Source organism: Mesoplodon densirostris, chromosome 19 (genome assembly GCF_025265405.1).
Source record: "Mesoplodon densirostris isolate mMesDen1 chromosome 19, mMesDen1 primary haplotype, whole genome shotgun sequence".
NCBI lineage: Eukaryota > Metazoa > Chordata > Mammalia > Artiodactyla > Ziphiidae > Mesoplodon > Mesoplodon densirostris.
The window spans coordinates 8,607,898-8,828,725 of NC_082679.1; the positions used below are offsets into that span (position 1 = coordinate 8,607,898).

General features: G+C 49.0%; 6 protein-coding genes and 1 non-coding gene across 19 annotated transcripts; 3 read left to right on the forward strand and 4 right to left on the reverse strand.

The window, feature by feature from the left end:
• Positions 1-8,944: 8,944 nt before the first annotated feature.
• C5AR1 (complement C5a receptor 1) lies at positions 8,945-30,371 on the reverse strand. The gene is made up of 2 exons (XM_060083100.1): positions 30,302-30,371; positions 8,945-10,029 (listed from the first exon to the last, which is right to left on the reverse strand). Exons 1-2 carry the CDS (start codon positions 30,369-30,371, stop codon positions 8,945-8,947), a joined length of 1,155 nt encoding a protein of 384 aa, XP_059939083.1.
• Positions 30,372-37,658: 7,287 nt separating this feature from the next.
• On the reverse strand, positions 37,659-38,544 carry INAFM1 (InaF motif containing 1). The gene has a single exon (XM_060084421.1). It carries the CDS (start codon positions 38,440-38,442, stop codon positions 37,906-37,908), a length of 537 nt encoding a protein of 178 aa, XP_059940404.1. The 5' UTR covers positions 38,443-38,544; the 3' UTR covers positions 37,659-37,905.
• Positions 38,545-39,359: 815 nt separating this feature from the next.
• On the reverse strand, positions 39,360-51,483 carry CCDC9 (coiled-coil domain containing 9). Of its 4 annotated transcripts, XM_060084418.1 has the most exons (15): positions 51,396-51,483; positions 49,610-49,683; positions 49,371-49,475; positions 47,625-47,726; positions 47,193-47,441; positions 45,667-45,750; positions 45,405-45,578; positions 44,637-44,818; positions 42,923-42,969; positions 42,675-42,807; positions 42,124-42,214; positions 41,608-42,037; positions 41,177-41,269; positions 40,080-40,129; positions 39,360-39,515 (listed from the first exon to the last, which is right to left on the reverse strand). In XM_060084418.1, exons 2-15 carry the CDS (start codon positions 49,610-49,612, stop codon positions 39,498-39,500), a joined length of 1,761 nt encoding a protein of 586 aa, XP_059940401.1. In that variant the 5' UTR covers positions 49,613-49,683; positions 51,396-51,483; the 3' UTR covers positions 39,360-39,497. The 4 variants fall into 4 exon arrangements, with proteins under 4 accessions (XP_059940401.1, XP_059940400.1, XP_059940403.1 ...); XM_060084417.1 differs by lacking the exon at positions 39,360-39,515 and having other exon boundaries at positions 40,026-40,129; XM_060084420.1 differs by lacking the exons at positions 39,360-39,515; positions 51,396-51,483 and adding an exon at positions 50,358-50,431 and having other exon boundaries at positions 40,026-40,129.
• An 18,740-nt stretch (positions 51,484-70,223) lies between these two features.
• Positions 70,224-78,416, forward strand: BBC3 (BCL2 binding component 3). 4 transcript variants are annotated; one of them, XM_060085188.1, is made up of 4 exons: positions 70,224-70,243; positions 74,207-74,495; positions 75,897-76,087; positions 78,208-78,416. In XM_060085188.1, the coding sequence occupies exons 2-4, from the start codon at positions 74,222-74,224 to the stop codon at positions 78,322-78,324; spliced, it is 582 nt and encodes a 193-aa protein (XP_059941171.1). In that variant the 5' UTR covers positions 70,224-70,243; positions 74,207-74,221; the 3' UTR covers positions 78,325-78,416. The 4 variants fall into 4 exon arrangements, with proteins under 4 accessions (XP_059941171.1, XP_059941172.1, XP_059941173.1 ...); XM_060085189.1 differs by lacking the exon at positions 70,224-70,243 and adding an exon at positions 71,358-71,446; XM_060085190.1 differs by lacking the exon at positions 70,224-70,243 and adding an exon at positions 73,035-73,803.
• Positions 78,417-85,390: 6,974 nt separating this feature from the next.
• SAE1 (SUMO1 activating enzyme subunit 1) lies at positions 85,391-154,671 on the reverse strand. 2 transcript variants are annotated; one of them, XM_060085086.1, is made up of 9 exons: positions 154,465-154,671; positions 142,198-142,309; positions 137,694-137,867; positions 135,333-135,475; positions 133,975-134,074; positions 123,169-123,274; positions 98,178-98,322; positions 90,273-90,342; positions 85,391-86,413 (listed from the first exon to the last, which is right to left on the reverse strand). In XM_060085086.1, the coding sequence occupies exons 1-9, from the start codon at positions 154,560-154,562 to the stop codon at positions 86,321-86,323; spliced, it is 1,041 nt and encodes a 346-aa protein (XP_059941069.1). In that variant the 5' UTR covers positions 154,563-154,671; the 3' UTR covers positions 85,391-86,320. The 2 variants fall into 2 exon arrangements, with proteins under 2 accessions (XP_059941069.1, XP_059941068.1); XM_060085085.1 differs by having other exon boundaries at positions 154,455-154,623.
• Positions 154,672-158,768: 4,097 nt separating this feature from the next.
• TRNAE-UUC (transfer RNA glutamic acid (anticodon UUC)) lies at positions 158,769-158,841 on the forward strand. Its single transcript has one exon. It is a non-coding gene; the product is annotated as a tRNA-Glu (tRNA).
• Positions 158,842-176,002: 17,161 nt separating this feature from the next.
• On the forward strand, positions 176,003-218,302 carry ZC3H4 (zinc finger CCCH-type containing 4). Of its 6 annotated transcripts, none has more exons than XM_060083775.1 (15): positions 176,079-176,168; positions 177,581-177,642; positions 192,385-192,604; positions 192,892-193,002; positions 195,440-195,662; positions 197,038-197,192; positions 197,879-197,975; positions 198,080-198,219; positions 198,770-198,877; positions 200,470-200,581; positions 201,366-201,475; positions 209,170-209,534; positions 209,759-210,102; positions 212,970-213,221; positions 214,445-218,302. In XM_060083775.1, the coding sequence occupies exons 2-15, from the start codon at positions 177,605-177,607 to the stop codon at positions 215,962-215,964; spliced, it is 3,795 nt and encodes a 1,264-aa protein (XP_059939758.1). In that variant the 5' UTR covers positions 176,079-176,168; positions 177,581-177,604; the 3' UTR covers positions 215,965-218,302. The 6 variants fall into 6 exon arrangements, with proteins under 6 accessions (XP_059939757.1, XP_059939763.1, XP_059939758.1 ...); XM_060083776.1 differs by lacking the exon at positions 176,079-176,168 and adding an exon at positions 176,358-176,433; XM_060083774.1 differs by lacking the exon at positions 177,581-177,642 and having other exon boundaries at positions 176,003-176,168.
• Positions 218,303-220,828: the final 2,526 nt, after the last annotated feature.

The following is a 220,828-nucleotide window of genomic DNA, read 5'->3' on the forward strand; positions in this document are numbered from 1 at the left end:
TGCCCAGCACAGGGCCTAAGGCTTTGGAGGCAGACAAAATACAAACAAGTCCTATCCGCTCTGTGGAGCCTCTGTTTTCCCTCTTTAAAATGGGAAGATTTGGGGAATTCCCTGGTGGTCCAGTGGTTAGGACTCTGCGCTTTCACTGCCAAGGGCGTGGGTTTGATCCTGGGTCAGGGAACTAAGATCCTGCAAGCAGGACCAAAAATTTTTTAAATAATAATAATAAATAAAATGTGAAGATTTTGAGCATAGTGGTTCCTAACCTCCTTCCAAGCATAGCACGGAGGCTGAGAACATGGATTTGAGAGCCACAGAGATAAGATACATATTCCAGGTTTCCCACTGATGAGTTTCTGGGCCTCAACCCTTCTGAGCCTCAACTTCCTCATCTGTGAAATGGACGTTTTAGCTATGGGCATTAAATGGATAAAGAGATTTAAAATACACACAGCAGGGCTTCCCTGGTAGTGCAGTGGTTAAGAATCCGCCTGCCAATGCAGGGGACGCGGGTTCGAGCCCTGGTCCGGGAAGATCCCACATGCTGCAGAGTAACTAAGCCCGTGTGCCACAACTACTGAGCCTGCGTGCCACAACTACTGAAGCCCACTCACCTAGAGCCCGTGCTCCACAACAAGAGAAACCACTGCAATGAGAAACCCGCACACCACAACCAAGAGTAGCCCCCACTCGCCGCAACTAGAGAAAGCCCGCGTGCAGCAACGAAGACCCAACGCAGCCAAAAATAAAAATAAATAAAATAAAATAAGTTTTAAAAAAAGAAAGAAAATCACCTTTAAAAATAATAATAAAATAAAATACACACAACAGCGCCTGGACAGGAGATGCTGTGTACATGTTTGTTAAATTAGCAGTAATAAAAAGCATATGCTATCAATTTTTTAAACTTACACTTTAGGAAGACAGACTTAGCAAGAGGAAGTGGCCTTTATTTATTCCAACTTCGGAACCCTTTATTCAGCGGTTTTTGGTGTTTGCACCACTGTGTGTGTATGCTTTAGAGGTTGAGGGGACACATTTATACATTTCTTTTATTTTTAAATTTTATTGATTTAGTTGCGGTGCACGGGCTTCTCATTGCAGTAGCTTCTCTTGCTACGGAGCACGGGCTCTAGGCACGCGGGCTTCAGTAGTTGTGGCTCACGGGCTCTAGAGCGCAGGCTCAGTAGTTGTGGCACACAGGCTTAGCTACTCCGTGGCGTGTGGGATCTTCCCGGACCAGGGCTCGAACCCATGTCCCCTGCATTGGCAGGCGGATTCTTAACCACTGCGCCACCAGGGAGCCCCATTTATCATTTCTTTTGCTGTTGTTTGGAGAATAAACTCATGTTGGTAAAGGAAGTTATTTTTGTGCCAAGAGACTAGAACTCGCAGCTTGGGCTGGGGTGTCTCTGCGTGACCCAGTCTTGGCTGAGACTGGCCCCAGACCACCCCCTTCCACCATGTTCTGGGGGGGCCTCCTCATCCCTACTTCCCACCAGCCCCAGGCCCCTGTGGGAACCCACCCTGGTCAGAAAGAGAAACTAACATGGGAGAAGCACTGGGGGGGTGGGCATTGGCGGGGGCGGGGGGTGTGTGTGTCGAGTGAGACACTGTCTTTTATCAGCTCAAACTTTCTCTGATCTTTTTGATCTGGACCATTTTTAAAGTCTTTATAGAATTTGTTTCAATATTGCTTCTATTTTATGTTTTGGTTTTTTGGCCGCAAGGCATGTGGAATCTTAGATCCCTGTCCAGGGATCGAACCTGCACCTCCTGCATTGGAAGGCGAAGTCTTAACCACTGGACTGCCAGGGAAGTCCCAGACCTTCTCTGATCTTGAGTTTACAGGGGTGTGTTTCTCAGATCACTTGATCTTAAACTCCTCAGTCACTGAGTCTCGGGGTGTTTCTCAGATTCTGGGAAGCTAAGGCTTTCTGGTGTCTCTGGAGCTGGGGGATCTTACCTGGGGATCTGGGGGATGCTGTGAATGGGGACAGGGACACAGCTGTTATAAAAAGTGGGGGGCTGGGCTTCCATGGTGGCGCAGTGGTTGAGAGTCCGCCTGTCGATGCAGGGGGCACGGGTTCGCGCCCCGGTCCAGGAGGATCCTGCGTGCCGCGGAGCGGCTGGGCCCGTGAGCCATGGCCACTGGGTCTGCGCATCCGGAGCCTGTGCTCCGCAGCGGGAGAGGCCACAGCGGTGAGAGGCCCGTGTACCGCAAAAAAAAAAAAAAAAAAAGTGAGGGGCTTTTGGGGGAGTGGGATTCGTTTTACAGATAACCTGCAAGATGCTGAGTACCAGCCCCTCAACAATGGAGAAACTTACAATGAGGACATCATTAGAAGGTTATTAAATTGACCCATGTGAAATTGCCAGTTTTGTGAGTCAAAATAGGTTGAAGTCTGGCAAATCGTGGCAAGAGAAAACAGATTAATGAAGGCCAGGGCCTGAGGGGAAGGGAGGATGTGAATGGAAAGTAACTGCTTGATGGGAATGGGGTCTTTATTTTGGGGTGATGAAATTATTCTGGAACTAGTTACATAGTGGTGACAGTTACACAACACTGTGGATATACTAAATGCTACTAATGGTGAGTTTTATGTTATGTGTATCTTACAAGTTTTTTAAAGTAATAAATAAACTGTTATACCCCCTCACCCTAAAATAGGATGAAGTCTGGTAATTTCATGGAGTGCAGCCTAATGGAATTCTGGAAGCCCAAGAGAGTGGGTGGCCAAGATGGGGAAACCAGTCTTTTTTGAACAATACATATTATTACGTGATATCTGATGCATAGAAAAGAGTGCCTGTAACTTGTGTCAAGTACAAAGTACAACAAATTAGCATCTATAAAATCATCATCCATCTTAAAATATTTGAATATCTAGATCAAGAGTAAACTTTTTCGGTGAGAGAACTGAGAGTAAATGTTTTAGTTTTTGCTGGTCAAGAGGTCATTCATCTCTCTGCTAGAATGAAAGCGGCCACAGATTGAATGGCATGGCTGTGTTCCAATAAAACTTTATTCACAAAAACAAGCAGTGGGCTGGATTTGGCCCACAGGCTGGAGTTTGCTAACACCTGATCTAGTTCAAAGACTCTGAAGGCTGAATTGTTGGCATCACAGACTTTCAGAAAGTTGGAATCATAGGTGATTTGACCCAAGGGATCCTACAACATTAGCCACAGACTATTTGAATCACAGGATTCTAGAATGTCACACCAGAATCTTCGAGTGTTAGAAGTCTAAAACTCCAGCTGTTAGATGTTACAATTTTGTAGATGATCTGAACGTTAATCAAGATATTCTAGGGGCTTCCCTGGTGGCGCAGTGGTTGAGAGTCCGCCTGCTTATGCAGGGGACACAGGTTCGTGCCCCGGTCCGGGAAGATCCCACATGCCACAGAGCAGCTGGGCCCGTGAGTCATAGCCACTGAGCCTGCACGTCCGGAGCCTGTGCTCTGCAACGGGAGAGGCCACAACAGTGAGAGGCCCGCGTACCGCAAAAAAAAAAAAAAAAAAGATATTCTAGCCCTGAGCTGTCCAATATGGTAGCCACTGGCCACATGAGGCCAATGAGCATTTAGAATGAGCTGGATCGCTCATGCAGCTCAATATTAAAAAAACAAACAACCCAATCAAAAAATGGGCAGAAGACCTAAATAGACATTTCTCCAAAGAAGACATACAGATGGCCAAGAAGCACATGAAAAGCTGCTCAATATCACTAATTATTAGAGAAATGCAAATCAAAACTACAATGAGATATCGCCGCACACCAGTTAGAATGGGCATCATCAGAAAATCTACAAGCAACAAATGCTGGAGAGGGTGTGGAGAAAAGGGAATCCTCTTGCACTGTTGGTGGGAATGTAAATTGATACAGCCACTATGGAGAACAGTATGGAGGTTCTTTAAAAAACTAAAAATAGAATTACCATATGACCTAGCAATCCCACTACTGGGCATATACCCAGAGAAAACCATAATTCAAAAAGACACATGCACCCCAACGTTCACTGCAGCACTATTTACAATAGCCAGGTCATGGAAGCAACCTAAATGCCCATCGACATACGAATGGATAAAGAAGATGTGGTACATATATACAATGGAATACTACTCAGCCATAAAAAGGAAAGAAATTGGGTCATTTGTAGAGACGTGGATGGATCTAGAGACTATCATACAGAGTGAAGTAAGTCAAAAAGAGAAAAACAAATATCGTATATTAACGCATATATGTGGAACCTAGAAAAATGGTACAGATGAACTGGTTTGCAGGGCAGAAATTAAGACACAGATGTAGAGAACAAACGTATGGACGCCAAGGGGGGAAAGTGACAGGGGTGGGGGTGGGATGAATTGGGAGATTGGGATTGACATGTATACACTAATATGTATAAAATGGATAACTAATAAGAACCTGATGTATAAAAAAATAAATAAAATAAAATTCAAAAAAAAAAGATAACCGGACACAGGAAGAAAAATGTTAAGTTGAAACCAGAGATGAAAATAAACGAGACAACCAAACAACTGTGTGAAAACAGAAATAGTGCAAAGAGGTAAAGAAAAAAGATTTATTATAATTAATAAATTATAATTAGAGAGTTAAAATAATATATTGCATAAGAACCAGAAGAAAAAAATGAGCTGGATCTGAGATGAAAGATGCTGTGATACACACCAGATTTTGAAGACTTGGCATGAAAAAGAAAAGAATGCAAAATCTCTCAATCACTTTTTATACCAATCACATATTGAAATGACAGTGCTTGAAATATATTTGGTTCAATAAAATATAGCACCAAAATTCATTTTACCTGATTCTTTTTATTTCTCTTTGCTTGTCTCTTGCTTGTCTGCTGAAAAATGTAAAATCATGCATGTGGTTTGCATTATATTCCTATCAGACAACAAGAATTTGGAGTAATACCATCCTGGAGGTTGGAGATGGGGTGCTTGGGAAGGTCACATGGCACAGATGCAGGGCGAGAGTCTCTGACCCACCAGGCCTTGGGGAGCCAGATCTGAGCAATGGGTGGGGCCGTGACAGGGGACTTGGGGGGGTGGGTGCGGAGGTAGGAACACTGCCAACTCAGCCAAACCAATCATTCCCTTCCTTTCCCCACCACTTCCTCTTTAGAACTTGTTGACCTAACAGATTTCCCAGGCTCCAGATTTCACAACCGCCTGGCCCTTCAACCCACTTCCCTCCTGGGCAGCACTGATCAACACCAGGCTGAGGATGCCTTGAAGAAGACACCTGGATCCCACATGTTGGCCTCCAAGTGTTTCTAGAAGACCACTGTGGGACCCAGCTTCTGGGAAGCATCTCCTTTCCAAATCAGCGTGAAGGAAAGACCCCACTGCCTGCAGCCCACTGCCCAAACCAGGAAAGCCAGAGGATGGTCTGGAACAGAGATGGAGCATAGGGGTGGGAAGTCAGGGAGGACTTCCTGGAGGAGGCTGCACCCTGAAGAAAGGTAGAATAGCGACAGGGGTGGTCTTTTAAAAACAGACCAAGCAGCTGGGAGACCAGGCAGGAGAAGGAGCAGGGACCCAAGTGGGAGAGGATGGAGGGCTTGGACCATGAAAGGCATGGGGTGGGAAGAGGGTGGCGTCCAGCATGGGTCCCAAGTGCAGGCTTGGGTGACTATATGGACGGTAGGGCACCCCCTGGGTTGGGGAATGCAAAGGGAGGGGGAGGTTTGGGAGAAGATGCTGAGATCATTTTGGGCAAAGTAGGTACGGAGGCCACACCCTGAAGAGAGAGAGAGAACTGTGAAGGTATTGGATGAAGTCACAAAAGTAGGAAGCCTGTTCAAGAGAACTCTAGAAAGCCGACATTTCAGGGCAGAGGAAGAAAGTCTGCAGAGGAGGCAGGGAAGGATCGCACTGAGAGAGAGTATAACCAGCCGGCCTGGAACCAGCCAGGGAGGAGGCCCAAGCAGCTGGGAGGAGGGTGAAGGAAGGATGTGGGCTGACCAGGTAGAAGGGATTGCCAGCATCTTTACAGAGGGTATCGGACCTGAAGGTAGCTGGAGCTCAGGTCTTCCCCCAACGATCTTGCTGCTAGAGCGTCTGCACAGGTACCAACATTTACTATCAAAAACCACACACAACCTCTTCTGCAAGTCCTGCAGAGCACCTGTCACTCTAGGTGCTCAGACAGCATCTTTAAATAAAAGTTGTCCCCAAGGCAGACGTGAGAACACTGTAGTAGCAGGATTCATCTATGTTTCCCATCGGAATTAAGCAAAATCCCAGCCCAGCGCCCCAAGCTGAAGGCTGTTCCCTGGACCCAGCCAGCTCTTGCAAAAAGAAGGAGGGAGTCGATATCTATGTGGTTGTTGGATTCAGGGGCCACCAGCTCTGTGTGGCTCCCTGGGCACTTGTAATGTGTCAGTCTGAATGGAGATGTGCTGTGACTGTAACACACTCAGGATTTTGAAGACAGTACTAAAAAAAAACAACAAATGTAAAATGTAGCAGCCACTATGGAGAACAGTATGGAGCTTCCTTTAAAAAACTCAAAATAGTGTTACCATATGACCCAGCAATCCCACTCCTGGGCATATACCCACAGAAAACTCTAATTAAAAGAGACACATGCACCCCAATGTTCATAACAGCACTATTTACAATAGCCAAGACATGGAAGCCACCTAAATGTCCATTGACAGATGAAAGGATGAAGAAGATGTGGTACATATATACAATGGAATATTACTCAGCCATAAAAAAGAATGAAATGATGCCATTTGCAGCAACATGGATGGACCTAGAGATTATCATACTAAGTGAAGTAAGTCAGAAAGAGAAAGACAAATACCATATGATATCACTTATATGTGGAATCTAAAAAAAATGATACAAATGAACTTATTTACAAAACAGAAATACTCAGACATAGAAAGCAAACTTATGGTTACCAGAGGAGATAGCGGGGTGAGGGGATAGATAAATTAGGAGGTTGGGATTAACATATACACACTACTGTATATAAAATAAATAAACAACAAGGACCTACTGTATAGCACAGGGAACTGTACTCAATATCTTGTAATAACCTATAATGGAAAAGAATCTGAAAAAGAATATATGTATAACTGTATCACTTTGCTGTTCACTTGAAACTAACATAACATTGTAAATTAACTATACTTCAATTAAAAAAAAGAATGAAAAAAAGAAAAAAAAAAGAATGTAAAAGACCTCATAATAATTTTTCACACTGATTACATGTCAAAATAAAAATATTTTCAATATATTGAGTTAAGCAAAATATATTATTGATTATATTATTATTATTTTATCAATTTATATTAGATATCTCTATATATAGTAATATATAAATATATTAATAGCACTAATATTACTATAATATATTTATACATATATACATTAATATAGTATTGATATATGTTATATAGTTTGTTATATTACATATTTTTCTATTATATAATTATAAACAAAATTATTATATAATATTATATACTACATAGATATTCATGTAACATATAATCATATAGTATATAATAAATTATTATAATATAATTAATATAGCATTCATATCATTGTTGTTAATAGAACATATAATTGCATTACATTATTAAATATATTACTATTATTTCATCCTTTTCATTTAAATTTTTAACGAGGCTAGTAAAAAGTTTTAAACTACTTACGTGGCTCACATCATATTTCTGTTGGTCTGTACAATATTTCTAGCCAATGTGGACACACACACACACACACACACAAAAAAAACACTAAGCAGGAATATTTCCAAGTCAGTTATAAACAACACAACATTTCAACATTTATTATTTTTTATTTTCATTTTTCAACCGGTGTTTACTAGCTTTTTTGACAGTCCAAAGGTTGCATGCTTTGTATGTTATATATGTATGAGTCCATTGATATAACATTCTTGAAAAGACCAAATCACAGAGATGGAGAGAGGATTCGTGGTTGCCAGGGGTTTGGGACAAGGCTGGGGAAGGTAGAAGGCAGTGAGAGTGGCTAGAAAAGGGTGTCACAAGGGATCCTGGCAGTGACGAAAATGACCCGCACCTCGACCGTATTCATGTCAACATCTTGATTGTGATGTAATGTCATTTTGCAAGATGTGCCTATTGCAGGAAACAGGTCAAAGGTACCCAGGATCACTCCATTTTACTGCTTACAACCCAACGGCATGAGAATTTAAATGAGGTCAAAATAAAATGTTTAATTTTTTTTTCAGCGCAAACAAAACAGCAGTTGACAACGTAAAACAGCAAATTCCCCTGGGACCCCATTCCCTGGAGGGGCCCAACCAATGTTTCCCAACCCTAGGTGTCTTCCTCACTGCTTGCTTTTTGCCATAACTATATAACATCTTTTTACTTAATACTTTTTTTTTTTAACCCAGTGAAGTAACATACTCACTTACTGTTTTTCTTTAAATCAACTCAATTCCAAAAGCTGAGATAGGTCCATGGACTTTTGCTTTGTACTAAACAAGAATAACTTCTGAGATGCCAGTTACATTTTTTTTTGCCAACTCTCCATAAAATAAATATAGAACTCTTTTTTTCAAGGTTTGAATGTTTCTGTTTGTCTGGGGTCTATGTATCTAATGTATTCGCACTCTCTGCACACAAACGTGTTGTTCTATGGAAGGTCTCCAGGTATATTGGTTGCTGTTTGTTTTCCAAAGTCCTCGGATGGAAAGAAAGGTTGGGGGTCCCTAGAAGGACGTGCTAATCTTGGAAATGAGGAGTGATGAGGAGGGTTCGCCTGGAAGAGGAAGGACAAGTCCGGGAACGATGGACGGAATGGAGGCGAATTAACTCAACCACCACCCACCTCGCCAAGATCCAATAAGCAAAGTGAATGCACCGGAAGTTTGGTGGAGCGCCGGAAAGACGGTGGCCAGAGAGGCCTCCCCTTACACCTCCTGGGTCTTCAGGGCCGGGGTGTCCACCGTGGAGAACGTGTTGGACTTGCTTTCCCTGCCCATGGAGTCTTCGGCCAACACATCCCGGAGCCTGGAGGGGAGAGACTTGAGGAACCGGGCATGAAAGCCCTGGGCAGCGACCATGTAGATGATGGGGTTAATACAGCAGTTGATGTAAGCTATGGAGACACACAGGGCATCCAAACTGGACACGGATTTGAAGTTTGTCTTGTGGGCAAAAAACAGCATCATCCCTGTCACTTGGTAGGGCAGCCAGAAGACAAAGAAGCTGGTCACCACTGCCACCACCACCTTGAGAGTCTTGGTGGAACGGGTGGCACTGCGGCTCCAAGCCCGGATCAGAAGGAAGGTGTAACAGACTGTAAGTGTGACCAGTGGCCCCAGGAAGCCCACGACCAGCCGGATAATGGCCACGGCCCTCTCTATATATAAACGGTCCTCACCATAGTCAACCACACACGTCACCTTGGGTGGGAAGTGTTCCACATGGACTTTACGAAACACAAAGGAAGGTATGGTCAGCAGTAGAGCCAAAGCCCAGGCCACAGCGCAGGCCACCCAGGCCATGGGGGCCCCTCGATAGTTCTGGCACCAGATGGGATTAAACACCAGCAGGAAGCGGTCGGCGCTGATGGTGGCCAGGAGCAAGACGCTGGCATACATGTTGAGCAGGATGAGAGAGGGCAGGATTCCACAAGCAGCGTCACCGAAGGGCCAGTGGTTGTGCTGGACGATGGATGAAAACAAGACGGGCAGCGCCAGGCAGGAGAGGAGGTCAGCCACCGCCAGGTTGAGAAACCAGATGGCATTGACGGTTCGCTTGACCTCGGACCCCGTCACACAGACCACCAGGGCGTTGCCTGGCACTCCCACCAGGAAGACGACTGCAAAGATTACCAGGGCGATCACATCTGGTACATGCAGCCTGCGGGTTTGGGAAGAGTCATCCACCAGTATGTGGGGGTTATCGGTCCAGTCGCTATAATCGTAGTAATCAGGGGTGCTATTAGTCATGGAGTCCTGGGTGGAATCAGAGAAGCAGGGATGGTATAAGTCTGCAGACAGGTGGCAGGGGGGCCCATCAGAGCTACTCAAAGCCCATCACTCCACTTCTTTAAGTCTTAGGTTTCTCCCAGGGAAATGGGGATGCTGAGGGCTGAGAGCCAGCTGGGGTGTCATACCACTTATTAAAAATGGTGAAAACCCTTCCATGCTAATGGGTCTCCGTGCCATCCTGCCACCTCCCCCTGAAGTCCCTGGACTTCCCCAGAATCTAGCAACCGAATGGTTAAAGCCTAGGCCTGCTACAGTACTGTGGTCACTCTCCACTCTGGCCAGTACCCATGACACACTGCTTGTTAAGACACCGTTAATGTCACCAACAAACTGAGATGATATTACTGAGTAGGTAGTTCCCCCACCAACACCACCTCCAGCAGCATCACTCCCTTTGGCTGCCTCCCACCCACTGGGGCAGCTCTGTGCTCTGCCTGGGAGCAGCTACCCAGAGTCAGCAGTGTTTCAACAGGGCCTCACGTACTCAGGCAGAAGGGGTAGACAGGAAGCACCAGTCATCAAGATACATAATATCATTTTTTTAAGTTAATTCTGCACTTTAATACTTAGAGGAGAATAAGCTAATAATCATATGAACATAAATCCGAAATTGATAGCCCAAGTTCTGAGCTATGCCCTAAATTTTATTTTTTATTTACTTATTTTTTAAATTTTCATTGGAGTATAGGTGATTTAACAATGTTGTGTTCGTTTCAGGTGTACAGCAAAGTGAAGAGACATAATATCTTAATGCAATATTTTAAAGAATCAAGATGAATGCCCCCCCGCCCCAGAAAACAAACCACAGTGCAAAAAAATTCTAATTTTAAATGAAGGCAACCTGCTGCAGTTGTTTGTTTGGTTTATGGCCCTGCATTATGATGCAAGAGGAACCTGCAGATCAGCCCACAGTTTTCATTCCCAGCTGGGTGGGTTTTTGCAGGTTGACAATGGCGTGCAAACATAGCAAGCAATGTGGGGCTTTATGTATAGTCATGGGGTCTTAGGAGGGGTTGTTTTGGAAAGGGGGTTGGTAAAGCCTTATTTACTTTTTCTACTTGGTTCAAACTATGGAAGGATATTTTCCTAAGTGTAGATAGGGGCACACATGTGTCCTTCTGCCCTGGGTACCAGGATGGCCCAGCACGACACTAGGACCCAGATCCCGACCGTCCTACTTGAAGCCTACATGGCCCTCTGCAAGTTCCATTACTGCTTCTTGCCTCCATTTCATTCCTGGTTAACTCCTATAGCAGTCCTTCAGTTTTAGCTCTCATTAGCCCAAAACCTCAGTCTCAGAGCAGAGAGAAAATATTTAGGGGCAGCAAGAGGAAGAATAAGAAATAGACTTGTACCTTGCCAGAGGCAGGGCAGAAGGAATGAAAGGAATAGAGAAGGATATGACTTCAAGAACAAAGGGTATCTTGGTGCACAGATTATGGTCTTTAATTACCACCTGGCATTCAAAGGAACCAGGGCTCCTTGGAGAAAGGCTGATTCCTGTTCTGAGACAGAAAATATACAAGATGAGCCCAGAACATCTCACACTAGAAAGTAAGAAAAAATTTTAAATAATGATAGGGACATATCACAGAGACAGCCTAAAAAGCTCCCACTAGGCAAAAGATGGCACAGGGCTTCCCTGGTGGCGCAGTGGTTGAGAGTCCGCCTGCCAATGCAGGGGACACGGGTTCGTGCCCCGGTCCAGGAAGATCCCACATGCCGCGGAGCGACTGGGCCCGCGAGCCATGGCCACTGAGCCTGCGCATCCGGAGCCTGTGCTCCGCAACGGGAGAGACCACAACAGTGAGAGACCCGCATACCGCAAAAAAAAAAAAAAAAAGATGGCACAATTTGAGTATATAATAATAATAAATAATACCTGTGATGCAATAAAATACATTAATAATAAAGATCTATGAGTTCATAATGGTAATAAAAGCAAATAAACCCGTTGGTCATATTTTTATTCTGGAAAGGGAATGAATCAAGCACTTATCCTGCCATTTCTGTACAGAGTATATTTCAGGGAAATAAAGAGTCAATGTGGGAGGGCCTTCTTCAGAGAAGAATCTAAAAATAATACTTGCAGAAGGAATGATAGACATAAGGAAACATGGATCTGGATGACAATCAACAACACCTAATAAAACCATCAGGTGAAAAACAGACAGTAACTTTATAATAAATAGGTTGAGCTGGTACCGCAAAGCCTCCATTCAGCCTCAGCACCTTGAGAAGAGAGACAAGTAGACATTTGCTCTATCTGATGTGATGCAGTAGAAAGGATACGGCACCACCTATGAAGTAATTTTTGCCACAAAAAAAAAGAGAAGAAGGTAAATCTAATCAAGATTCTAGATCTAAAACTACCAGTTTACAGGAAAAGCAGAGGAGAGAGGAATGCGATAAATAACACCACAGGGACAAAATCAGCCCAATCAGAACTCAGGAAACTCTACAGGACAAATGGTCTTGTTACTCTCACAAATAAATGGCATTTTTAAAAAGGAAGGGGAGGTACTTCCCTGGCGGTCCAGTGGCTAAGACTCCACGCTGCCAACGCAGGGAGCACAGGTTCAATCCCTGGTTGGGGAACTAAGATCCTACATGTCGTGCAGTGCGGCCAAAAGATTTTTAAAAAGGGGGCAGGGGAAGGAACGGGAAGTGTCATAGATTAAAAGAGATTTAAGAAGCATATCAAGCAAAGGCAAAATGGAGACCTTGGTTGGATCCAATTGGAATAATCATATGAGAAAAAAGATATTTTAGAGACAATCTGGGAGATTTAAAAATGGACTGGAGGGGCTTCCCTGGTGGCACAGTGGTTGAGAGTCCGCCTGCCGATGCAGGGGACGCGGGTTCGTGCCCCGGTCCGGGAAGATCCCACATGCCGCGGAGCGGCTGGGCCCGTGAGCCATGGCCGCTGGGCCTGCGTGTCTGGAGCCTGTGCTCCGCAACGGGAGAGGCCACAACAGTGAGAGGCCCGCATACCGCAAAAAAAAAAAAAAAAAAATGGACTGGATATTTGACGATAGTAAGGAATTATTGCTAATTTTATTGAGGGTGATATGATACTGTGCTTATGTTTTCAAAAAGTGGGGGAAGGGGGCCTCCCTGGTGGCGCAGTGGTTGGGAGTCCGCCTGCCGATGCAGGGGACACGGGTTCGTGCCCCGGTCCCGGAGGATCCCACGTGCCGCGGAGCGGCTGGGCCCGCGAGCCATGGCCGCGGGGCCTGTGTGTCCGGAGCCTGTGCTCCGCAACGGGGGAGGCCGCAGCAGTGAGAGGCCCGCGTACAGCAAAAAAAAAAAAAAAAAAAAAAAAAGTGGGGGAAGGCTATTTCTGAGAGAGATACTTAGCAAGTAAAGTAGGATGTCTTGGATTTGCTTTAAAACACTCCAGAAAAAAAATAGCTAGAGGGAAGGAGAGAGGAAGGAAGAAGGAAGGGAAGAAGGGAGGACCAAAGATGACTTAGAATAGCAAAGTGTTGATAACTGTTGGAGGCTGGGTGATGGGTACATTAGGTGTTCACAATATTATTCTCTCTATTTTTGTGTGTTTGAAATTTTCCATAATAAGATAAAGAACAGAAAGGTCTTGAGCACTTCTTCCCCAGACAGAGCCACCTGGAAGTGTCATACCCCTCCAAGAGAGAAAGGGTAGCAGCTGAGCTGGAAACAGCCTTGGATGCAAAACTGTAACCCAGAGGCACCAGACACGGCAGAAAAATCCCCATGCAGGACATGGAATGATCATACTAAAGTAGACAGTATTGATTGAGCATCTACTATGCTCCAAGCACAACATTAGCTCTTTCAGTCCTGACCACGACCCTACAAGTAGGTTCTATTAATATGTTCATTTTATTGATGAGAAAACAGAGGCGCCAGAAGATCAAGTAGCCTGTTCCAGTCACGTAAATGGGAATTCAACTCTGTTTAGATTGGGATGCAAATCCAGGCAGGCTGCCCCTGAACATCTCCAGGGGGGCTGTCAATGGGGTAAGGACACTTGAGGGGTGAGCTCTGTGGCCCATGGAACCCAGCTCTGAAGGTGACTTCGTCACCAACCCAGGAAAAGGAGATAGAGAAAAATAGAAATCATTATTACAGAAATAATAAGAGCTGGATTTTTAGGGCACCTAAATTTGCAGGCTGAGGTTGATACCCACTAAACACCGAGCTTGCGGATTAAATAAGATGAAAAATGTTTAAGCACCTGGCAAGATGCCTGGTACACTAGAGGGAGACGAGAAACGGCAATGCTCCTATTATTTATTGATCTTACAATTATTGAAGAGCTCAGATCTTTCTCTGAACAACTGTTTTTTTATTTCTAGTTCCTTTATGTTACCCTAAGGTCAACTGGGTCAATCGGGCTGATGGTCCAGGGTACTTGCTGGAAGAGCCATAGCAGTGATTAAATTATCCAGAGGGAAAATGTCAATGTCAGCTGATGAGTGGATGAACAGGGTATGCTATACCCATGCAGTGGAATATTATTTAGCCATAAAAAGGGATGAAGTATTGATACAAGCTACAACGTGGATGAAGCTTGTAAACATTATGCTGAGTGAAAGAAGTCAGACACAAAAGGTCACAGATCGTATGGTTCCATTTACATGAGGTGTCCAGAATAGGCAAATTCATAGAGATGGGGAATGTGCTAGTCATTGCCAGGGACTGGGGGAAGGGAATCAGGGAGGGAGTGCTTAATGGGTACTTTGAGGGTGATTAAAAGGTTCTGGAAATAGATAAAGATAGTGATGGGACAGCATCTTGAATGTACTAAATGTCACTGAATGGTACACTTTAAAATGGTGAATTAGTGTGTATGGCTGATTCATTTTGTTGTGTGGTAGAGGCTAACACGACATTGCAAAGCAACCATACTCCAATAAAAATTAATATAAATAAATAAAATGGTGAATTGTATGTTACGTGAATTATACTCAATTAAAATTAAAATGCCAGTGTCATAGAGACAAGAAAGGACCGAAGGACCGTTCCAGATGAATGGGAACTAAAGAGCCAGGACAACCAAATGTAATGAGACATCCTGGACCAGAGTCTGGAGCAGGAAAAACAAATTCACTCTAAAGGGCATTATTTGGACAATTGAGCAAGTTTGAATATTATCTAGTATTGCAACGTTTGGATATAGATAATAGTATCTCACCAAACAGTAAATTTCCTGACATTGATCGTTGTGCTGTGCTCATGTAAATGAATGTCCTTGTTCTTGAGAAGGAGACACCGAAACATTGGGGGGACAAAGGACATGATGCCTGCAACTTACTCTCAACTGTTTTAGGAAAAAAAAGACAGTAGACGATAGATAGATAAATAGATAGATAGATAGATAGATAGTAGGCAGACAAAGCAAACTTGGAGAATCTGGGTAAAGAGTATATGGAAGTTCTTTGTATTATTCTTGTAATTTTTCTATAAGTGTGAAAATGTTTCCAAAAAGTTAAAATTGTTGAATTATTTCCATTGATAACGAGCCCCTGCCCTGAGCCACCCACCTGTACCATCCCCACTCCCAGCACCCTGGCCTCCCATTTTCTACTTTGGGACGCCCCACTCCCAGTTCCCATGCACTAAAGGGTTAATGCCGGGCATGGTAAGAGGCCCCAGACCCTGCTCAGGGGGGCTCTGCACCTTAGCAGGATGTTAAATATTTTAAATGTCCACTTCAGACATGATACATGAAGCTAACTTTTGTCCCTGCTCGTTTCACAAGCTCTCGGCCATGCTTAGCCACAGAATAACCCAGACCCCAAAAAAGGGGAGCCTCCCCACCCCCTGCTCTCACGCTCACCACTACCCCTCTCATCAACTGACAAAGTTCCTTTTCTGGAATGAACTCACGAGGCCCTTTCCTCTCACTGACTTCACAAGTGCAGAAAAAAGATGCTGATTCCAACCCTTTGTGATGTCTAGGATGCTCCCGATAAAACAGGCTTGCAAAGTTTTGCCATTGCAGCATCTCTACAAAGAACAGAAATAGCCGAAGCATCCCGCAAGAGGGGACTGACTAAATTAACGATGGCAGATCCAGGCAAAAGAATACTATGCAACCATCAAAAGAATGAGGAAGTTTACGTAAGGATGTGTGTGGAAAGAGCTCCAAGATCTAGGGTGAAATAGAAAAAGTAAGAACTGAACAGTGTGTGAAGCACGCTACCTACAAAAGAGGAATCTCTCTCTCTCTCTCACTCTCTCAGTTTTTCTCTCTCTCTCCCTTCCTTCCTCCCCCTCCCTCCCCTCTGTCTCTATCATTCTCTCTCTCCGTGTGTGTGTATGTGTGTGTGTGTGTGTGTTTGCTTGTGTATGCACAGACTAGTTCCAGAAGCAGGCAGAGGAAATCTGTAACAGTGGTGTCCCCTGAGGAGGGGAAGTAGTGGGTTGGAGGGCAAGCATTGGAAGGAAGCTTTTACCATATTTGCTTTTGTTCTTCTTATATGCAGAGCCATACCAGTGAACGCACCGCCCTTTCCCCCCAGAACGGATGTTATATAGACTATACAAAAGTATTCATGGTTCTACCATTCTAGGAGTCTAGGAAAGATTCTAATAATATTTCTTCATTGCACAAATACTAACAGGCTCGGGGATTTGTTCCTGACATACATGGCACCTGCCCTCGGAGAGGTTATGGTCTACTGGGAGAGAAATTAATCTTCAGGGATGGGAACTGAGTGTGTTCAATAGAGAATCCAGCCTGGTGTGGGACCAGGAGAAGGGTCTTGGTGAAATAAAACCACAGCACCGTTCAACAGAACTCTCTGTACTGATGGAAATGTTCCAGATCTGCACCATCCAGGATGGTAGCCACCAGTCACCTGTGGCTGTTGAGTGCATGAAATGTGGCAGATGTGTCTGGGAACTGAACTTTTACTTTTCTGTCATTTTAATTAAATTTCACCAGCCACAGGTGGTTTGTGGCTACCGTCTCAGACAGCACAGGTCTTGGGGCTCCTAAGTGATTCCTAAGTGCCGGGCGCTGTTCTCCGTGCTTCCCAGGCGTTAGTTCGTCAATTCCCTAACCACAGTATTTATGCCACAACAACCCCAAGGGCAGGGTACTCTTATTGTTCCTAAGTTCACAGGCTCATTTCAAGAGCCCTTGTCTGTTGTGTGGAGAAAGGGCTCCCAATCAGAAGCTGACAAGAAGAGGAGGTTGGGATTGTCTAGCTGCGATGAGGGATGATGGTGGCTTGCACTAGGGTGGTGGCAGTGAGGAGTCATGAATGGATTGGAGGAGAACAGGGTGAAGAAGATGCTTACGAGAAACGAACTCAGAATTGCCAAGCTCTGTTCTAAATCCTTTTCACATATCAGCTCGCTTATTTATTTATTTAGGTCATGTGGCATGCGGGTTCTTAGTTCCCCAACCAGGAATCGAACCTGCGCACCTTGCAGTGGAAGCACAGAGTCTTAACCACTGGACCACCAGGGAAGTCCCATGTATCATCTCATTTAATCCACAGGACGACCCTATGAGCATTGTTGCCATTGCAACACCCATTTTACAGATGAGAAAACTGAGGTTACAGAAAGCTTAAGAGACCTTTCCTAGTCCTCGCAGTTAGCAAGTGGCAGAGGTAGGAGAGAACTTCTGAGAGTCCAACTCCAGAGCCCTCTCTGAGAGGCTACCAAACCTCAAGTGTGTTGGGAGTGAGGGGCATGCATTCAAGGCAAAAGGCCACAAGGTAACAGGGAGGAGTGTCCACACACCAGAAAAATGAACGAACATCAGCGTGGCTGGCAGGTAGCCAAGACGAGGTTGGAGGAGCCACAGATGCCATGTTAAAGGATATGTATTTTATCCTGGGGTAATGGGGAGCCATGGATGGTCTTGGAGCTGCAGAGGGACTAGATGAGAGTTTCTCTTTAGAAAGATCCCTCTGGCTGCTGTGAGGAGGTAAGACTAGAGGCAAGAGGACCAGAGAGGAGGCAGGGGCAGGGACCCACTCCAGCAAAGATGGGGGCTTGGATGGGGTTGATGCTCAGGGGAGGAAGAAAAGTGGAAAGACTTAAGAGGCATGACAGGGGACTTCCCTGGTGGTCCCGTGGTTAAGACTCCGTGCTCCCAATGCAGGGTGCCTGGGTTCGATCCCCGGTCATGGAACTAGATCCCACATGCATGACACAACTAAGACTCAGCACAGATAAATAAATAAATTTTTTTTAAAGAGGCATGACATGGCTACAGTCAAGCAGCTGGTGGGTGGTAAACTCTGCCCCAGCCCCTCCCCTCCCTCACTGGGCTTCAGTCTCGCCATCCTCACAGCAGGAAAGTCCTGCCAACTGTCCCCTCCATTACAGTGGAAATAACAGACTCACTTAGGAATGCTGTCAGAACTAGTAAATACGCAGAAGACACAGTTTGCTTTTTTTCCGGAACATCCCTCTCCCTGTTCCTACATGGACACAACGTCTTTAAACAATTCACCCACAGAACCAGTTCAAACCAATATAGCATCCTCTGAGACATGGGATACAAGGGTGGAGGTGAGCATCTCGACTCAGATTTACCTTCTTGAATTTGCAATCTTTGTGACTCAACATCCCTGAGCACAAAGGAACATAAGCACTTGCGTTTTAAAAACCACGAGAAAAAGACAAGCCTTCAGATCCTTTGAGGATGCAATGAACTGCCTTTCAGGTTGGCAAAAATAAAAAAGTTCCATATAACTATGCAGATGGGGGTCTAGACAAGTAGACACTCTCATGCTCTGTAGATGAGGAACGTAAATTGGTACAAGTTTTGTCAATATCTGTTAAAATAAAAATTGCCCATGCCTTGGATTCAGCATTTGCAGTTCTGGAAACCCAGATGTGGGTCCAAAGATGTAATTTGGGTTTGGTTTTGGTTTGGTTTGGTTTTGCCACGCAGTTTGTGGGATCTTAGCTCCTTGACCAGGGATCTAACACCGGCCCTCGGCAGTAAAAGCACCGAGTTTTAACCACTGGACCACCAGGGACTTCCCTAATTTTGGTTTTAAAAACAAAGTATGGGACAGCCTAAATCTCCTTTGATAAGAGATGGAAACTCCCACTGGCATATCACATAGCTGATAAAAGGAAAGAGGCAATTTCCCTGAAATACATGGGGATGATACCTTCCTCACAGATGGTTTAAGTCAAAATTCATAAATGTCAAGTGCCTAGCACAGTGCCTGGCATGCAGTAAACGCTCAATAAATGCTGGGCAATAATATAATGTTATTCATGAAAGAAAAAAAAGACGTAGGATAATGTGTAAAAGAGACTTCCCTTTATAGGGTGGGTGGGGGAGAAAGGATAGACACATCACAAGCATTGAGGGCCAACTGTACGCCAGGCACCGCTGTAAGAGCTTTCTGTGTATTATCTCATTTAATTCTCCCCACGACCCTATGATGTAGATTCCGCTCTGTAGGGTTACTATCCCTATCTTCCTGATAAAGAGAAGGAGGTTCAGGGCTTCCCTGGTGGCGCAGTGGTTGAGAGTCTGCCTGCCGATGCAGGGGACACGGGTTCGTGCCCCGGTCCGGGAGGATCCCACATGCTGCGGAGCGGCTGGTCCTGTGAGCCATGGCTGCTGAGCCTGCGTGTCCGAAGCCTGTGCTCCGCAACGGGAGAGGCCACAGCAGTGAGAGGCCCGCGTACCGCAAAAAAAAAAAAAAAAAGAGAAGGAGGTTCAAAAAGACGGGTCTCGTCCGCTATTACACAGGAAAGGCAGGGTTTGAACCCCATTTCATTATGACCCTCGTGTCAAACTACTCCTTACTTCGTTCCCTACGCTGCCCTGGAGCACCTGTAGACTGTTTCCAGAAGGATCCACCACAAACTGGTGCCCACCGTTGCCTCTGGGGGAAGCTACAATGAATCTGAAGCTCTGGGGAGGGAAGGGAGTTTCACGGAATACCCTTTAGGGATTTGGAGCTATTTAACAGAAAGAAAAAGAAAAAGTCGAAGCTAATCGTGGGCCATATAATCCCTTGACAATCTAACTTTTTAGCTGCCTCCCAGACCTGGAGTGGGAGAGTCTGAGATGAGGAAGAGGAGAGAAGGCGGGGGGGGGGGGGGGGGGGGGGGGGGGGGCGGGGCGCTGGAGATCGAGGACAGGGAGGAGGGGGAAGGAAAGGGGGAGAGGTAGCAAGAAGGGGCGAGTGGGGAGAGCAGACGGGCGGGGGGGGGGGGCGGGCCCAGAAGGGAGAGCGCGCAGGTAGAGGGTGTCTGCCCCCCACTCCCCCCGCCAAGACTCACCATATTCAGGTTTCTCCCGGGTTCTCCGCTGATCAAAGATTCCCTCCTGCCTGAGGGCTGTGGTTTTTAAAGCCCCAAGTGAGTCTGCAGATAGGCGAAGAGGAAATGATCCGTCTTTCCCCTCTGGGGTTCTCATTGGTCTAGGGCTCCTTCCGCGGGGCACACACCCAGAGAGACCTGATCACCTCCAACCAGCCACAGGAAGGAGGCAGGGGCTCCGAAACCCGAGGAAGTTCCAGGTCCCAGGAGGGAGGAAGCCAGACGAAAGAGACCCCCGCTCCATCTAGGCTCGGCCCCTCTCCAGGCCTTGGTTTGACCCATTTGAGATGATCTCTCCCTTTCCTTCTGTGGCCCCAGGTAGCAGTGGAAAATCTCAGGGATCCAACTGGCTTAAACCTGGGAAACAGGGATTGTGAGACCCAGCCTCCCAACCAGGTTCCACTGAGGCCCAGAGAGGCAAAGCAAGTCTGTGGAGGTGGCCCAGCACTTGGGGACTGTTCTGTCTCCCTCCCTAGAGGTTTTTTTTTTTTTTTTTTTTGCGGTACGCGGGCCTCTCACTGCTGTGGCCTCTCCCGTTGCGGAGCACAGGCTCCGGACACGCAGGCTCAGCGGCCATGGCTCACGGGCCCAGCCGCTCCACGGCATGTGGGATCTTCCCGGACCAGGGCACGAACCCGTGTCCCCTGCATCGGCAGGCGGACTCTCAACCACTGCACCATAAGGGAAGCCCCTCCCTAGAGTTTTGAAGTTGGCAAACACACCCAGAGCCACTACCATCCTTTCCAGCCCCATTCTGGGTTCTTGTGGAAAAATGCTGGAGTCTGGGGCAGGGAAGGATCCTACCTGATTTAGTTTCTTATTGCTGCTGTAACAAATTGCCATAAACTGAGTAGCTTAAAGCAACAAAAATGTATCCTTTCACAGTTCTAGAGACCAGAAATCCGAAATCAAAATGTTGCCAAGGCCACACTTCCTCTATAGACTCCAGAGCAGAATCTGTTCCTGCCTCTTCTAGTTCTGTTCTCCGCCAGCATTCCTTGGCTTGTGGCCACATCACTCCAATCTCTGCCTCTACAGTCACATCTCCTTCCCTCCTACTGTGTGTCTCAAATCTCCCTCTGCCTCCCTCATTTAAGGACCCTTGTGATTACATTTAAGGACCCCCTAGATAATCCAGGATAATCTCCCATTTCAAGATCCTTAATTTATCTGCAAAGTCCTTTTTCCTATATAAAGTCACGCCCTGGGTTCCAGGAATTAGGATGCAGACATCACTGGGAACGATTCTTCAGTCTACCACAATGAGCATGATTATTACGACAGGTGCAGAAACAGGTTCATTTTTCCCATGCTTGTCTGCAACTCTCCTGTAGACCACCCACATCATTCCTCCACAAATAGTATTTTTCTCCAGCAAGCTTCAATTTGTGAAGATCTAGCTTTCTTTTTATTGCAAAGATGATCCATGCACCTTGTAAACATTTGAACAATCCAGAAAGGCCCTCCTCATCCCCACCCCACCCCAAAAAAGCATTGAAAAATCCCCTGACAGCTAACCTTCTGAAACTCCTATTAGCAGTTTGGAGTGTATTCACCCAGACTTTTACAAATGTGGTGTTTGTGTTTGGGAATGGATATGTGAGTGCACGATGTTCGGCAAGTTTCTGTTCTACTAAATGAAGCCATGTGTTGTGGACGTGACTCGGGGAGGATTTTGTAGGTCTAGTTGTGGGGATTTGGTGCCGGTAGGAATGTGTGGTTATTATACCAACCCTGACCTCAAGAGGGCGTCTGAGGCACTTTTCTGGTGGCGCAGTGGTTAAGAATCCGCCTGCCAATGCAGGGTACACAGGTTCCAGCCCTGGTCCGGGAAGATCCCAAATGTCGCGGAGCAAGTAAGCCCGAGCGCCACAGCTACTGAGCCCACGTGCCTAGAGCCTGTGCTTCGCAACAAAGATAAGCCACCGCAACGAGAAGCCCATGAACCACACCAAAGAGTAGCCCCTGCTCGCCCCCAAGTAGAGAAAACCGGGACGCAGCAACGAAGACCCAACACAGCCAAAAATTAATTAATTTAAAAAAAAAATAAGAGGGCCCCTGAGCTGTGGGAGACTCAGGAGGCAAGGTCACACCCTCTTGATTTTTTTAAGATTTTTGGACCAAAGTTGTGCATTGCCTCCAAATCTTGAGTTCTTAACATTTTCTATGTCCTGGACCTTTAGCGAAGTTATGCATTGTCTCTCAGAATAATTCTTATAACTTTTCATGTTGATGTAATTTCAAATTTAAAGGGAAGTGGCTGGGATAGTAAAAGCAGAAAGGAAATGTGATACAACACCTTATGTAAGCCACCATCCTCATTCACATTTCATCAATTGTTCCAATAATGTGTTTTTATCACTATTTTTTCAGAATAATGTTTTTGTAAGTACATTTAAACACCTCGTGTTTTTGTAACAGCATCGTAAGTCCACTGTTAGTTTGAAACCTGATTATTTGATCACTTCCCTGTTGGTGGAACTTTAGGTTGTTTCCAATATTTTTGTCCATATCACAGTGAGCACCCTTGCACATACATCCTGGTGCCTGTGTATGAGGACTTATTGCAGATAACTCTCTAGCAATGGACTTGCAGGGCAGAGGGGGTACATACATCATTCTCAGTATTAGCAACCTTTATGCTGGTGTCCCTTCATCCTCTTCCTCAAGACCCGACCTGGGCGGCTCAATACAGCAGCCAACAGCCACATGCAGCTACTGAGTAACTGAAATGTGGTGAGTCCAACTTGAGATGTGCCCTCCCTGAGTATAACACACACACCAGATTTCCAAGACTTACTGGAAAAAAAAAAAAAAAGATTGTAAAACATCTCAACAATTTTTATATTGTATTACATGTTCAAATAATAAAATTTTGGAGAAATTGTGTTAAGTATAATATATTATTAATTACAGTTGACGCCCGAAGAAACTGGAGGTTAGGGGCACTGACCCCCACGTGGTCGAAAATCCTAGTACTGCTCTCTCTGCCTCAAAAACAAAGGAATTGATAAATGACTCACCCAAGGGCAGGAAGTGGCCTCTCACTCTTGTGGCCTCTCCCGTTGCGGAGCACAGGCTCCGGGCACTGGCCCAGCAGCCATGGCTCACGGGCCCAGCCGCTCCGTGGTATGTGGGATCTTCCCGGACCGGGGCAGGAAGCGTGTCCCCTGCATCGGCAGGCGGACCCTCAACCACTGCGCCACCAGGGAAGCCCAAACTCTAGTTCTTTTGCTTCCACATATTGTGATCTCTAATCGAATACAAACTTTTCCCCACACTTAGTTAATTTAAAAATCTGTAAAATGAAAGTACAGGTACTGTATCTATTGGAAAAAACCCGCATATAAGTGGATCTGCCCAGTTCAAACCCATGTTGTTCAAGGGTCAACTATATATTATCGTTATTGTTACATATTAAAGATCATTATATAAAATAGATAACTAATGGGAACCTATTGTATAGCACAGGGAACTCTACTCAGTACTCTGTAATGACCTATATGGGAAAATAATCTAAAATATAGTGGATAGATGTATATGTATAACTGATTCACTTTGCTGTACACCTGAAACTAACACAACATTGTAAATCAACTACACTCCAATAAAATTTTTTTTAATAATTTTTTTAAATTTTTAAAACATCATTATATGTTACAATATAACTATATAATATTAACATCTTACTATGACTATAATTATTAATATATGTTTATATTGTTGATATTAATCTAACATATAATTATATTATTAAATATGTTATTATTTCATTTGTTTCTTTTTGCTTTTCTAACACAGCCACTTGAAAAATTATCATTACCTATGAGGCTTGCATTTATGGCTTACGTTATATTTCTATAGGATAGGGACTTCCCTGGTGGCGCAGTGGTTAAGAATTCGCCTGCCAATGCAGGGGAAATGGGTTCGATCCTTAATCCGGGAAGATCTCACATGCCGCGGATCACCTAAGCCCGTGCGCCACATCTACTGAGCCTGCACTCTAGAGACCGTGAGCCACAACTACTGAGCCCGCGCACCACAACTACTGAAGCCTGCACGCCTAGAGCCCATGCTCTGCAACAAAGAGAAGCCACTGCAATGTGAGAAGCCCGCGCACCGTGACAAAGAGTAGCCCCCGCTCGCCGCAACTACAGAAAGCTGAAGCACAGCAACGAAGACCCAACACAGCCAAAAATAAATAAATAAAACAAATAAATTTAAAATATATATTTCTATAGGATAACACTGCTCTGGAGCCACCATTAGCCCAGCCAAAACCTTTGTGAATTATAAAGAGGCGCCCTTTCCAGACAGCACTCCATGCCAGGGCACACACATAATTTGACCAGGAGACCCATCTCTGACTATTACCCTTAAGTTCATTTCTCTCTCACAAACCAGTGTAACTCATAGCTTCCACTGTGGGGTCTAAGGTGGCTGTGCCGGCTCTTACCTCATCCGAGCAGGGAGGGAAAAAAGAAGATGGGGCACAGATGCCCAAACCATGTTTTTTTGTTTTTTTTTTTTTTTTTGCTGTACGCGGGCCTCTCACTGTTGTGGCCTCTCCCGTTGCGGAGCACAGGCTCCAGACGCGCAGGCTCAGCGGCCATGGCTCACGGGCCCAGCCGCTCCACGGCATGTGGGATCTTCCCGGACCAGGGCACGAACCCGTGTCCCCTGCATCGGCAGGCGGACTCTCAACCACTGCACCACCAGGGAAGCCCCCGATGCCCAAACCTTTAAAGGATGAGACTCAGAAGTGGTACCCTTGGCCTCCCATTCACAACCCATTGTCTGAAACATGGTCACCTGACCACACCTAACTGCAAGGGAGGCTGAAAAACCTGGTCTTGAGCTGGATGTTCCTGTGTCCTGTTAAAACTCTATTCCAGTGGACAAATGGGAAAATACATCCTAGAGGACAATTAGAAGTCACAAACAGCATCAGGAAGGGCTGCTTTAATTTAAGAAAGATGGCATCTACTAAAACTAAATACACACCTAACCTATGACCCAGCAATCCCACTACTAAGTATTTACCTGATAGAGAACTCAACATGTGTCCAGCAAAATAATGTACTACAATGTTCATAGAAGCTTTATTCATGATAACCAACAACTGGAATCCAACCTAAAAGTATCCAATCAGCTGTAGAATGGATAAATACTTTGTACATTCATACAATGGAATACTATATAGCAGCAGAGAAGAATAAAAAAACTAATATTTAAAAAACTAGGGGAAGGGCTTCCCTGGTGGCGCAGTGGTTGAGAGTCCGCCTGCCGATGCAGGGGACATGGGTTCGTGCCCCGGTCTGGGAGGATCCCACATGCCGCGGAGCGGCTAGGCCCGTGAACCATGGTCGCTGAGCCTGCGCGTCTGGAGCCTGTGCTCTGCAACAAGAGAGGCCACAGCAGTGAGAGGCCCACGTACCGCAAAAAAAAAAAAAACTAGGGGACTTCCCTGGCATTCCAGTGGTTAAGACTTCATGCTCCCAATGCAGGGTGTGCGGGTTCGATCCCTGGTCAGGGAACTAAGATCCTGCATGCCACACAGGGTGGCCAAAAGAAAAGAAAAGAAAAGAAGAAAACTAATACATGCAACAAACAACATGGCTGAATCTCAGAGTGATTCCGCTGCATGAAAGAAGCCAGACACTAATGTGTACATACTGTATAATTCTGTTTACATGAGGTCAACAGCAGACAAAACTAGGCTTTGGTGTCATAAGCCAGGATAGAGGTTATTTTCGAGCGGTAGAAATTGTAAGGGGCACTGGGGCAGAGAAGAATCTGGGGGCTAGAAACATTCTTTTTCTTGATCAGGATGTTGGTCCCACAGAGACATTCAACTGTGAAAATTCATCAAGCTGCCCCTTTATGGTTTGTGAACTTTTCTGTCTGTGTCTTATATTTCAGTGAAAGGTTTTTTCTTTTAATATTTATTTATTTATTTTGGCTGTGCCGGGTCCTAGTTGCGGCATGCGAACTTATAGTTTGCAGCACGCATGCGGGATCTAGTTCCCCGATCAGTGATCGAACCCGGGCCCCCTGCACTGCAAGCGTGGAGTCTTACCCCCTGGACCACCAGGGAAGTCCCAGGTTGTTTTTTTTAAGTAGCCCTGAGAGGCTTAAAATTTACAGAGTGGAAAGGGAAAGCAGAAAAGGATTGTGACCAAGTGGCATATAGACTCGTAGTTTTGTGACCCCAAGTCCCTAGGGTCGTTCAGAGCTGACCCCATCTGGAAGAGCAGGACTGAGCAGGTGGCTGCAGCCACCACACCCCAAGGAGGGATAGCTGTGCCCAGCCACCAGCCTGCCAGCAGCCACAGGAATCCCAGAGCCAGTCAGATGGTAGCAATCCATGCCGAGGCTCTCAGCTGTGGGCACAGTGGCTTCTGAGGCAGGAAGTTGTGAATTAGCAGCAGGTTCACACAGGCTTCTGGTCCTGGCTAGACTGGCTCCCCAGAACTTTCGGCACTGTGGAATTTGAGACACAGGAGATGGCAGTAAACACCACGGGGAGACTGGGAGGAAAACTCTGGAGGATGCATCAAGGAGAGGGCCTCTCAAAGGCTGGCGGAAAACAACACCACCAGCAGTAATAATAATAGCCAACGCTCATCAAGCCATTGCCTGGTACCAGGGGCTGTTCTAAGCATTTCACAATAACCTGAACAGATTAAGATACAAAGTGCTGGGGCTTCCCTGGTGGCGCAGTGGTTATGAATCTACCTGCCAATGCAGGGGACATAGGTTCGAGCCCTGGTCCGGGAAGATCCCACGTGCCGTGGAGCAACAAAGCCCGTGTGCCACAACTACTGAAGCCCGCGCACCTAGAGCCCGTGCTCCGCAACAAAAGAAGCCACTGCAATGAGAAGCCTGCGCACCGCAATGAAGAGTAGCCCCTGCTCACCGCAACTAGAGAAAGCCCGCACGCAGCAACAAAGACCCAGTGCAGCCCAAAATAAATAAATTAAATAAAGAAATTTTTAAAAAAAGAAATATGTATGTGAAACCATCACTACAATCAATTTAACTAACATTTCCATAATACCCAGAAGTTTCTCTGTGGCTTTTTGTAATCTATCCCTCACTCCCTCCACCTTCATTTTCAGGAAACCACTGATCTTTCTGTCACTATACATTACTTTGTATTTTCTAGAACTTCATACTGATGGAAACATACAGTATGAGGAATTTTTTTTTGACCCAGCTTATTTCACTCAGTAAAATGCTCTGGAATTTCATTATGTCATTGCAGGTACCAGGAGTTTATACCTTTTTCTTCCTAACTTTCCATTGTACAGTGTGGTAGACAGAATAATGGTCCCTGGGTTCTTCATGCCTATGTGACTGACCCCCAATGAAAACCCTGGACACCGAGGCTCAGGTGAGCTACCTGACTGGCAATACTCCATGCATGTCATTACATGACGTACTGGAAAGAAATAAGTACTGTCCTATGACTCCACTGGGAGAGACCACTGGAAGCTTGTGCCTGGTCTCTCCTGGACTCTGCCCTGTGCACCTTTTACCTTTGCTGATTTTAATCTCTAGCCTTTCACTGTAATATACCATAAATATGATTATGACAGCCTTTCTGAGTTCTGTGAGCCCTTCTAGTAAGTCTCTAAACCTGAGAGTTGTCTTCAGGACCCCCAACACACCTGTCTAGGTGTTTCTCAGTTTACACCTCTCAGAATTCCAGCAACTTCATCTCCGTTTGGTCCCTATCTCAATCTCCATTTCCATTTCCCAAACCCACATATTATCCATCTCCCAGGTCTTTCCTTGTCTCATCTTTCCTGTCTCTCCCTCTTCTCCATTTCCTTACAACATCTGCTGTTTCTGTCTATCAAGTTGACAGCCAGAATTACAGCTGCCTCTTCTCTCTTGACGAAAACCACACTTTGATTATTTTTATCACAATAAAGTGGGAATTTTAGAACATCAGAAAACAGAGAATAGATAACAAGGAACACTCTCCCCTTGTTCCCTATCAAACTCAGTGCCAAGCACTTCCTAGGTATTTACCATCATTGCTCCCATCCTCTGCCAGAAAGTGGAAATCATCCACAGTCCTGAGCCCCAGGCTTCCTGGGCAGTGGGGACAGACAACAAAAAGATTTCTCATGCTCTGCACAACGTTCTGAAAGAGGACTGGCTGACAGAGTGTTAAAATGTTCCAAGACCTTTACTGTCACACTAAGAGAAGAAATGAAGAGCCCGTGGTGTATCAGTTAACTATGGCTGCTGTTATAGACTGAATGTTTTTGTCCCCTCCAAGATTCGTATGTTGAAACATAATCCCAAATGTGATGGAATTAGGAGGTAGGGCCTTTGGGGTGAATAGGTGATGAGAGTGGAGCTCTCATGAGTAGGATTAGTGCCTTTATAAAAGAGACCCCAGGGGCTTCCCTGGTGGCGCAGTGGTTGAGAGTCCACCTGCTGATGCAGGGGACACGGGTTCATGCCCCGGTCCGGGAAGATCCCACATGCCGCGGAGCGGCTGGGCCCATGAGCTATGGCCGCTGAGCCTGCGCGTCCGGAGCCTGTGCTCCACAATGGGAGAGGCCACAGCAGTGAGAGGCCCGCGTACCGCAAAAACAAACAAACAAAAAAAGAGACCCCAGAGAGCTCTCTGACCCTTTCTGCCATGTGAGGACACAGCAAGAAGGCAGCCGTCTACAAACCAGGGAGTGATCTCTCACCAGACACAGAATCTGTTGGCATCTTGAACCTGGACTTCACAGCCTCCAGAACTATAAGAAATAAATATTTGTTGTTTAAGCCACCCAGTCTATGGTAATTTGTTACAGAAGCCCAAATGGACAAAGACAGCTATGTAACAAATATCTCCAAATATTAATAGTTTAAAACAATAACTTTTCTTGTTGCTCACAGATCCATGGGTCAGCTGAATGGTTCTTTTGGTCTTGGATGACCTAACCCATGCATCTGAAGTCAACTGTGGGTTGGGTAGGTGGCCCTGTTTCTGGGAGTTGGATGGGTGCCTGTGGTCTGCTTGGTGCAGGCTCTCATCCTCCAGCAGGTTAGCCCAGGCTTATTCCCATGGCAGTGGAAACTTTCCAAGGAAGCAAACGGAAGACACAAAGACTCTCAAGACCTAGACTCAGAACTAACACAACATCACATCTGCCACATTCTATTGGTCAAGGCTAGCCCAAATTCAAGGGGTGGGGAAACTGATGCTACCCCTTGAAAGGAGGAGCTACAAAGTCAAATGCAAAGGGCGATAAGTGGGGACACTTGTGGCCACTTTTTACTTGTGACACTAGTGGGCAATGGTGATTCTATTCTGTTATAAAGAGAAAGCAAGCCCAATTTCGAGTCAAAAATGGTGTCTTTCACAGAAGATCTGCAGAATGTGTGACTCGTGTTTCAGAGCAGGAAACAACCCATTTGTGACAGTCATTAGAGACGGTCTCACATACTGTGGCTCTCCTGGGCACATGGTAGGCTTCCACCTATTGGAGGTTTGGCAGGGCCATGTGACTTTCCCTGCCCAGTGAAACATGAGAAGAAGGAATATGTGCCACTTCAGTCTGCAAAGTCTAAGAATTAGTACACGCTTGACCATATTTTTAATTTTCCCTTGGCCAGTTGGATGCTGGCTGGGGCTGTACTCATCTGAAGGCTTGACTGGCTGGATGTCCCAGGGGGCTTACTCACATGACTGGCAGTTGATTCTGGCTGTCAAGTGGGAGCACGGCCAGGATTTTAAACCAGAGTGTCTGCACGTGCGCTCTCCATATGGTTTGGGCTAAGAAGCAAAATAAACAGTGAAATGAAACAGTTCAGAGTCAGATGGCCTGGATTTTCATTTTCCCACCCACTCATCCCCCCAACACACTCACTTACTGCTCTGCAAATTACTATTTAACCTCTCTGAGGCACAATATTAATATTCATGCCGTTCTTATCACCCTTACTGGATGCTCATACTTTGGTTCTCAGTTTCAGGTTTGAACACAACATCCAGGCCCTTTCCCCACACCCCCTCCTCCCCCGCCATGGTGGCCTAGGCTGGGACATGACCACCTGTAGAAGGTTGGATTACTCTTCAGAAGTCTTCACTCCATCCACCTCATCTCCTGGGAAGGAATGTATAATACTTCCACCCCTTTATACTGGGCTTGGCCATGTGACTTGTTTAGCCAATAGTATGATGGTACACAGCACACAAACAGAGGCTTGACATGTACCTGTATAGTTAAGTTCACACCTCTGCCATCAACATGAGAGATCCTGGGATAGACCGCTTGTCCCAAGCATTGAATGCTCCAGCCAAGGCCAGCCAAGATCAGCCCATCCACAAACACCTGAGGCAGCCCAGTCAAGATCAGTGAGGCAGCCCGCCATGCCCAGCCCCAATCAATCATGCCCCAGATGACCTCAGACATATGGGATGGCCCAGCCAAGATCAGTAGAGCCATCCAGCCACAATCAGCTAGGTGACTTTCAGCATGAGCTAAATAAATGTTTGTATTGAAACGGAGCAAGACCCTAAGGTCCTTCCCCCTCCGCATGTCCTCCACCTGCCTTTCATCTGTGGAAAAACGTTAGCCAAAGAATAAGTTTAATCGGAGAAGTGAGAAAATGAAGAAACAGAGGAAATCAGTCCAACAGGACTAAATAATAATGATAGTTTAGTCATTAAGCAAAGTCAAGGAACTTTAGTTCCTTCTCAAGGGCTATAGATAATATTCTGAGCCTATCCTGTGAGCTGATACTGAAAACCTCAGGAAGTGGAAGAAGTTAACAACATGTTGACCAGATTGTAGCCATGACATAAGCTGCCACAATTCTGAGAACTGGCCTCAAGGAAATGGGAACAAACCGACCCTGGAACTGAAGATTAACTGTACTTAAAACAATCAAGATGATGCTAATCAGACCACTGATGACCAATTTCAAGACGACTGTCAGAGCTGATTGTGTTGTTTCTGCATGGAGCCCCCTCCCTCTGTCTATAAAAGCTCTTGTCCCCTGATTGTAGGGTGGGGGGGGGAGTCAGCCTTTGAACAGGTGTCCACCCTCCCCCCCACCACCACCAGTTGCCGGCATCCAAAGTAAAGAAAACTTTCCTTTCCACCAACCTTGCCTCTTTATTGGCTTTTGAGCTGTGAGCAGCTGGACCACACTTTCGGTTATAATATGTGTACATCACACACAGGTTTTGATTGTTTGTTACCCAACTATAGTGAATTGAGACATTCCCAGCAGTATATCCACAGACTCATCATCATTACATAGCTGCAGTGTGACTGTATGACCACCAGATTATTTTTATTTTATTTATGATCCATGGACCACATAGCAAGATGACACTGGAAAAGTCATAAGTAATTGTACCCAGACCAAATGTTAAATGCAGATGACATGGAAGGCTAAAGGCAGTTTTACAACCACATAAGTTTCAGGGTAGTGTGGTTGGCAGTTAACAGGCTGGAAAACCCCACGCTCAGGATTTCCCATGACTTGGCTGGACTTCATCCAGATTTTTCCAGAGGCCAGATGACTTGTGATATTGCAACAGATCAAATGAAAAAGCAACTCTGAAAATCCAGTTGTCTTCTCTTGAACTGGACATTACTTATTCTCAGAAATGTAAAATAATGCCATTCTTCTCATTAAATTTTTTTATTTTGGAAAATATAGCATTTCTCATTTAAAATGTTATTTATGTTTAAATGCGATGTTTCAAAATGTCCATCAACACATGAATAGATAAACAAAATGGGGTATCTGTGTGCAATGAAATATTACTCAATCTTAAAAAGGAAGGAAATTCTGACACATGCTACAACATGAATAAACTTCGAAAATATGATGCTAAGTGAAATGAGACAGGCACAAAAGAACAAATGCTGTATGATTCCATTTACATGAGGTACATAGAATAGGCAAATTCATAGAGACCTAAAGTAGAATAGAGATTACCTGGTGTGGGGGGGATGAGGAATTATTGTTTAGTGGGTAGAGTTTCAGTTTGGGAAGATAAAAAGAAATGCTGGAAATGAATGGTCATAATGGTTGCACAACAGTGTGAATTTACTTAATGCCTCTGAACTGTATACCTTTTTAAAAATTTATTTATTTTATTTATTTATTTTTGGTTGCGTTGGGTCTTTGTTGCTGCATGCGGGCTTTCTCTAGTTGCAGTGAGCGGGGGCTACTCTTCGTTGCGGTGTGCGGGCTTCTCATTGCAGTGGTTTCTCTCGTTGTGGAGCACGGGGTCTAGGCGCGCAGGCTTCAGTAGTTGCAGCATGTGGGCTCAGTAGTTGTGGCTCTCAGGCTCAGTAGTTGTGGCGCACAGGCTTAGTTGCTCCACGGCATGTGGGATCTTCCTGGACCAGGACTCGAATCCATGTCCCCTGCATTGGCAGGCGGATTCTTAACCACTGCGCCCCCAGGGAAGCCCTGAACTGTACACTTAAAAATGGTTAAAATGGGGCTTCCCTGGGGACGCAGTGGTTGAGAGTCCGCCTGCCAACGCAGGGGACACGGGTTCGTGCCCCAGTCCGGGAAGATCCCACATGCCGCGGAGCGGCTAGGCCCGTAAGCCATGGCCGTTGAGCCTGCGCATCCGGAGCCTGTGCTCCGCAATGGGAGAGGCCACAACAGTGAGAGGCCCGCGTATCGCAAAAAAAAAAAAAAAAAAGGTTAAAATGGTAAATTTTATGTTATATACATTTTACCACAATAAAACCGCTGCAGAAACGCAATGGCTTTATCATGGTTATTTTTAAATGACTTACTAAATAATTTTTAACTTCTCAATCTTAATACTTAAATATATTTTTAAAAAATATTAATTTAGGCTATGCCAGGTCTTAGTTGCGACATGCGGGATCTTCATTGAGGCATGCGGGCTTTTAGTTGCAGCATGCATACAGGCTCTAGTTCCCCGACCAGGGATCGGACCCTGCCCCCCTGCATTGGGAGCGCAGAGTCTTACCCACTGGACCACCAGAGAAGCCCCTTAATGCTTAAATATCGATAGATATAACACACATACCAAAAAACTCTTTGGGTCCTCAAGAATTTTTAAGGATGTAAAAGAATCCTGAGACCAGTAAGTTTGAGAACTGCTGCTCTATGTGCAGCTGAGGCAAGCCTGAGCTAACTGTCCCTGGCACTTCTCTGCAAGGATCTACAAACTCCCAGGAAGTAAAGTTTCTTCTGGCCCAGATGGACAGGCGACCTCTAGTGGAAGTATAAGGTATTGCTTGACAGCGCAAAATTTGAGTCATTTTGTGGAGTTCGCTGAAATTCTAAGACAGAAGCAGAGATGGTCACGAGAAATGAGGATTTTATTTCAGCATATTAACTTTAAACCGTGAACCATGTTTCCTCTCTTGCACATTCACACACATACACACACAGACATTCACACGGAGATCCACGATCACATGCACACACACAAAATTACATACAGACATAACTAGATGCTCACACAGTCACAGACACTCAGACAAGATCAAACACACACTTACACACACCATCTCTCCACAGACCCCCATATGTACACACAAAGAAATACTTTCACACACACAGACACAGCTTCACACATGGACACACACTCATATAGTCATACACACAGACACACTTTCACATGCACAGACACACACACTAAAATAGCATATCGTTAACAAAAGGGATTTAGTAAATGAACGTCATTCTCTATTTTTAAAAAAAGATCGTAATGGAAAATGAAAATGGAAAATGGCTTCCCAAAGCCATTAAATAAATGTTGAACAAATAATTAAGATGAATCTAGGTTTGGCAGCGTGCCCAATTAGAGGTCCACAATCCCTTAGCTGAAGTCTTTGGGGACAGATGCGTTTCAGAACTCAGAACTGTTCCAATTTTAGAAAGGTAATTCTGAGCGAATGCCATATATTATGTAACGCTCCCAGGGGCTTGAAGCAGACCCTGCTCCATCAGACATGTTAATATATTTGCAGCAAAATGTGTGAAAATTCACACCAACGGAGATAAATAGTGTTAAGAACGTATATTAGCTGATTTGCCGCCATGTGAGACTGGGCCAAAATGACGCCCTGAAGAAACTTTTTTTTGGTTGTCAGTGCTTTTTGGAATTCGGAATTACGGATAAGGGATAGGGGATTCTATCGGCAGGCCCTTCACACGTCATCTACCTATACTCCTGCTCTGATTGTTGTAAATTTTCGACTTCAGCTTGGACGTGGGAGAGGACGGCAGGATCCTGGAGGACTTCGACTCTTTAGCGCCCCCTCCTGGTAGCCCCAGTCCTTGCAGTTTGGCTGAGGATTTGTCATGTCTGCCGGCTTTGGCCAGATCCAGCAGTTGGTCCTGATTGGTCTAACCCTCCTGGCACAGGCATTGGTTCCGGGGTTGTCATGTGACCCAAGCTGATCCAATCAGACTGAAGGCAAGCCCTTTGGCTCATCAGTAGGGTACCAGGCCTCCCTCTCTCTTTAGGATGGGAATGAGGAGCTCACAGGTGCCTGGATCTGTAGGCACCAGGTGAAGCCGCTTGGGGATGAGGCCAGAAAGAACTAGAAACAGTTAGATCCCTGCGGTGGCCATGGAATGGCGCTGCTCAGATCTCCCTTTAAGAGATCCTGCTGCTGACAGCACAGCTGTCTGACAGCCCCACCTCATTGGTGCCAAGGCCGCGCCTCCCTTGGGCAGCTCCCAATGAGAGAACACAGTGGGTACTAGTGCCAGCCCACTGCAGCCCCACCCAGGACTCCTCTGATGGGCAACCTTTGCTCAAAGACCGCCCCATAGACACACACACCCCACCCCCACCCCACAGACGTACAGCCAGAGGCTCCTCTGACCCAGTCCCTCTTTCCCTCTCTCCTTTCACAGCTGTCAGGCTGATGGATGGTGGTGACTGTCCACTTCAGAATGGTTAAAATAGTAACTTATGTGCCATGGGTACTTCACACACACAAATTTGACCACCCACCTCTCCTCGCCTCTCCATCACCACCCTGGTCTAGCCGCTATCGTCCCTCACCCGAATCACGGCTGTGGTCTCCTTACTGGGCTCCCAGCTTGCACCCCCGTTCCCTGCAGTTCATTCCCCACGTGGCAGTCGGAGGGTCCTGTTAACACCTATGTCGGGCTCAGAAGCCTCCCACTTCTCCACCTCACTCAAAGTAAAAGTCCTCACCCTGTCCCATGGGGCCCTGCACAAACTACCCCCATTCTCTCTCCCCCAACCTTCTCCTGCCCTCCCTCTCATTCACTCTGCTCCAGCCACACTGCCCTCTTTGCTGTTCCTTGAACAAGCCAAGCAGCTTCAGCCTCAGGGCCTTTGCACTTGCGGTTCCTGATTCCTGGAGCACTCTTCTCCCAAGACCTGCATGTCCTGCCCTCACTTCTCTTAGGCTTCTAGCCAGTAACCAGCAACTTCCTCACTCCCTATCCCCTATGCCCTGATTATTTTTCTCTTTTGTGCTTATTCCTACCTGATAGTAATAACATATACTTAAGTTATTCATCTATATTTCTTGTCCGTCTCTTCACTGATATGTCAGCTCCATTGAGAGCAGAAATTTCTGCCTGTTTTGTTCCCTGCTGTGTCCCCAGTGCTTAAAATAAGACCTGGCACATAGTAAGTGCTGCATAAATATTTGTTAAATGAAAGGTTAAGAGATAGCGACCAAAACAGAGCCTGCGAAAAACAGGGAGAAGGGAAGAGAAACACACAAAAAACGGTGGGGGGAGGAGATAGGGGAGTGAGGGAGGCTGAACTAGGGGGAAAATGAGAAGGGGGGCTTGGATCAAGATGGGGGGAGAAAAGTGAGGAAGCAGGATGAAAGAGAGAGAGAGCTGAGGCGAGTGAGTCAGAACAGAGTGAGGGACAGAAACAGAGATAATGTTGACAGACATCAGACAGAGAGACAAAGATTGAGAGACAAAGAGAAAAGGGGTAGACGAGACAGTGGTGAGGGAGACACACAGATGAGAAACCAAGAGAGCAGGAAAACAGGCTGGGAGAAGCGAGTTGAGAACTAGAGAGAAGGGGGCCAGTGGGAACAGAGATGGAGTCCCTCCCTCTAACTCAACATTGGCTGGTGTCCAGGGCTCTGGGCTGACTGGATATCCCTTGGGATCCAAGCTGTGGGTTTTAAAACCCCGAGGGACAGAGGTGGAGAGAAAGAACATGTCATGCTTTTCTATGGGCTTCAAATCGCCAGCTTCTTTAATCCTCAGAGAAAACTTTATGAGTTAAATACTAGGATCATCTTCATTTTACAGGATCAAAGAGGTTGAGTTACCGGCCCAAAGTCACACAGCTAGTGAGAGGAAGAGCTAGGATTTGAATCTGGGTATCTTGGCCCAAGGGCAGTGCCCCTAACCACCATCTACGCTAACTGGAAAAAGGTGCTGGCTTCCTGAGTTCCATTCAGTCTGGAGACACCCTCTGGGAAGTGGTGCTGGAGGGGGAGAGGAAGCAGAGGAGGTAAACAGATGGACATTCCTAGCCAGGGACATATCATCCACAGGTGTCCCAGTCTAGGAAAGAGGCTCAGCTTCACCATCCTGGGAAAGTCTCCAGTTCAAGGGAGGTAGATGGACAGGAAACCACTTCCTGCTTGTAGGGTCCAACGCCCTGCCCAGAGCTAGGCCTTAGTAGTCGGGATGGGAAAACGGACTCTACCACCTCTGACTCTTTTAGCAGGACTGGAGTTCCTCTACCTTGGTTTGCGGGCAGCACTGCAGACCAGAGAGGTTGCACTCATCTTCAAAGGCAGCAGCGTGCTTTGATAACTTCCTCTGTGATTTCCAGAGGGGCAGAGAAGCTCTACCACCACCCCTGTCCACGCTCATCTCTCAGATCCCAGGAGGAAGGCCTCATTCTCTCCCAGCAGCGCTCTTCCATCTCCAGGTGACTTAGCCTCTGTCCCCGACATTATAATTATACGAATCACAACTCCCAGAAACCCAGCTCTTGCTGAGATCACCCCATCTCTCATCTCCTCTGCTGTAACAGGAGGCCGGACCCTTTGCTCCCCTCCAGAGGAACTTGACCTCTGCCCCAAGCATGCAAAAAACTGCTAAGTCCTTCACACTGCCTGACCTTCAACTGCCCTGTTGCGGACAAGCCTCTTCTCCTCACTCCAACCCAGAAAATACATGATACCAATGGAAGAAGAAAAGGGCCCCCCTAGGGAAGGGGAGAACCCACACAGCCCACCGAGGAAGAGAAACGAAGATCAGATGCCAGGAAGGACTTGCCCTCACAAACTTGAGAGAGGCGGCACCTCTGTAGACAACACGACAAACACAGCACGAGGCAGCTGGGGCTGAGTTTATTGCAGCTGGAAGATGGATACGGAGATTCAGGGAGAAGGGGGGCGGGCTGAAGACTCTGTACTCAGAATCCTAAAGAGGGAGGGTCAGGAGGCAAAGATCAGTATGCGGTCGGCCAGATGGTGGAGGACCAGCCTGACGGCGGAGAAGCTGCGAGGGGCGAGGCCCAGAGCCAGCCCCTCTTCGCCCCCCACTCTTCAGGATGACGGCTCCGGAGACACCAGACGATGTCATGAAGAGGGAGCCAGACCCCAATCCGGGAACGGCACATCCGCGGCGGGGGCGCCGGGCTCTCGAGGGCCGGCGGTCCATCTTGGGTGAAAAGGAGGGTTACCCGGGTCCTCGCCCTCCGCGGCCTCCGGCGTCTCCCCCGGCGTCTGGAGGTTCGGGAGGCGGCTGGGGTCGCTGTGGCGGCGGCGGCGGCGGCGGCGGCTGTGCGGCAGCTCGAGGTGGGGTCGCGGCCCACCAGGGGCTCCCAGGAGACAAGAGACCGAGGCAGCGTCGGGCACCGAGGCAGGCAGAGCACCCGCGCGGGCGCCGCAGGGAGAGGACTGCGCGCTGGGCGGCGGGCCGGCTGGGGCCGCAGGGGGCCGCGTGGGAACCCAGATGAGACCGTAATAGACAGCGAGCAGCACGGCAGCCAACGAGACGCAGAGAAAGTAGGCGCAAACAGGAGCCAGGCGCAGCCAGCGGCCCCGCGGGCCTTCGCTCAGCCCCGCGCCACCCGGGCTCTCGCCGCCGCCACCCACGCAGCTCGTGCCCCGCATCGCCGCAGCCCACTCGGCCCAGCGCCACACCCCGCACAGGACCCGCCCCCTGGGCCCGCCCCCTCCAGAGGACCGCCTTCGCGCTCTAACCCTCCCTCGTCCAACCCCGCCCCCGCCAGCGTGGTCACGCCCCCGCGCGGGCGGGCCTCCTCCGCGTTGTAAGCCCGCCCCCTCCTCTGCCTCCGGCCAACCATCATCAACCTAAGGCTTAACCACAGCGTTCTGACCCCGCCCCCACCTGGCTCTGGGCCCACCCCAAGCACGCAATACCTCGATTTTTCTCAAACGTAGGTCTCGGCCCAGCCGACACCCGCCAGGCTGGCCAGGCAGATGTTATACCTGTCCCGGCGCTTAGCTCCGCTCTCCCTTTTCTGTCCTCCTCCCTGCGCCCTAACCCCGTCCCCTTTCGGAACTCAGACTCCTTCCAGGCATCTAGCTCCACCACTCCCTTGCCAAGCTCAGGCCTTTTAAGTCCCGCCCTTCCTTAGCCGCAGTCCCGCCCCAGTTGTAACTTGCGTTTCTCCAAGCTAAACTCTACTCCAACATTCGATCCCACCCTCTCCTCCCCCTACCCTCACCCATCTTCGGTCCAGGCTCCACCTCTTTTCTCCACTAGTTTGAGCACCCCATTCTAAACCACGCCCTCCGCCGCTAGCTGCGCCCCACACCGGCTTAAGGGATTCCCATCTAAACCTGCTCTCGTGGTTCCATCCCACATCCTAACATCCTCCGTCCCATGGTTTAACTCCGTTACACCAGAATTCTGGCCCCACCCGATCACCCTAACCACGCCCCCTCACGGACGTGCCTCCTTCTCCACTCTGTGTCCTGAGGTCTAAGCTCACACCCCGAAGCTCCAGATCCGCCCCACACACCAGTCACGACCCCTCCCCATCTCCTCCCCCACCACCCTCAATTTCTCCCTCTCTAAAACCATGGGGTCCAGAGTGGGCTCCGGGGAGGAGAGAGCACAGCCCGGAGATCCAGACTAAGCCCCTCCTGCCTCCCCCTCCCCATCAAGGCGGGGAAGCTTCAGTCCCCTCCCAGCAGCGTCTTCAGGAATTCGGGGAGGCCTGTGGGAGGGGGGGAGGGAAGACGTATCAGGGTGGGTGGAGGAAGAAAGACCCCCTTCCTTCCCGCCTCTTCCGCCACGGAAAAGCCCGCCAAGCACAGCAACCCAGCCTGCCCCCGCCAGCAACACAGTTCAAAGGTTAGCGGAAGCACTGCGTTTAATAGAGACCGGGCTGGCGGCCGAGGAAATCAAGTCCTTCAGGAGTCACCGGCTATTCGCCATGCCCCAGATGTAAGCTCCTGGAGGCGGAAAACGGCCCGACAACTGGCACCTAGACCCCCATGGCCTCCATAAGGCGGTAACTCGTGGGCGTCTCAGCCACCCCGGTGCCACAGCGCCCCCCATTTGTGAGACTGGACTACTGCCCTGGCCCAACCCGGTTCACTATCCCTGGCTCCTCCCCCCTTACATTTAACCCTCTCCTGGCTGGAGTGTGGCGGAAGCAGAGGACAGAGGAGCGAGGCGGCAGGAGGTTAGTGCAGAGCGCGGAGGCCACTGTCGGCGGGCGCGGTCAGCGGGCGGCCCCCGGTGGCGAAGCGGCCGCCACCACTTTGCAGAAACGCACCCTCTGGAAGTCGGTGATCTCCGCCGTCTCCTGGCCCTCAGGGTCCGCCTCTGGAAAGAGAAGGGGTGGTCACTGGAGGGCAGCAGTAACCCCCGCACCCCTACCGCCGGACCCGGGACGCTCTAGCCCCGCCTCTCTGCCCCACTGAGCCTGGCTGCCGCCCACCCCGCGTTAAGCGGTTTACGAGTCTCAGACTCCTTTAATCCTCGGAGTGGACCCACGCAGCAACAGCCACCCCAGCAGTACCCTGTTTACAATCGAATACATAATCTGATATAACGAGATCGCAGTCACGTGACCCAAAGGCAAAGCGCTTGGGCACCCTGGCCTCAGCCACCACCATAAACTCTGTCCTCTCGGATCGCGGCCCCACCCCACCACGGGCCTAAGCCAACCTCTATCACGCCTGCCCTACAGGACCCACCCTTCACTTCCCTTGCCCGCCTTCTGAGTCCTAACCAGACCTGCCTTGGCTCTGCCCCGAAATCCTAATCCTACTCCTGGGGGCGGTCCGTGGTTCACAACCCGGCTTCCACCTGCTGGAGGTGGAGACAGGGTTGGCCTCTTGCTCCAGGTCCGCTGGACCCAACATTCTATTTTACTCCAATTTTTTTACCCCACTATTTTACGTATTTCTATTCTAATTTACCCCAGTTTACTAATTTACACCTCAAAACTCTAATCCCGCCCACAGCTAAATCTATTACTCTGCCCCTCCCCATTCTTATTTTTGACCTTAAATTTCTAATCCTGCCCTTAACTCCTCCCCCTGAACCTAGCCCACCCCCTTATTTTTAGATTACTTTCCAGAATCCCTGGGATGGGCCTCTAAATCCTAATCCCATCCTGGCTCCATCTTCTCACCCGCAAGCCCCATACACACTCAATTCCTAGCGGCTCGGCCCGGGGGAGGTCCTTCCTTTAGCCCCACCCCCTTCACGCCCACTTTTCCCAGCAGCGTAACCCCACCCCCGTCCAGCTGCTCCCCACACCCATGGTGGAGACCCACTCCACCACGTTCTACTCCCCCCAAACCTCTTCCCCTCAACCCAAGAGGAAGCGGAAGGAAGAAGGCCACCGCACAGCCGCTCCCCCACCTGGAGCTGCCTCAGACCCCTCCTCTTCAGCTTTCTGGGTTCCTGGGAGGCTGGGCCCACTCTTCAAGGAGGCAGGGGCTGGCTCGTCACCTCCTGGAGAAGGAGGAGGCCCAGTCAAGCCCCTAACCCCTCCAAGTATCCCCCCACCCAAGACAGAAGGCCCTGGGGGAGTGAGAGGGGGGTTCAAGGACACACGTGGGGAGGGTCATTGGAGAAAGTGAACTCTTTATTGGGGAGGACACTCTGAATGGCTCACAGTAGGGCAGGATCTGGGGGTGGGCATTCCGGAGGCAGGCATGGCCCATCCTCCCTAGCCACCAGGGCGGTGGGACACATGGGGTCCTGGGGCTCAGCCTAAGGGTCCCCCATGCACCCCTCAAGCACACACACAAGCAGCCAGCTTCATGCGTTTCCGAAAGGCCAGGCCTCACCCGGAGAGAGGGCGTCAGCCGGATGGCCGGTCCGGGGAGAATTCAGCTCCATCTCTTCACCCCAGTCGGACACAGGCTGGTGGCCCCCGGTGGGCGAGAAAGGGCTGGAAGGCGTGGCAGGGGCCTGGGGGAGCGGCAGGGGCTCCTCCAGCCTAGCGGTCTCCTCCGGCCCAGCGGGCTCTTCGTCGCCACATTCCTCGGTGGGGCTCCCGCTGGGCTCAGCCTCGTGGGGCCGGTGGTCTCGGGCTGGTTCTTCTCCCTCCTCGTCAGCCTCTTCTTCTTCCTCGACCTCCTCCTCCTCCGCATCCTCACTCATGTCTTCCCACTCCTCGCCCTCCCCGTCCTCACCCTCGCCCTCCTCGCCCTCGCCCTCCTCACCCTCGTCCTCGTCCTCGGGAGGCCGATGGGCAGGGGCCGGGCTCTCGGGCGGCTGTGAGGAACACAAGGCAGGTCGGGGAGAGGGTGTGGGCCCTGGGCACCCTCACACCACCTGCCAGAGATGACACGCCGCCCTACCTGCGTGGGCGCCTCCTCAGGGGTAGCGGGCTGTGTGGGCTCAGGGGCTGCGGACACTGCCTCTTGCGTCTCCCAGCGGTCATCGTGGTCACTGGAGGGAACAGAGGAACGGGGTGAAGCCCAGGTGGAAAGAGGAAGGGTTTCCCACCCCCAGCGCCCCCCCCAGAGACAGAGCTGCAACATTCAGCTGGGTTGGGGGGAGCAGGCTGCGAGATGTCCAGACCGGGAGGGAGCTGGCACGGTGGAGCACCCAGGAGGAGGAGAACGGTGGGCGTGTCCGCCAGGGACGGACAGATGGAGGAGGGCCAAGTGGCAGAAGAGGACTCGGATGGGAGGGCAGGAGGAGACAGACGAGGGCCAAGTGGAGAGCCAGGCCCCAACACCCCCAAAACCAAGTTCCTGACCCACAGGGAGACGAGTGCCCGAGGCAGGCAGGGCCAAGACAGGACAGATAGACAAACCCTCCCACACACAAGCCAGAGAACGGCCATGGGTAGAGCCACACAGCCCCGCTGGGGTTGTGCACATGCCAGGGGAAGGGATGCCCCCACCTGTAGGCACGGGGGGCTGCCTTGGCCTGGGGTCGGCCGCTCTTCCTCTTCCTGCGGCTGACCTCAGTTTTGTGCTGGGACAGGAACTCCCTGAAAGTGGGGGGCTTGGGAGGCCGGGCCCAGGCCTGGTCATCTGCAACAAAACCCAGGGGGAGTTGGAGGTGGAGGGCTCGGCACAAACCAGGCCCACCCCTCCCCTGGCCCCGGCCCAGCCAGCTGCCTCACCCCAGCCAAGGACTCCCACTCACCGTAGCGGTGGGATGGTTCCAGGGCCACGGCTGGGCCATCCTTGAACCTGGGGAAAGAGAAAGGGGGTGAGCAGGCAGCTGGGGGCACAGGGAGGACAGGAGGGTGGGAAGAGATTAGGGGGAGAGATGGGGGCCAGGGTCAGAAATCAAGATCATAGAAGGCAAGGTGGTCAACCAGAAGCGGGCAGAGGTGAGGAATGTCACTGACTAAAAGGAGGACAGGACCAGGTGAAGGACAAGGGGCAAATTTGACATCATAGTGACAAATACAGAAGAAAAAAATTCAGTACTTGACAGCCTGCCCACCCGTGAACAAAAATTTGGAAAGTACACGATCCCCAGCTCCCTGTCCGGCCTCATTTCCTATCACTCTTTCTCACCTCCCCAGCTAAGCAAGTTCTCCTACCACATGGAGCTCCTGCCTCAGGGCCTTTGCTCTTCCTCAGATCTCTCAGCGACTCACTCCCTAACCTCCTTCAGCCCTCAGTCTGGAGGCTTTCCTAAACTTCCTAATCACATATTATTACATATATTATCTAAGTCCAGAACAGTAGCCTCCAACCCTCTCCGTACTCTGCTTCATTATTCTTCAGCATCTGACATGAGCTCTATTCATTGCCCATCTTTCCCACTGGACTCTACGTTCCATGAAGACAGAAGCATTTTCCTCACGGCTATATCCCCATCACCTAGAACCTTCCATGACACATAGGAGGGACTCAATAAACGTTTGCTCATGAAATCACTGCACATGTGCAGTCGTGAGACTTGCTGCCAGCTGCTTTGAGGACATAAGAGAAAAACAATTACTTTCTCAGTCTTAACCCTGAGAACATCTCCCCAAAAGCCCCACCTGTCTACACCTTAGAAAGATCAGCTACAATATCTGTGCAAAACATTTCTCACGCTGGCACAGGCTAGCTCACAATCCAAAAATAAATGCTCCGACCGCCAGGCACACAGACAAGATCCTCTTTCTTCAGCCAGTGCCACGGCAGAGGATAGGGGATGATGCAAAAACTACAGCTGTCGACCTTAAGACTGCCGTTGGGCGGCTCTGCCAGAACCTCTCTGTCTTCGCTATGGAAGTCGGTGCTCCTGTGGATGATGCCTTTGCTTTAAGTTTGACTAACGGGATGTTTCCTGGGACCCGAAAGGGGACAGAGTCAGACCTGAGGATAATCATGCTGCCGGGATAAGGAGTCTGGGTTGGTGGGGAACAGGTTAGAGGGATGAAGGGAGGATGCAGAGGTGTAATCACTGTAAGTAACTCTTCATGCCCTCCCTGCGTGAGAATTCACATCTGTGCCCTTGGCCACGTAGCCACTGCAGTACCACCCACTAGAGTGGGCAGAGTTGAAGTTCCTGCCACAGCGATGCAGGGTCTGCTGGCTAACAGAGTAGGGAAATGTGTCCACTCTCCCTCCTGCACATCTGCCAGTGCCATGGCCAGCACGTCCCCGGGGAGCCCGAAGGGAAGGCACACCCAGGTAGACCCACAGCTTCAAGTCCAGCCTGGATCAGCCCAACCCAGGAGACCTGTGAACACGTGAGAAAGAAATGCTTTCATGTGTCCCTGAGATTTGGTGGTGGTTACGCAGCATTACCTAGCAACTGCTGATACACAGGGTGAGAAACCAGAGACAGGCACAGGAGTCAGAAGTCAGGGCCGAGGTCGAGAAGCCAAACAGGGGCAGGCAGGGCGGAGACTCACATGCCATCAGTTTTCTCAGCATCCCACTCCCTCCGCCACTGGCCGGTGGGCTTGCGGTGCCGCTGCAGCCGCTCCTGGTCGATCTTCTCCCGCTCCTGCTTCCAGCGCAGGTACTCGGACCGCTCTCGGCCCGTCATGGAGAGCGTCATGTCCCCAGTGCCACCCAGGCCGGCCCGGCGGCCCTGCCCCCAGCAGACAGGCAGTCAGGGCCCAGCTACAACCCTCCCCCACTACACCCCCTCCCCCAGGCCCTCTAAGCTAGGGTGAGGGGGTAGAGCCTCCGGCTCAAGGTCACACGTGGAGAAGATCAAAGCCACACCTGCCCATGTGGCACCTCCTCAGAGAGGCCAGCCCAGGTCTCTGTCTCTTAGCAGCATCCCTCTCTCCTCTGTCCCCTGACCCGGCTGGGCTGGAGTTTTCTTCTCTACACTTACCATTACCTGACACCTTATTACATGGTCACTGATTTAGCCCCAGCACCCAAAACAGTGCCTGGCCCCAGCAGGGGCCCAGTAAATATCACTGACGTTGGTAATGAGAGAACATCGCCAAAACACCAGAAAGCTTCGGAAGGAAAGCAGTGTGGTGTTGGCTCAAGAACCAACAATCACTTGCGGGGGCGAAGCCTGAGTGCAGGGCTGCCGCCTCTCCCTGCTCTGTTTCCCCTGCGGCCGCATCCAGCCCTCCGCACACACTCCACCCCCAACCCAGAGACTGGCTGCCGGAAGGAATGTCGTGGCCCCGGGAGCCCCGGCTGCCGGCACTCACCTGCCGCTCCTGCTCGAGGCCGCAACGCACCCGCTCGAAGTCGGGGCCCCCCCAGTTGCGCCCGTGCCGGCGGCTGCCTTCCCGACGGTCCCGCTCAGGCTCCTCCAGGGGCCCGCTGCGTCGCCGGGGGTCGTCCAGGAAGTTCCGCACTGGGTTGGGCTCCAGCACGCCTTCCTGCGGGTACACAGAGGTGGGGGGTGTCGGCGGGCTCCCGGGGCCGGGCGGCTCCGCCCCACCGCCAGGGGGCGCCCGAGGCACTGACCCGCTGGTTGCGCTCGTACTCTGCAATCTTCTCCATCTCTTCGTTCATCTTTTCAATGTTCTGCTTGCGCCGCTCCTCCCACTCCTTGTTGGGGGAGTGGGGGGACAAAAAGAGACACAGGGCGTCAGAAAGAACCACTCAACCCGAGCATCTGTCACCTTCTGAGGCTCTCTTCTTAGGCCTGCGTGCGTGGCAGCCCCTGGCTGGAAGCTGGACATTGGCTCTCAGTGTGTCCCCGGTCAACCGATAAGGGGGCTCAACGTACCTAGACTGTTTGTGCAAAGACAGCGTGTGCTAACCGCCTGCTTTCCGTCTGGGGTCTGGAATTTGTGCGTATACTAGGCAGAGGGCACCTCCATGACCAGCCCCGGATAAAAAGCCTGGGCACTAGGTCCCTAATGAGTCCCTAGTCGATGACCTCTGACACGTACTGTCAATGCCGGAGGAATTAAGTGCAGCCCGTGTGGCTCCACTGGGCGAGGACTCTTGGAAGCTGGCACCTGGTATCCTCCAGGCTTCAGCCCATGGCCCCTTCTTTCCCTTTGCTGATTTTGCTTTGTATTCTTTCCCTGTAATAAATCTTAGCTGTGAATCTTTCTAGCAAAACTCTGAACCTGGGAGACGGGTGGGAACCCCAGCACACTATGGCTGGCACGGTTAACAATGCCACAGTAATAACTCGGCACATGGCCAGGTGACCCCCACAATCCATTCTCCTCTCCTTCTAAGGTAACAGAATTTTAGATGAGCACGTGGCATTTCCAGGACTCAGCATACAAGAGAGAAATGAACTTCCATTTGATTGACGCCATGGCATTTTGGGGTCTTTCAGTTACAACAGCTTAGCACCTACAAATAATAAGCATCCTTAAATAACACGCACTGAGCGCTTACTCTGAGGGTTTCAATGTCTGATGTCACATGATGCTTACAATAACCTTTAAACCTGATTTTCATTCCCGTTTAAGAGAGAGAAGCAGGAAGTTCCCAGAGGGGAAGTGAGCTGCCCAAGGACAGGGAACTAACAGAAGAAGGCTGACCCCTCAGCCACCATGCCAGACAGCCTCCCACTCTGCTAACCTGCGTGGTGGGGCACTGGGAGCAGTTACAGTAAGAACATCACTGTTTCCCACCAACAAATCCGGGGAGTGACACAGAGAGAGCACGTGCGTACGCACACATGCAAGAGAAAGCGTGCGCGCATGCGCTGCTGGACAGAGCCCACCGGACGGCACCAGAAAGAGAAAAAAGAGAGACGGGCAAGGGAAGGCAGGTGGGCAAGCACACAGCAGACAGAGAGCAAAACAGGAGAGATAGAAAGAGACAGGGAGAGTACCTACAAGCACTGGTCTGGAGGAGGGAAGGAGGGAGGGAGGGAAGAGATGAGAAAGAGCTGAAGAGAGGGGCCAAAAAAGAAGCAGAGAAAGATGGATGAAGGAGACAATCCGTTTGAGAGCAGGAACAGAAAGAGAAACAGGACAACGTGGAGCCTCGCCAGAGGTCTCCAGCCCCTGCTCGGCTCCTACCTTGGATTTGCGGTCGGCATTTGAGGCATCTCCAGTTCCAGAGAGATGAGGGGACCCCCTGCCCCGACCCCTCCGGCCGCGGCCCCCAGCTCCTCCTCGAGGCTGCTCCCCGAGACTGTCTTCCCAGCTGCGGGATGCCCGGCCCATGCCTGCCCGGCCTCCATGCTGAGGGGGGATCCGGCCTCCCTTGCTGGCCCCTGGGGGCCGAGGGGTCCCAGGAGACCTCCGGGAGGGACCCAGGTTCTTCTCCTGGAAAGGGGGGAGAGGGGGAAAGTACAGTCACTGGGGCAGGGAGATGGGGACATCCCAGGCCCAGAGGGCAGCTGCCAGGATCAAGGCTCCCACAGGTCTGGGGCATCTGGGAAGGCCTTTAGTTCTCAACCCTCGCCCCCGCCCTGTACTCACGAGTCCCCACCCTGGTGTGGAGCTCACCATTTCCATTGCCACATTCTCCTTCTCCACGGAGCGGCCCTTCCGGGGAGCTGTCACCGCTACTCCCTCGAGTTCAGCTTTTTTACGGTCCTCCTCAATCTCCTAGGAGCAAACAACAGAGCTCGGGAGTGTCAGGGGTCCTCTGCACCAGCTGGATTCCCGCAGCCCCCTGAACTTCTCCCAAGTCTGCCCCGGCCCAGACCTCTCTCTGGAGCTCTAGACAAGAAAGCTGGTCACTTCAGCATCTTCCCTCAAACTCCACCAGGCTGTTCCCCTGCTCAGAACCCTCCTGTGTGCCCATCTCTGAGGCAGATTCAAAGGCTTCCCCACAGCCGACGGGGCCCTACAGAGTCTGGTCTCATTACCACAATGAACCCACCTCCCACTCTCTCCCCTCACTCTGACTTCCTCACTGTTCCTGGAACCTACCAGGCTCAAACCTGCCTCAGGGCCTTTTTCACCTGCTGTTCGCTCAGCCGGGAACACTCTTCCCCCAGAGATCCTCCAGTCCCTCACCTCCTTTAGATCTCTGCTCAAAAGTCCCCTTCTCAGGAAGGCCTTCCCTCACCAGCTCCCCTGCCATTCTCTCCCCCCTCCCCCCCATCACTACCCCGCATTATGTGTATTTTGCTAATCGTCTGCTTCCTCCCCAAGAGACAGAATCTGCCCCAGGACAGGGACATTTGTCAGTTTTGTTCACTGATGTAGACCCCAAGTCTAGAACACTGCCTGGCACACAACAGAGGCTCAGTATGTTTTTGTTTTTGTTTTAAATGAACGAACACATGAAGAATGAATAAATGAAACCCACTCCTCGTCCCATCTCAGGGACAGCCCCACCACCTACTCTGTCACCTGTGACAGGGACCTGGGCCTCGTCCTGGACCCTCTCTCCTAACCCACCACGGCCCGTCAGTCACCGAGTCCCTCCCAAAAGCCCTGTCCCAGGCCGGGCACCTCTTCTCCACATCCCCCACTGAAGTCCCTGCCCCAGCTTCCTCCTTGTCTCCAGTATCCCCTCCTCCCACCCACCACCACACAGCAGCCAGAGGGGTCTTCCTAAAAACGTATTCTGACCTGGCCCCACTCCCCCTCAAAGCCCTCCAGGGCTCCGCAGTGTCCTTAGGAAAAAGTCCAAACTCTTAGCCTGGTGGTGTTCTGGGCCCTGCATGGCCTGGCCCCAGCTGATCACTCCAGGTCAATATCCCCCAACTGACCCTCCAACTTTAAGCTCCAAGTTTTTGCACAAACTGTTCCCTCTGTGCGAAACGTGTTATGCTTTCCTTTTCGACTGGCTAACGGTCTACTCACCTTTTCGGTCTCAGAATCCCCTCCTCCAGGAAGCCCCCTTAGTATCCCCCGGGCTGGGTGAAGAGCCCCCTCTGGGCTCCCACAGAACCCTGAACTCCTCCATCCCAGCTTTGCCCACTCTGGGTCATCACTGACTGAAGCCACAGCTGGATCCCTACTGGCCCGTGAGGCCCGGGGCCCAGGGCCATCACCATCACTGCTGCTTCCCCAGCGCCATTCAGCAGTGGGCCTGGTGCAGTGAAGACACTGGAGAATACTTGTGAACAAATGAATGAATGAATGATGCAATGAAAGAAGGGATCCTAGGCTAAGGCCTTTGACTTTTACCCCGAGAGTGATGAAAAGTCATGAAAAGGTTTTAAGGAAGGGAGAGGTGAGGGAAACTCACTGCGGGGAGGAGAGGGGATGGGGTCTCCCAGGGCGGGGCTAGGGCACCTGGTAGCGCCGGATGAGGGCCTCATTCTTCCGCCGAAGAGCCTCGATCCTCTTATCTAGCTCAGCATCCTTCTCCTCCTTCGATTTCAGATCCAGTGTGGCCGACTGAGAGGGGTAGACAGTTCAGAGACAGTAAGAAAAACCTACAGCCACCCCAGGGCCATTCAATCTGGTGTCTGAGAGTCAGGAACCTGGGTCCCCTCCTCCCAAGGCCCCAGAGACCCCACTTTCCTTCTCACCATTCCGCTGGCAGGATGGGACCAGTGTCCCAGCAAACCTTCCCTGCAGAATCTGGACACAGCACTCGGGGTTCCTGAGGTCAGAGGGAACAGAAGGACTAAGGCCAAAGACTCTACCCAATCTGTCTCCTCCCCTCCCATGACGGGGGCTCCTCTAACGCACACACTGCACGCGCGCACACAAACACCTGCACTCCAAGGTAATGTTAGCCCTCACTCCCACATCTTCTTGAAGTGCTAGCCCGTCCCTTACCTGGAAATGTTTAGACTCAGTCCTCTCCGAAACGTTTTGGACCCACCCATTTCCCATAAAAATAGTGTAATCACACCCACCTTGGGAAAGTTCTGGTCCCGCCCCACCACTTAGGAAAACATCCCATACTGCTCCCTTCAAAACGAAAATTCTAGGTCAGTCTCCACACCCCTGTGCTGGGAGTTTAAACCCGGGCCTCCATCCCAGGAGAGCTTGAGGTAGAGCCTCTGTCCCAACCTGCACAAGAAAGTTCTAGGGCCAACTCCCTGTGCCCATTCCGGTGCCGCCCACATCCCCGTTAACAGTCTAGATATGCCTCTTTCCCAGGAGTTTCACAAACGCCTTATAACCCCACAGTCAATACAGTTCGAACCCCACTCCTATTTGCTGCCCCTACTCTCAGGAATGTTCTAGCCCCACCCCCAGCATCCTAAGAAAGGTGCCGCTGCCTCCCCGCACTCCCGCAAAGATTCCGCCAACAGGCCCGGTACCCACTGGAGAGACTTCCTGGGTCTGGCTTGACCTCCCAGGGTAAACTGTACCCGCCCAAGCGTGGACAAAATTGCCCCGCCCGCCCGCGGCTTTCTAGGGAAAAGCTTCAGTCTCCACCCGGTAGAGAACGCCACGGGCCCGCCCCGGGCCAGGGCAAACTTTCTGGCCCCGCCTTTCCCGCCAAACCTATGGCCCCGCCCACATGCTCGCGTCATTAATCCCCCCACCCCCGGCTTCCGACTTTCCCAGCCAACCCTCTGGCCCCGCCCTCTAGATCCACAAGCAACAGCCTAAACCCGCCCCCTCCTTCTCGCGTTATTACACCGGCCCCGCCCCCGGCTCAAGAGCCAACACCCTGGCCCCGCCTCCGATTCGCCCTTCCAACCTTCTGGTCACGCCCCTGGCTCCGCCCCCTCCTAGTCAAGTCAAAAGCTGGCCCCGCCCCCCGGCACCCCTAGGTTCTGGCTCAGCGGTTAGCTTCTCCATCACACTCTGGCCGCGCCCCGGGCTCCCGCAAAACTTTCTGACTCCACCCCCAGCATTCTCTGCCAGCACTCTGGCCCCGTCCCCAGCTCCCCAGCATCTTTTTGGGCCCCGCCCTCACCCTCGGGTCAGCCCCTGGGTCAGCCCCTGGATCCGCCCCTGACTTCAAGGACCCACTTCCAGGGCAGGCAAAACTTTCTGGCCCCGCCCCCAGAATTTTCGGCCAGAGTCTCGGCCCCGCCCCTAGCTCTCCGGGTAACACTTGGCCCCGCTCCCAGCCCAAGCACTACTTTTTGGCCCCGCCCCCAGCTGACCACCCACGCTCCGGACTCGCCCTCAGCCCGGCCCACCCTGGCCCTGCCCACCCACCGACGTCCCGCCCCTCCAGTACCCCTCCAGCTTCCCATGTGGGCGTCCAGTCCCCGCCCCCCGCAGAGTGCTCTGACCCCGCCCCCGCGGGCTGCTCGCTAACCCACCCGTACCCGCACCCGCTCCCTGTACGTGGGGCGTCAGGCCCCGCCCTCTCCGGGCGCGCTCCCGGCCCCCTCCCCCGCTCACCTGTCCCGGAGACCCCGCGACGTCCGCGACTCCGGCTCCGTCGGCCTCCGCGTCCGCAGCTCCCGGGCCGCGCGCGTCACTTCCCCCCCGCACCACGTGAAGAGGTGCACTAAAGCGGGTCACTTCCGGTCCTGCCGGCCGTTTCCGGGAGCCTTAAAGGCGCCGCGCCCCCCCCCCCCCCCCCGGGTGAAGGAGGGAGTGGGTTGAGCCGGTCCGCTAGGGTGTTCAAGGGTGTTCTGGAAGCTTGTGTTACTGCTTTATGCCTGAATTACATTCTTTCACGGAAAGGAGATGCCATCCTCTTTCTCTGACCTCTATCTGCTTCTCCTCTTTTCTGGTTCCGATAAATAGATGCCAGGCACTGGGCAATGACTCCTGGAAGCCTGACCTGCCAGCTTGTGCTGGGGGTGGATGGGGGATGCCCCACCCTCCTGCCAATGAAACCTTACAGTTAGTTGTGGGAGCTTAAAATTTTCAACGGAAAGAATCGTTTCTTCATCCTCTAAATCAGAGTTGAGTGACAGGCTGTGTGCTGGGGGGTGGGGGGGTGAAGGGTGTTAAGGTGATGAAAAGGCAGACCCTATCCCTGTCCTCGTGAGGGAAGGCACAAGTACACGTGAAATAACAGAAAACAGAAATGTGGGCGATGTCTTGCAAGAAGGACTGGAGAAGAGGCTGAGGGTGAGAGGGGGTGGCTGTCCAGGCAGAGGGCACACAGCCTGTGCAAAGGCCCTGTGGTGAGTGAGCTTGGTGCATTCTAGGAACTGGAAGACGCTCAGAGAAGGACCTGCTGAATTTGGCTACAGAATCCAGAGGGTTACGTGCATTAATCAAAACTTAGACATAATTAACCTGTTTTTATAAGTGATGCTAAATGTTATGGAACACGCTTACAGGAGGTGATGACATAAGTGGGCAGACCAGATTCCCTGAGGTTGCTGATAGTTTTATTTTGTGATTTAAAGCATGGAAAGGGGAAGTACCTTGCCCCTTATGTGGTTACGGTTAACAGCCTTTCAGAGACCTTCTCTACACATACAACTTAATTCTCTTAAAATTCCCCAGGAATTCCCTGGCAGTCCAGTGGTTAGGACTTGGCACTTTCACTGCTGGGGCCCAGGTTCAATCCCTGGTCAGAGAACTAAGATCCCACAAGCCATGTGGTGTGGCCACAAAAATAAATAAATAAGTAAATAAATAAATAAATATAAAATGCCCCAAATACCTGCTAAATTCAGGACACCCTTGCTTCAGCTCTTTATTCAATTGTCACTTCCACTTTGGGGCCTTCCTTGAAACCACCCATTTGACAATTTCAAAGTCTCTCATCCTTTCCTCTTCCAATTTTATTCCTCCATGTTACTGTTTACCCTCTAAACTACCATGTTTCACTCACTTCTCTTGTTTACTGTCTGTCTCCTCCACTATATTGTCTGTTTTATGCTCCCAGTGCCTCCAACTGTACCTTATACATAAGAAGCTCTCAAAACCTATTTGTTTAGTGAAACTTTTTTTTTTGGCCACACTGCGTGGCTTGTGGGATTTTAGTTCCCTGACCAGGGATCGAGCCCAGGCCCTCAGCAGTGAGAACACAGAGCCCTAACCACTGGACCACCAGGGAATTCCCTGAGTGAATCTTTATTACTACATTTTCTTCCTTTTTTATAAAACAAAAAGTATGTGTACTGCTCTGAAATTCTATACCTTGAACTTAACAGTGGATGGTTGGCCACATTTTAAACTGCCATGTGACGTTCTATCCCAGATATGAGCCATAATTTGGCCCAACTGGTCTCATGGACTTTCGAGTTGTTTCCAGTTGGGGAGGTTGCCAACAATGCCGTATTGAATTTCTTCTTCTAAAAAATATTTAGTTAGTTAGTTAGTTAGTTGCACCAGGTCTTAGTTGCAGCATGCAGGATCTTCATTGCCACGTGTGGGATCTTTAGTTATGGCATGCGGGCTCTTAGTTGTGGCATGCAAGATATAGTTCCCTGACCAGGGATTGAACTTGGGCCCCCTGCACTGGGAGCATGGAGTCTTAACCACTGGACCACCAGGGAAGTCCCCACATTGAATTTCTATAGGCACATATCTTTACAAGTATATGATCTGTGACCTTGCTCAAAAAGGACTCACAGGGGCTTCCCTGGTGGCGCAGTGGTTGAGAATCTGCCTGCCAATGCAGGGGACACGGGTTCGAGCCCTGGACGAGGAAGATCCCACATGCTGCGGAGCAACTGGGCCCGTGAGCCACAATTACTGAGCCTGCGCATCTGGAGCCTGTGCTCCGCAACAAGAGAGGCCGCGTTAGTGAGAGGCCCGCGCACCGCGATGAAGAGTGGCCCCCGCTTGCCACAACTAGAGAAAGCCGTCACACAGAAACGAAGACCCAACACAGCCATAAATAAATAAATAAATAAATTTAAATCATATGGGCTTTAAAAAAAAAAAAAAAAAGGACTCACAATGTCATGATTAACACTCTGAAGCCAGGAGACTTTCCTGGTGGCGCAGTGGTTAAGAATCCGGGCACACGGGTTCAATCCGTGGTCCGGGAAGATTTCACATGCCTTGGAGCAACTAAGCCTGTGTGCCACAACTACTGAGCCCACGTGCCGCAATTCCTGAGCCCACGTGCTGCAGCCTGTGCTCCGAAACAAGAGAAGCCACCACAATGAGAAGCCCACACATCGCAACAAAGAGTAGCCCTCGCTCGCTGCAACTAGAGAAAGCCTGTGTGCAGCAACGAAGACCCAACGCGGCCAAAAGTAAATTAAAAAAAAAAAAAAAGACTCTGAAGCCAGAAGTTCTGGCTTTGAATCCTGGCCCTGTCATTTACCAACTGTGTGATCTTGGGGAATACGTATCTAAAAGTTCTCTGGCCTTCATCTTCTCCATCTGTAAAATGGAGATCATAACACTTCCCTACCAGTTTTTTGTGCAGAATTCAATGGATTAATCGACTAATACACATCCAGTATATTAGGCCTGAACTATTGTACGTTCTCAATAAATGGAGACCAGTCTTATGACTTCTAAGAAGGCAGATTGCTGGATCAGAGGTTAATTCACATTTTTACTTTCCAGTAAAAATGAACAGAGATGGGCCCAGGATACGTAGAGCCTGAAGTTTATACCAAGTTGGAAACCCCCTTGAAGAAAAAGGGTAGGGGGCTCCCCTGGTGGCGCAGTGGTTGAGAGTCCGCCTGCCGATGCAGGGGACACGGGTTCGTGCCCCGGTCCAGGAAGATCCCACATGCCGCAGAGCGGCTGGGCCCATGAGCCATGGCCGCCGAGCCTGTGCGTCTGGAACCTGTGCTCCGCAATGGGAGAGGCCACAGCAGTGAGAGGCCCGCGTACCGCAAAAAAAAAAAAAAAAAAAAAAAAAAAAAACAGTGCCAGGGACACAGGAGGTGCATTTAACTGCCAATATTATATTACTGTTACTTGAAAGACCCTTGACCACATAATACCAGCTGATCGCCTATGAACATGACATGAATGTTTGCTAATTTATTGGTTAAAGGGACACTCTTTTTTCATTTGCATCACAGTCCTAAAAGGTAAGTGCCTTTGTTTATACTCACATTACAGAGGGAGAAAACAGGCTCAGTGAGGCTTCTCTGTGCAAGGTGTCACAGCTGCTAAGTGGCTGGGTTGATGTCCGATAACAAATGACCGCAAACTGTGTGACTCAGAATAGCAGAAATGTATTCTTTCGCACTTCTGGAGGCCAGGAGTCTGAAATCAAGGTGCCAGCTGGGTTGGTTCCTTCTGGAGGCCCTGCCTCTCTCCCAGCTTCTGGAGGCTGCTGGCAATTCTTCGCATCCCTTGGCTTGTAGACGCATCACTCCAGCCTCTGCCTCAGCCTTCACCAGGGCTTCCTCTCTGTGACTGTGTGTCTTCTCCTTTTCTGTCTCTTATAAGGACATCTGTCACTGGATTTAGGGCCCGCCCTAATCCAGAATGATCTCAACTCGAGATCCTTACTTTCACTACATCTGCAAAGACCCTTATTCCCAATAAGGTCACATTTTGAGGTTTTGGGTGGACATATCTTGGGGGCCACAATTCAACCACTACAGCGGCAGGGTCACAGTTTGAACCCAGGGACTTCCCTGGTGGCACAGTGGATGAGACTCCGTGCTCCTGATGCAGAGGGCCCGGGTTTGATCCCTGGTCAAGGAACTAGATCCCACACGCATGCTGCAACTAAGAGTTCGCATGCCACAACTAGGGAGCCCACCTGCCACAACTAAGACCCAGTGCAACCAAATAAATAAATAATTAATTAATTAAAATAAATAAATAAAAAGTTAACTGTACTAAAAAAAAAAATGTGAACCCAGTCCCCAGGCCTTGCCAGCCTCCACGTGGCCCAGTCCTCCATAGTGTCCCTCAGACAGGAAGTGTCCCTGACTTGCTGGTGCCCATCCCTCTGCTGACCCTTCCAGCCACATCTTTCCCTTTCTCCCCTCCTCACACTGCCCGTTCTCAGCCCCTAGTTCTCAACAGGGATGATTTTGCCCCCCCAGGGGACATTTGACAATGTCTGGAGACATTTTTTTAAAATATTTTTTTAATGTATTTATATTTTATTTATTTATTTAATTTTGGCTGCGTTGGGTCTTTGTTGTTGCATGCGGGCTTTCTCTCATTGTGGTGAGCGGGGGCTACTCTTTTTTTTTTTTTTTTTTTTTTTTTGCGGTATGCAGGCCTCTCACTGCCGTGGCCTCCCCCGTTGCGGACCACAGGCTCCGGACGCGCAGGCTCCGGATGCGCAGGCCCAGCGGCCATGGCTCACGGGCCCAGCCGCTCCGCAGCATATGGGATCCTCCCAGACCGGGGCACGAACCCGTATCCCCTGCATCGGCAGGCGGACTCTCAACAACTTGCGCCACCAGGGAGGCCCGGGGCTACTCTTCGTTGCGATGCGTGGGCTTCTCATTGCGGTATCTTCTCTTGTTGCGGAGCATGGGCTCTAGGTGCGCGGGCTTCAGTAGTTGTGGCACGTGGGCTCAGTAGTTGTGGCTCACAGGCCCAGTAGTTGTGGCACACAGGTGTAGTTGCTCCTTGGCATGTGCCATCTTTCCGGGCCAGGGCTCGAACCTGTGTCCCCTTCATTGGCAGGCAGATTCTTAACCCCTGTGCCACCAGGGGAGTCCCTGGAGACATTTTTGATTGTCACAACTAGAACCTCAAACTGTGACCTTGTTTGAAATGAGGGTCTTTGCTGATGTGGTTAAAGCAAGGATCTCGAGCTGAGATTATCTTGGATTAGGGTGGATTAGGGAAAGGGTCCTACTGGCATCTATTGGGTTGAGGCCAGGAATCTGCAGAACATCCTACAATGCCCAGAACAGCCCTCACAGCAAAGACTCGTCCAGCCCCAAATGTCAGCAGAGCTGATGTTGAGAAATCCTGCACTAGCCACACTGAATGATATTTTCAGTTCCTTGAAAACAACATGGTGTCCCTCATCTGGGCCTTGGCATAAGTCATTCCTCCTGCTTGGAAGACCCTTCATAGCCTCTTCCTCTGGTTAAGTCTTCCTCATCCTTCCAGGCTCAGCTCAGATGTCACCTCCTCCAGGAAGCCCTCCTGGACCTCAGGCCAGGTCAGATGCCCCTCTGGGCTGTCTCTGGATCCCCACATCCCATCTCTGCCCATTCAGCGTCCTCACTGTCCAGGGACAGTTCTGTATCCCCCACTGGCCTCCGAGCCCTGTAGGGGAAGGGCTGGAGTTGTCTCTGTCACTGCTGTGTCCCCAGCACTGTCCAGCACAGGGCCACGAACACAGTAGGTCTCAATACATGTTGAATAACCAAAGCAACCTGGTTCTCACGGAGCCTTCTCAGTCTCCCAAACCAATTAGACCAACACGTCCCAACCCCAGGGGATCCCAAACGCCTTTTAGGACAAACACTATTTTCACAACACCCCTTTTCCCCTCCTGAAATGAGACGCATAGATAGAGTGTCCTACCTACATAATCTTTTTTTTTTTTCTTTTTTTTCGGTACGCGGGCCTCTCACTGTTGTGGCCTCTCCCGTTGCAGAGCACAGGCTCTGGACGCGCTGGCCCAGAGGCCATGGCTCACAGGCCCAGCCGCTCTGTGGCATGTGGGATTTTCCCGGACCGGGGCACGAACCCGTGTCCCCTGCATCGGCAGGCGGACTCTCAACCACTGCGCCACCAGGGAAGCCCCCATAATCATTTTTTTTAATATTTATTTATTTATTTATTTGGCTGCACTGGTCTTAGTTGCAGCATGTGAGATCTTTAGTTGCGGCATGCATGTGGGATCTAGTTCCCTGACCAGGGATCGAACCCGGGCCCCCTGTATTGGGAGCGTGGAGTCTTACCCACTGGACCACCAAGGAAGTCCCTACATAATCATTTTTTTTCCGATCAATTTAATAACCTAACTGCAATCTAAAGGAGAAATTAAAGGAAAGTAATTTATGTTAAATCAGTACATATGTAAAGATGTATTAGTCCAACTACACTGGAAAACATACAGAAATAGTCAAATGCTTTCACCTACTTATAATGAGTGGATTTGAGTATAAAAGAATTTGAAAAATCACCAGCAGAATATTGTCAACAACCTTTCTATATCTGAGATTTTGAGAAACGGCTCAGTGTGTGTGTGTGTGTGTGTGTGTGTAAACTCAGCTTGGGTGCAGCAGCTGAGATAGCAGCCTGACACAAGATGCTGTGGTGAGACACTTTTGATGTGACTTTGATACCAGAAGTGGGATTGCAGTGGTGACATGAACCCTGGACAGATTTCTGAACAAAACAAGGTACAATTTTCCCTTGAAAGAAGTAGTTGCATCCCTGGGAAGTTCAGGCTATATGAAAACCATGCAAATATTACTTTACTACGCAAATAATACTTTGCGTTTACCAACAACAGAATGGCTCAAATTAAAGGGCCTGACAATGTCAAATGCTGATGAGGACTTGGAGCAACTGGAACTCCCAACCCCTGCTGGAGTGGAGCAGGTAAAATGCTCCAATCACTGTGAGGTACCGCTGGGCAAGTTCTACTACAACACAGCGCACACACATAACCTATGAACCAGCAGATCCACTCCAGGGGATTTACCCAACAGCACTGCATACACGTGTTCCCAAAAGACATGCCATGTATAAGAACATTCATAGCAGATTTATCATAATAGCCCCTCTTACGGGACTGGTTTGTGGCCCCCAAAAATGTATCGATATATGAAAAGTGCTAAACCCCCTCAGGACTCCAGAATGTGACCTCATTTAGATATAGGCCCTTTGGAACTTCCCTGGGGGTCCAGTGGTTAAGACTCCATGCTTCCACTGCAGAGGGCACGGGTTCGATCCCTGGTCAGGGAACTAAGATCCTGCATGCTGTGCAGTGCGGCAAAAAAAAACACAACAGAAACGAAAACGTAAGCCCTTTGCAGAGGTAATTAAGTGACAATGAGGTCATTAGGATGGGCCCTAGTCCAGGATGACTGGTGTCCTTATAAGAAGAGATTAGAACACACACACACAGAGGGAAGACCATAGGAAGACACAGAGAGAAGGTGGCCATCTACAAGCCAATGAGAGAGGCCTCAGAAGAAACCAACCCCACCGATACCTTGATCTAAGACTTCTGGCCTCCAGAACTATGAGAGAATAAATATCTGTTGTTTAGGCCATCCAGTATGTGCTACTTTCTTATGGCAGCCCTAAGCAAACTAATCCAACCCCAAACTGGAAACAAGTCAAATGCCTGTCAGCAGCAGATTGGATAGTCATACTGTGGTGTCTTCACACCAAGGAATACTATACAAAGATGAAAATGAACGACAGTCTCTAACCGTGCACAAAAACACGATGAATCTCACAAACATGAGGCTGAGTGACAAATGCCAAACAGACACAAAGGAGCACATACTGCATGGTTCCATTTGTATGAAGTTCTAGAAAAGGCAAAACTAATCTCTGCTGTTAGCATCCACGATAATGATTACTCAGGGGGATAGTGACTAGAAGGGGGTCTGAGGGAAGGTCCTAGGGAGCTTGTAATATCTGTTTCTTAGACCACCACCCCCTGCCCCATGCCCTCAGCCCAGGTAAGCAGTGATTACATGGAGCTTTACATTTGAGATTTCTGGGTCTTACAAAAGTATGGAAGTCATGCCTCAGTTGAAACAACGTTTTAAAGTAGTTTAAAAGTAAAATTTGGGGGCCTCCCTGGTGGCGCAGTGGTTGAGAGTCCGCCTGCCGATGCAGGGGACACGGGTTCGTGCCCCGATCCCGGAGGATCCCACATGCCGCGGAGCGGCTGGGCCCGCGAGCCATGGCCGCGGAGCCTGTGTGTCCGGAGCCTGTGCTCCGCAACGGGAGAGGCCACAGCAGTGAGAGGCCCGCGTACAGCAAAAAAAAAAAAAAAAAAAAGTAAAATTTGGAAGTTCAAAAAATAATCGTAAACAATACTTTGTGTTTAATGTGAAATGGAGTTCAGTTCTAGTATTAGTACATAGGTAATATCGGGCTACCTGAAGATCTGTACGAAATTTGCTAGCCGTGCAGGCGACTTTCGCGGTGCGAGTTTCCTACTCGCCACCAGGGGGCGGTGTAGCGCACTCCCTGCCGCTTTAGACCCCAGACGCATTCATTCAACAAATAGTCCTTGAACCATGAAACCTGCTTTGCAGAAATTTGGTCTGGTGTTTCACTCTGTGAAATGGGGATTAGAAGGTACAGCTATGCTGGAGGCATGTCCCTGCCGCCATGGAGCTCACTTTCAACAAAAGGAAACAGACAGTAAGTAGCTAAACAAACGAATATGTAAAAGGAGAGCTGTGGAGCAAAATTAGGCAGAGTGAGGGGACAGAGGTGGTCCTAGAAGCCTTCTCTGAGGAGGTGACATTTCAGCAGAGACCGGAGTGAAACATGGGGGCAAGCTAGGTGAATACAGGCATGTCCCAGGTGGAGAAAGGGAATATGACGGCTGCATTCCCCAGCTGTAAGACAGAAAGGGAGGTTGAGGCAGGCCCAGCCAGGCTCAACAGGAGGCAAAGGGCGACACATTCCCTGACACAAGCAGTGCAGGCTGAGGTGCAGACAAGATGAGCTCCTATGAGCCTGGGGAAGCAGGGGGGGCAATCAGGGGGTCCTGCCTGGAGGAGTCATCACAAGGCTCAAACCTTGTAGGCCCTCTGAAGTGACTGACTAAATATTTGTTTTATCATGATTGTGTTCAGGTCCTGCCTATCTCAGTAGCCCCAGCCCTTAAAGAGAGTCTGTACTAACATTTAAAGAGCATTTCCTACTTCTGGGGTTCACTTTTGTTCTTCATGAACTCATCACAAAACCCTAGTGCTGGGCTTCCCTGGTGGCGCAGTGGTTGAGAGTCCGCCTGCTGATGCAGGGGACACGGGTTCGTGCCCCGGTCTGGGAAGATCCCACATGCTGTGGAGCAGCTGGGCCCGTGAGCCATGGCTGCTGAGCCTGTGCGTCCAGAGCCTATGCTCCACAACGGGAGAGGCCACAGCGGTGAGAGGCCCGCGTACCGCAAAAAAAAAAAAAAAAAAAAAAGCCCAGTGCCAACAGTACTCTTGCAATCTCCATTTTACAAAGCGGGATACCAAAGCCCAGAGTCCCTGTAAGCTGTCCAAGGTCACATGTCCAGCCGGGATTTTTTTTTTTTTTTTTTTTTTTGCGGTATGCGGGTCTCTCACTGCTGTGGCCTCTCCCGCCGCGGAGCACAGGCTCCGGACGCACAGGCTCAGCGGCCATGGCTCACGGGCCCAGCCGTTCCACGGCATGTGGGATCTTCCCAGACCGGGGCACGAACCCGTGTCCCCTGCATCAGCAGGCGGACTCTCAACCACTGCGCCACCAGGGAAGCCCCGGGATTTTTTTTTTAAACATCTTTATTGGAGTATAATTGCTTCACAATGGTGTGCTAGTTTACGCTCCATAACAAAGTGAATCAGCTATACATACCCAGCCGCCGGGATTTGAACCCAGAGAGATCCTTCTGACTCCTGGAGCCCATTCTATCACGTCTATAATAAATTATTGTAATTATTAATTGCATTGTGCTTAGGCAAGGGACTTAATCTTTCTTGCCTCGGTTTCCCCCTGTGTAAAATTCTGCTAATCATGGCAGTCTGTGAGGATAAAATAAGATGATATAGTTAAAGCGCTGAGAACATGCCAGACACACACTCTATTTGTAGGTTATTATTGTTATTATCCATCAAAGCCACACATAGTTACTGAGCAAATCATGTAGACTCTACCTGCAAAATAAAATCTCAGTAAATCCAGAATCCTACATCACCCACCTCCAGCTCTGGCCTCTCAGGATGGTCATAAGGATTTAACGACGTCAGGTGTGTAAAGCAGTGAGTTGGCACAGAGCTTGGCACATAGGTGCACAGAATGTGAGAATTGCCATTATTATTATTATCATCATCATACTGGCCCTTTTATCCTTCCAGCTGCTCAGGCCAAAACCGGGAACTCCCTAAACTCCTCTCTTTCCCACACATCTGCACCCAATGCCTCAGCCAATCCCATCGGCTCCACGTTCAACCTGACCCCACAGTATCCACTCTGGTCCAGTCTCCAGCACCTCAACCTATGTTATTAAAATCTCCTCCTCCCTGGGCTCGCAGCTCTCTCTGCCCACATCCTGTTTCCCACTTGGCCGCCAGGGGGCGCCTTAAGAACTAGGTCAGCTCACGTCCCTTCTGCTCTCCAGTGGCTCCCACCTGACTCAGTAAAAAGTAAAGTCCTCACCACGATCTAATCCTGTATCGGACTTCACCTCCCTCCCGCCTTGCTCACTCCCTTTCAGACCTTCCAGCCTCCAAAGGGCTCCATTCATCAGCAATGAGACCTCAGACGGCCGACCTCAAGTTTCTGACCTCAGTTTCCCAGTTGTAAATGGGATTTAAAATAATCTCTATCTCATGGGGTTGTCGTGAGGGTGAAATGGGTTCATATTTGCAGCGCTCGTGAGCTGGTGACATCGTGAACTGCAGAGGTGGGATTTTTACGCGGCGCCTGCGCTTCCTCCTTTAGCCGCTGGGCGGCAGCAGGCTCCCGGAGGATTCGTCCGCACGGCCCGCGCGGGACGAGGAGCGGGGGCAACTCCGGCAGAGGAAGCTGATGAAATCCAAGCCAACTTGCAGTGAGCTCATCCCGCCCGGGCGCCTCCGGAAGCCACGGGGCCTCCGGGGCTCCGCCTGGCCCGAGCGATAAAACTCCGGTGCTGAACCAGGGCGGGAAGTCCTTCCTGAAGTCTGACCTGCGTGAGGCCTGCTGGCAGAAGCCTGGGCGTGCGGGGAAGGGCGAGGGTGAAGTAGCGAATGCTCCCCTGGCTGTCTCCGCAGAATGAAAAGTGAATTCTGAGCCTGGCTGTGGGAGTGGGAGAAAGAGGGGACGGGGAAGGGAGGGAGACAGAGCCAAGAAGCGGAAAGACACAAAGATGGGGAGACTGAGGCAGAGGAGCGGGAGACAGAGACAGAGAGACGGAGAGACAGCCCGAGAAAGTCTCTAGAGGGATAGAGGTGGAGAGACACAGAAAAGAAGAGAGAGATGGGGAGAGAAATCAAGGAGAGACAGAGATGGTGGAGAGACAGGGAGAGAAAGAGCTGGGACGTGGGAGACAGAGACAAGAGAAAGAGACAGGCAGGGACACAGAGATAGGGAGAGACAAACAGGGGTAAGAGGCGGAGAGAGAGTGCTAGCGAGTGGCAGAGATGGGGAAGCAGAAGCCAAGAGGCAGAGGTGAGGGAGAAGGAGTCAGGGATGTAGAGACGGAGGTGAGGTTGGGGAGCCGGTGGGGTGAGGGAGATCCGGGAGAGGCACACGGGGTTAGGGTCGCCTGCAGGGGCGGGCCCTGCAGGATATGGGCGGGGCCCCTCCCAACCCCCCCATCCCAGCAGCGGCGGCGGCGGCGGCCGAGTTACCGAGTTACCAAGTTACCGCAGGATTCGGAAGCTTCTCACTGGCGAGGCCGCAGCCAATCAGAGAGCAGCGTCGCTGTTCTCGGGCAGGAGGCCTGGAGATGCACCTTCCCCCGACACCCAGCGAAGCACGCTGCCACACAATCACAGTGGCTCACACACACTATCCCAGGGACACGCAGCATCACCTCACACACACACACACACAATCACAGTGACACACACAGTGTCATACACAGTCCCAGGAACACGCAGAGACACACAGCATCACACAGACACACAAAATCTCAGGGACACAGACGTTGTTCCAGGACACACAGCACTGCCCAGACCCACAATCACAATGACACACAGCATTACCCTAACACACAGCCACAATGACACCCAGTGTCGCCCAGACCCATGCAATCTCCATGACTTAGTCCCTAAGACACACAATATCAGTGACACACACAGTCTCAGTGACACCTCATAATTCCACAGCCAGTTGGTCCTGACACACACACTATCACAGTGACACACACAATCACAACAATGGCTCACTCAATCACAGTGACACAAAACATTGCACAATCTCATTAACATACAGTCCCATGAACACACAACATCACACTGACAAACACAATCACAGTGACACACAATTACAATGACACACACAATCACAAGGACACATAGCACTGCACAGACGCACATACTCTCAGTAACACACAGTCCCACAGACACACAACGTTTGAGATACAGTGACAGTGTTACACACACAATCCCACTATACACAGCATTGTCCAGACACAATCATAGTGACACAACCACATTGACACACGGTGTTACACTGATACATACAACCACACTAACACAACAGTAAGACACAGCATGTCCACAAACATTTCTGCTAGCACACAACATCATTCCAACCCTGTCACACAAACACAATCACATGGACACACATCATCTCACCCATGCACACAAGCACATTGCACAAAAGAGCACATGGACACTAACACAGATACACCATCACACTCACATACAGCATGCCCAACTGTCATACATTAGCACACTGACACACAATCACATAGGCAGCCATCCCATGGGACAAATGCTGACACACATCATCCCACTGACACAATCAAGTGATACACAGCAGTACACTGACACAACCACACACCGCACCCTGACACAACCACAACTCTCATAAGTCAACCCCCTGACACACAGCACACTGGCCCAGCAGACTTAGAGAACTCTCCGGCACACACACAGTCACACAAACACGCACACACTCATCCCTGCCCTTGCCCCAGTAAGATGTGTGTGATGTGGCATGCTGCAGGGGGAAGCGGGGGATGCTGAGTGGGCTTGTGTGTGTGTGTGTGCTTGTGTGTGTGTGCTTATGCCTCCCTCTCCTGGCCCTTCGGGGGGTGGGGGGGCAGGGCCATGCGGCAGCCGCTGTTACTGGGTAAACTTCCCCGCCCCCCCCCAGCGCGGCCGTTAGTCAAACCCCCCCAAGGATGATGTCATCGCCTCATTCTGGAGGCTGAGTAATCCTCGACTCCGCCCCCCCACGCCCCCAGGTACCAGGGTAGGGGCAGGCCGCACCTGGATTCAACCAGGGTCTGGAGCTGGGGGCTCTGCTGCCTGGGTCTCCCGGGGTTGGGGACTGAGGAATCTGAGCCTCTCTGGAGTGGCCTGGGCGCTCACATCAGGACCCCTTGAGGCTGGAGGCTCCCAGTCCTGGATCCCTGGTGGCCAACTAAAGGCACTGGGAGACTGGATCTACCAGATCTAGGGTCTTGGGCATCCCAGGGCCCCAGGACGGGGAAGGGGCCCCCTGCACCACGGTGAGGGGCTGGGTCACCTCACCAGGTGTCTGGATGGGGGGTCCGAGACACTAGGGGCTTAGACTCCTGGGTCCTTGGCATGTGTGTGGGCAGGGGGAGGGGTGTGGGTTGAGTACCAGGGAGGAGAGGGAGTAGCTGTGGGGTCAGATGCCTGCTTCCTGGGAGCTCAACAAGCTAGACCCTGGGGGGAAATGACTCAGAGGGGAGGGAAGCTAGCAGTCTACACCTTGGGGCTGGGCAGGTGGTCCTCTGGATGAACTGGACACCTGAGGGGCTGGTAACTGGTGTATGTGTGGGGTCTTCCAGTATCAATATGGTGAGGGACCAGGATGCCCAGGGGCTCTGAGGCATCTTATGCTTTGGGGCCCAAAGGCTTGAGCTGCTGTTTCCTCTGGGGGTGGAGGGCTTAGTTCTAACTTTCCCAGAATCAGACCTGCTTGGGTCCCCTTCTGGGGGCACCCTCAACCCTTCTTTCCAGGGACTGGGAAACTAGCATCCCCTTGGGAGAGGTGGCTCATATCTCTGTTGTCACAGGACAGGACACCCTGAGTCCTTTGGGGAGGGGGTACCCCTATTTGTATGGGCTCAGGACGCCTGAGTCCTTTCCTGGTGGGGGATCCTCAGCCCCTGTTTTTAAAAGTCACGATGCCTGAATCCTGTTTGGGGCGCGTGGTGGTGGGCGTGTTGTGCAGACAACCAGCCCCTGTCTTCACGAGGTCAGGATGCCCAGGACTCCTTCTGGGAGGGGAACACTTGCTCCCTGTTTTCACAAGGCCATCTCTAGCATACCTTGCTGGGGAGGGATGGGAGGCGCAGCTTCTCTTTCCAGCCCACCCCAAGTGCCCATCCTCACCCAAGAGTGCGAGTATGGGGCAGGGGAGGGGGGCGGCGGGGGAGGGGGGACAGTGCCCAGTCCGGGCCTCACCCCAGCCGGCCGCAGGCTTGCAGGCAGTGAGCCTGGCAGCTCCCCGGGGCCCGGCTCCCCGCCCCCCGCGCCGAGGGCTCCCCCAGATCCGGGCGGGCGGGCGGGCGCTGCGGCGGCCAATGAGCGCGCTCGCCGTCTCCGGGAGCCGGGCCGGCTCTGCCCGCCTGGCATTGGGCACGCGGTGGGCAGCGGCGGGCGGGGCCTGGGGGGTCCTCGCGCCTGGTTGGGCCAGGCTTGTTGCTGGGTAACGGGGCGGCGAGTTTCCCCTGGCAACGGCGGCGGGTACCGCTCACTGGCTGGCCGGGAAGCAGGGGGGGCGCGGGCGCAGGCAGGCCCCGCAGACCCCAGCAACAGCGCGCGGCCCCCGCCCCGCCAGGGAGCGGTAACCTTCACACGCGCCGGCCGCTCGGACCCCGCGGACACCGGCGCCCCCGCCCAGCCCCCACCAGACTCCCGTCCAGCCTCCGGGCCTGGGAGGCTGGCTGCACTGAGGGGACCCAGGAGGCCCCCTCCCCACCGCGGAAAGCCAGGACTCAGAGCCTGCAGTGAAAAGTTAAGTCCTTCCCAACTCCCTCTCCCGTGCTGAGAAATCTACTTCCCCGGAACGGCATTCAAGATATTAGGGAAGGTTATGGGTCTGCAGTAAACTAGCTGGGACCTTTATTTTCTTTAAGCGGGACTTCACATGGAGCCAGCTGCTGCCGGGCACTCTTCTACGTGCGTTACAAATAGGAACTCATTTAATCTTCACGTTTCATTTGGGGGTCCTACGGTGATCCCCTTTGTACACGTGTGGAAACTGAGGCTCAGAGAGAGGAAGCTACTTCCTCGCGTTCATCATTTGAACCCAGACAGTCTGGCTCCGAAGTCTGGAAGCTCTGTCTCTTCACTGTGTTGAATGTCCCTTTGAGAGGCATTAATTCAAAATGAGGGGCTTCCCTGGTGGCGCAGTGGTTGAGTCCGCCTGCCGATGCAGGGGACACGGGTTCGTGCCCCGGTCCGGGAAGATCCCACATGCCGCGGAGCGGCTGGGCCCGTGAGCCATGGCCGCTGAGCCAGCGCGTCCGGAGCCTGTGCTCCGCAACGGGAGAGGCCACAGCAGTGAGAGGCCCGTGTACAGCAAAAAAAAAAAAAAAAAAGAAAAAAGAAACTGTGCCGGCCCGGAGAAACACCTTAGTGGCTGGCCTGCGGACCCGGTTTGAAACCCCTGCCCCAACCTGAGGGTCTTAGCTTGAAGACCTTGTTTGGATTCTCAGAGAATCAATAGCCCCCACACTGGTAGTAGTAATGATGGGTAACATGTATTAAGGACCCACGGAGGCCCCAGTGCTTTATTTTTACTGACCTTCTTACTCTGCAAAATCCTATGAGGTAGGGACCTGTGCTGTCCCAACTCACAGGTGAGGAAATTGAGGCACAGAGACGTGACCACTTGCCCAATGTCACACAGCCAGAAGGTGGCCAAGCTGGGGATTCTAGGTCAGGCCCTAAGTCCCCAGAGCTCCGGCTCTTGGTTGAGTTTTTGTGTAGGCTTTGGGGGGGGGGGGTGTTGAGCCACAGTTATGGAGACCCTGACGGATTTCTTTTAGCCAATGGTTCTCAAGCTGGGTTGATTTTGCCTTCCCCAGGGCACATCTGGCAGTGTTTGGAGACATTTTAGATTGTCACAGAGGGAGGGGTGCTACTGGTATCTAGCGGATAGAGGTCAGGGTGACTGCTGCACATCCTACAAAGCACAAGACAACAAGGCATCATCCGGCCTCAAATGTCAGTAGAGAAGAGATTAAGAAACTGCTCTAGGGACTTCCCTGGCGGTCCAGTGGTTAGAACTTCGCGCTTCCACTGCAGGGGGCCCGGGTTCAATCCCTGGTCAGGGAACTAAGATCCTGCATGCCAGCAGCCCGAAACAACAACAACAAAACAACAACAAAACCAGAAACAACCAAAAAAACAACCTTCACTCTCTGCCAAGCCTGACTGCCAACCTCAGCCAAGCCATCCCTCCATCCTTGACCCCTCTCATTTTCTCTCCATCTGGTCTCTCCCTCTCTATTTCTGACTCCCTCCACTCCCCTCATCTGACTCCTCCTCTGTCTGTTTGTACCTCTATTCACTTCTGTTCTAATCCTCTATCAGAGGTATTGCTGCCCCCTCAGATCTCCAGGGGAGCAGGGACCAGAGGCAGGGTTAGAGGCCCAGAATGCTCCTCCAGGAACTTAGAGGAGGGAGTCCCTTGGTCCCTCAGGAGACCTGCTGGTATAGGGGTGGAGGGGAATTTAGTCTGGAAGACAGAGGCTGGGGCTTCTCCTTCCTTGGGCCCCTAAGGTAGGGGGTCTCAAAAAGGCAGCCCTTCAGCCAGTCACAATATAGTTTTTAATTTTGACTTTGTATGTCTCTAGTAGAAACACACTTCCTCTCCTTAGCCACAGTCCCCACCATGCCCTGTTGTCTTACACTGGACTCACTTCTCTCATTTATTTCATATTGGCTCTTGAGTTTGAGATCCCTGGTCTGGGGGTGAGAGGATGCCAGAATTTGGAACAGGATCTGGACTACATAGTGGGGAGGATCTTGACTGGTGCCAATGCTTATGGCTTGGTAGATTCTTGGCCCTCTCCTCTCCCACTCCTACCCACCAAGCCAGATTCCTTCGCACTCATTTTCTTCCCAGAAGAACATTCCAGCACATCTGGCCTCCTGGTGTCCAGTCCTAGGCTAGGCAGCTTTAGGGCACTGATCAGTGAGTAAGGGGAGTAAGGGGTACAGGCTGGTCTGCAAGCCTCTCTCCCAACGTGATCACTGCCAGGCACAGAGCAAACACTGACAATAATTAGTTATACTAGTGATAGTAGCCAACATTTATTAGGCACTTATACATGTAAGACACTGTATTCAGTGACTTCCATGAATGATCTCATTTAATAAATGTCTAAAGCAGCATCCCTCAAGCGCCGTTAACTTCAACCTACAGTCAGCAATACATCCATTTTCTTTGTGGCTTGGTATGTATCCACTATACATAAAATTTTCAGGAAACAATATTTCCTCTGACTTCATAATTTTTAAAAATTATATTCTGTTTTTTTTTTTTTTAAAGTCTGGTCAAGAGCCGCTAAAGTTGCAGGTAAAAGGGACTGACTATAAAGAGGCACAAGGGAAGTTTTGGGGGGGTGATAGAAATGGTCCAAATCTCAATTGTGGTGGTGTACAGTAGCGTACATTTGTCCCAACTCACCAAACTATACACCTAAAAAGAGTGAATTTTATGGCATGTAACTATACCTCAATAAACTTCAATAAAGCAGAATAAGATCCACACAAGTGATTTCACAGTCCATGGTTTTCTCGTGTGAGTCATGACCCACAGTTTGAAAAACACCAGACGGGGAATTCCCCAGTGGTCCAGTGGTTAGGGCTCTGCGCTTTCACTGCCGAGGACTCAGGTTCAATCCCTTAGTTAGGGAACTAAGATCCTGCAAGCTGGGCAGCGCAGCCCCAAAAATTAAAATAAATATATTAAAGGTTAAAAAACAAAAAACACTGGAGGAAAGGAAGGAAGGGGAAATGAATGAATGAGGGAAGGAAAGGAAGGAGAGAGGGAGGCTGAATTAGTCCTCAGTATTTAAAGTAGGGAGATTACCCGTGAGATCTGCGTTTTCTGCTCTTGAGAAGTCGAAGGGTCTGGCCCTGGAGGGAACCAAATTTGAGAACCTGGATACACCCACCTTTGCTGGGGTCTGGCACCCCTTCTCGGCTAGCCCAGAGCTGGGCACTCAGAGACCACTTGCCCTGTGATGACACAGTTTGGTTTGCGGTGTGACATAGAGGAAATGGAAGGTGCAGGGGAGACAGAACCCCAGAGTCTTTAGGGGAGGGCAGGACACCACCTAGTGACCACATCAGAGTGGGAGAAGGAGTGACAATGGGAAACTGAGAAAGGAAAGGGAACTGAAAGGCAGAAAACCCGGGTGAGAGTCACTGCAGGGACTGCCCGGGCATGTCCCGTGCCAGGTGCCCGGGGCTTTCCTGTAGCTCTGGTTCCCCCACCAGACTTGTGGCGAGTGTGGTCAGATGTGCACGCTTCTGGAGTGTCCCATCAGTGGGCCAGTTAGCAGGAACCTGTCACAGGTGTGACTTTGTGACTGTCTGTTGATGGGGGGAGTCAGTCTTTTTATGTCTGACTTGACCTGTGTCTGTGAGGGTCAATTTCTGACAATTTTAATGTGTCAGCTGTGAGCTGGGGTGGGTGTGTTTGTGTGTGTCTCTGTAGGAGTTTCATTGAGATCAAGCTGTGTGTCCAGGTGTCCCTGTGACAGGTGTTGTGTGTGTATGTGTGTGTGTTCAGCTGAGCCTATCAGAAAGTTTCTATTTCCTGAGAAGCTCTCAGCCTGTGTCTATGTGGGCCCACGACTGTGTGTGTGTTGTGGGTACCTGCTCAGTGGGCATGCTTGTGAACCTGATAGGTTTGTGGGTCTAGGTGTGCTCAGCAGTGTGGGTGTTTGTGCAACTGTGTGTGTCCCTGACATTGTAGTATGTGCGTCCCAGTGACCCTGTTAGCGAGTCAGGTTATGTATTTGTGTCTGGATGTGTGAGTGCTCCGTCAGTGTGTGCGTTTGTGCGTCCACGCCTCTGTCCAGGGTGTGCATTTGTGTGTCTGCAAGTCGGCTTGTCCCCAGGCCCTGTCAGCACGTGACTCTGTGTACCCTGGAGCGCCAGACGGTCAGTCTGCGTACACGTCTCTGGGTGTGTGTGTCTGTGGGTCCCAGTCAGTGTGTCAGTGTGTGCGTCCGGCTGTCCCGCTGTCTGGGCGTCCGATCAGCGCGCCTCCGCGTCCCGGGCCAGGCCCTGCCCCGCCCCCGGCTGCAGGGAAACCCCCCGCGCCGAGGTTGGGGGCGCGGCGCGCGCCAGCAAGTCCCGACTTGTCCGCGGCTGGCGGGCGGGGCAGTGGCGTCACGCGGGGGCGGGGCGTGGGACCGGCCAGGCGGGGGCGGGGCGGGGCGGGGCGGGGCTGCCGCCGAGCGGGCCCGGGATCTGCCGGGCGGCCTGAGACGCGGCGCGAGCCACATGCGAGCGGGTGTCTGGTGGCGGCGGCGGCAGCAGCGAAACTAGCAGCAGCGGCGGCCAGGACGCGGACGCGCCTGCGGCCCGAGGAGCAGCCGAGGCAGCAACAGCAACGGCAACAGCGGCAGCCACTGCAGTTAGAGCAGCAGCAGCAGCAGCAGCAGCAGCCACAGCAGCAGCCGCAGCGAGCGGCGCTCGGCGGGCGCGCCCTCCTGAAGGAAGCCGCCCGCCCCCCATCACCGTCCCCTCCGGCGTGTTCATGCCCCCGGGGTGAGTGTGCGCGCCCCAAGTCCCAGACAGCGGCGATTGGCCAGGCCGGTGGGCTCCCTGGAGGAGGTGGCGGGAGTGCACTCGGAGAGCAGTGGGGGGGCGCTGAGTCCCTACACCGTGCCTCCCTCTCTCCCTGCCCTCCCCACCCACCATGAGGCTGGTGTCGCTGGGCGGGAGGCACTGAGGGTCCGAGAGCGCAGGTGCCTCAGCGGTCTGACGGGTTTGTTTACAAACAATGGGGTGCGGGCTCGGCAGCGCCCCCTGGCGGCCAGTGCGACCCCGGGGAAGTGAGTCGACCCCGACTGCCCCGGCCCCTGCAGTCCGGGAGGGGCGGGGGGTGGGGGGGGACGGCGTGGAGGGGCGGCCACACCCCGGGCGCGCGCGCCCGCCGGGGGCGGCGACAGGGGGCGGCTCGCGGGCCGTGAAGTCTGCGGCTCCTGCGGGCGGGGGCTGCGCCCCAGCAACAGCCTGTTATTGGCCCCGCGCTCGCCTGGCGGGCGGGGCGGGCGCACGTGGCGGCGGCGGGGTGGGGGGGGGCGCTGTGACAGCGCAGGGGGGCGTCTGGGCCCGCCGTGGGAGCGCGCGTGTGCGGGGTTGTGGATCTGCAGGTGTCTCGCCTGGGTGTGTGCGTGTGTCTGGCTCCGAGTTTGTGCTGGTGTCTGCAGGGGGTGCTTGTGTCAGTCCCGGGGAATGGTGGGGCTGTGGCCCGTCGTGGTGTGCGCGCCGTCCCCATGCGTGTTTGTGTGGGGTTCTGTCTGTGTACGCCGCGCCTGAAGGCGGGTGCTCCGTTTATTTATGTGTGGTGTACCTGTGTTGTGTCCTCTGTGAGAGTTGTCTGTGTGTGCTGTTTGGGAGTGATTCTATGGGTCTGTATTGCCTGCCTGTGTTATAGTGTGTGGTTGTAGTGTGTTGGTGTGTTGCTTGAGTGAGCTGTTTGTTTACATGTGTGTGTCTTGCCCGATGTGCTGTGTTTTTGTGTGCTTGTGTGTCTTGCCTGTGTGTACTGTCTGTGACTGTCTGTGTATATCTCCAGGGCATGTGGCTCAGCTAAGCGTTTGTAATGGTGTGCCTGCCCAGTGCCGATGTCTGTTTTCTCTCCAGGTGTCTGTGTGAGTTCTGCGTGGTGTGTGTGTCTGTGTGTGTGTGTGCTGGGGGTTGTCTGGTCTGTGTTTGCCTTGTGTGTCTGGCATCGGCGTCTGGGAATTGAGGAGCTGGGCTCTGTGGGGTCTGAGCAGAGCAGTCAGTGGATGTTGCTGGCAGCCTCTTGTATGAGGCTGTGTCTGAGCCCGTGTGTGTGTGTGTGTGTGTGTGTGTGTGTGTGTGTGTGTGTGTGTGTTGGGTCTGAGGGGCTTGTCTCTGATCGGCTGACTGGCTCATGTGTGTCATGTGGGCTGCGTGTGTGTAGTGTTTATGTCAGTCACGTGAGACCAGTGTTTTCTGTGGGTGCTTTAGGTGTGCACGCTGCCAGGGCAGTGTAGGATTAGAGTTAGCTGTAGTGTGTGTGTGTGTGTGTGTGTGTGCGTGCGCACGTGCACACGTGCATTTGCGCGTGTGTCCGGGGCTGACAGTTGGTGATGGTGTTTGGAGGTTGAGGTAGGAGGGAGGGTTGATGTCTACTGTTCTGCTGTTGCGTCTCTGTGTTGTTGCCGGCATGTGGTGATGCATCTGGGTCTGATGACGTGTCTGTGTGTGCCAGCTTTACATGTGTCCTGGGGTCTGAGAGTTGGTGACAAGCGGGTGTGTTTCGGTTGTGTCGGTCCATGTGTGTGTCCATGGAGGTCTGTTTTGTGTTGATATGTGTGTGAGTCCTGAGGTGTGTGGGTCTTATCTATTGCGTGTGTGTTGTCGGGAGGGGCACATGTGTTTGAGAAGTGTGGCAGTGCCTATTTGGTGTGTGTTTCTGTCTGTGCTTGTGAGGGCTGCATAGTGTGTACATGTGTGTCTATGAGCCTGTTAACAGTGGCTCAGCGGGTGAGATCCTGACAGTTTGTATGTGTGTGTGTATGGGGTGGAGGGGATGGGTTGTGCCAGCCACTATGCATTGTGTGGATAGTTCTTCCTGTGGTCTGTGTGTATGTGTGTGTCCACGTTTTTGGTCAGTGTTTGTATGTGTGTGTCCTGAGACATCTCAATGTTTCCGTGCAAATGGGAGACGAGGTGGGGGGTCTGGCTGGCCAGTCCTGCGTGAGCTTTTGTGTGTGTGTTGTGTACCCTCCACACACACCCCTTTGGGTCCTGTGTGAGTCCCCGTGTGTGTTGCGAGGCATCACAATGCCTGGCTGCCCTCCCTGTGTGCCCATCACTGTGTTCCGGAAGTTAATCCCACCAGCCCAGGCCCTGTGTGAGTCCCACGTTGGGTGAGTTTGTGTTGTGGGGCTGTCAGCCCTCATACACACACACACACCTGACAGGCCCACAAGCCTGGGTCCTGCGTGAGCCCTTGTCCTTGCTGTGACAGCCATCCTGTGCCTCTTGTCCCTCATGTGTGCCCATCACCATGTGCACGGGAGGCTATTCCGGCCAGCCCAGGCCTCGGGTCAGCCCCTGCGGAAGGGTGTGTCTTGAGGGGCCATCACACGCACCTACGGTCCCCTCCGTCTGGGCCCTGCGTGTGTTGTGGGCACCAGCCCTGGGCTGCCTGGCCTGCCGTGCGTACAGGAGTGGGGTGCCCTGTGTACCCCGGGTGAGATGGGTGCGTCGTGGGGCCCTGGCGCCCCCTGCACTTCCCGGCTGACCGCACCTCTCTGCCCTGTCCTGCAGGCCCCAGGGAGCGCCATGGCCCGAGCACGCCAGGAGGGCAGCTCCCCAGAGCCCGTAGAGGGCCTGGCCCGCGACGGCCCGCGTCCCTTCCCCCTCAGCCGCCTGGTGCCCTCGGCCGTATCCTGCGGCCTCTGCGAACCCGGCCTGCCTGCTGCCCCCGCCGCCCCCGCCCTGCTGCCCGCCGCCTACCTCTGCGCCCCCACCGCCCCGCCCGCCGTCACCGCCGCCCTGGGGGCCCCCCGCTGGCCTGGGGGTCCTCGCAGCCGGCCCCGAGGCCCGCGCCCCGACGGTGAGTGCCCGCCCCGCACCAGGGATGCTGGGAGCTGGGAAAAAGAGACACGGAGGAACCGGAGAAGTGGGAGCGAGTGGGGGGAGGTGGCGAGCCGGCCGGGCCACGGGGAGGGTGTGGCCAGTGTGGTCTTTGTGTTGCAAGAAGCAGGAAGACTGAGTGGGAGGCAGGGGGTGGGGGGAGGCCGAATGGGAAGTCCCTCCTGGAATCTGACTGCAGTCCCCGAGTTGCAGCCCACGGCCTTTTCCGGGCCTCGGGCAACAGCTGTTTCCAAGGCCCCTTCTCCCGGTCTGGGTCCCCTGAAGCCCCCTGAGGACTGTAGTTGGAGAGAGTGGGCAGAGATGACTGTCACTTCTGGACATTGGGGAGGGGTCGAGGGTGGCCTTTTGCCTTTTATCTGCATCTCTTTGGCCAGGGCCCGCCCTCTCTGCAGTCCGGCCGGAGGAAGGAGAGGGGGAGGGGCAATTGTATGGGGAAAGTGTGGGAGACGGGTCTTGGGGAGGGAAGGGTTAAAGGTCCCCTGCCTGATGGGCTGTTAACTCCGTGGTGCCCGGCTAGCCCCATCCCAGCCGGCACACTCGGTGGCAATGGGAAGATTGTCCCGGTTTCCCTCCCCACCCCGTCCCCGGGCCCCAGAGAGATCAGGAGAGAGAAAACTTCCCCGGCTCTGTTCCCTGGCAGCAGAGGCAAGAGGAGACTCGACTTCTAGACCAGAGTCACAGGTGTGGAAACTGAGGCCCTGATTTTAGGTCTCAGGGATTCCTCGTGCCAGGACCTGGCGTGACAGAAAGGAGGAAGAGACGTCAGGGGAGCTCAGAATGTGCGTGTGGGGAGGAGGCAGGAAGGCATCTCCCGCACCCCAGACCCCAGGCCCCTGCTCAGAGGCAGCCACAGTCTGGCCTTCTGGTTTCCAGGCCTCGGCCACATCCGGGGGTGTGGCTTCACTGTGGTTGGACACTAGAGGGCAGGAGACCTGAGGCTTGTGACTCTGGGTGTAGTCAGTCACCGTAGCCCTGTGTGACCTTGGGCCACTTCTTAGGGTGAGCCTCAGTTTCCCCATCTGCTGAGTGGAGCAGTCAAAATTTGGCACCGTTTTGGAAGGGAAGTATTTAGGTAGGATAAGAGGAAGCACTTACAGACTAACACGGGTAGTGAAGTGGTAGCTGACTAGACAGGTGACCCCAGGAAGGCCTCCCCAGGACTTCTTTTTTGCCTGGGGAGTAGGAGCTGAGAAATCTGGCTCTTAAAGGGGAAAACAGAATCTCTGAAATGAGGTGGGGAGCAGGAGAGAAATCAGGCGGCTGGAAAAGGGAGAAGTAGGCCCTGGATAACTGGTCCCTCCGGGACACCTCAGGGCCTAGAGGGGTGGTGGGTGTGACCACGGCCCCCGGCTTTTCCCAGGTCCTCAGCCCTCACTCTCGCCCGCGGAGCAGCACCTGGAATCGCCAGTGCCCAGCGCCCCGGGGGCCCTGGCGGGCGGCCCCACCCAAGCGGCCCCGGGAGTCCGGGGGGAGGAGGAGCAGTGGGCCCGAGAGATCGGGGCCCAGCTGCGGCGGATGGCGGACGATCTCAACGCGCTGTACGAGCGGCGGGTGAGTGCTGGGGGAGGGGTAGACGGCAGGTGGGACTTCCCGCCGGGGAGGGGGCTGCGGCGGCCCAGCCAGATGTGCGGCAGCTGCCGCCCTGCGCGGCGGGGTCGCGCTGGGGACAGGCAGGTGGGAGGGGCGGCGTGTCCGCGGAGCCGCCGTAGGGCTAAGGCCCGCGCCGCCGCTGTCACGGCCCGGGGGAGGGCCGGGGTATCCGCGAGCCCTGCAGCGCGCCCGGGGTCCGCGGCCGCGGGGACTGAGGGCGGCGCTCGGCTGAGCTGCTCATATATCCCGGTCTATTTATAGCCGGTGAGTCAGCAGCGGCGGCGCGGCCGCGCCCGCCCCTCCCACCCGCCCGCGCGGCTGCGGCGCGCCACCCCACCCCGCTTCCCGGGCGGCCGGGGGCGGGCCCGAGAAGCCCCGCCCCGCTGGAAGCCCCGCCCCTCTTGAGGCTCCGCCCCCAAGGCCCACAGCCAGATCTCTCATTAAAACAAAATATTTGAAGCCTGCAGCAGTGAACAGAGAATAACAAACACCAGGGCGCCCACTACCCAGATCTGTCCAACCTGAACATTACACCCACACTGCTTGCTTATTCAAAGAAAAAACAAAAACCGGATGTTGTGAAGCTCCTTGTTTCCCTCCCTGACCCTCTTCCCCTTACCCCTTCCAAAGGAAACCTCTCAAACCTCTCAAATTGGCCTGTCCATTCCTCTGCAGGTGTTGATTCTTCTACAACATATTTACCAGGCCACAAACAATGCTTAGGATTGTGGGGCGTTTCAGACTTAATATACATGATAAAGTATGTGTTCCTCTCCAAACTCCCTGCTTCTCAGTGTTATGCTTGAGATTCATCCATATGGGCAAAGGAGCTTTAATTCATTCATTTTCATGGCCATGTAGCATTTTATTGGATCGACATGTAGTATCCTTGTTCATTTTTTCATTGGTGGGTATTTAGGACTTTCCAGAAATGTCTCAAATTTTTATTTATTTATTTATTTTTGTTGGTTGGTTTGGGGTTTTTTTTTTTTTTTTTTTTTTTTTTTTGGCTCTTCCAAAAAATACACATCTCCAGGTGCACGCATGTGTCTCCAGAGCAGACACTTGGCGGGTCTGCCGGCCCTCAGCCTTAGTAAATAATAGCCTGCACACCAAGGTGACTGTGCCAGGTGGCACTCCACAGCAGTGTAACAGCGGCAGGCTTTTAAATTTCTGCCAATCTGATGCGCCCCCTTGGCCACCTTCTCCTGGCTGCAAAGTTTAGTGGGGAACGATAAGGAGGCAGGCTGGTACCAGGCAGTCCACCCCCAGGCACCCATTAGGATCATTAGGATGGTTTATCTGACCTTCTTGTTCACATCTGTAAAATGGGTTTCTCCTTCCCACCTTGTGGGGATGAGATTAGGTGGACCCTGCTAATTAGCACCGGATTTAGCCCTGCATTCAGTACGGGGAGTGGAGAGTACTATAGGTATTCATAAGTTTTTTAGTATTGTTAATTTTTATTGGTGGGAAGCCTTTTCTTGTATCTAGCTTCCTTCGTTTCTAACACTGTGGAACTGAGATGGTCCTAGAGGCTGCCCCCAGCCTTCATCCTGCCACTGAGGAAAGGGCAGGGGGTTAGCTTTACCTCGACATACTTCCGTGCAGCTTCAGCGCAGATGGTGAACCATTCCCAGTTCTTCCACAGATTGTTCTAGAATTGCTGAGACTATGGGCTCCCTGCTCCCTTCTGTGTGGCTCACTAGCCTTTAATGGGAGGGCAGATGGGCTGCAATCCAGCCCCACCCCTCAGCCTCGTGTGACTTTGGTTGGGTAACTTTCTCATCTGGAGACCAGGGACTAGGAGACCACAGCTAATATGTGCAGGCCCTGTGCTGAGGACATTGTCTGCATCCCTTCCGTCCTAGTCCCATGTTCCAGAGGACCTTGGCCCAAGGTGGGCAGAGAAATGTATGTGGACCTGATGAACAATAATAATAGTACCGACCTCAGAGGGTTGGTCGAGGGCGTAGCTCACTCTTAGAACCGTGCCTCGTTCCTCGCTGCCCTCCGACCCGACCACCTACACGCCCCCATCTCAGGCCCGCTCTAACTTGGTCTTCGCTCTCTCTCCCTAGAGACAAGAGGAGCAGCAGCGACACCGCCCCTCCCCCTGGAGGGTCCTGTACAATCTCATCATGGGACTCCTGCCCTTACCCAGGGGCCGCGGAGCCCCCGAGATGGAGCCCAATTAGGTGCCTGCACCCGCCCGGTGGACGTCGGGGACGTGGGGGGCAGGACCCTCCCACCTCCTGACGCCCTGGCCAGTGCGGGGGACTTTTTCTGCACCATGTAGCATACTGGACTACCAGCCCTGCCTGTCCCAGGGGCGGGCCAGGGCAGCCACTCCGGACCCAGCCCCAGCTTAGCCTGGGGGGCACTGACGGAGATGTGGACTCCTGGGTCCCTGGCTGAGGAGCCAGGGGAGAGAGGGCTGACGGACTCAGCGTCTGAAGGCGGCGGTGACCGAGGCGGTGGGGACTGAGCCGCCCGCCTCTGCCGCCCATCACCATCTCAGGAAAGGCTGCTGGTGCTGGCTGCCCGTTCCAGCTGCAGGGGTGACACTGGTGGGGGGGGTCTCTCTCTCTCTCTCCCAGTGCTCCTTCACTTTGGGCCTGGCCTCAGGCCCCCGGTGCTTCCCCCCCTCCTCCCGGGGAGGGGGCCCGTGAAGAGCAAATGAGCCAAACGTGACCACTAGCCTCCTGGAGCCAGAGAGTGGGGTGCGTCTGACGGCCGCCCCAGCCCAGCGCCCAGCCATCTTCCCTGAGCCAGCCGGCGGGTGGTGGGCATGCTTGCCTCACCTTCATCTGGGGGTGGCCAGGAGGGGCCCAGACTGTGAATCCTGTGCTCTGCCCAAGACCACCCCCCGCCCCCCATCAATCCCATTGCATAGGTTTAGAAGAGAGCACGTGTGACCACTGGCATTCATTTGGGGGGTGGGATATTTTGGCGGAAACCGCCCCAGCCTTAGTCCCCAGGGCGAAGCGCTGGGGGGAAACGGGGAGTCAGGGAGGGGGGGAATCTCAGAAGAGGGAGGAGTCTGGGAGCGGGGAGGGATGGCCCAGCCTGTAAAATACTGTATATGCGCTGCTGTAGATACCGGAATGAATTTTCTGTACATGTTTGGTTAATTTTTTTTGTACATGATTTTTGTATGTTTCCTTTTCAATAAAATCAGATTGGAACAGTGGATACTCTTCCTGCTCTCCTTCCCTGCAGAGGGGTCTGCGCAGAATCTGTGAGCCCTGTCTCGGAGGAGGTGGGGGGCAGTGCGCACATCACCCTGAGGTGTCTGTCCTTGTGTTTAAAGGACAGCTCTGGGGGACTTCCCTGGTGGCGCAGGGGTTAAGACTCCGCCTGCCAATGCAAGGGATACGGGTTCGAGCCCTGGTCCAGGAAGATCCCACATGCCGTGGAGCTACTAAGCCCGTGCACCACAACAACTACTGAGCCCGAATGCCACAATTACTGAAGCCCGCGCGCCTAGAGCCCGTGCTCCGCAACAAGAGAAGCCATCGCAATGAGAAGCCCGTGCACCGCAACAAAGAGAGTAGCCCCCGCTTGCCGCAACTAGAGAAAGCCCACACGCAGCAACAAAGCCCCAATGCAGCCAAAAATAAATAAATAAAATTAAAAAAAAAAAAAGGACAGCCCCGGTGCCACTGTGTGCACCCAGCCTTCATGCACCCCTCCTCAGCTCCCACTAAAAGCTAAGCCCCTGAGGACAGGGCCTTTTTGGGTATTTTCTCCTCACCTTATCCCCACTGGATAAAGTATGTCGGGGGGCTCGATATTTACAGAATAAATGAATGACCTATAACTTACTCAGAAGTCCCACTGGGAGGAGTCCTGGGGAACTGTCAGACCTGGTCCCTGCCCTCAGGGACACAGAGGTGACATCTGGGATCAAGGTGAAACTTCACCCATGTAGCCAGCCTAGCATACTCTTTTTTTTTTTTTTTTTTTTTTTTTTGCGGTATGCGGGCCTCTCACTGTTGTAGCCTCTCCCGTTGCGGAGCACAGGCTCCAGATGCACAGGCTCAGCGGCCATGGCTCACAGGCCCAGCCGCTCCGCGGCATGTGGGATCTTCCCGGACCGGGGCACGAACCCGTGTCCCCTGCATCGGCAGGTGGACTCTCAACCACTGCGCCACCAGGGAAGCCCCCTAGCATACTCTTAACCGTAAGGCCTAGCATTAAAAACCTGTGTTGACTTAATACGAGAAGGGGAGGGAATTCCCTGGTGGTCCAGGGGTTAGGACTTAGTGCTTTCACTGTCAGGGGCCCAGGTTCAATCGCTGGTGGGGGAACTAAAATCCTACAAGCCACGCGGCGTGGCCAAAACATTAAAAAACCGAACAAGAAGGGGAGCTTCTACCATGATCTTCGAGAAAACAGGGCAACCAGCCAAATGCTTCCCCCGTGTTGTCTTCCACACAGGACCGCCCCAGACACGGGTCCAGACCCACCTCTGCTCCGTCTCCTGGCTGTCCTCACTGGCAAAGGGGCAGTTCAGAGGCAATGGCCCTTCTAAAAGGCCAGGCCGAGGGAAACGGGAACCGCCATTTTGGAGAGGAATTTGGCAAAATCTGAGGATGTACACACCTATGGCAGCAAGTGCCTTCCTGGGTGTCTCCCTTAGAAGTGAACGTGCGCAGGTGTCCAAGAGTTGGCAACGCGCAAAGCCACCACCTAAGTACCAACAGCAGTTGGAAGGGTAAATCAAGTCTGCTGTTGTAAAACAGAATAATAGACAGCAGTGAACTGGAATGAACTAGAACTTTATCCCTATGAATAAACAACAAATCATAGTGAGCAAGAACATCAAGTAGGGCTTCCCTGGTGGCGCAGTGGTTGAGAGTCCGCCTGCCGATGCAGGGGACACAGGTTCACGCCCCGGTCCGGGAAGATCCCATGTGCCGCTGAGCGGCTGGGCCCGTGAGCCGTGGCCACTGAGCCTGCGCGTCCAGAGCCTGTGCTCCACAACGGGAGAGGCCACAACAGTGAGAGGCCCGCGTACCGCAAAAAAAAAAAAAAAAAAAAAAAAGAACAGCAAGTAGCAAAATGATGGTGGGTACTGGGTGTATACCCTGTGATGTTATTCCAGATTTTCGTCATGCTTACCTACTTGTGCATGGGGCCCAAGGCCCTGAGGTGAGGAGGTGAGAGATGGTGTGCCTACCCAACCATCTGGCAGGGAAGCTCTACTTGGTCCTCACTGCTCCCCTGGCAAAGAATGGGTCCTCCTCCTGCGACCAGCAGCTTCCCCTGTCCAGAAACAGTTTGCTGAACTATTTCTTTTTTTCTTTTGGCCGTGCCACACAGTTTGTGGGATCCTGATTCCCGGACCAGGGATTAAACCTAGGCCCCCTGCAGTGGAAGCCCCAAGTCCTAACTACTGAACCGCCAGGGAATTCCTGTCGCTGAACCATTGATCTGGTTGGATTAGGTCACGATTTTATTGTTTTCTCTTTGTCAGATTTTTGTTTCTGCTTCCTCTCTCCTGCCTTCTCTTGGATTATCTGAATACTTCTTAAGAATTCTTTTAAATGTATCCTTTGGTGTTTCAGCATTTTTTCAGGACTGCTCTAGGGATTACAAACTCATCCTTAGCCTATCCGCTATGTGTCTATTGAACCACATCCCTCACAACACAGAAGCTCTGCCACTGCACGTCCCTGGATCTCATGCTGTAGTTGTCATGCGGATTACATCTGCACACCTTGACTTCCACAAGACATGTACTAACTTTTGCTTTATTTATTTATGTATTTATTTTTGGCTGCTCTGTGCATGTGGGATCTTCCCGGACCAGGACTCGAGCCCATGTCCCCTGCATTGGCAGGCGGATTCTTAACCACTGTGCCACAAGGGAAGCCCTGTATTTTCTTTTTAATAGAACCAAACCTACTTTTTTTTTTTTTTTTTTTTTGCGGTACGCGGGCCTCTCACTGCTGTGGCCTCTCCCGTTGCGGAGCACAGGCTCCGGACGCGCAGGTTCAGCGGCCACGGCTCATGGGCCCAGCCGCTCCGCGGCATGTGGTATCTTCCCGGACCGGGGCACGAACCCGCGTCCCCTGCATCGGCAGGCGGACTCTCAACCACTGCGCCACCAGGGAAGCCCAAACCTACCATTTTTAAGGACTGAAAGTGGGGAATGCCACCCTATCATCCAGGTTGGAGGGAAAGCAGCAGAGACCCAGGGATAATCAAGGCCAAATTTTGTTAGCAAAGTCCAAAGCGCTCCCAGAAAAACAAAGGAGGGATCAGTTGTTCAGAGGGAAAGGAAACACCTGAAGTCATGTGTGGCCTTCGCTCTTGGAACCCAGGTGCCAAGTGGTTCTGCAACGTAGCAGTCAAGGCTCAGAGGACCTGGCAATGAAGCCCTCAGCTAGTACACTGCCACCTGCAAACCGTGCAGCCTCCAGCAAGGTAATCCCAAACTTGAACTGACAAGGCTTCCAAGACACAGTGAGAAAAAGCAAAACGCAGAAAAATCGTTATTTTGTGAATCTGCGTAATAGCAGCTAACACTGAGCGATTTCTACTCAAAGAATATATTCAGGGCTTCCCTGGTGGTGCAGTGGTTGAGAGTCCGCCTGCCGATGCAGGGGACACGGGTTCGTGCCCCGGTCCGGGAGGATCCTACATGCCGCGGAGCGGCTGGGCCCGTGAGCCGTGGCCGCTGAGCCTGCACGTCCGGAGCCTGTGCTCCGCAACGGGAGAGGCCACAACAATAAGAGGCCCGCGTACCGCAAAAAAAAAAAAAAAAAAAAGAATATATTCAGTCATTTAATCCCAACATATCAGAGGAATGTTCTACTATTACCATCTTACAGATGGGGTGACTGAGGTACAAAAACGTCACTTGCCCAAGGTCATGTGGCTAGGTGGTAGAGTCCAGGTTTGAACCTGACAGTCTGGAAGGATTCACTCTCAGTGGCTGCCAGGGTGCCCTCTGGGAGGTAAATATGAAAAGGGATACAGCTAGCATCTACAAAAAGCATCTCACATTTCTCTCCAAAATCAAGTTTAGCTGTTAAGTCAGCTGCTCCTGCTATGTGGCCAACACTGAGCTGACAGGCATGGGAAGAGGCATCTTTTGACTCTTAGACTTGTACAAATATTGCTTTAATGTTTATTACTAGAAGCTTAAAAACCAAAGCCACTCCCTTCTGGACTCAGCTGAAGGCTGAGCACCTGGGCCTGACTGATGGTTTTCAGGGGTGACTCCTAGGTCTCAGGACCTTGGGAAGGAAAAGCCAGAGTTTTCTTGTCTTCACCAAGATCACAAGAAGCTGAGCCACTAAATGAATGTTTACTAGGTGTCCTGTACACCTTCCCCATCTGCCCACATTCCACCCCTGACTTGTTGGGTGAGGCTCTTTCTTCGCCTGCAATATGGGCACGACAAGTTATCTACCCTCATGGAGTTTCTGTGAGGATTCAAACCATTTAGCTAAAGTACAAGTATTTTGAAAGGTATCAGGCAAGCAGTGTGAGCATGTTAGCTATTATTATTAAACTCTTTTGCTTGCCAAATACAACCTAAACTTCCGTTTCCCCACCTGTAAAGGGGCAAATAGGTGATACCTCAAAAGATATATTTATATTTACCAGAAAAAAAGCAAGAAACTGACAAAAAGGGTCTGCACTGCAAAGGGAAATCATGGAACGTGGGGCTGCGATGGGACCAAGAGCTTTTTTTTTTTCGTTTTGAGTAGCACCTGTTCACTAGAACGTTCTGTCTGAAACTTCAACCATTGAGCACCTAATGAAGTTTGGCTACTTACACATACCAGAGATAAGAGAAGTGGGGTACATAGAAGGCTGCCAGCCCCCAAGAGAACCCATTTCCTTTCCTTTGCTAACTCAGCACCCCCAAACTATTTGCTACCGTCTCAGCTCAGATCCCCTTTCTCAGGTGGGCTACGTGATCTGCTGAGGTGCGGGATCATCACTGTGGACTTCCTGGAGACTTAGGGAAATCCATTCCTATGATAACACCAACATGTAATATGGGAAAATATGAAATTTGGAGCAGAGAGAATAAACACATTTCCTGCCCAGGGCTGGCAGCTTCCAGCACCAGCCCCCCGATTCCCAAGGGATCCTTTCGGGATCAATCTCTGCCATTACAGGTACAGGGGTGGAAAAGTGTGAAAAGCTTCAGAGAAGATTCAACAATTTTGTTTTTAACCCATGCAGACCCACCTGCTCCCCCTTGTGACCAAGGCCCCACATTGCAAAGTAAAGGGTGTAATTAGCTCACATTTTCTAAGACCCTGCAAGATTCATGCAAGGATTCCCTGACTCAACACTAACAGGGCCCAGAAAGGGGCAGCTCCAAAAATGCAGCCCTAGCGTCACCGAGGGTGGGAGGAGGGGTGACCAGGAGGGTTGGGGGAATTGAGTTCTTCCTCTCAAGAGGAGATCAGTTTTTTTTTCAGACTGCAACAGGGCTGAAATAGGAAAGGAGCTGATTTATTCATTCAAACCAGCCAGACGATTTACATCGTGGGAAAGCCAAGTGAGGGTAAGGAGACTTGGAACGTGCTGCTGAGTCAAGACAAACCTGGCGCTCCAACGACTGCTCTGGCCCGTCCAGCTGTGGGACTTGGGGCATTTTACTTAAGTGTCACTTAACCGTTATGAGACCATCGCTCACTTTTTTAAAAATTAAATTTATATTATTTATTTTTGGCTGCGTTGGGTCCTCGTTGCTGCGCGCGGGTTTTCTCCGGTCGCAGTGAGCGGGGGCTACTCTTTGCCGCGGTGCGCGAGCTTCTCATTGTGGTGGCTTCTCTTCTTGCAGAGCATGGGCTCTGGAGTGCGGGGGCTTCACTAGTTGCAGCACGTGGGCTCGGTAGTTGTGGCACACAGGCTTAGTTGCTCTAAAGCACATGGAATCTTAGCGGACCAGGGCTCGAACCCCCGTCCCCTGCACTGACAGGCAGATTCTTAACTATCACTCACTTTTACTCCTTTTCCACTATTATTATAATTGCTATCCCTGAGAACAGCCACTACTTAACTGAATTATTCAACAGACAATAAGAATCAGAAGCTTCTGCATGCTAGAATATGAGCACCCTAACTCTTGTTGCATTGCCCAGAAAAACGGTGGCAGGAACGGTGACGGAGGGGAGGATCTTTGTGTCATGTTAAAGCATCCAGGGACATTTCTTCAGGTTTAGGCAATTGATAGCATCGCTCCCTGTCAGAGGAAGAAGTTTCTAATGTGGAAGAAAAACAAACAAATCCTAAAGCAAATAACTTTATTTCAATCATTCCTTTTTAAAGAACCAAGGAAATATAGAAAATATAAAAAAAAAACATGAACAGCTGCAATTCAGGGGGGTAAATGAAGGGCCGATACAGCCCTTACCACGCGACAGCCTCCAGCGCGAGGGTCGGCACAGCATCGGGGCGGGGCTCCGTGGGAAGGGCGGGCTCCTCCGTCCCAGCTCGCGGCCAAGGAGTCAGAATCCCCAGGGGGTGGGACCAGGGAATCTGCCTTTTTAAAACGAGCTTTCCCGCTAATATTCCATTTGCAAGGTCTCACCCTCATACCCAAGAGGACTTGGTGATATTTCCTCTCGTCCAAAATCCAGGCTGGAACTCAACTAATCCTAAACTAAAACTCAAGAATAGCACACCAGATGCCACCTGTTGTTTTTCAGAGTCTCAAACTTAGGAGGAAATACATTCCGCCTGCCATGTTTTTTCCTCTCTAAGGGCACCTGTCTGCATTTGGAACTGTGGTTCCACTAGTGTTTCATCAGTCCTAGGCCTTATTCCCCACCTGAGGTCACGCTCCTCTCTGTGTGACATCAGGCGGAGACTAAGGCCAAGAAGGTGGCAAGAGGCTCCTAAGCAACAAGGCGTGCTGGTTCCTGGCCGGGGGGACTGGTGACGCCGTGAGGAGGAGTCAGAGGGGGCTGTCAGGTGCTGGCCGCGCAGGCCTGGGACGGGAACGGTGACAGCCAGGACCTACGCCCCTTGCTTAGCAGCCACTGGTGCTTAGAAGCAGCACATCTGTACGACCTCACTGCTCACAGGAAATGGTTTGTATTGGTTCAATGACTTCACTTTTCCCTCGCCTGGAGAGGGCCTTCACGGGGGAAGGGGACAAGGACGACACGTGGGCATGCCGCGGGGCAGCGTCGCCGGGGCTGCCGAGTCCTGGGTTCACTTGGGGCCAAGGCGCTCCACGACCCCGTTCCCCTTCATGCCATCAAAGAAGAAGAAGTTGTTGTGAGGAGGGTCCCTTTGAGACAGGGCCTGGGGAGCAAAACAAGACGAGGGTTCAGCTCAAGTGCTTTAAAAGGGGTAAAATGGGGAAAAGAGAATAAACCCCCAAACTGAAATCTTCTACAAGCAACGTGGGCAGTGGTTCGCAAGAGACGTTGATTTTGCTCCCCAGGGGCTACCTGGCTATGTTGGGAAACATTTCTGATTGTAACTGTCATGTCCCTTTGCTCTGTCCCTTACCAGCTGTGTGTCCTTGAGCAGATCATTTAGCCTCTCTGACCTTTACTTTCCCCATGTAAAATGAAAATAACAAATGTTTTATCCTAGGGATTAAGAAAGATGCTGTACCTCAAATATCTAAAACAATGCCTCACATGGAGAAGCACCGCCTGGCTAACGGCAGTGATGATTATTTACGACTATTCAACTGAGAAAGGCACTGATTCGTCAACACGTCAGAGGCTGCAGCCTCCGTCACCTGGGGGGACACTCACTGATGCAGAAGCGGCGCGTCCGGGAGAAGGCAGTGCTGCCTGCCCTCCACAGGCCAGGCCAGGGCTGGGGTCCAGAGGGCCTGGGACGTGCCAGTCAGCCATGAAAATGATGATTATCTCGTGGGGTTAACAGAAGTTCACAGCACCGTTAGAGATGGAGTTAAGAGTCCCTGAAATTACGTGCTGAGTCATGTGTGTACCTGTGTGCACTGGGGAAAGGTCCACAGGCGACAGTGGACATTTTCAACGCAAGAAGGGTTACTGTTTAAAGAGGAAGACATCACCTAGGCAGAGTGCTAGGCAGGGTGTCAAGGTTTCCGGGGGCGCCATGCTGTCATCCCTGGGGCAGGACCCCTTGCCAAGGTCGGGAGTGCGCTCTAAACATCCCGAACCTCTCCTCCTCGGACTGAGTGCCAACCCCAATCCACTTTCTCATCTGTAAAGTGGAGACAATTACACCTATTCCAAGTGGTTATTCCGGAAATAACCATTCTTCTGAGGAAAATGTATTGAGCATCTACTCTGTGTCAGGTATCGTGCTAGATATTAAGGATTCTGAAGTCCCTCCCTGCCTGGGGCTTGGATCAGAGGTTTGCTTCTCTGGGCTGGCATATGAAATGGCAAATAAATGGCCCCTGCCTGCTAGGGCCCCTGGTGAGTATGAAATGCGATCAAGCTGGCAACGTGCCGGGCATGTAGTAACTTCTCAATAAATGGGAGCTGCTACGACTAACGGGGGCCAGAGGTCCTTTCCCAGTATCTGAGGCCCCAAGCACTCAGCCAGGTGGAAGGGCCCAAGCGCCCACAGGTGGATCTTAGACCCGAGAACCCAAGTCCAGGAGATGATACAAGGCGTTTTCACGCGGAGCTCGGTAAGGCTGCTGCTGACACTCTCACCTCTAGTACTCCAGGTGGGGAGACCGACCGCGGACAGTGGGCAGAGAAAAGAAGGACAATTAAACCCAAGGAAGCGGGACATGACAGAGGACGTGGATAGAACACGTGGTGTCCGGAATGAGGCACGGAAGGAGGGAAACAAAGATGATTCCGAGGGAACAGACTTATACATTTGCCCCCCCATCTTCCGATGTTTACTTTTTACGGGTGGTCAGATGGTCCCACCAGGGAAAAGGGGGAGGTCCACGGCCCTCAGATTGCAGGCCTTTACCGCCAGCTGGCCGAAGCTGAAACGGTGTTAAGTAAGGGGGAGTGGCGGGGACAAGACAGCAGGGCATGGGGTGAACATGGGGCAAAAGGTAAAGTGCTTCCCAAGCCAGAAGGGGGTAGGAGGAGATTCCAAACACGCCCAGCAACCAAGAATGCAGAGTACTCTGGCTATCTGGGATAAACAGAAACAAGATGCTGGGCAACAGCTGTCCCCTGCAGGCAGGAAGGAGGGGGCTGCACTAGAGGTTAGGACTGGGATGCAGAGAAGCCCCTGCACACAGTGGGGTCAAGGCCACCTGCCTGACCCACAGTCTCCATCCCACATGAAAAACTCAGGGAGCAGCTTCTCAATGGGAGGTATGGAGGTGAGGCTAAGGGCGCAAGGATGGTGGCCCCGGGTCCACACAGAGCCCCGCCGGACGGGAGGGCCTTTTTTTTTTTTTTTTTGCGGTACGCGGGCCTCTCACTGTCGTGGCCTCTCCCGTTGCGGAGCACAGGCTCTGAACGTGCAGGCTCAGCAGCCATGGCTCATGGGCCCAGCCGCTCCGCGGCATGTGGGATCCTCCCGGACCGGGGCACGAACCCGTGTCCCCTGCATCGGCAGGCGGACTCTAAACCACTGAGCCACCAGGGAAGCCCGGGAGGGCCTTTAGGGAGGGCACCTGAGGCCTGATGGCAGAGCACAGGCTCAGAAACCAAATGGCAGGGGCTCGAGTCCTGGCTCCGCCGCTTCTCTGCACCTCAGTGCCTTCTTCATACGGGAGGGATCACCAGCTCCTACTTCTTGGGTTGTTGTAAGGATCAAATGAGTCTATCCACGTAGGGAACATGGTCTCTGTGCGGTAGGTACGTAATGAGCTTTCAATAAATGTTATCTACTATTGTCGTCGTCACTGTAGGCTACAAAAAATATATTATGTTCCCATTCCCCCCCTTGTTTTTCCATCACTGTACTCTTTCCTGCCAAGACTCTCTACAGGCAGCCTCAGAATCCTTCTCAACACAGTCCTCTGGGCAGCCAAGTTCTCAGACTGGGGACACAGCTGAACTTTTCTATCAGTCTGGGTTAAGCAGAAGGCGTGAGCAAGGAAGCAGGTGCAGCAGCCCATGCCTCTCCTCTTCTGCACTGTACCTCCTCAGTGCTCACCCCTACTGCCTATGCCATAGAAAGTTAGGTTAGATTTAGGGAAAGAATGGATCCACAGAGAAGGATCAGGAAAGAAGAGAGAAAAAAGAAGGCCTTGAGACGACGGCGGGACCATCAAATTGAGTCAACTGTTTCCAGAGCAGGACAAAGCAGTGAGAGCTGGTCTCCAAATTGTCCTCCTAAGCTCACAGCTGACACGTCAATGGACGTGGAGAATTATGTGAGCAGGCACGACTCTGCTCCGTGAAAGAGAAGGACACCCCGTCACTGCAAGCCCACTGAAGCAGCTCAGAACCTGCACAAGGCAAATTCAGTATCTCTGGGCAAATATCAAAGTCCCCAAAGAAAGTAAAATACATTTGGGGGTATGCTATGGTTCTGGCAACTCAAACGTTCCAGAAGAGACTCAAAAGGCTGTGCTAGTTACTTGGTTACCTCATGACCCTACATGAAATGCTTCCCTTCTGAGAGGGACAACGACACCTGCCTAATGTGGGCACAGGTCACCCTGGATAGAGCCTTGTGGGGCTCCTGGCACAGTGCACGGGCTCCACTGGTACTGATCTCCCCCTGCTCTATACACGCGTATGGTGTGTGCGGTAACAAGAGGGTGCTTTGACGCCATGGCCATGTGTGGAGAGAAACTGTGAAGCAGAGGTGGAGAAGCACGGGTCGTGGAATCCCTTCTCTGGGCCTCGGTGTCCACCTCTTAAACGGGGGTCAGGACAGTGCCCATTTCATAGAGCTGTAAGAGGCAGAATACCTGACAAATATCATAAGCACCAGATAACTGGTTGGTATAGTTAGGGGATGGTGGGCAGCACCTCACGGGCTCTTTGTCCAGCTCTGAGTAGGCAGGCACTCAAAGATCATTTGCTGCAGGCCCACCTGGATGGGCTGGAGAGAAGAGGATGGGGTGGAAAACGGAAGGAAGGAAGGAAGGGAATGGGGAGGGCAGGAGACAGGGTGAGTGGAGTCAGAGAAACCAGGCAGCTAAGACAGTCCTGGGTTCTCTCTGTTGGCACATCCAAGGTCATGGTGCGGAGGGTCAACAATTTTCTAGGCCACAGGGACTTTTTACCTTCACGATTTCCTGGGCCAGGATCCCTCCAACCACTGCACACACTGGGGCCATCTCAGAGAAGCAGTACCTAAAAGAGAAGACAAATGAAACAGGGCACTGAGGAACAGGAAAGCTGGTAAGGACATCTGGAAAAGGTCAGCAGTAGGTTCACCTGAATGAAAACATCTCCTACCAGGATGAGTCAATTCAGACAGCGATGCTAATGCTGGCAGCTAGGTGTGAAAATTAAATCTGATCCAGGTTAGTAGGTGGCTGGGAATGACCTCTGAACCTTGGCAGGCAAGAATTGTTTCACAACTTTTTTTTTTTTTTTTTTTTTAAAGTTAAAGGAAAGGCTATATCTGTGCATCCTAAAAATAAAGTCCTACAGATATCAGATGTTTCAGTGCCCTGGTCACATTCTCGCCATTCTCTCCTGGCCCACAACGGGCAGCGGGTTCTATATGCTATTCCCAGACAGATGTCAGGAGCAGGCCTGTGTTAACGTGCAGGAGGCACAGGAGACTCGGGGCCTGAGATTAAAGCACGGGAGCAGAAAAAAGCCTTCACTACCCACGTGGATTCTGGGCCAGGATGGGCATCCAGAGGACAAACGTTAGCTAATATTGTCACCTGCCCCAATCACCCATCCTGGACAGCCAGATGCTTTCTCCCCCCACCTCCCCAGAGGAACCATGCCTCGCCAGTTCCCATCCCTGAACACAAAGGGGTTTTTTAAATGAGCAAATTGAGGTGCAGGCAAGTTAAAAGTAAAGCTTCCCTACGGAACCCTACCATGAGGAGACCACCTCCCGTCTTCCTGGTTTGGTATACACCCTTCTAGACATTTTTAAAAGGGCGCATATCTGAATATATGTAATTTAAAACCCAAGTCATAGCAGCTATTATTCATTGTGCCCTGTAACCTACTGATGGATATTTAAGCTGTTCAGCATTGTGACCATACATCTTGGCAGTGGTGTCCAAACAATTCCTTATGGCAAATTCCCAAATATAGAATTGTTGAGTCCTGATACATTTTGCCAAAATGCTCTCCAGAAAGGCTATACCCATTCAGCTCGCATCAACTGTGCTTGGGGATGCCCATCTCCTCACCCGCTGGCCGGGCCCAGCATTCCCATCTGTCTATCCACAGAGGCAGCTCTTCCTCCCGTGTACCAAGGTCCACTGCAGAACTATAAAGTACACAGAGAACTATGCCAAAGTGAAACTAGTCACCATAATTCTACTACTCAAAGACAGTCAAATGTGGGAATATTTTTCCTTTAAAAAAAAATTCACCGGGCTTCCCTGGTGGCGCGGTGGTTGAGAGTCCGCCTGCCGATGCAGGGGACACGGGTTCGTGCCCCGGTCCGGGAAGATCCCGCACGCTGCGGAGTGTCTGGGCCCGTGAGCCATGGCCGCTGAGCCTGCGCGTCCGGAGCCTGTGCTCCGCAATGGGAGAGGCCACAGCAGTGAGAGGCCCGCGTACCGCAAAAAATAAATAAATAAATAAATAATTCGCCTACATTCTATGTGATCATACTATACAAGTTTAACATTCTGCTTTTTAAAAATCATCTCAACAAACTACTAGCAAACCAAACCAGCAACATACAGACACATGATCACTTCAACAGACACAGAAAAAGCATGAGACAAAATCCAGCACCTCTTCAAGATAAAAACACTCAACAAACTGGGAAGAGAAGAAAATTTCTTTAAACTGATAAAGGCCGTCTACGAAAAATCCACAGCTAACATCTTACTTAATGGCAAAAGACTAGAAGATCAGGAACAAAACAAGGATGTCTGCTATCACCACTTCTATTCAACATTGTACTGGAGGTTCTAGCCAGGTCATTTAAGGAAGGAAGGAAAAAGAAATAAGGGGCATCCAGACTGGAAAGAAGAAGTAATATATATATATTCATAGATGACATGATCTGGTATATAGAAAATTCTAAGGGAACCACAGAAAAATTATTTGAAATATTAAATTCAGCAAGACTGCAGAAGACAAGATTAACATACAAAAATCAATCTATTTCTATACATGAGCAATGAACATCCTTAAAATGAAATTAGGAATTTGATTTACAATAGCATCCAACAGAATAAAATATTTCAGAAAAAATTTAACAATAAATGTGTAAAACATACTCTGAAGACTAAAAAACATTGTTGAAAGAAATAAAAGACTTAAATAAATGGAAAGATATCCCCAAGTTCATGGATCAGAAGACTTAATATTGTTAAGATGGCAATACTCTCCAAATGTTACTGGGACAACTGGGTCTCTAAAGGCAAAAGAATTAATGTGGGGCCTCCCTGGTGGCGCAGTGGTTGAGAGTCCGCCTGCCGATGCGGGGGATGCGGGTTCGTGCCCCGGTCTGGGAGGATCCCATGTGCCGCGGAGCGGCTGGGCCCGTGAGCCATGGCCGCTGAGCCTGCGCGTCCGGAGCCTGCGCGTCCGGAGCCTGTGCTCCGCAACGGGATGAGGCCACAACAGTGAGAGGCCCGCATACCGAAAAAAAAAAAAAAAAAAAAAAAAAAAAAAGAATTAATGTGGACCCCTACTTCACATCATGTACAAAAGTTAATTCAAAAATGGATCACAGACCTAAATGCAAAAGCTAAAACTGTAAAACTCTTCAGACGAGAACATACATGTAAAAACGGGGGAAAAAAACATAAATTATATTTCATGAGAGTTAAACATTTCGGGCTTCCCTGGTGGTGCAGTGGTTGAGAGTCCACCTGTCGATGCAGGGGACATGGGTTCGTGCCCCGGTTAGGGAAGATCCCATGTGCCACGGAGCGGCTGGGCCCGTGAGCCGTGGCCGCTGAGCCTGCACGTCCAGAGCCTGTGCTCCGCAGCGGGAGAGGCCACAACAGTGAGAGGCCCGTGTACGGCAAAAAAAAAAAAAGTTAAACATTTCTACTTCAAAGGATACTATCAGGAAAGTGAAAAGACAACCCACAGAATGGGAGAAAATTTTTACAAATCATGTATCTGACAAAAGGACTTGTACCCAGGGACCCCTTACAATTTAACAATAAAAAGATAACCCAATTTAAGAATGGGCAAATGATCTAAATAGACATTTCTCTAAAAACATACACAAATGGCCAGTAGGCACATGAAAAGATGCTCTACATCATTAGTCATTAGGGAAATGCAAATCAAAACCACAGTGAGATGCAACTCATTACCCACTAACACTGAAACAGACAGACTAACACTTGTCGGCAAGGATGTGGAGAAACTGGAACCTGGATACAGTGCTGGTGGGATGGTAAAGTGGTGTGCCCACTGTGAAAGAGAGTTCAAATTGTTAAACAGTTACCATATGAGCCACCAATTCCACCCTTGGTATACATATCCAAGAGAAATGAAAACTTATGTTCACACAAAAACACATGAATGTTTAGAGCGGCTTTAGTCATAATTGCCAAAAACTGGGAACAACCCAAATGTCCTTCATCTGGTGCATAAACTGTGGTACATCCATACAGTGGACTACTACTCGTAATAAGAAGAAATGAGCTAACGATTCATACAACATGGATGAATCTCAAAGGTATTAGGCTAAGGGAAAGAAGTCAGACTCGAAAAGACTACACATGCTGTATGATTCCATTTATATTACATTATTGAAAAAGGCAGAACTACAGGGATAGAGAACAGGTCAGTGGTTGCAGGTAGGGAAGGGGCTGATCACTCCAAGGCAGCATGAGGGAATCGGGGGGGGGGGGGCACAAAACTTTTCTCTATCTTGTTTGTGGTGGTAGTTACACAACTGTGTCTTCGTAAAATTTTATGGAACTTTAAAACAAAACACACAAACAACTCACAGAACTGCATAACAAAAAAGAATAAATTTGACTGTGTGTAAATTAAAAAAAAACAAAAAACACCACGAGGAAACACGGAATTTCACTGTATAAGTCTAAATAATAAAAACTAAACAAGACAAAAACAAGCATCATCTCAAGACATAATCAGACAAGTTCAGAATATGGGATATTCTACAATGTAACTGGCCTGGACTCCTAAAAAAAAAAAAAAAAAAAAGGTGGTAAACTCTTCTAGATCAGGAGCTGGAAAACTTTCTTTGTAAAGAACCAGACATTAACATTCTGCTTGAAAGCCAAATAATTTTTTGGCTTTATAGGCCATATGGTCTCTGTTTAAACTCTTTGTAAAAACTCTACAAAAGCTGTCACAAATAATACACAAATGAGTAGGTGTGGAATAAAACTTTATTTACAAAAGCAGGTGGCAAGCCACAGTTTGCCAACTCCCAGATTAAAAGCAGCACAGAACCAAACGCGACAGATGAACTCTGATGCACTCTTAAGCATCATGTCATCATTCTGCCCCTCTCCCCAATAAAAAAGCAAAATATTAACAACTGAATCTAACTGAGTGGTACATGGATGTTTACTACCGTTCACTATTCTTTCTGTTTTTCTGTATGCTTGACATTTTTCATATCATTTTTAATCCGTGTATTTGCATTTGCTCTGTAATATTAACTCTCTAATGCCTTTCCAATTTCTCTTTCTTATATATATGATAATGAACATCTTCTGTACATAAGTATTTGCTCACATTATTTCTTTCGGGTATATTCTCATTACCAAGGAGCAGAATTACTGGGCTAAAGAGGGAGCACTTAAATGACTCTCGATACTTATTTCCAAACTGCCTCCTTAAAAGATTGTACCTTTTCCCACCACGCTTACTAACAATGAATATGTTAGAATATGAATATTCTCTGATAGAAAATATATAAGAAAATATAATAACATATTCAGTGATTTTCTCTGGTTAATGGAATTACGAGTAATTTTCATTTTCCTCTTTCTAAATTGTTTTTTAAAATTTTAATAAATTTTTTTTTTTTTTTTTTTGCGGTATGCGGGCCTCTCACTGTTGTGGCCTCTCCCGTTGCGGAGCACAGGCTCCGGATGCGCAGGCTCAGCGGCCATGGCTCACGGGCCCAGCCGCTCCGCGGCATATGGGATCCTCCCAGACCGGGGCACGAACCCGCATCCCCTGCATCGGCAGGCGGACTCTCAACCACTGCGCCACCAGGGAGGCCCCTTAATAAAATTTTTAAAGGTTACTTTCCATTCATTTATTACAAAATATTAGCTACACATGGTGCAGCCAAAAAAAATAAATAAATATTGGCTATATTCCCTGTGTTGTACAATACATCCTTGAGCCTATCTTATACCCAATAGTCTGTGCCTCCACTCCTCCTCATTTTCATCTTTGAATTTATTCCACACTATCTGATTTTTCCATACTATATATATTATCTCTGAAACTTAAAAACCAGTAAGTTCACAAAAGGACAAATATTGTATAATTCCACTTATACAAGATACGTAGAACAATCGAATTCATAGAGACAGAAAGAAGAATAGAGGTTACCAGGGGCTGGGGCAGCACAGCGGGAAGTTAGAGTCTGACAGGGACAGAGTTCCGGTTTGGGATGATGAAAAATACCGGAGATGGTAACAGTGACGGGGCACAACCACGTGAATGTACTTAATGCCACTGACCCGTCCATTTACGAACGGTTAAAATGGCATAATTTATGTTGTGTGTATTTCACCACAATAAAAAAATTTTTTAAAACAGTAAAAGTTCTATTACACATACAAATTATGAATGTTCATCACAAGTGTTTATAATAGTGAAAAACTATAAATAACTCACATACCCACCAATAAGGTAATGGCTAAATAAATAACCATATGGCAGACAATGAAACATTATGCAGCACAAGTGAAGTTTATGGATCTGTATTTGTGACACAAACAAGTCCATGATATGCTGGAAAAAGAAGGCTATCACATGAAAAGTACAATCTCATTTTGATATTTAAAAAGAGAAAAAACCTGAATAAATACACATACTGATGTCTGTGAGGCTAAACCCCCAAATTAAACCCCAAGTTAGCAGTGGCTACTTCTCACTGGGAGGACTATGGATGATCCTTTTCTTCCCTTTTATATTTCCTGGCAATGGGCATCTGTTACTTTCATAATCAGAAAAGCAATAAAGCTCTCTGAAAAGAGAATAAATAACAGAACATGAAGGGACAGGACAAGCAGATCACAGACAGATGAGGGAAATGGAGACTTGGGCACAGCTTTCCCTACTCAAGTAAGCGCACCCTGCTCGGAGCTGGCAATGGGTAATTTGTGAGGGTAGCTCAGCTGCCAGACGGCGGCTCATTTCCTTGCCGCATCCCTACCCCATCTCCACCAGCCTCATCTCCACCAGCCACAGACGGACTTCGAGAGGCCGTCAACCACCTCTTACTTAAAAGGCAATAGAGAGGGAGCGCCTGAGCACACAAGGCGTAGTCACGGGAAAGTGGTTTCTGCAAGCGGGTAGCGGGGGACACTTTGGAGAGGAAACTAGCCGGCAGCTAGTCCAGCTGTTAGCAGTTAGGCTGTGGCTTTCTCCTTCTGGGAAGCAGGGCCTCTGCCACTGGCTGGCGATGCAGAGGCAGGCCGTTCATCACTCTAAACACCCAAATCAGTCACTCGGCGGCACACTCAGGCCCGGCACGCGGCACTGGGTGTGCTCGGCGGCCCTGCGGCCTGGCTACGTCTACTGAATCTGGAGCCCTGCAGAGCCTGCCCGCCTCCTGCCATGAAGCGCAGAGCAGGCACCACTTGCTCCTCCACCGAGAGAAGTGTGCCCACTGTTAGCCCAAAACAGGGACCCCATCCCAGCCTGCAGTGTCATCAGCCTCGACCTCCCAGTGCTAATTTACAAAAGCACCTGTAGACAGCTGCCTCTTTCTGGCTGAGGGCCCGGCAGGGGATTCAAAGCCCACTGCTGGTCTTAAATCGGCTGAGGTTTGCTAGTGTCTAAGCGAGGCTCCCAGCCACGAGTGAAGAAGGAAAGGACTAGGGAACGAAGGGACTCCGATTCACTTTATTGCTGAAAAGGAACCAAGGTACTGTGCTGTTACCAGCGATTAGCAGTGTGGTGAGATCTTGGTTGGCTACTTACTAAAACCTTGGACAAGTGACTATCTTTCTGAGCCTTAGTTTCTTCATTTAACTCATGGGAAAATAATAATACACACTTTGAGGATTATTGTAACAATTAAACGTGGCTGTGTTGGTAAAGCACAGAAAGTCTTCAATACGTGGTGCTGTTGTTATTAGCTGTATAACCTCATACTAGTCACTGAACTTCTCTGAGCCCTAAATTAACTTTCCCTCTCCTATAAAATGGGCTGTTGTCAAGAGAGAGCATGTACAGAAAGCAACCACCACAATGCCTGGTATTATAACAGCTGCTCAGTAAATTCTAGCCATCAGTATTACTGCTACAAGCTGGAGCACAGCAAAGCAGTTTAGGGAGTCCCCCAAATACACCGAAAGAGAGTGAGAGTAAAGAGATGACCCCAGAACTGCTTGGAAGGGGTTCCTGACCCAGTCTCCCTTTGGACTGATCCAACCAAATCCTAAACCTGATTGTGTATAAGAGCAAAAGACTGGTCGCCTAAGGTGAAAGCATCCCAGCACCTAAGGGTGAGGATGCTGGGAACAGGGATGCCTTTGCTGCTGAGGGTATAAACTGATAGGTCATCAATGGAGGGCAACGGGGCAATATCTACCAAATGATAAACCCATTCTTCTGACCCTGCCACTCCATTTATTGTGCAGTTATACCTGCACACGTACAAGGTCACCTCGATTTTTCATATGCTGCTGTTATACCAACAGAAGGACAGCGGGCCACAGGAGGTGGCAGAATGTGGCAAAGAAGGCTCTCCTCAGGGCTTTCGGTCTTAATAAAGCATCTCCCCAAATTAAGGCAAATACTGAAAACAGACATTTATCAATCCAGGCTAAACTGTGATAAGTGCTGAGACCAACCTGACAAAGTCTTCGGGAAGCAGGTCAGGATTAACACCCAGGGAGTCAAGCACATCGTTTCGAATCTGGAGCAACAACTCAGAATCTTCCCCAAAGGTATCAGAACTAGGATCTCTTCCTTTATCTGTGCGGAACTTCAGGAGCACTGGGAAAGGAAGAAGACAGGTTAAAAAGCAAGTCTTTTCACAACCTACAGACTGGGAGAAAATATTTGCAAATAACGTGACCAAAAATGGCTTACTTTCTAAAATATACAAACAGCTCATACAACTCAACAACGAAAAAACAAACAACCCAATCGAAAAATGAGCCGAAGACCTAAATAGACATTTCTCCAGAGAAGACATACAGATGGCCAACAGGCTCATGAACATCGCTAATTATTAGAGAAGTGCAAATCAAAACTACAATAAGGTACCACCTCACATGGGTCAGAATGGCCATCATAAAAAAAAAATCTACAAATAACAAATGCTGAAGAGGGTGTGGAGAAAAGGGAATCCTCCTATACTGTTGGTGGGAATGTAAATTGGTGCAGCCATTATGGAGAACAGTGTGAAGGTTCCTCAAAAAACTAAAAACAGAGTTGCCATATGATCCAGCAATCCCACTCCTAGGCATACATCCAGACAAAACTATAATTCAAAAAGACACATGCATCCCTATGTTCACAGCAGCACTATTCACAATAGCCAAGACATGGGAACAACCTAAAGGTCCATCGACAGATGAATGGATAAAAAAGAGGTGGTATATATATATACAATGGAATACTACTCAGCCATAAAAAGAATGAAATAGGTGGTGCAGTGGTTAAGAATCCGCCTGCTGATGTGGGGGACACAGGTTCGAGCCCTGGTCCAGGAAGATCCCACATGCTGCGGAGCAACTAAACCTGTGCGCCACAACTACTGAGCCCACGCGCCACAACTACTGAAGCCCGCGCACCTAGAGCCCGTGCTCCACAACAAGAGAAGCCACCACAATGAGAAGCCCGCGTACTGCAACCAAGAGTAGCCCCCGCTCACCGCAACTAGAGAAAGCCTGCGCACAGTAACGAAGACCCAACGCAGACATAAATAAATAAATAAGTAAATAAATAAATTTATTTATTAAAAAAATGAAATAAAGCCATTTGCAGCAACATGGATGGACGCAGAGATTATCATACTGAGTGAAGTCAGAAAGAGAAAGACAAATACCATATGATATCACTTATATGTGGAATCTAAAATATGACACAAATGAACTTATCTATGAAATAGAAACAGACTCACAGACATAGAGAACAGACTTGTGGTTGCCAAGGTGTTTGGGGGAGGGAAGGATTCGGAGTTTGGGATTAATAGATGCCAACTATTATATATAGGATGGATAAACAACAAGGTCCTACTGTAGAGCACAGGGAACTATATTCAATACCCTGTGATAAACCATATGGAAAAGAATATGAAAAAGAACGTCTATATATGTATAACTGAATCACTTTGCTGTACAGCAGAAATTAAGACTTTTTTTTTGCATCACATCTCTCTTTATTGGTGAATTCTCTTTTAAAGACTAGAACCATCTGCAAACACAATATCAAGACAGCAACTAAACACAGACTAGTGGAAAGTATTAGAATTGAGGCTGACATAAATTAGCAATGATTACGGTACTATCATTTTATTTATTTATTAAAGAAAAATTTTAGCATCTTTATTGGAGCATAATTGCTTTCCATTGTTGTGTTAGTTTCTGCTGTGTAACAAAGTGAATCAGCTATATGTATACATGTATCCCCATATCCCCTCCCTCTCACCCTCCCTATCCCACCCCTCTAGGTGGTCACAAAGCACCGACCTGATCTCCCTGTGGGATGCAGCCGCTTCCCACTAGCTATCTATTTTACATTTGGTAGTGTACATATGTCCATGCCACTCTCTCACTTCGTCCCAACTTACCCTTCCCCCTTCCCGTGTCCTCAAGTCCATTCTCTACATCTGTGTCTTTATTCCTGCCCTGCTCCTAGGTTCATCAGAACCATTTCTTTTTTTTTTTAGTTTCCATATATATGTAACACAACATTTTAAATCAACTATACTTCATTCAATAAAATAAAATTTTTAAAAAGCAAGCCTTTTCATAGTAAATAATAAATAAAATAATAAATAATTAAAATATTTCATAATAAATAAATAAATCCTTATAGATGTTGATAATTAAACACATTTTTTTCCATTGTACAGGAAGTAGTACATTAATTAAAATGTGGGGGCTTCCCTGGTGGCTCAGTGGTTAAGAATCCGCCTGCCAACACTGGGGACACGGGTCCGAGCCCTGGTCCGGGAAGATCCCACGTCGTGGAGCAACTATGCCCATGCGCCACAGTTACTGAGCCTGCGCTCTAGAGCCTGCGAGACACAACTACTGAGCCCATGTGACACAACTACTGAAGGCCGCGTGCCTAGAGCCCGTGCTCCGCAACAAGAGAAGCCACTGCAATGAGGAGCCCGCACACCGCAACGAAGAGTAGCCCCCGCATGACGCAACTAGAGAAAGCCCACATGCAACAACAAAGACACGATGCAGCCATAAATAAATAAATAAATATAAATATAAATATATATATATAAATTAAAATGTGGGCCAAGTGAAAGGTAATACTTTTCATTTATTCAACAAATATAGTCAGAAAGGTAATCAAATATTGCAAAAATGACTAAAATTACTGTGATGAGTGCCATGACAGTACAACAGAGGATGTGACATCCTCTATAGGGTGCCGTCAAGTAAAGGTTCCCTGAGGAAGCAACATGAGGGAAGCATGTGTGGGCCTGGGAAGAAGGGTAGGGGCAACTTCCAGCAGAGGGAAAAGGCCCTATTATGACCCAGAAGAGAGGTCAGGTGGAGGAGGCATGCATTCTAGGCATCAGTTCAAAGGATGAACTGCTTCAGCCAGAAAGGCCAGCCAAGTGCTCAGACTCATCAGACAGGCAGATCATTACAAACAAAACCTCCCTTACTTAGTACAACCATTATGTCAACCTCCAGAAATGGATGTTTTGTTCTGGATGTGAACCAGAGGAAAGGTTCAGATGATGGCAGCAAATGAGCAGTACTGTATAACAAGACCCTAACAAGGCTTGAAATTGTAGCGCAAACGAAAACACACAGGCAGGAGCAGAAGACCGATCAAAATACAAGCACCTTCTACTGCCACAGCACCTTGTCTGGATGTCCACTGCAGGCTGGCTGGGTGGCATTCTTGTTCCCCACATGCTCCCCAAGGCAGGCGGACAGTCAGCCTGGAGCCTCGTCTCTAGGGCAGTCCTCTTCCCACACCACACAGGCTGTTTCGGAGCAGAGGTAGAGATGGGTAGATCCTCGGGTGCCCTAGGATAGCCCCTCACACTCACAGTTCACAAACTGCTTCCATTTAAGTTTCATCAGCATTTGCTGACTGAAAAAGTGAACTTACCCAGCAAGTTACACTCTCTCTCAGTACAAGGGGCTCTTCCCTAAAAGATAAGGTGGACTGAAAACTCAGGCAATTGTTGTGAGGCTCTTTAAAAACGCAAGTATTTGGAACTAGCCCCAGACTAAGGAATCACTGTCCTTCTCTTTGTTTTCTTAAGACTCACAAACAGTTTTGGTGACGAGCAGTGCGGTGAGAACCGCCCTCCAAGAAGCAGTAGGAATTCATTCATTCACCAGCACAAGAGAGCATTCAGTGTGTGCAGCTGACCTACGTGCCAAAGGTCTGATGGTGAGCAAGGGAGTCTGGGTCTCCGCAGTCTGAAAGCGATGGCAGGGGAGGATGGGGAATTTAGGGGTCAAGACAGATGGCTCCACTGAAGCCTGAGAGAAGTTCATAAATGGGCTACACAGTGTTCTGAGAAGATCCCAAAACATGGAAGCCCAGGTAAAAGAAGACGCAACCTGCTTCTGGGCTATGCTTTTCTCAGTGCCGGTGTCCGAGGAAGATCGCCTGTCATGTGCCCAGCATAGGGCTCTGCACATCAGAGGTTTTCTATTCTTTATCTTAAAAAGGTTCCAGAACACCTCTTCTGAATACTGTTTGCTGTCTGGGAATGTTACTCCCCTCTCATTTTCAAGAACACAGCTTCTACAACCCTCAATTCTACCTGACCACTTGGCAGACAACTCAAAAGTCGATGACAATTTGGATGCTGGCTAACACAGACCTGCCATCACCTAAGCTCAACTTCTAACTTTGCAGATGTGTCACTGGTATTCCAATTTGGAGTAAACAAATGCAATCAAGCAAGCATTTGGGGACAGGGTAGAGAAAAGACTGCAGAAGTGGCAGGTCATCACTGTTTACACCAAGCCTCTTTTCCAACAATGTCCTGTGAAGACAAAGGAACGTGGAAATCTGCTAGTCCAGTCAAAAGAGGATACTCCGAGCGGACTGTTTCGAAAGTCAGCGCTAATTCTGTCAATCACTCTTGAGAAGATGGACCCAGAATGTGCACCAGTGTTGCCTGAGCAGATGACGGAGGCAGTGCCAAGGGCAGGCCGCTTGTAATGCACAGTCCGAGGCCCAGTGGCAAGCACGTGGGAACGGAACGAGGTTGCCGGACAGCAGCAGGAGTCCCGCCCTAGCTGCCTCCCGTGCAGTCCTCTTATTTCTGTGTCACTGGAACAGAAGCACCAACTGTCACAAGGGACAGAGGAGAGAGGATCATTTTTTCAGCCCTCACCACAAAACTGTTCATCTTTTGGTTATGAAGCACGGCTCTTGAAGCATACTCAAACAATTAGAACAACTGCAAAACAAACCGTGCCTACTCTATGCCAGGCACCATTCTAAACCTTTTACATCCACAATAACCCAGGGAGGTAGGCAGGTCCGAATGCTCTTCCTAGTTTACAGGTGAAGAAACTGAAGTCCAGAGTTTGAGCGGCTTGTTCAATGGGACCGCCAATGAGTAGTGGCGTAGAAATGCCAATGCTGGCATTTGGAATCTGTGCTTCTTGATCCAGGAGAAAGCCAGGACCATCAGGAATGCAGCCCAAGGATTCCAAGTGGCCTGGCTCTTTGCCCCCCCACCTCAGGAAGACTCCTGTTTGACAACATTTCTGTGAGATGCATTTTCCTGACAGGGCCCTGCCCTCTCTCAACTGGTCCTTTATAAATTTATTTATTTATTTATTTATTATTATTATTTTTTTTATTGCTGAGTTGGGTCTTTGTTGCTACGCACAGGCTTTCTCTAGTTGTGGCTAGCAGGCTTCTCATTGCGGTGGCTTCTCTTGTTGCGGAGCACGGTCTCTAAGCACGTGGGCTCAGTAGTTGTGGCTCACGGGCTCTAGAGCGCAGGCTCAGTAGTTGTGGCACACAGACTTCAGTAGCTGTGGCTCGCGGGCTCTAGAGCGCAGGCTCAGTAGTTGTGGCACACAGACTTCAGTAGCTGTGGCTTGCAGGCTCTAGAGCGCAGGCTCAGTAGTTGTGGCGCACGGGCTTAGTTGCTCCGCGGCATGTGGGATCTTCACGGACCAGGGCTCGAACCTGTGTCCCCTGCATTGGCAGGCAGATTCTTAACCACTGAACCAGCAGGGAAGTCCCTGGTCCATTAATTTTAAGTTACTAGTTCAGTGGGTGAGAAGTGGACGTGGAAGCCATACGAAACCTTGCCCATCAATCTTCAGAGGGTAAGACCAGTTTCAACTCAGAAAGAAATAAGATGGCGCTCAGAGGAGGAGCAGAGGCAGCCAGCAGCTGGCCCCGCTGTTTCTCTGGGCCCCTTGCCTGTTCCTGGTGCAGGCCGCCTGGACGTGGGCCGGCAGCCTGGCACCGTCCAGATACCTTGCTGACCACATCTGAAGTCCGCTCAGGGCCTCTGGGAAGGGGGCCAGTCAGTCCAGCCACTTATTTGCAGCAAAGCAAACAGAGGCTGTATTTTGCACTCTTTTTCTAATGTCAGCACTCCAGTTAGCAGGGGTGGAGGGGGTGTGGGAAGAAGCCCAGTGTTCTAGACGGGCAGCAGCCTCAGAACTGACCCTAGCCCCGGACGAGTTCTCACTTATTAAATTCTCCTCTTTGTTCTGCTGTCCGCCCTCCCAAATAGCCAGACACACACATAGCACTGTTGACTCTGCATTTCTGAAGAGCACCTCCCCACCAGTTTCCAGATTATGAAACTATTCCATGAAGATCAAATACGGTCAGGGATGCCAAAAGATGACTCACTGAAACATATTAAAACACTGCACAAAATAAGAGTTCCAAACTTGATTAACTTCATCTGCACCTTTTAATTAACTCAGGTTGCAGAAGTCCGGGGGGGATGACATTCACCGTTACGGAGGATAGGCTGGGGTCTCTGCTATAGTTCAGGACTTGCCCATGTAACAGAGAAGGCAAACTTTGAAAAGGGGAAACCAAGCACCTTTTCATGGATTAGAAGAAAAACTGCGTACGTGTGAATAAACTACTACTTTTGCAAAAAGAAATTAACTCAAATTCAAATTTAATCTGAATCAGAATACCAGATTAGTGTTATAACAGGAATTTGGGAAGCAATGTTATTAATCACTCTTTCTTTCTAAACATTTCTTATTGCATTTAAATGGCATGATTATATTTAGCATAATCACTAAGGCCATCCAAAGACTCCAGTATTTTTATAGGAAAAAAATGAAATCAATGTTGCAAACTAGCTCCAACCCAACTGCTGTTTCCCAAAACAGTTCAACTGAGACCAAGTCAAATCTATATAAAATTGCCTGGCTGACGCCTAAAGCTGTTCTGTGCCAGACACCATCCCCATCTCTCTGGTGCTCCCCACCCATTCTCCCCAAAGTGGCTCACTTAATGGCGACTCATTATCTCTGGGAATGGCCTGGAAATCAGATCCACTCCTGGGTGACATAAACTTCCAAGAAAATGAAAAATAGAGTTATCCTCTTAGTCGGTAGCTTATGTGCTCAGGCAAGACGCTAGGCCTCACACTGAATACGTAGCGAGCACCGATTCTGTGCTGGGCCCTGAGCTGGGCAGGGGAGAGCAAACTGCACGCTCTGCCTCTCAGAGCATTTCGTGAGGGTGACAAACAAAAACTACACATGAAAGAACAAAAGGTGGGAACTAGGAAAGGCGCGCTGAGGGAGCGTGATCGGGCAGAAGGCAGTGGTTCCGCCAAGCAGCCCGCCAAGCCCCCTCCCCAGTGGGCGGAACCACCTCACCTTCACAGGTCCCCCGGCCCCAGATGCTGAGCCTCCCCACCTCTCACCCTCAGCCTGCTCACACGCTGCTTGTCAGCTTGCCTGCTTGCCTGCTGCGCCTTCTCTCCGCAAAGCCCTTCCTAGGCCTGGGGAGCCTGGGAATCCACAGGCAGCAGCATGCAGCAGCGAGGAGCACAGCTCTGGACCCCCTCTTCTCCTGCTTACTGTGACCCTGGACAAGTGACAACGACCCTGAGCCTCCTCTGTGAAATGGGAATCGTAAGAGCACTGACCTTATTAAGGGGCTTAAGGATTAAGGGAACTGATAGACGTAAAGCACCTCGGACGGTGCCAGGTAAGCATCAGGTAAATGGCGCTACTCCAGAACTGCCACTGCTTGTCCACATCTCCATAAATCCAGCTTGCACGGATGGCCCTTAGAGGAGCTGACACACTTGTTCATGCTGTGATTCCTCGTGTGACTGTGTGACCACCACTAACTCAGCAGTGAGCTCCGGGGACTACAGCGCCTCAGCTCTGAACTATACTCTTTATTCCCCGCACCCCGTTCTTTCCCTCAGGGTCTTAATCTCAATTTGTGATTTTACAGTCATCTGTGTAAATTCACTTGTACAAGGACTGACTTGTCTCCTCCACCAGATTTTGGTGCTCTGTGGGGCAGAGACCATATCTGTTTTGTTCACTATTATCTACTTAATGCCTAGCACAGGGCTTGCCCCATAGTAGGCACTGAGAAAGTATCTGTTCCACGGGAAGCTTCAATGTTTGGAGAAGGAAGGAAAATCACCACACGGGTGGGGAGAAGGCTCACAACAAGGCGACACAAGGCCCTCACAGAGCCTAACCAGGCCTGCTCTATTACTCATCAAATTGAATGGAGTCCTCAAGATACCGAGGATGGATCTGTCTTTCTTATCAACTATTTACAAACATGCTTAACATGGAATGTCCAGCAAGAAACAAAAAAAAGATACACAGTGTACCACATGTGTCCTCAAGAGGGAAACAAGATAGAAGCCTGGCTTTCAAGGCTGTATCTGAGGGCTAAAGGTACAGAACTGCCAGCCCACGGGGGTGAACCTCAGAGGAGGGACACAGCTGGACTGAGGAAGGCGGGGCATTTCCAGGAAGCCACCAGGAGCTCTGCTGGCTCTCAGCCTCTCACCTCTTGCGGCGTCTGGCCATCTGCTCAGCTCAGCTCCACACCACTCCCCCCTTCATCTACCTCACTCTTAGTTTTTCCCTTTAACCCAGAAGCTTAAAAGTATGCATGTGCATATACTCATTCATTCACTTTTTCATCCACAAACATTTCTGAGCACCTGCACTCCACCCCCACCGCCTGTGCTGAGCTGTGCTGGGGACTCAGAAGGCAGAGCTCACAATCCACGGAGGGCACTCGCATAAGCCCCCATCTGTCACCACGGCCACACAATCCTTTGACCTCTTTCTCCAGAGAACTTCACCTCCAGACTGGCCTCCCCTGAAGACTTTTTCTGAAACACCCCTTCTAAGCACCAAGTCCTGGCCACACTTCGACCTCTCCTATGAAGGCCAGTCTCTGATCTCATCACACATCAGCTCAAAACAGAGAAAGAAAGTTGCCTCCTGTTATTTACAGCTCACTCTCTTCTGAAAAGAACCTCGGGCAGCTGGGTGAAAGTTGTTGATGGGAGAAAGGAAAGTCCTACTTCTCAGAAATGAGCTGCCAGTTTTTGCCTACCAAATGCAAGACCATGATTACTCAACCTGAGCGAGAGGCAGAGGGACAGGCTCTGTCGCCCAGAGCTGGCGGCAGTGAGAATGCTCACCAAACTATGTGAAGATGTGGTATCGAGGATCTTTACAAAAGGTCATGCTCCTTGGCCAGTGATTTAATTATGTGTAAGCGGTCGCTGCCATGTTATTTATGCATATTTCAAAAAATCTGGAAATAATTTCATATCCAATAACACGATGATTACATGAAACATGATAAACTGACAGAATGGAATATTATTCAGCTATTAAAATTATGTTTAAGCAGTTTTTAGTCACATTGAAAAATTTTAATAGCATTTAGGTTTAAAAAAAGCGGGGGCATAAATAGCCTATATTCAGAATGAGCTCTCCTATGTAAAATAAAATAGAATGAATTAGGGCTTCCCTGATGGCACAGTGGTTAAGAATCCACCTGCCAATGCAGGGGACACGGGTTCGAGCCCTGGTCTGGGAAGATCCCACACGCCGCGGAGCAACTAAGCCCGCGCACAACTACTGAGCCTGCGCTCTAGAGCCCACGAGCCACAACTACTGAAGCGCACACGCCTAGAGCCCGTGCTCCGCAGCAAGAGAAGCCACAGCAGTGAGAAGCCCGCGCACCTCAACGAAGAGTAGCCCCCGCTCGCCGCAACTAGAGGAAGCCCGCCCACAGCAACACAGACCCAATGCAGCCAAAAATCAATAAAAAAAAAAAAAAATGAAGTAGGTACAATTGTTACCATCCTCATTTTAGAGGTGGGAAACTGAGGCTCGGGATCACGATGGACTCCAAAGTCAGCACACTTCTAACCTCTATGCTGTACTGCCTCCCTGGAAGCAGAGAGAAGACAGAAGACAGGCGAGTTTAAAAAAAGAAAAGAAAAAAGAAAATCACTTCAGGTGACCTTAGTTTCCCACCTCAGAGTCCACCAGTTTGGAATAATGCAAACCACCCATTCAGACTCTAGTCTGACCAAATATTCTAGTTCTCCTCTTAAAAAAAAAAAAAAGTCTAATGATTCCCAAGCTTGACTCTCACCTTTAAAGTGGAACATTCCAGACTTCCCTGGCAGAGCAGTGGTTAAGAATTCGCCTGCCAATGCAGGGGACACAGTTTTATCCCTGGTCCAGGAAGATCCCACATGCCACAAAGCATCTAAGCCCGCATGCCACAACTACTGAGCCCACGCGTCTAGAGCCCGTGCTCCACAACAAGAGAAGCCACGGCAATGAGAAGCACTGGCACCTCAACAAAGTGTAGCCCTCGCTCGCCACAACTAGAGAAAAGCCCACGCGCAGCAACGAAGACCCAATGCAGCCAAAAATAAATAAATAAATAAATTTATTTATTTAAATAAGGTGGAACATTCTGAAAAGTCTGCAATTTACAAAGAGAACGGGACAAAAACATTCTAAAATGCAGAGGCAGATGATGTAGAGGCCAAGTATGGAGATCGCTGGTCCCCTACTGCAAGGGCCCCTATCTACTAGCTTTGCCAGCCGCACCCTCCGCTTACAGAGCTATTCTGACAAAGCCCTTTCCATTCACACTCACCCTGCCTGGTCACAAGCAGCAGAGAGACAGGGTCTTTTCTCCAGGCCAGCACTTGAGTGGCACATGACCTTGACTCTGGGCATCTGCTGCTCTCTGCCAACCGCTCTTACCCAGGGAAGATGGCACAGGACATTCCCGTGACTGTTGTCTGACAGTCAGAGAAAAGATGTGAGGCTTTAAACAAGAATTGCAGCTGGGCTCGGGGCCCGAGAACAGCTCAAACATAGGCTACTGTGGGGGTGGGGGAGATGTGGGCCTGCAAAGAAGAAAACAAGGCAGGTTGCTGACAGTGTTGCCCATTATTACAATCTGGTCTCGGTGGGTCTCAGTTTCCCATCTGCAAAAGTGGAATAAGAAAATGTCACAGGGCTCTTGTGAGGTTCAGACTTTAACAATGGACATAATGCTATTAGTATTAGTAAGGCTAATAATTAAAGTCTGACTGAGCGCTTTGAGAGACGGGGTATTGGGCAATGCTTAAACACTTACTAGGTTTGGTGACAAATGACTTAGCTTCTCCAAGACTCAATTTCCTCCTGTGAAAATGACGTGATCATAGTAGGTCTGCTCTCACGAGGGTGCTGTGAAGATGTAATGTGATCACGATGGAGACAAAGCACTTAATCAACAATTACTCATGCACAAGATGTGCCTGGCCATCATTTAATCCCTGTGACCCTATGTGGCGGACTTGGGGTTATGCCTCTTTTTTAGGTTGAGGAGTGGAGCGTGAGCCTAAACACAGCTGGTTCTCTGACCAGACTCTACACCTGCTGACGGCGGAAAAGCCCAGAACTGCACTTATGGGTCACTTCTGCCCTTTCCCTCACCTCTCTTCTCTGCACGGCAGTGCCTTCTTCCTTTCTGAATGACTGTGGTCTGCGTTTTGTACCTCTGATAAGGCAGTGGCACCAGAAAAAAAACAAACAAAAAAAGAAACACAACAAAACCCACTGCTTTTTTCTTCCTCCCGCCCCACAAATTATTTTTAAACATTTGTGGTTATGACAGTAGCAAATCAACAAGCACTCAGCTGCTGCCGCATTATCGGAACCCGTTTCCCTGTGGCTGTCTCTTCCTCAGCAGTTCTTGTCATTGCTGGACACCAAAACACCCGCTGGGGAACGCCAGGCCCAAGTGGCAACGGCTGGTTTGCAAAGGTTACAAGTTCTAAAATAAGAAGTTCCTTCTGAAGAGAACTGATCACCCAATCAAGCTGAGGTCTAGAGAGAAAGTCAATTAAAAAATCATAAAATTTCCCTGCGGTGAGGGCAGGGAAAATTGAGGAAGGAGGAATCAAACTAAGTTTTCTAACAGCAAAAAAGTTATAAAGTGTCCAAATCTTGAGAGAGAATCCTTTTAGTGATGAGGAAGAATGAGGTACAAAATACTAGAAAGTTCTGGAAGAATACACAAGAAATGGCAGTTTCCTCTGAGGTATCTGAATATTTTACTAAGAAGACATCTTACTTTTACAATAAAAAGAAGGAGACAATAGGGCCATTTCTAAGGCTCTCCTATACATGATCATTGGGAGGAGATTATCAACATCTCCCTCATTTCTATAAAAGAAAACAGAGGCCACAAGGCAAAGAGGCTTGCTCAAGGCCTGGCAGTATATGATAAGAGTGGGACCGAAATGCCTTTCTTTCAAATCCAAAGCTGGAGACATCAAGGTTCTAGTGGCAGGAGAAAGTAGACATGAACTCCAAACTTGTTTGGCTAGATTTATGAACCAAGAACAATCAGCCATCTTAGAAAAGATTCGAATTCCTCCCTTGGAGGGCCCTAGGTCTGACTTTGCCAGCGCCTAGGAGAGATAGGAGCTTCCAGTCATAAACAAGCCCTTGTTCCCCGCACATGGGGAGTTAAAGGAAAGTGGAAGGGCTCCCCAATCCTTTGGATTTAGGCACAGTCCTACAGCCAGGTCTGGGGCTTTGAGTTACTGTGTGTCTTGTGGCACAGTCAGGAAAAGGCCAAAGGGCAACTATGCAAATTAGCACCACCTAGATGGCTTTACAGGGGCCTAAAATAAATGAATGAAGCCACAGGTTAAGAAAGGGCAAGATTCTCCAAGCTTGGGACAGGTGGCCGCAGCAATCAATCAATCCACATTTAGCAAGGCCCTGCTCTGCGTCAGGCCCAGTCAAGAGATGGTGAGCTGTGGTCCCTGCCCTCAAGTGACTCTGTTGTCCAGGGGATGCTATGGGATCACAGGGGAAGGAAACCCAACTCACATCAGGGGAGCTACATTCCTGGAGGTCACATCAGAGTGACCAGTGAGGATAAGTGGGAAGGGACGAAGCAGGATATTCCAAGCAGAAGGAATAAAAACATGTGTAGAAACGAGGGACTGACAGATGTCTGGGGACAGCAATGTCCCCAGCATAGGCTTCATGGAGGGCAGAAGGGAGTGGAAAGGAGAAAAGGAGGTCAGTGGGCCCCAGGTCTGGGATGCCAATCCAGGAGGTCTAAATGGTATCCTGAAGGCAAAAGAGAATCATGGAAGGGTTTTAGTTTTTAGACAGATCGGACTGGTGACTGAAAATGGATTAGAAGGAAGAGATCTGGGGACCTCCCTAGTGGCGCAGTGGTTAAGACTCTACGCTCCCAACGCAGGGGGCCCGGGTTCGATTCCCAATCAGAGAACTAAATCCCACACGCATGCCACAACTAAGGAGCGGGCGAGCCTCAACTAAGGAGCCCACCTGCCACAACTAAGACCTGGTGCAACCAAATAAATAAATATTAAAAAAAAAAAAAAAAAGAAGAAGGAAGAGATCTGAAGGAGGAGGCTGGTAAAGAGCTAAGCCACCAATGAAGGCTGAGGGTGAGAGGCAGCCCCACGGGAGGACTCATGGTCATGTCCAGGCTGAATTCCAGTCCCACCGAGCCCCATATAGAGTGCTTTCTGGATGAAAGGAGAGGCCAGTCAAGTTCTTGATGAACGCTGTGCAGAAGAGAAAATGGCAAATGCGTTAGAAGAGCTCCACTGGTTTCCAACACAGGCAGTATATTAAGAGCTCTGACAGCTCCTCTTTAATCCACCCAACAACCAACCATGAGGCTCAGCACCCCTTCACCCTCTGTACCCCTAGTACCCGCCTCCAAGCCACCATTTGTATTTGTTCCTAGTAAGGTCCTGCTTGGCTCTACATGAAAGCTGACGACGGGTTAAGTGTTTCTATGCAAATACACCCCCTACAGTCTGCCCAACACTACTGCCTGGAAGAAGAAATTCCTTTTGCAGAGCAAGGGCCCTAAGTGGAGACCACCCCAGGCTGGCTCAGCAGTGAGGTGCTATTTACTATACTATCTCCTACCTGAAGCATGAAGGCTTTCTGCTCTCAGTCACAGAGGTGTGCTGTTTCTCCCACAGCAGAGGTCTCTAGGCCCCCTTGAAAATCTGGGGGAACTCTATGGCTCCTTTCCAGAGGAACTGTACGTGTGAAGAGATGATGAGGATGTGCTGTTACATGTGCCCTTCCTATGGACCCAGCACTGATAGAGCCCTTTGCAGGTACTACTCATCAGCCGTCAATATCGGGATTTTTCCAGGTGCTGAGAACAGGGGTTTTTGGAGGTTGTTTTTGTTTTTCGTTATTTTAATTTTTATTTTGAAATAATTTTAGATTTAACAGAAAACCTGTACACAGAATTCCTGCCTAATTTTACCTAGTTCCCCAAATGCTAACGTTCTACCACATTTGTCATTATTTCTTCATATCTATAAATACACATTTTTAAAAATGATTTGAAATTTGCCCCTGAATACTTCACTATGTATTTCCCCAAAACAAGAATATTCTCACAGGGGCTTCCCTGGTAGCACAGTGGTTAAGAATCCGCCTGCCAATGCAGGGGACACAGGTTCGAGCCTTGGTCCAGGAAGATCCCACATGCCGTGGAGCAACTATGCCTGTGCACCACAACTACTGAGCCTGTGCTCTAGAACCCACGTGCCACAACTACTGAGCCTGAGCGCCTAGAGCCCATGCTCCGCAACAAGAGGAGCCACGACAATGAGAAGCCCCCGCTCTCCGCAATTAGAGAAAAGCCCATGCGTAGCAATGAAGACCCAACGCAGCCAAAAATAAATAAATAAATTTATTTAAAAAAAAATTCTCACAGAACCACAAAACAATGATCAAAACTGTGAAATTAACATTGATGGAGTATTACCATCTAATCTACAGACCTTTTTCAAATTTTACCAACTGTCCCACTGATGTCTTTGAGAGCAAAAGAAAAAAAAAAATCTCCTGCTCGCAGATCCAGTCTGGGAGGTCTATGTTCCATTGAGCTATCATGTCTCTTCATTCTCCTTTAATCTGAAATGGAGTTCCTGGGTCCTTTACGACACTTTTGAGAAGTACAGGCCATCTATTTTCTAGAGTCTTATTCAATCCAAGCATGTCTGATGTTTCCTCACAATTAGGCTGAGATTACCCACTTTGGGCAGGGAACCAGAACGGTGGCGTGTCTTGCTCAGTGCATCCTATCAGGACGCATTGAGACCTACTGTCCTATTCTTGGAATGTTAACTGTGATCTCTTGGTTGAGGAACAATCTGCCAGGGTTCTCTAGTCTTTCTCTGTAATTAATTAAAACATACCTTGAGAAGCCATCTACCCTGCTTCACAGAGAACTTTCCCATTAGTTTTAGCATCCATCAATAATTCTTAAAACAATTTTTACTACTATGATGATGGCCAAATACAGATTTTTTTAAATCTTCATCATTCCTGCTTTATTTATTGTTATTCTTCTGTTAAAAAAAAAAAAAAAAAAAAAGAACTTTGCTTTTTCCCCTCATTTACTTATTCAATTATCAGTATAGACTCATGGGTTCTTGTTTTAGTCTATGGGTTACAATCTATTACTATCATTTATCTGATCCTCAAACTGTCCCAGATTTGACCAATAGGAGCCCTTTCAAGTTGACTCCTGTGACCTTCTGACATGACCCATCATTCTTTGAGCACTTCCTTACTTTCAGGCACAGCAGGATATTCCAAGCTCACCTGTAAATTTCCTACCCCAGCCCCAGAATCAGCCATGTCTCCAAGGACTCCTGGATCCTTGGATATTAGCCATCAAGATCTGGGCATGAAATCTGTTCATTGCTACTGGAGAGCTTTTGCTCCTCAGCCCTCTCAACAGCCAGAGCTAGGAAATACGTATGTATGAATGTAAATACACAGACATACACACATCTATTTCTGTACCTACATATAAAAAACCATGAGTTCAGGGCTTCCCTGGTGGCGCAGTGGTTGAGAGTCCGCCTGCTGATGCAGGGGACACGGGTTCGTGCCCCAGTCTGGGAAGATCCCACATGCCGCGGAACGGCTGGGCCCGTGAGCCATGGCCGCCGATCCTGCGCATCCGGAGCCTGTGCTCTGCAACGGGAGAGGCCACAACAGTGAGAGGCCCGCATACCGCAAAAAAAAAAAACAAAACCATGAGTTCATCCAGATGACTGCAATACCAATCCAACCCCACAGGGCTCCTTCTAGCCTTTCCCACCTTCCGTATTTACAGAAACTAACTCCCTTTTCTGGCAATAAAAAAGTCCGAGTCTCATCATCCACAATATATTTGCCTATTTGCTCAATCCTAGAATAAATAGTAAATAGTTTCAGACTTGCTAACCCATACCACTGTAAAAAACAAACCAACTTACTAGACTTCATATTTGTTTACGGTTCTTCTTTTTTTTTTTTTTTTTTTTGCGGTACACGGGCCTCTCACTGTTGTGGCCGCTCCCGTTGCGGAGCACAGGCTCCAGACACACAGGCTCAGCGGCCATGGCTCATGGGCCCAGCTGCTCTGTGGCATGTGGGATCTTCCCGGACCGGGGCACGAACCCGTGTCCCCTGCATTGGCAGGCGGGCTCCCAACCACTGCGCCGCCAGGGAAGCCACAACGGTTCTTTTTTTAAACTGGGGTATACAGTCAAAATTCTGTATTCAAGAGCTACATGGGGACTTCCCTGGCGGCGCAGTGGTTAAGAATCTGCCTGCCAGTGCAGGGGACATGAGTTTGAGCCCTGGTCAAGGAAAATCACACATGCCACAGAGCAACTAAGCCCTTGTGCCAACTACTGAGCCTACGCTCTAGAGCCCATGAGCCACAACTACTGAGCCCTCATGCCACAACTACTGAAGCCTGCGTGCCTAGAGCCTGTGCTCCGCAACAAGAGAAGCCACCACAATGAGAAGCACGCCCACCGCAACAAAGAGTAGCCTCCGCTCGCCGCAACTAGAGAAAGCCCGCATACAGCAATGAAGACCCAACACAGCCAAAAATAAATTTATTAATTTCAAAAAACACATTCAGTAATTTAAAAAAAAAAGAGCTACATGGGTTATCTCCTTCTTACCCCTGCTTCAGTCATGCCCTCATCTGAAATACAGTACTTAACACATTTTTTAAAAACCCACACATGAGTAAATCAGGGCTTTGACACAGGACATGGGTTCCTTTTCTTCTTATGGCAGTGGTTTCCCTCTAATTGGCTGATCCTTCAGAAACCTGGAAGGTTTACAAAAATGCATATTCCAGCCACTCCTAATTATTGTGATTCAGTAAATCTGAGCTAGAACCAGGGAATCTGTATTTTTCAAATGTTCCACGAGTGAGGCTGATATCCTCTTAGTTGGGAAACCACTGGCTGTAAGAATAAAAACCTAAAAAAAGCAAGGCCCTGATCTCATCTCTGATCGGCACCCACCAAGCTCCAGCCTCGCTGTGCCATGGTCTCTGCACCGCTGGCCGCCTGCAAGCACTGCTTCTCTGCCGGCAACACTCTCACCTCCCTTTACCACCTGGCCAATACCTATTCTTTAAAATCCAGCTCAGATGTCTCCTCCTCTCTGAAGACTTCCCAACTCCCCAAAGAGAGCCAGACCCTCAGTTCCCTGAGCTCCCATAACAGTTTGCTTCTGATGGTAGAATAATTCACACATATTGAAAACAGACCAGCACAACACGACAGCTTTGTCAATAGCTCTCTGTTACAGCTCTCTTCACAAGGAGTAGAATTATTTGTGATTGAGTTTTGCATTGGCAAGATGACTTCTTCCCGTGACGATTCCCAGGCATGGGATCTGACACGTATCAGGTGCTCCAAAAATGGTCTAAGATTATTTTCAGCTTTAATTCTGTGGCTCAAAAACGGCCTAAGTACTTTTCCACGACTCGTCAGAACAGACTGAGAAAGTTAAGATTGCCAAGGATTCTCTGCTAAGTAGTTCACATCTTGAGATGAAGCCCATTGCTTCCTTGCTCTGGACTAAACCTGTGTGTTATTATTCATGCTGGTAAGTGAATGCTGTTTCCATACTAGACCCGATATTTTTAGCACTCCTGTTATGATAAACTCACAGTAACCTCAAAAAGAACAAATCAAAGTCAACTTTTTGCCACAGGAAACCAGCTCACACTTCATGTTTTGCAACATGCCATGGGAGAATAATAAAAAGATGAGACCTTTGGCTCACAGATGGTGAGGCCGACTCTCAAGATGGTGGAAAAATGCAGCAGGAAGCGTTCAGTCTGGCCACCATCTTATTAAGTAAACTGGAAAAACACTCAACACCCAAACAAGGCAAACACATGCACGTGGACGACACACGCACATGGACGGCAGGGCAGCTGCTTCACAATTCAGTTGAAAGGGGCAGAAAGAGCCACCTATGTGTGAGGGGCAGGCCAGGACCAGGGTGCCACTGGGATCAAAAGCCTGACAAGTGCTCAGGGAAGCAGGCAGGAAAGAGAAGCCTGCAGGGACACCAGTGGGCAAGCTGCTCTCTCTCTAGGGTGAAGAAATGACCAGACAAGCAAACCAGTCACTCATGCAAAAGCTATTTATTGAGCACCCATTTATTTATCGAGCACCTACTAAGTGTTCCATTAGGCAATGGTGAAACAAAGGTATTCTCGTGTGTATCAGAGCCAAGCACCCTGACGTCATGAGGAATTCCTAAGGCGTCATCAGGTATATCAGTCACATTCCCAGAAAGGCTCTTGGGAACAAATTCCAAGGACTGAGAAAAACTGAAAACAACCTACATTTGATGAGACTGGTCACAAATGATAGTACACTCAAAGAAATACATTCTGCAGCCAACAAGACAAATGAGGTCACTCTACATATGCTCCAAGATCTTTTCCGAAGCAACCATGAAAACTAGAGTACTGCCTAAAAAAGTTGATCATTCAAGTTGGATATTCCCCAAGGCCATCCCACAGCCCGAAGTTATTGGGTTGGCCAAAAGGTTCGCTCGGTTTTTTTCTGTATGATGGCTCTAGTAGCACTTAGTCGTCTTTAACTTCATTAGAAACAATTTTGTTAGATTGTGTGTGACAGCTGTCATATCAGCGTGCATTTTAAAAAGGACTTATCAAAACTGGTGAATTTTTGTGTAGCCATTTTAATACTGAAGATGGAAGAAAAAAGCAACATTTTTGGCATATTATGCATTATTATTTCAAGAAAGGTAAAAACGGAACTGAAATGCAAAAAAAGATTTGTGCAGTGTATGAAGAAGGTGCTGTGACTGATCGAACATGTCAAAAGTGTTTTGCAAAGTTCTGTGCTAGAGATTTTCTCACTGGACGCTGCTCCAGAGTCAGGTAGACTAGGTGAAGTGGAGAGAGATCAAATTGAGACACTAATTGAGAACAATCAATGTTGTACCACACAGGAGACAGCTAACATACTCAAAATATCCAAATCAAGCGTTGAAAATCATTTGTACCCGCTTAGTTATGTTAATCGCTTTTATGTTTGAGTTTCACATTAAGTTAAGCGAAAATAACCTTCTTGACCGTATTTCCGCACGCGATTCTCTACTTAAATGTAATGAAAATGTTCCGTTTTTATAACAAATTGTGATGGGTGATAAAAAGTGGGTACTCTACGGGCTTCCCTGGAGGCACAGTGGTTAAGAATCTGCCTGCCAATTCAGGGGACACAGGTTCGAGCCCTGGTCTGGGAAGACCCCACATGCCTCAGAGCAGCTAAGTAAGCTCTTGCGCCACAACAACTGAGCCTGCGCTCTAGAGTCCGTTTGCCACAGCTGCTGAGCCTGTGTGCCACAACTACTGAAGCCCACATGTCTAGAGCCCACGCTCTGAAACAGCAGAAGCCACTGCAATGAGAAGCACGTGCACTGCAACGAAGAGTAGCCCCTGCTTGCTACAACTGGAGAAAGCCCGCGTGCAGCAATGAGGACCCAAAGCAGCCAAAAATAAATAAAATAAAATAAATTAATTAATTAATTTTTAAAAAGTGGATACTGTACAATAATGTGGAATGGAAGAGATCGTGGGCCAGGCGAAACGAACCACCACCAACCACACCAAAGGTCTTCATCCAAAGAAGGTGATGTTGTGTATATGGTGGGATCGGAAGGGAGTCCTCTATTATGAGCTCCTTCCGGAAAACCAAACGATTAATTCCAACAAGTACTGCTTCCATTGCTAGAGAAATGCAAATCAAAACTACAATGAGGGCTTCCCTGGTGGCGCAGTGGCTGAGAGTCCGCCTGCCGATGCAGGGGACGCGGGTTCGTGCTCCGTTCGGGAAGATCCCACATGCCACGGAGCGGCTAGGCCTGTGAGCCATGGCTGCTGAGCCTGCCCGTCTGGAGCCTGTGCTCTGCAACGGGAGAGGCCACAACAGTGAGAGGCCCCGCGTACCGCAAAAAAAAAACAAAACAATGAGGTATCGCCTCACACCAGTTAGAATGGGCATTATCAGAAAATCTACAAACAACAAATGCTGGAGAGGGTGTGGAGAAAAGGGAATCCTCTTGCACTGTTGGTGGGAATGTAAATTGATACAGCCACTATGGAGAACAGTATGGAGGTTCCTTAAAAAACAAAAAATAGAATTACCATATGATCCAGCAATCCCACCACTGGGCATATACCCAGAGAAAACCATAATTCAAAAAGACACATGCACCCCAATGTTCATCGCAACACTATTTACAATAGCCAGGTCATGGAAGGAACCTAAATGCCCATCGACAGACGAATGGATAAAGAAGATGTGGTACATGTATACAATGGACTATTACTCAGCCATAAAAAGGAATGAAACTGGGTCATTTGTTGAGACGTGGATGGATCTAGAGACTGTCATACAGAGTGAAGTAAGTCAGAAAGAGAAAAACAAATATCGGATATAAACACATGTATGTGGAACCTAGAAAAATGGTACAGATGAACCGGTTTGCAGGGCAGAAGTTGAGACGCAGATGTAGAGAACAAACGTATGGACACCAAGGAGGGAAAGCCGCGGGGTGGGTGGGGATGGTGGTGTGATGAATTGGGCGATTGGGGTTGACATGTATACACTGATGTGTATAAAATTAAGGACTAGTAAGAACCTGCTGTATAAAAAAATAAATAAAATTAAATTAAAAAATTTAAAAAAAAAAGAATAAGGTGATATACTCAGAAAGTCAGCTTAATACTTACAAGCTGAATTCTGGCAGAAGTCTAAGCTGCCGGCAGGACCCAGGGAAAGAGATCACGAGAGCCATTTCCCTCTACTTCCAGAAGCTTAGTCCAGTCCCTAGCCAAAGCAGTTAATCAAATATACACCAAGAGCAAAACTCCCAGACAGCAAAGCAGGCCCTCATGCTCGTTGCATTTGGAACACTCCTTATACTTCCAGTTGCAGCACCTCTGGAAAGACACACAGAGCTCAGAACGACCCAAGAGGGCAAAAAAAATATCATCAGGAATATGCATATGACGCCACACAAGCAAAGTTAGGACATGTCATCTGCTACAAAGAGAAAAGCCCAGGAAAGGCTATGTTGGATATCCAAAAAACTCAGGAAGAACACTGGGGATGGTGTAAAAAGAACTAGATCCTGGAAGAATCAGGAGACTTGGGTTTTAGACCTAGGCCATGGGGAGTCACTTCCCTTCTAGGTCTCATTCTTATAAGGAGAGAGTTAGCTTTATTTGTATTTGTATGCCAAATCAGAGAGGGAACTGCAGGCAGTGCTGTTTAAAGAATCCCAAGGCTATAAGAAAAGTGGCCGGCCAATGATAAGGCCTTATTAGCCACATCTGCCACAGGTGAGGGATGGAGGGGAGAGTGGGAAGCACACAGCTGCCAGCCTTGGTCTAGACAGTATGATATGTGGGGCTGCCTCCTTTTAAACTTCTCTATTACAGGGACATTTCCCTGGTGGTGCAGTGGTTAAGAATTCACCTGTCGGGCTTCCCTGGTGGCTCAATGGTTGAGAGTCCGCCTGCCGATGCAGGGGACACAGGTTCGTGCCCCGGTCTGGGAAGATCCCACATGCCGCGGGGCGGCTAGGCCCGTGAGCCATGGCCTCTGAGCCTGCACGTCCAGAGCCTATGCTCCGCAACAGGTGAGGCCACAACAGTGAGAGGCCTGCGTACCGCAAAAAAAAAAAAAAAAAAAAAAAAAGAAAAAAGAAAGAATTCACCTGTCAACGCAAGGGACACGGGTTCGATCCCTGGTCTGGGAAGATCCCACATGCCGCAGAGCAACTAAGCCCGTGCGCCACAACTACTGAGCCTGCGCACCTAGAGCCTGTGCTCTGCAACAAGAGAAGCCACCGCAATAAGAAGCCCGCACACCACAACCAAGAGTAGCCCCCACTCGCCACAACTAGAGAAAGCCTGCGCATAGCAATGAAGACCCAACGCAGCCAAAAATAAATAAAATAAATTAATTAATTAATATATATTTTAAAAGTCTGCAAAAAAATAAAAATAAAATAAAATTCTCTATTACAAAACTATAGACATAAAAATGGTTAAGATGGTAAACTTTATGGTATGTGGTTTTTACCATAATAAAGAAATAGTCATAATTAATATGAGTATTAATTATGAACACAGTTTTTTTTAATTAATTTTTACTGGAGTATAGTTGCTTTATGAACATAGTTTCAATCACCAAATCCAAAGCCCTGGAACTTGAAACTAAAAAGGTAATTAGTACCATTTAGAAAGAGAAGTAAACCATTGTAAAGCAATTATATGCCAATAAAAACGTTAAAAAAAAACCTAAAAAATTAAAAATAAAAAAATTTAAAAAAATAAAAAAGAAAAGAGAAGTAAACATATGGAGTATATTATCCAACAAAGTGTCACAGGCAAAAAACTAAAATCCAATAGGATTGCTGCTATGATAATACTTACTCAAGTATGGAATTAAGGGTAAATTGAGGGACTTACCTGGTGGCACAGTGGTTAGGAATCCGCCTGCCAATGCAGGGAACACGGGTTTAAGCCCTCCTCTGAGAAGATCCCACATGCCGCGGAGCAACCAAGCCCACGCACCACAACTACCAAGCCTGCGCTCTAGAACCCGCGAGCCACAACTACTGAGCCCGCGTGCCACATCTACTGAAGCCCGCGTGCCTAGAGCCCATGCTCCGCAACAAGAGAAGCCACTGCAATGAGAAGCCCGCGCACTGTAATGAAGAGCAGCCCCCGTTCACCGCAACTAGAGAAAGCCCGCGTGCAGCAATGAAGACCCAACGCAGCCAAAAAAATTTTTTTAAATAAATAAATTTTTTTAGAAAAGGGTAAATTGAGTCAGTCCTAAAATTCTACTGCACAGTTGCGAAGTACCTCCCACCTCCAAGCACATAACTAGGTTAGGTCTCTAGACTTGCTTATGTGCGAAGCCCCTTGCGTGGTGTCATGCAAGCCTCACAAAAGCCCTCTGAGGCAAGCGCTATTAACACCCCCATGGTCAGAGGGGAATCTGAGGGAGCCTCAGGGAATTTAAGTCTGTGGCTCAACATCACTCACCTAAGAAAATGACAGCGCCAGGACTGAAAGGCAGGTCTGTTTTGATTCCAGAGCACTAGTTCTGAACTGTGTACCACTGCCTGCCATCTGGGTCACAATATTAAAGCTCCTGCTTCTGCCTCACGACCTGTCTGCTCCCCAGCCCCTTGTAACTTCTGATAGTGATGGTCAGCGGAATCTATCTGGATTCAATAAACATTATCTCCCACACTGTCTCCAGGCCATTAGTTTTGCCTCCCCATCTCAATGATGGGCTCCTGAGGGCAGGGGTGACCACATGCCTGTGTCTTCATCAATTTGTACCTTTTAAAACGCCTATAAGTGGGGGTACAGCAGCTGCTTCATGTGAATGTGGTGAGGATCCAACGAGCTAATACCCACAGAGCACTGAGAATGGAGCCCGGATGCTTTCATTACCTGGTGTCTCTCACAGTATTTAATTAATTAGACTTCAAAGACCTGGGCTGCTCTTTTGCCATCTGCATTCTGTGTCCTCAGGCAAAACATGAGCCTCTCTGGGACTCTGTCTCTTCATCCCAAGAAACCAAACTGCGGATAATTCCCACCTTGTCCACCTCATAAGGGAGCTGTGATGATGAGATGGACAAGAAAATACTCTGGAAACTGCAAAGGGTTAGATCAGGGTTTCTCAACGTCAGCACTATCGACACTGGCAGCCAGATATCTCTTTGTCATGGGGGGGCTGTCTTGTGCCATGTGTCATAAGATATTAAACAACATCCCTGCCCTCTCCCCATCCCACCCCCAGTCATAACAACCAAAATGTCTCCAGACACTGCCAGTGTTCCCTGGAGGACAAGACTGCCCCTGGCTGAGAGAATCCCCAAGTTACGGTAAACTCAAATACTGGTTGACTCCTTTTATAAGCAGCAGTTAGAAACGCTCAGGCTATACCTCAAACCTTTCCAAATTAATAGCTGTTTACTGAGGGCTTTCTATGTGCCAACATGGGTGGGGGAAGCTGGGAAGCACATCCCCAAAAGTACAAAAATGTCGAGGTGACTTTTTTTGCTTTTTTTCTGGTATTTTCTATAACAAATATGGATTATTTTTACACTAATTAACAAACCGATGTTATTTATACACTTACTTGGCTTACTGTGAGAACATGAGTAACCTTAATCTCTCTGTGCCTCAGTTTCCTTGTCTGTGAAGTAGGGATAGTAATAGTATCAACTCCCAATGGCTCTTGCTAGTAAGCACTCAATGTTTATGATTATTATTATAAAAATAATATTAAAAAATAAAAGTGCCAGGCACAAGAACACTGAGACGCCAACCAATACCTAGCTAATGCTCCCTGACACCAGCAATGATGGTGAGAGTAGGGGAAAAGACTTCAGGAGAGGAAGACTGGTTTTAAGGCCCAGGAAGAACTCTGAAGAGGGAAAGCAGTGATGAAAAGAGCTGGATTTATCGCACTGTTATCTCAGGCTCAACTTTAGAGGGAAGTTCACTTCAACAATATAAAATAAGAAACCAGAGCTCAGTGACAGGCCTCCTCTCCATTCACTCTGTTGTTCTAAGTGGCCACTGAGACCCAGCTAAGGGGGAACTCCACTCACGGCAAACCTCAAGAAACCTTCTGGCTTCTGCACCCACATTTGCAGAAATCAAAGCACAAATCGCTCGCTGGGAAGCCCTGCTTCCAGTCCTCACCTTGAAGGAGAAAGTAATCTGGAGTTGTGCGCTTGAGAGCTGCCTTTGCTTTATCGCTGCTCCAGTCCACTTCCAGCGCCTCTTTGATGGAGCAGAAGACCACCTTCTGTTGAAAAAAAGACAAAACTGCTTAGGGATAAAACATGTTGGCTTTATATCACAAGGCAGTAACTCTTCACCATTTCTAGGAGAAATGTCATTCTGTAAGGTTTACTGTTCATTAAAAGAAGCTGAGGCCCATTCAAATCCAATAAATGTTTATTGAGCACTTACTGTGTGTTCCTCTGGGCACTGGGGACACAGAAATCAATGATATGTGCTCCCTGCACTGAAGAAAGACAGAGCAAAGCTAAAGACCTAGTTCCATTCTGGCTCTTTCTTGAACTCTGGTGGTATTTACGCCATGGAAATACCTTCATAAGTGACCAAGAATGTGTGTCTAAAGACATTCAATAAATTTTCTTTGTATTGGTAAACAGAAACAAACAACAATATCCATAAATAACAAAGAAGAAAAACAAGCAAAGGGGATGGAATGAAACCTCCAGGCTGTGGAAATGGAAATGGCATTTGCAAAAGCTCTGTGGTAGGAGGAAATATGGTTGAAACCTATTAAGCTAAATCAAATTTTCTCAAAAAAATGCCATGAGACAGTTATATTTTTAAATATAAACAACTAAATATGAATGAGAAAATGGTTTTCCTTTCCCTTTCCTAAACAATTAAGTCCAAAAGCCATTTGCTGAGACTGAGGAAGGGCAGGGAAACGGTGTGTGTGGAGGGGCTGGGTGGCCTGGCTGGAGGGGATAGAGCAGGGCAGGGTAAGAAGGGCATCCCCAAAGGGCAGCAACAGGAGACTGATTACATCCAAGGACTTGATGCAACAAGAAATTACACTGAGCATCTGGGGAGCCAGGTTTCTCACTGTCAGAAAAGAAGAGAACTAGACATATGGAAAAGGAGAAAAGTAGAATGAAGCCTGTGGTGAGAGTTATTGGCATGAACTCGTTTTCTATATATACAGGCAGATAAAGAAATAAATGTAGATGCAAGTGTGTGTATGTGTACACATACAAATATTTAGCTGCTGTGTCCACTGAGAAGGTCTAAAAGTAATGATACTCTGATAGCAATGAGCACATCTAACACCCAGATTTTGGTTTCTAATCACCACTAAGAGAAACATTTCTCCTTGGAGATACGACTGACTTCAAAACTGGGGCAGCAGGAACACAAGAAGAGCCTGAAACAAGGAAAGTCCTCAAAGAATGATGGGCCATGTCAAGAGGTAACAGGAGCCAGCTTAAAGAAGCTTCCACTGGTCAAATGTGAGGATAAATATACTAAAACAATTTGAGGATAAAAATAGATTATAACACTTTAAGTAAACTATAATCCAGTAGTCCACAGACCTAAAATTAACTAATTAATAAAGTTTGATAGGAATGGGGTATTTACATATTTTCAAAATACCCCTCTACAGAATACCTATTAGTCACACAGGGAAAAAAAACTGTTTTCAAAGGAGCAGTCTGGCAAACAATCTTACTCAAATGATCAAAGTTAACATTACCAGTAAAGGGGCATGTGATAACCATGCACCAGACCACAGGATGCAATGAGAAGCATCCATGTGGTGATATTTTTGCCAAAGATGTGTAGCTACAGTCTAATCACGAGGGAACATCAGATGAACCTAAACTACGGGACATTTTACAAAATAACTGGCTTGCAGCCTTCAGGTGTCATGAAAATCTAGATGCACACATGACTCTAAACTGGATCCTTTTGCTGTTAAGGACATGATTGGAACAACTAGTAAAACTTGAATGGGGTCTGAGGATTAGATGGCAGCGACGTACCCATGTGTATTTCCTGATTTTGATGGTTGGTTTCTGATTAAGGAGAATGCCTTGTTTGAGAAAATACAGACTGAAATATTTGGGAGTAAGTTGGTAGCACCTTACTCTCAAATTTTTGTCAGTACTAGCTACTTTTACCAAGTTTAAGATGGTATATGTGTGTAAGTGTATGAATAATTTCAAACTTACAGAGCTGTGTGTCTTTCTTCCTGTCTTCTCTACACACACACACACACACACACACACACACACACACACACACATCAGATATTTTAAAAATAAAAGAGAAAAAAGACAACAAAGGTACAATTTAGCAGGCTAAGTGAACCAAGATCTATCAGCTACCAGGCAGCTTGCTGAAGACCGTAACGGATTTGAAAGATGAAAGTTCAAATTGCTGGTGAAGATAAAACAGTCGTGGTTTTCAAGGTGCCTTGAAAACGTGGTTTTCAAGGAGGCTTTCTGCTTCCCCATAATCACTCCTTTGGGGGCTGGGTCCATTGTAAAAGCTAGCATACAAGATGTCTGTACTGCCCTCAAACCTTTTGGTCAATGGGTCTGTTTGACCTTAACAGATAAGTCACGTAGTTAGCGGAGTGACATTTAGTGCCTGATACAGACTTGCCAGACCCTTCTTAACAAGTCTTACAATGCAGATCAAGCCATCAGCAGTATGGTCTGGAAATGCCATCACAATAAGAAAAGTCTTAACCAGGTTTCAGAAACTACCAAGACCTTAATTCAGAATTTTTGTAGTTTGTCTGGCAAAGACCAATGCTAAGAATCCTCTGATTTGTTAGGCCATTATATGACAAATGAAGGGAAAAAAGTTGTTTTTACAGTCTTAGTCCCAGGCAGGCCCACCTCTAACACTTTCAGGGCCTGAGGTAAGAGTACAAATGAAAACCCATGTCTACATATTTAGTTATAAATCACACTAGTAAGTTATTAAGTATATTATATTCTCCTGTGCTAACAAATAAACCTTCTTCATAACCAGCTGGAAGACCAGGTTCAAATTTGGAATTCTCACACTCCTTGGGAGTACTGTGCCAGAACGAGATACCCTGGGAAGGCCGTACCCGCACCCTTTCCCCGCTGTGGCTCTGACCCAAAATGCAAGGGGCTTTGCACTTAACTTTGCAAAAGGTTTTGCCCATCCTTCCCCACCAAAACATCCACCCCTCAGGCCTAGGCATGCAGACATTGTGGGAAGGTCTGTACTCCAGAGGCAGATCAGGGAAGAAGCCCACAAAAGCCCGGGAAGTAGCCTGGGGTTATCTGGGCAGGAGATTCCAGGGGTCCAGGTATCCAGAATGTGGTCTAGAACTGGAGGAAGGCTACAAGATCCAGGCAGATGCATCTCCTGCATCCCATGGGATCCTTACCCTGTGAGGGGAATGGCTGGAGGAAGGCCAGAGTGGGCCCTTCTATAGCACCAGGGCCAAGGATAGAGGCCCTTTTCCCTCCTCAACTCTAAGGGCGGAATTAGACTCAGTTCTGCCACTAACTTGTGACCTTAGGCAAATGAATTAACCTCTCTTGGGCCTGTCTGTGGCTGTCAACTTTTAGAGAAGTTTCCTGGTATCTGAGGAGGAGACCCCCTGTGGCCTAGTCTTTAATGTGTACCAGCCCTCCAGCCACAGATGACAAAGCCAGGGGTGGACACATGACCCAGCCAGACCCATCAGATTGTTTCTCCTGGGAATCGAGAGTATGAAAGTTGGAAATGGAGACACATTAATGTCAGAGCTCTAAAGAGAAAGGCCAAATTCCTGATGCCTCCGAGGCTCCCCAGTTGCCCTGGTCCTTCCCCTTCTCAGATCACAGGAGCTACTCCATGCTTCTTGTGCTACTCCAGCCTGCCTTCAATTAACACCCCCTTTTCTGGTTCAAGGTACACAAAGTCTACTATCATGGCTCATAACTATTAAAAACAAAACAAAACTTAACCAAGCCTCCTAATCTGTAGTAGCACAGATGCAAAAGGTGGTGCTTGCCTTACCGACCTCACTGGCATTGAGTTTATAAAGAGAAAAAGCCCGTTCGCCTTTCAGATGAAGCAGCCGGCAGTGCCTGCCAGGTAGTAGCATCCACCCCCCGACCCCGAATGAAGGTAACTTTCACAGCTCACTCGTCCCTCCCACTCCTCCATGCCCTTGGCTATGGATCCCTCTGCCTCGAATGCCTAACCCACTGCCCTCCACTGTCCATTTTCTCCCCTGACGATTCTGGGCCTTGATGATTTCAATCTGAGAGTCTAGTTAAGACTAATAATAAGGCCTCTCACACCGTTAACTGATCCCCTCTCCTCAGATGAGTAGCAGCTTCCTGAGGCAGGGACCACAGTGAAAGGCACAGCATTGAATGGACTAGATTTTCAATAAATACCCCTGAAGTGATAGGACCTACCTGCTTTTCATTTGCCGAAAAGCCCAACAATAAATATAAAGATGAATTCTCCACACAGTCTATCAGCTATCAAATTAAGGGGTTGTGCTGGGCCATTTAGAATAGTGGGAGACTGCAATAACCTCTGTGCAATAGGAAACTGGCTCAACAGATCATGGCAAGGCAGAAAGGGGAAGACCGACACATACAGCCATTTAAAATCATGTTCTCCAACTGTACGCCAACTATATGTCAATAAAAAAACAAACAGAATAGAATAGAATCATGCTCTCCAAAGTAGACATAAAGATTTGAGGAGTGCTTATGAAAATATATGGAGTGAAAAAAGGAAAAGTCAATACATATGTATGTCATATGTTACATTAGATCATTATACATGTCTTGCATGTACTAATATATATTAATTAGTGCTCTAATTTACTATGTACATGCATAAAAAGAATACTGACATCACTGGGTAACAGGGTTCACATTTTCTCAACTTGTTCTGTATTTTCCACATTTGGGACTTGTGAACCTACTTTACTTTTTAGATCAGGCTGAACATCTGTAACAAGTGATACAGATCTGGATGTAAAGCTGAATGTAAATCAGAATTGAAACAACTTTCAAACTACAGATTTCTAGGTCTAATTTCCACACCTACTCATGGGAGACTACAGTTTTCAAAAGCATTTTAACAACTGACAACTACAACCCGAGACAGTTTTCACACTCTGCAGAGTGGCAAAAGAGCCTGAAGTTACCAAATGTTACTGTTACATGCTGTTGGGTTTGGAATGTAAATTGAGGAAACGACTTGAGAGTTATTTTTTGGGGTCTAGTAAAGTTGAAGATGTGCACATCCTAAATCTCCTATATCCTAGAGAAATCACACACTTACCCAAGGAGATTATCTACCCACACACACACACACACACAAACACATACACACACACACACACACACACACACACACAATGACTGCAGCACAATTTGTAAGAGCAAAACCTTATATACCTAAATGCCCATTAATAGGAGAATAAATAAATAGTAATGTTTTCCCACAACAAATACTCTATGGTCAAAACAAAAACAAAACAAACAAAAAAAACTGCAGTGTTTGCTGTCCAAGAGAACTTGCAATGACGACAAGAACATTCTGCACGTTGGTGCTTTGCGATATGGATGCCACCAGCCGCTTGTGCTTACTAAACATGTGAAATGTGGCTGGTGAGACTGAAGAACTGAATTTTTAATTTAATTTAAATTTCATTAATTTTAATTTAAATAGCCACATGTGGCCGGTGGCTACCATAATGGACAGCGAAGCCCCAGAACCACACACAAACACAGATGGCCTCACAAACATAAAGCTGCTCTTAGAAAGCACATGGCAGCATACATAAAATGCAAAACCAATTTTTAAGAAGTTAAAAAGCATACCAAACAATTCTATGTTACTTGGAAAAACAAACACGTGCGGTAAGAAGAAATGCCCAGAATAAGAACCACAACTGAGGACAGTAGTTACTCATGCTGGCGAGCGATAACCAGGGGGCCTCGATCACATCAGTCATGTTTTATGCTTTAAACTGGGTGGTGGGTACATGGTGGTTAGCTCTATCGCTCTCAATTTCATTTTTAATTTATACCTACAACACCACCTAATAAGCTTTATTCCATTGTTTAGATTTACAAACACATGACAAAACACCATGCCAAGGAGGGCTATATCCACCCCTTCTGGATACCTTATTAAATCCACACAAATGTACCAGCAGCCCTGAGAAGACAGAGAAAGAACACCCAGATTGGTACAACAGTACTGGGAACGTTTTGGTTTTTAAGTTGGATAGTATTTGTTTTACCATTATGTTCCATAACTTGCATTGATGTCGTGTGATTTCTGTATATTGAATATCTCTCTCTCACTCTCACACACACACATACACACAAGACCAGACTGTGCTGTGATGATGGGAGGGACTCCTCTTCCTCATCCGTAGAGCCCAAGAAACTTCTCTCAGGTGAGACAAGGCACCACCCGCACCCACCCCACACTCCACAACTGTCCTACCTGCAAAACCTACTATCAGCAGTCCACCAAATTCTCTGCGATTTGCACCCTGCACCTCCCTGTCTGCTCCCCTCCCCCGAACCAAGTGACTCTCTGACAAGTTAGTCTTGAACCTCTCTGGGCTGCAGGTTCTGGTCTAGGCAATCCAATGACTGACTTCTACATATTCCCAGCCAAGAACCTTCTCTTCTTTAAAAGTCTGTTCTCTCAGCTCAGCTCAGATAACCTAAACTATGAGAACTGATGTACTACAACATTAATCCATTTATTTGATCACAAAGAAAGTGAACTGAATAAATCCTTTTTACAATGACAATAATTTCCTCCAGAGCTGGGTCACATTATGATGCTGGAACAGCCACAACTACACTGAACAAACATTTCCTGGGGACTTCCCTGGTGGCGCAGTGGTTAAGAGTCCGCCTGCCGGGCTTCCCTGGTGGCGCAGTGGTTGACAGTCCGCCTGCCGATGCAGGGGATATGGGTTCGTGCCCCGGTCCGGGAAGATCCCACATGCTGCGGAGCGGCTGGGCCCGTGAGCCATGGCCGCTGAGCCTGCGCATCCGGAGCCTGTGCTCCGCAACGGGAGAGGCCACAACAGTGAGAGGCCCGCGTACCGCAAAAAAAAAAAAAAAAAAAAAAAAAAAAAAGAGTAGCCCCCGCTAGCTGCAACAAGAGGAAACCCATGTGCAGCAACGAAGACCCAAGGCAGCCAAAAATAAATAGATAAATTTATTTAAAAGAAAATCTCCTGAACACAAGTGTGCGGGGCACCGCACTAGGAACAGAGCAGTGAACAGAACTGCCCAGCCCGTATGGAGCTTCAACTCTAACGAGGGAGACCCTGACAAGTAATCTGAGGTGTAAACAGCGTTTCAAATCAACGTGCCACAGAAAAGAGGAGGAACTACACTAGTCAGTCATCAGGAATGCTGCTTTAAGGATGGGGGTGAGAGGAGGATGAGAGAGTTGTCAACAAATTGCTCAGAAAGGGGGAAATCAAAATAATGAATCACTCCTCAACTGTGGAATTTCACAACTAATTCATGAAAAAAGGATTACAGTGCCCAAATTAGTCACCCACTACATCAGAAGCAGTGGTAAAATTAAATCTGTAGTTTCTTAGCATATCAGAAGCAAATCCTACTTTATGTTTAATCTTTAAAGAGCTATTATGGAGAGTACCCACCACCAGGCATCTATCTACTCCTATCTGGCAGGCCCCTAACAATAAAGAAATATGAACAGCAGCACGGGAGCACATTGGTGGCTTTTTAAAGTTTTCTGGAGTGATCCCAGTTTTCACATATTTCATCCCACCATCCTCACAAAACTTCAAGTTATCCTAGAAACTCCAAGGGGATTCACCTTGTGGGCGGTAAGGTGCGCCTGTGCCCTTCGCCACTGCCTATGCTATCTCCCCACCTATTCCTTCCTTCTTACACTGCTGTGTGATCTTGGGCGGGGTTCCTTAACTTCTCTTGGCTTTAGTGTCAGCTGTAAACAGAGACAAGAGGGTTAATTTGCTTCCCTGCACCCAATACAGTGCATTGTCCACAGCAGGCATTTTGCAGATACAGAAAGGGCTCGCTGCTTGGAGTGAGGGAAGCCAGAGTCACTCTGTCTTGACAGCTGTGCTTTTTCTTGACCCTATTTCCTGTGACTGGATGCCGGTCCTGGCTTTGGTGCTTGGCAGACTGTCCTTCACATGCCAACTCTAACAATTCTTCCTCTGGGAAGCCCTTCCGGTCACTTCCTCATCACAAAACCACTGCAATCTCCTTTATCTACTGCATACTAGAGCCCACATCTGGTCTATGCCCAACACCTGTTTCTGACGAAATCTGTCTCATCACTTCTCCTGGGCACCAAAGGAAGCTAACAATCTACTACTGCATGTCTATCTCTGGGCTGGGCATTTTCCCACTGCCGCATTTATCATGATGGCACAGGTGCTAGAAAGGCCCAGCCAGTGTCTTCCTAGACGGTGTGAAAACCACAAGCTCTGTTTTTCCTCTTTGTTTTTTAACGTTTCTAATTTAGGAGCACAATGTGTACCTTGAAGCAAAAGTGGCTTTACAACACTGGGTTGAACCTAAGGAAAAGGGGGAGGGGAAGGGAACCCTAACCAGAAGCCTTTCACAGGAAACGGGAAGTGGTTGCTTCCCCACCCCCATCCTGCATGCTGAGCATAACCCAACTAGTTGAAAGGGCAGAATCTAAATCAAGGGATTTTTGAATTGGAGGAAAACTTCGAAATCGTGGAGTAGTCACTGCCAAAATGGAGTCGGCGTGTTACTGCAAGGTGGCAAAGCCAAGGCCCAGACCCTGCTCAGCCCGGTCCTTCCACAGCGCTCGCGGTGAGGCCGCACAAAGACAAGGTTTGGAATCCCAGGGATTGTCATCAGGAATGCACTGAATGCCTTGGAACCTTAAGGGCTCAGGGTTGGAATCCAAGCCTGAATTGTCCCAGTGCAACAGCTGACTAACAATGTCAGCTGGGGAATATTTTGATACCTTCAAATTGGGCCCCATGTAGGAAGAGGCCGCACAAAGAGCTGTGTGACTGAAGAGCCCTAGGAATGGTACGCGAAGGCCGCCGAGTGCCTGCCAGGGCTGCCCACATTCTCCTCATAGCTAGCTAAAGTGGCTCCCAAAAGAGGTTTCCAGATCTGCCCCAGTGGGCACCATCAGAATTGACTCCCAGGAAACTTCCAGCTGTGAAGGGCAAACAAAGCTAGGGCTCTCTCCATTTGAATGTGAAAGACCTGCCTCAATCAGAGAGGGCCCTTAAGCCATAAAACCCTTCACACCAAGGCCAAGTGTCACACTTGTAAGAGGGTGTGATTTATAAATTGACAGCACCCACAAAGCTGCTTTTGTACTCCTCCCTTAGTTAACAATTTATCTCCCCCCACCAAACTCACGGAGCTATTCAGATAAAGCTTGACTGGGCCTCAAAAAGAAAGAAAGAAAGAAAGAAAAAGACCCAAGTTTTGGCCAAAACACCGATGTTCACTCTGGATAATTATGGTCCTGTGAATAGACACTAAAATTAGGGCTTAATAATTCCTCTGTATTACACTCACAGCATCAAACTATTCCAATACAAACATAAAGAGCAAGAAAAAGAAAATCTCCAATGCAGCCTTGCTGGAAACTCAAAAGAGTTCCACTTTTGTGGTTTTCTGCAGTCTCTTTTGTGGTTTCTGCACTCTTAGAATCCCCCCTTTAGAGCAGTTTTAACTCGACGCCCTGACCAGCTGTTTTTCTTTCTCAACATTTAGATCTACAAAGCAAAGAGTAAATAAGGGCTTGGCCATGTCTTTCCTCTCGGTTCAACAAAACCAATTCTGGCCACTTCATCTTGTTTTTTTCCCCATCGCATGAATTCCCTTCTCAAATTCCAACACTAGCTACAAAACCATCATCTGTCTACTGATTCCCTTCCCACTCCTCTTTCTATAACATGAATTACAGCACCAATCCTAGTAGAGACTAAGCCCCTAATGTAAACTACATTAAAATATATATATATATATATATATACATCTGATAACACTTGTCAACATTGAGACCTTTCTTCTTAAAAGGTTATTTGGTGGGAAAACACCAAAAACTTTATCTTAAAAAAGCAAAAAAGCAATTAAGCAATTCAAATTTAAACTGTCTCCCTGCCCACTTAGGACCTTACTAAATTGTCTATCAATCTGAAAAAAACCCAAAAAATTTGTATGAGTTGGGGCTTCCCTGGCGGTCCACGGGTTAAGAATCCGCCTTCCAATGCAGGGGACGCGGTTCCATCCCTGGTGGGGAAAATAAGATCCCACATGCCGCGGGGCAACTAAGCCCGTGCGCCTCAACTACTGAGCCTGAGCTCTAGAGCACACATGCCACAACTAGAGAGAAGTCCGTGTGCCGCAACAAAAGATTCCACATGCCACAACTAAGACCTGACTCAGCCAAATAAATCAATTAATAATTTAAAAAATAGATGTAGCAATAATAAAAGTGACCTAAGTTTAAAAAAAAAAAACATACGAGTAAGGGCCTGTGCTCAGAAACAGTCTTTCTGATGCTGCTCCATACACCAGAGGTGCACATCTGGGGCCCACAGAGCAGGTAAGTCTTGCAGGCATGTTCTCTTTAGTCTCTACAGGGTGGATGGAAACAGCATGCAAAAAGGTTGCCGGTATTAAAAAGTCTGGGACGGAGCATATTGAGAAAAATCTTTCTTTCTCATTCTCTTGAAAAATCACATCTGACATCACTAGGTCCACATTCCCTCACAGCAACAGCCGGCTGGCACCAAGCACAGCTGCCCCTTTGAATGGGACAAGCGCGGGCCTAGTCTGTCCAGACTCCCCGCTTCAGGACTACATGCTTGCTTCCCTTGCTGGCAATGGTTATGGCCCGTAGCCTCCAAGGCCCCAGGGCTTCTGACCCTTGACCCCACCCCTCTCCTCCACATACCTTTTTGACCATGGTTGTCTCAGATGAATCAAGTTTGGCTCTCTTGGTATCAGGTCCATCTTCTACTCCTTGACTAACTTTGGCAACTTTGGTTTTCTCCCTAGAGGGTGACAAGGGGAGGGAATCGAGTTCTACCCTATGAATCATGCCATGAGAACAAAAAGAGCATCAGTGGCTCACTGAATGGGATGGTGGTTAAGAGCAAAAGCTCATACAGATCTGGCTCAAATCCCAGCCCGGCCACTGATTACCTGATGCCTCACTTACCTGCTATGTGGGAATAATAATCCCTGAAGAATTATTAGAAGAGAAATAACAAATTGCTTAGCACACTGCCTAGCACATAGTATACTCTCAATAAACTCTGTAAATGTTCCACCTGAATCATGAAATAAAGAGCTGAACTCAGTTCCTCCTCTCTGCCATGGGGAGCTCACATTAAAATAATCTGGCCTTCTTTTCTCTACTGTGACTTCTTTATCCATTTATAAGGTGCCCAAAGAACTAGATTTTCTTAAAGCCATAAAACGTAAGAGATACAAGAGATTTTGAACATGTTTGTCCTTCCCCCATCTCGGCTTTACAGGCAAGAAACTTGCAGACTGGACAAAGTTCAGTGACTTGCCTAAGAAGCTGAACAAAAGAAAGCAGTTCTTGACTCTTGATAGGAGGCTTCACCTACCACACAGGGTCTCTCTTTACGTCTCATCGGCAAGGGTGGTGGTCAAAAGTTACAGCCCCAAAACCAACTCTTGTAGTTTTACAGTACTGGTATCATCTGCCATCTTTCATCTAGAAGCTACAAGTTCAAAACACTACAGGTTTCATTATGTGGGAATCACCATGGTCTGTAACCTCAATGTTCAAAATGAGAGGCAGTCTGTTTGTTCCACCAGAGCAGTCTCTAGACCTTGGAGCTTTTCCAAGGTAGACTCCGGCTGAGTGTGCCCACAGAGTTGCCCATCTAACTAGTCCTCATTTTACCATCTCTCAACCTGAATACACGCAAGCCCCAGCTGGGGAACAAATGTTTACAATCCGAGCGGGTTCTTCCTGAATAGAAAGTGTGGCTTCACCACCTGAAGTCCAAACTGATCAGATACCCACATGGTGTTTCCATCGCCTTAGAACTGCTTTCCTCATGCTCTAGAGGAGACCATCAATTTGGAAGGCAGGGGCCACATCTCCTATAATTCTGAGCACAGAATCTATATATTCAGTAAGCTGTTAATGAATTGGTTTCCCAAAGTTCTAAGTATTATAGTTAAATACTTTCCTTAAATGGTTCATTTTCTACCAGTAAATAGAACTACATTTTGAAAAGGTTTTATGTTCTCTCCTCCTCTCCCCAGACTTACTCTACAAATTCATGCTCTCCGAGATTGGCAAACGTGTATCCGTGGTAGCCAAAAACATCTCCCGTAAAGAACTTGATGCTATTTTTGTGACAGATCTGGTCAACTTTAACTATGATATCCCTGGAGCAACAAGTCAGACATACCTGCAGAAAGAATGAAAGTGGTTGGGTGTGAGTTGTGCAGACTGTGAATCACCGCCCTGATGTCTAAATACACCTTAATGAACAGTCTCTCTGGGCATGGCTAAAGCCAGTTTCAAACTGGTACAACAGGTTCTTTGGATGCTATGGTTAGAAGACAAAAGAAAAGTTGCAGGTTTCAGTGTGTAGAAAATGTAAATCATGAGACGGTCACTTCACCTTCTGCAACCAAAATGAAACGTGTTTAGCTATTAAGTAAAAGGCACTCGATGAATTTATTTTCCCTAAACCATGAACATATATAAACCACATTTCACAGTTTTCAGGAAAAGGAAAAGACAGTAATATAACTTAGAGGAAGTTATTTCTAAATCATTAAACCTATTAATATCTGAATAAGCTACAGCAAGAAACAAAACCAGTTTTTTAAATTTACCCAAAGGTCATGTTTAAATACAAGGGCATTTTTCCCCCTTCTTTTGACTGATATGTTAAGATAAAGAAAATAAACAAGTCCTGTTGAGATTATTTTTCCACAGTTTTCGATGTGAAACTTTATCTGAATTTAAGGACAAAAGAAAAGGTTACAGCCCAAGTGACCTCCAATTCAGCCTTAGACAATGAGACCGGTGATTCACTCAGTGGAATTATCAATGTTGCTCTGAGGCCTCTAAGTTGTGTTCCAGTAAGCTGAGGTATTAGAAATGGCTAAGTTTTACTGCACAGAACACGACCTTTCGGGAGGAGCTTTGTGATCAGGGCCAAGAAGACAACTTCTAAATTGCACATGTTTTCTTCTGAACATAGAAAGTTGGAGAAGAAATTACAAAAGGATTTTCATTTGATAAACCTCTTGCTGTTGTCTGGCAGAGCCTGAAGTTTGAAATAACGCTCACAGAGCAACGTGTGTCTCTGCTGCCGTTCAAAGGATGCAGTCACCCGAGGAAAAGTCAAATCTAAAAGATAAGACAGGTGCAGCTGAACATGCAATCAACTAACCGAATGGAGCCCTGCAGTCAAAACGGAGCGTGAAAACCTATGAAGACCAGTCAAACGTGGCTCAAGTATGAGGAAGTCACGCCTGCCCTGTGCACATGCGTTATACAAGCAACAGCCCCATGCTTCAGTTCTAACAAAGCTTCTAGTTGCTAGAAGTTCAAAGGACACCTAGAGTAAACCAAATGTGGTTAAGACGGATAAAGAAATGAAGAGATGACTTATGTCCAAATGGAAAATGTGCCAATACCTAGACTTACAAAATAGAATAAAAAAAAATTTTTAAGGGACAAAATGCACAGATGATCCATCATTCCAAGCCCACATTTGAACAGATGCACATATGAAATACAACAGTGTGAAAAACAAAACTACCAAACCCAAATTCTAACCTCTCACATAATGGGCCCTTCATTTAAAAAACAAGTAGATCATCTGTGACTATTGCACGGTTATCCAACATTTGTTAAGCTTTTCCAGGGTACCGGGAGCCATGTCTGAAAGGTCATAGACACTGAAACAGAATTTAACTTATCCTTTCACCTCTGCAAAGATTTGGCAGTGAAATCAAATGAGGCTGGATATGCCTCGTTTGGCTTAAGACTACAGTGATTTTGTCTAGTTATCCATGGCAACATGGTCAAAGTGGTTGTGTGCAAGAAAGAGACAGAGACAGACCAAGATCAGGTGTGCTCTTTTTAAAGACAAAACGCAAGCTGTAGTTTGGTATTTCTAACAACAAAAAAAAGACTCTGCTACAGAAATTCACCAACTTGTTAAGTTTTCAGAAGAAAACATTTGCAATAAAATGTATAGAAGCTATGTGCAAAAATTCTGGAAGGAAGACAAAACACCAATGATAAAACCTGGTCTTAAAAAAAAAAAAAAAAAAAAAAACCTGGTCTTGGGAAAAATATGCCCAAAGAAGAAACCAAAAGGCAGCAACTCACAAGCAGCTAGAGCAGATTCAACAGACTGGATCTGCCTACCAACACACTCAGCATACTAAGGCAATACACTAATAAGTCATATACACTAAGGCAATATAAGACTTCAATCTACTAGGGCAATATATTAAAACTAAAGAATGGAACAGCTTAAAAACTTACTTGGGAAAAAGCTCAGATTTGAGATTCTAATGCTCCAGTGTACCTAGTATACATACAACTAGTGTTTTAATTTGCTGAATTCCTGAAGCAGCTTTTACATTCTCTATGAAACTTACAGCATCAAATTGGGTGAAAAACGACTCAGGTTTCTTTTCTATATTCTCAGTGTCCACTTTCACATCCACCATGGGGTTGAGATTCTGTGCGCGCTCCAAAGAGGCTTCGGCCCTGTTTCGGCCAACAGACCCAGTTCGGATCAGGAACTGGGCTCCGGGGTCTTCTGGAGATACCTAGGAATAATTTTTTTTTTAAATACTTGAATTTGGGGGGAAAAACAAATGAACTTTTCCATTTTAAAGAATAACTAAAATATCTACCATCTAATTGTAGTACTACTGCTCCTATAGGAATCTGCCCAATGCAGACTCCCTATACTCTTTCCTTCTGAGGCTTTAAAATAGACATTGAACTTTTTTTTTTTTTTAAACTGGGCACTGATGGTTAAAGAGCACCCCCTTGTGTTTATAATGAAAATTCACTCTAAACAAAAGAAGTCCATGCTTTCTTAAGTAAATTTTTAACTAACAAAATGACATAATCATCAGTGCTAAGAGTTGACCAAATCCCTACCATGTGCCCAATTCTAAGCAATCAGAGAGAGACATAAGTAATTTAAAGGATGTAGTCCCTGCCTACAGGTGGTTTAAAATCAGACCAACACAAGGAGGGATAATTTCACTCATAAGGCTGGACGTCAGCAGAAGAGAGCCTCAAAGACAGATAACATAGTCACCTGACAGCCACCAGTAGGATTACAGATTCCACTGTTCAAAATGCATTTCTTCATACATCAAACATCTAATTTAATCATGAATCTCCATGTATGACCCCCCCACATTCACCAAGACTGGGTTCAACAGAAGTAATCCTCCTCTCCTGCCAACTACCCACAGTATACACTCTCCCTTACTATCTTCCCTCCAAGCAAATGAGCTGGTCCTCCTCCCGTTCAAGGCCAGCCCTCAAACAGTATGCCATCCCATCCCATCCCAGGGATCTCACCACACACAGAGAGATCGTACATCATAGCGGCTAAAAGTCATGCTCTGGGATAATTCAGGTTGGATTCACAGTTGTGATTTGAATCCTGGCTCAACCACCTAAATGTGTGACCTTGAGTATGAGGGAATCACATGTAAAATGAGGATGGTACTAAAAGTGATGCACTACTAATCACTCCACCAGGGGAGTCGGTACTACCTGTGCTCCACTCCTTGGCCTCACAGCTCCCGGCTCTCCTCCCCCACTGGACATTCCAGTTTCTATATGGGCCCTCTTAGGTGCAGCTGTTCTCAGGATTCCACCTCGGAATCATTCATCTTTTCACTCTATATAGCTCCATAAACCAACTCCATGCCTTACAGTTTCTACCAAAATCTGCTGTTATTTCTCAAATTGCTCTTACTGGTACAGATTGCTTCCTGATCCATCTGAGTCTTATACTAAACTGCCCACCAGAAAGTTCCTCCTGGAGATCCCATGGGCCAATCATAATCCAATTCCTATGTTTGTTGTCTCTGTTAACAAACAGAGACATCTCTGACGCATCCAGTCACCACAGTCAGAAACCTGGTCTGCCTATCCTCTACATTTCCTTGATAGCAGGCACCAGGTGATGTGGCTAAGTGCACGGCCTCTGCCAGGAGTCGGACTGCCTGGGTCCTGGTGGTACCACTAACTGCTGTGACCTTGGGTGGGCCAATACTTCACTTCCTTTCCCTCCGTTTTCTTATGTGTAAAGCAGGAATGATAATCCCTACATGTCAGAGTTGTTTTGAGGCCTAAATGAGATACTACAACTACAGCTCCTAGAACAGCGTCCAGCACTTACAGTAAGTGTCAGCTGTTGTACTTCCTCCTTGCTTTCCCATATAGAATCCTACTGACTATACCACTGAAGCATCTCTCACCTCTCGGTGCTTCTCGCCATCTCTATCCCCACTGTCATTCCACAGACCCTTTTCATCTCTCACTTAAACTATTAAAGCAGCCTTCTAAGTAGTCTTCTGCCCCATATCTTGTGCCAACCACAGTCTACACAGTATTAGTGATCTACAGAAAGCCCAAAGCTGCAGTCAACCCTCACCCATCTGAAACTCTTCAATGACTCCTTACCACCTAGAGAATTAAGTAAGTTTACAGCAGAGCTTACCAGCTGGCCCTTCGTGACTTGGACCTCACCTGCAATCTGCAACCCCCCCAGCACTGCGGGCTTCACACTCTAAAAACACCAAACTGTTATATTTGATTTCTACCATGCTGTCTTGTGCTAATGTCCCCTGCCTAAAACACAGCTCCTCAAACCCTGAAAAACCTCTGCTTGTTTTTTAAGACTCAGCTCAGCACTCCTGGAAGTCTCTCTCATGTCTGCATGCCACAACCTGAGTCAGGTAGCGTGCTCTGGTTTCTGGAAAAAAATTGAGGATGGGAAGCAAATCTTGTGCATTTTTCTATCGCCAGTACCTAGACTACTTCAGGGTAGGCAGCAGGTGCTCTTGGATGCTTGCTGACATAAACAAAATGAAAAACTCTAAGGGGCAGGAATTAGCATCTTCAATTTATAGATGAACAAGCTAAGTCTCTGTGAGGTTAATTCCCTTTCCCAGCTTCAGAAGGTGTGATTTGAGCCCAAGCCTTCATGATTCCAAAGCTTCTGCAAAATGCAGCACCATCTTCCTGGGACGTTCCTAGTCAGGGACAAAAGCACAAGCAAACTACAAAAGGCAGAACCACCAGAGAGGGTGTTGACGAACTGTGAAATCTATGAGATGGGAGTCAGGCTGGGTAAGTTGACTGGGACCAGGTTATATGAAGCCAGTGGTTCTCAACCCTCCCTGCCTTTTAGACTCACCTGGAGAACTTTTATTTTTAAATAACTCCCCAAATATTCTAAAGCACAGATGGGATTGAGAACCACTGTGTCAGGCTTTGAAAACCAGTCAGAGGAGTCAGGCCTTACAGCGGAAGGCAAGTAGAAGGCACTATCAGTCTTTAAACTGAAGAGGCAACGGCTGACTCCAACTCTGGGTGGCATTCATGCCAGTGCTGAGGCAATGAGAGAACCACATCACACGGCCTCGGTGTTCTCTAGTCCCCATTCTCAGACTTCCCAACCAAATGAGGAAACTACCATCCCATGTGGTTTCGTTTCTCCACACCAACGGCCTCCAGGTTTTGGAACCTTGGAACCTTTGGAACCTCCTTGGGTCTCCACTCTTACCCTCTCTACACAGGCAAACAAATTCTTCCCCTGGATGGGGTGTTCCTGCCACTAGGGGGCACTGTGGCTGGTGGACAGGGGGATGTCAAAGCTGGGAGGGTTAGTTAATTATCTGGCAGCTTGCTTGCAGGCATTTTCTTTCCTTAGAAAGTTTTGAATTCAAGTCAAAAATCAATTTGTGACTGTGATATTAAGTGAGCCAACCTATCTGTCTCTTCGTATTGCAGGAGAATTAAAACAACAAAAATTCTAGATATTATTTTCTCCTGAAACTCCAAATAAGGTGAGCTTTTAAAAATTTCATTAACATTTACTTTTGTCTACAGAGCCTATACCTCACACTGTGTGTGCTAGTTACTTAGCATGAGACAGGGCCCCTGTTCATTGCCTAAAAGGAAAAAAAGACAAATAATATCATGTGACAACACAATTTTTTAAATATTTTAACTGAAAAAATACATGATTTCTGGAATTTGCTTTAAAAAACTGTCCCAAAAACTACAGGGGAAAAGATAAATAAAAAGATCAACAAAACACTGGTATCTGTAGAAGCCAAGTCGGTGAGGTGTCAAATATTATTCTACTTCTGTATATATTTGAAATTTTCTATAAAAGAAAACCAAAATGTCATTGAGGCATGAGAATGTAGACAAAGCAGCAGTTATTTTCACTTTGGAGAAAAGATAGGTCAGAGAAAGCTACATAGGGGTTGGGCACTATGGTTCTATTATCAATTAAATAACATTTTATCATATAATTAACTATTGGATGCTTATTACATGCAGGCACTACATTAAGTGGTCCATACACATTCTCTCTGATCCAGCATTTCCCAAGGTAATGCCTGTGAAGCATCTCCATCAAGATCTCCTGAGATACGTCTGTTTTCTTCTGAGACACCTTTTAAATGTATATACTCCTGAGCCTTATCTCAGACTTTGTAAAGTAGACTCATTAGGGGTGAAAGCTACACCAAAACAAAGCCCCAGGGCAATTCTGCATTTTAAATGAGTGACTCGGGCGATTTAAAGGTACAAACTGGAAGAGCATTCCTCCACTCCTCACAGTCACCCTCCAAGGGAGATGCTAACTCCACTTTACAGACGGGCAAGGTCCTCGAGGAGACGAGAGCCTCCACTGGTTGACCACGTAGGACATGGTGGAGCTGAATTCAAACCCGGTGCTGGCGCTGTCCGTCTCCAAGGGCTACAGTGCCACTGACGCCAGCCCTCCTCTTCCACAGCCCAGAAGGGGCAAGTAGGAAGGCACGAAATCTCCACGTGTTTATACCAAAGAGGGGAGATGGCGAAGGAGAGTGATAAGGCAGCGGAACATCTCACCTGCTCGTGATCCAGCATGGTCAGTCCTTTCACTCCAGCCAGGATGAGATTCTTGGCAATTTCAGCCCCGAGTCCCTTCATGCCAACAAGAAGCACCCGGGAGGCCCGCAGCCTACAAGGCAGATATTGTCAACGGGATGAAAGAGGACAGTGGAAGCTCCCCGAATCATTGAAGAACAAAACAAGACAGAAACAGGGAACTGATCTTGGATTTCATTAACTGCACTTAAGCATCCAGGCCTCAAATCTTGAAAAAGAGACAGGCTCCAATCTATCCTGCTGAGAACCATTCATTCAACACATATTTATTGAGCACCTATTATGCCAGGCCCCCCTCCAAGGTGTGGAAATACAGCAGTGAATAAACAGACACAATTCCTGCCCTCAGAGCTTGTATTTTGTAGAGACAGACAAACAAATAGAGATATATAATATCTCAAAAAGTGAAGAAAATCAAGCATGGCATGGATCAGGAATGATGGAGGACGTGACTTTAGTCAGACTGATCGTGAAGGCCTTTCCACAGAGGTGCTGAGCAAAAATCAAAATGAAATGAAGGACATATATACAGATACTTGGGAGAACAGTCCAGGTAGAGAAAAAAGCAAGTGCAAAAGCCCTGAAGCAGAGGAGTGCTTGGCATATTCCAGGAGCAGGAAGGCAGACAGAGCAGCTGAAGAGCAGTGAGCAAAGGGAAGAATGGGGGACTTCCCTGGTGTTCCAGTGGTTAAGACTTCACCTTCCAATGCAGGGGGTGCGAGGTTTGATCCCTGGTCAGGGAACTAAGATCCCACATGCCTCCCCGCCAAAACACCAAAACATAAAACAGAAGCAATAATGTAACAAATTCAATAAAGACTTTTAAAATGGTCCACATCAAAAAAATCTTAAAAAAGGGGAAGAATGGTAGATGAGGCTGTAGACAGAGTCAGGGGCCACATCATGAAGGCTCTTACAGTCGGGATTCTGGATTTTATTCTAAACATGATGGAAAGCCATGGGGTGGGGGTGGGGTTGCAGTTGGAAGGGGAAGAGTGTCACAGTTAAGGTGAGAGGATGATGGCTTGAACTAGTGTGACAGCAGAAGGGAAGGGGAGAAGGGGTACTATTTAAGCTATAACACACAAGGTGGCACAGAAGAGGGCGCATCTGGGAAGTGTTTAGCTCATTCTGAGCCTGCAGAGCGACAGAAGATGGGGCTTAAAAAAAAATGGTAGGGCTACCCTGGTGGCGCAGTGGTTGGGAATCCGCCTGCCAACGCAGCGGACACGGGTTCAAGCCCTGGTCCGAGAAGATCCCACATGCCGCGGAGCAACTAAGTCCATGCACCACAACTACTGAGCCTGCGCTCTAGAGCCCACGTGCCACAACTACTGAAGCCCGCGCACCTAGTGCCCATGCTCCACAACAAGAGAAGCCACCGCAATGAAAAGCCCGTACACCGCAACGAAGAGCAGCCCATGCACAGCAACTAGAGAAAGCCCACACACAACAAGGAAGACCCAATGCAGCCAAAAATAAATAAATAAATAAATAAAATAATTTTTTTTAAAAAAGGTAGTCAGAGAAGTCTGGACTTAACTCTGAGGTCAGCAGAAGGCAGTATAGGTCCACAATACCTTATTCGAAATCCCTTGAACCAGAAGTGTTTCAGAATCAGAATTTTTCATATGTGAAAAAGGAAATAAAGGGAATTCCCTTGGGGTCCAGTGGTTAGGACTCCGTGCTTTCACTGCTGAGGGCCTGGATTCAATCCCTGGTTGGGGAACTAAGATCCCACAAGCCACGCAGTAGGCCAAAAGAAGAAAAAAAAAAAAATAAGAAATAAAGAGTTTGCATCATATATCATGAAAAACCCCATCAGGATCTTAGGCAGCACCCTGTAATCAAACTCATTAATATTTTTGCAGCAAATGTATGATTATTCCCACTGAAAAGCATTAGTAAGAACTAAGAACAGTCTCATCTAAATTCAAGTTCTGCTGACCAATGACTTTGCTCCTAATTTATGAAATGAGTCCATTCTCCTCAAGTACCACTACTAAGGAGAACATGCAGAAACTCTTTTCCAAAAATGGTTCTAATAATCATGGACACTTGCATGTCATTAGGCTAGAAGTTTTTAATGGGAATGATGGCTGATAAAATCGAGTCCCGCACTGATTCTTTTTTTTTTTTTTTTTTTTAATTTTTGGCTGTGTTGGGTCTTCGTTGTTGCACGCGGGCTTTCTCTAGTTGCAGTGAGCAGGGGCTACTCTTTGTTGCGGTACACGGGCTTCTCATTGTGGTGGCTTCTCTTGTTCCTGCACTGATTCTCGATGCTAGCAGATTTGGGATTTCCTTCAGTGATATGACCAAAGGGTAAAATGGCGGGGCGTGGCGGGGAGGGAGAGAACATTGACACAGGAATATGTCTGGGGCTCAGCTTCTCCATTATTGCTTTTTTCTACACGGCCCTTCCACTGCCAACCATAGCCTAGCTGACAGGAGCCTTTCAAGTGACAATTCCACTAAAATATGACCATTTTACCCTTTGGTCATATCACTGAAGGAAATCCCAAATCTGCTAGCATCAAGATCAGTGCAGGAACAAGAGAAGCTATTCATTCATTCATTCATTTTTAGCTGCGTTGGGTCTTCGCTGCTGTGCACAGGCTTTCTCTAGTTGCAGCGAGCGGGGGCTACTCTTCATTGCAGTGCGCAGGCTTCTCATTGTGGTGGCTTCTGTTGTTGCAGAGCACAGGCTCTAGGCTTCAGTAGTTGTGGCATGCAGGCTCAGTAGTTATGGTGCACGGGCTCAGTAGTTGTGGCCTGTGGGCTCTAGAGCGCAGGCTCAGTAGTTGTGGCACACGGGCTTAGTTGCTCTGTGGCACGTGGGATCTTCCTGGACCTGGGCTCGTACCCATGTCCCCTGCATTGGCAGGCGGATTCTTAACCCCTACACCACCAGGGAAGTCCCCTACCTGCAGACTTTAAATCACAACATTCCACACACCTGAAACGCACCCTGTCTTCCTCTCTCTGCCTAGTCAAGCCTTTCCTCCAGACTTCAAACCCCAACTCAAATGCCATTTCCTCAGAAAGTCCTTATCACAGCAGACTCAGGAGAGTACACTCTAAACTCTTCAAGCAACTGCTCCACATAAATGCCTCTGACATAAATCACATGCAGCCCGTGGCCTCTCTAGGATCCCTCCATCCTAGAGAGCTCCATAGGCTCTGACTGCTCGGGAGGGTTTTGGGGTTCTGTTTGTTTGTTTTGTTTTGTTTTTGTGGCCATGCGAGATCTTAGTTCCCTGACCAGGTATCGAACCCATGCCTCCTGCAGTGGAAGCTTGGAGGCTTAACCACTGGACCACCAGGGAAGTCCCTTGGGAGGTTTTTTAATTCAACTGCCAACAACACTGAATATCATGTTTATGTTTTTAATCCTTAACCATTCTAGGGGCCCTGAGATTACTGCTTATTTATGGCTCAATTACATGAAAAGCACTTAAAATAGTACCTGGCACATAGTCAGCATTGAATGAATGCTGGCTATCATTACTCAGACTCTAATGCAGCAATTCCCTTCTTGGAATCAATCCTGCAGAAATACTCACGTGGGCACAAAAATCATGTACAGTGCTATTCACAGCAGCATCGTCCACCACTTCCCTCCATTTTCACAGCCACACAGCCCTACTCTGATTCACCATTTCTCACCTATAAAACCACAAGAGTGGGCTTCCCTGGTGGCGCAGTGGTTGAGAATCTGCCTGCCAATGCAGGGGGCACGGGTTCGAGCCCTGGTCTGGGAAGATCCCACATGCCGCAGAGCAATTAGGCCCGTGAGCCACAACTACTGAGCCTGCGCATCTGGAGCCTGTGCTCTGCAACAAGAGAGGCCACAACAGTAAGAGGCCTGCGCACCGCGATGAAGAGTGGCCCCCGCTCGCCGCAACTAGAGAAAGCCCTCGCACAGAAACCAAGACCCAACACAGCCCAAAAAATACATAAATAAATAGCGTTCCCTTAAAAAAAAAAAAAAAAAAAAAAAAAAACACACACAAGAGCCTGACACCTGGCCTCCCTGCTTCCATTCCTGCCCCCAACAATCCACTGTCCCCATCTCAGGTAGAGAGCTTCTAAACCTGACCACGCCACTCTCCTGCTCAGACCTTTCAGTGGCCCCCATGCAAGCTCCTTACCAACAGCCCTGCAACCACTCCTGCCTGTCTCACCCTACTCTCTCCCCTGGTAACTTGCCTACAGCCAGGCTGGCCTTCCTTGATCCCAGAAAATGCCACATTTGCTCCCACCGCAGGACTCTAGCATTAGCTGTTCTCTCTGCTTCTTCCCCTAACTCTTCACATGACCCATTCTTTAGGTCTCAACTCAACTGCCCCTCCTTAAAAAAGTCCACACTGGCCACCTAATCCAAAATAGGTCTACATCTTTTCTATCTGGAATTTTGCTACTTGTTTATGTGTTCATTCCTCGTTCCTCCATTACAATGTAAGTAAGCTCCAAAAACCATGGTATCTCTAGCATCTATGATTGTGCTTGGAACTTACCACACTGTTACTCCAATTGCTATTGAATTAATAGATACACCAGGACTTCCCTGGTGGTGCAGTGGTTAAGAATCCGCCTGCCAACACAGGGGACACGGGTTTGAGACCTGGTCTGGGAAGATCCAACGTGCCGCGAAGCCACTAAGCCCGGGGGCCACAACTACTGAGCCTGCGCTCTAGAGCCTGCGAGCCACAACTACTGAAGCCTGCACGCCAAGAGCCTATGCTCCACACCAAGAGAGCCACCGCAATGAGAAGCTCGCGCACCGCAATGAAGAGTAACCCCCGCTCCCCGCAACTAGAGAAAGTCTGCGTGCAGCGATGAAGACCCAACGCAGCCAAAAATAAAATAAATTAAAAAAAAAACAAAACAGTGACAGTAATTACCAACCACAGAGGGCTCACTAAGTTCCAGGCACTGAGCTAGATACAATATATACAGTGCCTCACTGAAACCTTGATTATGGTTCTTCACTGTTTTTCTCTCAGAAAAAAAGCACACATCCTAAATGTTGCATACAATTTCTCTCCCTAAAAGGCCAAGTGGCTCCACAGGCCCCCAAGTAGGCCATCACGTTTCCACAGGAAAGGATCCATGTCTGCCTTGAGAAAGGAAAAAACTGAGGTTCAGGAAAGGTGTCCAAGCTCTCACAGCTAACGGGTGCCCAGAGCTGGGATCCCAAATTCAATTCTAACCAGGATCTATGAGTTTTTTTTTTTCCCTCTCTCAATGTCTCCCCCATGCTGCCTTGCATATAGTAGGTTCTAAATAAATACTTGCTGATTTACTCTCCTCTCTACTTCTGCTGCCATGGGAACACCTTTTCAATTTCTGGGAAGGAAGGAACCAGTCTTTACACCACAATCTGAATTCACAGTACATACTGCAAGGTAAGTCAAGCCAATGAATTCCACTCATGATTAAAAATTCTGAAGACGACCAAATTCATATTCAAACCACATTTATTGAGAGTCTAATGCGTGAGAGTGAGTCATGCAAAAATCGTGTATAAGATGATTTCGAGTAGGGCAAGCACAACGTCCCCAAGGCCAGAGAGAGCTTTGGCATATTTGAGGAACATAAAGATACAAGCAGCTTGAATGGAGTGAGCCAGGGAGATGCAGGCAAGGTCGGACAAGGCAGGGCAGGAAAGGCAACAGATTTTTAAAGATCTGAGTATACAGGAAATCACTGGAAGGCTTTAAGCAGGACTGCTGTGATCTGTTTTTTAAATTTAAATCAGTTTGGCTGCTGTGTGGAGGATGGATTATAAAGAGTCACACGTGGAACAGGGGAGACCAGGGAGGAACTGTTCAGGTGATCTGAGATGATGCGTGTAGCTTGGACTAAGAAGGGAGGATGAGACGGAGCTTGAAGCAGGGCCTAGAGGAACTCCCAATAGACTGGATGTGGACAGAAAGGACAGAGGCTCCTAGGTTTCTGGTCACTGTGACCAGAAAAATGATGGGGCCACTTGAAAGATCTGACCATTTTCTCCTTCTAAAAATACTCTCCACTTAACTAACAGTACAGTCCTTTTCACTTAAATCTACAATCCTGCTCCATCCAACTGCCCATTCATTATACTTACTTAAATGTCCTGTCAAAATCCAAGACAGAACTTAAGACTGTTCCTCACCTTGATCTGCTTGGGCAAATCTGCTCCTCCTACAGTCTTCCTTGTCCTTTTGGAGTTTCCACTCATCCCACTGACACTTGCTTTATCTCATTTATCTCAACCTATTTCCTATTTATTTTCCCTTATTTTGTGGCTGGTGATTTATACTTGTCAAATAATGGTAGCTATAACTTACTGAATGCTTTCTGTGCGTAGACTCTATTCATGCATAATCTCATTTCTTTCTCAATAATCTTATGACGTAGATTCTGTTATTCCCATTTGATAAGTGAGAAAACTGAAGCACAGAGAAGTTAAGAAATGTATCCAAGGTTAGATAACTATGAAGTTCTAGAGCTGAGATTCAAACTCAACTATTAACCACTAAAAAATTGATCCTTACATGAAACAACCAGGATTGGCCTCCAGTACACACTCAGTCACTTTCATGGCAAGTAGGTGCCTATGGAACCAACTGAAATGCTGTCTGAACAGCAGCAATGTAGGGTAATGAGTGCTTGAAAAGAGGGAAGTTTTTGGAGCCCCTTTCCTGTAAAGTCAAAACTTCAGTTGAGGGGTTCCCTGGTGGCGCAGTGGTTGAGAATTTGCCTGCTAATGCAGAGGACACGGGTTTGAGCCCTGGTCTGGGAGGATCCCACATGCCGTGGAGCAACTAGGCCCGTGAGCCACAACTACTGAGCCTGCGCGTCTGGAGCCTGTGCTCCGCAACAAGAGAGGCCGCGATAGTGAGAGGCCCGCGCACCGCGATGAAGAGTGGTCCCCACTCGCCGCAACTAGAGAAAGCCCTCACACAGAAACGAAGACCCGACACAGCAAAAATAAATAAATAAATTACTAAACTCCTACCCCCAACATCTTAAAAAAAAAAACAAAAACACTTCAGTTGAGTCCTTAAAGATTTAGTCACACTCACCCCTCCTTTTTTGCAGATGTGTAACCTAAGGCCAAGAAACTGTTGTGACTCACCCAGGGTCAAAGAGCTAGTTAGCAGAGCTGGGAATTGAACCCAGGTTTCTGGACTTCCTAGGTCTTTGCAGTGTACAATCACTTCATCCACTCAACAAATATCCGAATGTCTACATACTTGCAGGCACTGGGAATTTAATAGAGACCAGTCAAAACCCACATCTTAACTACTGGACATTTACAAAGTGCTTGCCCTCATGGAGCTCATCCTCTACTTCTCTCTTCTCAGTCACCCTCCTTCCTCACTCTTAGATAGGGGATAAACGACCGCTGAGTGGGAGGAGGAAAATTAGACATGCCTTTGTTGTGAAAGTCGGTGCAAAAACTGCTGAAGCACACAGTCTGAGAACACACAGGGCTGCCAGCTTCAACACTCTCCTTTATGTTCATCTGATTGAAAGAATGAGCCTCCCATTGTGGCAAATGAGCTACTGTGGAAAGAGCAGTGAACCTGAAGTTAGTGGCTTAGATTCAAGTCCTCCTTCTTCTATGTACTTGGTGTGTGACCTTGGGAGAGGTCCCTGAACCTCATCCACAAAATGGGCTCGGCGCCACAGCAAGAGATGCGCTTACAGGGGCCAGGCAATTCTATCAATGAGTGAAGCAGAGCTGCTGGAGACGACGGCCAAGCAGAGAGCCCAGGCTCTGTGTCAAAGAGCCTCGGGACTTCCCCAGCGGTCAAGTGGTTAAGACTCTGCGCTTCCAATGCAGGTGACGCGGGTTCGATCCCTGGTTGGGGAACTAAGATCCCACATCCTCACGGTGCGGCCAAATAAAAGAGGCGGCCTCTACTTAGCTCCAACCAATGTGGAGGTGTCTGACTGTACTATTTTTCAAAAGATAGAAACTGTGAAATCTCCATATGTGGGGAGGGTGGGGTTGGTTGGGAGGGAGACAGACACATCTTCCCAACTTCTCATTATAAAAAATTTCAAACGTACAGAAAAATAGAAAGAATAGTTAACACTTTGCCCTACTGGCTTTACCCATATGCCGACATCACAGCACGTCACACCTTTAGTGTGCAACTCCAAAAATATGACATTCTCCTTCATAACCACACCATTATCACATCTAGAAAATAATTCCAAATATCATCTAACAGGACTGAATACTCAAATTTCCCCTACTGCCTAAAAGATGTTTTTTAGGGAAGTTTTCTTTTTAAACCAGGATCCAGTCAGGGTTACACCTTGCATTTGGCTCCACCCTTTACTCTCTTAATCTAGAACAGTCCCTTCGCTTGTTTTTTCCATGACATTGACTTCTGGAAGAGAACCAGGGCAGTCGTCTTGTAAAACGTCCCACATTCTGGACATCTCATCATTACCTCGATGGTGTCCTTTAATTTGTTCCTCTGTTCTGTGAAAACATGATATCTGGCAGGAAAACATCAAAGACGATGCCCTGAGGTTCTTATTTCACTACATCAGAAGACACATTATTAAATATTTCTAAGTGAAGTCGATTTTATTCCTTCTGATGCTCAAACTGTCCCAAATTTGGCCAATTCTCTAGATTTTTAAATGCTGGCAACTAATTTCAAAAAAATTAAAACATTGTATGGGAGATACACACCAGTTTTTAACCTCTAGACTGTATGAGTTCCCTTGAAGACCCTTTTTATTATTATTTGTCTCCCTTCCAATTCTCTGACAACCTTGGTCCAACATTATAGAGTCAGAGGCAAAACTGTAGCCAGAATGCAGTCTGTCGATTCCCAGGCTGCTTTCTATTTCACAAGGAATCCCAGTCCCCACAGTTCCCCTATCCCACCTGCAGTTCCCTTAGAGACAAGTCAATTTGCTTTGTGGAGCCTCCTTCCTTTCTGTACAGAGGAGGAAATCACTGCCTTTCCTTCTCCAAAGAGCTGCTATGAGACTCAGCTGAAAAAGGGACAAGAGAGCACTTTTTTTTTTTTTTTTTTTGCGGTACGTGGGCCTCTCACTGTTGTGGCCTCTCCCCTTGCAGAGCACAGGCTCTGGACGTGCAGGCTCAGAGGCCATGGCTCACGGGCCCAGCCGCCCCGCGGCATGTGGGATCTTCCCGGACCAGGTCACGAACCCGTGTCCCCTGCATCGGCAGGCGGACTCTCAACCACTGCGCCACCAGGGAAGCCCAAGAGAGCACTTTAATCAACTCTGTAAGACTGTATACAAATCTATCGATTCCAAATTATAGGTAACCCCTTCCTACCCTCCCAGGACCCTCAGCCAATCCTTTTCAGGTTCTCGCTGAGTTCTAGACATCTTCACTTCCTCAGAGTAACTCCCATCTCCCAAGAATTCCATACCCCGACTTTGACTTGCCCCTTAGGTCACCTCTCCCTCAGGAGCCCTCCATCCATTCTTTAATGCTCCTCAGATAAATCATTCATTCCTACCCCTCCGACAGATCCCTCACTAATTCCAGTTTAATCCTCACCAACTTTACCCCACCTCAAACAAAACCACCTGCTGCCCCCAACGCCTGGGATCAACCCTTCTAGTACACTTACGATCCCCTTCTCAACCCTTCAGGAACCCCTAACACTCCTTCAAACGGCAGTTCCTAAACTCATTCGACACTATGTCTTCAGGCCCATTCTCATCATTTAATCCCCAATCTTCTATCTCAGGTGCCTTCAACCCTCAGACCAGTGCTTGCTAATGCCTCGTAATGCGCCCTCCTCCCCAGTCACAGAAGGCTCCACACACCTGAAATGAGCCTGAAGTAACCCCCATCTCACCCCACCCACCACACACGCTCTCTCACCAAAAAGTTCTAGAAGCTCCCGCCCCTCAAACCTCTTGAACTGCCTGCCTCCCCAACCCTTCGATCAATTAATTCTGTCCTCTGTACTCACGCACATCACATTACCACCCCCCATCACTCAGACCTCATCACTGAACTCAACCACTCACATATTTCTACTTAGATGTACAGTAAACAGCTAAAACGTTAAGTCCAAAAGAGAACTGCTGATTCTTCCCCCACCTCAGTCAGTGAAGGCACTTCCGTCTTTCCAACTGCTTCAGCCAAAAACCTTGGAGGCAACCTTGAGTTCTGCCTCTCCCACTCCACACATTTAATCCTTCAGCAAAGCCTGTCCCCTCTACCTTCAAATTATATCCAGAATCTACATCTGACCCCTTCCCTAGAGTTCCAAGCCACCATGACTTGCATCTCAAGGGGATTACCGCAGCAGCCTCCTAGGCGGAATCGTTATTTCCACTTCTGCCCACTTCCACCTGTTCTCCACGCAGCACGAGCGATCCTTTTCAAACACAACTCAGATCGTGTTACTCCTCTGCTTAAAACTCTCCCACAGGTTTCCCAGCACACTTAGAATTCAAAAGCTACCTCCTGGGACTTCCCTGGTGGCGCAGTGGTTAAGAATCCACCTGCCAATGCAGGAGACACGGGTTTGAGCCCTGGTCCGGGAAGATCCCACATGCCGTGGAGCAACTAAGTCCGTGCGCCACAACTACTGAGCCTGCGCTCTAGAGCCCACGAGACACAACTACTGAGCCCACGTGCCACAACTACTGAGCCTGCGCTCTAGAGACCACGAGACACAACTACTGAGCCCAAGTGCCACAACTACTGAAGCCTACGCACCTAGAGCCTGTGCTCCGCAACAAGAGAAGCCACCGCAATAAGAATCCCGCTCATGGGCCTCCCTGGTGGTGCAGTGGTTGAGAGTCCGCCTGCCAATGCAGGGGATATGGGTTCGTGCCCCGGTCTGGGAGGATCCCATGTACCGCGGAGCGGCTGGGCCCGTGAGCCATGGCCGCTGGGCCTGCGCGTCTGGAGCCTGTGCTCCGCAACGGGAGAGGCCACAACAGTGAGAGGCCCGCATACCGCAAAAAAAAAAAAAAAAAAGAATCCCGCTCACCACAATGAACAGTAGCCCCCGCTCGCCGCAACTAGAGAAAAGCCCGCGCGCAGCAACGAAGACCCAACGCAGCCCAAAATCAATCAATGAATTAATTTAAATAAGAAAAAAAAAAAGCTACCCCTCATTTGATTCCAGCCACCCTGTTGCTCTCATTTGCCAAGCATGCTCTGGCCTCTAGGATTTTACACTTGTCCCCTGTGCTAGGAAGATCCTCCCAGATGGCCAGACGGCTCTTTCCTTTCATACAGGTCCGAGGCTCGATGTTACCTCTTCAGAGGCCTCCCCTGGCCACCCTATCAAAATAGCTCTCCCACCCCACCATCCTTTATCGATCCTCTTTCCCTGCTTTATTTTTTCTCCCTAGCACTTGCATTGCCTAATATTTTATTATTTTTTATGTGTATTGCCTCCCCCACCGGAACGTAAGCTCCACGTGGGCAAGGAGTCTGCCTAGTTCATTAATACCCGCTCAGCGCCGGTGGCAGGTGCTCAAACAATATCTGATCATATCGACCACCTCTTTCAAAGACCTCATCCCCTCCGATAGTTACTCCCCCATGCCCAAGGTATCCCCAATCCTGTCCTCTCGGGACACACCCCCAGATCTAGACACAAGCAATCTCTTCGGGTACCTCCAGCCCCCCCAGACTCTCCGAGCCTCTCAGGAACCTCACTTGAAATTACTTGCTCCAAAACTCCTCGAAAAAAACCCTCAGTCTTTCAGACTGGCCCACCCCTCAGAGGCCACAAAAATGAATGTAAGCTCTCATCTGTTGGGCTCGCCAGTCTCCCCAGCATCCAGCAAAGAACAGGTTTCCACTACCTATGAATGAATGAACTATGCCCCCCCATTTTCATCGTTTCCATGCACTCCTGGCCCCCCCTATTCCCTAAGTCCCCAACCCCGATCCAAACGCCACCATCGCTCCCTTCGGGCGTCGAGTTCCTGAGTCTGCATCCTCCGGATCGCTCAGAACTCCCCCAGCTCCCCTTCTAGAGGTCGCCAATTCCTCGGAACGGCCCTCCCACCACCTAGGACGTCCCAGCTTCCCATACCTTCCGAGGAAACATCCCAAATCAACCCCTCCAGTCCTCTCAGGAAGGCGACCACGGCCGGGTACACGATTCCCGCCTCCTCTCTTCAAATTAAACCCTCCGGCTCCCCAGCGCCTCAGGCCAGACCACCCTCCAAACCCTCAGTCCCACAAGCCGCACCGGCCCTGACCGTTTCTGGGCCTCCAATCCCCAGAGACGGATCTGCCGGTCATACTGAGCCGCCTCCTCCTCGCTGATACCGCCGCCCGCCTCCTCCTTCTCCACCATGGCGCCAGCTCTCCGCGCCGGAGCCCTGGTCCTGCTCACAGCAACCGCCCGCCGGCCCCACAAGCAGCCAACCGCCACGGGCCGTGAGCCCAGGCCGCATCTGCGCCTGCGCCAGGGATCGCGCCTGCGCACTACCTTCTCCAAGCCCCGCCGGACCCTGGACCCTGGAATCACGTGGACCTCCTTAGCCTCCGAGGTGGGCGGGCATCAGCCAGTCACGTGATGGAGTCTCCTGCCAATCCTGGCCAAAAATCCGCGCGGCTTCTGGCCCCACAAGGATACCCAAGTGCTTGTTTATGAGGCCTTCAATTCAGCAAGTAAAATGGAGCGTCTGCCGAAATACCGGTAACGGGGATGTTGTGAAATAGGGTGGCGAGTAAAATAGATAAAATCCTGCCCTCATGGAACTTACGTTCCCTTGAGGAGGGCCCAAAGGAAAAAATACATAAATCAGGCCCTCAATAAATGTTTTGGAGAAAATTAAAACAGGATATGGGACTACAGGGTGACAGATGATTGTTGAGCAGAGATCTGAAGGAACCGTAGAAACAAGCTGGGTAGATGACTGGGAAATGTAGCATTCCTGGACGGAACAGCATCTGCAAAGGCCCTGAGGCTGGCACATGCTAACGTAATTGAGGAGCTGTGGAGAGGGCAGGGTGGCTGGAGCAGAGTGAGAGGGTGGTAAGAGATTAAATCATAATATGAAGCAGGTGGGGAATCTTGTAGGTTAGTAATAGCTAATAATAGCTAATATGTATTTTCCCTAGGCAAAATACCTTTTTATTATTCATTCAACAAGTACTTATTAGGAACTTTTTTGGGAATTCCCTGGTGGTCCAGGGTTAGGACTCTGCACTCTCACTACCGAGGGCCCTGGTTCAATCCCTGGTCAGGGAACTAAGATCCCACAAGCCTCTTGGCACACGCCTCTCCCCCCCAAAAAAAAAAAAAAAAAGAACGTGCTTGTCAACCATCAGTCTCTGTGCTAGGGATAGAGCAGTAAAAAAATTTTTTTTTTATTTTTAAATAAGAATTAAAAATAGCTGCCCTCTCATGGAGTTTAAATGGGTTTTACATGGATTATTTCTCTAACGCTTGCAAGAGTAGATAAATTCTTTAATATTCCCACTTCACAGCTAAAGAGTCTGAGGTCCAGCAAAGTTAAGTATCAATATTAGTGGCCTGAACAAAGTCTTATATCTTAGAAGTAGTGAAGCTAGGATTCAAATCCAGGCCCACGTGCTTCCTCAGGAGGTTATACTGCTGGTGGTACATTAAGCTCCTACTATGTGCTCTGACCTTGTCCAGTGAGGTACATACCCTATGAACCTCAGAGATAGATATTTCCTCCCCTTTTACAATATGACTCTGAGACTCAGAAAAGGGTAGCAATTCATCAGAGGTCAAAATATCATTCAAGGAACTTCCCTGGTGGTCCAGTGGTTAAGATACCATACTCCCAACGCAGGGGGCCTGGGTTCAATCCCTGGTCAGGGAACTAGATCCTACATGCTGCAACTAAGACATCACATGCCACATGTAAACATCCCTCATGCCGCAACTAAAACCCGGCACAGCCAAATAAATAAATAAATATTTTTAAAAAAATATATCATTCAAAAAATATGGAGGGACTTCCCTGGTGGCGCAGTAGTTAAGAATCTGCCTGCCTATGCAGGGGACACGGGCTCGAGCCCTGGTCCAGGAAGATCCCACATGCTGTGGAGCAGCTAAGCCCATGCACCACAACTACTGAGGCTGCGCTCTAGAGCCCATGAGCCACAACTACTGAGCCCGCATGCCACAACTACTGAAGCCCGTGCGCCTAGAGCCTCTGCTCTGTGACAAGAGAAGCCACCACAATGAGAAGCTGGCACCACAATGAAGAGTATCTCCTGCTCACCACAACTAGAGAAAGCCCGTGCACAGCAACAAGGACCCAACGTAGCCAAAAATTAATAAATAAATAAATTTATTTTTTAAAAAATAGAATATGATAGAAGTGAATGCTGGGCCAATATCTGAGTCCAGCCCTTAAGAAATGGGCAGCCTCCCCTCAAAAAGCTAAACATCGAATTATCATAGGACCCAGCAATTCCACTCTTAGGCATATACCCAAAGAATTGAAAGCAGAGACGCAAACAGATATTTGTATGCCAATCATCATGGCAACATTATTCACAATAGCCAAACGTGAAACAACCAAATCCATCCATCAGGTGATGAATGGATAAATAAAATGTGGGAAATCAATACAATGGAATAATATTCACCCATAAAAATGGATGAAGCACTGATACATGCCACAATTTGGATGAACCTTGAAAACATTATGCTAAGTGAAAGAACCCAGATACAAAAGGTGATGAAAAAAGAAGTAGGTAGTGGTGATGGTTGCACGACACTGTGAATGTACTTAGTGCCACTGAATTGTTCACTTAAAACAGGTTAAAATGGTGGATTGTATGTTATAAATTTTTACCACAATTTTTTAAATATTAATAATGTAATATACCCGAAATGACTGAATTGTACACTTTAGATGAGTGAATTGCATGGTCTGCGAATATCTCAGTGAAGCTGTTTTTAAAAAAAGGAAGTGGTCAGCTTCCACTTTCTGTTTCTTGGGACACTTGTTCTTAACCCCAGCCTCCATACTATCACAAGACAAAGTATCTTACAGAGACATCCACATGGAGAGGAACCAAAGCTTCTGACCCTCAGCCCGGCCAACAGCCAGCACCATCTTGCTGGCCACGTGAGTGAGCCGTCTTGGAAGGAGATCCTCTGGCAGACAGTCAAGTCACCCCAGAGGGAGGAGAGAGAAGCCATTCTTGCCAAGCCGTGCCCAAAGTGCTGATCTGTAAGAAAAATAATTGTTTGCTGCGAATTCCCTGGTGGTCCAGTGGTTAGGACTTGGCCGCTCTCACTGCTGGGGCCCCAGTTCCCCTGGTTGGGGAACTAAGAACCAGCAAGCCCTGCGGCGCAAGTTTGCTGATCACTTGCTACAGAGCATTAGATAACCCGAACATTCTCCCCACCCAATTCTCTCTTCTATTCTCTCCGTTTTTGCCCAACCCCAATTCTCTTTCTCTCCCTGACTTTAGTTCCTTTCTCTGCTGAAAGTGGTAGGAAAATAAACAGAAACTTTGAGAAGTGCTGTCAAGGAAAAGAAGGAGCTCTGACAGTGTCTGGCTTAGTGTAGGAGTCAGGAAATAATATTCTGAGAATGTGAACTCACTCTCCATTTTTCTGAATTTAGTCTCTCTGATAGGTTCATTCATTTACATTTCCCTGAGGACGACCTCAATGCCCAGCCCTGTGCTAGGCAATATATAACCTCTAGGGGGAGTATTTTGTACTGTGGTTTCAGGGAACATCTCTCAGAGGACGTAAAGACCAGACTCTGGAGGAATGAAAAGAAGTAAGGTGACTGTGCCATGGTGACCCCAGGGGACAAAGGGATCATTGAGAAACCAGATCATGAATTTTTTAAAAACTGAGATATAATTGACATATAACATCGTATTAGTTTTGTGTATGGTCTTTTTATTTTATTTTTTCATAAATTTATTTATGTATTTATTTATTTTTGGCTGTGTTAGGTCTTGCTGCACACGGGCTTTCCCTAGTTGCAGCGAGCAGGGGCTACTCTTCGTTGAGGTGTGCAGGCTTCTCACTGTGGTGGCTTCTCTTGTTGCGGAGCACAGGCTCTAGGCACGCGGGCTTCAGTAGTTGTGGCACAGGGGCTCAGTAGTTGTGGCTCACGGGCTCTAGAGCGCAGGCTCAGTAGTTGTGGCGCACGGGCTTAGTTGCTCCGCGGCATGTGGGATCTTCCCGGACCAGGTCTCGAACTTATGTCCCCTGCACTGGCAGGTGGATTCTTTTTTTTTTTTTTTTTTTTTTTGCGTTACGTGGCCCTCTCACTGTTGTGGCCTCTCCCGTTGCAGAGCACAGGCTCCGGACGCACAGGCTCAGCGACCATGGCTCATGGGCCCAGCCGCTCTGCGGCATGTGGGATCCTCCCGGACCGGGGCACGAACCCGTGTCCCCTGCACTGGCAGGCGGATTCTTAACCACTGCACCACTAGAGAAGTCCCTTTATTTTTTTTTAAGCCTGGAAATCTATTTGATAATTGCAATATGTGATCATTGTACTTTGAGGCAAATAGAGAATGTAAAAAATTCAGGATCCTAGGGAATTCCCTGGTGGTCCAGTGGTTAGGACTCTGTGCTTTCACTGCAGAGGGCCCAGGTTCAATCCCTGGTCGGGGAACTAAGATCCTGCAAGCCACTGGCTCAGCAAAAAAAAAAAAAAAAAAAAAAAAAATTCAGGATCCTGAGCACTAAATATGCAAGTCAACTCTTCCAGAATGAGCACTGCTTTGCTTAGAATAATTTGAGGCTGTCTTTGAAATGAGCAGGTTTGGGAAGCACATGCCTCTTCAGATTTGTCATGTTTCTTCCAAATATTGCTGAGCCCCCTAGGAAAGGCCCTTTCCTAACTGCTTTCCTGACCCCCAATTCAGCCTCCAATCATGACCTTATGCCTTATCTTACTCTAGAGGATGAGAGGCAGGTGCAGATGGTTTGAAGCTCGGGACAGAATGAGAAGAGCCATTTGATAATTTTAATTTTATTTTATTCTGTCAAAAATTTTTATATTTGGGACTTTTAATAGGCCCTTTTTTGTCCTATGAGTTATAGTATACTGTATCTTCATAATTAGTTAAGTTATGGTTTATGATATTGATTTATATAACTGATATGTTTGTATCATTATAGTTAATTTTTCATTCTAACAAAGGGAAAAAGTGACACCAATAAATCAAAGATGAAGTTAACCAATTAAAAAAACTTGGATCTTCAAGCTTAAAAAAAAAAAAAAAGATCTTCAAGCTCACAGAAAGTAGTCCAGGGCTTCCCTGGTGGCACAGTGGTTAAGAGTCCACCTGCCAACACAGGGGACACGGGTTTGAGCCCTGGTCCGGGAAGATCCCACATGCCGTGGAGCAACTAAGCCCGTGCACCACAACTACTGAGCCTATGCTCTAGAGCCTGCGAGCCACAACTACTGAAGCCCACATGCCTAGAGCCCATGCTCCGCAACAAGAGAAGCCACCGCAATGAGAAGCCCACGTACTGCAATGAAGAGGACCCCCCGCTCGCCGCAACTAGAGAAAGCCCATGCGCAGCAACAAAGACCCAATGCAGCCAAAAACAAATAAAAATAAAATAAATTTATTAAAAAAAGAAATAGTCCAATGAATATTTACATAACTTCATCTAGATTCACTAATTTTAAGTTTTGACACATTTATTCTCTCTTTCTCTCACACACACACACACATTATATATATATTTATATATATATAATTTTTATTTTGCTAAACCATTTTAGAGTTAGTCATCCCAGGTCTTTAAATAAATGCAGGGAAAAATTTTGAGAATTTTTTTTGAGAACTACAAATCTCACCAGGAAACTCTGGAAGGCCAGATTCTCTTAAACATTTCTGGTACATAAAAAGCCAAATATGCACAAATTCCTTAAACCAAAAGATCCATTCCTGGGACTTCCCTGGTGGCGCAGTGGTTAAGAATCTGTCTACCAAGGCAGGGGACACAGGTTTGAGCCCTGGTCCGGGAAGATCCCACGTGCCACGGAGCAGCTAAGCCCATGTGCTACAACTACTGAGCCTGTGCTCTAGAGCCCACGAGCCACAACTACTGAGCCTGCATGCTGCAACTACTGAGCCCGCATGCCTTGAGCCCATGCTCTGCAAAAAGAGAAGCCACCACCATGAGAAGCCAGCGTACTGCAACAAAGAGTAGCCCCCGCTCAGCCACAACTAGAGAAAGCCTGTGCACAGCAACGAAGACCCAATGCAACCAAAAATAAATAAATTAATTAATTTAAAAAAATTCATTCCTGAGGTCTGGGTCACTTGAACATTTCTATATTTAACTCCAAATATTCCCCAGGGTTAAATGATGTCAACTAGGGAAAAAATTATGGCAACAAGGGGATTCACTAAGTTCTCTCTTTTTAAAATCAATATTTATATATTTATTATTTTTGGCTGCGTCCGGTCTTCGTTGCGGCATGCAGGCTTCTGTCTAGTTGTGGCACACAGGCTTCAGAGCACATGGGCTCTGTGGTTGAGGCACACCGGCTCTCTAGTTGTGGCACGTGGGCTCAGTAGTTGCAGTGCGCGGGCTTAGCTGCTCCGTGGCATGTGAGATCTTAATTTCCCAAGCAGGGATGGAACCCATATCCCCTAGATTACCAGGGAAGTCCCTCACTAAGTTGTCTTGATCATCACTGTGGCTGATGGCATTTTGCAAAGACGGGTACAATAATATCTCTCGTCCTACATACTCTTCTCGCAAGTTCCCTTTGACACTACTTCCATTGAAGGGGTGGGAGGTCTATGTTTCCTTCCTTGAAACTGGACTGGATTTGGTGACTGTTTGACCAATAGAATGTGGCAAAAGGGACGCTGCTTAACTTCCGAGCTAAGTCAGGAAAGAGCAGGCCACTTCCACCCTGTTCATGGGAACACTTGAGTCTGAGTCCTGAACTGCCAGATAAGCAGTCCTACTGCGCTGAGGCCACCATGTTGAGAGGAAGCCCAACCAGCCCATGAAGAGACACCATGCAGAGAAGCCCTGAAACTACACAAAGATGGAGAGGTCCCTGCCCAGCCCCTAGCTCTCCATTCATCCACTGTTCCAGTTCTAATCATATGATCTGCAGTCGTATGAGAAGTCCCAGGCCAGAATCAGCCATCCTGAATTCCTGACTCACAGGTACTGTAACTGATAATAAAATGAAATTGGTGCAGCCACTATGGAAAACATCATGGAGGTTCCTTTAAAAACTAAAAATAGAGTTACCATACGATCCAGCAATCCCACTCCTGGGCATATATGTGGAAAAGATGAAAACTCTAATTCGAAAAGATACATGCACCCCAATGTTCATAGCAGCACTATTTACAATAGCCAAGACATAGTCGCAACCTAAATGTTCATGGACAGAGGAATGGGTAAAGAAGATGTGGTACAAATATACAATGGAATATTACTCAGCCATAAAAGAAGAATGATACAATGCCATTTGCAGCAACATGAATGGACTTAGAGATTATCATACTAAGTGAAGTAAGTCAGACAGAGAAAGACAAATATCATATGATATCACTTATATGTGGAATCTAAAAAAAGATATAAATGAACTTATTTGCAAAACAGAAATAGACTCACAGACATAGAAAACAAACTTACGGTTACCAAAGGAAGAAGGGGGGAAGGGATAAATTAGGAGTATGGGATTAAAATATACACACTACTATATATAAAATAAACAAGATCCTACTGTGTAGCACAGGGAATTATATTCAATATTTTGTAGTAACCTATAATGGAAAAGAATCTGAGAAAGAATATATACGTATAACTGAATCACTTTGCTGTACAAGTGAAACTAATACCTCATTGTAAATCAACTATACTTCAATAAAAGTTTGTCTTGAAAAAAAAGAATAAATGTCAGCCACCTTAAAAAAAAAAGATAATCAAATGATTGTTGCTGCTTCAAGCCACTAAACTTCAGGGAAGTTTTGCACATCACATAAAATGTACTAGCTTACCCATTTGGTATTGTTCAGTACATTTACATCATCGTGCTACCAATCTCCAGAAAGTTTTCGTCTTGCAAAACTGGAACTCTATACCCATTAAACAATTCTCGATTTTCCCCTCCATCCAGCCCCTGGCAACCACCATTCTACTTTTAGTTTCTATGAGTTTGACTACTCTAGATACCTCATATAAGTGAAATCATACAGTATTTATCGTTTTGTGACTGACATTTCATTTAGCATAGGGTCCACGAGGTTCATCCATGTGTAGCATGTGTCAGAATTTCCTTCCTTTTTAAGGCTGAATATATTGCACGGTAAGTACATACCACATTTTGTTTATCCATTCATCCATCAATAGACATTTGGGTTGTTTCTACCTTTTCCACTAGGATGAATAGTGCTGCTGTGAACAAGAGTGTACAAATATCTCTTTGAGACAGTTTTCACTTCTCTTGGATATATACCCATGGGCAGTTTGGTTTTTAGCAACAGCTAATCAGAACAGCTGCCCAAACTGAGACTGTGTAACTTAAAAGGGTTGGAGACCAGTTATTCAGTAGATCAGGCTCCTGGGTTTAAGGATTACATAATTACTTCCACCCAGATGACTGCTTACCGTTAACCAAGGCAGCGGTTCTCACCCACCTGCACATTAGCATTATCTGGAGAGCTTTTTAGCAAAGGCAGTGCCCAGGCCCCACCTTCAGAGACTGCTTAATTGGTCCAGGGTGGAGCTGAGACATTGGGAGTTTTACAAAATGCTCTCCAGATGATTCTAAATTGCAGTCACTGTGGAGAACAGTGGAAGAAAGATCTGAGTCCTGCTTCATTCTAGTCTGAATTCTTTTCCTGTTCTTCCTGTTAGAACCATGTAACTCTTAGGACTATTTAAAAGACACTGGGGGGACTTCCCCGGTGGCGCAGTGGTTAGGAATCCGCCTGCCAGTGCATGGGGCACAGGTTGGAGCCCTGGTCCAGGAAGATCCCACATGCCGCAGAGCAACTAAGCCTGTAAGCCACAACTACCGAGCCTGCACTCTAGAGCCTGCGGGCCACAACTACCGAAGCCCGCATGCCTAGAGCCTGTGCTTTGCATCAAGAGAAGCCACTGCAATGAGAAGCCCGCACACTGCAAGGAGGAGTAGCCCCCGCTCACCGCAACTAGAGAAAGCCCGCGAGCAGCAATGAAGACCCAATATAGCCAAAAATAAAAGAATAAGTAAATAAATTTATATAAATAAATAAATAAAAGACATTCGGGGGAAGTCCCTGGCGGTCCAGTAATTAGAACTCAGCACTTTCACTGCCGTGGGCCCAGGTTCAATCCCTGGTCAGGGAACTAAGATCCTGCAAGCCGCGTGGCAAGGCCATAAAAAAGAAAAATTAATTAAACAAAAAAAGACATTGGATTGGGGACATAAATTAGGAGTTTGGGATTAACATATACACACTACTAAATAAAAACTAGATAACCAACAAGGACCTACTGTATAGCACAGGGAACTATACTCAATATCTTGTAATAATCTATAAGAGAAAACGTTCTCCAAAAAAATGTAAAACTGAATCACATTCCTGTGCACCTGAAACTAATACAACATTGTAAACCAACTATACTTCAATTAAAAAAAAAAGACATTGGATTAAGCTCTGGGTATCTCTCAAGGGTCTGCTTTTTTTTTTTTAATTTATATTTATTTTGATTCTACCAGGTGTTAGTTGAAGCACATGGGACCTTTTAGTTGCGGCATGCATGTGGGATCTAGTTCCCGGATCAGGGATCAAACCTGGGCCCCCTGCATTGGGAGTGCAGCGTCTTATCCACTGAACCACCAGGAAAGTACAGGTCAATACACTTTCTAAGCCATTCTGTACACACTGTCTGCTATGAGAGTCAAATAATACGTGGAGATTTAAAAACTAATTTTTTTAAATAAATTTATTTTTTTTTCAGCTGCGTTGGGTCTTCGTTGCTGCATGTGGACTTTCTCTAGTTGCAGCGAGCGGGGTCCACTCTTCATTGGGGTGCATGGGCTTCTCATTGTGGTGGCTTTTCTTGCTGCAGAGCAGGGCTCTGCGCATGCTGGCTTCAGTAGCTGTGGCAGGCAGACTCACTAGTTGTGGCACGCGGGCTCTAGAGCACAGGCTCAGTAATTGTGGCGCAGGGGCTTAGTTGCTCCGTGGCATGTGGGATCTTCCCAGACCAGGGCTCGAACCTGTGCCCCCCCACCCCGCCGCACTGGCAGGCGGACTCCCAACCACTGCACCACCAGGGAAGTCCCAAAAAATAATGTTTTAATAAAAGTATAATATGATAACGTACATACATTTCATTATACAGATTGATGAATTCACATCTGTATGAAGTGTTATGGGTCAAACTGTGTCCCCTAAGAAGATATGTTCAAGTCTCAATCCCTGCTTCGTATGAATGTGACCTTACTTGGAAATAGGGTCTTTGCAGATGTAATCAAATTAAGATGAAATCATTAGGGTGGGCCCTAATCCAATATGACTGGTGTCTTTCTTCCTTCCTTTCTTTCTTCTTTCCTTCCTTCCTTTCTTTCTTAATTGAAATACAGTTGATTTACAATGTTGTGTTAGTTTCTGGTGTACAGCAAAGTGATTCAGAATATATATATATATTCTCTTTCAGATTCTTTTCCATTACAGTTTTCTATGTCTGTGAGTCTCTGTTTTGTAAATAAGTTCATTTGTATCATTTTTTTACGTACATATATATCTATTTTTTTTCAGATTCTTTTCCCTTATAAGTTATTACAAAATATTGAGTATAGTTCCTGTGCTATACAGTAGGTCCTTGTTGGTTATCTGGCTATGAGTTTATAATTGTTGAAGTTGGATGATGGGTACATGAGGGTTCACTTTACTCTTCCCTTTATTTTTGTGTATCTTTGAATTTTTCCATCATAAAAAGGTTTGGTTTTTTTTAACTTTTTAAAAAAATTCTGAATCTAAAGCTATCGAACTATGCCATGCTACTATTTCCAATCACAGGATCAAATGATCCAATGACAAGATCAATTAATCTCTGTCCAGGAAAGACTTTTAGAAGTCATGGAATGACTGGGCAGCAGAGGGCTATATCAAGTATCTTTTGGATAAGACTTTGGAAATAAACACTTTTGCTGAGTTGCCTTATATTATTAAAGAGAAATGTAAATGGATCATAGAAAGGAAAATAAAGGAGTCAATCTCTTTTGAAGAGCGAAAACAGATCCTTAGCGTTGAATGATTTATTTGTTAATATGTTGACCTTGAAATTGACCTTAAAGATCCATGGCGTGTACTCATTTGCATTTGGTTAGGGAGTGATCTGAGCCTTTACCTGTGAGTATTTAGTAACTCTTGTCAAATGATCACTTTGTTAAAAAGAGCCCTGAGGGCTTCCCTGGTGGCGCAGTGGTTGAGAGTCCGCCTGCTGATGCAGGGGACACGGGTTCGTGCCCTGGTCCGGGAAGATCCCACGTGCCGCAGAGCGGCTGGGCCCGTGAGCCATGGCCGCTGAGTCTTCGTGTCTGGAGCCTGTGCTCCGCAACGGGAGAGGCCACAGCAGTGAGAGGCCTGCGTACAGAAAAAAAAAAAAAAAAAAAAAGAGCCCTGAAAAGTAAAGCTAACTGCTCTATAAATTATTTTCTCTGCACTTCTAGACTCATTCAACATCTAAAAGTGTCCTCTTTCCCTCTTTCCCCTTATACTTTTTTAAAGCTTATAGAGAAATTTCAATGTAATGATATATTCTCAAATTTTTATATTTTTAAACATGTTTTTACAGAAGTGAAATTCACACAACATAAAATTAGCCATTTTATTTTATTTTTTGGCTGCATCACATCATGCAGGATCTTATTTTCCTAACCAAGGATCGAACCCGTGCCCCTTGCAGTGGAAGCCCAGAGTCTTAACCACTGGACTGTGAGGGAAGTCCCTAAAATTAACCATTTTAAAGTGACCAGTTCAGTGGCATTTAGTACAGCCACCATTGGCAACCACCATCTCTATCAAGTTCCAAAACATTTTTATTACCCCAAACATAGTGGTATACATTTTTTAAATTTCCAGGAGTCTACCATGACTTTGCTATGCACACAATTCCAAAAGAACTGGAAACGTTCAGCATGACAGCTTAATATACCTTAGTGTTCTTTCCATTATTGATGAACTATCGTTAACTGCGTTCATTAGGTAATCATTCATTACCAATGTAATGTCGCAGGACAACCTATCATCCCCACCCCCTATCCTCTAGTGCCGGTAGGTAACAACCTCCTCAGTATTGTGATGTCCCAAAAGTTCACGCAAATTTCCAAAACACCCCCAAGGGAGCAATACTGTCCCCTTGAGAATCAGTTGACACCAAAAATAATTTCCCTCCATATTTTTCAAAATGTCCTCTAGGGGGCGACATCATCACCTTAAGAACTAGGTATAGACCAAGGATCATCTCCTAAACTGGACTTCTTTACCTCCGACCTCCCCAATAAATCCAAGGTTGGATTAGCAAGAAAGAAGGTGGAAATAGCTATTGGGTTGGCAATCAGTAGGATCCAACACACCGTAATGTCTCTCTTTGGCCAATGGTCTCCTTTTTTCCCCAGGGTTTCCAGAGGTTGGAGCCAGCTTCTGGTGCTGTTTCTACACCGTGTGATGTGTCTTCTTTCTAAAGGGCTGCTCATCCGTGGCGCAAAGAATCCATCCTAGAGCCACCCCAGGAACTAGAAAAAACAAATCTTTTGCCAGAGGTATGATGTTCCAAGAGTACAATGAAATATGTGCCATGGAGGCATTGGTTAGACTTATGGGCATTACAGAAGGTTCTGTCTCAGAAAAATACAGGAAACTGCCTGCTCAAAGATGTTTTGGAGATCCAAAAGAAGAGGTATGTTGGAATGCAATTTTTTTTCCAAAACAAAAGGGGAGTTGCTGAAACTTGTGTCTCCCCCGCCCACGCACTACAAAAAAGCCAAAATGTTTGGAGGCCCTCTTGGAGTTTTGGAGGCAATTTGCATCATGGTTGGGAGACTTGCTCTCACTCATCAGCAAAGAAAACTCTAAAGCTTCTGAGCCCCATGCAAGAGGAGGTTCTCTAGCTGGTCCAAGATATAGTGTATCGGAGAGGGGAAATTTCCCTCTTCACCCCTCTTGAGTTCTTGTGGCTGGATTAGTAATAAAATTGACACAAGACAGATTAACAGGAGAAAAAGAGACACATTTTAATCCCTGCCCATGGAGGTCTCATAGAACTGGAACCTAAGAAGTGGCCAAAACAGGCAACTTCTAGACAAAAATTGTTTCTTTTAGACAAAGAAACAATAAATTGGAGAGTAATTGACAAAACAAAGAAACTTAGGTTTGGGTGTTTCATTACTAAGGAATTTAAGCAAAGTTTGGGCTTGGGTAGTAAATTAGTAAAGAAGTAACTGTTTATATTGTTTATATAGCCTTCTGGCCCTGAATTCCCTGTCTCTGGTGATAAGGGAGTCTTTCTACCTCTCAGTACAGGGAAGACACCTTTCACATGGGAGATATATTTCCTGTTTTCAGGGAGACAGAGAGGAAGGTCAAAGTGTCCCTCTTGTATCAGTAATTTTTTCAGTAACTTTCATTCGAAATAATCAATATGCCGTTGAGGTATATTTTGGGATGGCCTGCCCTAGGTCCCTACAAGTGCAAAGGACTCTGCCATTTGGGTCTTATAATGCAGTGATCCAGGGGCTCTCAAAAATGGTGACTACACTACAGTTTGTCTGGTTTACTATTGATGTGCATTTAGGAAGTTTCCAGTTAGGGGTTCTTTCGAATAGTGCTGCTGTGAGCATTCTTGTTTGTACCTTAAAAAAATTTTTTTTTAATTGAAGTATAGTTGATTTACAATGTTGTGTTAATTTCTGCTGTACAGCAAAGTGACTGTTTTATATATATGTTCTTTTTTAAAATTTTTATTTATTTATTTTAGTTTTGGCTGCATTGGGTCTTTGCTGCACACGGGCTTTCTTTAATTCCCGTGAACGGGGGCTACTCTTCGTTGCAGTGCGTGGGCCTCTCGTTGCGGTGGCTTCTCTTATTGCGGAGCACCGGCTCTAGGCACAAGGGCTTTAGTAGTTGTGGCACGTGGGCTCAGTAGCTGTGGTACACGGGCTTAGTTGCTCTGTGGCATGTGGGATCTTCCCAGACCAGGCCTCGAACCCATGTGCCCTGCCTTGGCAAGCGGACTCTTAACCACTGCGCCACCAGGGAAGCCCTATATATTCTTTTTATATTCTCAGTTTTACATGTTTTTCATTATGGTTTATCGCACTGAATATAGTTCCCTGTGCTATACCGTAGGACCTTACTGTCCATCCATTCTATAAGTAATAGTTTGCATCTACTAACCCTAATCTTGTTTGTGCCTTTTGTATGCACTTGTTGGATATATACTTTGTGGTTTGTCAACGAAAAAAAATTAATCAGCTGATCTAGGAAAAAAATGGAAAATTTTATTTGAGCCAAATGGAAGATTATAACCTGGGAACAGCCTCTCAGAAAGCTCTGAGAACTGTTCCATCCATTACAGGTCAAAGCACAGTTATGTAGGTTTTTGAGACAGAAGACTGTACACTAAATGACATAGATAGTTTGCACAATCCAGATCTGTGAGTACAAAGTGGTGGGTCATGTGGCCCCTTACAAGATCCAGAAGGAATGTTATCTTTTAAGGAGTTGTCTTGTTGATGCCTGGAGAATGTTTCTCTTTATGGTAGAGCAGGTATTTCTGCCAATGGGGGAGGTTTGGTCGATGCCTAATGCAGATACACAGTGCGCTGCAGAGGGGAGAGAGGAGGCCAAAGGGCAGAGAAAAAAAATTTTTATGTTTAAATTTTTCTTATCTTGCCATAAAACATGAATTTTATTTCACAGGTTGGAATTGCTCTATCTTGGTGTAGGTGTATGTTCAGCTGTAGTTGATAACTGCCAGGCTATTTTTCAAAGTGGCTCTAAGGGAACTCCTGTGTTTCTCCACTACTAGAATACTTCTGTATTTTGGTCACCAAATGCGTGGAGGTTTTCCCACACCAAGCAATTCTCCACCTGGCATGGGGTCCTACACTTCAATTCAGTTCTGACACTAGCTGGAGTTAGCATGAGATCCTGCAAGTTAAGGGCTCGTTGCAGGAAGGGGGACCCCTTCCAGGGCCCGAGAGAGGGCTCTTGTTTAACACTAGGAAATGGATTGTCCGAGGAGACACACGTGCTGACAAAAGCAAAAGACTTTATTGGGAAGGGGTGCCTGGGCGGAGAGCGGCAGGGTGAGGGACCCCAGGAGAACTGCTCCGCCACATGGCTCGCAGTCTCAAGTTTTACAGTGACGGGGTTAGTTTCCGGTTGTCGCTGGCCAATTATTCTGACTCAGGGTCCTTCCTGGAGGCGCGTGCATCTCTCAGCCAAGATGCATTCCAGCGTGAGGCTTTCTGGGAGGTTGGCAGGACATATCATCTCCTCCCTCTTCCTTTTGGCCCCTCCTGAATTCTTCTGGGTTAGTTTTACAAGACATTCTATGGGCTGGCGTGTCCTCCCTCCTTTGGGCCCCTCCTGCATTCTCCCAGTTAGCTTTCGGTGGCAATACCCTGATCCTTATTGGGACCTCTTGCTGCAAAACAACTCATGCAAGTGGTTAGCATCATGTCTAGCCAAGGCGGGCAGTTTCGGTCAACGATCCCCTAACAGGCTCAGTTCCAGGAGATGGCCCACCTGCCACTTCAAGTGAAGTTGGCAAGCACCTACAGATGGGAGGTTCACACAATCCCTTCTTCCAGTTCAATTAATTTGCTAGAGTGGCTCACAGAACTCAGGAAAACAGTTTACTTAGAAGATTACCAGTTTATTACAAAGGATATGAAAGAATGCTAACAGAACAGGTAGATGAAGGGATGCATAGGGCAAGGTCCAGGACGATCCAGAGCACAGAACACAGAAGCTTCGGGAATTCCCTGGTGGTCAAGTGGTTAGGACTCCGCGCTTTCACTGCCCAGGGTGCGGGTTCAATCTTTAATCCCTGTTTGGGGAACTAAGATCCCTCAAGCCATGCAGAGAGGCCAATAAACAAACAAAAAAACTCACAACACAGAAGCTTCCTTCCCCTTGGAGTTTGGAGTGTACCACCTTCTTGGAACATGGATGTTTTCTTATTCACCAACCCAGAAGTTCTCCAAACCCCATAGCCCAGGGATTTTTAGGGAGGTGTCACTATATAGGCACGATTGATTAGATTAGATCATTGGCCACTGGTGATTAAGCTAATCTCCAGCCCTCCTCCTTTCTCCTAGGGGTTGGAGAGTAGGACTAAAAGTTGCAAACTTCTAATCTCCTGATTGGTTCCCCTGGCAACAAGCTTTGTGGCTTTCCAAAAGTCACCTCATTAACATAAACTCAGTTGTGGTTGAAAGGGGCTTGTATGAATAAGGAAGGCACCTTTATCTATAGCTCTTATCACTTAGGAAAGTCCTAGGGCTTTAGGAGCTCAGTGCAAGGTACAGGGACAAAGACCAAATATGTATTTCTTAATATAAATCACAATACACATGGTTAGACCAATTTATAGTCCTATCAGCAGTGTAGGAGAGTTCTAGTTGCTCCACATTAGCACCAATACCTGGTTTAATCACACTGTGCAATACTACACAGAAATGAGAATGAATGAACTTCAACTAAATGTCTCAAATCGAATGTTGAGTGAAGGAAGCCAGATACCAAAGAGTATAGGTTAGAAGTCAGAAGGGTTATTACCCTGGGAAGAGGTAGTGACTAGATGGGGACAGGAGGAGACTCTGGATTGGCTTATCATTTCCGTTTTCTTTTTTTGTTTGTTTGTTTTCTCCACCCTACCCCCTTAAAAAAATAATTTTCCGTTTGATTTAGGTGCTGATTACATGGCATATTCACTTCATGTAAACCTATCAAGCTGTATAGTGCTGAACTAAAACCAATAAAACACCGGGTTATTTTATCACCAAAATGGGTTTATCCAGGAACAGAAGAATTGCAATTCAGGTCTCATAATCTATGAGGAACTACAGGCAAGTCCAGAGAGCAAAGGAAGGGAGTCTGCTTTTATAAGGAAAAAGGGGGAGTTGGGCGGGGCTGTTCTACATGAAAATTCGTTGGAGGAAAGTAGGAGTTCAGGGGTGGCAATGACTTCTCTCTGGCGGGGCTGTAACATTTCTCATTGGCTGGGCTGTTGCTAAGCGAGGAGAAATTCTTCCTTCGGTATAGTAAAGCCGTTGCCCCTCCTGTTTGGGAGTGCAAGGTAGTTTCTTTACGTGGAGTACTCAGTTGGCATCAAAGAGCAGGGCATGAGAGCTCCCCCTTCTGGCCTCTTGACTCCATCTTTTCTTTTTTTTATAAATTTATTTATTTTTGGCTGCGTTGGGTCTTCGTTGCTGCCCTGGGCTTTCTCTAGTTGTGGTGAGCGGGGGGGCTGCTGTTCGTTGCGGTGCGCGGACTTCTCATTGCGGCGACGTCTCTTGTTGCAGAGCACGGGCTCTAGGCATGTGGGCTTCAGGAGTTGTGATAAGCGGGCTCAGTAGTTGTGGTGCATGGGCTTAGTTGCTCCATGACACGTGGGATCTTCCCGGACCAGGGCTCGAACCCATGTCCCCTGCATTGCAGGCGGATTCTTTTTTTTGCGGTACGTGGGCCTCTCACTGTTGTGGCCTCTCCCGTTGCGGAGCACAGGCTCCGGACGTGCAGGCTCAGCGGCCATGGCTCACGGGCCCAGCCCCTCCGCGGCATGTGGGATCTTCCCGGACCGGGGCACGAACCCGTGTCCCCTGCATCGGCAGGCGGACTCTCAACCACTGCGTGCAGGTGGATTCTTAACCACTGCGCCACCAGGGAAGTCCCTGACTCCATCTTAAATGAGGTTTCTGTTGATTAATTTTCACAGTACTCGTGATTGTATTTTTTTCTGTATGTATGCTAGTCTTCAATAAAGTAATAAAAATAAATAAAAATAAGGGTAGTCTGTGGACCTCTGGTAAGCCTCAAGGAGAAATAAACCTTGGGGTTTTATAAAAAGCCATGATCTGTCTGGTGATTGATTCTTCTAGTACTAATAATCAGCTCTTGGCATATTCATGGGTTCTGTGAAGACCACTGACTGGCCACAGAATCCCAGATGATGGTGCATTATCTGAGGCACCAAGAGATGAAGTGGGTAGGTCCAGCATCTAGTGGAAGTGTTATATTGGGGACTGAACCCAAGATGGTCCTCAAGGCACAAGTAGTTCTGTGAAAAGTTCTCACACTTACCAGCCACTGGTGGAAGGTTGTTTACCTTGGATCCTTTCCAATTGGAAGGGTCATCAATTCCCCTTCATTGGAATAATGATCGTCATCACTGTTGGGAACTTTTTTTTTTTTTTTTTGCCTCAGCCCTATTTCTGCCATCATCACCATCCCTGAACTTTACTGTTTTCACAGTATAAATTTTTAAAAGTTAAAAACATCACCCTCACACAAAACCATGGTGAGCACGTATCAAAGATGTTACTTAACTCATCAATGGGGGAACTAGCAGAAAAATAAAGCTGGTTCAAAGGAGGACATGAGATATGAATATGTACAGACAGTGGGGGAAAAAATGCCGGAATTAAGTTGGAAAGTTTGATACAAAACTGGTTAATGTCTTTCAGGGTTGTCTTTTCTGGCAGAAAAAAATCACTTTGAAACATGAGAATCTTCCATAACTTTACTGAGTCTGGACCCTAATCAACAATTAAATATTAAGTCCAGGTGTCATCTAGAATGTCAGAAGCTCTTGGTGGACAACGTTGTAGTATGACACTGAAAAAGCACTGGAGAAATCTTGCTTCCTGGGATTCGCTGATACTTTCATTTTCCTCATTACCTAAAAGCAGATGGCCGTCTAGAATTGTGGCTTATTGAAGCTTCAGAAATGGTGCCAACTGGAGACCACATCTTGAAAGGACAGGGTACCATCTTCCTAGACGTGGTCTGTGGTCTCACCTAGTATTGTTTTGTCTATAACTAGAATACACGGGGTTCAGAAATCAAGGCATAGAGGGGGAATGGCACCTTTCACAATTACACATAATGACCCACTTCTGTGCTTTTCCTTTCCATTCTCACAATCCTGCTCTACTAGCTCTCCGTGTGTTAAAAAAAAAAAACACCTTTTTTGGACAATTTAGTTATGAGCATGTGCCAATGTTTTATTACAATCATGCATGCAAGGAAAAAAGGTCTCTTGTAGGCCGACTGAAACATTTTCTCTTGATAAGGTCATTTTATAGAAGAGAATTGTTAAATAACCCTATTAGACTACAGATTAGATCCAGGAAGAAAAGATGATCCAGTTAAAATGGCAGATTCTTGGCTGGCAGTCAGCTGACTGTTAACTGGGTGGGCCACTGATTTCCCAGAACTTTCATTCCATCAAAATTCAATAGAAAATGGCTTAATCGTTTCACTTTATCAGGAATGCCAATTTCTTCCCTAAAGGAGGTTGTAAATTACCCACACAAAGAGCTTGTGTCCCAGACCAGGTTTGGGACATTTAAAATTTTATAGTAATATTAATATAGCGGGTGATCTGGTGCCTCTGTCTCCAGGATTTTCTCTGTTCCTGGAAACTAAGTGGTCCTTGCCTTGTTTCAGGGCCTGAAATAAGCTATTTCTTCTGCCTGGAATTATCTCTTCTTCATGTCTCAGTTTAAACAACCCTGTCCCCCAGTATAATAGGAGCCCCCGCTCACTCTTCAATTTAGAGTTTCTTTCCCCTGGGGCATTATCAGTTTTTAAGCTCCAAAAAGAAACATGTTCCATTCACCCATTACAGAACTTGGCACTGTACAAGGAGCTCACAAAAGCATCGAATGAAGATCCTCTCTTGTAAACAGGACTGAACAGAATTTTTGCAGGGGGCAATGGAATGCTAGCTCTGATTTAAAATCTTGTTATTCTCCTTAAGGCTAATCCTATGACCTTGAGCCAATTATCTAGACACCGCGAGGTTCAGTCTGCACCCATTAAACGGGCAGCTTGGACTTCCCTGGTGGCACAGTGGTTAAGAATCTGCCTGCCGATGCAGGGGACACGGGTTCGAACTCTGGTCCGGGAAGATCTCACACGCCGCGGAGCAACTAGGCCCGTGCGCCACAACTACTGAGCCCGCGTGCTGCAACTACTGAAGCCGGCGCGCCTAGAGCCCGCGCTCCGCAGCAAGAGAAGCCACCGCAATGAGAAGCCCGCGCACCACAACGAAGAGTAGCCCCGCTCGCCGCAACTAGAGAAAGCCCGCGTGCAGCAACGAAGACCCAAAGCAGCCAATAAATAAATAAATAATTCTCACTTAAAAAAATAGGCAGCCAATAGTAGCTCCCCTTAGTACAGTTGTGAGGATCAAAAGATTTTACGTTTTTATACTCGAACCCAGTCACCGCTCCCATGTGTAGCATTTAAGATCTTTCACCTACTAAGCAAGCTCTAGGTTCTTAACTCCCCCAAAGCACTACCAAGGACCGCCCTCCCCGCCCACCCGCACCGCCCAAGGATAACATCATCAACCCAGGTCTCTAATGATGTCATCTCCGGGCCTGTTCTGCTTCATCCTCCGGAAACCTACAACTCCAGGCACCCGGTCTCCAGCCTTCGGTTATTTTTTTCTCTCCATAGCCCGAATTCCTTCTTTCCCATTCTCCCACCTAAAACTTTCGACTCTTCCCGCCTTCCCTCAAGGTAGCAATTTTCGGTTCTCCCCGCTTGCTCTCGAGCGAATTCCTCAGTCTTTCACTGTCTTAATTAATCGCTTCACTAGCCCCACACTTCAGCTCTTTCCGTCTAAATCCTATTATCGCCGCCGGGCGTCAGTCGGCTGTTTCCGCCTCCTGTCACCCACCATAGACACCGCCTTCGCTTCTTTCCGGATCACCTTAGTTCCTTGTTTTTTCCCAGTCCCGATTCGCTTCGGCTATTTCCGGCTCCCCGGGGCCTCCCATTTTTCTCTAGCTCCACCCCCGTTAACAACTTCGGCTCTTTCCGCCCCTCGCGATCTTCAGCTCAGCTCCTTCCGGCTTTTTCCGCCTTGCCTCGGCCTCACTCTCTCCCTTCGGCTCTTTCCGCGGCCCTTCGGGAGAGCAGTTTGTGCTTCTCTCCTCCACGTGACGCCGCCTCTACCTCCCAGTTCCCCCTCCCACCTCGCGCTTCCTCCCGCCTCAGCCTCTTGGCACGTCCGGGCCCGAGCCGCCATTTTGTGTGAATTTCTGACTGCGGCAGGGGCCGGGAAGCCGGGGCACCAAGGGCGGGCTGACAGACAGACGTCGGCCTGTCTCTGCGGCCCGTTTCCTTTTCCTAAATTCCTTTTTTTTTTTTAATCGTCCTCGCTCGCTCTCCTCTTTTCCCTTTCCCCCTCGCTTGCTCCATTGCGCGCGGCCCGCGCTAATTACACCGAACCACCCACCAGTGTCCGTGTCCCCCGGGTCTCCCACCCCCGGGCCCGCAGCGGTGTGTGTGTGGGGCTGCTCTCGCCCCGATGAGGGTCCCGCGCCTCTGAGCGAGTGACCCCAAGGGTGGGCTGCGGAGAAAGCAGGCGGCGAGCGGCCCGCTGAGGCCTAGGCCGCGCGGCCTACGCGGAGGTCGGCGCAGAGGTGATTCCGAAACTGAAAAAATATATACCCATTCCTATCAGGAGCCCTCAGAGCTGAAGTGTGCCCCTCCCGCCACGCCCAAGCAGTCCTTTTTCGTGCATTAACATCCCCTCCCCCCCAAAAGGAACTATGGAGGCCGCGCCCGGGACCCCCCCGCCGCCGCCATCAGAGTCGCTGCCGCCGCCATCGCCGCCACCGCCATCAACGCCTTCGCCTCCTCCGTGTTCCCCCGACGCCTGCCTGGCCACCCCGCACCTCCTCCACCACCGCCTCCCGCTCCCTGACGACAGGTCAGGCCCCCGGCCCGGCCGGGGCGGCGTCCCCGGGGGGAGGTTGAGGAGGAGGAGGAAGGGGGGCGGCCGCCATGTTGGGCCGGGCCGCGGAGGAGGAGGAGGAGGAGGAGGAGGAAGGGCGGGGTCGGTGGGTGTCTCTCGCTCGCTCGCTCTTTCTCACTTGCTTTCTCTCCCGGCCTCATGCGTTTCCCCCCCCTCGCGGCGCTCGCCCGCTCTCCCTCGCTCTCGCTCTGTCTTTTTTGGGCGCCATGCTGAGGGGAAGGTGAGGAGGCGCCCCCCGGACCCCCCGCGCCCGCCCTGGGGAGGGGGCGCCGGGGGCGGGGGGGCTTCGGAGGCCCACCGGGTTCCTGGCTTCCCCTGCTCCCGGAGCTGGCAGCCACGGGCCCGCCTGCCCGTCGCCTGGCTTCGGGGAAGGGAATGGGGGAGGGGCCCCCGGACCCTTTTCGGGGGGATCTCGAGCAACAGCCCCGCTCTTAGGGGTTTGGAGTCGGGGGGGGCTCCCAGAACCCGGCAGTATCCTTTCTCCTGGGGGAGGTGTGCCCTGCCCTACTTGGAGAGGTACCCTAGCTTTTGTAGGAGGCAGGAAGTGGGGGTTCGTTAATTTCTTTCTCCATCCTTACGGGGGGTCCTTTCGGTGGGGGCTTCTTGCACTTTTTTTTTGGCGGGAGGTGTTTCCCTGTTATTCTAGGGGGCAAAATTGGGAGGATCTCTCGCCCCTTTGTAAGCCCCTGCCTCTTTTGGGGGGAGAAGACCCTTCCCCATGCTTTCCTTAAAGGGAGGGGTCCTCCTGATTTTCGTAGGTAGGTGATGCGTTTATTGGCGGGGGTCGTGGGGGAAGCTGGTGAGGTTTGGTTTCCCTGCCTTGGAGAGGAAGTTGGTCCCCTCTTTCTCGTGGGGTTCCCTCCTTTTTCGGGCTAAAATGGGGCGCCATCCCTTCCGGGAGAAAAAAACGAGGTTTCCTTGTGCTTTGGCAAGGGGTGAAAGGCAGCGCCCCCCTCCCCTTTATTAAGTGCGAAATGGGCTCGCCCCATGCCCTTCTCTGGAGGGTGATAAAGGGGCCAGCCCGGCGCGTTTCAGCGAGAGGTTGGGGCCCCATTTACCCTGCGCCAGCAGAAGATTGGGGTGCAGGGTTCGCCCACTCTTTTGGTGGGGCAGGGGAAGAGGTGGCTAGAGAGTGGATTTGGAAATCGTAGAAGGGTTTCAGCCGGCAGGAAAGTGAGTCTTGGAGGGAGTGGGGGTGGGGAGGGGAAGAGAAGGCGCTGGACAGATGGCTGCCCCGTCGCAGCCCGGGGCTGGGGAGTCGCAGAGGACCCTCCCTTAGACAGGGGTCTTAGCTAGGGCTTCCCATGCCAGGCACCACGGCCCCTTCTCCCCACTCCCACCTCCCCTTTTCCCTTTCTCCTTCACAGACCATACTTTGCCTTTTAAAAGAAATGCCACCCACATTCAGAGACACAAGTGCAGCAGTTTGGTGAGCTTTTACAAAAATTTTTTTTTGTTTTGTTCTGTTTTGTTCTAATTAAATGTATCGTCCTGGGAATCGCAGCCCATCGCAGCCTGACTCCAGTTCAAGGAAATAAACAGATTAGCAAAGGTCTGTTCGCTAAGCCCACGTTGGGCTTCCGGGCCCCCTCTTGGGGGCAGGTGCATTACTCAAAGGTGCTTACACGCTTTATTCGACCTCTAAGGAGTTCTCTTATGTCAGAAGTGTATGTCTTACAATGGGTTGGGATGGTAAGTAGCCTCTTTTATTGAGTAATTCAATTATCTCCCTCTTTTTGTCCCTGTCCTGCCTGCCTTCCTCCTCGCCTTTAGACCAAAGTGATGCTTGAGAGCGTGAATTTATATGTTCAAATCAGGATTCTAACCCTGTTGAGCCCTTTTAGACTTGCACATCCTTTTTGATGTTTAATTTTAAAAATTTGATGTACACAGTTTTCTCAAAAAAGAAAGTGTATTACTGTAACATGACAAAAACCTCTGTAAAAGGCCCATATGTTTTCAAGCCCTTGGTATCCCTCTTGCCATTTCAGTCCATTGCTTTGTCTCCAGCCTTCATCTTTGAAGAAAGTGGATACTTCAAGTCCATTTGTAGGAGACGAGGTTACTGAATTTGGTTTATGATGCTTGCGTGCAAGTTAAATGTTCTCCCTCCCCTCTGCCCCAACCGCCCCCAAAAGATTGTGGTTCAAGTAGATCCAATTTTCTCATTTGACTCCGATGTCTCTTATGGTGATGGACGTTTAAATTAAGCAAGTCATTTGTAAAGTACTGTTTAAGCACCAAATCTGTAAAGTGTGTCAAGCCTCAGTTTCCTCTCCCTGTCTCCACTGTTCCTTTGTTCGAAAGCACATGCCTGACCGTGAAAAGTCGATGCAAACGTGTTACACGCCCAGCCATGGTGGAGAGAACACTTCCTCCGGCCCCCAGTCCCCCCTCTCCTACATGTACAAGGAAAAAACAGCAACAGAAATGACTTGCAGAACCAAACACTACTTCTGATGTGTTTTACAAGCATAAGTTCTTCCGTTAAAAGACAAAACACGTTGAAGTTCCATTTTCCCTCTTGCCCACTTTTGGTCCCTGACATACTTTGTTAGAGAAAACTTTTTAACACACAGCCCTCTTCCCCTCCCAAGATCCTGTTTCCTTTTTTCCATTCTTAGGAGAAAAAAAATTCGCCGACATTTAGATGAGGAAACATGTAAACTGCAATTCAGTGGGCCACTTGTTTTGTTCTTCCTCTCGGTATGTTCACAACTGCTGTGATGATCTTAGGTATGTAAAATCATTTGTGGGAGGAAGAAGTGTCCACACAGTCCAGTATTCCTGCAAAACAATGTCTGAAGCACAAACTGAACACACTATTCCAGTGCGCAGGGTCAGCCGAAAATGAATTGCATTTATTTGAAGTTTCCCATCCTTTGTAAAATTTCTCCTCCAGGAGCCAAGTGCAGAAACTGGATGCTAACAGATGAACCTTCCAAGTGACAAGGGCTAAGTGTAGAAGGATGCTTTTTTAACTTTACTTTTAAAATGAAATGTTAAGGAAATTGCATTTCTTTTATAAGTGAAAATTTTAGCAGTCATTAATGTTAAAATATTTCCTCAAGCACTTAAAAACTCTCAGGCATATCAACACAAGGGTTTATTGTTTTTTCCTTCTCAAAGGAATCTCATCCATCAAATCCAAGAAGCCCCAGTAATTATGTCAAACTATTTCAGTAGTCTTTGTTTTTGAAATGTCACAGTACTACCTTTTCCCCCTCAAACTGATGTACCAGTATTAGTTAAATTTCAAATTAATGGATGTTGCAAAAAAAAAAAAAAAAAAAAGGGTGTCACTCAGAATCCATGATTTAACAGCAGCTCTTATACACTTGTAATCTTTAAAATTTTTATGTTCTCTGGGGAGAGCTTTAATCTGAAAGCAAATAAAAATCTCCCAGTAGAAACAAAATTACTTGTGACCATGAAAACAGTTATTCTGGTCATGACCCCTTTATATTTTTTATTCCCCTCAAATTTGCTCTTCAAAAGAAAAAAATGTGATTCTGCAAAAGGGTTGCTAATTCATCATCTGTACTATCTCCCAGATAGGGTTTCGATTTGCTCTGAAGGTTTACAATTTGATTCTTAACAAACTGGAGTTTTCTTAAAGTAGAGTTAGCTATTTTAGAAAACCACTAGTATGGCTTTGCCTCAGCCAGGAAGGCTGATCCCAAGGGAAAATTGTTTTGCACCTGTAGAAATGAAGGCTTTCCCAGCTGTTGGCTGGCAAGTTAGAGACGAATGGTTGCTTCTGAGTTTGTGATTTCCCCTCCAGTTGAACGTAGACAATTTCATATTGGGCTGGTTCAGTAATCTGTTGTTGAATAATGCCTCTACCTCCGCTCCTTTCTCTTAGATCTTTTCCCTTCCCTGATGTGCGAAAAATGGATGTCTCAGGGTTGCCTTACTTGTTCGCTTCTGTTACATTTCTGTGGTTATCAGGTTCCTAGAACCATCTTGTTGTGTAGGCCAGATCCAGTTACGATAAATAACCTTTGTGGCGAAAATCTCTAATGAAACTATTTCCAAGCCTCTGTGGGTAGCTTTAGGTCAAACCATATTCCAGAGAACCTAATTTTGGTCCCTGCGGACGATATTTTCTAGTACCACAGTGGCTGGTTCTGACCCAGCTTAGGAGGTTAGAAGAAAATAATTCAGAGCAAATAGGAAGTGAAGTGGCTGAATTTCTAAATGAGCAAGGTGCTCACCTGTACCTTGGTAACATAACGACTGACATAATAGGAGAAAAAAAAAGGATTGTTTCTGAGATTTCCGGCAGTTGGTATTTAATAAGCTGATTCCAAGATCCGTAGGAGCAGTCTGCTCATTGGTGGAGGGAATCCTGTCAAATGGTTTGAGATCGGTTTCAGAGTTAGAACCCAGTGGAAAGAGTGGAAAGGCTGCCTGTTTGGGTGGCACATGAAGTTCATTTGAGTAGGTTAAGGTAAACAGATTGTTTGGTATCATGGATTTGGCTTTCCAAAATTATTGGCTGTGTCTTTGCTGCAGACCTCTTTTGCTTTTGATAGTTCATGAAGATGCAGTCTTGAAGACATTGTGCAAAGTTTTTTGCCTGGATTTAGTAACAATATGAGGTTATGAGAGCAGTTCTTCACATTTAAAAAAAAATTTATTTATTTTTGGCTGCCTTGGGTCTTTGTTGCTGCGCGTGGGCTTTCTTTAGTTGCGGTGAGCAGGGGCTACTCTTCGTTGTGGTACATGGGCTTCTCACTGCGGTGGCTTCTCTTGTTGCGGAGCATGGGCTCTAGGCCTGCGGGCTTCAGTAGTTGTGGCACGCAGGCTCAGTAGTTGTGGCTCACGGGTTCTAGAGTGCAGGCTCAGTAGTTGTGGCCCACGGGCTTAGTTGCTCCGCGGCATGTGAGATCTTACCGGACTAGGGCTTGAACCCGTGTCCCCTGCATTGGCAGGTGGATTCTTAACCACTGAGCCACCAGGGAAGCCCGTGAGGGCAGTTCTTAAAATACATTTCTGGGGCTTCCCTGGTGGCGCAGTGGTTGAGAGTCCGCCTGCCGATGCAGGGGACACGGGTTCGTGCCCCGGTCCGGGAGGATCCCACATGCCGCAGAGTGGCTGGGCCCGTGAGCCATGGCTGCTGGGCCTGCACATCCGGAGTCTGCGCTCCGCAGCCGGAGAGGCCACAACGGTGAGAGGCCTGCGTAACACACACACACAAAAAAGAAAAATACATTTCTGACCCATAGTCAGTTGATGACCAAGATGAAGACATGGCCTCTTAGTTGGTGTAGACATAGTTGCATCCTGCTTTTGGAATAATTTTTTTAGTAGTACATAGGTTATTTGCTCAGAGCATAGTTTGCTTCTGTTGGCCAAATTGCTCTGGGTAGAGGATCTTTCTTGTTTTTTTATTTTTGTTATTTTTCATCTGTGTGAACTGGTGACTCAGCTCGCTATTTGTAAGGCAAGTGGTGACATCTTTTGAACATTGGAGGTGGCAACAGGATATGAAGAAACAGCGTGGGTGTGGAGGCAGATGAGATTGTGTTCAGCGTGCAGTGGCCACCAAGGATAATGCCCTCCTCTCGGGGCATTGCGGTCAAATGGGCATATGCAGAACACCCACACAATGCTTGGCATTCAGAGAATCTTGGTTTCTTTATCTTCCTGTTGTCCCTACTAGAGAAAAACTCTAGATAGAATTTACAGTCTGGTATATAAACAGAGGTAAGAATAACATCTGTGTTTTTGAAGGAAGTCAATTTATCTTTCACTTCTTAGGTTTCTGGTCAGCAGTTTAATTGCAAGGAGCTGATTGGGGTTTCAACTAAGTGGAAGCCATCTTAAGGCATTTCTTGCTGGCTCAGTGTCCTTATTATACGATGGTGCAACAGTCATGCTTTCTTGAGCTCATTTTGGCTACCTTCCCCTGCTCATCTTTTGCAATCAGAGTCTGAGTCAGGGCTACAGCCTTGGTAGGCCTCCTGAGACCAGGGAAACCAGGGCTCTAGCACCTCATGCACTGCTAACCAGTCACGTCCCCTTAAGTCCGTCCTTTACCCTCACCAGAGTCCGAGAGAAATGAACACGGTCTGTCCCATCTCCAAGATTCTCCCACCCCTTGGTGATTTGGCTGAGTCAGTTAAGGTTTTGTTCATTCAGCAGCCAGGCTTGTCTCGTGCTTTTCTTGAAGCGGAACAGTTTTCAGAGTGTTCAAGGAGCCCTTCTCTCCTCGGGACTTCATTTAGAGTTGGGTAGAAGTTGGTACTGCCTTTACCAGGCCTCATGTTACCTTCCCGTATCTGCCCTGCCTTCTGCCGCTTCTGGCCACTGTGAGGCATGGTTGCTGCTACTGCAGCTCCTGATACCCAGCTGCAGAGTAGATGCCTTGAAAATGAATTGTAAGGGTAAGCTAAGTGGCTAGATCCCAGGAAGAGCCGTTAGAGAAACCTTGGCTCAGCAGCTTAGCTGAATTCCAGGCTGGATCCCTTGTACCTGTTGAAAACCCTACACTTCAGAGCCATAAAGCTTAATAGAGCCTGGATGCCGCCTGCTCCCTCCACACCAGGCAGGCCCAGTTCTGGTAGAGAGATGGTGGGGAGTGGCGGCTGGCTGTGGACGTGGGTGTCAGGCAGACTGGATGTGCTGTAAGAGTCACTCATCTCCTAGGTCAGTCTCCTGGCCTTCCCAAAGGTGTGACGGTACCTCTTGGGCATTGTCATGTGAAGGTCAAAGGTTACCTGCCCCAGGGGCTGACTGAGTGCTTTTTATGCATTAGCTCACCTTAGTCCTACTGCTGAGAAACTGAAACAGAGGTGGAGTCACTTGTTGAGGTCACAGGGCTGTTGGGTGTGGAGGCAGTTAGAACCCAGCCAGCCTGTACCCAGCCCTGAGGTCTATACCCAGAGGCCGTCCTGGATCTGGCACAATATCCCTCAATCTGCAGCATGCAGGCATTAGTGGGATATAAGGTCCATTTATTGATTTGCCTCCTGTATGTGGAAAACAAATGGAAGAGGGTAGAAAAAGCAGAGTACCACAGAGGTTAAATGTGGCTTTGTGAAAGTTTATAAGCTGAGTTTTATTGGAACATTCGTTTATCTTGTCTGCGGCTACTTTTGCGCTAAACAGCAGAGTTGACTAGGTGCGACAGAGACTGTGTGGCCCGCACGGCCTAAGTGTTTTCTGCTGCCCTCTGCGCTGGTCTTGTGGGCCTAGTTCCTGGAGGGTGGACACAGCAGCCACCGTCGTTTATCTTTGTGGTGGTGGTGGAGGTGTTGGGGGCAATGGGAGGGGACTTTAAAGTTGTCCCCAGAGAGAGGGGGGCTGTGCTACTGCTGCTCCTCCATGACTTGTTGAGGTTCCATTGTCCCTGTATTCCACTCCTCCCAGTGGATGTAGAGGCCCACACCCAGGCTTTTGAACCTTTAAATTGAAGGGATGTTCATTCATTAGAAGGAACCGGAGACCTCTTGAAGCCCAGTGAGGAAATGGATGGCAGCTAACACATCCCTTCTATGGCCCGACCCAAGGGAGCTGGGCCCAGACGTGAGTGTCAGTTGGCTAAACCTCCACTGCAGGTGGCTTGGATTATTGCCCTCCTCATTTTCCTAACACACACCAGGGCTTAGGTTTCCTTGGGATTCCAGGCCCTGCCATTGCACGGGGCACCAGAGCAGTCCCCGGAAGCACAGCCTTTCAGCGACAGAGGCAGCCCCTGGCTGCAGCCCTGAGGTGGCTGACTGGCAGCCACGTTCATCTGCTCAGTTGGTGCACCAGTCACATAAGGGCTCTTGTCATTTATCCTCTGGTCTATCAGGAAGCCCTCGATAAACACCTTGGTGAATGAGTTTGTGACCAAAGGCAACCCCTCAGTGACCTATTTAGAGTTTTAAGTGATCCAGGTTGCTGCCTGGGAAATGGTCCAATGTCTGTGTTGATGAAATTGACAAAGAGGGTGTGGATGGCTGAGATTGATGCCTGTTTGTGTAGGCCATATCCCAAGCACCCACCCAGTCTATACCTGGCCCTGTGCTGGGCCCTTGGAAACTCAGGGATGACTGCCAGCCTCTTTCTTCTCCGCCCTCCAGGAGCCCACCGTTGACTGGAAGTTAACAAATAATTGTATACAGATAATTGCATAACAAGAAATCTTTGCCTCCTAGGCCAGGTCTCTTTTAAGAGGAAAATGTTAATACTTTGTCTTGGCTGAATGGAACCAAATTGATTCCCCTGAAAAAATGATAAACAAGAAGTCTTTGTTCACAAGTTTCATGGTTCGATTTTCCTTTCTGGAATAATAAAAATCGTCTCTCTTTGGATGAGAACCAGCATCTTGCCAGCTTTAAGCAATCCAAAGTGTGGTTGGCCTGAGAAGGAGGTTAGGAAATTCTTTGTTGCTGCGAAGCAGATTTCAGAGGTTCATCTGACAGGAAAAACTTGGATCAGAGAGATGCCTCTATCAAGAACACGAGCTGTTTTCAAGGCGAGTGGGAGTAGGAGAATAGCTATTTGAGCAAAGAAAAGGACACTTTTGACTCAGAGATTCATCTAGCAAGCTGGGTTTTTCTTGGTCAGCTTGTTTTAAACTCTACAGAAATGTTCTGCCTAAGAGGTTTGTGTGCTTGGACAAACCCCAGTGTGGATGCCACACACTTGGGAGTGTAGCAATCCTTCTAGCGTTAGAGGACTTTGGAATTTTCTTCCCTTGGATTCATGTTGCTTTCTGTCCCTCTTGGGATAAGTCCTATTTGTTTTTTTGCTAGGATTCCTTGGACCTTTGTGGGCACCTCTTTTTTTTTTTAAGACACTATTTATTTATTTACTTACTTATTTTGGCTGCGTTGGGTTTTCATTGCTGGGCGCGGGCTTTCTCTAGTGGTGGGGAGCGGGGTTACTCTTCGTTGCGGTGCACAGGCTTCTCATTGCGGTGGCTTCTCGTTGCAGAGCATGGGCTCTAAGTGCATGGGCTTCAGTAGTTGTGGCACGCAGGCTCAGTAGTTGTGACACACGGGCTTAGTTGCTCCGCGGCATGTGGGATCTTCCCAGACCAGGGCTCAAACCTGTGTCCCCTGCATTGGCAGGCAGATTCTTAACCACTGCACCACCAGGGAAGTCCCTTCTGGACACCTCTTGTTCCCTAAACTATCCAGATGTCTTTTGGTCATATTTTTGAATGTCCCAATTCCATTCATTTGATGTTGGATGGCCTGGATTGGCTTTGTGTCTTTGCATGTTGATAGTTTTTACTCCTAAGCAGTTATTCTGGGCCAGGTTGGTGCTAAACACTTGATTTACATGGTCTCAGGGAATTCTTTCTAGGAGGATATATATCCATCCTGGAGGTTCCTTTACTGCCTTCACTTCACAATTGAAACAGGGCACAGAGTGTTTAAGGAGCTTGCCCAGTGTCTTAGTATCTTACTTTGGCATTTTTTGCAGTACTGTTTTCATTTAATCTGTTTTCTGTACCTGTGTCTTATTTTTTTCCGACTCAAGTATAAATTTCAGGGTGAGAGTTGTTTTGTTTGTTGGGCTGTTTAGTAAATTATTCTTTTTTGGATAATTTCTAATGGTCTCAAGGGTTGAGGTTAAGAGCTGGACCTGGAGTCAGAAAGTCCTGGACTCTGGTTCTAGTTCTGCTTCTTCCTGCTGTGACCCTGTGGGCATATTTCTTCCCATCTTTGAGCCTCAGTTTGTCTATAAAATGGGGATACTAATGAATTGCTACTGCATACGTTTGTTAATGCATTTCAGTGACAGATGTGCAGAAGTGGAGAGCACAGCAGTGTGGTGCCTGGCATGGAAATTGCTGCTATAGGATGTTAGTAGTGAATATTTCCTATGGCTCTTGGATTTTATAAGACCCTGGGGTGCCCAGGAAGGTTTTGTAGTTGAGGAAACCACAGCAGAGATGTGAGGGCTGGTGGAGGCCCCCACCTTGAACTCCAGCTCTTTGTTAGGGAAATTAACTTCTTGAGGATCTTGATGAGCTCTCTTCACTTTACTGAGAGGTTGTCCCCACCCAGGGCATCTTTCTTATTTTTTAACTTTTTCTTAGGGAAATTTTCTAACGTATTTAAGAGAAGAGAAAATAGTATCATAGATTGCCTTATACCCATCACCAGTTTCAACAGTTATACACATTTTGCGAATTTTGGTTCATCTCACTACCTCCCCCAATCCCTCTTGAGTATTTTATTTATTTATTTATTTATTATTATTTTTAAATATAACTTTATTTATTTATTTATTTATTTATGCTGTGTTGGGTCTTCGTTTCTGTGCTAGGGCTTTCTCTAGTTGGGGCGAGTGGGGGCCACTCTTCATCGCGGTGCGCGGGCCTCTCACTGTCGCGGCCTCTCTTGTTGTGGAGCACAGGCTCCAGACGCGCAGGCTCAGTACCTGTGGCGCACAGGCTTAGTTGCTCCGCGGCATGTAGGATCTTCCCAGACCAGGGCTTGAACCCGTGTCCCCTGCATTGGCAGGCAGATTCTCAACCACTGCGCCACCAGGGAAGCCCCCCCTTGAGTATTTTGAAGCACATCCCAGACCTCATGTCATTTCATCCATACATTCTTCAGTATGAACCTTTAACTTAATTTTTTTTAACATAACCACAAAACCATAATCATGCCTAACAAAATTAACAATAATTACTTAGTATCTCAAATACCCAGTCCGGGTTCAGATTTCTGCAATTTACCCCACGTTGACTTCTGGCAGTAGGTGTGTTCATGTCAGGGTCCTGGCACTGGACAAGCTGTCTTGCTTCCATTGAAATGAGGGGTTTGGGCTGCGGCTTGGGCTTCTCCTGTGGTTCGTTTGTGCTTGCTGGTGTCTGTGATGTGGGCATGTTGCCATGGAAATGCTGTGATGTCACTGAGCCAGTTAGGACCACACCTGAGAATGTTGAGGGGGAGGGAGACACAGTGCTTCTTTGCTCTTGATCTGTGGTTGGTGAACCTGGGTAGTAAGGACACTGAAAAACATGTGCAAGACCCAGAGGTTTATTTCAAGAATTTCCTGCCTCTGAAAAATCCCTCAGTGAGGTTCCTCCCATGGCTGCTTCACCACGACCTAAATCGAGGGAAGGTCTCAGGGGCCTTCCTCAGGCATGAGCCCTGAGCCAGTTTTGTAAAGGAAAGGCTCCGTACCTTCACTCCTAGCAAGTGACTGTCCTGCAGGGTTGGATTTGGGGATCCTGGACTTCTGCATTTAGGACTGTTGTTCAACATTTGAAGAGGCGGAGCCTCCTTGTAATTTTTGTAATCTTGTCCCTAATTAATGGGTCATTCAGAGCCTACCCAGGCAATTTGTTGAGAGTTTGGGCAGTTAATGCTCATAACCCTGACCTTCACATTAACCTAGCTGCCTCTTGTCAGGGACTTCATGATCTTCAGGTAACAACCACAGCTCCCATGGGTTTTCATCTTTTTTGTTTCTTGCCTGTCTCTCCTCTTTCTCTCTCTTTTTTCTTTTGTAAATCAGGTAGATCCATAAACCCAGGCCCCTTTCAGCTTCCATCCAACTCTCCTCTAGAGGATTTCCGTGTTGCCAAACTTCATTTTTGTAAGGGACCTTTCTCCCTTTTTCCTGGGGCTCAGCTCTCGCTGTGCGTTTTCCTCCTGGTCAGCCACTTGGTTACTTTCTCATACCACCTAGATGAGAGCTGAGGAAGGGGAGGTGTCGATTTGTCAGTTTCGTCGGCAGGATTTATTGGTAGAGGACGGTGGCACAGACGGGCCAAGAAAAGTGAGGACTTGTTGGCCAGCAGTTAGCAGTGGTCCCCGAGGGGAGTTGGCTGTAGCTTCTCCATAGAAAAAAATGCTTCCCAGTAAGCACTGCAGCTGGTTTAGGATTATCCATGTGGAGGTGTGCTCATGCTAGCTGGTTCTTAATACCAATAGCTGTTATTTGTCTGGTACTTACTTTGTGCCTGCCCCCCATGTCAAGGGTTTTATCCACGTTATCTCGTTTAACTCTCACAACCCCTTGAGGTAGGTACTACTACACTTATCCCATTCTGCAGATGAGAAAACCGAGGCTCAGGTTCCGTACCAAGAGCATGTGCTAGGGAAGACGCAGAGCTGGTTGAGTTACTTGGTCTGCAAAAGGAAGCAGGATGCCCAGATCTGTAGACTGGTGGGTGGGCCCAGCCTCCTTTGAAGCATGAGGTTTCTTTCCAGTACTGTTTTTACCAAGCCCATAGTATGTGATGAACCTGACACACTTCTGTGCCCTGTGGAGTTGGCCTGTAGGCATTCCTTAGAATGGGCACCCTGATCTTTTCTTTGACTTAGAAGGAGGAGTTGGCCATCACCAGCTCTGCAAGTGGAAACTTAAATGCCCTGGATGCTTAGTCCAGGAGGCACAGGCAGAGCTGAGCCTCAGCAAAGCATTGGCCTTTTCCTGTTTCCGCCCGGGCATCCATTCCAAGTTGGTCGCCCAGCATGGTTGGTTTCTAGTTCCTGGTGGCTCTGGCAGGCCAGCCCTGGTGCAGCCATCCCAGCATGTTGCCAGTCCAGGCTCTGGGAATTAAGTGGTTTCTGCCCAGGCCGATGCTTCAGGGTTTCTCCTACATGCTTGTCTCGAGAAGGTTTGGCAGGGCTTCCCTGGTGGCGCAGTGGTTGAGAGTCCACCTGCCGATGCAGGGGACACAGGTTCGTGCCCCGGTCTGGGAGGATCCCGCTCCCCAGCGGAGCGGCTGGGCCCGTGAGCCATGGCCGCTGAGCCTGCGCGTCTGGAGCCTGTGCTCCGCAACGGGAGAGGCCACAGCAGTGAGAGGCCCGCGTACCGAAAAAAAAAAAAAAAAAAAAAAAAAAAAAAGGTTTGGCACGTCTAGATTGAAATGATTAGCACAGTGGGGCTTCCCCCACTTTTCTTGGGGGATCATGTCACAGTCTATTCAGCATGCTCCCTCGGTATTTAATCCCACTCTGACATGGATTTTGCTGGCAGTCTGTTCAGTGGCACCACTTAACCCCGGTTGCTATTTTATGGAGGCAGCCTTTGTGCGGTCGTGTCAGTGGCCCACAGGATTCCTGCGTCTATCCCAGTTGGCTTGATTTTCTTTCTTTCTTTTTTTTCTTCTGGTAAACAGAGTCTGAAGAAAATAGGCCCTGTATTCATGCAGGATGTTTAGCTTGGAATCTCCAGCGTTATCAAGGGGAACCCCCTCAGGTGGGCCCAGGGCTCGGAAGAGTTGGAGAGCATGGTGGGCCAGATGGTAGTGAGAATGCGCAGTGGGCAGTCAAGTGTCACCGTCCCCGTGTCCCCTCTAATACCCCATTCCCCTTCAGAAATCACCAGGGATTTTTGTTTGTTTGTTTTTGTGGTACGAAGGCCTCTCACTGTCGTGGCCTCTCCCGTTGCGGAGCACAGGCTCCGGACGCGCAGGCTCAGCGGCCATGGCTCACGGGCCCAGCCGCTCCGCGGCATGTGGGATCTTCCCAGACCGGGGCACGAACCCGTGTCCCCTGCATCGGCAGGCGGACTCTCAACCACTGCGCCACCAGGGAAACCCCTACCAGGGATTTTTTGATGCTATTTATTTTGCAGCTGCTCCCAACTCCAGGGGAACAAAGTTTCAAGTATTCACTACCCAGTTTGTAAAAAGTTGTGGATTCTCACTGAACCCACATCTGCCTGGGGCTGTTAATATAGATAATGCAGAGAATTCCTCTTTGGCTAAAAGTCTTTGAAGGGTGGTTTTGGATGCTGTACCTCCCTGCCTTTGGAATGAAAAGGCATTTTTCTGGAGCCATTCTTGAGGATGGTTGAAGCTCTTGGAGTTGCTTGGATGGTCTTTTGTTCCCCCTTCCCGCGAGTGTGAGCAGTGATGTGTAGCAGCAGGACAGGAATGGAGGCCTCAGCTGACCCTGGCCAGGCAAGGCCTTCTCTGGCCGTGCCACGGCATCCTTGCCCGTGAACGTAGAGGTGGAGGAGTGTCTGCGGGTGCCAGCCTCTCTGGCTCAGCTGCCACAGCCCTGTATCACAGACACTGCCCTGTGGCCTGGGTTTCTTGTAATCTGTATCTTTTCCTACAAGGACAACGCAGAACAGGAGGTGCTCAAGGGCCCGGCACAGAGAATATGCTCAGAAATGTTTGTGGCATCAAGTAGGCGGTCGATGAGTGGGCTCCCCCTTCCCTTTCCGTCCTCAGCAATTGAGGAAGAATGGCGAGCTCAGAGTCAGTTTCTGGCTTTTTCGTGTCCCCCCCGTCTATCTGACCTCGACAGATCCTTTCACCTGCTATCCCTTTAAGTTCCTCCTGTTTGAAAATGAGGTTGTTGATGGTGCCCAGCTGTCCCTTCCACTCTGACACGCCCCTTCTGGTTCCAGGAGGGTCTTTTGCCCTTTGTGATCTTGGGCTTTCTTCTCATCCGGGCTTCTGGCCCCCCAGGCAGTTTCTGTCTTCCTGGGTTCCCTTCATCCCTGCCCTGGGATTCTGGGTATTTTCAGCTTTCTCCTTTCCGGACTAAAGTGTGGAGAGTGATGCTTTTGTTTAGCTTTTCTTCATAGACCCCAACCCCTTCCTCTCCGGTCTGTTGCTGGGCCTTCCCTAGTTCCATAGTGTCTGTCTAGTCTGTCTGTCCCTGTATTTCTCCAGTGTTCCCAGCAGGGAACAGTCTATTCAGCGTGCTCCCTCGGTATGAAAAGGCCCAGGCGTGGGCAGCAGCAAGTTTGCCCTGCCCATTAGTAACAGCTTCCCCCTCAGCTTGGTGAGCTTGCCAAAACCAGTTTCCCCAGTTAGGTGGCGCTTTTACTGCGGACAAGGCCATTCTGGCAGAGTTGCCTCACCCCATGAGAGCTTTGCTCCCAGGAGAGCGGCTCCTGGTGTGGGCCGCACCCAAGCCAGAAGATGCCTCACTTGTCAGGAATGCCGCCTCCTGCCTCTGCCGCAGTTGACTCGGCGTCTTCCCTCTGGGCTGGCCCACGACAGCCTGGCGGTTCCAGGGGAACAGCACGAGGCACCCATCGGTCACCTCTCTGTACTGCTTCCTTTGAAACGTCGGGAGGAGTTTTTGGTCCTGCATTCTGTGTTTGACAGCTGCCCTTGACCTCTGCCAGGGTAACCGTGGGGCTGTACCATTTGGGTTTGAAGCTGCCCCGACCCCTCTGAATTGGGAGTGAGAGTTAATGGAAGGATCCCCTTGTTGGTGGGGAGCAGGTGGAGGCGCACAAAGGGAGCAGTGCGAGGGAGAGGGCCGTGGAGGATCCTCAGAGGTCGGCAGTTGTTTCTCCACAGAGCCTGTGAGAACCTTCAGGGCTCCAGGGGCTGGGCTCGCCTGGTGAGCTTGTTCCCACGCTGACCGGCTCCCATCTGAACGGCCGAGGCCTTTGTGGCCTAGATTAGTTCTCTCTGTGGTTAGCCTTTTAGGTCCTGGGTTCATTATATTACTCTTTATCTTCTCATTCTCTTTGTGGGTCTTAGTTAATGGAGAAGGAAGGCATCGTCATGCATGAGGAACTTGAGGAGCTTTTGACATTTTTTTACATTTGTTTATTTTTTTAAAGCAACTCCTGCACTTGTGAGAACTGTGTCTGTGGGTTTGGCTCAAAAACTGGATTATTTTTCCAGCTGCTCCTTTCTTAACCCATTTATCCCCCCCACCCCACCCCCCACCCTGTACATATTTTGATGTTCAGAACATCCTGTCAGCAGCATCTGTCACATGTGGAGAGTGCTTTTATTTTGTAAAGTAAGGGAGATTGGGGTGACATGTGGGGGATTTGGCAGAGTCAGGAAGTCGTAGGACAGGGAGCCAGAAGGGATACCCGGAGGTGAGGCAAGTCAGGTGGGAAGCAAGGAGGCCAGCAGCAGGTGGGGGTGAGCCCTCGTGTGGGCGCGTCAGGAGGGGCCTGGGACCCTTCCCCTCTCTCCACCTGCTCAGCTCCCCACCTCTGGCCCAGAGCCGTGGAGCTGGTGGAGCGGTCGGGCCTCGAAACCCAGGGACCGGAGCCTGTTCGCTCATGGCAGCACCTCTGGCATCCACGGACACCCCCCCCCGCCCCCCGCCGGGACAGACAGAGCTGATGCAGCCCTTTGGGGTCCGCCCCGTCTCCCCGGGCCTCTCGCCCTCAGCACTGGGCCCCGCGTTCCCATCGCCCTGGGCCAGCCCACAGCCCCCGCGGCTCTCCCCTCAAACCCCATGCTCACGTCGGCTTTGGGGTTGGTTCGTAGGGAGGATGGTGAGTTGGAAGAAGGCGAACTGGAGGATGACGGGGCGGAGGAGACCCAGGACGCCTCCGGAGGCCCCGAGAGGAGCCGGAAGGAGAAGGGGGAGAAGCACCACAGCGACTCAGATGAGGAGAAGTCTCACAGGAGGCTGAAGCGGAAACGCAAGAAAGAGCGGGAGAAGGAGAAGAGGAGGTCCAAGAAGAGGAGGAAATCCAAGCACAAAGTAGGTCCTGGCGGATGTGCTGGGCCTCCTGGCGCTGGGCCCAGCTGAGGGCCCCAGGGGCCGAGCTCATCTTGTCAGGCCAGAGGGTACTCTTAATCGGGCTGTTTTTCCTTTCCCCAAATTGGATAAAGACCTTTTCTAAAAGAGTTGGTAGCTCATGCTCCATTGCTGCTAGATGCCCCTAGGTGAGGCGTTTCACACGGAGCCCTTCCGGCACATTCCAGCAGTGGCTGTGCAGGTGGCCAGCCCTCCGCAGAAGCTCTAATCCTCTGCCCCTGTCCTTGCAGCGCCACGCTTCTTCCAGCGATGACTTCTCTGACTTCTCAGATGACTCGGATTTCAGCCCCAGCGAGAAGGGGCACCGCAAGTACAGAGAGTACAGCCCCCCCTACGCGCCGGTGAGTGACTGCCGGTCAGGGACCCCCATGGGGCTCAGAGCCGGGGGTAATGAAATCACCCATGTTTCCTGAACACTGGCTGTGTGCTGGGCATTCATACCTGGCACTTTACACTGATTTTAATTCTGCAAGATTAGGTATTGTTTTTATCCCCGCTTTATAGGTGAGGACACTGAGACTTCGAGAACTTCAGCCAGGTTGCACGGCTCTGAAGTACAGGAGCTGGGGTTGAGCCCAGTCAGTGGCTGATTGCCATACTTCTCTATGCCACCGTTTCCCGTGGCCTTGGCAGGGCTCGTCATATCCCCTGTCCCCAAGAAGGATGATGATTTGCCCCTGTGAGAGCTGACTTTTCCACTGTTCAGCAGTGTCCTTTTGTGGAAAGTTGGCAAGAGAATGAAACGGTTATGGGAGTAAATCATCTCGGATGTTGTGGGGTCAGAAGTTATATACCACTGAGCTTAAGCATAAATTTAAATTTTTTGTCTGGTTTGTATATTGTTTTATTTTCCTCAGGTAAAACCAGTAAGAAGTAAATCAACATAGATTTTCAAATTTTGATAAAAAGTATTTTTAAAGTTAGTAGTTCTTAAAGGTATCCTGTAACTCAGCATCATCCATCATAACATAATTTTTTGTAAGGAATAAGTGTTGACATTGATCTACTAATGTAGATTCAGACTTTAAACCTGAGGGCAGCCGGGAATGGAGAGAACACCACCAGCTTTGATTGGGAACTAGGGGTTGAGGCATGTTAAGATCTGCTAAAGTGGGACTTCCCTCGTGGTCCAGTGGTTAAGAATCCACCCTCCAATGCAGGGAACACGGGTTCGATCCCTGGTCGGGGAACTAAGATCCCATGTGCCGTGGGGCAACTAAGCCTGCGCACCGCAACGAAAACCCATTGCAGCCAAAAAAAAAAGGATCTGCTAAAGTAGTTGTGTACATCTCCATGTTTTATGTTTTCTTTTTTTTTATAATGAGTGTGGATTTTTTTAAATGAATAGACTTTATCTTTAGAGTAGTTTTATTTTTTTAATTTTATTGAATATAGTTGATTTACAGTGTTGTGTTAATTTCTTCTGTATAGCAAGGTGACCCAGTTATATGTACACATATTCTTTCTTCATATTCTTTTCCATTGTGGTTTGTCACAGGATATTGAATATAGTTCCCTGTGCTATGCAGTAGGACCCTGTTTTTTGTTTGTTTGTTTGTTTGTTTTTTTTGCGGTACGCGGGCCTCCCACCGCTGTGGCCTCTCCCGTTGTGGAGCACAGGCTCCGGACGCGCAGGCCCAGCGGCCACAGCCCACGGGCCCAGCCGCTCCGCGCCATGTGGGATCCTCCTGGACCGGGGCACGAACCTGTGTCCCCTGCATCGGCAGGCGGACTCTCAACCACTGCGCCACCAGGGAAGCCCGACCCTGTTTTTAGAGCAGTTTTAGGTTTGGAGAAAATGGAGCAGGTAGTCCAGTTCCCTACCCACCCCACCCCACCCAGTTCCCCAGTTTTTAATGTCTTGCATTAGTGTGGCACGTTCGTTGTAATTGTTCAGCCAGCGTTGGTACGTATTTGATTAGAGTCCATAGTTTACATTAGGGTCCCCCTTCGTGTTTTACAGTTCTTTGGGTTTTGACAAATGCATCTTGTTATATACGCACCATACACTATCATATAAAATAGTTTCAATTCCATAGAAGTCCTCTTTTCTTTACCTACTCATCAGTCCCTCCCCCGAAGCCCCTCCCAACCACCAGTCTTTTTACTGTCTCTGTAGTTTTGCCTGTTCCAGAATGTCATTTAATTGGACTCATATGTAGCTTTTCCGGATTGTCTTCTTTCACTTAACAATATTCATTTACAGTCCCTCCATGTCTTTCTTATTTCTTTTAATTGTTGAATACTCCCTTGTTTGAATGTGCCAGTTTGTTTATCCATTTACCAATTGAAGGACATCTTGGTGTCTTCCATTTGTGCATGTATGTGTATTTTTAAACTTCATCCAGTATCTCTTGGAACTAGCACACTTTAGAAAGCATCATTTTAAATGGTTTTCTAGTTTGGTTGCCAAATAGTCATTAATTGAATTCTAAGGCCCCAGGAAAATTTTGACTGAGGAGCACCCCTCTTGCCTATCAGGCCTCCTCCCCAAATGAGATTGTTCTATCTCCCTGGGAAATACACCCTTCTTTTCCCTCTCCAGTAATTCAGGGGTCATGGGGCCTGTGTGTCTCAATTGTCTTTAAAGCTGTGGCTCTTTCTGAAGAACAGAAACATCTGGGCCAACAGCCCAGATCTCATTCAGGTGGCTGGGGGCTAGCGTCTCACCCCAGGGACAGCAGAGACACCCAGACAGCTGTGCCAGTTCAGGGAATAATGGGGATCTTGGTCTGAATCCGAGGCCCCAGGGCCAGCTCACTGTCCTCTCCCCATCAGTCCCACCAGCAGTATCCCCCGTCGCACACCACGCCCCTGCCCAAAAAGGCCTACTCCAAGATGGACAGCAAGGGCTACGGCATGTACGAAGACTATGAGAACGAGCAGTACGGGGAGTACGAGGGTGATGAGGAGGAGGACATGGGCAAGGACGACTACGACGACTTCACCAAAGAGCTGAACCAGTACCGGCGGGCCAAGGAGGGCGGCAGCCGGGGCCGAGGTGAGCCCCGCAGCTGCTCCTCCAGGGCTGGGGGTTGGGCGCTCAGTGCAGAGCCAGACAGACCTCGTGCGCCACGTGCTCACGGAGCGTCAAGACCGGGAGAAGAGATGAGCAGTCATGCAGGGCTGAGATAAGCATAGAAGGAGACAGGCAGGGAGCTCCATCCCAAGCACAGGGGACCGGAGTTCTGCCACGTGAGGAGAGGGTCCAGTGCTGAAGCCGTGGTTGGGATGGAGCCAGACTGGCGTGAGGCAAGGAGAAGACTGCTACGGCTCAAAGTGGTGGTGGTGGTTTTTTTTTTTTTTTTTTTGGCCACACCCCGCGCCGAGTCCTAACCACTGGACCACCAGGGAAGTCCCTGAAGGGTTGTTTTTTAAATTCACTTCCTGGTCAGCTGTGAAGAGATATAGAAGGAACAGCTCGCACCCCTGGGGATGGTAACTGACAGCTGGCTCCTCCTCCCCCAGCTTCCCATCTCCCATCACCTGACAAAGTGTGACTGCAGCCACGGGACTGCCACACCTCTGAACCTTGAACCTGTGGCAGTTTGGAGGATGGTGGGGGAGGGCAGAGCACAGCGACCCAGCCCGGCCTCTTGGAACCATCTCCTGCCAGTGATATTTCCCAGCCCCAGAGTGCTTCCAGAAGTTTCCAGCCCAGCAGTTCTTAGCCCTGCTTGAGGCCCAGCTTGTTGTTTGAGTGGCTGGTCATTCTTGCTTTTGGCGGTCTTTCTTAGACTCCTCCCTAGATAGGCCCTGCTCTTTGGGGAGATTCTGGACTAGCCTGTCCAATAGAAATACAGTGCAAGCCACCATGCAATTACAGATTTCCTAGTGGTCACATTAGAAAAGTAAAAGGATTGTAAAGCAATTATACTCCAATAAAGATGTAAAAAAAAAAAAAAAGAAAAGTAAAAGGAAACATGAAATTAATTTTAACAACACATTTTATAAATACATTCCAAATCTCACTTCAACGTGTAATCAAAATAGACATGTGATATTTTATATTCTCTCTTTCTCTCTTTTTTAACTAAGTCTTTGAAATTCAGTGTGCACTTTATACTCACAGTATTTCTTAGTTTGGCCAGCCACATTTCAGGTACTCAGTAGCCACACGTGACTGGTGCCTCTGTGTTGGACTGCGCCTCAGTCAGGATAGTGTAGTGAGTGCTACAGCAGGCGTGTGTCCACGGTGCTCAGCTACCCCTGTCCAGGGGCCCAGGGACCATGAATCAGCCTAGAGCAGCCAGGAAGGCTTCTTAGAACAGGAGGAGGAGGAGGAAATGATTGACCTTGGGTAGTCAGTGGGTTAACTTCTCTTCTGCTGGTGGGTCCTGCTTGCTCAGACACTCACTGTCTGAATCACCATGCAGGCAACCGAGGCCGTGGCAGGGGCTACCGAGGCCGTGGAAGCCGCGGAGGGTCTCGAGGCCGAGGCATGGGCAGGGGCAGCCGAGGCAGAGGCAGAGGCTCCGTGGGAGGAGACCACCCGGAGGACGAAGAGGACTTCTATGAAGAGGATATGGAAGTAAGGCTTTCTCCAGCTTGGGGTGGGGGGTGGGAGTGGGGGCAGGTGGCTGGTGAGCTGCAAGACTAAGTCTGTAAGACTAAGGTGGAAAGAAAACATCAGATGGCAGGTTTGTGTGTTTAGAAATGTTCATTTATTCTTTGGAATAGAGAAAACCTTCCTATGGTTCAGAATAGAAAAAGTACCAAAGGGTGAGCTGTCAAGAACATCTTCATCTCACCGCTCTCTCAGCGAGCACCTTAGTTCCCATCCCTGAAGACAGGGTTCCCGAGGGTACTCTCGAAGCACTTAATGCCTTCGCAGTCGGGTGCCTGTGTAGTTACCTCGTACACACACACAAACGCGTGTGCACGTGAGGAGAACTACACACTCACTGTTCGGTCCCTGCCCGAGACCTTGCCACGCTGCCCCTTGTTCTAGCTGCACAGCTGTCCTCTGGGAGCTGCCCAGTGGGCTGGGAGTCCTAAGAGTGAAGGCTGCGAGGGCAAAAGGACTAGGACCAGCCACCGCTTAGGCTGTGGCGTGTGAAGAGGGGGCACAGGTGTGAGTCACTGGGTTGCTCACTTGCTCTTCTGAGTTTGACATTGTCCCGAGTGTACAAAAAGGCAGAAAGGGGTGGAGTATATAGTTCAGGACATTGTTCGCCAAGTGACACTTTCCTGCTTCTCTTCCCTCCGGAATTCCAGTACGGAGAAAGTGAGGAGCCGATGGGAGATGAGGACTATGACGACTATTCCAAGGAGCTGAACCAGTACCGCCGGTCCAAGGATGGCCGAGGACGAGGTGGGCGGGGCCACGAGGGGCGAGTCAGCGGGGCTCCTCTGGCAGCTGCTGGCCTCGGGTCCTGGAGAGAGGCCTCAGGTTAACGCCATTTCTCTCCTCTGCAGGGCTAAGTCGAGGCCGTGGCCGGGGTTCCCGAGGTCGAGGGAAAGGGATGGGCCGGGGCCGCGGTCGAGGTGGCAGCCGAGGAGGGATGAACAAGGGTGGAATGAACGACGACGAGGACTTCTACGATGACGACATGGGCGTAAGTCAGCTCTTCGTTCTCATCTGATGTGTTTACTCAAGGCTCCTTCTTGAAATTTTTTTTTTCTTTAATGAGTTATCCTCCGAGGCTGGTCCTGTCCCCCTGCTCCCATCAGCCATTCCCCGTAGGGCCTGTCAGCACTAATTATCTCTCATGGGGGTTGCGCTGCTGGTGAGACCCTCTGTTTTTAAAACCATATCTTTGTAGCACCTGCAGTCACCTGTTCTCTGAGTCCCTGAGTTAGCCCTGGAAAGTTTTCCAGGAAGGCTCGTGCCGCCTCTTCTTGCAATGAATGTGCTCCCGCACAGGTGTGTGGTGCGCGAGTCCTCAGCTGCCCACGCTCCATGCTCCGGGGCTCATACCCCACAGAGTTGGGTGCTGGATGGAAGCTGCTGGTCAGCACTCCTGTTACACGGGGGCGTGCTCATCCCTGCCAGCCAGCCTGTCTCCCTTTCCCTCCTTCAGAGTCCGTCTCCACCTGGCCTGCACAGGCCCCTCCCTACCCTTCCTCTTCATTCCCCTTTATAGTCACACTCTGTGTTCCTAACAGGACGGCGGTGGAAGCTACCGGAGGGGTGACCATGACAAGCCCCACCAGCAGTCCGACAAGAAAGGCAAAGTCATCTGCAAATACTTCGTGGAAGGGCGGTGCACATGGGTAAGGGGCCAGTTCCAGTAGTACCGGGGTGCCCAGAGCAGGGACACATGGGTCTCTGGGAATGTTCTGGAGGCCACACTCACTGGGGGCAGTGTTCTGGTGGGCTTGGAGTGATTGTCTGAGAGATGCCTGGAAGGCCTGGAAGACTTAGTTCACTCCTCAGAGTGACTGAAGAGCCAGGACAGGATTGGTGACACATCTGGGTTTTTTTGGTTTGGGAGGATTTTTTTTGGCCAAAATTTTTACCCAATCCATATGGCCTCAAACGTTTTGTTAGAACTGATGCTCGTGCAAAGATGTAACATATCCTGGGTGAGTTACTGAACTTCAGTGTCGGAGAGGGAATCATTAAGGCATCCAGACAGAAAAGGTGGTCAGTGAGGTCAGCCTTGACCTTCACAGCAGAGTATAATGCCAGAAGATGGGCCAATGACCTGAAAGTTCTGAAGGAAACAAGTATAATCCAGTGTTAGTTCAACCAGGCAGCTTTTTATTCAGGTATACAGGCAGCAGGCAGATATTGGCAAGCAAGTACCCAGGGAGTACTGCACCTGTGTACCTGTCTTAGGAAAAAATATTATTGTGTTTCAAACAAAGGTGTGTTTGTGTGTAAAATAGTCCTTATTATAGTTGCAATTCATATTATTTTTAGAAACTTGAAATATATATAAACAAAAAAGAGTAGCTATTCCTAAGAGAATGGGTGAACGGGTATAGAACAGTTTCTCTTTTCAGTTTACTTGGATGTTGTTTTGTTTGGATTGTACAATTTGACTACAAATAGCAGAAAACTCAACTCCACTGGCTTAAACACATGGACGTTTGTCTCTCAGAATAGTTTGGGAATTCCCTGGTGGTCCAGTGATTAGGACTCTGCACTTCCACTGCGGCTGGCATGGGTTTGATCCCTGGTTGGTGAACTAAGATCCTGCATGCCGCATGGTGTGGCCAAAAAAAAAAAAAGTCTGGGGCGGGGGCGCGGGGGCATTACAGGACTGGTACAGTTGTCAGTGGCACCATGGGGGACCCAAGTTCCTTCCTACTTTTTATTCTGGCATCTTTAAGCGTGTGGCTTTTGTCCTCATGGTTGCTTAATGGCTGCTGTGCCTCCAGGCATCACATCCAAGGGCTAGGAGGAAGAAAACTGTGTGAAGGGATTTTTTTAAAAAATCAGGGCAGTATTATTGTCTTCCCTGGGGAGTTTGGGGTTTTGTTAGAAATTAGGTTTCTGTTAGAAAGGAAGAAGCATGAAACTGGATACTGGCTGTTATGCAGCAAACAGTAAGTGAGTAAGAGAGGCGAAGGCAGGAGGAGGAAGAGTTAGAAAGCAGCAGTGAAAGGCAGCAGAATGGAGCCGGGAGGACTGAGGACATGGGGGAGGGAGGCAGGGGCAAGAGAAAGGGCCACACACTGTGGCAGAAGTTTCAGGTTGGTGGGAAACTTCATTTATGTGTCTGCCTTTCCTGGGCCTCCTGCCCTTTCTGGGGTCGGGGTGGGGGTTTGTTTCTGTCGTTGGTCCCTGTGTGCTTCAGCAGTGACAGAGCAGTACTTCCTTTTGCAAACAGCTTACCTTTTCACTGCTTCTCTTCCAGGGAGACCACTGTAATTTTAGCCATGACATCGAGCTACCAAAGAAGCGAGAACTGTGCAAGTTTTACATCACCGGATTTTGTGCCAGAGCCGAGAACTGCCCCTATATGCATGATATCCTTTGGTGCCCACGTTTGATCTGGTTGAGGGTACAGAGCTCCTTTTCTCCTTACTGGTAATAACAGCTGGTTTTCACCACACTTTCGCTCCACGTGCCAGTACCATGCCAAGAGCTTTGCGCATCCATCTCTTAACCCTCACATCTGCCCTGTGATGGGTCTGCTCTTCCTAGTCTGCAGATGACTAAACGGAGGCACACACGTTATGTGTTCCCTTTACATATACAGTTGACCCTTGAACAACATGGGTTTGAACTCTGCAGGTCCACTCAGAGATTGTTTTGTTTTCAGTAGTAAATACTGCAGTACTACACGATCTGTGGTTGGTTGGATCCACAGATGCAGAACTGAGGGTATGGAGGACAGATTATAAATTATACTCAGATATTTTGACTGAGTTGGCGCCCCTAACCCCCATGTTGTTCAGGGGTCAAGGGTACTCTCGAGACTGGCTTACACCATTGCCTGTTATCTTTCTGAGATTTTTCAAATGGCTGTGTAACCATGGGCAAATCATTGAACTTTTCCCCTCTTCCTGTTGAGTGAGGATCTGAGGACACAGCCTCAAGGCCAGCGTGGTGGGGCAGGAAGCACTACAGAGTAGGGGTGTCGAGAACTGGGGTCTCATCTTGGGTCAGCTGCCAACCTGCTGTGCAGCTCTGAGCCAGTCACTTCGCCTCTCTGGGCCTCAGTTTCCTTGTCTCTAAAACAAAGGGGCTTGGATTCTGTCCTTGGGTGGGTTTCATGAGGTGAGACATTTGCCTTAACTTGCCGTGAACGTGATTTTCCGTGTAAGTTGTACCACACGACCGGGAACTGCATCAACGGCGATGACTGCATGTTCTCTCACGACCCCCTGACCGAGGAGACCAGAGAGCTCTTGGACAAGGTAATGTCCAGGCTGACAGCAGCCGTAGCTAATGGGGACCAGGAGGTGCGCCTGCCACGGGCCTGGCACTGCAGCCCGCCTGTCTGGCCTTTGTGCAGGACCAGAATCCCCAGTTACGTTGATTGGAGCTGGACCATGTTGAGGAGGAAATGGGGACTGTATTCTCTGCAGGGAGAATTGAGGTGATCACACGTGTGTCTTCTCTCCGGCCGGGATGGTTTTCCCTGGAGGGGCGGCTCCCTAAAAGGAATGTTGCGTGGTGTGTCTCCAAACATACCTTGTGATTTCTTAACTGTCCTTTAGAGAGAGCCCGTGGTATACAAAGAGGAGGTGAGACTTCGGATGGGTTTTGTTTTTTAATTAATTATTTATTTATTTATTTATTTTTTGCCTTACGCGGGCCTCTCACTGTTGTGGCCTCTCCCATTACGGAGCACAGGCTCCAGACGCGCAGGCTCAGCGGCCATGGCTCACGGGCCCAGCCGCTCCGCGGCATGTGGAATCTTCCCAGACCGGGGCACGAACCCGTGTCCCCTGCATCGGCAGGCGGACTCTCAACCACTGTGCCACCAGGGAAGCCCCTGTTTTTTAATTATTTTTTTAAGTTACTATTTTTTTTATTTTTGGCTGTGCTGGGTCTTCATTGCTGTACGTGGGCTTTCTCTAGTTGCAGTGAGCAGGGGCTACTCTTAGTTGCAGTGCGTGGGCTTCTCATTGCGGTGGCTTCTCTTTTTTGCGGAGCACGGGCTCTAGGCACGCGGGCTTCAGTAGTTGTGGTGCCTGGGCTCTAGAGCGCAGGCTCAGTAGTTGTGGCGCACGGGCTTAGTTGCTCTGCGGCACGTGGGATCTTCCCAGACCAGGGCTTGAACCCGTGTCCCCTGCATTGGCAGGCATATTGTTAACCACTGTGCCACCAGGGAAGTCCCTGGATGGGTTCTGTTTTGATGGAAGGGTCAAACGTTTCTTTCCAAGTCTTAAGGATTCTTTTATGTAGTAGAGAAAGTATGGGGCAATTGGAGGCTCTCACGATGGGGAGACTTCCTCCAGTGAGGTATCGGGGCTTCCTTACCAGCCAGATGACATTTGAAACTCATCCTTATGTCTGTTGTTCTCCCTGAGGAGTCAGGCTGAGGACTTTGGGGCCCCCGGTTCCTGTCCTTGCTTTCCTGACATCCATCACTGGATGAATGGGTGCGAGAACACGTGTCCTTTCACATGAAGGCTTTGCTGCCTTCTCTCTGGTTCCCAGAAAGTTTAAGGAGATTGGCTGTTTTTTGAGAATGGAAGGAATCGCTGCCTCAGCCAGGTTCAGGAATCCACCCATGCAGGCCGGGGCTGCCTGAGGGGTTGCGGGGAAGCCCTGCACAAGCAAAGCAAGAGAACGTCCACTCCTCATTGGGAGAGCATTTGTGGAGAAAGTTCTCATCTTTGCCAGGCCCTTTGGCCTGTTATCCTAGGAGCAGGGTTTTGTAACTGGTAGCTGTCTAGAATCTGTGAGTCACTCACAGGGTAAGGAGTGGGAGAAGCCATGGCGGCTTCATTCCTCATGTGAAGAACGAAGCATCTCCGACTGCGGCCTGCCCCCTGCTGGTGGCTCAGAGTTTGCTCTCTAGACCAGTGCTGTCCAGTAGGAACACCTCAGAGCCACAGATTTAAATTGTTTAGTAGCCACGTTAAAAAAGTAAAAAGAGGTGAAATTAGTGTCACCAGTATATCTTATTTAACCCAGTATATCCATGTCCAAAGTACCACTTCAGCAGGTAATAAGTGATGAAATAATTACGATATTTTGGGGGGTTTTTGGTTTTTTTGGTACTAAGTCTGAGGAATCTAGTGTTTATTTTCTACTTATAGCCCCGTTTCAGGCAGCCAGTAGCCACACATGGCCAGTGACCACTATATCGGACAGCACAGCTCTAGACACCCTAATAAAAACTCAAAGCAGGGCTTCCCTGGTGGCGCAGTAGTTGGGAGTCCGCCTGCCGATGCAGGGGAAACGGGTTCGTGCCCCGGTCCGGGAAGATCCCACATGCCGTGGAGCGGCTGGGCCTGTGAGCCATGGCCACTGAGGCTGTGCGTCTGGAGCCTGTGCTCCGCAACGGGAGAGGCCACAGCAGTGAGAGGCCCGCGTACCGCAAAAAAAAACTCAAAGCAAATCAAGGTGGCACGTTTCCATTTCTGGCCACAAACATTTTGAGAGTATCAGTAACATCCCCTATCTAAAGTCAAGTCTCAGTAGGTTAAAAATGAGTGTTGAACCTGGAAAAACCATTCCAGAATCGAATTTGGGTGGTCAGAAAGTAAAACTTAAACCTTTACAATGGGCCCAGAGTAACCCTGATAAACGTGTGGGGTCAGCCATTTCCTTCTCTCCTGGACAGAGTGGCAGCTTGATCAACTAGGGCTGGGGCCTGAGGCCCTTGGGCAGCCCTTGGGTCCAAGCTGTGGTGCCACTTAGGACAGGGCCTTCATCCTCCTCTCCTGAAATGTCTGTGCTCTCGCTTCCACCCTTTTCTTCAGCTTTATTTTCTTGCTTCTTGGTGACGTTTCTGTCTGTCCAGATACATCAGCTTCCAACCACCCACTCTAGGTTTGAGACGTGCCTGCCTTTGGGGCTGTCAGTGACTGTAACGTGAGAGTGAGTGGCAAGAATAACACAGAGAATCCCCTCCACCTAGGTTCCTCTGTCAGCATTATTTTGCCCTATTTGCTTTATCACTTTGCTCTCGTTTATTTTTTTTCCTTGAGCCATTTGAAAATAAGTTGCATACATTATGGTTCTTTACCATTAAATCCTTCAGTTACTGTTTTATACATATACTGTTTTATAGTCAGGTTTGTCAAGGTATAGTTTGTATCCAGTCTAAAAAAAAAAAAGTGTCCCTGTTTAGTTCTGTTATTTTTTTTTTATTTTTTATTTTTTGGCTGTGCTGGGCATCATGCAGGATCTTAGTTCCCCAACCAGGGATTGAACCCATGCGCCCTGCAGTGGAAGCGCAGAGCTCTAACCACTGGACCACCAGGGAATTTTCCCTAGTTCTGTGAATTTTGACAAACACAGAGAGTCATGTGACCACCTCACAGTCTAGGTAGAGGAAATTCATTCTTTCATCCCCAAAACCCCTCCCCTTTTGTAATCAGTGCCTCTTCCATCTCCAGCCCCTGGAAACCACTGGTCTGTTTTCTGTCCCTGTAGTTTGCCTTTTCAAGAAAGTCATATAAATAGACGTATGGTATGTAGCTTCTAAACATGTGGGCGGTTTATATAGCCTTTTGTTTTTTGGTTTTTTATAAATTTATTTTTTTAATTGTTCACTTTGTTGGGTCTTCGTTGCTGTGCGTGGGATTTCTCTAGTTGTGGCGAGCGGGGTCTACTCTTCGTTGTGGTGCATGGGCTTCTCATTGCGGTGACTTCTCTTGTTGCGAGCACAGGCTCTAGGCGTGCAGGCTTCAGTGGTTGTGGCATGTGAGCTTCAGTGGTTGTGGCTCGTGGGCTCTAGAGTGCTGGCTCAGTAGTTGTGGCACACGGGCTTAGTTGCTCTGCGGCATGTGGGATCTTCCCGGACAAGGTCTCGAACCCGTGTCCCCTGCATTGGCAGGCGGATTCTTAACCACTGCGCCACCAGGGAAGCCCTATAATAGCCTTTTGAATCTGCCGTCTTTCATCCTGCATAAGGTGTTTGAAATTCATCCACATTGTTGCAAGTATTGATAGTTCATCACTGTTTGTTTTTGAGTAGTACTCCACCGTGTGGATGATCTGAGATTGTTTATCTAGTCACCAGTTGAAGAACATTTGATTTGTTATCAGTTTGGGGCAAAAGCTTAGATTTTTTTTTCTTTTTTTGTCCACGCCCTACAGGATCTTAGTTCGCCTGTAGGATCTTAGTTCCCCAACCAGGGATCGAACCCGCGTCCCCTGCAGTGGAAGCCCAGAGTCTTAACCACAGGACCACCGGGGAATTCCCGAAGCTTAGAATGTTTAACAAATGGACATGAGCTTATTTCTTATTTCCTTGGCCCATGAACCTTGGCCCACATGTCTATGTGTATCCACAGGTGTGGCCGTCCTTTTCCATTGAGAGGATGCCTTTGACTTTTGGAAACCTGAGAATCATTCAGAATCAGTCCTGGCGAGGGAGGTTATGGGACCCAGCAAGGCCCTGGTTGGGTGGTGTGAGGGAGCTCCTTGCTGCAGAGAGGCCCAGGAAGGGGCGCGTGGGAGTCTCTAGGGATAGATGTGCCGAAGGACTGCCTGGATGGTTTGGGTTCAGCTTTTCAGGGTGGGGGTGGGGTGTTGACACCTCCTAAGTGTCTTACGCATCAGTGCTCTGGGCTCTGATGCGATTCAGCCCTTGCTTTTGAAGCAGCACTTGCGGCCCAGTGTGGGTGGCGGGTGAAGAGACCAGTGCAGGGGGCCGGCTGGGTCCTGCGCGGGAGTCCTCGTCGGGGTGTCGTGGGATCTGCGTGAGGGGCGAGGGGGGCGAAGGCCTGGAGTGGGAGCCCGCGGTGAGGTGAGACTTCTCTCCAGCGTGGAAGGGGTGTGGAAGCCCCGATTGAGGGGCACAGTGGGGCAGCGGAAGTGACGGGACCCAGGGAGGTGAGTGTGAGAGAGAGGGGGCCCGCCTTGCCTGAGGACCGGAGATACGCTCGTAGGGGCTGTCTTGTGGGCCAGTGCTTCAGCTCGTTTGGTCATTGAATTCATTGTGTGGCCCTGTGTGCTGAGCACCGTGCGGGGCCGGGGACGGCAGTGGAAGGATCACCTCAGCCTCTGTCCCCCGCGCAGGGGCCATTGGCTGGGTGTTCCCGAGTGCTGAGCGGTACAGAGATGTGTGACCCTAGTCTCGGCGGCGAGGGGAGTGTGGCGCATTTGGTGGCTGGACCACGGCATCCCCTCCCTGGGCAGGGAGGAAGCTGTGGTCAAGTTTGTTCCTGTTTAATGAGGTATAACCTCCTCCTTAGGCTTTGCCTACACCTGAGGGCATTTCGTTGCCGTTGAAAGGAGCTAGCGGTGCAGGGCTTTGGCTCTGTGACCGGAGGGAGGGCGAGCGCCAGTGAGCCAGCCTCTGCCTGGCACGTACTAAAATCCCAGACTCCCAGAAGGGAAAGGGCTGTTCCACAGAAAGCATACTGTTTGTGCAAGTGGTTTAGACACAGGGAGCCCCTCTTAGCAGTCAGGGATTCCTGGGAACCCTCTCGAAATCCAGGTTCCCAGGTACCAGCCAAAGGCCAGCATTGCAAGCTGGCCTTCCAAGAGAAGCAGGCAGGCCTGCAGTGTTAACATCTGCCCAGGATCCTAATTGGTGAGACGTTCTGCTTGAATCCAGACTTTGGAATTGTCCACCTACCCTGTAACAGGCCTTATGGTGGGCCCTGCGGGTCTTGCCCTTGTGGAGTTGGTAGTCATCGGGCCAGGAATAAACAAAGATACAACTAAATGTAAAATCTCACAAAGCTTGGGCAGTGCTTTCAAGGGAGCTAATGGTGTTCCAGTCGTAAATACAGGAGACCTGGCCAGTCACTCTTGAGTTGACCTTTAATAAGAGACCCCAGCAATTGGGGGACACGGAGCCATACATTAAAAATGGAGGGGAAAACGAATGCCTGGGGAGAGGCCTGGTCCAGGCCAGGACCCTGCTGGGGAAAGAGCTTAGCTGTCCGCAGAACTGAAACAGAGCTGGGTGCTTAGGGTGGAGGAGTCCTCACACCATAGAAGGAAATGAAGCTTCCAGGGTGCTGTGAAGTCCTCCCCAGACACCCAGCCCTGCTGTCAGGCCCTGTGGGTCCTCGTAAGTGATTGGGTTTTGATTGCAAGTGTGGTGAGGGGCCCTTAAAATTCAAACAGAACAATGAACTTTTTTTTTTTATAAATTTACTTTTATTTATTTTTGGCTGCGTTGGGTCTTCATTGCTGTGCGTGGGCTTTCTCTAGTTGCGGTGAGCAGGGGCTACTCTTCATTGTAGTGCGCGGGCTTCTCATTGCGGTGGCTTCTTTTGTTGTGGAGCACGGGCTCTAGGCGTGAGGGCTCAGTTGTGGTGCACGGGCTCTAGAGCACAGGCTCAGTAGTTGTGGTGTATGGGCTTAGTTGCTCCACGGCATGTGAGATCTTCCCGGACCAGGGCTTGAACCCATGTCCCCTGCATTGGCAGGCGGATTAACCACTGCACCATCAGGGAAGCCCAGAACAATGAACTGTTAATCAGCCATGAAATAGATAAAATAGATGGTACAGCTACAACATGAGTGAACCTTGAAAATGTCATGGTAAGTGAAAGAAGCCAGTCACGAAAGGCCACGATATTATAGGATTTCGTTTCTATGAAATGTCCAGAATAGACAAATCCATAGAGACAGAAAGTAGGTGGTTGCCAGGGGCTGGGAGGGAGCAGGGCATGGGGAGTGACTGCTTAATGGGTGTGGAGTCTTCTTCGGTGGTGTTAGAACTAGATAGAGATTGGTGGTCACACAACATCGCGAATGTACTCAACGTCCTTGAATTGTCCACTTGAAAATGGTGAAATAGTACATGGTATGTTGCATGTGTTTTGCTGCCAAATAAGAATGGCTCCCCTGTCAGCTCTTCACCGAGAATGGATGCGGCAGTGGTATGGGGCGATGACTTTTGTGCCAGAGAGTCTTTGTGGTCATTGGCCTTATGCTGTAAGGCAGAGGTCCTCAACCTTTTTGGCATCAGGGACCAGTGTTGTGGAAGACAGTTTTTCCATGGACCCGGTTGGGGATGGGGGATGGTTTCAGGGTGATTCAAGCGCGTTGCATTTATTGTGCACTTTATTTCTGTTATTATTACATTGTAATATATAATGAAATAATTATACAACTCACCGTAATGCAGAATCAGTGGGAGCCCTGAGCTTGTTTTCCTGCAACTAGATGGTCCCATCTGGGGCTGATGGGAGACAGTGACACCCAAAGTGTGTTGCTTACGTCCAGTCTACTCCGCAAGATGCAGCTTAATTGTCACTTGCCACTCACGGATAGGGTTTTGATATGAGTCTGTAAACACCCGATTTATTATGGTCTCTGCAGTCAGACCTCTCTGCTAATGATGATCTGTATCTGCAGCCGCTCCCCAGCGCTAGCGTCACCGCCTCAGCTCCACCTCAGATCATCAGACGTTAGAGTCTCATAAGGAACGCACAGCCTAGGTCCCTTGCATGTGCGGTTCACAGTAGGGTTCGAGCTCCTATGAGAATCTAATGCCCCCGCTGATCTGACAGGAGGCGGAGCTCAGGCAGAAATGCAAGCAACGGGGAGCGGCTGTAAATACTGACGAAGCTTTGCTTTGCTTGCCCGCTGCTCACCTCCTGCTGTGTGGCCCGGTTCCTAACAGGCCACAGACCAGTACCAGTCCGTGGCCCTGGGGGTTGGGGACCACTGCTATAAGGCCCTCAGGGTATTGAAGAGTTATCCTCAGCAAATTCGGCTCTCAGCCCTGGAGGAGTGCATTCCAACCCGCCTCTGCTGCTCACCTCCTGCTGTGTGGCCCGGTTCCTAACAGGCCACAGACCAGTACCAGTCCGTGGCCCCGGGGGTTGGGGACCACTGCTATAAGGCCCTCAGGGTATTGAAGAGTTATCCTCAGCAAATTCGGCTCTCAGCCCTGGAGGAGTGCATTCCAACCCGCCTCCTCCCCTGTCCTGACTCTCACTGTTTCGTCCTTCCTGGCCCGCAGATGTTGGCTGATGACGCAGAGGCGGGCGCCGAGGACGAGAAGGAGGTTGAGGAGCTGAAGAAGCAGGGCATCAACCCCCTGCCCAAACCACCCCCTGGCGTGGGCCTCCTGCCCACCCCGCCCCGCCCACCTGGGCCCCCGGCCCCGACCTCTCCGAATGGCCGGCCCATGCAGGGTGGCCCCCCGCCCCCGCCCCCGCCCCCGCCTCCGCCCCCCGGCCCCCCTCAGCTGCCCATGCCCGTGCACGAGCCGCTGTCCCCACAGCAGCTGCAGCAGCAGCAGGACATGTACAACAAGAAGATCCCCTCCTTGTTTGAGATCGTGGTGCGGCCCACAGGACAGCTGGCTGAGAAACTGGGTGTGAGGTGAGTGCCTGGGGGCTTTTCTGGGCTCAGCCAGGCTCCTCTGTGCCGGGCCCTGTGGCCTGGAACCTAACCAGGCCAGCATCCTGCCTCTCTCCAAAGCCCTCAGAGGCCTGGTCTGGAGCCCTCTGTTGCTCAACCATGAGCAGGCCTCTGTGTCTCCTCAGGGATGTGGCTGCCACCCTTCCTCTGCAGCCCCTCTCATGGGCACCATTTTCTCCTTCCAGGTTCCCTGGACCTGGAGGACCCCCAGGGCCGATGGGCCCCGGGCCCAACATGGGACCCCCGGGGCCGATGGGGGCCCCGATGCATCCTGACATGCATCCCGACATGCACCCGGACATGCACCCTGACATGCATCCGGACATGCACCCCGACATGCCAATGGGCCCTGGCATGAATCCTGGCCCGCCCATGGGACCTGGCGGCCCTCCAATGATGCCCTATGGTCCTGGAGACTCCCCACATTCTGGAATGATGCCCCCCATCCCACCAGCCCAGAACTTCTATGAAAACTTTTACCAGCAGCAAGAGGGCATGGAGATGGAGCCAGGACTCATTGGGGACGCAGGTATGCAGGGCTCAGGGTGGGGGCCAGCCGGGGCTGCCGGGGTCTGCACAGTGGAATGTAGTCAGGAAGATGTGGTTTTTCTTCCTTGGTCTGAGTCTTTGAAAACATGAATCCAACTCCATCTCTGTCCCGTGAGTGGTTGAACGTTTTCAGTGATGTGGGATTCATTACCCTGTTGAGCCCAGGAGGAGTGTTATGATCACCATCACTATAACTTATTTAATTTCTGTAAGTTTTGCTTGGTGTGTGTGGAGTGGGAGCTTGGGAAGTTAGAGGGATGGGTGTGGAATGGCGTGGAACCTCAAGGCTGAGGTGCCCTCCACCAAAGTGGCCTCCTTCCGGGATGGTTCTTGGCTTGGAGCTCCCTTGCGACTCTGCTTGTTCTGTCCCCAAGGCTGACCATCTTCCTTCCTCCTTTCCTTCCTTTCTTACAAAACGAGAACATGTGTTGGTAACAAACTAAACGTCCGACAGCCGGGTGCTTGGACGGCGGCCGCACCAGTCGGAGGAGGTGCAGCCGCAGAAGGACGCGAGGTGTCATTGCTGCCGGGGGCCAGGCGTGCTGCGAGGCGTGGGGTCGGAGCAAGCACAGCACGTAGTCCTTGCCTTAACTGCCTTTGAGTGGAGGGAAACCGACAGGAAGTGTGTAAACAAGGGCGTCAGCTCATTTCGGCATTGGTCATTGCTGGCGGTGAAATGGGGCACCGTGTGAGGGTGACGGGTGGAGGCCGGGCCGGCTGGGTGCGTCACAGCCAACAGAGGCCTGTCTGAGAGGTGAAGGCTGGGAGGGAGTCGTGGGCTTGGCTTAGGTGACAGCTGCAGCAGGTACGGAGGCCTCAGCCAGTCACCTTGTTTGTGGAAAACAAAGGTGTCCATGTGGCTTGGCAAGAGAGGACGGGGGAGAGAAGTCCCAGCACACAGGACCCTGCGGGCCATGGCGAGGTGGACTCGGTGGAAGAGTGACGGGGATAGTGGAGGAACGCAAGGGCGATGGATGCTAGTAGGGGCCGGAGGGGAATCTTGGAAGCTTGTGGGCTGCCCTTGAGTCGCCCTGGGCAGAGGTGAGGTGGGTGGCAGCCGGGAGAGGACAGGGAGCAGCAGGGCTAGGTTTAGAGGTGGAGCCATAGGGCCAATGTGACGGGGCGGCAGGGGCGGATGGGGATGCCAGCTGCGGGGCAGAGTCGCTCTGGGTGTTCATGCCGAGCCAGGTTGGGGCAGGGCAGCACTGCTGCTTTGGCCACAGTAAGCATGAGGGGCCCCTTTGACAGCCGCGCAGACATCAGGAAGCTGAGCAGGCTGGAGGTCAGTGTGAGCATCTTTGGCATCTCAGTAGTGTTGAGAGGCATGAGAGCAGGTGTTTGGGGCAGGGAGCCAGGGGAGTGACATATTCTCCAGTGAGAAAAGCAGGCGACCTCAGGGGGCTTCCTCCCCCTTTAAAGAACGTGTATGAAACGTGCATGGAAAAGGTCTGGGTGGGGAAGAAAACCCGAAAGTCTGTCAAGCTGATAACAGTTGGTATCTCTGGAGTAATTCACTCTAATGCCCACATCATGAAATCTACCTTTTTAGTACTATTCAGTTGTTTTTAATATATTGAAAATAACAGAACCGTCAGGTAATTCACTCTTGAATTCCATGCAGGGGGGACTGGGTGGGACCGTTGTTTAAGGAGTGTCCCCAACTCGGAGCCAGGGTGTGGCTCAGAGCAGACTCGCCCATCAAGTTCACATGTTATGAAGTTCAGGGGCTAGAAGAAAGTGACCTTTCACTTTATGCTTTATACACTTTGTGTGTGACGTATTTGCAGATTTAATCACTTTAATCCTGAAAGTTCAGTTTAAGTTACGGATTCACTTTCTTGGTAGTGCTGGCCACATTTTGGCTGCTCAGTAGGGGAGCCACATCACACGGTGCAGACAGGGGAGATTTCATCGTGGCAGAACGTTCGTTCTGTGGGACAGTGCTAACTGGATTTTGTCTCCGACCCACACACGCGCACGCGCACACACACTAGTCTCCAGGCGTGTTGTTGAAGATGTGCCCACGGTGTTCCCCTCGTCTTTGGCTCTGACTTGGGTAGCATTTGTGAAGGGAGGTGGCTAGTGCCGGGCGCCTGCCCGCCCTTCAGGAATGAAGGCAAGCCCTTCCGCCTTGTGCTTCCTAGATGCTGTGTGGGAGAAACACCCCCGACCCCGTCCCTCTCATAAACGTTTGTGGAGTTAGGAACCCATAAAGGGAGGACGAGGAGGAATCACCAGTCAGCCTCTGGGTTGACATGTAGCCATAGCAACATTGTGGTGTATTTTCTTCTCTTCTTTACTAGTCTTTGTTTACCATGGTTGAACTCATATTCTGAGCTTACTGAGAGATTAGGGTGTGTTTTTCTTTATTGATTATTTATTTAAAGAAATCATAAAATTAATGCTCATCAAGAGTAATTAAAACAGATCAGAAATGTGTGGAGTAAAAAGTGAAAGATCCCTCAGCCCCTCTCTCCTGTTCTCATCCCCAGAGGGACTGTTTTCTGTCTGTCTTTTCAAGCCTTTTCTTTGTGTTTTACAAACATCTGTACGACATTCCGTCCTGTTTTCACCTCATGAGCATTTGCCCATGTCACTAAACCTCACCGTGAGCCCCGTTCTCAGTGGCTGCATCCTAGGTGGGACCCTCCCCGCCCCCACTGGCTGCTCCGTCCTCTGTTGCTGGGCTTTCCGCGGGGCCCCTCCTGGGGAGGGTAGGAAGGGACGGGCTACACATTCTCACCCATCGCCATCCGGGGTTGGTTTTCCAGTTAAGGGCATGGGTGGGTCGGAGTTGGTGCCGTGAGGCCCTTCCCGACATGAGCCCTCGGTTCTTCCCTGCCACAGAGGACTACGGGCGCTACGACGAGCTGCCGGGGGGGCCGGGGGAGCCCCTCTTCCCCGAGCGCCCTCTGGAGCCCGACAGCCTCCCTGAGGGGGGGCCCCCAGGCCGGCCGAAGCCGGGCGCCGCTGTCCCCGACTTCCTGCCCTCGGCCCAGAGGGCCCTGTACCTGAGGATCCAGCAGAAGCAGCAGGAGGAGGAGGAGAGAGCGAGGAGGCTGGCTGAGCGCAGCAAGCAGGACCGGGAGAGTGAGGAAGGCACGTGTCCTCCCCAGGGGCGGGGGCTTCCCTGACGGGCGCAGCCCCCCGGGCCGCCGCGCAGGGCAGAGGTGGGGAGCACCTAGGTCGGGTTTTGTGTCAGAAAGGGACCTGTGGCCGGGGAGGACCCCTGCCCAGGGCTGTGAAGCTGCTGGGGCCGCTTCATGTCCCTGAGAAAGTTAGACGTCGGGGCTGCCCTTCTGTGTCATGGGGTTCGGGAGAGACCCTGATCCCATCGAGGAGGAAGGTGGGCTGGTCCCTGCAGGAGACAGCAGGCAATAGGGTTCACCCCCTGCACCCTTACAGAGGAGGCTGTAGGAAGATTCTCAGTCCCCCTTTCCCCAGACCATGTTCTCGGGAAGCCAACAGATGAGAACTAGTCATCGACATAAACCAGTAATAATCACAGGCACAGCTGCCAAGTCTCAGGTGCCGTGCAGTGACCTGATGGTGTCCACCCCAGGGTGAAAGGGAGTGGACAAAAACGGTATCTAGAACCTGAAGCCAGAGGCCATGGGTGGCCCTGACCAGAGCCGAGGAGCAAGTGGGACAGTGAGAACAGGGGACAGCCCCCTCCCCTAGGGGCTCTGGTTGCACCTGCCTAGAAAGTTGGACATGGGCTAGCTTCTGAGTCTGCCCACCTGGCCCCGCCTCTTATCAGCTGGTGACTGCCCTGCCCTGGGTCGCGGGAACGTCTTGAGGGGCCTGGGAGGCACGTGTCTGTGAGCCCCAAGCGCAGTGAGAGCCAAGGCAGCAGTAGCTGCTCACAGGCACCAGAGCCAGGCCTGCCGTGCTGGGCCTGAACCTGCCCAGGAGGTGAGGAGGTGACGGCAGAGCCCTGGGCTCCGAGTCTGAGCTCAACCCTGGCTCCGCCCCCTATCTTATGGCACTGTCTGTGCCTCTGTTTTTCTCAAATGGGCGTGATGATAACGCTATATCCTGGGTGTTTGTGACAAATAAGACAAAGCACTTAGAATGGTGCCGGTACGCAGGGAAAGGTCCATAAACGATAGCCAGAGACCTGCCAAGCTCGGTGCTTGGCCTGCCTGAGCTCACTGGCTCTTCGTGGCATCCTGTGGTGGGGATGGGGTGTTGTAAGAGAGGAGAAACCGAGGTTCTGAGAGGTAAGAGTCAGGGGAGTGGGCTGCCATGGGGTCCAAGAGGGCTGGTGGTGGATGTGGTGGCCACTCACCCTCTCCCTGCTCCTTTCTGCTTTTTCTCAGGTGACCCTGGAAACTGGTACTCAAGTGATGAGGATGAGGGTGGGAGCAGCGTCACCTCCATCCTGAAGACCCTGAGGCAGCAGACGTCTAGCCGACCCCAGGCTTCCATCGGGGAGCTGAGCAGCAGCGGGCTGGGGGACCCCCGCCTCCAGAAGGGACACCTCACGGGAGGGCGGCTGGCTGACCCCCGCCTCAGCCGGGACCCCAGACTTAGCCGCCACGCCGAGGCTTCCAGCACTTCAGGCCCAGGTGACACAGGACCCTCTGACCCTCGACTGGCTCGCTCCCTGTCCACCCCAAAGCCCGAAGGCGGCCTTCATTCCAGCCCCGCAGGACCCAGTGGCTCCAAGGGGTCTGGGCCACCCCCTGCAGAAGAGGAGGAAGGGGAACGGGCCCTTCGGGAGAAGGCTGTGAACATTCCCCTGGACCCCCTCCCTGGGCACCCACTGCGGGACCCGCGCTCGCAGCTGCAGCAGTTCAGCCACATCAAGAAGGATGTGACCCTGAGCAAGCCGAGCTTTGCCCGCACTGTGCTCTGGAACCCTGAGGACCTGATCCCCCTGCCCATCCCCAAGCAGGATGCAGTGCCCCCCGTCCCCGCGGCCCTGCAGTCCATGCCTGCCCTGGATCCCAGGCTGCACCGCACCACCACCTCGGGCCCCCCCAACCCCCGGCAGCGCCCAGGCACCTCTACAGATCCCAGCACATCTGGCTCCAGCCTGCCTGACTTTGAGCTCCTCTCTCGCATCCTCAAGACTGTCAATGCCACTGGCCCCTCGGCGGCCCCTGGCCCCGGTGACAAGCCCAGTGACCCCCGAGTGCGGAAGACACCCACTGACCCCCGGCTGCAGAAACCAGCAGACCCTGCTGCCTCCTCCCGGGCAGCCAAGCCTGGCCCCACCGAAGCTCCCTCTCCAGCTGCCAGCCCCAGTGGGGAGTCCTCCCCGCCAGCCACCGCCCCTTATGACCCCCGCGTGCTGGCAGCCGGCGGCCTGGGCCAGGGCAGCGGGAGTGGGCAGAGCAGCGTGCTGAGCGGCATCAGCCTCTATGACCCCAGGACTCCCAGCACGGGTGGCAAAGCTGCAGAGCCGGCCGCTGATGCCGGCACCCAGCCCAGGGGCCCTGAGGGCAACGGCAAGAGCTCCGCCGCCAAGGCCAAGGAACCCCCGTTTGTGCGCAAGTCCGCCCTGGAGCAGCCCGAATCGGGGAAGTCCGGGGCAGATGGGGCCGCAGCCACGGCCACAGACAGGTACAACAGTTACAACCGGCCCCGGCCCAAGGCCGCTGTGGCCCCCGCCGCCGCCACGGGCGCCCCGCCAGCAGAGGGCGCCCCGCCCCAGCCCGGCGTGCACAACCTCCCGGTGCCCACCCTCTTCGGGACCGTGAAACAGGCACCCAAGACGGGCTCCGGAAGCCCATTTGCTGGCAACAGCCCGGCCCAAGAGGGTGAGCAGGACGCTGGGTCCCTGAAAGATGTTTTTAAAGGCTTTGACCCCACCGCCTCCCCCTTTTGCCAGTAGTGTTAAGCCGGAGTCGAGCGCTCCCTGCACCCCTCCCTTCCCAGGGCAATATTTAAGGGCAGCAACCAGAGCTGGGGACTTGGGGGGAGGGGGAGGGGGTCTGGGTGCTCTTTCTTTTCTTTTGTCCTATTCTTTTTTCTTTTCTCCCCCCCCCCTTTTTTTTTAAAGTAGTACTTTCTTTGAAACATGAATTGTATATAACCATCTTTAACTTCCGGTCAGTGCTGCGGGGCTCCTAGGCTCCCATCAAGAAAACCTACATGTGCATGTGTACAGTTGCGAGTCCCCTGGGCCTCAGCCTCAGCTGGCACTCCGCCTGGCCTGGCCAGGCCTGATTTTTCAGGGACTCCTTAAAGGCTGGGGCTCCAGTTTGGTGGCTGGGGGTCTGGTGGGTTTTCTGGGCAAAGCTTGGCCCCTCCCCCATCCTACCCCCCCACCAGGACAAAGGGAACAGCAGGCGTCGAGAAGGCACTGAGCGCTGCTCACCCTGTGGTGCATGAGCAAGAAGAGACGGAGCCGAGATGGTGGGCAGGACCCGCATGGAAGCAGGTCTAGGCATTTCTGCGTCTCCTCTGCAGTGTGCAGGCCGTGATGACCCGCTTCAGGGGCCAGCGGAAGTGAGAAAGTGTCAAGGCAGAAGGAAAAGAGCCTTCGGAAGCTGCCTGGGCGGAGAAGCAAAGCCCTTGTCCACTGCTGTCCCACCTGGGTTCACAAACCGGTCTCCCTGCCAGCCTCCGTCCAGAGGTCATCCCAGAGCAAACCAGCGCCCTCCAGCCTGCGACAGGAGACTCCGGGTGAGAAGTGGACCTGGAGTCGGCGAGGCTGGTGTGGCCAGGAGCTGCCTGCGAGAGGCCGAGCGTGCGCTTTCCGTCGGCCCATCCCGTCCTGTCGTGTCCCGGCCGTGCCTTCCCCCCCGTGCTGGGCTCTGTCCTGGGCTCAGAAGGCAAAGCGCCCAGTGAGCCGGCCCCGGCCCTCTGGGGACAGCTCAAGGATCCATGGCACGGCCACGCCATCAGTCTCCTGACGGAGGGATCCCTGGGTGGTTCTCGGCAAAGTGTTTTGCTTTCTCCGCTTTCTTCACACCTCCTTGCACCATATTTTTAGGGCCCGTGGTTTTGGTGTGTTTGGTTTTCTTCCAAGCCGACAGATGCATGGGTTCGAGGCGTGTACAGAGTTGGATTTGTGGCTACTTCCGGGAGGGGGCCTGAGGACACGGTGGGAGACTAGCCAGGGCAGGGTGTGGGCTGCGGGGCCCTCTCCAGGAGAGGGACTGGGACCCCCCCACTGTGGGCAGGGGCCGTGGGACCCAAAGCCTGTATCCTCCTCTCCTCATCCGGCTGAGCCGGGAAGGGAGCATAGATGCCTGCCCAGGCTCCCCCTGACCTCCCCCAAGACCCTGGCTGAGGTCCCATCCTGTCCACAGAGCCCCAGAGGAGGTCCACCCCGTGGACGTGGCCTGAGGGGAACCGGGCGAGGCCTGTGCGGCCGGGGCTCCCTCCCGCCTGTGTGCCGGTACTTGCCAGCCGTCTCCCGCCTTTTTCCTCCTCATCCCACCGTCTCAGCCACCTCGCTTAAGAGCCCTGACTCTTTCTTACTAATAATGAGGAAACGTGGTGTCCCAGCCAAAGGGTTCCCCCTCCCACCTCCTCGGGGTAGGAGGTTAAAGAGGGTTCAATACCAAACGCCCTGCCCCAGAAGAGAAATAGTCATTGAGTTTGGGGCCGGAAGCAAGGGCGGGAGAGGCAGTGCGCCATGATCAGGTTGGTTTGGTTTGTCTTTGTGTCTTTTTATTTTGTTTTAAACAATCATCAGTGAGGTTTTTCTTCAGCCACCAGTGTTGGCCTTGAAGCAGAGGGCTGCAGCCCTTAGTTAGTGTTTGTAAAATAAGAAAGAATACACAGTGTGGCTGTGGTTGGGTTTTTTTTTCCCTCCTCTGAGAATTTTTTTTATAAAAGCAAAATTAAATACTTTTTTAAAACTGAAATCTGTGGATGAAATAGAAGCTGGAACCCTCCTCTTGGAATATTCAGCCTAAGAACCTCATGGGACTATGAATTCACCCGAAATTTTCATTTGCCATCAGGCTGAGCTTTTAAAGAAAAATTGTTCTCTAACCAGGATTGTAACAAAAGTGTAAATACTATTTCAGAGTTGAAAGTTGATGGTGCAAATATGTATATAACGTACTGTATTTTTACAATGATCGTCGCATGACTCTATTCCAACCCCTTTTTGTACTCCATATCTGTCTTCCAGAAACATCACCTGCCCTTTCTCCTGTGGTCTCTTAATCCAATAATTGTATTACTGCCATTAAAGGATGCAGTTATTTTAAAAACCCTGTGGGTCTTGTTTCTCCGTGCTGCCCCCACCATCCCTTGTCCCAGAAATGACAGGGCGGGGGTGAAACCTTGAAACCAGGGTCTCTTCTCAGTGGCCAGTCCCAGGGTGACATTCATGATGACACTGTGGGAATGGTGCCTCCCAACAGCTTCAGCTTCCCTTAGCGGCTGACGACTGCATTCCACAGTTCCTGAGCTCTGGCTCCGGGCCAGTCTCGGCCTTTAAGGACACAGGTGGCCCACACAGGCATGGTCCTGCCCCCCGCAGAGATCACAGAAGAGGCCAGTGATGAACTCAGGACAACTGGGCTGGCTTCTAGGGATGAGAAACGGGAGCCCTCTAACTGCTGTAGACTGTGTCTCCTCAAAATTTAAATGTTGAAACCTAGTCGCCCAATGCAATGGTGTTTGGAGGTGGGGCCTTTGGGAAGTGATGAGGTCAGGATGAAACCCTTACGAATGGGGTTAGTGCCCTTATAAAAAATGAGACCCCACAGAGTGTCTTTGCCCCTTCCACCGTGTGAAGATGTGGCAAGAAGACAGCCATCTGGGAACCAGGAAGAGGCTCTTCACCAGACAGACACTGAATCTTCTGGCACTTGATCTTGGCCTTCTAGTCTCCAGAACTGTGGTATTTTGTTATAGCAGCCCCAGTGGACTCAGACATTACCCACTTGTTAACCAGGGGTCTTCTCTGGGGAAGCCGCACTCGGCGAGGGTGAGAAGGGAGCAGGACTTGGCCTGGAGAGTAGCCATGTCTTCTTTGGACTTACTTTGGTTTCTGTGTTTCAATGGGCCTCTATTAATTTTCCATGGCTGCCATATAAATTATAGAAGCCAAGTGGTTTAGAACAGGGACTCGGCGGCGGGGGGGGGGGGGAACAAAACAAAACAACAACAGGAACTTGCTACATTACAGTCCTGGAAGTCAGAAGCGTGACACGTCTCACTCGGCTAAAATCTAACGGTTGCCAGGGCTGCCTGCCTTTCTGGAAGAACAGGGAGATTCTGTTTACGTGCTTTTTTTCAGCTTGTGGAGGCCACCCACCCACCTTGCCTCGTGGCCCTCTTCTGTCTGCAAAGCCAGCAATGTCACGTCTCTGGCCCTTCTTCCATTGTCACATCTTTCTCTGACCACAGCTGGGAAAGGTTCTCTGCTTTTAAAGACCCATGTGATTAGATTGGGTAATCCAGGATCATCTCCTCATCTCAAGATCCTTCATCACATATGCCGAGTCACTTTTGCCATGTAAATTACATATTCATGGGTTCTGGGATAAAAACATGGACATTGGGCTTCCCTGGTGGTGCAGTGGTTGAGAGTCCGCCTGCCGATGCAGGGGACACGGGTTCGTGCCCCGGTCCGGGAGGATCCTGCATGCTGCGGAGCGGCTGGGCCCGTGAGCCATGGCCACTGAGCCTGCGCGTCCGGAGCCTGTGCTCCGCAACGGGAGAGGCCACAACAGTGAGAGGACCGCGTGCCGCAAAAAAAAAAAAAAAAAAAAAAAAAAAAGAAAACATGGACATCTTTGGGGAGCCGTCCTGCCCTTTAATGGCGATCCCTTACTGAGGTGGCACATGGGAGGAGAAGGTGGTCTCGGAAGGGGCTGAGTGCAGCTTTGGACGCGGAGCTCTGCACTGCAGGCCGTGAGAGGCCCCTCCACAGAGCTGGTCATCAAAGCTGCAGGAACGGATGGCGTCACTCGGGAAGCACATGGAGCTCTGAGCAGCATTGCTGTTGGAGGAAGAAATGGAAACTGAAATGGGACAGGAGTGGCCATCAAGCATCGGCTGGTGAGTGGGGCTGAGAGCCTTCCGATGGGACGTTGGGAACAGCAAAGAATGCCAGGTGATCCGCGGGTGCCTGCCCTGCCCCACCACCTAGATCTTACAAGTGTGAACATTTACTGTACTTGCTTCATCATACATTTAGCCAACTGTCCATCCCTCCACCCACCCATACATCATATTTTTGTTTTCTTTGTTTTGTTTTCTTTGCTTTGCATGTGGGACCTTAGTTCCCTGACCAGGGATCGAAACCGTGCTCCCTGCAGTGGAAGCGCGGGGTCTTAACCACTGGACCTCCAGGGAAGTCCCATATTTTTGGATGCATTTCAAAATAAGTTCCAGACATCAGAACACCCTAAATTCTGCAACGTGTATCATTAACCAGAGTTCAGTATTTATTTACGTTCCCTTTTTTTTTAAGGTGGAATTTCCATATCATGAAATGCACAAATCTTACATGTACACTCGTGGAGTTTTCAGAAATGCATCCATCTAGGTACCCCAAACCCCTATGAATCTAGAGAACAAAGTTCCCTCATGCCCCTTCCTGGTCATTCCCTGCTTTTACCCTCCCATGGGCAACCACTCTTCTGGTTTCTTTCCTTCTTAGATTACTCCTGCATCCAAGTAATCTTGGATGGTCGGTGCCTATATCGGCAGCTCATTGCTTTCATAGCGGTGTAGTGCCCCCTTGGACGGTGGACCACAATCACTCCCTCACCTGCTGAGGGATA

Coding starts and splice junctions, on each gene's coding strand:
- CCDC9 (XM_060084417.1), bottom strand. Junction 42,808..42,922: donor GGAACCATCCCACCGCTACG/GTGAGTGGGAGT, acceptor GTTTTGTTGCAG/ATGACCAGGCCTGGGCCCGG. Junction 42,038..42,123: donor CTGAGGAGGCGCCCACGCAG/GTAGGGCGGCGT, acceptor TGTTCCTCACAG/CCGCCCGAGAGCCCGGCCCC.
- INAFM1 (XM_060084421.1), bottom strand. CDS start 38,442: ATGCGGGGCACGAGCTGCGTGGGTGGCGGCGGCGAGAGCCCGGGTGGC.
- SAE1 (XM_060085086.1), bottom strand. CDS start 154,562: ATGGTGGAGAAGGAGGAGGCGGGCGGCGGTATCAGCGAGGAGGAGGCG. Junction 137,868..142,197: donor CCATGCTGGATCACGAGCAG/GTGAGATGTTCC, acceptor AATTATTCCTAG/GTATCTCCAGAAGACCCCGG. Junction 123,275..133,974: donor AGACAACCATGGTCAAAAAG/GTATGTGGAGGA, acceptor TTTTTTCAACAG/AAGGTGGTCTTCTGCTCCAT.
- BBC3 (XM_060085188.1), top strand. CDS start 74,222: ATGGCCCGAGCACGCCAGGAGGGCAGCTCCCCAGAGCCCGTAGAGGGC. Junction 74,496..75,896: donor CCGAGGCCCGCGCCCCGACG/GTGAGTGCCCGC, acceptor GGCTTTTCCCAG/GTCCTCAGCCCTCACTCTCG. Junction 76,088..78,207: donor ACGCGCTGTACGAGCGGCGG/GTGAGTGCTGGG, acceptor CTCTCTCCCTAG/AGACAAGAGGAGCAGCAGCG.
- C5AR1 (XM_060083100.1), bottom strand. CDS start 30,371: ATGGCGGGGGAGGAGGGGGTGTGGGGAAAGGGCCTGGATGTTGTGTTC. Junction 10,030..30,301: donor ACCTGAAACTGAGAACCAAA/GTATGAGCATCC, acceptor ACCTGTCTGCAG/ACTTATACCATCCCTGCTTC.
- ZC3H4 (XM_060083774.1), top strand. CDS start 176,008: ATGGAGGCCGCGCCCGGGACCCCCCCGCCGCCGCCATCAGAGTCGCTG. Junction 200,582..201,365: donor GAACTGCCCCTATATGCATG/ATATCCTTTGGT, acceptor CTTGCCGTGAAC/GTGATTTTCCGTGTAAGTTG. Junction 201,476..209,169: donor CCAGAGAGCTCTTGGACAAG/GTAATGTCCAGG, acceptor CCTGGCCCGCAG/ATGTTGGCTGATGACGCAGA.